Below are 247,483 nucleotides of genomic sequence, written 5' to 3' on the forward strand. Positions count from 1 at the left end.
TATATAGTGCTGGAAATTATATATAGTGTTGTGCATGCTAGACAAGCCACCTACCCCTGAGCTACAGACCTAACTCATTGCCAAGTTTTGATTCCCTAAATCCTGCTATTTGCCTGTGCTGTGTCTAATATTTAATCTAGGTCTGTCTGGCACAGTATTGATTAATGCCCTGAGGAGAGTGACGGGAACCGAATGCCTGGAGACCATGGACGGAGCCATGGGGCTTCGGGTGCTGCTGTGCGTGTGCCTGGTGTCCCTCCTCACTCTGCAGACCATGCCTGCTTTGGGTTTGGCCACAGGCAGACCCAGGGGCAGCGAGGTATGTGACTAAGCCCTTAGGCATAGACAGGCAGTTGTTCCTGCATGAGGCCCTGGAGCTGCAGAAGATCCTACTTAGGGACCTGGGCCACCCCCAACCACCAGCTCATTTCTACCTGAAGAGGTTACTTCCCAACAGGAGGAGGGAGGTGGAGGAGTAGCAAACACAGACCCTGTTTCCACCCCATAACAGATGGGCCATAGTCCCTGAGCGTTTCCACTCACACTCACCCATGGTCTTGTTTTGCAGAAACGACAGGCTGTGGATACAGTAAGTGAAAGTCTTGGCGAAGGGTCTGAGGAGGAGCTTTCTCTCACCGGGTCAGTGCCTTAGGCAGGGGCCTCCCATCCCCGGAAATGTGATGTTGTTCGTACCTTGCCTCAGGTCTCCAGCAGCGAGGGGTCTCTTTGGGAGGTCTGGTGTATTCCTCTGGAATTTGGACACCTTTGTTCTAGAGTGGGCAGAATTCCCCCCCCCCTTTTGTTTTACCTCAGACGGTTGATGGTGTGTTCGTCAGGAGTTTGAAAGTCAACTGTAAAGTCACCTCTCGCTTCGCCCACTACGTCATCACCAGCCAAGTGGTCAACAGTGCTGATGAAGCCAGGGAAGTAGCCTTTGATGTGGAAATCCCCAAGACAGCCTTCATCAGTGACTTTGCCATGTGCGTGATGCCCTCCCTGGCTTCTCCACCCCAGTCCATTTACGTGTTCAGCCTAAGGCCAGCGTGGCCAGATCTCACTTCTAGTCATGGTCAGGCCCAGCTTAGAGGTTCAGGAAGGAAGAGGTCCATTAGCATTCTCAACTCCTACCTTACTCAGAAAATTAGGGCCTCTGCTTCTTTTCAGCTTTTGGCTAAAGGAGAAAAGCCAGCATCTAATCTTAGTTCTGTGAACATAGTGGTTTACCTACTTTTCTCATGGGCCCTCTGAGCAGTGGACATTAAAAGCAGAAGACAATAGATACCCCTTTTCAAGGAGTCCTGTGGACAGGGTCTTCTTAGGCTTAGCTCACTTCCAATACAAAGAGCAACCTAGTCAGCGAATAGGGGCCACCACCACTGAGGCAAAGGACAATCTAGGCAGTGAGCAAGGTCACCACCACCGAGGACTTTTCTTTTTGTGCAGCACAGCAGATGGGAACGCGTTCATCGGGGACATAAAGGACAAAGTGAGTGCTTGGAAGCAGTACCGGAAAGCAGCCATTTCAGGGGAGAATGCTGGCCTCGTCAGGTAAGTTTCAGGCCTTGATGGCCAAGCCTCCCAGGCTGCCCCTTCTGCCCAGCCAGGACAGAGCCGACAGCTGCAAGGTATTACTGGGTAGGAGAAATCTCTACTAGGATGGGAGCTAAACTGTCTAAAGTGTTTAGGCAAGAATGGGTACGCTTGGTCTTTTCATGCCCTGTGGAGCAATAGGCATCATTCTTGAGCTCCGGCCTTGACCAACCACTTGAGATAATTTTGGGGGCAGCATGATAATAAGAGAAACCGGTTCTGAGGGTGATGCTGTAGGTGTCAAGGATGCTCATGCCAACCTGTTGTCTGCCTGTTGTTGCCTCTGCTGACACGTCCAGAGCCTCGGGCAGAAATATGGAACAGTTCACCATCCACATGACCATTGGAGCCCACAGTAAGGCCACATTTCAGCTCACCTATGAAGAGGTGCTAAAGCGAAGACTCACGCAATATGACATTGTCATCAAAGTCAAGCCCAAGCAGCTGGTGCAACATTTCGAGGTAGTTTGCATGTCCCTGGGAAGGACTTACCTCTCCCCAGGCCTGAAAACACAGGGGCTGAGCTTGACTCCTCAGGGTGGGCTCCTGTGGGTTTTTTATGGGCAGGAAGCTCCCTGAATCTCCCACCTTTCTCCTCATCCATGAACCCCCAGCTTATGGATCTGCTAAATGAGGGTATTCCTGCATTTCCCAGGACTGCCACCAGATTACAAAAAATACTGAAGACCCAGTTGTGTGTAAACCAACTTGAGGGACCGAGTTGAAGGGTTCAGGCATGAGCATCTTTCTGTGAGCTCTGGACTGCCTATGATGAACCAGGCTCTGCGAAGGGCTGGGTGGGGACTACACACACAGGAAGGCAGGTCCACAGGCTCTTGGCTGAAATGTGGTGCCAGTTCAAATGAGCCTTAGCATAGAATTGGTTTCCATGGTGCAGATCGATGTGGACATCTTTGAGCCCCAAGGGATCGGCAAGCTGGATGCTCAGGCCTCCTTCCTCAACAAGGAACTTGCTGCTCAAACCATCAAGAAGTCTTTCTCAGGAAAAAAGGTATGTGTCATGGCAGGGAATGCACCCTTAGGGACAGTCCAGCTTAGCTCTGATAAAATATCCAGGCAGGATTGCTAAACTGGCATGGTGAGTTATTAGCCAGAATCTCCATCCACTGTAGCAAACACCTGAAAGAAACAGCGTCAAGAAACAGGTATTTATTTTGGCTCATGCTCTCTGAAGTCTCAATCCATCATGAGTTTATTCCACTGTTTCTGGGACAGTGAGGGAACATCATGGCAGGAATGTACATAGGAATAGAGGTTGCACACATCCAGCAGAGGGAGAGGGAGAGGGAGAGGGAGAGAGACAGAGAGAGAGAGAGAGAGAGAGAGAGAGAGAGAGAGAGAGAGAGAGAAATACCCAAAGGGCCATGGCAAAAATCACTTTCACTGGCACCTCTCCAGAGACTAACTTCCTTTAATCTAGACCAATGGTCTATTTATTGTTTTCTTAGTTCTTAGTTTTGTCTTGTTTTTGCTTTGTTTTGGTTTTGGTTTTGGTTTGAGACAGGATTACTCTGTGCACCCACCACCGCCCAGCTACTTTTTGTTTTTAAAGAGAGTATCTCACTATATCACTATGTAGCCCAGGCTGGCACTGTACTGGAGATCCTGCGGCCTCAGCCACTGGAGTGCTGGGATTATAAGCATTACTACCACGGTGTCTTATAGCCTTGCTAACCCCACAGTTTGAGATAACTGCTATCTTTTACACTATCATATTGCTGTTATTTTATTCCTGCTTTTATTCCCTAAGTACTGATCGTTATTGCAGAAATCCCAATGATTCAGAAACATAAAAGCAAAGGAATAGGTCTTTTCTCTTACCACAGACAAGTGTGCACACTCAGAACCTAGTTGACTAGGCTTAACTCATTCAGGTGTACACACACACACACCATGCATACATGCAAACCTTAAGTTGTTTTGCAGACAATCTATTTGCAGCTATACAGACCCCTGGTCCCTCCTGCCTTCTTTGCTTTCAGGGTCACGTGCTCTTCCGCCCCTCTGTGAGCCAGCAGCAGTCCTGCCCCACGTGCTCTTCATCCCTGCTGAATGGAGACTTCAAGGTGACCTACGACGTCAATCGGGACAAGCTCTGTGACCTCTTGGTAAGCCTACGGCTCATGGCCCAAGCCCGAGAGAACGGGGAAAGGTGCTTAGGAGAGAGGCCTTTCTGGATCTTTTCTGTTCTAGGTGGCCAACAATTACTTTGCACACTTCTTTGCACCCAAAAACCTGACCAACATGAGCAAGAACCTGGTTTTTGTGATTGACATCAGTGGCTCCATGGAAGGCCAGAAAGTGAAGCAGGCAAGTGGTGGTTTTGCCTGACTCTTCCAGCAGGAGCTCCTCTGGCTCATCTTGTCCTGCCGGATTGACTGCCAGAGGGGTTTGGTGTCATGCTGATGGGCAGAGACAAGGGGATGCAACTGGAAATCCCTACTCTGGAATCAGCCGGTTTCCTCACTGCAGTTGTAGAGGAGCACAGCTCTTCTGTCCAGTTCTGAGGCAGAGGATAATGGTGCCCACGGGTCATGGAGTTTCCCATGGAGAGGTGCTCAGTAGAGAAAGCCTGTGCCCTGAAAATGCTGGGGATGACAAATGATCTATGGCCTGGCTTTCAGTGCTTTGCTCAATGGGTAGTGAAGCCATGGCTGCACAGGACAAGCTTGAGAAAAACAGCTCTGTTAGGAGGTGGGGCTCTCTATTGATCCTGCTCCACCCAAATTCCTAGTCATTTCTTCTCCCTATACTTGATCCAGTTTCCTTCTTTGTGCCCTTCAAACACCCCAAGTCCCAGCAGCAGGCTACTTTCTTGGGTCTGTCAGACAGTCACCTCTGCTCATCCGCTGTGGAATTCTACAGTGGCTACCTGGGCTTCCGGAAGGAGCTATCCTTCAGTCATCCAGGGGCTATGTCCCTCCTCTGACTTCCTGTCCTTGCAGACCAAGGAGGCACTCCTTAAGATCCTGGGGGATGTGAAGCCAGGGGACAACTTTGATCTGGTCCTCTTTGGGTCTCAAGTACAATCCTGGAAAGGCTCACTGGTACCCGCATCTGAGGCCAATCTTCGAGCAGCTCAGGATTTTGTGCGGCGCTTTTCTCTGGCTGGAGGTAAGGTACAGGTTCTCAGATTACCCTGGTATCACTTCTGTTTCCTTGGGATATGGGTGTACACTGGTCTGATTCTTCTTATAGCCACAAACCTGAATGGAGGCTTGCTCCGAGGAATTGAGATCTTAAACAAAGGAAGTCACCCAGATCTCAGCAGCCCAGCCTCAATTCTTATCATGTTGACAGACGGAGAACCCACTGAAGGTGAGTTCCTTGAGGGCTGCCCTGGAAGGTGGTGAGAGCGCTACCAGAAAGGAACAATTTGTCTGTTGGAGAGTCCACCAGGGTAGAAGGCTCAGGGCAAAGTCAAATGCTGGCCTGAAAACTGTTCAGACTACAGCATCTGTGGGAGCTCTGAGGTGAACCTCTGTCCTGTGAGTTGGTAACAGCAAGTGCTTCTATCTGGTGCTTGGATGCTTAGCGACCTGATGATGGGCAGGATTTATAGGCTAAGTCTCATCAAGCCGTTTATCCAGTACCTACTTTATGACAAGTCTAGGACAAAGGGCTGGAAGGAGACACCAAGAGAAAGAGATGTGTCTCTGCCCTCAAGCTGGTAGAGAATCTGTGGTGGAGAGCCTCTGCCTCAGAAGCTAGCAGAGCAGGGTGCCACAGGGCTATGGAACTCCTGACAAGGGGCACCTGGTCCAGGTGAGGCCTGGGAAGTCCTCTCGGAAGAATAAGGCCCTGGGTTTGAAGGACGCGAAGGAGCGGGATGGGATCTTGACAGGGCCTGCCTACGAAAGAGGACGTGTGCAGAACGAACCAAAGTGAGAGCGGAAGGACTGGTGGGGCATCACAGGCCACGATAAAGAGCCGTGGGAGAGTATGAGCGGCGTTGCGTCTGCCTGGGATGGGTCCACGGGTTGGGTCCACGTTGGTTGGGTCCACGTGGTTGGGTAGGACCTTCAGTGGGCTGTTTCCAGCTGTTGGGGTTGTCCTGTGATGCCTTCAGTTGTCAATGGGGACTAGAGTTGATCTGGAATGGGAACCTTCAAAGGCTTCTAAGGCCTCTTTATGCCTGAGATCCTGCATCCCATCACTGCCTGGATGTGTGGCTGCAGGGGAGACGGACCGTTCCCAGATCCTCAAGAATGTACGCAACGCTATCCGGGGCAGGTTCCCACTCTACAACCTCGGCTTTGGCCACGACCTGGACTTTAACTTCCTGGAGGTCATGTCCATGGAGAACAACGGATGGGCCCAGAGAATTTTTGAGGACCACGATGCCACCCAGCAGCTACAGGTCTCCCCACCCCGCCCACACACCATCATCAATGTATCATGGGGGCTTTGTGGTCATTTGCCTACCGGTCTAGGGACGATAGATATCCAGAGTTGAAACCAACTATATGACCTTAAGCAGTTACTTAACCCCCCTGAGCCTAGATTCCACCTCCAAAGTGCGACATTAACATTCTGCTTTCTGAGTAGTCTTCCTGAGAGGTCCCCAGGTGCTCACCCTCCCTATCCCTGCAGGGCTTCTACAATCAAGTAGCCAACCCCCTACTGACAGACGTGGAGCTGCAGTATCCCCAGGATTCTGTCTTGGCTCTAACTCAGCACCGACATAAACAGTACTATGATGGCTCTGAGATTGTGGTGGCTGGACGCATTGCTGACCAAAAACTGAGCACCTTTAAAGCTGATGTCCGGGCTCGTGGGGTAAATGATGGGCTGTCAGGGGTGTAGAAACTAGGCAGTGTTTAGACACTCCAAGCTCACACCGTTCCCCACCCTTGACCATCCCAAGGGCCTCTCTTTCCCCATGGTAGTGTCTTCCTCCCAAGGGAGGACAGATATATTCCGGTCTAGGGACTGGACAGACTGTAATGGAACCAGCGTGGCCTCAATAGAATCACTCAATCCTATTGATTGATCACTCCTCACATCGCCCCCTCCCAGACCCCACCCTCCACCCTAAGCATGAGAGAATGCTTCTCACTAGATCGCATTTTCTGGACAACCTGACCCAGTGTCATGGTGCAGTGAATGAAGCAACCACATGCACATGTATGGAAGGTTCCACCCTCCAGGGCACGGAGTCAACCCACAGTGGGGTTGAGGCCTTAGAATTTAGGCCTGGGGGAGAAGAAAGCTATCTAGAATCTAGCCTTGCCCTGTCTGGCTTTCTAGATTGTACTTTTCCTGTACCACAGAGGTAGTACTGCCCTTGAATGCATGTGTATGTGTTGGGGGGGGTCAATGGAATAATCTGTATAGTACAAGATGCAGCCCTTGATACAAGGAATGCCTTGTCCCAAGACTGCTACTGTAGCTGGGAACCACAATACATGCCTATGGTCTAGTTATGGGAAGCTGACCAGGGCAGCCCAGCTGGCACTCTGTGGGTGGATGAATGGATGGGTGGGCAGGCGGGCAGGTGGGTAGGTGGATGGATGGATGGGAATGAAATCAGATTCAGAGAGATGATGATACTGAGAATGAAGAAGCAGGGACCAGATGAGGGTATTTGCCACAGCCTCAGTCACCATCCAGGGTTTGTACTGTCATGGCTTATGGCCTTTCTCCCCTTTAACTCTCAGGAGAGGCAAGAATTCAAAACAACCTGCCTAGTGGATGAGGAGGAGATGAAGAAGCTGCTCCGAGAGCGTGGCCATATGCTAGAGAATCACGTGGAGCGGCTCTGGGCCTACCTTACCATCCAGGAGCTGCTGGCTAAACGGTAGGGCCCCGGCGGCTGCCACGAGTGGACATGTTCACCCTTGTTCCTGGTAGACAGAGAATGGTGGTTCTGAGACTACAGGCTGTGAGGGAATCAGGGGTCCTTTCCCTCTTTGTTTTCCTCATCTCTAGTGTGTGTCTTCCGATTCTGGGATGAGGACAGCCATTTCCCCATTGAGTTGCCTCAGAGGAGGCTGCCACTTGTTAGGGGGCTGTTTTGTCTAGACACACTCATTGACGCCTCACCATCTGTGAGGGAGTCCCTTAATTATTTCTACTTAATGGGAGAGCACTACAAAGCTCAGAGAGGTAGGCTACCATGGTCTTACAGCAGCCAAGCTATGTAGTTCTGAGGCATGTTCCTTGACCCTGCCAAATATCCAGGTCCTCAGCATGAGAAGTCCTGTAACCATGTGGCCTCCCTAAGGTCACAGCCATTGTGGAGGGCGCTGTGAGTGCTTGAAAGTTTGTTGAATGAGTGAAAAAGAGAACAGATGGGCAGGAAGCCAAAGGAAGGATGCACGCCCATCATCACCTGTGTCTTGGAGGCAAGTACATGTCTTCCACACAGGATGAAGATGGAAGGGGCAGAGAGGGCCAACCTGTCATCCCAGATCCTGAAGATGTCCCTGGACTATCAGTTCGTAACGCCACTGACCTCTATGACGATCAGAGGCCTGACAGACCAGGATGGCCTGGAGCCGACCATTGACAAGACCCCAGAGGGTACAGGCATAGGGGTCTGTGGTCAAGAAGGTCATGCGCCAAAATCCTCCTGAGACTTAATTCTTTTCTTCTTCCTTTTTTTCAGATTCTCAGCCTTTAGGTGAGTTTTTGGCCAGTTGATTTAGCAGGGCTTCAAGTGGCAGGGAGGTGACATGCGTGTACCCCCAAGCACAAAACTTATTGTTTCTGCATCCACCCCCCTGTCCCACCCCCTCCTGGGCGTCTTCCTTTCACCAAGGGGCTCTGCTACCTTCATCACAAGTTCAGAGCTGCGTCCTTCTCTGTCATCTAAAACCTTCCCCAGCCTTCCCTCAGGTCTCCATCGAGCCCCACGGCCCAGTGTGTGTGTGTGTGTGTGTGTGTGTGTGTGTGTGTGTGTGTGTATGTGTGCGTGCGTGCGTGTGTGTGTAGGTGGGGGACATTTGGGAGGCCCGGTCAACCTCAGCAGGATTGAGTCCAGACCAGTTCATCTCTGCCTGAGGTATACTTGTGAACTGAGCTGCACACCCTGGGGGCGGGGTGGATGTCAGAGTAACATTGTGTGTGTTCTCCTTGTCTCCTGCAGAGATGGTGGGACCCAGAAGGAGTAAGTAGCAGCCATCTTGGGCACTCCCTTCTCTCTTCTCTCCCTACTAACCCTGCTGGCCCCCAACTGAGCTCTTAGCTCTGACCAAAATCCTGGTTATCGCCCACCCTTGTTCCCTTCATGGCCTCACTGAAAATCCTTAAGACATTCCCCATTGTAGGCCTGGCTTCCCAACCTAGGTCCCAACTGCAGAAGACAGAGGGGGTCGGGCCACCCCACAGGACCAAACTTCTGTCCCCACACCCTGAGAGGCGTGGCGTGTATGTGAGGCTTCAGTGTCCCCATTGGCTGTTGCCTCAGGCCGGTTGTGTGGATAGGGGTGTCTGTGCCAGCCCACGCCCCCCTCTTAGTTCCATTTATTCCCAACCCCCAGCATTTGTGCTGTCTGCCACACAGCCGTCTCCTACAGTCCACAGTCCATTAGTCTCGAGACTGCCAAGCCGCGTGACAGGTGGTGAGTCTTGGGAGGGTCTGAGGGACTCCCCCAGCGGCCCCGACAGACCAGCAGCCAATGCAATGGACTCTGTCCTGTCTTCCCAGTGGACACCGATCCCCACTTCATCATCTATGTGCCCCAGAAAGAGGACAGCCTGTGCTTCAACATCAATGAGGAGCCTGGTGTGATCCTGAGCCTGGTGCAGGACCCTGACACAGGTGTGCTGGGGATGTGCTCGTTGCCAGGTGGGGGCAGAGCCAGTGCACCTCGACTCTCCCCATTTGAATAGAAACTACCGGGGTTGCCTTCACTGTCTACCACCTTGCAATCATCCACTCGGCAGGCACCTCCTGCCTTCCTCTTACGCCGTTGCTTCTGACTGCACCCTACCTAAGGTTTGAGTGTGCGACTCATACACAGGACCTATAGCCAGGCCAGCCTCATACTTAGTCTGATGCTCACGCCTTGCTCTCTTGACGTCCTTAGGCATTTTTAAACAAGGAGCCCCTCATTTCTGTCTCATATCAAGGTCTGAACATCACACAGGCCCTGCCACACCTTTCCCACAAGTGTGGCTGTACGAGCCCCAAAGCACCTCTCTACGATGGCTATAGTAGGGAAGGCTTTCCTGACCCCATCCCTCATCCAGCCAGCCAACTCCATGTCTGTTGAGCGTTGACTGGGGCTGGGACGCAGTGAGAACAGGGCTGTCCTGAGCCCCTCCAGGAACATAGGGAAGGGAGAAAACCATAGAAGATCAGCTTCGTGGATGTCAACTTCGGAGCATGAGGTCCACTTAGGGTCAGTGAGGATGGCTGCTCAGGGCCTGGCAGATGCATTTCCAGACCTCCCACGAGACTGTCTCTGTGCGAGAGGGAGGTGGCCTGCTCCTGCCCTTAGGGAGCCAGAGTCCAAAAGAGAAAGCTAAGTATTGGGTGTCTAGTTGTTCCAGAGGGGGTCAGAGGGAGCATAGAAGAATCACAGGAGGTCTGAGAGTAGGGCCAGTCCTGAAGGTGAGACCCTTAAAGATGGCATTGCCTGTGGCATGTAGGGGACCCCCTGGAAAGGGAAGGTGGCATGAGCAACACCCCACGTTGACTCTGCAGGCTTCTCGGTGAACGCGCAGCTCATCGGGAACAAGGCCAGCAGCCCTGGGCAGCATCAGGGCACATATTTTGGGAGACTTGGGATCTCGAATCCTGCAACAGACTTTCAGCTGGAAGTGACTCCTCAGAACATCACACTGAACCCCAGCTCTGGGGGGCCCGTGTTCTCTTGGAAGGACCAGGCTACGCTACAAAAGGATGGGTAAGTAGGCCTGGTCTGTGCAGGAGGGAAGACACATGCCATGGCATGGGGTCAAGGTCCGAAGCTGTAGCCTCAGTTCTGCTGCCCGAGTCTTCAGGGCCCACATTTTACAAGCAGTGTGACCAAGTGATGCCCACATGCACATGGCCAGACTCCAAATCATTCCTCTGTCCATTTTTCTTTATGCCTGGGCATGAGCTTTGGGACTGGAACCTTGAATCCCACCCCCATCTCCACCAAGCAAAGCCAGCACCAGGCTGGGACAAAGGCCACTCCTTCCCCACAGCCCTCCTGCTTGCCTACTGCACTGAATTCAAGTCCTCTGGTCTTCCTTTTGGGCACCTGTCATGCTTATTCCTTCCTTCACTCATTCAGTTATCCAGCCAGCCCTTTGAGACACCAGCATAGCTACAGGAAGAGGTGTCCTGAGACCAGGTGGGCGGTTCAGGCAATGAGTGGAAGTCATGGAATGCACACTCAGATGTCCACTGATTGCTAGCTACCTGACTCCAGGAAAGTTACTTAACCCCTCTGAACCTTGGTCCTTCCATGGGGTCAGAGTGGAACAACAGAGTGATTTGGTTTACTCAGAGGACTTGGCAGAGAGCCTGGTACATTTGAAGCCATACAGGACAGAGAGACTTATGGGAGGGAATGAATAGCACCCAGACCTCACAGCATGAGGGTCATGGGGGGATAGCTGGAATATCTGGATCCCAGAGGATGAGGGCAGCTGATCCTGTGTTGTCGTCTACCTGGCCCTGCAGGGTCGTGGTGACCATCAATAAGAAGAGGAGCCTGTTGGTGTCTGTGGAAGACAGAGCTACCTTTGAGGTTGTTCTGCATCGGACGTGGAAGGGGAGTGCCGTCCACCAGGACTTTCTGGGGTTCTATGTGCTGGATAGCTCCCAGATGTCAGCCCGGACGCAGGGACTTCTGGGTATGACTGGCTGGGCAGGTAGAACTGTGAGTTGGTGCTCTGCAGCCAGTGTGTGCTCAGGGGACCCTGAGCACAAGGACAGGCCAGTCTCCAACATAATCCTTTATGTTGGACCTGGTGCTTGTGGGCTTTGTCCCTCTTAAAGATGGTAATCGAATGCAGAACGAGAGGAAAGCTAGGCGAGCCTGGGAATGGGCGGAGGGCTCCAGGGACCTTATAAGAGTGTCAGGTCATTGGTCACCAGATTTCTGTGACATTTCTGTTACCCCGGCTCTCTGTGAGGCACTTGCCTCTCAGGCTCCTCTCCCCTTCATCGGTAACCGTGGCCTCCAATGTGCCTCCACAGGGCAATTCTTCTACCCCCTGGATTTTGAAGTGTCTGACATCCGCCTGGGCTCTGACCCTACAAAGTCAGATGCCACTATGGTAGTGAAGAATCGGCAGCTGACTGTCACCAGGTGAGTGGCTTGATGTCTAGGGCTTCTGCTCTTGCCTGAGTTTTGTCCCCTATCATAAGTCTATGTCATCCTTCTGGTGTCATGTGGGTAAGGTGAGGGGCAGCCTTGCCAGGTCGAAAGAAGGATCCCAGCTCTATTGTCTGTATCCAGAGGCTTACAAAAAGACTACAGCAAGGACGCCAGACATGGAACAGAAGTGTCTTGCTGGTTCGTCCACAACAATGGAGCCGGACTAATTGATGGCGTTCACACGGACTATATTGTCCCTGACATCTTCTGAACCCTCCAGCTAGCAATCAGTCCTTACCTGAAACCTCATCTGAGGAGTGAGAGGAGAGCATCGAATCAGCTCCACCTTCCTGAGCGCGCTGGTTCCTTGTGTCAAGACATCCTGTGATTTCATTAAAGAGAGGCTGTGTACAGCTTAGAGTTGGCTGCCTTTTGGGAATGAGGGAGCAGGGGAATAGTTTGCCCAGAGATGGGCAAAGAATGCATGTAGCACGAATAATAAAAACTCAGAGACGAATATTGGGGTTCAACTTGAAGAACAGAAAAGCAAAGCAGCCAAGCCACTAGAGAGCTCTTACCTCTAAGAAACCTTCAGACTTAAAAAAGAACAAGTTCCTTTCTCATCCTGTTTTACATTATTCCTCTCTAGTGCTGGGATTAAAGGCATACACCACTAAAGCCCAGCCTCTATGGCTAACTAGTGTGGCTGCTGGGATTAAAGGGGTGTGCCACCACTGCCTGGCCTGCGTGGTTGACTAGTGTGGCTGCTTTGCATGGACCTTCAGGCAAGCTTTATTTATTAAAATACATATGAGATATCATGACATTTCCCCTTTTTGTCTAAAATAAAAGGGAAGGATATAGCTAATATAAGAAAAACTATATACAATAAGCACAATATACAATATATATAATCAATAAATACATCAACAATATCTAGCCCATTTACACTTGACAAATTCAGAGAAAGTACCCCGTGTCTATCCTATCTTGGTGAGTCCAAAGTCTTATACCTAATTTACTTTATATCATAACTTGCTCTCTGCATCTGGTAAACAAGGAAAACTATAACTATCTAGTCTTCAACTCCCTCAGAGACCCAAGAAAGAAATAATATTAACTGAATAATATAAGCAGGAAGTATGAGCAAGTGACTTCCAAAAAAATGTGAGAAATGACAGAAACAGCTGGCTGGCTGAACAGTCACGCAAAGCCTACAGGCCTAGAATAGCTGACAGATTTTTCTATGAAGCAGGGTTTTTGAAGTACTGTCCCTCCTTGTCTTGACAATGTTTGGCAGTCACTCTCTTTTGTGCCGTGCTTGCCCACGTAAGGCAACACACTGTCAGCAGTTGAGGCAAGGGCACTTTCTCACCTAGTGGCTTACATTTACCACAAAGAAAGCAAACTCCATGTGAAGTTTCCTCAATGCCCATCATCTTCTCTGAAGTAGATTGGTGCTGCCAGGAGCAGACATATTATTGTCATAAAAAAACTGATATTATTAAAACACCTTAAATGCCATATTCTGCAGCTGTCTGAAGTATTTGAAGATGCCCTTTCTATCTAAAGTATATCTTTGTTTGACCTTGAAAACATACCTAATATGACTACAAATTTGGTTATAATAGGTGATTAACTACTAACCTGCATTTCCTTATTATCGTAAACGATTGGTAATAATAACTTTCAAGGACTAGAAATTTGCATTACATTGTTAAACGAGCTCTATAGGTACAATACCTTGAATAAGAGTAGAAACGTATGTACAGTATATTCTAACAAAATTAATCTCATATTTGTATAATATATAAAATTTGTATACAATATACAAAAATCCAATCCAATGTAAAACATTTAAAACTAGTACTTGCTTTTTAAAAGTAGATTCAATAATCTACCTTTTTATCTTATCATATCTATATCCTCGCTTTTTTCTTTTCAGAATAAATTCAATACTCTGTCCTTTTATCCTATCATATCTATATCCCCCTTTTTTCTTTTCAAAACAAAACCTTGATTCTAATTTCCTTTGTTTAGCTTTTTTCATGACCATTACCAATAGCAACTTGTAACCAACTCCCCTAAACAATGACAAATATCCATAATCCATTGAATGACCAAAAACCACACACCTCACCTCTTGGGAATGTGGGTGTCATATTCTTAAATTTACTTCCTGCTGTCTAGGGGTGATGGCATCTTTAGGGGATCTTGAACAATTTGGGCTAATTGTCAAGTCCTGAGCGAGGGAGCTGCATCATCTGTTGTCCAGTCTCTGTGTAATGGGAAAGTGCCGGGCTTGTCTCAAGTCCTGGCTAGAGCAGTCTGTGAGGCTGGATCATCTCAGCTGGCCACCTTGAAGTTGTTCTTAGCAGTTTGTAGTCCAAAGTTGATCTTTAGATGGTGTTTTTCAGCATAGTGTTGTTATCATAGTTCTGGAGAAATTATAATTGTGGGGCCCCATCCTCCTTTTCATGTTCATGGTTCACTGCAGAAAACTGATAGACTCAAACCCCAAATCATGTACAGAAAAGTAGATGAAACCTTTTTCTAGAATTAATTAATACTCTATATGACCATTAATATCATTACAAAAAGTTAAAAATGAAGCTGATAATGTTTACAACTGACATTATATAAATCCCATCTAATTTAGATATACTCTCATCTAATGGTTCCATTTTCAAACTGTCCAGCATATTATCATACAGAGACCCAAATCCCTCCATTGAAATGGTGTTTCCCATTTTCTTAATGTGGGAAAAAACTCTCTCTTTTAACTAATTCCTCCCTTTAAGAATTTCCAATTTTCTTACCAAATCTACTGATGATGTTGATGAAGACATGAGGCTTATTGCTGCTGTGTAGAACGGTAAAAGCCTGAGTGGATTTCAAGGCAGCTACCTAGTTTGGCAGCAGCCCAAGAAGGGGATTAAGGCAGAGCCTGCAACCCATGGTGGAGAGGGAGAGAGAGAGAGAGCGAGAGAGCACTGCTATCTAAAAAACACACAGGGGTTCCGAAAAAAGCATATGTGTGTGTGTGGGGGGGCTGCCTGAAGGCAGAACCAGCCAGTTTAGAGCCGGTGAATCTTGTGGCATTTGGAGCCCAGGTGCTTCTGGAGTTTTGGTGGCAGCTGGAGACTGTTTCAGAGGGGCTAAGTCATAACAGGTAAAGAGCCTTTTTTGTGAATTTGTACCCTAAACACTGGGCGCCAAATGCAGCATGATTAATAAAAACCCAGAGACAGATATTAGGGTTCAATCTGAAGATCAGAAAAGCAAAACAGCCAGCCGCTGGAGAGCTCTTACTTCTAAGAAATCTTTAGATTGAAAAAATAGTGGGGGCTGGAGAGATGGCTCAATGGTTAAGAGCACTGGCTGCTCTTCCAGAGGTCCTGAGTTCGATTCCCAGCAACCACATGGTGGCTTACAACCGTCTGTAATGAGATCTAGCACCCTCCTCTGGCGTGCGGGCATACATGGAGGCAGAATGTTGTATACTTAATAAATAAATAAGGAAATAAGTCTTTAAAAAAAATGGTGAGTTCCTGTCTTTATATTCCTCTCTAGTGCTGGGATTAAAGGTGTGTACCACCACTGCCTGGCCTTAATGGCTGACTAGTGTGGCTGCTTTGCACAGCTTCAGGCAAGCTTTATTTATTAAAATACAAATGAAACATCACTACCAATGCAGAGTGGAAGGAAAACCCATGAGCTCTGACTGTGCTCTGTTCTCTGCTACTGGCTGGCTCCGCATCCTCTGAATCCCCTAACTGAGCCCTTCCTTCATGCATCCCAGGATCCCAGAGATGCTCTGGCAGTGAAGGTCATCACAACTAACCCAAAGCTTCCTATTAACAGTGGAGGAAACAGAGGTTAAGTGACCCATTGAAAGTCCCCCAATTTTTTTTTTGTATCTGTGGATGTTTGCTTTGTTACTGAGTATGTGATCAGTTTTCGAGAAGGTCCCATTGGGTGCTGAGAAGACGGTATAATCTTTCCTGTTTGGGTGGAATGTTCTATAGATGTCTGTTAAGTCCATTTGATTCATTCCATCTGTTCGTTCTCTTATTTCTATGTTAAGTTTCTGTCTGGTTGACCTGTCCATTGGTGAGAGAGGAGTGTTGAAATCTCCTACTATTAGTGTGTGGGGTTTGATGTGTGATTTGAGTTCTAGTAAAGTTTCTTTTACATATGTGGGTGCTTTTATATTAGGGGCATAGATATTCAGGATTGAGACTTCATCTTGATGAATTGTTCCTGTTATGAGTATAAAGTGTCCTTCTCCATCTCTTCTGACTGATTTTAGTCTGAAATCAATTTTGTTAGATATTAGGATGGACACACCCGCTTGTTTCTTAGGTCCGTTTGCTTGGAAAACCTTTTCCCAACCCTTTACTCTGATGTAGTGTCTGTCTTTGAGGTTGAGGTGTGCTTCTTGTAAACAGCAGAATGTTGGATCCTGTTTTCATATCCATTCTCTTAACCTGTGCCTTTTTATAGGTGAATTGAGTCCATTAATATTAAGCGATATTAATGACCAGTTGTTGTTAACTCCAATTATTTTTTTGGTGGTAGTGTTTGTGTATTTCCCTTCTTTGAGTTGTGCTGGTGGAGGGTTGTCAGATGTCTGTGCTATTGTATGTGTTGTTGGCTTCCTTGGGTTGAGGTTTTCCTTCTAGTACTTTCTGTAAGGCTGGATTTGTGGATAGGTATTGTTTAAATCTGTTTTTGTCATGGAATATTTTGTTTTCTCCATCGATGGTGAAAGAAAAAAAAAAAGTCCCCCAGCCCAGCCAGCCTGGTCTACAGAGCTAGTTCCAGGACATCTAGGGCTGTTACACAGAGTACCCCTGTCTTATAAAACCATAAAGGAAGTTCCTCAGCTTACGAATGACAAAGCTGGGTCCTCAACTCATACTGACTGACACCAATCATGTTACAGATGTGCCCTGTGTGACTCTTCCAGTCAGTAAGGAGGTAAACGGGCAAAGCATGCTGGGTAGCGGCATGAACACATGAAGACCTTGCTGGTAGATTTGGGGTCTGAGGAAATCTTACAGGAGCAGGCACCCCGACCCTCCCTTCAGTGACATTTCCTTGTGGGGATGGCAGCCTGTGATAGCTGGACCTCTATGCTCCATCCTGAGGACAGAGACAGTCGCTTTCCAAAGCTGGGTTTTCAGGGGCCTAAAACAGCACCACACTGCCTCCTCATACTATATAAAATTGTCCCATTAAGGCTACTTTCTTTGGGTTGGTCTTAGGACTCTTCAAATGAAACATTTCATTTCAAGACAACACGCCCTGCTTTGGGGAACCATCTGCCCTACGTGTGATGGGCTCAGTCTGGTTAACAGTTTCTACATCTTCCTCTTCTGCCTCTGCCCAGTCCCCATAACAAACAAAACTCATGGGGACCCAGGTTGGACAAAGCTTGGCTTTGAGTAACACAGATATTGCATTATGGGCTCATTACTGCGACAAAATCATTTTAAGGAAGGAAAATTGATTTTAGCTTACAGTTCCAAGAGAGATAGTCCATCCTGGCAGAGCAGTAGGCATCCACAGTCAGAAAGCCAAGTGGTGAACGCCTGACTCTACTTTTTCCTTTTATTCAATTGAGAAACCCAGCCCATGTTTTAGTATGGTACCACTCAATTTAAGATGGGGACTTCCACTTCCATTAACCTGATATAGATAATCCCTCACAGGCATGCTCAGGGATTAGGTTAATATCTAACCTAATCTAGATATTACATCACAAGCATACCCAGGGGCTAACCTACGCTCCTCACAGGCATGCCCAGGGCCTAACCTAAACTAAATATTATATCATAGGCATCCCCAGAGGCTAATCTAAATTAGACATTATATCACATGCATGCCCAGTGACTTGTCTCATCAGCGATCGTAGATGAGGTCAGATTCACAATAAGAATTGTGATAAGTTCACCCCCTGTTAACCTTGCACCTGGATGCATCATTTTTAACACGTAACCTTCCTCCCCTTTGTTCCCATAGGCTCACAGACATCTCAATGCAAAATGCACTCAGCACAACTTTAAAAGTCCCCAGGCTTTAATAGTATCAACACTATTTAAAAGTCCACAATCTTTTCTGAGACTCAAGGCAACCTCTTAACCATGTACTCCTATAAAATAAAAAATGAGTCTTGTACTTCTAGTATTTGATGGCACAGAATGAACACTCCTATTCCACAAGGGCAGAATGGAGTAACAACAAGGATAGACTGGTCCAGAGCAAGACCAAAACTCAGCATGGAAAACACTAAACCTTGGAGCCCATATTTGGCACCTGGGAATCAAGACAGGATCATTTGGGCACTAAAGGGTTTAGGAAGCCCTACCTCTCCAGCTCACTGCCTGCAGCACACACAGCATCTCTGCTGAGTCAGGTCCACCACATGCATGCAGATTTCCTTGGTAAACACCTTGTCATTGTGGCACGTCCTATATCCTGGAAGCTCCGTTGCAGCTTAGGCTTACCCCACAGAGCTTCAGGCTAGTTTCTTAGGGCCTCCTTGCAGGAATTCTGACCCTGCTGTACATTGCTCTGACTGGACATACAGGCCTCAATAGTCCTCTGGAAGCATGGTAAAAGTCTCAATTTTAGATCTTTTTTGCCTGCAAATACTCTTCCACATAGTGGAATGCTGTGTAACAATTCCTCTGTGATGGAAACACTCTGTGCTGCAGGGAAGCTCAGGCAGAAAAGAAGCAACCAACTCAAAATAGCTTCAGGAAGTCCCTGGCCCTCACCAGATTCACTAGGGCTCCCCCTTTCCAGGAATACCTGTCCTAATTACTGTTCTGTTTCTGTGAAGAGAAACCATGACCCATGCAACTCATAAAAGAAAACACTGAATTGGGGGTTTGCCTACAGTTTTAGAGGGTTAGTTCATGGTCATCATGGAAGGAAGTAGTCAAGCATGGGACCGGAGCAGTACCTGAGAGCTTTACATCCTGATCCAGGGAGCAGGCAGAGAGAAGGAGAGACACTGGGCCTGGTGGGGGCTTTTAAAACATCAAAGCTCACCCCCAGTGACTCACTTCCTCCAATAAGGCCACACCTTCTAATCCTTCTCGAACAGTTCCGTTCTCTGGTGACTAAACATTCAAATATATGAGCCTATGTGACCATTCTCACTCCAACCACCATAGTGTATAAGCAGTAGACCCTTAGAGTCACTCTTAGACAAGACAAGCAGCCTGGAAGAACCAGAGATCAGCTGAGCCCGTGCAGAAGGACAATCTCCAACCTGTTTATCTGCCCTAAGGCTGTGCAGTGTGCTCCAGGTTTCCAGCTTTTGTGAGCTGCTACCAAAGCTGGGCAGGCTTTGGTGATGTGGCTGTCTATGAGCCACTTCTGCTCCTGTACGTAACCCTAATAAAACTCATTGGTTCATCAAGTTGGACTTTGGTAATATCCTTTCTTTGGTTTGTCATGGGCTATCTATCTGTAGTGAGTAGTTGTGTGTGTGTATGTTGTGTCTTCTCAGAAAAAGTCTGTCACACAACAGTTTCTGTGATAAAATACCCTGACAAAGGCAACTTAAGGCAGAAATGGTATATTTTAGCTTACAGTTCAAGGAGATACAGTTCAGAGTTGGGGACCGTAAGGCGGCCGGAGTAGGAGGTGGCTTGTCACACTGCCTCCAGAGTGAGATCTGCTCAGTGCTCAGCTTATTTTTTTTATTCAGCCCAGGATCCCAGCCCATGGAATGCCGTGTCCACAACTAACATGGGTCTTCTCACCTCCACTAGCCTAGCCTTGATGATCCTTGACAGGTACCTCAAGAGGCTTGTCTCTCAGTGACTCCAGATCTTGTCAAAGTCACAGTATTAGCTGTCACAGAATCTGAGTTCAAAGCCTACTCCAGCTTGCGGGACACAGAGTCCTTCAACAGCAAGTTGGAGGGAGGTGGTCACCAGAGGCTGAGAAATCAATTTACCTCAAAGGCATTCTGGGAAAGCAGGACTGCCAACTAGCTGGGTCAACCTGCTCATCTTCCCTTCCTGAGGAATGAGCAGCTGAAAAGCCTAGAAATTGAATGGAGTCTGTATAGTTTTAATTTTGCGTGGTTCTGGTTTTCTCCAGGTTTTTGGATGTCCTTCTTAAGCAGCTATAGAATTCCTATTTTGAGTGGCCATTCTTCCCATGCTGCAAGTGTCTAGGGAGGAATCGGTGGTTCAAATGAAAGAGGCAGAGAAAGGACCCATAGGTAGCTGTGGGTGCTGAGGAGGAACCACGGAAAAACAGGCTCACCTCAACCCCAAGCCTAGTGGCTAGCAGGCGCTGAAAACGGCCATGGGACCGGGACACCCCCAGAGCCAAGAAGAGACCTGGTTTTGTACCTTCCCCCCCCCCCCCCCCGCCGCATCCCCCCCTGGTGGGTTTTTTTTTTTTTTTTAGAACAGGTCTGCTCGGCAGGGTCCAGCAGTGGCCCCTGTCACTCACCCTCTTTGCTGACTTGGTAGCCCTGTCACTGCTCTGTGTCTCCTGTCACTTCCAAGCATCAGGCTAAAGCTTCCTGTAGTTTAGCCTCAGTTTCTGCTTTAGGCCGTCTCTCTCTGCAGCCAGAGCTCTGTAAGTCTGCTGGTCGGGCCCAGAGCTTTCGGCTGAGAACATGGCACCATCCCTAACATGGCGGCCTCAGCCCAGGAAGACAGGGTCTGCTCCACTCGGCATACGGAGGGTGTGCAGAGAAGTCATGGTATGGTGGGCATGTGGGGTGCATGTCCCAACGAGGCCAGAGTCTGGTGGGTGGGCGTGTGGGGCGTGTGTCCCGACGAGGCTGGAGGCTGGCAGGACCCTGGTGCGGCTCAAGAGGTCTCAGCCCGGGGCTGGAGAGATGGCTCAGAGGTTAAGAGCATTGCCTGCTCTTCCAAAGGTCCAGAGTTCAATTCCCAGCAACCACATGGTGGCTCACAACCATCTGTAATGAGGTCTGGTGCCCTCTTCTGGCCTGCAGGCACACACACAGACAGAATATTGTATACATGATAAATAAATATTAAAAAAAATAAAAAGAGGTCTCAGCCCTCATGCAGAAAGACTGATCTATCCAGAAAGGGACACTGAGACTTGATCACACAAATCTCAGCACAAGGTAACTGAATGGACTCCCAGAGGGCCTGCTGGGGCCGGGGAAATCAGGGCTTAAGACCTTGTATTGGTTTTGCAGAGGACCTGAGTCTGTCTCCCAGCACCCATGTCAGGGACATACCCCCATGCAGACAAATGGACACATAACACATAATTAAGATAAAATATATCCTTAAAAATAAAATGAATGGCCATATGACTAGGACGTGATGGTCTGAGAGCCATCCAGAACTGATTTTTTTTTGTTAAATATTTATTTATTTATTTATTTATTTATTATGTATACAATATTCTGTCTGTGTGTATGCCTGAAGGCCAGAAGAGGGCGCCGGACCTCTTTACAGATGGGTGTGAGCCACCATGTGGTTGCTGGGAATTGAACTCAGGACCTTTGGAAGAGCAGGCAATGCTCTTAACCACTGAGCCATCTCTCCAGCCCCCCTGATTTTTTTTTTTTAATTAAAAGCACCTTTGGTCTAATAAGGAAGAAGATACCAAGGCCCTTGGACAGGCAGAAGGAAGGGACGGTCCTTGCAGTAAAGATGCCAATGGGGGAGAATAAACTCAGAAAAGTAATTTGGAGTCAGATCTCCGAGAGAGCTAGGTCACAGGCCTGAGGATTTGCTCAGTTCATGGGTCCCTGGCAGCCACATCAGGTAATGAAGCAAAGGGCTCCACCATGGGGGGGATCTATCTGGAGGGTGGCTGCCTTGCGAGGGCTGGAACTGGGATTTAGGCCCAGTCTAGGGGCAATGTGGGTGGTAAGGACAAAAGCCTTGAGCCCTAGATGTGGAGCTGCCAGCTGTTCTAAATGCAGCTCACACCACCTCCACCCCCCCCCCAACCGAGGAGGCCAGCGGCCACTTGTTTCCACAGGGTCTGCTTTCCCCGAGGGCCTCCAGACTCCAGAGCATCAGAAGCAAAGCCCCAACACTGTTTATTGTCCCAACCGGGTCCTCTTCATAAGTCACCCTGGGTGGTTGCTCCACCACCCCCCAGTTCCCGGAGCTGCTGTGTGCCTCCGCTGCCCTGGCCCCACGCTGCAGGTCATTCACCCTGCCAGGAAAACACTGGGCTGGTGTATATAAGGAAAGCAGGCCAGGCCTCTGTGCTTAGCAATGGTGACTATGTGGTGGCCCTGCCTTGTCTTGGCCCTGCTCTCTGGCTCGGAGATCTCTGGCTTTCCAAGAAGCCCCCTCCGGCTGCTAGAGGTGAGTCTAACTTTCCATTTGATAGCAGAATTTTGAGGGTCAAATAGGCAAAAAAAAAAAAAAAAGAAAGAAAGAAAAAGCTCATCTAAGCCCCTAAGCTGGGGGTGCAGGGAGGAGGCTGAGGACTGGACACTGTATTACTGGGACAACTCTGAACTCTGGAGAATGGAGCTACAGATTTGACTGATAAACTAGCTTGCTGTTTAACCCAGAGCAGAGCTTTTCAAACTCCTGGGCCTCAGTTTCCCCACCTGTCGAATGGATGATGGATTGTGAAAGGCTAGGCCCGTCTTAGTGAGCTGCAGAGCAAGTTCAGAGACCTTGACAAAATGCTGAGTTGAGCCTGATGAGCGGCTAGGTGCTCGGGGAAGCTAACTAGAGGGCCAGGGGGAGCAGACTGGGAGGCTGAGTGAGTTGGGGGCGTACAGAGCACGAGACAGTGTAGGGTCAGATCTAGCGCCTCTCCGTAAGGGACCTGGTGACATACCCCTTTCTCAGTCTATTCCTAGTCTCTTTCTAACACATGGCCTGAAAGGTCCCGTGTCTCTGAGACCTGGCCCTAGCCCGGAACCTGCTCCCAGGCCATTAGTAACCTCATGCTTGTCCTGATCGCTCTGTTTGTCTTTATATTTACAGAAGCGGAGCCTCCCAGAAGGGGTAAGAAATTCCAGCAAATACAGACTGGGTGGGAGGGGCAGAACGGAGCGTTGCTTACTTGCTGAAGGTACAGATCGAAATGGCAGCAACCCCCAGAGCCAGAAAACAGCCTATGGCCCCAGCCCAGTAGAGCCTCGTGTAACACAAGACCCATACAGAAAGGCAGGACCCTTCAAGAGGAATCTAGGTCAGGGCAAAGGGAGCCCTGGGAAGGCTTTCCTTGGGGCGGGGCCTGCTCGGAGCTGGGCTTTTCTAAACTCTCCCTGGCTGCAGCTGGGTGCAGATTACAGCATCAAGGAGGCGGGGCATGAACACTGTGGTCACCAGCTGGATGTGGAACAAAGGACACTGTCCAGACTTTCAGTGTGGAGGACTGGGAGAACTAAGGAGCCCCAGGACTTCAGAGCCCACCCGGGAGCGTTTGGAAGGGAAATAGCTGGGCTGGCGGCTGGATTTTCCAGAGTGTGGACTGGCGGGTCACTACCAGCCATCTTTGCCCACCTGTCCCACAGGTGGTCGATGGCATTGAGGTCTACAGCACCAAGATCAGCTGCAAGGTGACCTCCCGCTTTGCTCACAATGTTGTCACCACGAGGGCTGTCAACCGTGCAGACACGGCCAAGGAGGTTTCCTTTGATGTGGAACTGCCCAAGACAGCCTTCATCACCAACTTCACCTTGTGGGTACCGCCATAGCTGCTGGCTCTACCTCCTGAGGGGTATTTGGCCCAGTGTGACAGCTCTTCCCCTAAACTCTATCTGTAGGACCATTGATGGTGTCACCTACCCTGGGAACATCAAGGAGAAGGAAGTTGCCAAGAAGCAATATGAAAAGGCTGTGTCCCAGGGCAAGACAGCTGGTTTGGTCAAGTACGTGTGGACCTTGGGCCTTGACAGAAGCAAATAGCTGTGATTACCGTGATAGCAAACTGCGTGTGTCCTCAGAAGATCCCATTTTAAAGCAGACGAGGTTTAGAATAGATAGGGAGGTCTCTAACCCAAGAGCTGAGACTTGAACCCAGGGCAGAGGAATGATGGGTTCCTGAAGGCTTTGAGCTAAGCACCGTCTTGTACCCTACCCAGGGCCTCTGGGAGAAAACTGGAGAAATTCACAGTGTCCGTCAACGTGGCTGCTGGCAGCAAGGTCACCTTTGAGCTAACCTATGAAGAACTGCTTAAGAGGCACAAGGGCAAGTACGAGATGTACATTAAGGTCCAGCCCAAACAACTGGTCAGACACTTTGAGGTAATCAGTCATTCCTGATTCATCCTTCATCCCTGCCTGGAACCACAGAGAGCCCGGGGAAGGGCAATTCACCGGTGGGGGTGGGAGGAGGCGGGGCAAATCTTAGAGCAGAGCCAAGGATGCATCTCTAAGTCCTGGTTCCTGTACTTGGCCAACGGGTTTGGGATGGCTTTTCTTCCACAGCCACTGGGAGCCAAGGGGAGGAGGCTTTAGTGCTGGGGGCTCTTGAGGACTGTGCGGCAAGCGCTTCTGGAATACTTGCAACCGGTCCACGTTCCCTCCATCAAGGCTAAAAGGAAAAGCAAACACCATGGCTGTACCCCAGACCTCTGCGTCGCCCCAGTATGACATCTCCTTCATTTGGCCATTTCAGATTGATGCACACATCTTCGAGCCTCAGGGCATCAGCATGCTGGATGCTGAGGCCTCCTTCATCACCAATGACCTCCTGGGAAGTGCCCTCACCAAGTCCTTCTCGGGGAAAAAGGTGGGCTTGGGGTGCAGGGGGTAGGACCTAGGCCTTGACTTTGCTGATTTCAGCATGGCAGGGGTATCTGTGGTCTGTCCCAGTCAACTGGGTCATCAGGGAGGATACTGGAGGCAGGGGGCTGATGCTGAGCTGCTACAAGATTTGGAGCCTCAGATCTACCAGAAAGAACAAAGAGGGGAGGAAGCCATTTATAAATGACAAATAGACAGGAGAGGGGATGCAGACCAAGAACCTGGGGCGAGTTTTGCTGACACCACATTAAGGGATGGCGCACTAAGGAGAACGCCCTTCTTGCTGCTGGGCATTGGCTCCAGTCACAGAGCCCTGCCCAGCTCTTCCAGTGCTGATGGGAAGGGGATGAGAAAATATAAACAGCAAATCCCGGTCATCTGTGCTCTCCAGGGAGACTTTCCCAGAGCCTGCATTCAGGAGAGCTCCTAGCCCCCTTCTCTAATACTCTCTTCCCCACACTCTTCCTTCTCCTCTGGGTACCAACTCCAAGTGCGAAACCACTCAACACAAAGTTCTCTCATACGGAGCAACACTCCCATGCCCCAGTAACTTCTGGTGCTGAGCTAAAGGGTTAGGATGAGACAGTCAAAAGACAGGGGAAAGGCTAAATGAAAACAGCAACCACCCCTGCTCTGGGCAGCTACTGATCAGCCAAGGAAGGGAGGGTAGGCATGGGAGTGGCTTAATCCATGGGGAGTTAGCACCTGATTCATGCGCCAAACCCTCACTTCAATTATCAGGAGGTTTTTTTCTTCCCTGTCCATCGGTGGGGAGCCTTAACCAAACTGGGAAATGTTCTTCCTTCCTCTTCCCAGGGGCGTGTGTCTTTCAAGCCCAGCTTAGACCAACAGCGCTCATGCCCAACGTGTGCAGACTCCCTCCTCAATGGGGACTTCACCATCGTCTATGACGTGAACAGAGAGTCTCCAGGCAACGTGCAGGTATAGGTCCATGGCTCCATCATATTCATGGTGGGCAGAGTCCCGGGTCCTAAGGGGCTGCAGCTACATCCCTCTCCTCCATCTTTATCACCAGATCCTTTGCATCTCCTGGATGCACCCCCCCCCCCAGTGACAAACCTCTGACTGCTGCTTGCAAGAAGAGGCATTGTTAAATGGGCATTGGCCCCCATCTCTCTTCCACCATTGCAGGTAGTCAATGGCTACTTCGTGCACTTCTTTGCACCAAAAGGCCTTCCAGTGGTGCCTAAGAACATAGTCTTTGTGATTGATGTCAGTGGTTCCATGTATGGTCGGAAAATCGAGCAGGTTAGCGCCCACCCAACCCCTCCCTGCATCTAAAGCGCTGGGGTGTAGAAAGTGAGAGGGGATTTTTTTTTTTTTGGGTGGAGGGGTTGTTTTGGTTTGATTTTGGTTGTTTTGAGACAAGGTTTCTCTGGTTGTCCTGGAACTTACTCTGTAGACCAGGCTGGGAGATGCTTTTTTTTTTTTTTTTTTTTTTGTTTAAGCGGGAAAATGCTAGTGTTTCTGGTGGAAAAGGAGGAATGAGACAGAATATAAGACTATGCCAAGCCTTTAGCCGCTTTCACCAGGAGTTGGGGGCCTTGGGCAATGCTTCCTCATGAAGACAGCAGGAGCAGCACAGTCAGTCTAGGCTCGGCAGTGACCTCGCTCACTCCTGTCTCAGGTCTCAGCTTTATGGCTTATTTTTCTCCTTCTCCCCCAGACCAGAGACGCCCTCCTCAAAATCCTGGATGACATGAAAAGAGATGACTATCTGAACTTCATTTTGTTCAGCAGTGATGTGACCACCTGGAAAGATACCCTAGTCCAAGCCACCCCTGCAAACCTTGAGATGGCCAGGGCATTTGTGAAGAACATCCGTGATCAAGGAAGTAAGGGTCAGGGGAGCACAGATGTGTATCCTAGCCGTTCCTTTCTCTGCACCAGCAGCCCGTGTCTGGCATGCCTCTTCCTTGGGGGTAGACCTCAGGCTTGAAGACACGACATCAGGGTGACTTCTGTGCAGTCTAGGGGGACCCTTTCTTAGCCTTTCTAACCATGATTCTGGAGCTCACGGGTCTCAGTGTGGTAGGGCCACAGAGAACCCTTCCTGCCCGTTTCCTATGGAGACCACCTATGCCATCTCTATCGCTCTCCTTTCCCTCCTGGTGACTCCGCCTCACTGGTTGCTAAGGGGCTATATAATCATCTGTGCCTAAGAGCCTCTTAGCACCCTTTGATGCCCGTGTGAAAGTCTATGTTGTTCATCCACTTATGCCAACATTTACTGAGTGCTTCTGTGTACTGGCTGACACAGTCCTTGGTACAAGGGCATTCTCATTGGTACTGTCCCAATTTTCTTCTCAACAGCCTTGTGTACTGGCACCCTAAGGACACCCCACCCAATGGTTCTGTCTTTCTGTCTATATACAGTGACCAATATTAATGATGGGCTGCTGAGGGGCATCCATATGCTAAAGGATGCCCGGGAGAGGAATCTTGTCCCAGAGAGGAGCACCTCCATCCTCATCATGTTGACAGACGGGGATGCCAATACCGGTGAGGGAGAGGGAGGTTTGAACCCAGGGTGAGTGCCTGCCTGCCTTCTCGACTCTGGAGTCGGCTCACTACAAAACCTTAGACATCTTTTCCCGGGGTCCCTCAGCGTCTTGTGAGCCCCTCAAAGGCAGGTACATGCCTCTGTTTGCCAAGGCACCCTACTAGGTGTACAGATCTCCCCAGACAGAGGAGGTGTTCAGGTCCCCAGAATGAACAGCGCTTTCTACAGGTGAGAGCAGACCTGAAAAGATTCAGGAGAACGTCCGGAATGCCATCGGGGGCGAGTTCCCTTTGTATAACCTGGGCTTTGGCGAAAATCTGAATTATAACTTCCTGGAGACTATGGCCCTGCAGAACCATGGGCTTGCCCGGCGCATTTATGAAGACTCCGATGCCAATTTGCAGCTGCAGGTTCGCTTTACCTCACGCGCTGTTTCTCAGGCAGCTCTTCCCACCATGCCGCAACTTCAGATCTTAGAGGGCACTTTCTCGCTTGAAATCTGCCTCTGGCTGCCTCTTGTTCTAATCTCCAGAACACAGAGCTGCTTCCTCTGCAAGCCTGGCAGAACAAACATAAGACATCCAGTAAAATGTATATGTCTCAAAAGCAATGAGCATTTTTATATAAATACGCTCAAATATTGCACAGGACCGTGGTTACTGAGTCTGTCATAAAAAGTATATGACCACTGATGAGGGGACTCAAACAACAGAAACATGTGTCTCCCCATCTTAGAGGCTACAAGATCAAGGTGACAGGGGGTTGGTTCCCTCTGAGGGAGAGGTCTGTATAGGTCTCCATTCTTTTTTTAAATATTTTTTTAAAATTTTTTATTTAGTGAGCAGTGGTGTTTTGCCTGTGTGTATGCCCTGTGAAGTTGTCGGTTCCCCTGAAACTGAGGTTTCAGACAGTTGTGAGCTGCCATGTGGGTGCTGAGAATTGAACCCAGGTCCTCTGGAAGAGCAGCTGGTGCTCTTAGACAGTGAGCCATCTCTCCAGCCCCTAGACTTTATTGTTGACCCGTTGTGGTCCTCTTTTCCCTGGGCCTTCCCAGGCATTCCTTCATTGTGTGTCTGCATTCAGTTTCCTCTTTTAAAAAAGACACAAGGCACACTGGGCGAGGGCCCAACTTCATGACATCATCAGATTATCTTTGTAAAGATTTTACTTCCAAATAAGGTTGTAGTCTGAGGATTAGGGCAACAAGAACGCTTTGGGGATGCAGTGCCAATTTGACCTATAACAGATCTTTCTATGCTAAAATAATCTTTAAAAATATCTGCTAGCCAAATGCATGTCTCACTCTTCACTCTGAAGCGAGCCACCTTCCCTGCTGGTTGGCAGCACCCCCACTCTTAGGGGACCCTGGAGTTTGGCTCTCTGACACACATTGCTTTCTCTGGCTAATGTTTTTTTTTTTTTTCCAAAGAATTCTGTCCTTTGCTCCTGTTCTCTCCTGTCTTTAAGAGAGGGAGGACAGAGAGTGCCCCCCTAGACTCCAGGGTACAGACAGGGCCATTTAAAAGTAAATATCAATACTGGGCGGTGGTGGTGCATACCTTTAATCCCAGCACTCGGGAGGCAGAGGCAGGAGCATCTCTGTGGTTGGAGGCCAGCCTGATCTACAGAGCGAGTTCCAGGCTAGCCAAGGCTGCACAGAGAAACCCTTTCTGGGAGTTGGGGGGAGGAGATAAGAAAAAAAAAAGATCAGGAGGAAAGAGCACTCAGCCCTTGGGGACTAAATACTGCTTGGTAGCATCTATGGAACCGACCTACCTCGGGATTCTCCACGCCTACCCTGGCGGGTCTGAAATGACTGGGTCCTGACCTGACTACCAGGGTTTCTACGAGGAGGTTGCTAACCCACTGCTGATGAACGTGGAGGTGGAATATCCCGAGAACGCCATCCTGGATCTCACCAAAAGCAATTACCCGCACTTCTATGATGGCTCTGAAATCGTTGTAGCAGGGCGTCTGGTGGACAGCCATATGAACAACTTCAAAGCAGACGTGAAGGGTCATGGGGTGAGTGGGAACTGAGCCTGAGGTGTGCTAGACCCCAAGAGGGGCATCTGAGCCTGGCCCGCACAACTCTACCATCCAGCTCTCAAGTCCCTGATTGCTCCTATCCTACCCAGGCTTTGAACGACCTGACCTTCACAGAGGAGGTGGACATGAAGGAAATGGACGCCGCTGTGAAGGAGCAAGGCTACATTTTTGGGAACTACATTGAGCGGCTCTGGGCCTACCTCACTATCGAGCAGTTACTGGAGAAACGGTGAGTCGGCCTGCCCTCACATGTCTGGCGTCCACCACAAAAATACATGTTTCCTTGTGTCCTACCCCTGCTCGCCATTTCAAGCAGGCAAACACTGCCAAGGTCAGAGGCTGGAGTGTCCTCTAGGCAGGGGGGGCTCAGCTCTTGCTGTCCCCCACCAGCACTCCCCAGTGATAAGGAGGCTGAACAGCAGAGAGTGGGGGAGGGTTAGGTCAACGGTGAGAAGCCCAGAGGATGGAGGGGGGCAATGCAAGAGTTTCTTTTTTTTTTTTGTATTTATTTTTTATTTAATTTAATTTATTTATTTATTTATTAAAGAGTTCTGTCTCTTCCCTGCCACCGCCTCCCATTTCCCTCCCCCTCCCCCCAACAAGTCCCCCTCCCTCGAAAGCCCAAAGAGCAATCAGGGTTCCCTGCCCTGTGGGAAGTCCAAGGACCTCCCACCTCCGTCCATGTCTAGTAAGGTGAGCATCCAAACTGCCTAGGCTCCCACAAAGAGTTTCTTTAGGAAGAACGAAGCCACGAAACTCCAGCAAACTTGGCCCGGATCAAGTGCTCAGCGTGCAGTTATCATGAGTGATTATAACAGTAGCCATTCCAAGTCCCTTGCATTTTATGGGTGGAGAAACTGACTCCTAGTAAGGAAAGAATTTGCCCAAACGCTTCAGGAAACTAGCTGGGGAACCGGTATTTCTCCCCAGTGAATTCCACTGAGCAGGACCAACAATGTGGGCAGTGTGGGGGGGGGGGGCCATTCCTGAGCTGTCCCTGGAGATTCTGGTCTGGTTGGGGAAGTGTGTGTAAAAGAAGCAGGTGTGTTCTGGGCTCACTCTGAACTGTTCCTCCTCTTAGCAAGAATGCCCATGGGGAGGAGAAGGAGAACCTCACAGCCCAGGCCCTGGAGCTGTCTCTCAAGTACCACTTTGTGACCCCACTGACCTCCATGGTGGTGACCAAGCCTGAAGACAATGAGGACCAGACATCCATTGCTGACAAGCCTGGGGAAGGTGGGCACAGGGAGAGGAGGCCAGAATCTAGAACCCCCCCTCTAAGACCCTGGGCCCTAGAATCCAGCAGAGGAACTGGCTGGGCTGGGGAACCAGATCTTTAGAAGAGGAGCAGGTAAGCCGAGTGAGCACACGTCTTGGCCATGCCAAGGAAGGACCTTCAGCTACAGCACAGGAGAGTTCAGTTAGGCAAGAGGTGCTTCGAAACTGAAATTTATACCTGGAACAAACTACCAGGGACCTGAGTGAGATCTGTGAGAAAAAGAGGCCCTAAGAACTGGAATCTGAGGCCAAAAAATCCTCCACAAGACCCCAGACTACTCCCCAGGGGAGCTCCAAATGTATATGGTAGACTCATGGGGACCCTGGCACTCAGAGGCATGGGGGATCAAAGACCTCTTTTTCCACAGTCCTTGTTTCCTAGGAGTTCTTGGTTCTAGGGACACCATATGGGGACAAAGCTAGCTCTAAGCCAGGCCATGGGCCACTCTGATTGGTTCCCATGGCCCCAGTCAGTGTTTATAGCTAATGTATTTCTCTCCCCCGCCCCCCCCCCATGCCTGTGCCTGCATATTAGAAGGTAAGCTTCATGGGATGGGTGGAGAGAGGGGCCAGGGAGGGAGGGAGGGAGAGAGGGAGGAAGGGAGGGAGGGAGAGAGGGAGGAGACAGACTGAAGGGAGCTTTCAGGCTGACTCCTCAGAATCTCAGCGTTCCCATTCATTTGATTGAAGATGGCTTCCCTACTTCCCTCTCTCAAGATGGATCAGGCAATGGCAGTGTCCTATTATTTTCAAAAATGAGATTTGTGGTACCTAGCACTTTTTGCCTGATTCCCAGCAACCCGCACAAGAGTCCTTTACAAGTCTCACCGAGCAGTAACTCATCTGGGACCCAGAGCCCATGCTGAAGGTCTCTGGGAGCCAGGGCACTCCCCATTTCTTTCATGGTAAAATTAGAACCTTGTACCCTCTGGCCCACTAACACTGGGCAAGACTCAGCTCCTGCCAAGCTGCCCTCTTGCATCTTTAAGGAGCACAAGTACAGTAGGACATTGTTCCCCTCAGGGAAGCCCTGTTGGAAGCAATTGCTGGCTCCTGTGTGTTAAGAGCTACCACCCACAAGGACAGACACAATAGGATGGGTCTCACCCATGCCATCTGGACTGAAGAGTTCAAGCACAGGGGCAGAGGTCTACTGCGTTGCTCACAGTAGGGAGGCCGATGACACAATAGATTTGCATTTTAGTTATTTCAGAACATGCTCATAGCATTAAAATGGCATTCGTCATATCTATCAACAGCCCTGTAAAGGGATTGCCTGGCATGTTTGCCAATGTTAAAGCCCTGGTGGATACCAGTAGGCTCCAGGGTGACAGAAAGCACAAGGCTGGGAGTGGGGAAGCCCTTGGGTACTGCTCATGTCTGCCCTTTGGTGTTTTACTAGCCACCCAAGAGATCACGTCCATGGCCTACTTGAGTGAGTAAATGCTGCAACCCGCCTTGCCCACCACCGCGAGCTTGCCCGGCCCTGTTCCCTTCGGTAGTGGGTTCGAATCAACCTGTCACAGGCAGATTGACCAGGTGTCCTGGGGAAGCTGAATGATGGTGAAGGGGAAAGAGGAAATGAAATAATTGGGGGGGGGGGGTCAAATGGGAAAGGCATAAGACATACTATGAGTGGAGGCCCCAGATCTTTCTAGGACAGCTTGCTGTGTTCAGTCTGGTCTCCCTTTGTTCCATAGCGAGCTACCAGCCTCCTTCAAGCCCCTACTATTATGGTGAGTTCCTTGGCTCCTCCCTGGTCAAGGTTCAGGGTTCTGGGTGCCTTGCTCCTGCCCACAGGGCCAGTTGGCCTGGGAAGGCCTGTGGTACAGGGAAGGGCTCTTGGAGCTAGTCTGCTTTCTGATGTGCCCTCAGTGGATGGGGATCCTCACTTCATCATCCAAGTCCCAGGGAAAAATGACACCATCTGCTTCAACATTGACGAGAAGCCTGGCACGGTGCTGCGCCTTATTCAGGACCCAGTCACAGGTGGGGCTGCAGGCTGGGGATCTTTCTATCAGGCTGAGTGCTCATGGACCGGGTCCTCCTCCCTCTGCCTGGTAATTATCCATCTTCCTGCGCAGAGCACTCTGCACAAACAAGGTGGGAGCTACCAAAGAGCCAGAGTTAAAATGTGCTTAGAGTAGACGGTAGAGATGGGCTTAGAGTAGACGGCAGAGATGGTGCTTAGAGCGGACGGTAGAGATGGCGCTTAGAGTGGACAGTAGAGATGGCGCTTAGAGCAGACGGGCAGCCTGATCCTGAGGATGGAGCCAGCTGGTATATAGGGAGTGGCTTCTCCTCTCACAACACCCCCTGACCCAGGAAAGAGAGAAGACCCACAATGTGGCAGCATGCCCCAGACCTTCTAGAACAGGATTTGGCTCTGACACCCTGGTGTTTCCTTGGGGCCCTGTCTCAGCCTCCACTCAGCATGCTTTGCTGAAGGGGAAGACATCCCTACAGGCCAGCATGGACCTGGAGGACCTCCCTAGCCTCTTTTCTTGCCCCACCCCTCTGGTAGGCATCACTGTTACTGGACAGATCATTGGAGACAAGGGAAGCAACCCTAACTCCAGGACAGGGAAAACCTATTTTGGCAAACTGGGCATCACCAGTGCTTGGATGGACTTTCGGATTGAGGTGACCACAGAGAAGATCATGCTGGGCAATGGGGATGCACTGAGCACGTTCAGTTGGCTAGACACAGTCACGATCACGCAGACTGGGTGAGTTCTCTGACTGTATCTCCAAGGGCAAGTGCAGTCTGAGGAGGCGGGGAAGCGCTGGAGGGATCTGGACCAATCCCAGGACAGTCACAGGAGTCATAGAAGAGACTGATGGCCTGGATTCAGCTACCACAGGATGGCGACCATGGGATAGGGCACCAATCCTTGGGACCCTTGTCAGCCAAAGTTTGTACCCGAACAGTGTGCAGGGCTCACTTTGAGGGAAGTGGATGAAGGCCAAGTGTAGTGCTCACACACAGTACGGCTGCTCGGGAGGCCTAAAGACAAAGGATTCGAGTTTAAGAACAACCTTGGCAACATAGCAAGACTCCATTTCTAAAATTCTATTTATTATTATTATTATGATGATGATGATGTGTGTGTGTATGTGTGTGCCACACAATACATGTGGGTAAGTAAGACAGGACAACTTTGTGGAATCAGTTTTCTCCTTCTCCTTCTCCTTTTTTTTTGGTTTTTCGAGACTGGGTTTCTCTGTGGCTTTGGTGCCTGTCCTGGAACTAACTCTTGTAGACCAGGCTGGCCTCGAACTCACAGAGATCCCCCTGCATGTGCCACCACCGCCCGGCTCTCCTTCTCCTTTTGCATGAGTTATATGGGTCCTGGGGCTTGAATTCAGGCCATCCAATTTGCACAGAAAGCACATTTATGCAATGAGCCATTTTACCAGCCCTAGCAAGAATCCATTCCTAGACAGGAAGGCTGGTTGGGGGTGATGGCAAACATCTGTAATCCCAGCACATGGGAGGCAGAAGCAGGATAATGCCACAAGTTCCAGGTCAGCATGGGTTACATGGCAAGTTCCAGCCTAGCATATGAACTCACAACACATACAAGACCTGCATAGGTTCAAGCCAGATGGGGTCCTGCACTGAGTGGGGGAAGTGAACCCAAAGTCCCACCCCCTAACCAAGAAGCCATTTGCGATTGATACCCAGTGGCAAAGGAAGAATCAGTTTTGTCCCGTGGAGTGCCACTGGGTACACCAACCACACTCCAGGGCAGCCCCAAAGCAAAATCCATGTTTTGTTTTGTTTATGGATCTTTTGTTATGTCATCTCTTGTTTAAGCATTTTTGTTGGTCTTTTGTTTGTTTATATTTGTTTTGATTTTGGTTTTGCGTATTTATTTGTGTGTATGCAGAAGGAAAGGAGGGAGAGAACATATTGTTGGGTGGGGAAGATGGGCGAGGGGAAACATGCTAAAATATATTGTATGAAAAATCTTTTTTTACTTAAAATATTTTAAAAATAAGCAGGAAAGAAGGGAGGGAAGGAAGGGAGGATGAGGAGGGAAGGAAGGGAGGAGGAGGAGGGAAGGAAGGGAGGAGGAGGAGGGAAGGAAGGGAGGAGGAGGGAAGAACTAAGTAACACTTGCCTCTTCTCTTGCTGATCCTGCTATTCCCAATGCTTCTTAGCTTTTCCTGTTTTTGCAATCCCTAGAGCTTAGTGGGCAGGGCAAGTGTACTATGCCCCTGAGGCTTAGGAAGGGTACAGCCTGCCCAAGATCACACAGAGCCTGAGCTGGACCCAGGCCTCTTTCCTGCCCACAGAGGGGCTGAGGTCCACTCTGTGGAGGGCACAGATGACATATTTGCGGCAGCCTCATCCCGACTATGAGCAGTGTTTGGGATCTGTGTGCCCTCAGGTGCCTTGTGCTTGCTGAAATGCCCTTGATTGCGATGGCTAGTGCCATGGCCGCTAGGTCTCACTGTCTATACCCTCCCCTTTTCTCCTAGGCTGTCTGTAACAATCAACAGGAAGAAGAATATGGTGGTATCCTTTGGAGATGGGGTTAACTTTGTGATCGTCCTACACCAGGTTTGGAAGAAACATCCGGTTCACCAGGACTTCCTAGGGTTCTACGTGGTGGACAGTCACCGCATGTCAGCACAGACACATGGGCTGCTGGGTACGCAATGCTCAGATTGCAGGCTGCTTAGTCACACGGAACCACCAGAAATAGAATGTACAAAGCCATGTAGTCACCCTGTACCCTCTTCACAACATGCCCATGCAGCCTTTGCATCAATCCTGAAAGGCAGTTGTCCACGTCACCATGGCAACAGGCAGAGGCTGACAGCTAATGTTTTTATTCCCAGGCCAATTCTTCCACCCCTTTGACTTTGAAGTGTTTGACACCCGCCCAGGCTCTGACCCCACAAAGCCAGATGCCACAATGGTGGTGAAGAGCCATCGGTTGACTGTCACAAGGTGAGGTGGCATCTCTGACACCATCACCCCAGCTAGTACCAAGGCAGGAGGGAAGAGCCCTCTTTGCATGCCACCTTGTTTAGTGGGCCCTTGATTTCTGTAGGGACCCTCATTTCTTTTTGAGATCTTGGCCCTTTTAGACTCCTCCTAATCAAGGAATAGCTCAGAGATGGCCCCCTCGAAAGAACAATCACGTGACTTCATCCTTGGCAATAGAACTCTCAGTTCTTCAGCTTCAAGCCAGCATGGCGGCATATGCCTATAATCTCAGCCCTTAGGAGGCGGGGCCAGGAAGACCAGGAGTCCAAGGTCCTCAGTTATATAGCAAGTCAAGACCAGCCTAGGCTACAGGAGACCCTGCCTTAAGCATTAAAAAATCAAGCAAAAAAATAAAAATAAAATCCCCTCTCGGGGACCAGTTGCAGGGTGTAGCTCAGGAGCAGAGTGCTTACCTGGGACATGTGAGATCCTGCAAAGTCACTAAAAGAGAATTTCCAGCTCCCCCACCCTTAGGCCCTCGATGCTCAGAGTCATGTCGCTCACACTGGGCATTACAGCGACTCTTTTTCTTCTGTTCCCAGGGGCTCCCAGAAAGATTACAGGAAGGACGCCACGGTTGGCACGAAAGTCGTCTGCTGGTTTGTCCACAACAATGGGGAAGGGCTAATCGATGGCGTCCATACTGACTATATTGTCCCCAGTTTGTTCTGAGTAAACATGGTGCCTTCTGCTGAAGTACAAGACTTGAACCATCGGAAATAAGTGCTCGATGTGTGGGAAGGACGGGGACAATAAAGCATGTAAACAAGACAGCTGTCAGTCTCCGGGTTCACGAGCCATTGTTTGGAGGACAACTTCCTGGGGCTCTGGGTTGAGATAGGTGTGGGACAGAGTTGGTTGGGGTGACACCTTGAGGAATCCCAACCGATGCTGGGGCAAAGGACCTCTAAGACACCAGGGAAGGTGAAACACAGTTTAAAATCCAGGGATGTCTTAAGTCAGGACTCATGGCTCAAGATCTCCTCTTCTCATTACCATGGCAATGGAGGAAAGGTCTTTGTGGGCTCACGGTTTGAGAGCATACAGTCCATCATGGTGGGGCAGGCATGATATTGGAATTACCTTGGTCATGGGTGGTAGGAGCTGGCAGTGTGGCTTCCTCAGATCTCAGAGTCAGAAGCAGAGCCTAGAGCAGGAAGCAGGTCTGTCTGGATTGATTGTTAAAGGCCTGCCCCCTAGTGACTGCTTCCTCCAGCTAAGCCCCACCCCTTAAAGGTTCTGCTACCTTTTCAAATAGTGCTGCTGTCTGGTGGACTGAGCGATCAAACACAGGAGTGTCTGGAGGGCATTTCCTCTGTACACAGGAACAAGAGGGAACATTCATTTTGGCTTACAGCTTCAGATGACAATGTGTGGCTGCCTTGCTCTGACGCTGGGTAGTATGGTTGGAGTGTGTATCAGCAAACGTCTGTTTACCTTATGGTGGCTCAAAGGGAAAACGAGAAAGCCAGGCATGGTTGCACTAGCCTGTAAGCTCAGGGATTGGGAGTTAGAGGCAAGAGAACTGAGGTCATCCTAAGCTATATAGAAAGTTCTCAGCCTCTTTATCCTTTGTATCTAGGAGAGCTACTGATGTTTTTGAGTTGATCTTGTATCCTGCCACATTACCAAAGATGTTTATCAGCTGTAGGAGTTCCTATGTCGAATTTTTGGGATGACATGAGCATACTATATCATTTTGAAACAGTGAAAGTTTGACTCTTCCTTTCCAATTTGTATCTCCTTTTGTTGCCTTATTGCTCTAGCTAGAACTTTGAGTACTATGTTGAATAGATATGGAGAGAGTGGACAGCCTTGTCTTGTTCCTGATTTTAGTGGAATCACTTTGAGTTTTTCTCCACTTAATTTGATGTTGGCTTGCTGTATATTGCTTTTATTATGTTTAGATACATTCCTTGTATCCCTGCTCTCTCAAAGACCTTTATCATGAAAAGGTGTTGGATTTTTTTGAATGCTTTTTTTTATCATCTAATGAAATGATCATTTCTTTCAGTTTATTTATATTACACTGATAGATTTTCATATGTTGAATCATCCCTGCATCTCTGGGATGAAGCCAACTTGATCATGGTGGATGATGTTTTTTTGATGGCTCTTGGATTCAGTTTGTCAGTATTTTGTTGAATATTTTTGCATCAATGTTCATGAGGGAGACTGGTCTGCAATTCTCTTTCTTGGTTGAGTCTTTGTGTGGTTTCAGTAGAAAGTTTAGCAATGTTCATTTTGATTCTATTGTGTGGAACAATTTGAGGAATATAGATATTAGCTCTTCTTTGAAGTTCTGGTAGTGTTCTGTGCTGAAACCACTGGGCCTTGGCCTTTTTTTGGTTGGGAGGCTTTTGATGACAGTTTCTATTTCCTTACAGGTTATTGGTCTATTTAAATAGTTCACCTTGTCTTGATTTAACTTTGGTATGCGGTACTTATCCAGAAAATTGTGCAGTTCTTTTACATTTTCCAATTTTGTGCAGTACAGGTTTTTGTAGTAAGACCAATGATTCTCTGGATTTCCTCAGTGTCTGTAGTTATGTTCCCCTTTTCATTTCTGATTTTGTTAATTTGGATGTTCTCTCTCTGCCTTTTGATTAGTTTGGATCAGGGTTTGTCTATCTTGTTGGTTTTCTCAGAGAACCAGCTCTTTGTTTCATTGATTCTTTGTATTGTTTTCTTTGTTTCTATTATATTGATTTCAGTCCTCAATTTGATTATTTCCTGTCATCTACTCCTCCTGGGCAAATCTGCCTCTTTTTGTTCTAGAGCTTTCAGGTGGGCTGTTAAGTTGCTAGTGTGAGATTTCTTTCCCTTTTCTTATTTGGGCACTTAGTGTTATGAACTTTCCTCTTAGCACTGCTTTCATAGTGTTCCCTAGGTTTGGATATGTTGTACATTTATTTTCATTGAATTCTAGAAAATCTTTAATTTCTTAATTTTTTCCTTGACCCAGGAGTGATTCAGTTGAGCACTGTTCAATTTCTATGAGTTTGAGGCTTCCTTCAATTAGTGTTGTTGTTGAATTCTAACTTTAATCCATGGTGGTCTGATAAGATACAGGGGGTTATTCCAAATTTTTTGTATCTGTTGAGGTTTGCTTAGTTACCAAGTATATGGTCAATTTTAGAGAAGGTTCCACGAGGTGCTGTGAAGAAGGTATATTCTTTTGTGTTTAGGTGAAATGTTCTATAGATGTATATTAAGTCCATTTGAGTCACAACATCTGTTAGTTCCCTTATTTCTCTGTTAAGTTTCTGTCTGGTTGACCTGTCCATTGGGGAGAGTGGGTTGTTGAAGTCTCCTACTATTAGTGTGTGGGGTTTGATGTGGGATTTAAGCTTTAGTAATGTTTCTTTTACATGTGTGGATGTCCTTGTGTTTAGGGCATACATGTTCAAAATTGAGATTTGCTCTTGATGAATTTTTCTGTGATGAGTATAAAGTGTCCTTCTTTGTTCCTTTTGATTGATTTTAGTCTGAAGTCTATTTTGTTAGATATTAGGATAGCTACACCGGCTTGCTTCTTGGGTTCATTTGATTGGAAAATCTTTTCTCAACCCTTTACTCTGAGGTAATGTCTGTCTTTGAGGTTGAGGTGTGTTTCTTGCATGCAGCAGCAGGATGGGTCCTGTTTTCATATCTATTCTGTTTGCCTGTGTCTTTTTACAGGTGAATTGAGTCCATTGATATTAAGCTATATTAATGACTAGCGATGGTTAATTCCTGTTATTTTCCAGTGGTAGTGTGTGTGTGTGTGTGTGTGTGTGTGTGTGCACGTGTGTGTGCTTCTCTTCTTTGGGGTTTGCTGGTGGGTGGTTATCTCCAGCCCCCAGGGTTGCAACACTGAGTCATCCTCCACGATGGGTGGGTTTTCCAGTGATGCAGTGGTCTTGGAGTCACGCATGCCTTTGTATGTAACCCCTCATCCTCCAGTAAGTTCTCAATAAATACATTGGTTTACAAACTACACGAGAGTCGGTGGCCATGCCAGAGGAGCACGGTCAGCAATGGAGTCTGTGGAGTTCAAGTCACTGAATAGCAAAGCTAAACCCTGCGGAGGCAAAGCCTGGGAGGATTGGCTGCAGAATGTCCCCGGCTTCTGCTATGCTTCCTCCTGCTTGCTGCTGCGTGTTCCTCCTGTATTTGGCATGGTGTGACTACGGTGTGATACCCCCACTGTATCTAGTATAGTGTGATGTTTCTTGGGAAAACCCCACGCCTCACCGGGCAACTTACTTGCAGGCCATAATGAAGATCATTTTTATAAGAGCAATGCTAATTAGTTAGATCTATGATTCATTTGGGCTTTCTGAGTTAACCTCAAAGATACAGGGGGTTAGGACAGTTGGTAAAGATAATTAGGGAAATAGTTTAGGTTATTCTGCCAATTGCTCCAATAAGAGATTTAAAAAAAAGGCAAAAATAGGCTAAAAGTCACCTTTCCCTTTGTTAGACATGAGAATTGCAAAGGATGGAAAACAAGAACAAAGAAGTTCCATGCATTGTGTGGAAAACAGGCTGAAAGTCAATGAAAGCAGTGGTGTCCCTAGCCCCAAGGCTAGGCCTGAGCTCCTTGGTCATCTAATGTACAGAATTAATCATGGGCCCCAGTATGCATCCTGAAAAAACAACCTTGTACGAGGGAATTAAATTACCCAATTGTGTATAAAGAAAAATAGATGGCAAACGGACCCGCTCACCCAAAGTTCCTCTAAAGCTTAAAAATCTGCTACCCCAGCACCACGAACAGCTGCCTGCCAGTGCAAAAGGAATTGGCTTAGTTGATTTAAAACTGTTCATCAGAAATAAAAGAATCATTGCTTCAGGGTGAAGAGGTTACAGTGGGAAAAGTAATATAAAAAATGTTTAACTACTTGTGGGCTTCTACGGAAAACACGTTGTGACTTGTGGTCTTCATGTGATTTCTCCTCATGTAAAGACTCCAATCTGTTTGGGGGAATATGTAACTGTGGTTATGAGGTAGTCTTTTCTTGCATAAAAATCTGTTTTAGGTGAAATAAAAGGGGAAAATGTATAACAAAAGGACATCCAGCAGAGAGAGAAATCAAATGAATTAAGTTTCGACCCTCAGAAAAGTGTGTGTGTGTGTGTGTGTGTGTGTGTGTTTGTCTGTGCATGTGCCCATGCTCCACCAACACCACACCTCCCTCCCAGTTTCTCTGAGCTTCTGGAAGTTGGTTGGCCAGCAACAGACTAGGGTGGAGTCCTTGCTTTAATTGGTCATTGGTGCCCTCTTTGGGATGAAAAGACACTCATTCCCATCTCAAGACAAAAACGTCACAAAACTGTGTGACCCAGGTGAGTCTTTGTGACTCAAAGCTGGTTCTCATGGCCCAGGCAACTGCACAGTAGGTCTCCAGCCTGCTCTCTCTGGAGAACGTTCTTCAGTTCTGGGTGCTGCACTGACATTTTGAATGTCTGGTTTTATATTTTTCTGACAAAGACCAAAATAGGGCTGAAAACTTTCTACGGGTTTCCCTGGGCCCTGGCTATTGAGGGCCAGCTGTGGAAGACTCTAATGTTCTATGGGGAGAATCTTCAGGTTGGGACCCTGTGTCCTCCAGGGTGAGCCACATGGAGTCATGACACCAGCTCCCTGGGTTCATATCACCTTCTTTATTTGTAAGTGAGAATCCTCCTCCCCATTGAGACCCAAGCCTCGCCAGTGGCCCTGGTGGCATACGGTGTCATCCATCTGCACACAAGGACAGTAAGGTAGGCAACACTGTTCTAACAGCTATATCTTCACGGTCCAGCAGGAGATCTTTTTTGCTGGCAACCCTTCTCGGTAGTCCAACTTGAGCTCTCTGGGGTGGAAGACAACAGAAACCATAAATAGGCGGTCAACAAATCTCAGGTGAGATGAGAGAGACGGGAGACAGCTGTAGACAGTTAGGGAATCTCCGAGTCCCTCAGAATTCCCTCTGACATAGGTCAGGAAGGTCCAGTTGCCCAAAGGATTATTCAAGGAACTTAGCATGTGAGGTCTTTTGGACGCAGGACTTTGGAAGTTGGGGAAGGAACAAGGAGAGCCTGTGTTTTTCTGTGAGTTCAAGCTAAATCACCCTTTCATCTGTTTTTAGTTCCCAAGCAAGGGGACAAGAGTAGGGTTCTGTAGATCCCAGCTCTCGCCCTCCTAATCCCTACCCACCACAGCCAGACTCGGCGGGCTGGCTGTACACTTACTTGGTAGCTGGGTATTCTGTTCCTGGAACTCTAAGTGTCCGTGTTGTGTTATCTGGTCCAACTGCTGGGTCCCAGATGATATCCTGGTAAAACTGACCTGGGGTTAAAGGGCAGGTCAGTGAGGGATAAAGACAGTGAGGGAGGTGGGCGGGGTGAGAGGCACCTGTCTGTGTTCCATCACAGGCGGTTTCTAAGGGCAAGAGGAGTACCGAGTTGTCCAATGGTGCGGTTGGAGAAGCGCTCAGCATGCGACACAAGAAGCGCCAGTCTCTTCTGAGGGTCACTTATGCGCATGACACCAATCGTCACTCTGTCTGGGCCGCTGAGCTCCAGGAATCCCTTCTCGTTCATGACTATCAACAAGCTGCGGAGAAACCCCAAAGCCTGAGCAGGAAGGCAGAGACACCTGTGTGGAGTCTCAAGGTGGTGCAGAGATGGTGGCAGGCGTGGGGGATTCTCCTCTTGGCCAGGAAGTCACTGCGTGGCCTTAGGCAGAGAATCCCCTAAGTCTTCTAGGCTCAGTTTTCTCACGGGTAGAACAGCACCAACGTGAACTGAACGATGTCGATTTCCCCACACTGTTTATAAAAGAGAATTGCAGTTCCTTCCTCTGGTTTTAAATTGGTTTCTTATGAATGAATTTTATATGCTTTATTGGAGGTGATGGATAACAGTCATTGTTAGTTTGATTGAATTGAGAAGCACCTGGCCTATTAGTAAAATTCATCTCTGGATGCGTCTGTAGGGATATTTCTGGATGTTAAATGAAGGGGGAAGACCCCACCTGAACATGGGCAATACTACCCCACCAAATGGGGCATGGGCAGAATAAAAGGGAGAAAATTCTTTCTTGCAGGTATTCTCTGCCCTGGGCTGTCACACAGTGAGCTGCTCTGCTCTGCCAAGATGGACTGAAACCTCTGATGTGGGGGAGTAAATCCTCCCTAAGATGTTTCCTTGGGGTTTCTGCTCACAGTAGCAGGGAAGTCTCATCCAACTGCTCTGAACTCTGTTTTTACAGCTGGTGCCATGGTTTTAAGTGACTAATTTTTTGTTGTTGTTATTGGTTTTTTTTGGGGGGGGGGAAGACTCCCTGAAAATCCTGACTACAACCATTAAGAAATAAACCTAGAAAAACTATAAAACATGCAACAGATATTTCTGCTCAAACATAAAACAAAAAAATCATCCTTGCTGACTTGAGTACAGCACAAGGCTACATTTGTACTCATGCAGGAATATATATTACCTTGAAAAGTTTATGTATTTCCAGAGCAAGGGCACCAGATACCGAGGAAAATGGATGACCTGTTGATCTGGCTTCTCAGAGGGTTGCAATTTCCTCGCAGTTCTGCATTCAGGACAGCTTCAAGACTGCTGGCTGAGATGATCCAGCCTTGTAAACTACTCTAGCTAAGATTTAATCACTAGCCTGAATTTTCTCAGTGTCCCCCAAAGATTCCAATGCCCCCCAAAATATGAAGTAGTCTAGAGAATGACACCCACATTCCCAAAAGATGGGTTATAGGGTGTTTATTTTCATTTAAGGAGAGGTTGGTTACAAATTGTTATTTGTCTTAGTTTTTTTTTAAAAAAAAAGACTAAACAAAAGAGTTAAATTCAAAAATCTCTTTCTAAAGGAAAAAAGGGAATATGATAGATGAATGATAGGAAAAAGGGTAGATTATTGAATCCACTTTAATCTAAAAAACAACTATTAACTTATAAATCTCCAAGTATTTCACAGTGGTGTGGATTTTAGTTTATTGATACAAACTTAAAGTTATTTTTGCTATACTATATGTATGTTTCTACTCTTGTTTGGGGTATTGTGCTTAATTGCAACTCATTTAAAAATGCAATGTATAATAAAAATAAAAATTAATAGTCATCTATAACAGTCAAACTTATAGTCATGTTAGGTATGTTTTCAAGGTTATAAACAGATATATTTAGATAGATAGATGGTCTTCAAACACTTCAAAGACCTACAGAATATGGTTAAGAAAAAACTTAACCTAAGGTTTTTCATGACAGTGAGACACATCTGCTCCTGGCAGCACTGATCTACTTCAGAGAAGATGATGGGCATCAAAGAAACTTCATATGGAGTGTGATTTCTTTATGGCAAAAGCTAGCCATGTGGGCAGAGAAACTGCCCTTGTCTCAATTGCCGATAGTATGCTGTCCAAATTGGACAAACAGGATACAAAAGAAAATAATGCTGAACTTTACCAAGACAAGGTGGATCAGTCCTTCTTTGATTCACAGAAAAGTCTCTCAATATACTAGACCTGTAGGCCAAAGTTGAATGTTCCAACATCACAGAAGAATCTAGGGTGACTGTCCAGGCAGCCAGGTGCTCCTGTCATTAAACATTTCACCCTTCTGGGGTCTTTGATAAAGGTGAAGACTAGATAGTCATAGTTAAAGCTTACCTTAGCTATGATAAAAGGTAAATTAGATATAAAACTTTAGACTCACAAATATAAAATAGATAGTAGAATATTTTCTCTAATTTTGCCAAATATAAATGGACTAGATCTTGAATTGTAATTCTTATTTGATAACTGTTTTCGTTGTATATAATTTTATTATGTTAAAATTAAAATCTTACTTTTTAATTACACTAAAAGGGGAAATGTGGGATATTCCTTTACACTGTATAAATATATGTTGTTGTGACTTATTTAATAACATAGCTGACTGACCAATAGCTGGATAGTTAGAGGTTGGTGGGAGGGTCAGACAGAGAATTATGGAAAGAAGAAGGGCAGAATTAGGAGAGATGCCAGAAATACAAAAGGAATAAGACATGCTGGCAGACAGGTAAAGCAATGAGCCATGCAGCAATACACAGATTAATAGAAATGCTTAATTTAAGTTGTAAAAGACGTTTAGTAATAAGCCTGAGCTATTGGCTGAGCATTTGTAATTAATATAAGCCTCAGTGTGTTTATTTGGAAGCTGCTGGCAAGACAGAAACTTGCATCCACACCTTATGACATTGGAAGGACTTCAGATGAGCACACTGGATTTTCTGTGTGAATGCTTATTTGGCAAATGTGAACAAGACCCTGCTAAAGTTTTGGTAAGATGAAAATGGACAAGACTTTTTGCATGGAAAAATATAGGCTATGGGATAGGCTGGAAACTCAGAAGACATACTGCAGAAGGTCTTCAGCCTCCTGTGACTTACCGAGCTAGAGAGCTGGCCTCAAAAGCCTACAGTGGCAGAGTGACGCTTCCCAGAATCATCTGCCTCCATTTCCTACTAGCTTCCCAACGTGTGATATCATCTAAACTGCTCTCCCCTCGCTAAATCTTCAAACAGGTTGATGATTAATTTTAATTGCCAATTTGATAGGACTGTGAAATACTTAGGAGATTACAAGAGAATAACTTTGATTGTGTCTATACAGACACTTCCAGAGACCATTGGCATGTTAGATAACAACTCGGCAGGCAAGGCCACCCTGAACATAGGTAGGAGCATGCATTAGGGTAGGGACCCAGATGGCACAAGAAGCAGAAAAAAAGTCTGCTAGGTAGGCATAGGCTCCTTCTCTCTCTACCTCTTGGCTACCTTGAGGTGAGCCACATTGCTCTCCGTCACTCTTCCCGCCATGATGATCTGCCATCATCGTGCCCAGAAACGACAGGACCACGTGACCACCGACTGACAACTTCGAGCCTAAACCATCCTTCTTCCCTTGTTCCTCCCAGATGCATGTTACAGCAACGAGAATTCCCACACACTGCAGTGAGAGGAACATCTACAAGCCCTGGTATCGGGCCTCGGGCTTCTCATGAATGTCACCATGAGCTCACCACTCAGAATCTGGAAACGCCTGGTGCTTAGTAAGGAAACAAAAACTTGAAGGGCCATGTGGTGTATGCATACAGAATGGCCTACAAAGCTAGCTCCAAACCACACCGCCTTTACATGGGCTAGTGACCTGGGTTAATGATGAGGTCCAGGTCCCAGGACAATGCTTCCAGAGCCACAAGACATTAGGGGATTTACCCCTGTCCTGCCCGGAGTGCTTCCACTACAGGGGACTCCTAACCAACCTCTGGCCACCATCATCACTAGCATCACAGTTCATACAGCCTGAGAGGCCACCCACACCTAGGACCCTACCCTGGGCCTTACCTGTGTAAGTCAGAGAACAGTGTCTGCTTCCACTTGTACTGGGAGCTTTTCTGGTCCCGAATCACCACCACGTATTCAGGGCTTGCACGGACAAACAGGCGAGACTCCTGGATGCTCACCTCGATCCTTGAGAACCCGTCTTTCTCATACACACCGCCGACCCAAAGCCCTAAGGAGGCCAGACCAGAGAGTTCAAAGGCAACTCTGGGCAATGTCCTGACTCAGGCTCTCCCTGACCTTGTCCTCCTGGAACTGGATCCCCAGAAGGGTCACTCTCTACACACTTCCACTTCAGGTCGGCTTCTTCTCCTTTGGTTTTTTGTTTTGTTTTGTTTTGTTTTTTGAGACAAGATCTCACCTAGTAGCCCAGGCTGGCCTAGAAACTCATTATGTAGACCAGGCTGTCATCAGACTCCCAGAGATTCTCCCGCCTCTGTCATTACTTGGGATTAAAGTTGTGTGCCATCATGCCTGGCTCAGGTCTAGTTCTTATGATTTCCACACTCAAGACTTGGTTTTCTGTGAATCTGGACCTCAAATCATGTTGACGGCCACCTTGTTAGATTTTGATAATAGGAGGGTATGTCTTGCTTCAAGTATTGAAGCATTCATCAGTCTCCAGCAGTGTGGCTGGGGCTGGGAGTAAGGGGAAAAGTGCCTTCCTCGGGGACCAGACAGGTACAGTGAGCCTGAGGGATAAAGCAAGAGACCACATGGTTCTCAGAGGAATGAAGGGGTTGTGGTTGCCCCAAGTGCGCTGTAGCTCAGCACAAACACTGCTGACTGCTGTACACCCTGTGTTTGCCTGGACACTTCAGCTGGCGCAGTGAGGCCACTCCAGCGTTGGTGAGTGGGAGAGGCTAGCATTCTTCCTCAACCATTCCCTTCTCCATACCACCAGGGGCCCATGGAGTCACAGGGTGCCTGTGTCCCTCGGTTCTGTCTCCTCTACCTGGGACACCCCTACCCTTTCCTCGGCTCATCTGACCGTACAGATTCCGGACTCTAGGCAACTTTAGCTTTCTCTCAGCTCTGAAAACTGACCCATGTGTGTGCAGACCCTGAGGAGTTCCCGTGAAAGCTTGTAGGTGGCCGTGGGAGGGAAGGCCTTTTTTGGTGCACAGGGCTTTTGCCCATGATGGGGATGTTGCTGTGCTTAGGGGTAAGTCATGGCGTGGGAGAATTGTCTGTATTCTGTCAATTACATTTTAAATAAATGTTGATTGGCTGATAGCCAGGCAGGAAGTATAGGCAGGAAAACCAGACAGGAAGTAGAGGTGGGGCAATGAGAACAGGAGTATTCTGGGAAGAAGGAAGCTCTCTCGCAGTCCTGCCCAGACACTGAAGAAGCAGGATGTGATCTGCCCTGCCAAAAAAGTTACCGAGCCATATGGCTAACATAGATAAGAATAATGGGTTAATATAAGTTATAAGAGCTAATATGAAGCCTAAGCTAATGGGCCAATCAGTTTATAACTTATGGAGACCTCTGTGTGATTTTCTTTGGGACGTGCCGGCTGTGGGAACTGGGCAGGACAGAAACCCCAACAAGCAAACCCACATGTTACAAAGTCACGTGAGTGGGGTCTGGGTTTCTCGGTGGGTTCCTGGGGATGCATCTCCTACCCTGATCTGGGTCTTCAAACAGATTGATGGGCATGTGAAAGCGCAAGATGTCCACACAGAGCTGGCCCACACTGGATCCAGGAAGTGGCAAGACGACAGCAGGAGCTGAAATTGGCAGCACAGAGTTCCTGGGTCAGGAAGAGTCAAGGGGGCCAAAGGTGGGCGGGAGCTGGCAGGGGTAATTACCTGGGTGTGTGGGTTCAGCTGGTGTGGCGCTCTCTAAAAGAAAAAGAAAAGCTCTGGGTTCAGTTAGTCTCTTTTTGGGGAGCAGGGCATTGTGGACCGAGTAGTGGGTGACTGGGACTGGGGCTCTCTCTTTTCACTCTGACATGTAGAATTACCATGTGACAGGTTATAGAGACCCAGGGCTCCCCCTTCCCTCCCCCCAGGGCTCCCCCTTCCTCCCCCCAGGGCTCCCCCTTCCTTCTCCCCCAGGGCTCCCCCTTTCCTATATCTTCTATAGCTACTGAGGGAGTTCTGGCTCAGGTATCTTTATGTTTTTGTTCATTTCTGGTGCTGGAAAGCAAATTCAGGGACCTGTGCACTCCAGGCAAGCGGCCCATTATCAAGCTCCATCCCTAGCCCCGGTACCTGCATCTTCTTTCTTCCTGCTTTGTGCCACAGCTTGACTTAAAACCACGGGATCTCTTGTTGCCGAGGTGACTGAGGGCACAGAAATATCCGCTAACAAAAAATGGAGAGCCAGTCAGGACACGAGGCCTGCTGCACCTGCCTGGCCCCTGGCCCTGTCCTTACTGCCCATCAAGCTCAGGCCTAGAGGGCAGGAGGGATGTCAAGGAGATAGGCCCCCACTGAGTCTGAGTTCACATTGGGAATGGGAAGAAGTACAAGGGACCATAGTTGACTTTGGAGGTGGGGAAGGCTTCCCTTTCCGTCATGGGGAGTGGATCTTCACTGTAAACAAGGTCTTACTCTGGGGAGGCCTGGTGTTCATTAACTGGTGGAGGAAGAGGTGCCTCAGGAAGGAAAGGATTGGCCATGGCGTCCTAAGAGTCTGTACTGAGTCCTTCTGTGACCCAGGGCTCACAGAAGAGAGTACTCAGCCAGGCTTGTGGGCTGGCAATCGAGGGGCAGTGAGGAGCCAGGGCAGCATATGCCTGACCCACAATGCTGAGGACCAGGCCAAGAGTAGGCTGGTTGAGGGCTGGAAAAGTGAGGGTAGCCACAGGAAATGAGGTGCTCATCCCAGCCCCTGGGTCCCGGCTCTGCTTTAGGACAGGGTCTAGCTAGGCCCAGCCACCTGCTTCCTTTGTAGCTACCCTTGCCTAGCTTGTGTTTGGTGTCCTCCCTCCCTCTACGGGTCAGAGTCAAGTTATAAGGAAAAGAAAGGCCACTGTGGGTCAGAAAGGAAGGGGGCTCACGGAAGGGTGGCAGGTCCGGTATCTTGAGATGATACAGCCTGAAATTATCGCTATCAAAGCGAACAGGAAAATGAGGATCACCAGGGGGTCCCCGAAGTCCAGGAAAAGCGTTTTGTCTGAATATAGAGCCAGTAACACTCAGTCTGGGATCCGTGCGGAGCGTAGTTCCTAGATTAAAAACACTAACATGAGTATTGTTCTCACAGGCAATGTCCTAGCTCCCCACAGTCAGGAAGGGGGCCCTTATGCCAGGAGCAGGATGTAGAGAGGGTACATAGCCCCTGTTTTCCTTGCTGGAGAGCCTTCCCTAGGCAGGAGACAACCACTGGTAGGGGTTTCCCTCTGAAAGGGCAATCCTTCCCTGAGCTATGCCCCTTAAATTACCCTGATTACTAAATCCCCTTCTCTGGACCAAGTAAGACTCTAGATGGCCAACTTGAATTAAACACTAATCTTTAGTGGCAGGCCCGTTACCAGCCCTGTGAACCAGGCTTAGCATCCTTTCACAGGCAAGTTTAGAGCCCAGTCTGTCTCCTGCCACAACTCTGCCAACCTTCTCCTCTCCATCCCTTCTCCCACCATCACCTTTTGGTTTGGGCGGTAGAGGTCTTCTGGCGTGAGTCTTGAGAAAATGGCCTTGACCTGAAAGACAGTGAGAGTTGTGTTTACTCCTTGGAGTCAACCCTCTGGGGCTCCATCCAGATGGGGACTGTGTACCTAGGATCAGGTCAAGCCCTAAGGGGTGGCCAGCGTTTGAGTGAACCAGTGACTAAGTAGACCCATGAGTTTGGTCAGACAGCACCAGCTCTTGGGAGCAGGGCAGACCATGGCCTCCAGCATACTGGTAGGCTATATGTAGGCTGGCTTTGGAGTCATCAGGCCCTTACCTCCTAAGAAGGCATCTCTTGGTCCATTATCTGTACAAAGAAAAAGAAAAGGAGAGGGAGGTATTATAGGGTGGTTTTGCCAATTCAAAGTGCTTACATTTCAACTTGCTTCCCCAGCCCCAGACGGATGCAAGCAAGTGAATTTAGGGAGCTGCAAGACCTGTTCTCAGTTTTCTCCTTGGTGAACTGAGATGGGTCTCCCTGCGTCTCTGGGAGTCTCTGAATGGCAGGGGCTTAGTCAGCAGGCTAATGGTGCCAAGACCCAGGCCCACACTCACCAGCTTCCACAGGCTTCCCAGCAGCTTGAAACTGTTCTTGGCCTTCAGGTTTGGTGATCACCATATATGTAAGAGGGGTGACAAAATTGTATTTGAGTGACAGATTCAGAGCTTGGGACTCAAGCTCCTTTAACACAGCACCTGATGCTGAAATCCTGTGGATTAAAGACAGGAGAGCTCAGGTGGTCCCTGGTATCGTCTGGGCAGTCTCCTCTCACTGGCCCCTTCCTGCGAGTCCCCTTGGGAGAGTGTAGAGTTCGGACATAAAACTTCATTCCATCCCTGTGACACCACTGAAAGACTTACTGATGTCATGTGAAGCCCACAGCAGTGACTTACAAGGGTCAGGGTCACTCACATCTGCTCAAGCTGCTGGTTGACGGTCAGAAATGCCCAGAGTCTCTCCATGAAGTTGTGATAGATGTACTTGGGGCTCCGGAACTCCTCCTCCTTTTGGGCTATGCTGGCCTCCATTTGGAAGGTGATGTTCTGCTTATTCTGGAAAGAGGTGCCAGCCCAGGTGAGTGAGGGCCCGATGCCCACAGCTGACCAGCATTCAGAGTTCTTCGTTAGAACCCTGACTGGGATAGGGGCAGGTCAGGGCAACTATGTGGGTTTCATTCCTTTTGAGTATGAGAGGGGGTAGGGAGGGAGTTCAGGAGTATGAGGGTCTCCCACAGACCCTCCAAGACAAGAGGGAGGTGGGAAGAAGTGTTAGCAGTCCATGCATAGCAAGACAGCGGTGTAGCCTGGAGTTTAGGCCATCTGACCTTTTATAAGAAGGGAGGCAAGATCCAGGCCAGTGCAGAAGGAAGGTGTCTCAGGTACAACATGGAGCAGAAAGGGCTCCCCTCCCCCAAACATGGAGAAAGGAAAGGAAAGAGAAGGAAGGACCCCAGTAGTTAGCAATAAAGATGAGACGAGAGCATCAGAGCGCCAACAAACCTGTCTGCTCCACATCACCCCTCGGCTAGGGCTGGCCCTGGGGGCGATGGCAGGACACTGCGCACCTCGCTGTGGTCTGGCTGCTTTCTTCCCAGGGGAAAGGCAGTCATGGGCTTAGTTTGGCCCAGCTGGCAGCCTAGGCGATGGGGCTGAGAGCACAGGTGTGGCAAGCCTCTCCCTCAGAGGTTAGCTAAGAGACCCTGCACAGCCTTCTGCCCATCCTGCTGGCACAGGTCTCTTCCTGGCTCTTACCTAGGGTCTGTCTTGCCAGAGTTTTGGCGTATGAGGGTCACAGACCTGAGGTTTTTCTCTGTCTACACAGTAAAGTTACTACTTACTTGATGTTTTTCCTTAAATTAATTTTGAATAGACTAACTATTAGACTAATGTTTTCTTGGGCTTATCCAAGAACTGAGTGTATTGGCACAAGCCTGTGATTCTAGCTTCTTGGGAGATGGGAGGATTAAAAATTCAAGGCCTACCTGGGCTACAGAGGACGTTCGAGGCCATCTTGGTCTTGTCTCAAAATAGAAAGTAAAAAGAGGACTGGGGATATAGTTTAGTGGTAGAGTATTTCCTTAGGGCCCTAGATTCAATCCCCAATACTAAAGAAGAAGAGAGTGAGCAGATCCATCCTTATGTTTGAAATCTGAGTTACGTTCGTGTTTATACGGGGCTGGTAGGCATGTGAGGTGGTCACATTTGTAATCGGGGGAAACTGAGGCACAAGAACTTTAAGCAATTTTCCCACTTCTCACCTCTGAGAGGTGACGGAGCTTGGTCTAAAGATAGGTTGCTTGGCCACACAGCCTTCAGGAACATTCCTATACTTGACTGTGTCTGAGATGAGGCCCTGGGCCTTCCATCCCCATGGTCATTCTCTGCAGGCAAGGTGCCCTGCTGGCATATGTGCCCAACAACTCTTCCTCACTTCTGGGCCCCACCCCTTCTTACTTATCATTCATCTCAGCAGAACTTCTGCTGAATTCCTGGGCACGTACTGTCGGGAACATTCCAGGCGGTCACTGTACTTCTGTACAAGCTGTCTGTCCCTGAAAGGGATGTAAGGTTGGCCTTATTTACCACTTTATCCTTTAGCCTAACGGCTCTGTGCTGTGGGAGGTCCTTCTATGTGTTGCTTTTATTAGTTAATGAATAAATAAACTTCCTTGGCCTGTTGATAGGGCAGAACTTAGGTAGGCGGGGAAAACTGGACTGAATGCTGTGAGAAGGAAGGCAGAGAGAGAGAAGCCATGGAGCCGCCAGAGACAGACACCAGTTGGAACTTTAGCTGGTAAGCCACAGCCATGTGGTGATATACAGATTAATAGAAATGGGTTAAATTAAGAGTTAGCCAATGTGAAATTAGAGTGAATGGGCCAAGCAGTGATTTAATTAATACAGCATCTGTGTGGTTATTTCGGGGCTGAGCAGCCAGGGACGAAACTAGCGGCCTCCTCCTACAGCTCTGTTTTATCTGTGACATCACAGGCTGAGCCTCCTGCACCCAGGGGCAGGGAAGTCCAAGCAAGGTTGGGGCTCTAGGAGGTGTCCCAGCAAGAGCAGCATACGTTGTCTGTCCTGTCTGGATCTTGGTCTGCTCACCTATGAAATGGATTAGCTCTTGTTGTTCTACCCACACCCTCAAAGGTCTAGTGTGAGGACAGAGGGATGTTGAGAAGGAACACCTGCGGTCATCACATGCTCACAGAAGAGTAAGGTGGCAGGGGGGCGGACTGAGTGATCAGTTCCCCTATGTGCCATGTTCTCTCATGAGCATCACAACATTGTTTACTGGATTTCTACCATGAACCGACCGACGCAGCTGGGGCTGGTGTCCTTCAGGAAAACCTGAGGAGAAGGGTCCTTTGAGAGTCACCCAGGACCAATCAGCTGGAACTTGGTATGACTGGGACTTGAGCCCAGTGCCTCTGGCTGTGAATGAGGCGGCTGCCCAGACAGCCCCACTGCCCCTTGGTTCTAGGATGTTCAGTCATACTCACTGTCTGCCCGTTGATTTTGGCTGTGAGGACATCAGGCCCCTGGGCCTGCAGCTTCCCAGCTACTACCATCTCTGAGCCCTTAAAGTGGTATCGGAAGTTGTCCTGCGTGACCGCCTCCACAGCCTCACTGGGGTACTCAAAGCTCACTGCCAACAGCAACGGATTGGCTACTTCTTGGTAGAAGTCCTACAGAGTGGCAGGGGAATACGTCACAAACAGGGTCTGCCTAGCCGTCTGTATCCCACGTCGGATCAAACTGGTACCTGGAGCTGCAGGGCAGAGTCTGAGTCCTCGTAGATGCGCCGGGCCAGGCCACCGTTGTCCTGTGCCAGCTTCTCCAGGAAAGGGTAGTGGACATTAAAACCAAAGCCCAAGCAGAAGAGGCTGTATCGGTTGTTTATGGCTTCCTGTACATTCTTCTGGATAGTTGTGGGATTGGTCTCCCCTAGACTCATGAAGTTGGGAAGAGGATGAGAAAAGAATGAGGATTCTCCTTCTCCCTGCCCCAGGTTTCACAGCCAGTCTGGAAGCAGTTCCAGCCTTGCTCCAGGCCGAGCATGCCCCAGAATGCCACAGTGTCCTCACCCTGAGTGGGTTCGCCGTCTGTGAGCAGGATGATAAGGGAGACACTGTCTGGGGGCAGTTTCTCTGCCCTGTTGCTGGCATCCAGGAGCTCCACAGCCGAAAGCACCGCATCATTGATGTTGGTCCCTGAAGGGCACATGCTTAGGGTTGACCCCAGCTCGTGACCACGGGCACCCCCAAGTCTCCTGCCATGCAGGACACTCACATCCATCAGCTTCGATCTTGGACGCATAGCCTGTGGCCTCTTTCACGTTCTCTTCTGAGGCTTTCACCAGTGACGGCCTCCATTGGGTTTCTTTCCCATTGAACACAATGAGGTTGAACTGGTCTTTGGGGCTGAGGTCATTCAAGATCTTGATTAGGGCTTCTCGAGTCTAATGGGGCAGGAGAGAAGACAAGGTAGGTGTCTCAGAGGTGCTCCCTAAAGGCATATGGTCCATGAGCTAGTTTCCTGGTATCTTGGATAGGCTCATAGTTTATGCTTTGGACCAGACTTGACTCCAGGAAACCCCCACCCATGGTACCATAAAAGGTTAGGCTGATGATGATCTCATAGTCCAGGAAACCTACCTGCTGGATTTTCCTGCCTAACATAGATCCACTTTTATCAATGACAAAGATCACATTCTTGGGCATTGTAGGAAGGTCCTCAGGGGCAAAGTGGTGCACAAAATAGCCGTTCTCAATCTGTGAGCAGAGTGAGTCCACACTCAGGTAATCAGAACTTCAGCCCGGCCCAGTTTCTGTTAGACCCCTTCATCCCAAATCCCTGGTTCCTATGTTCCCTTTTCATGACCCCTCTCCATCCCAGCTCCGTAGCTCCCCCAAATCCTCACTATTTCCCACAACTCAGCCCCTTGCCAACAGAAGACTTCCATATTCATGTATAACCCTACAACTCTCTCCATAACTTTTCCCGCTTTAATATCTGAAGTGGCTAATACTAAAAGACACAGTGAACCAAATATCCACCAAGAGGGAATGCTGGGAAAACAAGGAGTAAGGAGAGGCACGATTGATGAACACAGCTGCCGGACTCGCACATCAAACTGAGCTAAGGGCCTCTGGACAGCAATGCAAAGAGGTAACCCCACAAAGCAGTTCTTTTCTGCCTCCAGAAAGGGATTGGAATTCAGGACCACCACAACTGAAGCACCTATTTTCTGTGTGACCCAGCCCCTAGTGCAGTGAGGAGCCATCGTTTTCCTCTTCTAGAACATCCATGCTTAGTTGTCTGAAGGCTTCACTGTCCTTGCCTGGAGTCTACCCACCTGGATGGAGCCCCCAGAGACAGACCGGTCCACATCATAGCGGACAATGAAGTTCCCGTCCACGATTGTATCCTGGTCATTTTGAGAATGTTGTTGCTGGGAGAGTGTTGGCTTGAACCGGATATGTGCCTGGAGGAACAATCAAAGCTGACGTTGAAAGGAACAATGAGGCCGACACCCCTTCTATGTGCGCACTGGGAAGTTAGATTTCGTGTGCAGCCATGGGTGAAAATTCTAGGGGAACGTTCATTCTGAACCAAAGATGGCTGCTTCCATCTGGTATGTGTGTGAGGGCGTGTTCAGGTATGAATTCCGTTTCTGGGGACACACAAGCTTCTGAGCTCAGTGCAATTCAGTTATCTCTCTTGAGGCCCCTCCCATCAGTCCACTCTCCAAGTTTGTTCCCCATAAACCTCAACCTCCTCTAAGGACCCATTGCCTATCTCTAAGTTTTACTGTCCTGTCTTCTTGGCAGTGGCATGGATACAGATCTCAGAAGCCTTCCCAGCTCAGGGAACATCCAACCATTTTCTATGGAAATCTTGACCACAGTCAGCTGGGCTAAAGACTGGCCCTGGGATGTCCTCACTTGGTGGTCATAGCAGGCTCACCTTGTTCTTATTCCGCGAGGTGGTAAGGGCGTCTGCTAGTTCCTGTGTCATGAAGGTGCTCTCTGTCTCCAGAAATCCGATACCCTGGGGCTCAAAGATGTGGATGTCCATCTGGAAGCAAGAGATGGGTCACCAGGGGATCCATGAGTAAGCTGTGCTCCCAGGAAGCTGGGTGGCAAGGAGAAGCTGCCTTAGTTGAGAAGGGAAATGTAGGGGGCTTCCTGGAGAGAGCGGCGCCAGGTACCTGAAGGTGCTTGACCAGCTGCTGTGGCTTCACTTTGAGGAGTAGCTCGTATGTTCCCAGTCTCCGTCTGAGTAGTTCCTGGTATACCAGTTCGAAGGTAATCTTGGCGTTAGGGGCCACAGTGACTGATACTTCAAACTGCTCTGTCTGCCTCCCTGCAGTCCTGGGGGATAGGACAATAACAGCCCATTGGCCCAGGTAGGGATTGCTGCTGGAGGGAAGGAAGGCTTCAGATAGTCTCTACCTGTATGCACCCTTCCCCATACGCTCACTTGACAAGGCCAGCGCTCTCTCCCCGGCCCACTGCTGCCTGGTACTGCTCCTGGGCTGCAGCCTTATCTTGGACAATCCCTGGGTACGTCATGCCATCGATGACCCTAGACAGGGAAGAGAACAGTTGAAAACTTTTTCTTAGAAGGGCCTTTCTAGAATTTGGTGAGCCTTTTGGTGTGATTCCTGTCTTCATCTAAGGCCACTACCATTCATCATGCATGTACTATGTAGAAGACCTCATGTATGACACCGGGAGATGCTTTCAGTAATCCTGAGACACACACAGTGTTAGTTCGCACGGGTCTTCCTGCGGGAGCAGGGCAGGTTACAGAGGAGGCAGGACTGGGCTAAACTCAGCCCACATTCTGAGCTGCCCCATGCACCTTATGCATTGTTCTGCAGCGCCAGTCAATCAGAGCAGAACAACACAGTAATGAATTGTCCTTTACCCAGCCTTGACTCCACCTCCTGTGTGGCCAGGCTTTAGCAGGAGGGAGACACAGGATTGAAGGCTGTGATCCTATTCTTGGCGGCTTCTCCCTTAACCCTCCTGCTTAGGGTGGCTGTTGCAGGGAGCCTGGCATCTTTGGAAGCAGGTTTGGGGCACCTAGTGGTGGAGACAAGCTTCTAGTCATCACCCTTTGAGGTGGAGAAGGAACTGTCAAAGCCATTTCTCTGCACAGAAAATGGCTTGTTCTAGGGGTTCCTTATAGGATGAACAGGGACCAGAAAGAGGAGTGGGGTGGGAGGGTGGAAGTGTGCAGAGAGAGGAAGAGAGGGCTCTAACCGAGTGCACAGAACAGGCATCTTTCTCTCTCTTCCCTGGTCAGGGCATAACTCTGGGTCAGAATGGGGACGGACGGGGAGCCTGGCTCCTTCTGCTGGATGGAGAGTTCACAGCTTCTCCAGATGCTCTGCCAGGGCTCCTGGCCAGAGCAGGGGACAGAGAAACCTGCCCCGCATTTCTCCATCTCATGCAGTGGAAAGATCTGGGCACCCACTGACCCAGGCTCCAGAGTCGGGAAACAAACTGTCCTGGAGTGGAGGTCGGTGGGGAGAAAGGGAGGAGTGAACCAATGGGAACCTAGCCCCACCCCTGCGGTTTTCCAGAAACACCCATGCTAGCCAGTGCTCTTGCTGGCCTCTACCCCTAAGCGCTTCCCCTACTGGGAGCAACCCCCCTTCAATGCTTGCCTCGCAAACATGGATTTTCCCCAAGTTTAATAAACATTGCAAAACAGATCAGGACGGGGGGTGTGAATGAAGTCAGAGGGCCTCCTGCCAGCTCAGAGTCCACAGAAACCTTGGCATCTCCTGAGGAAACAGTAGCCAGGCCTACCCTCTGCAGTGACAAAGAGGGACCCCAGGAGTTAGGGCTAATATCTTCTCAGTTGGAATATGATTTCGGTGACTTTCTGAGTCTACCTCTGGCCTAGAGTTGCCTTAGGCTTGTACTCCTCAAAGGCAAAGACTCCAGATGCTGTGGTTCGTGCTCTACCACATAGAAGTACTTAGTGAGGAGGCCGGACCACGGGAGGGACAGACATACATCCTTGTTCCCTGTGAGGCGGACAGGGCAAGAGTGTCCCAAGTCACGTGTCTCAGGCTCAGAGGAGATGGAGCTGCAGGGCTGAGCTGCAGGTTGGAAGAATCAGGGAGACACCTACATGGAGAAGTTGGTGATGAAGGCTTTCCTGGGTAGCTCTAATTGGAAGGTGGCTTCCTGAGCAGTGTCGGCTCTGTTGACCACCCGGCTGGTAACAACGGTGTGGGCGAACCGGGAGGACACCTGGGAGTCCACTGTGAGGCTGTAGATGTCGATGCCATTCTGGACAAGGGAGGGGAGAGGGCTGTGTTGTTTAACTGACACCCCCAACTCTTGAAGGGAAGGCTCTGTTCCCAGACCAAACTCCGCCCTTGCTCTGACACAGATATGGACTAGGCCCAGGCTGAATCCCGTCAAACGGTTCACATGTGAATATTGTCTGAGCTCAGAGGCCGCTGTGGACCTCACTCCCCACAAGGCAGCACCATGGAGCAGGCCTTCAGAGAGAGCCCCCAGGGTGAGGGACCAAGCCTGGCAGGATCACATGTAGGCAGAGACAGAGGCCTGGAGTCAGGGACCTTGGGTCCAGGCTGAGTTCCGCCTGGTAAATAAAAGGAAAGCGAACAAGTTCTTCGATTTTTGGAAATGCTGAGCTCTGTAAAAACGGGAGAATGCTCCTGCTTCACCCCTGTCAGACGGTCATGGGAGCTGTGAGAAACGGTAGAGGGGTAACAATCCTCTTGGCCTGTTCCACCTGCAGCACATCCTCTGTCCCGACCCTCCACAGGGCTACTCCGCCACAGACACCTTTTGCGCTGAGGCTGGTAACCCCTTAAGAATATGTACACACACACAGCCCTGTGCTCCCCTGCCTGCTCTGTGTGCCATGCTGCACACACACAGACTGTTCAGACTCTCATGTTCACCTGCCCAGTTTAACACAGAGGGACAGCATGCCTTGTTTACAGCTTAGATGTCAGCTCGGCCCAGGTGTGACACTGTACGCTTCCTAGGTATTACGAGGTTGATTTTCAACCAGCACAGCCCTGAGTCGGTTATATTATTACTCCCTTTTGGACAAGGAAACTGATAGGCAGAACATATAAATAATTCTCAGAAGCCACTCATCTGGAACAGAAGAGCTGGGCTCATACAGCCACATTCTGACCTCCTTGGCCCCGCTGTCAGCCTCTAGGGGCCATCGCCTAAGCAGGCTCCATCTATAAAGTGTCAAGAATGGGATCACTCCTTTTTTGAAGTGAAGGAGTCTGCAAGGATCTCTGGGCAGGGCCATGTCTTTGCACACACACTGACCTGCACGCGCATACCCCGAGGCACTTCCCAGGTGTGCTTGTTCATCCCCAGCTCCCACCACACACTCATGCACACACACACACACACCAGTACACACAGTGGCAACTATGGATACTGCTACCTTCCTGGCAGTGGTGGTCTGAAGCCCGGCCAGCAGCGAGGGCAGGAGCAGTATGATGCCCCACATGTGGGCAGGGGCCGAGCTCTTCATTGGCCTTCAGTTGCCTGCCAGGCTGTTTCTGAACCTGAGAGCAGGTGGGTTATAAACTGGGAACTTGCTGGGTGTCCTGCCCCTACTAGCGCAGGTTCTGGGAAATGGGATTCCCAAGCCAAAAATCCCAGAGGCCTCAGATAAGGAGACAAATGACCTATGTCCAGTGAACTTGGATGACAGCAGGACACACCCCGAGGAAAGGCAGGCTCAGGTTGGTGCTGGGTATTAGCTCCCCTTCTGCAGGGTCCATATTTCCAGGAATTACAACCTCACTAGGTCATCCACCAAGCTTTGTAGGGCCAGGGACACCCAACGACGAGGCCAGTCTCTTCTTCATGAGTCTAGCCTGGGAGGAAAGAGAGACCTCACTAGGGAGACTAGGGTTGGAAGGATACCCCAGGTGGCTTCCTGGAAGAGACAGGGGCTTCCTAGCCAGGTAGGCATGCCTGGGAGTCCCTGAGACATCTGGAGCACTAGAGGTGTCTGAGGATGCCAACAAGGATGGGTACTTTTTGGAGCAAAAGAGCTGGGCCCAGGAGCTTCTGCTCACTCTCTGGTTCAAGGCTGCTGTTTGGGTCCTATTACTGCAATGGGACTTTAGGTTCAAGCCAAGCAGACCCCCAAGCAGGTCTGCAATTTGACACACCCATGAGTTGTCAAGATGCATACCCTGAGCCTAGAGCTGTAATGTTGGAGTCTACAGGAAGGCGAGACACACAGGAGGTTGCACAGGGTTCCTGAAGATTGTGTGCAGGTAGAGTAGGTGGTCTGATTCTGTTACACCAGGATCATGAAAGAGTTTCTTATGCACTGTGCTACTAGTGGCTTTTCTTGAAAAGCCCTTTATAAAGCTGAAGTACTATTTGCTTTGTTTTATTAACCAATAGTGATGAAGTGAGCAGACAGTGGGTACTTGGTGAGGCTGGGGCAGATTTCCTTCGGTGGTGGAAAAGCCACTCCTGGGCCTATGGACACGAAAGGGCGGCCGGCAGCTGGTGTGTCAGACACAAAAGGGCGGCCAGCTGCTGGTGAGTAAGACACGAAAGGGTGGCTGGCCACTGGTGTGTCAGACACGAAAGGGTGGCTGGAAGGGCGGCTGGCTGCTGGTGTGCTGTTTATTACCTCTGCAGTTTAGGGCTGGTGGTGTCTGGCCCTAGGAACAATTTCTGTTGCTTCCATTAAAACCTTCCCTTTCTTTGCAAGGCTATGGCCCAAGGCCACACTTCTGTGCACCTGCTCACCCTCTTGGCTCTGAATGGGACTGGGGTTAAACAGGGGACACAGGTTCTAGAAGAATGTTCTTCAGTGGTTCAATGAACAAATACAGATTCTGTCCCCACAGAAGATCTGCTCCTCTGGGACACAGAGCACAGACTCAGCCAGGAGCCAGAGCTATATAAGGCCAGGCTGGCTAGGATGTGAGAAATGCCCCAGAAAGCTGCCCAGGGCACATGAGGGGCTTTCCAGCAGGATCATCCACAGCCAGGCCTGCTCTCAGAAGGTGCCACTATTAGCCTGCTTGTGGTTTTGCCATCCCAGCGGGCAGGCTGTCTCCTCAATGTGACACAGAAGACACAGGACACAGGTCTGAAGAGGTCACACCCCACCCAGACAACATACCGGCAGCAGAGTGTGGTGGGGGAGTCCAAGAAATCCACTGCCTCTGGCCAGAGGAACCATACCTAGTTTTGTCTTTGAGATGGGGACACAGTTAAGCAGCAGACTAACAAAGGGGAAAGGGGATAGGCGCTGAGGACCTTAGCAACATCTCAGAGGCTTCTGTGGCAGACAGAGGGACTTCACTCTGAGAGGTGCCACTGTGCCCTGCTTTCCGGGACAGACACCAACTCAACTACCCTGTTGATAGGAAACCAGAGGCTAGTTTTAAATTGTATTTTTATTTTAGGTATATGACGATTTTGACGGCAGGTGTACCACATGTATGCAGTGTCCACAGAGGCCAGAAGAAGGTGACAGAGTTAAATGGTTGTGAGCCACCATGTGGATATCAGGAATTGAACTAGGGTTCTCACAGACACATCAAGTACTCTCAGCTGTGGAGCCATCTTTCGAGCCCTGAAACGGAGGATTAGAAAGGAGAAAAGAAGCCGGGCATGGTAACTCACGCCTTTAATCTCAGCACTCCGGAAACAGAGGCAGGTGGATCTGTGAGGTCAAGGCCAGCCTGGTCTACACAGAGAAACCTTGTCTTGAAGAAACAAAACAAAACAAAACAAAAAAAAAAAAAAAGAAGAGCAGAGAGGTCTAGTCATCAGGTCTGCCCCATGTCTCCACCTCTAAGGTTCTTTTTAGTACATCCCAGAGGCCCTGAAAGTACACACATTAACCCCATCCTCCCCAGAGCCCAGGAAGGGCACTGAATGTGTTACATCCCTACAGCTCCCGCTCTCCCTTGGCAGTTAGTGGCCACAGCCACTGACCAACTGTCGCCTTCCCAAGGTTGAAGCCACTCAGGCACCCTCTTTATTGGTGTTTCCAAGGTGCTGGGAAAGAAGGGCCAGGGCTGTGGGAGTCATGGTGGTTCTGGAGACAGCAGGAAAAAGGCATCTTCCAGCATTATAAAAAAGATAGATAGATGATAGATAGATAGATAGATAGATAGATAGATAGATAGATAGATAGACAGACAGACAGCTCGTGGGAAAGGCTCCTGTGTCCAGGCGCAGTGTGAACTTCTCAGCCAAAGACGCTCTTGGTAGGTCCCTCTTTGGGCTTCTCGAAGACTGTCTCGGTGCCTGTGCGGTTGCGGCTGAATACCGACGGGGCAGCTGAGCCAGCTTGCTCTGTGGGTAAGAGCAGAGGAGTGGAAGCAGGGACCTAAACTGGTTTTCTCAGGAACAAGGCTCCTTATGCTGGGTGCAGCCCCTCTTATACCCAGGAGCCCTCAACACCTCTCAGCTACCACTGGGAGATGCTGATGTCCCCAGCCCTACCAAGGGCCTGCAGCACACTCACCACAGTCCCGCATGACCTGGTATGTCTTAGACTTGATCTCCTGGTTCTTGGCCAGGTTCCCGCGGGCCCCCTTCAGGTCTTCTTCCTTCACAGGGGGACGCTTCTTCTTGATGGGGGCTTCAGCAGTGCCAACCTTAGAGAGCCCAGAGAGCCTTACAATTAGAGGCCTTGAGATGAACCCCTCAACTTTGGCAGGGGATCATCTTCCCAGATCACCAAACTCAATTCAAAGCCTACTCTTCTCCCAACCCCTACAAGTCCCCCTGTCTTCCTGGTCTGACTTGGACATCTGACCTTGGCCCATAGGGAGCTCCTGGAGGGGTGGCCACTGCAGCCTCATACTGGCCTGTTTGCCAAATTCAGGACTGGGCACAAGGGGCACAGGGCCTTCAAGACTGAGCAGCCCTAGGAAATCTGGTGAGTTCTATGCTCTGTTCACTGGGTAGCAAAGCATCCCATAAGGACTGCCCCCTACCCTTTCCCCAAATTGAAAACATTAACATTTTCAATTATTGTGCTTGGAAGGGGGACAGGGTAGACAGTCCTGGAGCAAGCAGCAAGCACAACCTTGCTATTCTGTCTGTCCCAGTAGAGCCAGGAAAGTCAAATTCTGCTAACCCCTCCTTGTCAACCCCAGGCGCTGGTGAGGTTGAGGCCTTAGTTCTTCTTAAGCCCTGCAGGCAGGTGCAGGGCTTCCCTCCCTCTGCCTGGGCAAGGCTCCCAGGGAAACACAAGCCCAGAGACACACCCTGCTAGGGAAAAGGGAAGGACACAGCTGTGACCTATAGGCACAGTCACTCTTCCTCCAGGTGACGAATATATACAACTGGACGTACTAAGCCAGCTCCCCCATACACACTCAAAAGCACACACCGGTCTACCTAAGTTCTCCCCACCCCCAACACCTCACAAGTTGTGGGACAACCAAAGCCATTCACCAGAGCCTGGTGGGACCGGGGTGTCCTCACTGAGCCCAGCCTCCCAGGGCCGCAGGGTCTCTTGTTAGGCTTGCCTTTTAGTCCAAAGCCGACACCAGCAATTAGTGTCCAGTCTTGCCCCTCCCAACTTCCTTGGCACCAGCTAGCCCCAACTAGGTTCTTCTTACCTCAGACATGGTAGATGCCAAGTAAGTTCTCTGTAGATAAGTCTCTGGCAGGGAGTAGCCACAGGAAGAGATCTGTGTGAAGTCCAACCTTCTGGAACTTATATAGCCTGCTTGTGTGTCCTGGGCAGTCACTCCCCTCCTTTGGAAGCTCCCACATGATTCAGATCCACGCAGCTACTAGCTGGTGTTTATTCTCGGAGATGATGGGCAGCAGTCCTGGCGAAAAATAGACAGCTGGGGGTACCCCATGCCTTTGGGAACAGCTGTTCTCTTGCAGGTGGGAGGTGCTGGCACCAAGTCCGGGCTGTGTTTATAAATGTGAACCCTGGAATGTGTGTGACAGTCTGGGCAGGCTGACTGCAAGATCCCATCCCAGTGGCAGGGGTGGGAGGGGAAATGTCTGAGGAAAGGGAGGGCCCTGAACCAGGGTGGATACTTAAGCTTGTTTATCTTTCTCTTCTACCCCTGGAATCCAGTGGAAAGAGAAGGGCAGAAGCTTCCGGTCATTTGGAAGCGTTTCCTCATGGTGAGCATAGCTGACTCACAGCAACCTCTGGTTTACAGCAGAGACACTGAGGCTGAGGAGATTCTGGGGAGTTGCTGTCAGTGCTGCTGATGCCATGGTCCTCTACGCAGCTGTGGGACAAGTTTAGCAAAGGACAAAGCAAGGCAGGATATGCGCTCAGGAGGGACCAGGAGAAAACCATGCTTGCTGATGAAGGACTAGAGAGGGCTTCTGCCTAAGATGGGAACTGGACAGCTGAAGCACTGCTACTTTGGCTTGCAAGGTTCAGCTACTAAGTTGTAAGGAAATGGGCAAGGCTCCCTGGAGAGCTGTTTAGTATTCCTGACAGCCTCATTTTGCATGGAAAGATCACCTTGGGCACATGAGGGACCCAAACCTGAGGCGGGCAATGGTAGATATGGGTCAGAGGTTGGTCTCTGTTAGACCTATCTCAGTTCCCTCCAATCTACCATGGACATTATTCTTATCCCTGATGGCTCCAGGCAGATGACATCCAACCAGGGACTAACACAGTTATCCTAAACAACACTCCATGGCTGTTGTACCTCAAACTCCACACCAGCCTCTGTTCTGGCCCTGGTTCCCGGCAGGTCAATGTGGGCACTGCCAGGTCTAGGTTGGGTAAGTGTTGATCTGAGCAATGCCAGTGACTCCAAAGAGAGGCCACGCCCTGCCCTGTGAGAAATGCCCACAGCTAGCTCTGTCTAGTCCTGGCCTCAAGGACAAGGATATGGGATGTTCACCTCTCCCGGCCCCAAACACAGCACTAGGAGGCAAAGTGGCTAAGACACTCATCAGGAGGGAAGAAAGATTATGTTTGGCTTCTTTCCTTGCAGATTTGACCCCACAGCTGCCACGATACAGTAAAAGGTTTATTAGCCCAATGAGGTATTTCAGTTCTAGAGGATACAACACCAAGGACCACAAAAATGATGGTTTCTTTCTTTCTTCTTCTTTTTAATGTAATGCAATGTGACATTTTATTGTAGACCAGTTTACAAGTCCACCATCTTCCCTTCCATCTGAGACGCGTGTCTCTGTGACTCCCAACACCAGTGATGACACACCCCACAGGACAGGCGGCTGAGGTGGCAATGGTTTTCTTCTCACAGCCCTGACCTCTAATAAATACTAATGGGAAGAAAAGTTAAGAACCAAGCCAGGCAACCAACCAACCAACCAATCCACTTACCCACTCAGAACTCAGGCTGTTCAAAGCAAGGCTGACCACAGGTCCCTCACTGCAAACAAGCCTCTCTCACTGGAAGCTGTGTGAAACTTCATTTAAGACAGTGATACTCAACCTGGGGGTCGTGTGACCCTTTCCGTGGGTCACCTAAGACCATCTGAAAATACAGATCTTTACATTGCAATTCATAACAGTAGCAGTATTGCAGTTATGAAGTAGCAACAAAAATAATTCTAACGGTTGGGGGTCACCACAACATGGGGAACTGCATTAAAGGGTTGCAGCATTAAGAAGGTTAAGAACCACTAGCTAGCTCACATTCTACAAAGTGGTGGCTGCCTGGCAGGAAGGGTCTTGGGGCACCTTTCAGATGAGATCGGGCATTTTCAGGGCGGTATGGCCATAGACTGGGGGGCACCTTTCGGATGTGGACCCTGAGCTGTAGCCTGTGCTGCCAAAGGGAAGGTACAGCTTGAATTTGAGCTTTTTTGTTTTCCCTGAGGAAAGAGGCACGAGAAGGGGTGTGAATACACGGCTCCTTGTTGCCTGGTAGTTCACAGTTTAAAGTCTGAGGCAGGAAGCTACCAACATGCTTCAGGGCCGAGGGGCCACAGGCTCCTCTCTGACACATCTTCCGGCACACAGACGCCATCACACAGGATCTCACCATTCGTCCTTACCTTTATCAAAGTCCCACCAACAGCCAAATGGAATGAAGAAAAATTAACCACCATCTCTGAGTTGGGTACCGGCTCTCTCATCCATTTATTTCAGTTGGCTACAAAAACTCATTCAGCGCCTCGGCTTGCAAGCTTCTGCCCAGAGCAGCCTGGCAAGGACGCCGATTTGGATGAAACAGACTGATGACGCACCACAGCTAAGAGAGTACTCTGTTTTTATTTCTCCTAGCTTGGTGATGCCCGCCATTAGCCAGTGAAGGGTCCCACCTCATAAGGCACCTTGGAACAAGTGATGGGCACACTCATTCCAGGGAGGGAGGACAGCTCAGAAGACGTCTCGACCACAGCCCTCTACACCTACTCTGGTGAGGCAGTGCACCATGGTAACAGGAAGGCCTCAGTGACCCAGGAGGCTCTCCTGAGGGATGCAGAACTGTGTGAGTGTCTGTTTATGCTGATGTGTGCGTGCACACATTCACACTGGAAGAGGGGAGGAGCAAAGACACACCAAACCTGCACACAGACAGGGGCCGGTATCAGATCCCTGTTGGATCTCCTTTCCTGCTGGGTCAGCTGCAGAGTTTCAGCTCACAGACTAGAGCCCTTAGTGAAAGTCAGGACACAGAAGTACCTATTTATTCCACTCTTCTGTCCCTCAGGCCCTGTACTTGCAAGGACCTTACGGATCACCTCTGTGAGGCCTGTGCAACTGGAGTTCCCATCTTTTGCAGTGGTCCCCTCACCTCTGGCTGGTCTGCAAACCTGAGGTGCTCATGTCTGAAAATGAGGTTCCAGCCCTGAGCTCCGGAAGGATGGCAGGGGTTGGGGCAGCACAGGTTATCTCTAGCACAGTGATACAGGGGGTGTGAGGATAACACAGCGCCGCCAGGAACTGACCATCTCCCTCGTCAGGAGTTCGAGCTGTACTCTACCCACAACACTCCCATGGAACCTTCCTAGAGAAGGGGAAGGGAGTGACCGTGGTTATAGGATGGAAAGGAAATAGGAACAGCGCAGGGCCTGACCAATCCATTTCACAGGCCAATGTTGTAAAGCCTCCAACTGCAACCTTTCCTTTCTCAGTGGTGCTTGCACTAGAAGATGAGCTGAGAGAGACACCTCAGATACCCTTTGTCTAGGACAAAGTAAGACTTCAAGTGGCAGAGGATGGCCCTAGGTACCCTGGATAAGGGCTTGGGTCGCATGCCACAAGCATATTTAGATCCTAGATGCTTAAGCAAAACACATTCTTACGTAGGTTTACAAGAGTCTGAGGAGTCTCCTCCTCTGTGATCGCCACACCATGAAGTAGTGAGGTGCCTGCCTGTTGGGCTGACAAGCCACCAGACAGCTCCACTCGGCTGCTTCTACAGAAGAGTGCCAAGTCAGCCTGTACCATCAGATAAACTGTGGCCCGGCTGAGAAGTGGGTGTAACTGCCAAGGAGGAGCCACAGTCTAGAAATAACTCATACTCTCTCCACAGTAAGACAATAGTTCTCGTGGTATCTGTTCTGCCCCTGCTACTTCACAACTTCAGAAGACATGACAACAGGCTTTTCTGGCTAGGTAGAGTTCCCCAGACAGCTGAGCAAGCAAGCAGGTGACAGCTGGTGACAGGCACCAAGGCAAAGGTTGGCTCTGCGAGCTGCTGCACTGGAAGCAGAGGCCGGGACCATTCTCACGTCTGCGCCTGGGAGGCTCTGAGGGAGGAGTGGCCTGGTGGTCCCAAGTCCTCCAGACACAAATGTCTAACTCTTAAGCTCCCTCCTTAATCAAGTTTAACCAAAGCCCCTGACACGCCAGCCTGTACGCCCTGGCAAGGCTCTGTTCGGAACAGCTGTCTCCTGCTCAGGTCTGACCTCAGCACACTGGATTTCTGACCACAGATAAAGGTTGTCTACCCGTCCCTTAGATCCTTCCTCTCGTCACCACATGTTACCTAACAACACCCCGGCTGAAAAACTACGGACTTTTACCCGCCTCCCAACCAGCTCATACCCCATGAAAGGCAAAGAAATCCATTTCTTTGGGGAGTAAAAAGAGTTTTAAATACAGTAGTATGAAAATATAACTTAAAAATATAAAAGTCAAACAGCATACGGAAGACTTAAAAATCTGTTTGCCCATTAGACCCATAGATACTTTGTAGGAAATAAACACATACTCAAAAAACAGTAACACTGTCACAGCTCATAAAACTGGCTTTAGAAATAAAGAGTTACAAAAGCCTTTTGAGTAAGAAAGCATTCCTATTCCAACTTGGGTCAACCAGAGGCTGTTAACCCTAAGCCGTCACGTGTCCACAAGGCCCAAGCCTCGGCACGAGGGCCCGGCAGTCTGTGTGTGCTCTGTTTTCTTCCACCATGCCACCGGGTCAGACACAGGACAGGGGTCTCACAGCACCCCAAAGGGACGACAACAAACACAGCTCTTCGCTTGCATATTTGGTCAGTGTTTGTAGTGCAACTGAGCGGGACCTCCAGCTGCCCACAGCCCCCTCGGGCACGGTTCCTCTTCCCTCTTTTCAGTCACAGTAGTCTGGGGCGGGTGGAGAGCGGGCAGAGACAGCAAGAGGAGTGGAGGTAGAGAGGAGGGTAGAGAGAGGGAAGGGATGCTGCTGCTGGACTGGGCCCCATGACTGTCATCCACAGCGTGGGAATGTGTCATACAGGTAGCCCAAAGCGGTGCTTTTTCTTCTTCACAGGTTTGAGGGGGGTCAGTCTGCGGAGATCCTCCTCGGCCTCAGACTCCTCCATTTCGTCATCAGCTGAGATCAGGACCTGAGGTAGTGAAGAGACAAGGCCTAAGATGCCGGTGGTAGAAGCTCCTTTTGTGCTTATCCTCCTTGGAGGCCAGCCTTTCTGGGAGGCCTCAATTCTTGTATATTCTTAGAAGAGGGTCCACAGGGAGATGTGCTGGCCTGCTGGAGCTAACATTAAAGTCACCACCCTCATCGTCAATTTACTAATGCTCCCTTCCCCACGCCTTCATCCGACTTCCAGTCAGACCCAAACCCTATCAAAGTCACCTGGGTGCATGAAATCACAGGGTCTCTTTCAAAAGGGAATGAAAGCATCCCAGGGACCACACGGGGCGTGCAGCTCCAAAGGGGCTGTCTTGAGCCAACTCTGTCATTTCTGAAGACGCAGAAGGAAACTGCTTTACTCGTCCATACAGCTGAGACACTGAGGACACACTTGCTCATTCCTGCCATAGCAGCTGGCCTCACAGCTCTGAGAACCACGGGGAATGTGGACTTCATCTGCAGAGGTGGGCAAACAGGCTCAACACCCTTCCTGTGGACGGAACCACTTGATCGCTCCCTGCTTTGGCCAATGCGGACTTCACTTTACTATCAGAGGCTAAGCCGTGTGGTTGTGAATTCCCATGAGCTGTAGCTCCTGCTCTATGGCTATCTGCCATTCATCAAGTGTTTGCCAAGTCTTATGATGCAGTAAGTGCTGTAACAGATTTTATGAACAGAAACTTGGAGAACTGTGGGCTTGCCCTCTATCTAATCTACTCACCTTCTAAAAGTGATATGGGATTGATTTCTTTCTAATCTGTTGTTTTCATTGGTTAATTAATAAAGAAACTGCCTTGGCCCATTTGATAGGCTGACCCTTAGGTGGGTGGAGTAAACAGAACAGAATGCTGGGAGAAAGAAGCTGAGTCAGGGAGTCGCCATGTTTCTCCCACTCCAGACAGACGCAGGTTAAGATCTTCCCTGGTAAGCCACCTTGTGGACTACACAGGATATTAGAAATGGGTTAGATCAATATGTAAGAGCTAGCCAATAAGAGGCTGGAACTAATGGGCCAGGCAGTGTTTAAAAGAATACAGTTTCCATGTAATTATTTCGGGTATAAAGCTAGCCATGTGGGCGGCCGGGTGCCAGGAACATAGCCTGCCGCTCCTTTTACAACATAAAAGTCCCCCCAGCAGGCCGCACCATGATGTGATGATGAGCTATCAGTGCATTCTTCAACTCATCCTCAAGCCTCAGAGGATGACTCTCTCTTTCTCTCTTACAGAGATCTGAGTGTTTCTACTATCCAAGTGCAGAATTAAAGCCATGTATCACCAAATCTGGCTAATCTCGGCTACTTCTGCCGCTTCCATTAGCAGCACAGTGCTCGATACTATGGAGTCTCCTCAGGCTAGCCAACCCTGCTGCAACACACTAGGGCACAAAAGTGCAATGAATGCCGCAGACCAGCTAGAGCACACACCCCTGCCCTGGGCTGCATCCTTACATCAAGTCCTTGAATTTAGACCCCAGCAGATAAAGGGAGATGAGGGTACCTCTGTGAGGTAGTCTTATATTTTCAAAGCTTGCAGCCAGTACTTCCCTTGTTAGTAGAGAACAGGGCTCTAGGGACCTCCATGCTTCCCTGGAATAAGGGGCATTTCCCCTTGCCTGGCTGTCTCTACTGCTAGTCCACAGGGACTATTTGTAGCAAGTCACCCTGACTACACGCAGCATCTTTTTACCCTGGGAAGGCACATATGACAGCATTGGGCTCTGGCTAGATGAGGATCTGAGTGACCTGGGCTACTCTTCAGCTCAGCTTTTTCCTCCTCTCTGACTAGTGTTGTGAGTCAGCATTCAGGAGATGAGATGCAAACATGAGACCTGAGACCCTCCACAGTCCAAGTTATGATGGCCAGGGTATGACTCTCCCTTGGGAGAGCCAAGGAGACCCCTACCTCAGACTCAGACTCCTCATGGGATGCTGCCCTTCGGTAGCGAACCTTGCTCCCATTCCTTGAGTCTTGGTTGGCTCCTCTTTCTTCTAGCTTTGCTTTCGTCTTCCCCTTTCTCATGAGGAAATTGTCTACTACCCAGAACATGAAAGCCTGTGGGAAGGAACAGTGCAGGTTACTCTGGATAACCCAGAACAAAGCAAGCAGAGGGATCCATAGCCACCCTTCTATGAGGTAAGAAAAGAGAACCCCACTCAGCCCTGACTATCTCCCAGAATATCCAAGAGAAATTATCACTCCACTTCCTATGTTGTGCTTTTATTATTATCAGAGAACAGCAGAATAATTCTTGCTGTGCTCACTCACGGGGTTTTGTTGTGTTAAGTAACAGGCAGCCTGAGGCCAAGTGTGATGGTGCACACCTTTAATCTCAGCGCTGGGGAGGCCACCGGGCAGTGAATCTCTATGAGTTCAAGGCCAGTCTGGTCTACATAGCGAGTTCCAGGACAGCCAGGGCTATGTAGTGAGACCCTGTCTCAAAAGAACAAAACAAACCAAGTAGCCTGTGTTGGGCCTAGAACCAAGATCTTTAACTACCTGCTTTGAGCCCTCATGGGTCCTTCACAGGGGGCCACACAGTCTGCTGCTTCAGGGAACCCCCGGTTCCTTCAGCACTCTACACCCTGGTTCCTCACTTTTGACCACTGTGCTCATGAGTTTCTCTGATGTCGGTACTCAGCAATAAATATCTGGAGAACACTTGAAATGACCCTGATCTAGAAGTTACACCTATCCTGGGATATTTCAGTGGGAAGTGGCCTAGCAGGGAAGGCAAGCCATACTTCCTAGGATCCCTCATCTGAAATAGGGGCCCTGGAGAGGGTACTTGACTTCTGAGGAAGGACTCCCACCATTTCCAAGACTGGCTATGGGATGGCTACATAGAAAGGTCTGCATGGGGGCTACAACGTGACTTTTGTGTCACACTTGGGGCTTTGAACAGGAACCCGTGAAGGCAGGGTACAAGCTGGGGTAAAACACGCAACCAGGCACTGACATTGACAAAGAAGGGGACAATGAGCATGACGATGGCCAGCTTCAGGTCTGGGTTTTCAATTGGATTCAATAGGGCCACCTGCAGAGAGAAACAGACACAGTGAGGAGCAGACCGCAGAACAACACACAGACTCAGACACTAACCAAGAGCCACTGGAAACAACCCTGTAGGCTCACGGCGGCGGTGCGGACCCTAGATCTGACTGTTGATAAGGGACCCTTGGAGCCACTTTGGGTCATGTGCCCTTTAGAAGCTTCCCCTTGTTGTAGACCTGAGGCTACGGAGTCAGATCCAAGTGTGATGTAGGAGGGTCTTCTTTCTTTGTGTTGCTTTCATTGGTTAAATAAAGAGACTGCCTTGGCCTTTTGATAGGACAGCAGCTTAGATAGGTGGTGTAGACCAAACAGAATGCTGGGAAGAAGGCAGAGTCAGGCCGATTCCATGGCTCTTCTCTCTGAGACGGACGCTGGTTAAATTCATGCCGGTAAGCCACAGTCAAGTGGCAATACAAATTATTAGAAATGGGTTGAATCAATATGTGAGAGTTAGCCAATAAGAGGCTAGAACTAATGGGCCAAGCAGTGTTGAAGTGAATATAATTTCCATGTACTTATTTCGGGTAAAGCTAGCTGGGAGCTGGGCGGTGGGAAACGGCCCGTTGTTCCTTCTACAACAGAGTGACGCTCTTACCCGAAATAATTACACGGAAACTGTATTCATTTAAAACACTGCCTGGCCCATTATCTCTAGCCTCTTCTTGGCTAACTCTCACAAAAGTGGGACCCAATCCAGTAGGGAGCATCCTGAAGCCCTTGAGAGGAGCAGCAGGGGAAACTCAGTGGGTGATCACTAGAGACTTGGACAATGAGGTGCTAGACCACTCTCCAGGAGAAATCCTGTACAGCCATCACCTTGGTGCACAGCAGCTCTGAAAGACTTTGGCTTATTTTCTTAAAAAAAAAAAGTAAAACCTCAGTCACAGATAAAACCAAAAGAAAGCCAATATCTGAGCCACATGTGTTAGAAGGCTCCTTGGCTATTTTATACAGGAATGAGTGGCACAGGTGTATCTAGTAGCACTGGGGTCAGAGAACAGAGGGCAGGATTGGGGATACTCCCAGGGAGGATGATATGTAGGTGGAGACAGACCTTAGAAACTGAACTGGCTAGCCCGGACACATGCATGAAGGACGTTGGCCAGCTAGACACAGTCACAGTTACAAAGTCTTCAGACTAACCAGACCAAGCAACACCCCAGAAGGGACTGTGCTTCCATTAAGTTTGCATGTGCCCACAGTTTAGTCTAGAGAAGACGTGTATTCACTGGCAGTGCACGGACACCACTACAAGAACGACAGATTAATACTCTATAAAGAGCTGTTCTATCGGACCAAATCCAGGATTTCACGGAGCTAAAACAAAAACAAGCAGGCTGGGGCTGGGGCGATGTGAGATGCTGTCTGATGACTCAGCAGGGAGTTGCACATGCAGGAGGAGGCAAACCTTTTTCCACTGGAGTATGAGAAGGACGATGAAGACGACAGACTTTTCAAAGATCATGATCACGATGTAAAGGGCACACTGCCCCACCCAGGCCCCACACTGCAGAGGGTCTCCTGCAGGGACAGGGAGGTGCTTAGTCACATGGGCCCAGGAACTGAGTAGGACAACACCCACCCACAACCCCCTTGCAGCTTGTACCCCTAGCTGCATCCCAGAACCCTGGCTCTAAGGTCCTTCATGAGTCCCTAAAGCTCTACAAAGCACCTCATTCCTAAGCAGGCAGTGCTCTGAATAAAGCCAGAATTCCTAATTTGGACATACCAGAATGTTTTTCTTTCAAAAACTCGTAGGACAGAGTTAAGAGGCACTAAAGTTAGCAAGAGCTGACCGCTGGCTCTCTGGGTGAAGCGAGAGCACTACTACTATCTACAGCTGACCCCCAGCGACTGGTGCTACCCCTTCCGTTCTCCGCCCACTACTGAGTCTGGCACTGCAGTAAGAAATGCAGCAGTCAACTTCTCTGTCCTCTTCCTCCTCCCGCCACCCATTCTCAGTCCTGAGAACATCAAGCGGACCTAGAGAAGTCAGATTCCGACTGAACTCATGTAAAGGAATGACAAGTTGATTCTTTCCAGGGCCTTTTTAAAGAATTAAAACAAAAACAAATTTTGGGGGCAACCTATTAACGTTGGCTAGGACAAAGAAGAGAGAAGCCCTCACAAGGGTGCAAACAGGCTGAGGCCAGAGCTACGACCGAGGCTTGTCTGTGGGTCTGTCAGTGGCTATGCTCAGGAAATGATTGGGAAGGGCCCAACAGTCCACAATGGGGGATTGGGCCCCACAGTACCTCTAAAATGCTTCAAAAAGGGACTCAAAGAATGGTGGAGGACCAGCCTCTCCAGAGCATGATCTAAGGGAGCACAGAACCTTACAAGAGGCCTCCTCCAAGTGGGAGAGCCGGTGCCAGGGCTGTGCTCTGGATGCTCAACCAGAGCAGTCTGTGCTCCACTGACCACAACAGGGGCAAATTCACATTTCTGGAAGAGAATCTGGTCTGCAGAGAAATAGAGCTCTAACTTCTCACTGGATTCTTCTGTTTCCATAGCAACCCCAGGCATTCCCACTGCAGGCCCCCAGCTCTGCCTGGGCCTGCAAGCTGAATGTAGTGGAAGCAAGAGAATGCTTTTACATAGTTTCATGGACGAACACCAGACTCTGCTGTTTCCTTTTCTGGACAAGGCTAGGAGGCAGTCAGGAAGCACACAGACACACACTAGCTGCCTGTTCTAATGCCTTCCTATTTACTTCTGCCCCAGGGCAGGGGGGCAGGGCATTTAAGTTGCAGCACAGCACCTCACAAGGACCAACCCTCCTGGAAAAGCTGATAATCCAAGTTTTGCAATACTTTTGGTAAGTCACCTGACCTTACTGAGAAAAGGTCACTTGAACAGGAGAGGAAACTATTTGCTGAAACTTTTAGGCAAGAATGGTGACAGCCGCGAAGGACGTACCCCTGGGAAATGTCTGAAAGGGACCAGTGTGTCTGGAGGCCAGCAGACAAGTGACACCATTTGTTTACAAGGACACTCACTTGTCAGAGTGTAACTTCATTCCATTTGCTTGTGAGCTGTGAGTGACAAAGGAGAAATTATTCCTCCTCTTTGTAAGTTTGTCTATACAGTGGAGTTGCCACTGCCTTCTGTTTTTTGAAACTAAAATAAAAATATTCAAAACCACCAAAGATGGAAAAAAGCACCCGTGTCCAGTTGATCCACCCACACACCCTCTCCTCCTGTGTACCCAGGCCACAGGTCACTGAGGCTGGACTGAGTGCACACCTGGGAGTTTGTTTGCAAGCTATCTGGAGAGCAAACCCCTCTTCTTTGTTTACCCGAGAGCTGTGGGGCCTACATGGAGCTCCTGCCTCAACTGGACAGGCAAGTTCACAGGTACGGAAGGTAGAGTGCTGGCCCTGCAAAGATGCTCACATCCCCATCTCCAGAACCCATGACACGTGCTGTGACCTAGCCAAGGGGAAATTCTGGCCGTTAATGGAATCAAGATTGTGATTCAGACTCTAAGTGGAATATATGGAGTGTCCAGGTACAATCAGGGAATCACAGGGGCCCTTCAAGGTGGAAGGTCAGGCTGGAATGCCCTGAGAAGAGCTTGGCTACTGGCTATGAATGCAGAGGGAGAGAATCATGAGCGAAGGGACCCAGAGAGAACTAGAGGGTGGCAGGGTAACAGAACAACCATCCCTATTACCTACTAATGCCTTCGTGTTAACCCAACAGAACTGGGTTAGACTTTCTGGAGGAACTACAAATTAAATCAATGGGTTTGTCTTAAGGCACAAAGCCTGTGTGGTTTGTTATAGCAGCAACTGAAAACATCGACAACAGACAACTAAAAAGCAGCAGCTTTGGGGAAGATAGTTTAGGAGAGGAGGACTTGGGACAGTCCTTGACAAAGGGACATTTGCTTTGGAGACACTGAGGACTCTAGTCCCCAACAGCAGTGAGTGAGTTAAGGGAACGGCCAAGAGGACAGGGCTCACACACAGTCTCTGCTTCCAGAAGGGAGCGCCACAGTAAAAGCACACTGAGAGTAGTGGAGGCAGGGAAGGTGTTAGGACTCCTGGTGCAGAGGACAGAGCCTCACACATGCCCCAGCTGCTCTGTCACTTAACTCCTCTAGCTGTCCATTTTATAAATGAGAATGACGCAGACTCGGTCCACATGCGGTGTGGCCCATTTCTGTCCTGCAAGCTGAGAGCGCTATGATTTGGGCACTGCAAAGGCCTTCCCTTGAGTCCTGCAGACATGCTGTGTGCAGCACTATCTTAAGTCAGTGACTCACGGGCATCAAGTAACAGGCTAAGAAAAGCCCTCCCCTGAGCTCATCTTCCCTGAAGACAAACAATTACTTAAGATTTCTAGAAATTCCCAAGGCACTCCACAGCCAGCTCCGCCCATCATGTGCCCTTTTAAACTGTCAGCCCCTCAGAGATCTTCAGCCACCTAGAAGTGAGCAGTTCTCTGGGCCCAGAGCCATGGGTTGTTTGGATGGCCTGACAGGGGAATGTGGATCCAGATGTCTAACCACAACTCTTGTGTTTGCCTTGGTGCCCTCTTGTGGTGAAGCTCTACTAACACTGTTTCAGAAGAGTAGCCAGGCATTAGCAGCCCCTATGGAGGTCACCTTCAACTCTTCATATGCTAATAGCCAAAGGCAGCTTCTGACTCAGGACCTGACACAGGGGTCTCACAAGGTAGGCCTTGTAAACCAAGCTGCTGGCCTGAAGCCTTCTATCTAGGTGGTGATGACCTCATGTCTGAGTGACTGGGACAGCCACATGTTAGATGGGGACAAGTGTATAGTTAACCTGACCTCAGAGGGGATGCACACTCCAGTCAGCAGAATGGCCAAGTGACAGGGCAGACACTGGACTACCTTCCCAGACAAGACTCGGCCCCTCTTTCTAATGTGTGGGCAGGTGAGGTGAGATCTTTGGGGATCTCAGCAGATGTGGCTTCACAGTCCTGCAGATGGAATCACAAGTGCCTCTGATAGAAGGGCTTCCCCTGGCTTCTGCCATTTTCTCTCCCGTAAAAGTGAGTGTTTTGGCCTTGATACTTCCTTCCTGCCCCCAGGAAAGTGATAGTCAGACCCTAAAAAACACCCCTTTCTGTTTCACAAGCCTCCAGATTTCCGAGCTACACAGGGTGAGTAGTCCCCAACACGCTCTACCCAGTGTCCATGGACATTACCATATTCTCCAAAACGCAGGGATTCCCACTGCTGCCACTCCACCAAGACACTGACAGCGCGTACGCCCACATAAATGAGAAGCATGCCTACAGTGGCGTCCAGAAGAAAGTTGATGAGGTACCTAGAAAGAGAGGCCATACCGGCATGGTCAGGGAACAAAAGCCACTAAGCTGGGGCCTCAGTGAAGCACTTACCAGGGTCTGGGATCAGGCTAAAAGATCCAGTCTTTGTTTGACCTACTGGAAGAGAGTGGTACCCTTACATGTATTTATGCAAGGGGCAATGGAAATGGCGGCTTCCATTTCTAGGTGTCTGAAAAGGCGCTAACACTGAAAACTTGAAGAACAGGAACGAGAAGGACAAAGACACTTTATAAATTTCAAGTGAATGTGCCAAGGCCAAGATTCAATAGAAGACAGCATACCTGGAAGTAGCAAGGAATCTGAGAGGAAAAGAAAACCCAACTGACAACAATAAGTCCATTAAGTAATTCTGCTCATTCCCTGACGGTTCAAGCCACATGAGGTCATAGAACTGTGCCACTTTCCCAGGGCATTCAAGGAAAATGGTTTCTGAGACTTCTTAGACAAAGCAGGCAGGTCACACAGCCACATGTTCACCCCATCTGTAATCATGTGTGCAAACAATAGTTTCACTTTTTTGTAGTGGTGCTGGTGCTGGAACCCAGTACCCTGTATATATGCTAGGCAGATGCTCTGCCATAACTTCACTCCCAGACTTGACTTTTATATTTCAGTGAGAGTTCTGCTGCTCTGAGAAAAGGCCAGAGGACTGGAGGAAGGGGCGTGGGGAGGCATGCCCATAGAGACCACACATTCCTGCAAGGCATTCTCCAGACACAAAACCTTTTCTCACCAAGGTAAAACATCTTGTTTACCTGCCCCCCCTCAAGGGCCCTATACCTAGATCTAACTGAGCACTACTAGACACAGGCTCCAGCTATCCAAGAGAGACTACGTGGAAAATGAGGTCACTGAGGCAGGTCCTGACCCTCTGTGACACCAATGGTTCTGAACTCCCTGTAGATAAGCTCAAGAGCTTCTGAGCTGCTAGGACCGAGACGTTTCATGCAGACTAGCAGACCTCTGCTCCATCCTGGTTATGTGCTGTGCACAACACTCCAATATGGGGGCAGCATACTGTGCTCAGTCCCCAGAACCCAAAAAAAAAAAAATAAGCATGGAGAGGGAGGCAGGCAGCTTGCTCTTCCCCCTTAAAGACACAAGAGGTCACTCTCAGATCAGAGTCAGAAAGAACAGCCACAGCTTCCAAAGCAACTTCTATGCTGGCAGGAGGCTACGGCTCTAATTGGTGAGGAAAGCCATCCACACCTGCATTTCCATATCTGAGGTAAAGCCTGAAAAATACCAAGGAATGGGTACATCCAGTCTTGCACTCATTTATATACTTGTCAAATACTTCCTGAACCCACTGTGTGCTGTACTTGGAAACTACTCTGTATTCAACACAGGAGATCCACTCAGGCATCAGAGCACCATGGGGCCATGGCGCAGACTGGTTGAAGTCTAGCTCCACCACCTCTGCACCGTGTGAACGTTTGGCACCTCTAACTTGAAGTTGAAGATGGGGAGCAAGAGTTAGGATTGGGGTAAAAAAAAACCTCTGCCACTCTGTCTGCTAAGGGAATGACCACTCCTCCTCCTAGTAGAAGTACAGCATCTCACATCACATCGGAAAGCCTATGTGCTCTGTAACTGGCACAGAGCTGCTCCTGCTGTGCTATCCTGTCCTGCTTGGGGGGAGGGTGCTGGAAACATGGGGCTGCTAGGCCTGAACTTGGACTGATTAGTAGAAAGCCAATACACAAGGTAACTGTCAAAGCCCTAAGAGCCAACCAAAAGCCGAGTATATAAACTCATGAAGGCATGCATAGGATGAAACTAGAGAGGAATTCAGAAGGGAAGGGATGGGTGCCTCTCCCAAGCAAGAGGGCTGCACTGGCAAGGGAAGAGAAGGCCAGCTGATTTTTCAACTGAGGTTGAATTCAAATACAAGACTCACAGTGAACAAGGGTCCTCTTCAGTGAGATCTGCTAGGTACACATTTGCAAAGTGGATGAACAGCATCCCTATGGCTTGTTTGGAAGTGTCTAAAAACCTGCACAAAACAGAACCAGCAAGGGTTACCAACCTGACAGGAGAGCAGCCACAGATCACCCAGACCAAGCCGCAAAGTCATTCCTAAACGCAGTGGAAGGAGATACCAAACAACATGTGTGAGATGCAGAGGGTCTCGTTTTCCTCACTAGCTGTGAGAGTAGGACTAAATGACAGGTTTGGGAGAATCAGAGACGGAGTGAGACCAATACGAATTCCCCACCTGTGGGAACAAGTCTTTAAGAACCAGAGAGTGCATGCGTGACAATTCCTATCGCACTTATTGGCGATGGGGTCTTCTGAAGGGGAGCGGAAGTTTCCTTAGGGCAGGAGTGAGTTCAGGGTAGTCCACACTGTTCCCTGAAGCCTGCTTGTCTCCTGCCAAATGACTTACTGTTTGGGAGTTTCGTCCTTGGAATCTATTTCTGAAGCTTGACCACCAAATAACGAACACACAACTGCTACTGTAGGGTCCTTCTACACAAAGTGAGTATCTACACTAAACACTTGCTCTCCACCCCTGATCCAGAGTCCCAAGGCTCCTGTAACTTCCCAAGTGCTAGAGGTGTGAGGAATATCCTTTGTCCTAATACTTGGTGTTTGGCCCCAGGTCCCCTCAGACTTGCAATATGTGGACTTCCAACTGTGGACTGTCCTGGTTGATAGGAGCCTCTTTTGTTCTAAAAAGGTGACTATTTCCTACAAAGATTTAGGATGGCAAGGCCACTGAAAGACTAAGTTGTGATTAAACCAAGACCCACCATACTCCAGGGAGAAAAGAAGGGCTGTAGACTAAGTTAACAGACAGGCAAGTCTAGTGATCTTAACACATGGGGCCTGGAGTACTTTGGAATCAGTGAACAATGAACTGGTACACAGGGGATAGTGTGTTCTAAAGCCATCGTCACAGGACTGTGCTCGGGACATTCCGGCTCACCGAACCTCTCCGTCTAGCCATTTATCTGCGTCCTTCATAACAAATCAGGAAATATAAACACTGTTTCCTTGAGTTTTGGGTCACATCTGGTAGGGGGTGTTCTAAGGATCTCTGGCATATGCATGACGAATCTCCAAATAAATTTGCATTTGTTTACACATACAGACTGCAGAAGTCAAGAATAATCTCGTAACAAGTCGAAACGAGGAGATCCGCAGCAGAGGCTGCCACACCTGTGCTGCCATCGTCCACTGCTGAAAGCAACATTATAAATAAAGGGGAAAGAAACAGGTCTAACTGCATATTACACAGCGTGCCTAAAACCCACATGAGGAATTCCTCATCCTTTATATGATACATACTCTCTCCTATTCTATGCCCTACCTACCCCAAAACACTGCTGCCAGTCCCCACCAAATCCCCAACAGAGCAGAGAGCCTTCTAGGGTGAGTCAGCATGCTGGTACATACCATATCCTCCATGGTCGTCTTTCATGCTTTGGTTCTCGGAAGCGCTTAACTGGAAGAACAGACAGACATCAGTAGTTTCTCAAAACAGCAAAGCAAAGTACATACACAGGTTGGGTTATCAGTCCACCTGCTACTTACACTGTTGACTTAAAATACATTGTTAGCTCAACACATACACGTATTGCTCACGTGAAGGTTACCGAGAGCCTGTACTGCCGTCTGTCTGCATGGATTCTTCAGAATGAGATACTTATTAAGCGAGACTTCTCGCAGGGTGCACAACCTGCATTTCCTTCTGACAAAGCTCACTTAGGTAATGACCAGGAACAGCAAAGGACAATGCAGTGGCTTCTCACTCTAGCGTATGTTCTGTCTGAGGACAACCCACCCACTTATCCTGAGGTTTACTGTCTACTCCAGGCCAGACACTGAGGATACAAATGTAAAGTTAGCTGTCTAGGAAACAGGCAGAGCTATGTAGTCACACAGGACGGAAAGTGCTAGAAAAGAGACAAATTTGAGTCTGGAAGCAGTAGTTGGGACTGGCTTCTAAGTCCTCAAGGCTGAGTAAGAGCTTGCTGAAAGACAAGAGAGGAGCATGGACGCCGAGCAGACACAGCTTCATGGGCTCACAGGTACAGCAACAGAACATGGCTGTGTGTTCAGAATGATTTAATAGGTCTCACCATAGTAGATAACAAGAAAGTCTGTTGCAGAAACAGCAGGTAAGAGGGCGGCACATTGAACATGGACCAAATTGGGTAGTGGGGTCCTGAGTACTGGGTCAGGGAGTCTGGAGTGAATCCTGTAGGAAAGGAAGAGCCAGGAGAGTCTAAGCAGAGTTGGCTTAGAAAAGCAGCCCCAAGAACTATGCAGACATGGCTTCCTGGGTGGAGGCCCTGAGAAAGGATGCTGGCTGTGCTCACAGTTCTATGGAAGAGGCAGCAATAACCTGTTCAACCTGGGCTGGCAAAGAACTCACCAGGTTTACACCTGTGCCCGAGTGGTCTGGGCACACTGTCTAGAACAGAGGAAATAAAGTTTCACTATTACAAGTATTCCTAAAGCTCTTGGCAACATTCCACAACTAAAACAATCACCACAAGTGCTGCTGGTGTGATATTTACCCCCACTGAAGTGCTAAGAAATAAAAAGACTGAAGGCATGAAAGATCCCTAATCACAACTGGTAGCAGGCGAGAACTAACTTCTGGAGAAATCCCAAGCTGCCAGAGGAACAGCAGGAGGAGGGTTAGAGAGAAAACAGAACACAAGTCAATAAACCCTGCTCTCTGAATAAATACAGCAGTCCACATTTGGCAGGGCAAGGCTGCCCATAAAAGACTGCAATAGCAAGCAAGCCTGCCATCTCGAGTCATGTTGGTACAGAGACTGAAAAGCTGGTGCAGCTATCAGGAAGTCTGCTGCGTCCTTGACACATGTGAACCCAAAACCTCAACAATGCCAAAGAACCTCAAGTGGAAGCCAAGAGGCCCTGCTGGCCTGAATGGCTTTTGAAAGCAGGTTTTCCTAGAAGCAGGCCAAGCCTCAGAGGGGTGGGGGCTCACCAGAGAATGGTCTAGAAACTTGCAGCTGGGGCCAGAGCCATTTTATGCTTATCAGTCCTATCCTCATCATTATTAGTATTATTTTACTTTTTCATTTTCCAAAACAACATTTCTCTATGTAGCCCTAGCTGTCCTGGAACTCGCTCTATAGGCCAGGCTGGCCTCAAACTCAGAGATCCACCTGCCTCTGCCTCCTCAGTGCTGAGGTTAAAGGCGTGCACCACCATGCCCAGCTCTCTCCTCACCATTACAAAGGACATCAAATACTCCAAAAGGAGAATGTTCTAATTTCTACAATACACACATTTAGGTAACAGAGTGGCTATAATTTTCCTTCTAATGGCTTATGGAGAGAAATTATACATTATATATATTATAGATTATAATTATATATGCTAAACAAATCACATAAGATGGTATAATTAAAATACATTGTAAGTAATTATAGGATAAATCTATTGTTATACTACTACATTAACATGATGCATGGATAAAGAAAAACAATTGCAGTACTATGGAATAAATCCTTACTGACTATATTTGGAGACAGTGCTTTTGAAAAAGCAATTAAGATAAATAAGGTCCTTGGGGGGGTGGCGGTCCTATCCAGTATGATTGGTGTTCTTACAAAAAGGGGAATCCGGACACAGATGTATGAGTGCACCAAGAAAAGACTTTGTGAGGACTTGGTAAGAAGTAGCCATCTACCAGTTCCTCAGAAAGTTGGAAATCATCTACCTCAAGACTTGGGCATATACTCAAAGTGCACTCCATCCTGCTCAACCATTTTCATTGCAGCTTTATTCATAAGAGCCAGAAACTGAGAACAACTTAGGTATCCCTCAACACAAGAATGGATAAAGAAAATGTTCATTTACACAATGAGGTACTACTCAGCTGTTTAAAAAAAAATCATAAAATTTACAGGCAAATGGATGAAACTAGAAAAAAAAATCACTGAGTGAGGTAACCCAGACCCAGAAAGATAAATATAGTATATATTTGTTTATAAGTGGATATTAGCCATTAAGTAAATGCACAGTCACAAACACAGCTACAGTTCACAGACACAGAGAGGGAGGCAAACAAGAGGGCTCTAGAAGGAAGCATGGATCTCCCTGGCAAGAGGAATTGGGGGCGGTGGGAGCTGGAGCAGAGGATCAGGTAGTGGGGGTGGGGGTGGAAGGAGAGAATGTGGGAAGAGACAGCTGGAATCAGGGGCAGGCTTTGGGGGAAGTGAAATCTATGAGGTTGACCCCATGAGGACTCCTAGTAATGAAGGATATGGAGTCTGAACTGGCCATCTTGTGTAGCTAGGCAGGCCTAGGCGTGGGACTGAGTTGCATTCGATTGAGTTGTTGACTGAGATCCCTAAACAACCCATGCTGATGCTAGGACAGAAAACTGGCAGTGGGGTCCCACTGCTGAGGACAACATCCACACAGCTCACGGAATGTAGAGGTTGGACAGGTGCCTGCATGGAGCCTTCTCCTCCAGGCTTTAGTCCATTTGGCTCGGGAAGGTAGGAATTCTGCAGGTTAGAGAACGAGAAACCTAGACACCATCCCAGCCCTGCAAGATGTGCTTGGGCAAGGGTGGCACAGAACTTGTGGGGTGGCCTACCAATGTCTGGTTTAATTGAAGGCCCAGCAATGAGAGGGAGCCTAGACCTGACATTGCCTGGATGGCCGGGAACTAGAGACTGTATAGCCTAGAGACCTAGGGTAGAACCAAACATGACTGGCAAATAAATAAATAGATAAATAAATATCAATGACATGTTTCTTACTGTTATGCTATCCGCATAAATTGGTGCCTTGTCCAGTCATCATTATAGATCTTCCTCCAGCAGCAGACATTATGCAGAGAGAAGAGTCTAAATTCGAGGTCTCTATTGGGTCCCTCCCCTTGGAGATCAGGGAATCCTCCGGAAGAGGGGTGGAAGGAATGTAGGAGTCAGAGCGGATGGAGGACACCAGGAGAACTCAGCCCACAGAATCAACTAAGCAGGCTCATGGGAACTCAGAGACTTAGATCAACCATAGGGCCCCTGAACAACAGATTTTCAGGTACTAGAAAACAGCAATGCAGAAGCTACCTTCCGAGAGGGACCTTTTCAATAACCCTTGAGAATCACACCGCAGACACAAACATCACATGCCTGTCCAGTTCATGAGTCATCCTCAACAAAGAGAAGGATGAATCGGCTGGGCCTGTTGGCAGGGCAGAAAAATCTAGGCCACATCTGCTAACCACAATCAACAAGCACGTCTGGGGGACCTGACGGCCCAAGCTGAAGCCAACTGACACAAACCGGAGTCAAACTCCTTCTCTTGGCCCCCACTTGGCCTTTTCCTGGGGCAGAGATGGCAAGAAGACAATATCAGATGGCATCTTCCACCACTCTTTTCCAAAATTCAGTAAAGAAATACCTGCCCAGAGCCATACTATGTTTTATAACAAGATGGAATATTGTTTGTTTGTCTATCACCCACCTACCACCCACTCATCTTTCTACCTCTGTATCTGTCCAGTTATCCACCCATCCATCTTTCTACCTCTGTATCTGTCCATTTATCCATCCATCTTTCTATCTTTGTATCTATCTGTCCATTTGGCTGTCACTGGCCTCTCCAGAATAGAAATAGATTGTGCAGTCTCTTTTCACTTAAAATACAATGACATATAAGTTCATCAAATTTCACACCTAAGACGTGCTTCATTTCACTTTAGAAAATAATCCCCTACCATTAAAGACACAAACACAAAGCGGTCCCTCACTTCTCCCTAGCATTCAGGGGAAGGACAAACTCCTTCTCTAGCAAGGTCCCACATGGCGGGGCTTACTCTTCTGACCTGACTGCACTCCTCTACCACACAGGCCTCCTCTTGCAAACGCCCACATTCTGTTTCTCTTGCAGCAGCACTCTGTTCCCGGCCAACAAGTGTTGGCTTCCCCTATCCTGTACTGGTTCTCAGGTCATCTCCTCACAGCTTCTGCAGACACCCACATCTGTAGGTCACCAACCTCCTGTTTATACTATGCATGATACTCAGAAATTACCATCTTTCTTCTTTCTTCTTCTTTTTTTTGGTACTGGAGACTGAACCCAGGGCCACATATGTGCTAGACAAGCACCCTGACCCTGACCTACATCGGTAGCCCCTGTTGTTTTTATTTTTATTTGACTATACTTTTATATTTTTAATTTAAGATAACGTCTAACTAAACTTCAGGCTGGCCTAGAACTCGCTTTGTAGCCCAGGGAGACTGAAATCACGATCTTCCTATCTCAGCCTCATGAGCACTTGGGATTACTGGCTTAGGTCAGTAGGCCTAGCTTCTCACGTATTTTCTGGGCCATTTGTCTTATTTTCAGTAGCATGTCAGCTCTGTGGGGTCACGTCAACCATATTCACCAGTGGCACTCGGATGGAGCCTGGCTCACATTTGATAGCTGGATAATATCTGCTGAACAAAGGAATGTATTTAGATTGTCCCTCAAGCTCCATTTCTTGAGATTGTCTGGGTAATTATTTTGATTTCAGTAAGTTCCATGAATTTCATGACAGGTTCTTTCAACGTAGGTGTAGAAACTAAAATTGCTTTGGTCTGAAACAAGGAAGCTGCCAGCAAGAATGCCAGAGGACAATTACCCGTTAGTGCAGGGCGGAAGAAACTGGTCCACAAGGTCTTGATCATAGTATCTGGACTCAGAAGCCAGAACCAGACAACTAGGTTTTTTTTTTTTTTTTTTTTTTGGTTTGTTTGTTTTTGTTTTTGTTTTTGACAACTAGGTTTTTAACCACAAGTGCTCACAAGTAGTTTTTGGTAAGGACTTAACTTTTTCTGAATCAGCTAAGATTCAAAGGTAGCCAAGGGCTAAGAGATAAATGATGACCTCTCAGAAAAGCTGAAGCAGTCAATGAGCTTACTCTTCTGAACACAGTCCTGGAAGTCACAGCTTCCCCTGGGAGGAAGGAGGCAGTGCTACCTGCTAATGACAATGAACCGAGGAGGAGGGAGTCCCAGAATTATCCCTGACAGCACCTCACAAGGGATTCTGATGGAAAGCAATATAGCAGCTGATAAACACACAGGAAGATAAGAAGCCATGATTATGTTGACTTTGAAAATACTAACTAGCCATTTTCATCAAAATTAATAAAGATTAATAGGTGTTGTAAGAATTAAGAACAGGTATTGCTGGTGATTTCTCTTTAATCCAGGTATTTTGAGATAGAAAGATCAACCTTTAATCTGGGCCACATCTTCTGGCAGTCTATATAAAGGGCAAAGAAGAAGACCGCTTTGTTCTTTGCCTCCTTGCTCTTGCCTCACTGGCAAGTCCATCCCCTCACTGGCATTAGAGCATGCTTCTTCAGCATTCTGGTGTACACTGGAGACCGGATGAAACATCCTGCCTCACGGACTGAACAACTACTGGATTTGTGGACCTTCCTATTGGCAGGCTGCCATCATTGGACTAGCTGGACCACAGCCTGAAAGTCATTCTAATAAGTGTTCTTCATACACACACACACACACACACACACACTCACTCACTCACACACACACACACTCCCCCCTCCCTCTCTAAGTTCTGTTCCTCTAGAGAACCGTGATTAATGCAGACATTGGCACCAGAAGGGGTTCTAGAGCAACAGAAGCATAAGGATGAGTTTTTAAGCCTATCTGGAATAGGCTTCCCAATTTGCCAACACCTACAGTTACTGAAGCCTCTCCTGGAAGCCTACAGTGTGAACTATTTTACAAACTTAAGAAGACAAATGCATTTATTATCCTGATTCACCAACTGTAGGCAATGGATTTGGTGACTCTGTATATAAATGCTTTGACAATTTGTGGGAAAATTAAAAAAACCAACAATGATGCCGGTCAGCTGCACTCTAGTGTCTCTGGACAAACTGACAAAAGGAAAAGAATGAGCTCCATGATAATTAACTGACCTCTAGCATCTCAGAATATGGTAAAGGACAACAATGAACTTAATGATAAAATAGATCAGTTTCAGATACGCATAAAATGTCTAAATGTGCCCTGGAAGAGAATCTTATTTCCAACAGTCACAGAGCTCAAGTTGAGGGAAATCAACCCAAAATCCTCAATATAAGGTTGGCTAAACATCTGGGGAAGAAGTATGTGCATAGATCTCTCCAATGGGTGAAGATGTGGATACCTGTGTCCCACAAAAATGCTCACTGAAGGTGATTTCAGCTGAGCAGTTCAGTAATCAAGTAGATAGGATGGCCTGTTCCATGGACAGTCTGCCTCTTCCCCAGTCATTCCTGTCACTGCCCAGTGGCCCATGAACAAAGTGGCCACCATGTTGGCAGAGATGGGAGTTATGCATGGGCTCAACACCTATTCACCAAGGCTGACCCGGCGACAGCTGCTGCTGAGTGCCAGATCTGCCAGCGTTGAGCCCCAGATAAGGAACCATTCCCCAGGTGGGGGACCAGCCTGGTGGCAGGCAGGCTGATTACATTGGAACACCTCCTCCATGGAAGGACAACACTCTGTCCTTACTGAAGTAGATACTTATGCTGGTTACGGATTTGCCTTTCCTGTACGTCATTATTCTGCCAAAACTACCATACACAACTTACAGAATGCATTCTCTACAGTAGTGGCATTCCATACATTGCTTCTGACAAAGGACCTCACTTCAGAAGTGTGGCAGTGAGCCCAGATCATGGAATCCACTACTCTTACCATCTTCTCTACTACCCTGAAACAGCCTGATAATAAGATGGAATAGCCTTTTGAAGACATAGTTACAGTACCAATAGGTGGCAGCAGCCTGGAGGACTGGGGAAAGGCTCTCCAAAAGTCAGTCTACGCTTTGACTCAATGTCCAATATATGATGCTTTTCCCCCAAAGTCAGAATCTGCACATCCCAGGAATCAAAGCTGGAAAAGGGAACAGTTCCACTCACTATCACCACTAGTGACCCACTAAGAAAAATATTGTTTCCTGTTCTTTTTTTTTTTTTTTTTTTTAATTTTCGAGACAGGGTTTCTCCATAGCTTTTGGTTCCTGTCCTGGAACTAGCTCTTGTAGACCAGACTGGCCTCGAACTCAGAGATCCGCCTGCCTCTGCCTCCTGAGTGCTGGGATTAAAGGTGTGCACCACCACTACCCGGCTTGTTTCCTGTTCTTGTGACCTTAAGTTTTATTGATCTAGAAGTTTTGGTTCCAGAAGGGAGGGTGCTCCTCCCAAAAGCCACAACAAGCATCCCATTAAACTGGAAGCTCAGACTTCTTCCTGGCCACTTTGGACTTCTGATACTCATATACCAGGCTCAGAAAGGAAAAACAGTGTCAGGAGGGGTGACTGATCCAGACTACCAAGGGAAAACTGGATTGCTTCTCCACAATGGAGGTAAGAAGGATTCTGTCTGAAGTGCAGGAGATCCTGTAGGGTGTCTCTTGGTGCTACCATGTCCTGTTATTAAAGTCAATGGGAAACCACAACAAGCTAATCCAGGCAGGATGACAAAGGGCACGATCCTTCAGGCATGAAGGTATGGGTCACTTCTCCAGGAAAAGACTCAACACCTGCTGAGTTCTCATTGAAGGTGGAGGAAATACTGAATGGGTGGTGGAAGAAGGTGGGTATAATTACCAGCTAAGGCCACGGGACCAGTTGAGAAACAAGGGTTATAGCAGACCTGAGTGCTTCTGTTGTGTTTTTGCTAAGAAGGTGTTTGTACAGATATTTGCGCTTACTTTCTTCAATATCCACAGCATGTGATATAACATCAATGAAGAGAACATCAGAAGCTACCATTGTTGAGATACCAGAAGAATGTCCCTCAAGGGACACTGTCACCTATTCTAAATTTATAATGTGTTAAGGGTTGTATGAGGGATAATTATATCATGTTAGGCAAAATTAAAGACCTTGTTAAGTACATAATGCATTTGCAATTGTACATGGGATAGTTATACCATGTTGGGTGTAATTATACCTGGTTATTGTTTTCATTTTGAAATTAAGCATGATATAAGAAGATATGACTGTGCGAAGTTGACAAGGATGGAATTGTGATGGCTAAACTTGGCTGTCAACTGACTACATCTGTAATTAACTAAACCCAAGAGGCTGAGCACACCTGTGAGGAATTTTTTCCAAATTAAATCATGTAAAGTGGGAAGACCCACTTTTAATCCAGACCATTTGAGATGGGATGATCCACCTTTAATCTGTGCCATTCTTTAGCCGTTGTGAAGGGGCCACATTCACAGAGGCTCTTTGTCCTCCACAGCCCCGGTTAGCAGTGCATGTTCCTATAAACAGACAGCCCATTAGGGAGAACGGGTTCATCCCAGCGTGGTTCTAGAACGCCTCAACGCATCTTCTCAGACAAGCAGACTGAGCTGCCTGTGTGCACTCAGCTGGGTTCCTTTGAGGATTTCTGAGGTAGTCTGACCAGTTAAAATTGTGTCAGCTCAAGGAGACTGATAGCTCCCAGAAGGCACTCAAGATAAACTCACCCTAGGATGGCATCACCCTCATTTCCAGATAAAGAAACTGGTGCTCAGAGCAGTTAAAGAACTACAGGTGGTAACTGGTGAGGCTGGGACTAGGACAGTGCCCAGCTTAACTGGCCTGGAATAGTATTAAGTGCAAAGTAAAGCTTGTGAAACTCAGATCTCTACGTATAATCTGGATTGCAAAAGTCAAGAAGAGCATCTCAGAGATGATCACGCTAGGAAGGTAAATCTAGGGCTGATAAGATGGCTCAGTAGGTAAAGACACTTCCTGTACAAGCCTGGTAACCTGAATTCAATCCCAGAACCTACATGCATATACCACATGGAAAGGTAGAAGGAGAGAACTGGTTCCACACAGTTGTCCTCTGACCTCCATATGCCTCCAGACTTCAGTGTTTTCAAAAAGGTAAATCTAGATGGAAGAACAATTCCAGAAGCCATCTAGTCTGGAAGGTGGAGAGGATCTATGTAGAATAAATCAAAGTTTTATGATACAGTGTAGAAGTCAACCCAGTCTTGGTGTAGGTTAGAAGTGAAGGCGTTTGACTATTAAAGTTCACAGGTACAGACAAGAGGTCAAACTGGCTCCTCTGATAAGCCCTGCTTGTGACCTTCCCTCCTGTCACCTAGCAGTTCAGGCTCTTGGGCAACTCCACACCTGCTCTGCAGTGGGAGTGGACCAGAGGAAAGAGAGCCCACGTTTCCCAAGAGTATGCAACATGCCTCACCATCACTGCACTTTCAGCCACCTTCCCATGGCTGCTTCTCCAAGCTCTACTTGTGGGTGGTTGTGGCCAAGGGCACAGTGTTAGTTAAGAAAGTTGGTTACAGGTGGAAAGAGTTCTGTTCCTCAGGCCATAGTGTAGAACAAACAGGGGACTCAGCAATGAGCATAACTAAATGTGCACCATAGCGAAGGCACAGACACACCAGGATGAGTGGGCTTTGGGGGAAGCAGAGGCCTGGGAAGTAGGACACCGGGGTCTAGTCCTAGCCCAGTCTCTGGCCTGCTGGGAGGCTTAAGTGAGCCACCCAGTGCCTCCAGTTCCACATGTACAGGAGTCTTGGACTAAGAGGTGCATTTTCTCCTGGTTCTGCTGAGTGACGATACATTGGGAATGGCCTTAACTCCTAGGACCACCAACAGTCGCCAAAGTGGGGTGTGCTGGGCTAACTGTGAAACCAAAACAGGAGCCACACTGTTACATATTGTTTTTTTTTTCTTCAAAGATTTATTTATTATGTATACAGTATTCTGCCTGCATGTATGCCTGTATACCAGAAGAGGGCATTAGATCTCCTTATAGATGGTTGTGAGCCACCATGTGGTTGCTGGGAATTGAACAGCCAGTGCTCTTAACCTCTGAGCTGTCTTTCCAGCCCAAATGCTATACATTGTTATTAAAGCTCCATACCTTACAAGAGTAAGCTTCTGTATCCTAAGCCATGGTATCTTGCAACCATGTTTTCAACCTACGCTGAATCGTGACCCCATGATGTATAACCACCCCTTTGCCTTGCTAAACTCCTGAACATGTGATATATGATTGCCTCTTTGCCTTGATGACTCTTCTACACGATGAATTCTTGCACTTATCTACCACGCAGACAGCCCTGAGCTGACTCCCACTCTTCTGTCCAGCTGCTAACACCCAATTATCTTGACAGCTGTTTTCTATCAACCCTAATCCTTCCCCATAAAAGAAACTTCAAAAGTCAGTGAGGGGCTCTCTCTGAAAGCCTGATTTTGGGGGAAGTCACTTCAGTATTCAGAGGTCTGGAGCAGGGCTTCTCTGATGATGTTTTTGAGTCTGACTCAAAACTATATCCTCTCTTGGCTTTGGCTCCACCTTCCTAAGAGTCTAGAATGGATATACACCAATTCCAGAGAAAAGTAAGTCCTGGTTCTGCTATTTCTCCTTTAAAACAGGTCTGCTTATGCCACCTACCATCCAAAAAAGCTGCACATAATTCACAGAGTCCTAGAAGAAAAAGGAGAGCTCTCCAACTTGTCCTTAGACTTTACAAGCAGGTGGGTGTGCTGGCCAGTGTTGACCTTTGGACTTGTTCTTCTTCAGCCAAGGAGATACTTGGCTAGGTTCTACCACACTTGATGCTATGAACAGGATCCAAATGTGGCAAGCGCAAGAACAGAGCCAAGGAAAGCAGAGTTAAAAGACACAGTCAAGAATCAGAACAGGCAGGGCCCGAGAGGTGGCTCAACAGTGAAGAACACTTGTTGCTATTGCAGAGAGCCAGGGTTTGGTTTTTACCACCTACATCATGGCTCACAACCATCCATAACCCCAGTTCCAAGGGATCACCAGATATGCACATGGTACACAGACATACATGCAGTCAAAATACCACACATGAATAAACCTTTAAAAAAAAACAGAAGGGGCTGAGAGATTACTTAAATACACTAAAGTATCTATTGTGTTAGCTTGGGGACTTGGGTTTGGATCTTCAGTACTCAAAATAAAATTCTGGCACCTTTATGTGGTTGTAACCTCAGCTCTGTAGAGTAGACAAGTGGAAGGTAGATCTCTGAAGTTCACTGGCTCCAGTCAGCCCAGCTGAATTAATGAGCTCCAATTTGAGTGACAGACCTTTCCTCAAAAGAGGATGTGGACAGGGACTGAGGAAGGTACTCAAGGTCAATCTCTGGCCTTCACATGTGCACACACAGGAGTGCACACTAAAAGAGCATTAGGAGAACAGTCACTGTGTGTAACCACATTCTGAAGGAGAGCAGAACAAAGCCCCTCTATGGTGTCTACTCACAACAGAACAAAGCCAGGCTCTGAACTGCACATGAACTAGGACTTCAGTGCTTGAGAGAAGGTTCCTGGTGCCCCTTTCAACAAGAAAGGAGCCCATCAAGTGTCCCTTTACACAGAAGAGGAAACAAAGCCACAACAGAGATTAAAATGTATAAAATAAAAGAGTCACCATATAGTGGGTAGATTTCTTTTCAAGCACTGCCCCCTGGTTGACTCCCACATGTAATTCAGAGCTCACCATATTAAATAAAACAGTCTGAAACCCAGGACGGATTGTAGAAGCAGATTTCTCACTAGTTAAAGGATAAACAGAGATCAGTCAAGGAGGCTTGCTAAGAACAAGGCAAAAAGGTAAATCTAAGAAAGGCTAATTGATGCCAAGTGGTGTTAGTGCTCGCCTTTAATCCCAGCACTCAGGAGGCAGAGGCAGGTGGATCTCTGTGAGTTCAAGGCCAGCCTGGAGTCCCAGGACAGTCTGGATTGTTTCACAGAGAAACTCTGTGTCAAACAAACAAACAAAAAGACTAATTGTCTGAGACTCAGAAGATGGAAGAAGCAGTCAGTGCCTCTGCTAGCTTAGATGTTTGCTGGGAAACCCACTTTTCAGAGCACAGGAGTTGGCAATGCTACACCCCAAGCGTGGGACTGCGGCAGTCCGAGTCTACATTCCATCTCTCAGTTCTCACCTTCCCCCTATAGGCAGACACACACGAATGGACCCCAGTCCACTCAGCATGCAAATCTGGACCGTGAGTTGCTTGTTCAAATCATCTGTTTTTCTAGTCAGACTGCAGGCTTTTTTTTGGAGAGCAACAGTCAAGTGTCCCAACTTCTCCATTTCAGTTTTGCTCTGTCATGTGACACTGTTACTTGCTACTCTGAAGGCCAGTGGCTTACAACAGACATTTATTACTGGTTTAGATGTGTCGTTCTGACATGACCTTTCATGTGGCTGCATCATCCCTGGGCATCCACATACGTAGCCTCTCGCTACATAAAACTTTTTCAAGAGGTGCTTAACACCTGCCACTTACAGTATCCCACAGAATAGTGTGTGTGGAGAGAACAGTTAGCAGGAGGCACTGAGAGCGTATGACTCCTATGTGGTTTGGAGGAAATCTAAAACCATGCTGTTTTTATGCTACCGTGGTAGGCGTTGTATTTAATGTTAAGAAAGAAACTGAAGAGCTGGACATTTGGTACGTGGCCTAAAATCATAACATTTGGGAGGCTGAGGTCATTCAAGGTCAGTTTCTCCACCAGAGCAAGTTGGAAGCCAGGCCCTTGAGGGAAGGAAGGAAGGGAGAGAGGGAAGGAGGGAGGGAGTCAATTCTTTCCTAATGTATATAATCTGCTAACATCACATTGAACTGTAACTAAAACCCTTAACTGATAAAGAGATTCAGTAGCTAAAATGGAATCATAAGGCTGAATCACTTACTTTGAGTAAAGAGAGATCAAAGTTCCTTTAGTCATTTTTTTTCAAATTAAAGATGTATATTTTTAAAGATTTATTTTTATTTATGTATTGTGTGTGCATGCGCACCTCAGGATTCCAGAAGAGGGTGTTGGGAACTGAACTCCAGTCCTCTGGAGGAGCAGGAAGTGCTCTGAACTGCTGAATTCTCTCCCCAGAACCCTTTATTCACAAGTGACATTTTCCCCTGGATACAGAATCCCAGACTGACAGGCTTTTACTGTGCACATCTGAAACGTGATCCATTGTTTTCTGACTCAAATAATTTGGTGAAAAGCCCACATTAGTTCTTATGCTTATTTCTCTACATGTAATGTCTTTTTCTCTTCTGGCTTTACAGTTTTCTTTCTACACTATTCTTCAACAAGTTGATTTTCCTGTGGCAGTGGGATTTTGTTTCTTCTGACTGGAGCGGGATCTCTGACGTCATAGTTTCCATCAGCTCTGGAAAATATTGAGTCATTATTCATTTTTTCTGCTCCTTCCTCTTTCATCCCTTTAGAATTTCAATTGAATACCAGATTTTTGATATTTTTATGTAAATACAGTAATATTTATTATTATCAGAGCTTTGTTCATTTCTCAGTCTGTCCCTCTTTGTGCTTCAATTTATGTTTGTTATGTCTTTGGCGTCCAGCATCCTTGTGTGCAGCCTGATTCTCTGTTAAATTGGTCTACGGAATGTTTTGGAAAAGTTATTCTCTATTCCAGAAATTCCATGTGATTCCCTTTAATGTCCCGTCGCACTCCTTGTTATGGTCTGACTTTTCTTTAAAACATGCAGAAAGGAGCAGGGAGACAGCTCAATCTGTAAAGCACTTGGTGTGCAAGGATGAAGACCCAAGTTCAGATCCCAGCACACATGCAGAAGCCTGCAGTGGCAGCATGTGCTTGTAACCTCAGCATTATGGGAGCAGAGCAGACAGATCCTAGACCTCACTGCCCAGACAGCCTTCAATGAGCTCCAGGTTCAGTGAGAGACCCTGTCCCCCCAAAAATAGAGGGCAACTGAGGAAGACAGGCGATACAAACCTTGGACCCTCACGTGTCTGCAAACTGACTGATTTAACTAGCTCTTCAGCCTTGCCTAGCACACTTCTACCCACCTGCTTTCTGTTTCTATGGGCTGGCCTTTCAAATATCCCATTGCATTTAGTCCCATGCCTACCAGCCCACGGTAACCATTAACTTATCTGTTGTCACTACAGATTAGAATTACATTTTTCTAAAATTTTATAATGGAGACACATAATATATATTCTTTTTATATGGCATCTGTTGTGGACTACTAGATGCAGATGTGCTACTTTCTTTTATGCTGCATCTGTTTAACTCTGTGAAGCTGTGTTGCTTTGCCTGTCTAAAACATCCCATTGGTCTAATAAAGAGCTGAACGACCAATAGCAAGGCAGGAGAAAGGATAAGTGGGGCTGGCAGGCAGAGAGAATAAAAAGGAGGAGAAATCTGGGAAGAGAAGATCAAGGAGTGAGAGAAGGAGCAGAAGAGGAGGATATCAGGGTCCAGTCACCCAACTACACAAGTAGTAATGGAGCAAACAGAAAAAAAAAAAAGGTATAGAGACTAGAGAAAGATAAAATCCCAGAGGCAAAAGATCAATGGGATAATTTAAGTTAGGAAAGCTGGCAAGAAATAAGTCAAGTGAAGGCCAGGCATTCTTAAATAAGAACATTTCCATGTATTTATTTGGGAGCCGGGTGGTGGGCCCCCAAAGAGTAAAGGAGTTAAATCAACAACAGGCATCTGCTCAGCATCTTCAAGCACGAGCACCAGCCATGCTGCTGTACCACACACAGTGGCTTACTCCTGGTTGCCAACGTGCGCTCCATTGCTAAGTCATACCGTAGTTATCTGTTCACATATTCACGAACATTTGAACCACTCTTTTGTTTTCTTGTTATATTCTGTTGTGTTCTTTCTACTGAATAACCCAGGGATAACACTGCTTGGTTGTATGGGACATGGAACTGTATGGGAACAAGAAACTGGCAAGTGATTTTCCAAAATGCTTGCACTACTTTAATGTCCAACTATAATATCCAAAAGCTGAAAAGGTTATATTCTTTCTGCACTTGGTACTGTTGGTCAGTTTTTTTTAAATGTTATGCAGCTATGTGGGTGGATAATGGTATCTCATCATTAATTTGCATTCCTTGATGACTAAGATTGTCTTTTCATGTGTTTATTGGCTATTTATGGATCTTCAGGAGAAATGTTTATTAATAGCTTTTGCCTTTTTAAAAAGAACATAGTCCTTTTTCACTGAGTTGTAAGAATTCTTCACATGCTCTAGTTAGTGCTTGATATTGTAAATACTTTCTCCTCGTTTATTATTTACCTTTAAAAAATGAACATTAATTTCAATTGACAATTCACGTATTTAGAGGGCACACTCTGATGTTTTCATATATGCATACATGTGCAAAGACTAATTTAGGTTAATTATACATCTATCATCTCACTTATTACATTTTCTCATAAGACATTTAAATTTTCCCCTTTCAATTACTGTAAAATACATTTTATAATCCTATTTCTGAATTGAATTGACTGAGACCAGTGTTCCTGATTTTAGAATGTTTCAGATTTTGAAATATATATTTAGATAGAGAGAGAGAGAGAGGGCAGAGTCGGGGAAAAGCCATGGAGCTGCCCGGTAAGCCACAGCCACGTGGTGATACACAGATTAATAGAAATGGGTTAATTTAAGAAATGAGCTAGCCAGAAATACACTTATGCTATATTGGCCAAACAGCATTGCAAATAATATAGTTTCTGTGTGTTTATTCCTGGACCAGGTGGGACAGAAGCCTCCACCAACAAAAACTATTTGGCTGGAACCTCCAGCTCACTCCTGCTTGAGCTGGAAAGCCCCAGCTTGTCTCTCCAAATCCCGCCCTCCTTGAGATTCTCCAACAAAGAAAAGGTGTCAAAAAGCTCATTCCACATTCTTGGCGGCTGGGGCAGCTCTTCCCCTGAAGTTGCCAGCAGCCCAAGTCTCCACCTAAGCATTCATCTTGTCAAAAGTTGGGATTCCACACTTGGGCACAAACCCAGCTTGTGAAGGACACATCACCATCCCTTGCCTACAGGGTATATATGCTCCCTGCTTTATTTTGGAAGCATGACTTCTCCCTCCATCTCTGTAGCTGGAGACTCATCTGGGAGTTGATTTGCTCAAATAAACCTGTCCTTTGTCTTTTTCAATTAGGCCTGATCTGACTTACTGCATTGGCAGAGAAACCTATTATAATGTTACAGAAAACCCAACAGAAACCAGTAAACTGGATAAGAGAGATGGCTCAGTGGTTAAGAGCACTTGCTGTTCTTCCAGAAGACCTGAGTTCAGTTCTCATCACCCATGTACTGTAGTTTACAATCACTGTTAACTCCCTCATTAACCTGCCCTCATGTGTGCATATCCACCCCTACACATTGAAAAGAAGAAACCGGTAAAAACCTAAGTGCCTGTTTCCCTGAGTTCTGGAGCCACCTGAACAAGTTAACCAAGCCCAGTATGTGGGCTGTATGGACCCCAACATCAGTGAGTGAGAAGCACAGACAAAGCAACTGGAGGCTTGAACTGGCAGCTAAACAACGGTGGCCTTGAATACTGAGCCCTCTTGCAGGCTCAGAAACAACGCCTGAGGAGATGCTGCCAGAATGGAATCGCATGAGAGGACACTGCACAGTGTCTGCTGATGCAGAAATGATGGTTTGTTAGAGCTGCTTCAGCTAAGAGAAAAGAAACCCTAAGTTTGTCTCCCTGCCTCAGCGAGAGTTACGAGCCAAGAACAGTGAAGGAAAAGCCCCCATTTCTGGGGTCAGCAGTAGTCCATTTTGTGACTGTGTGGAAGAAAATGAGCTTTCCTTTCACATAGACGTAGACAGCACTGTTTGCTGGAGCTCTACACTCCTCTGAGGATTTACTGAATGCCTCAAGTGTCCAGTAAGACCCCCCACTGTCCCTGTGAAGAACTCTGACATCTCTGAGTCCTGGAAAGAGCTCTGCTTACAGCTCCCTAGCAACAGCTCTTTCCTTTTCATCATGACTTCACCACCACCCCCTCAGAGGTAAGTGCTCACCAGGAGTCCTAGGAACCCCACGGCAGGTGTCTACAGCTTCTCCTGTGTAGCTTTTCCCTTCATATTGGCTCCTGCAAATTCAGCTGTTTCACTCTCCTCAGTTTTGTCTTTTTATTTGTTTTAGTTTTTTTGAGACAGAGTTTTAATGTGGGATGCCCTTCTGCATGCTGTGAATATGTCTTATTACCATTGGTTAATAAGCTTATTTGGCCAACAGTCAGGCAGAGTAAAGCTAGGAGGGAAACCAAACAGAGAGATGGAGGAAAGAAGGCTGAGTCAGGGATATGCCAGCAGCCGCGGGGGGAAGCAAGATGTGAGGTAACAAGCCACAAGAATAATAGAAATGGGTTAATATAAGTTATAAGAACTAGTTAATAACATGCTTGATCTAATAGGCCAAACAATTTGTAATTAATATTAAGCCTTAGTGGTTATTTGGGAACTGGTGAACGGGAGAGAAACCTCCAGTTACAGTGTTTTTTTTTTTTGTTGTTTTTTTTTTTTTTTTTGCCTATCCCTGGCTGTCCTGGAACTAACTCTGTAGACCAGACTCTGGCCTCGAACTCACAAAGATCTGCAAGGCATGCACTACCACAGGGCAGGCCAGCACAAGTTTGCCTTCTTAATGTACCACAACTTTTAGCTAATGTGGGTTCCTCGCTACTCTTAAATATGGAAAGTCTCTAGGCAGAATGTTGGGAGGAAGAACCCCAACTCACCTCCTGATCTCCTTTCCATGGGGAAAGCTGTCAGAAGCAGCTGTTGTTCAATGGCTACAAACAAGGGTTTCATATATGTTTGCTTATAGAAGAAGGGTTAAGTTATTCTTTCACAGGCTAAAGCATCTTCATCTACATCTACTTTTGCCCAGACTCAAATGTCAAATTTATCCATATAGGAAAGACTGCTCTGGTTTCAGTGATCCAGTCCTATTGATTCCTAATCTCAAGATGACAAACCTTTATCCGCCCCCCCCCACTGTCCATCATGCCTAGAATACACTGCACTGATGATCTCAGTGAAAACCAAGGGGTCATGGATAACAGGAACCAAATAATGCTGAAGATCTCTACTTACAGAAGACACAGGGGCCCACACTGCACATGACAGGCCGAGAGGCAGGAAAGCCCAGAGCTGGACTAAGATCCACGGGGTGTGACTTCCACTTTTATCATTGAACATTAACTTAAGCGCTTGGTGCCTCCGTTTTTCCACATGTAAAACAGGCTAATGTGAGTATCGTCTGAGAAGGCTTATGAGGAGGAATGCACCCAGTTCCTAATAAGTTCTCTACACAGTAACCAGATCAAACTGGCCACAGCACCTCCACTTTCTGCTTGTGATCTTAACTGCCCAAACAAGGGGATTTTACAGAGAACACTGACAAACAGATTCTATATTTATATATTCTTAAAATACCTCTCTGGGGCTAGGAGTGGGTGTGCAGCTCAATGGTACAACATTTAAATTAGCACCAACTAGCTCGCATAAGATTGTGGGCTCAACACTCAGGTCCCAACACCACCAAAACACTTAATAAATCTCCCTCCAGGTTCCATATTAGTTACAGAGGGGAATATATCATAGCATAGAGACTTAGGCCGGTGCTTCAGGTCAGCACCCAGTGAGAAGCTAAAGTCACTTACACAGCAGCTCTGCCCCAAACAGGCAAACCAGATGTTATCACAAGCAAAATACAGGCCTGGACCAGGACAGAGTGGCCATGACAGCACCAGGGTGATTGAGGAAACTTCAATATGGGGCTGCATGCTGTACAAAAGTGCTTCCAAGAGGTCAGGGCAGGGTGTCACAAGTCCAGCTATCCCCAAGTCACCAGCACCATCTAATTGGTCCTGAGCTCCTTCCTGCCACATAACACAATAGCAGCTGTGGCCAGTAAGGTTCCCACGTCACACAGCAGAGGCTAGGAAATGCCTCAGGTGGCACGCCTATCTACCCTCTACTTCCTGATGCTTTATATCACCCCAGCAAAAATTCAGCCCAAGTTACTGTCCACATGAACCTGATGCCAGGACCCCCATTACTAGAGAAAGAGACCACACTGTATGTAACGCAGCTAAGCTGGGAGTGATGGCAACATGCCTGTTATCCAGCACTTGGGAGGTTGAGGTGAGAGGATTGTCTTGAGTTTAAGGCGAACCTACAAACTGAGTATCAGGCCAGGCAAGCCTCTGACTCAAAAAGCTCAACAAATAAAAAAAGGAGGGAGAGAAGGAAGGAAGGAGGGAGGGAAGGAGGGAGAGGGAGGGAGAGGGAGGGAGGGAGGGAGGGAGGGAGGGAGATAGCTGTCCTCAGAATCCTGTTCCATCCACATCAATGACACCTGTACAACTACAGCATTCTTGTTGGCTGCTCCCCAGATATTCCTCCCAGTTTTGTGTCAGTTGTTTTCTTAAATACACCCGGGGGCAGGGAGGGGCACTTTTGGCAAGCTAGGAAATGGTGGTGCAGGCCTTTATTCTCAGCAGAGGCAGACAGAACTCTGTGAGTTCAAGGTCAGCCTATTCTACAGAGTTCCAGGACAGCCAGGGCTACACAGAGAAACCCTGTCTTGAAAATCAAAATGAAACAACGACAACAAATCACTATTGGTTAAATTAAAAGACATCCAAAACCACCTTTGTTCAATTTCATGTAACAGAGTTAGAATGTTTTGTTATGTTGCCAACAAGTGACAGGATTTCTCAAAGAAAAATCTGAGAGTAGAATTGTAAAACCAGAGTTTTTTCTTTTTTTTTTCCTTCCTATGCTAGCGATCAAGCATTCTAGGTCTATCATGGAGTAAAATTACATCTGTAAACCAGGGTTCTTGACAAAATTAACAGTATGTCTTTCAACACTGCCTGTAGGAACACAACATACTCTTGCCTCTGGCCACTCCTGTGCTGGCACCACTTTGAGGAGCCCCTGGAACCAAGAACTCAGACTTGCAGTTTGTTCCATCATGGCTCAGTGGTTAAGAGCATTGCTTGCCCTTCCAAAGGTCCTGAGTTCAGTTCCCAGCAATCACATGGTGGTTCACAACCATCTGTAATGAGGTCTGGTGCCCTCTTCTGGCCTGCAGACACACACACAGACAGAATATTGTATAATAAATAAATAAATAAATAAATAAATAGATAAATAAATATTTAAAAAAAATACAAGGGCAAGGCCAACCAAGGAGAGCCACAGGTGTGTTACATTTGTTCAAAGATTCTGACACCCACATACTCTATCTCTAGGGCAGTGGTTCTCAATTTCCCTAATGCTATGACCCTTTAATACAGTTCCTAGTGCTGTAATGACCCCAACCATAAAGTTATTTTTGTTGCTTCTGTTATGAATCGTAATATAAATATCTGATATGCAGGATATCTTATATGCAACCCTTATTGGAGTTTCAACCCACAGGTTGAGAACCATTGCTCTAGGTAAACACACACACACAATGGGAACAAGCTTGCTTGCTGCACTATTTTGTGTTTCATCTCAACTATACTGCTGAAACAGAAAGACTACTTGACGGCCTCAGGCACTCAGCCAGGACACTCACACCAGGCTGGGTCCCAACAGGACAGACTGTGTAGTTGCTGGGCCGAGACTCTGAAAACCCAGTTTCTGCCTTCTCTCTCGGCATTAGTTCTGATCACTCTAAAAACATCTAGGAAAATGGAGAGTCCCGTGAAGTATACAGGTGAATTTAAGGGGCCTGGAAAAGCCTGAAGACTAGAAGACACTGGAAGGAGGGAGTATCTGGGGAGAAAGTGGGTTTTGACACCATGGGTGACCTGGTCTGCACACTCAACTTTGTGCATACAGAAACAAAGAAAAAGCACAAAGGCCCTGATACTTATCAACGCCAGGTACAGGAAAAGCCAGACCCTGCACTCTGTCTTTAAGAAGGACGATGCCTTATCCACCAGGCAACCAGAAGCCAGTTAACAGTGAGGACTGTGCTTGGTTTTCCCCCACAGGAGCCCTCAAAGGTGGACTACAGGTTCTGCTTATTGACTGTGTGACCCTGAGCAAACTTCTCTGTGACTTAGTTTCCACTCTACAAGGGGGTAATACAAGTATCTGTAAATCCACATTTCTTTTTTTATTTATTTTCATTTTATTGGTGTTTTGCTTGTATATGTCTATATGAGGGCGTTGAAACCTGAATACAGATGGTTGTGAGCTGCAATGTGGGTGCTAGGAATTGAACCTGGTTCCCCTGGAAGAACAGTCAGTGCTCTTAACTGCTGAGCCTTCTCTCCAATCCCCATAACCTAATGATTTTAATGTGATCAATTATCAGAGGATAATTTAAAGTGACAGACAGTATGGTGACAAGAAAATCACACTGGGCAGCATGTGGTACACCCTGTAATCTCAGCACTCAGGAAGTAGAACAAGGAGATCGCCACAACTTCTGGGCCAGTCAGGGCCACAGAGTGAGACCCTGTGTCTCACTCACTATGAGTCATGAAAAGTCAGGTAGGGGAAAGACTAAGAGGAAAGGAAAAAAGGAGGAAAATCATGATTGCTCAGAGCCATCAACAGAGAGCTGTCAGTGACTCTGTGAAGGGTGGACAGGACAGGCAGGAATGGGAAGAAGCTGGCAATGGTAAGAGTTCTGCTCTGCATCTACGAAGGCACGAGGTGAAGCTCCTGGTTTACAAACAGATAGAACTCTTCCTCCTAGGACTCCTATGGGCTCGCCAAGTGCTCAGCACAAGAGTCAGGAAGAGCCAGCTCTAGTGGCCAGGACAACCATCGACCACCAAGTGCCTGAGCAAAAGAAAGCCCACGAGAGGAGGCAGTTTGTCACCTGGAATGCTCAGTCTCAGCGTACCCCTGTTCTCTTGAGGTCCCCGTGAGAAATCACAGGGAAAACACAGGAAAAAGCTGGTGGAGCTGGTATGGAATCCTCCTAAGACCACAGCTCTGGGTACACGCTCATTTGAAATTCACACTGACCTGCTGGTTGAAATGAAAGTCTGTTTTGTTTTAAAAAAAATTTTTTTTTACTATGGACTCTATATGAAGAGGGCCAAAAATACTGTTCAAACATTGTTTCATGTAAGAACACTGTACAAACAAGGAGGGTAGAGAGGAAATCCCTATCTAAAAACCAAGTTAAAAGCACTTGGGAGATGTTCTTCCACGGGCCCTCTGAATGCACATGATACACTAATGAGGGTAATGACATCACTCCCACCCAGCACCCACAGAGGACTGGATGTAGCCGACACCGATCCTTGAAGACTTCCAATCCCCAGAAATCCAGGGCCAGAAGAGTGAATTACCATTCCCAGAACTTTGAGGAACACTTACACTGCTCAAGGACAGAAGCAGAGACCCAGGTGTGGACTGGAACCACAGTCAAGGATCCTGCTATTTTTAACTTATTCTGAAGAAACTCCATCAACGCAGCTTCATCTTCATGGAAATGTTATACTAATTACAAAGGGTTTAAACAGATCATTAGAGCAGCAGAGGTCTTATAGGCCCCTACAGAGCAACACTTGGCCAAGAGGTATTTAATAATTTTTAAAATGCATTTGATGAAATTATTTTAAAATTCAGATTGTCTCCTAATTCATGCAACTCCCAATTAATAAATTTTGATTATAAATGAAGTGGGAGAATGCCATTTGGACAAATGCTATCAAAGAAATGAACATCTAGAAATCCAAGTCTCCTGAAATGAATGCCCTGAACTAACCAGCATGCTAACAGCAACACACTACTTTCCCTAGTGGGCACAACAGCCTGGACAGAAAAAAGAACGTTCTCTCTTTCCAAGTGGAAAGGGGTATGTGCCGTGTGCTGTGCCCGGAGACACTGCCTTTACAGCCTTACAGCCCCAGCTCACAGTGAGGTACAGCTTTTTTTTCCTTTTTTTTTTTGTTTTGTTTTTCTGAGATAGGGTTTCTCAGTAGCTATGGAGCCAGTCCTGAAACTTGCTGTGTAGACCAGGCGGCCTTGAACTCACACAGCTGTGCCCGCCTCTGCCTCCTGGGTGTTGGGATTAAAGGCATGTGCCACCACCTGGCAGCTTGCTTTCTTTACAAGGAAGTAACATCTAGGTAAAGGTTACCAAATAACAAGGTTTCCACTCTGGAAGCATGGAAGCGAGAGTACTTTTACAAGGGAGAAATGAGGAGTCCTCCCACTTCCAACCAAGGAGTAACCGGCCTTTCTTGATTTTTTTGGGTTGTTTTGAGATAGGTTCTCTCCACATAATGCTGGCTGTCCTGGAACTTTCTCTGTAGACCAGGCTGGCCTTGAACTCTCAGATCCACCTGCCTCTGCCTCCCAAGTGTTGGCATTAGAGGTGTGTGCCACCACCGCCCAGCAAGGCCTTGACAGCATTAACAGTGACCCGCAGCACCTCTTAAGGAATGTTCATACATAAAAAGTTTATATGAATTTAATTGCTCTAAACTGGGGAGCCCTGGGGTCAGTGAAAAACACAGATGCCCAAGGAGCCACTCAGAAACCTGTGAAATGTGGACACTTTACATTTCCACAGTGGAGTCTTCCGAAGGCCAGCATCACTAAAAAAACAAGAGTGTGTGCACAAGCAGCGGGGCTGGAGATGTGTCCAAGGGGCAGAACACTGGCCTGTCATGGTGAGGCCCAGGCTCTTTCTAAGCACTGCGACAGCAAAGCCACACTGAGCAGTTGAGCCAACGGTTCAAAACTGAGCTGTAAAATAAATGGCATCTGGGGAAACGTGAACACGCAGTGGATATCAGATGACGATGATATGGAGTTATTGGTCCTCTTAGGAGGGCTGTCCTTTAGGAGATAGCTGAAGTATTCAGGTAATGCCAGCAACTTTTCTTCAAATGGCTCAGGAAAAATGTTATAAAGAGAAAAGCTTGACAAAGTGTGAACTTATGAAACTAGGTAGCAGGCTGGCATTTGCTTTTCTGACATTTTTTAAAGATAAAACTGTAATGGGATACAGAGAGGTGACTACAGAGACAATGCACCTACTTGGTATGTACAGAGAGCACACAGGGAGGCCAGCTCTGCAGGAGTGAAAATAACATACACTTTTATCCAAGATTAAGGTGTTAAAGCTGGTGGACTGCTGGGGATTTTTGCTTTGGGTCACAGGAAAAGAGCTGTCACTTCTCAGTACCAGTATCCTGCTGGTACAATCTGGATCCATTTCTACCAGCTTGCTAGTCCCCCTATCTGTGACATTAGAACACACAGGCACATTTACACAAGCTGTCAAAATGCTTGTTCTGTTAAAAGCCAATTGTGTCCACACGTCAGCTCAGAACCCTGACTGCACGGTGAAGGAAGCTTGAGAGTGCTCTGCACTCACAGTCTTAGGGGGTCAGCACCCCCAAAAAGCCAACACACACAGGCCAATGCCGACCTTCGGCTGACGGCTAGATGGCTTTCCTACACTGGAATAGTTTGCCGAGCTCCACAACTGCTCAGCTACATTCTGCTGCAACTCCAGTCTGAGTGACTTCAGTGAGGCAGACTCTGAGACAAAGACACCACACAAGAGGGACTGCTGGGCAGGCAGATCATGACAAAGCTCCTTGCTTACAGTATTTCTATGTAGATACCCAGTCAGTTTCATAACATCTCTGAAAACTCAGAGCGGCTATACAATCTATAACCAGGCTTGAGTTTGCTGGGCATTCCCTGCACAGGGCTCCTTAGCAGAAAGCTCTGGGACGGCCACCTATTTGACTCATAAAGTGATGCTGCCACCAGCGGCTGGTGGCCTCTAACAGTCTGCATGATTGCACAGAATGAAGAACAGGATGCATACGGAACCTAGCATAATTGCTTTAACTACCTAGTCTGAGTCAGTCTGCAACTTCCAGACACAACACAAGACATCAATCAGAGCACCAGGGAGAGAAATACTTGTGAGAACCCAAAGTTTTTCCGGGTGATATTAAGGTATGTTTAAATCCTTCCTCTAGTACAAAGCTCACCCTCACATACGGGGTAGAAAACACAGCAACGAGGGCAAAGTGATTTTACGCACAGAGAAAGGATAAACGCAGGGGTCTGAGGATCCACGGCAACCAGGAGTGTGAATGAGGAAACATCAGAGTCTCTCAGGCAGAGAAGTGGGTGTATCGTACTACAGCAAGAGTGGGTCAGGCGAGGATGTAAGGTCCGGGTAGTCGGAACTGGGAGAGAACCCAGACAGACACTCACTCCACTGCCTTAAGGGACACAGTACCGGTAAGGTGGCTCCACCCCTACCCCAGGGGCTTCCAGTTGGGCTCTGGCTCAGAAGGCTGGCCCTTGGTTCCAGCAGCTCAGACAGACAGATTCTGTGACCAGGAAAGCAGATGTAGACCAACAGCTGGTAGCAGATGCGCTTCTCCAGCAAAAATCCAGTCCACAGTGTAAGGCAGCCCCTTAGGAATCCCTTCCTCTTCCTGGCTATTCAAAACGGAAAAGCCCCACAGTTATATTTCAACAGGGCCAAGACTGTGCTGCAAAGGGTTGGACCTCCTGGTCACACCGCAGTCGCAGCATCTGGGCTTGCTCTACCTGCTTCATAGGTCCAGGATGACCCGGTATGGCCTCCCGGTTCATCACTCAGCGCCTACCGGCCACTCTCATGAACCTCTTCCACATGGAGCCTTCTCCTGAACGGGAATCTACTTTCTCAGTTAGTAAATGCTCGCAGGAAGTACTAGCCCACTGGGATGTGTACAGAAATTCGCGCTGAAGATGAAGTAAGGAGGTGAGAGTGTCCCTGCAGACTCGCAGGGCCAGTACTGCCACTCTGCGTACGCTGACCGCAGCACAGTTCTCATCGGTGAGCAACTCTGCCCTGACACGATCACATCTCACTCTCGGAATCACAAGTGTGAAACCCGAGGGGGCACACCGGACCAATAGCACCAATCGAGCCCAGGAGAACAGTCAAAATCTCGGGTTTTGCATAATAAAAATGAGACCTGTCATTCCTGAGAAAGGAATAGGAAGCGAAACAGGAAGAAGGCCCATTCACAGCAGTGTGTGCACCTGTCAGCGACCCAGTCTGGCTAAGTTGTCACCAACTGTTACTGTGGGAACGAACGAATGAGCAGAGAAAATGGCAAGGCAAGCAGGGATGGAAAAGAAAAAGTGACAAACACATGGACAGTTGGGTGCTTCTTGTTCAGGGCCAAGCAGTCAGAAAGAGTGGCCAGGAGCAGGGGCTCTCCAGGGACAACTGAAGCCTGCGAGAGTTTGCCCAAAGAAACCTCTTGTTACAGATAAGCAAGGCTAACCCAACATCTGCATTCAGCTACAGGAGCTCCCCTCCTCCCAGACTGAAGAGCAGATGTTGCCGGACTCCCCATTCTGCCTACAGAGAACAGTTTTGAGAACAAATCAGTTTTGGAATTAGTGCCACAGTACAGCTTAGCTACAACTCCCCTCTAACACATCCCTGAGACACGCCCAGGCCTATGCGCCAGGCCATCCTTTAATACGGGGAGGATGCCCATCAGGGAAACAACACAACCTTCTAACCCCCCCGGGGGGGACTCAAGGTCCTTACCCCAGCCCATGGGACAAGGGCCAAATGAGACTTCCTTCCTTACTACCAAACTCTCAGAGAAGAGCCTCTGGGACTCAGCATGGAGATCCTGAGACACTATAGCCTTCTCCATCGAGCCAACCAGGATGTCAGAGTTTCACGGAAAAAGAGGAAATTTAGACTGTAAATAACAAACATGGTTTGGAAAGAACAGCCAGGAAACTTCAGATACAACTTAATTAGGAAAGCTTGGGATAGAGCTGAACAGGTGGAGAAGAAAAAGAAGAATGAGACGTGGGGACCAAGGCAGTACGAGAGGATCTTTCCTGAACAATGGAGGGATTAGGACTAGGGACGCGCGGCAATGTGGGGACCCGGACTGCACAGCCCGAACACTACAGGTGGGTGTGGGTGCGGGATCCAAACGCCAACAGAGAGGGCAAACGTCAGGAGAGAAGGATCAGAAGAGTCTAGCGTTAGACTAGTAGGGACTTAAGGTTGTGCGGTCTAAGAGCCAAGGGGAGGCTGGGAGCCGTGCCACCTTTGGGAGTGGATCTCGGTCCGTACCGGAAAGTGAGGTACCCTTAATTTGCGATGGCAAGGTAAGAGGGGTCAGTTTTAGGCTGGCATCTGGTAAGAGACAAGTCTAAGACGGCGAGGGGCAGGGGCACTCCTGGCCCAAAGCAGCCGTGATAAGCCGAGGAGTGTGAGGGTCCGGGACTCCCTTCTAGACTGCGAACGCCCAGCACGGTCTCGCGGGAGAGGGAGGCACCGCAGCCCTAGGGCCCGGTCCCCAGGCCGGAACTCTACGGGCAGGAGGGTCCCTGGGGGGGGGGGAGGCTGGCCCGCGGCCCGCTACGGGGCCGGGGAGGAGCTGGGGTCCCGGACTCACGCATCAATGTGCTGAAGGCCACGACTCCGAGCAGCCCCTGCAGGAAGATGCCGAAACTGTGCATGAGCGCGCCGCTCTCACAGCGGCCCGCCCCGGACGCGACCGTGGAGGCCGGCCCTCCCGGCAGTCCGCGGCTCACGTTCCCTCCCGAGCCTTGCATGGCGGCCTGGCGGCAGGGCGCGAGGGGCCGCCCGGCCTCGCTGCAGCCCGGGCCGCGCCGCCCAGCCGCGACCCGGGACCTGGAGCTGGGAACCGGTACCTCAGCCCGCGGCCGCCCCGGCGCCGCGCGTAACCCTACGTCTGAGATCGCAGAGCTTGATTGGTCGGGCCAGGCGTGAGGCGGGCTTCGCCTCTCCGGGGGCGGGGCTTCGGCCAGGGCTAGGGGGCGGGGCCGAGGGGAATCTGCAGGTAGACAGAGCAGGTGAGCCAGACTGCGTGGAAGAAAATCCACAGAATCTGGTGCTTGATCTAGGTCGTGAGGGTAGCGTCAGGAACAGTGATTAAGTCTGTCGTTAGAGCCCTTTCCTCTTCAAGGTGAGTGAATATTTTATCCCTAGACATGGATTTTGCCCCCCAGATTTGGATTCACGGCTTCAGAAATGTTGCCCAGCTACATTATGCCGAAGCAAGGTGTTCAATCTCAGACTGTTTTCTTGCCACGCCAGACACTGAGTGTTCTACTTTTATGGTCAAAAGCCAGAGGATTAGATTCATTAGCCAATGCTCCAAAGTGAGTCGTCCCCCCAAATCCTAAACATAATTTGTGGAGTTTTTATTTTGAAACAGGCTTTTATATAGTCCAGGCGGCTGGACGAACAAGGATGGCCTTGAACTCCTGATCCCTAGCCTGCACCCAAGCTCTGGGATTACAGGCCCGTGAGTCCAGTCTGATTTTGCTGTGTTGTTTGAGATTGGGGTCTTGTTGAATTGCCTAGGCCGATCTGGAACTTCTGGACTCAAATGATCCTTTTACCTCTGCCTCCAAGGGAGCACTAAACTTGGCTCCTTTTTCCTTCAACCCAGCCACTTTCTCTTTCTAGAAGAGTGAATTTAAATGAGAAGTCAGCACGTGCATGTCCCTGCTTTGCTCACTTATGAGGTATGACTACAAATTGAATTTTTTTTAAAACCAGGTCTGGAACATGTTATATAGACCAGGATCTGCCGGCCTCTGCCTCACCACCACACCCAGCCCGATTTTTTTTTTAATGCTAACAATGGATATTTGCTGATCTTCAATATACCAGTGTGCAGACACACACCCATTTAATTCTTCCTACCCAGACTCCTAGACTTCTCTGGTGTCTTTCTAGACTCCTATTGGAGTCCCAGGGCCCTGACCTTCCTGCTCCATGTCAATGGACATATGTGTGATACAGGTCCAACTTATTATTATTGTTGAACAATAAATAATATCTCAGAAGAAATTTCCCCAAGAAGTTCTAATTATCAAAGAGGTCTAAATGATATCTAAAGATTTCCTAGGTTAGCAGGAATATTAACTCTATAATTCATAAGAAAGTGCAATTCTCCAGCCTCTCGACCTACTCATAAAGCATTCTGACTGTATGGATGCTGCTCCCTCCTCCTGCTCACGCAGCAAGCCCACCTGACCGCCCTCCCCACTGTGTGCACACTTTCCTTGTGTGCAATGCTTTTCAGACTGTTAGAGGTAGGACAGAGTCAGCTGTGTGACCTGAGGATGAGCTTCCTGAAGGTAGAACTAGTCTTGATTCACTCTTGAATCCAACAGATTTAGCATACGACAAATGTAAATTTAACTGAATTTTAACTTAAATTTGAAAATTCTCCACAAATTTATTGACCATGGGGGAAAGATTAAGAAACTAAATGCATAAAGGAAAGTTAAAACTGTCATTATTCCCTGTAAGTTCAAGAAGGATCTTAATAAAAAAAAAAAAAAAACCACCTAACAGATACAGTTCATGTTCAGGAGAACCAGAGAATGTGTCTTAAAGCAGAAGAGACTGTAACTGGGCATGAGATTATTAGTTACAACCAGGTGATGGTGGCACACACAAATCCCAGCACTCAGGAGGCAGAGGCAGGTGGATTTCTGAGTTCAAGGCCATTCTGGTCTATAGAGCAAGTTCTAGGACAGCCAAGGCTACATAGAGAAACCTTGTCTAGAAAAACAGAACAAAACAAACAAAAAGATTATTAGTTACTTGAAGACATAGTTCAAGAGGTGAAAAGTGTTTGGGATAAAACACTGCTCTGTACACATTCAGATGTGGATGATTCTAAGGCCTGCAGAGAACAAAGGACAAGAGGATTCTGCTTACTCTATCTCTTCTTAGAAACTTAAAAAAAAAAAATCTAAATCCAGAAGGGATAGCCAAAAACAGGGGGCTTCTAGACCTTTATTTGAGTAGGAAGGGTCTCTCTTACTCATTAGAAAGAGTTTGGGAGAATGTACTTAGCAATGAAGCTGAGGCCCACTGGAAAGAGTCTCGGAGAATGTAATTGAGCCAGAAGCTTTTCTCACTATGAAATTAGCACAAATGAAGTTAAAGACAAACTAATACCTGTTTAATTTTCTCACAACCACTTAAAACGGTCATATCACAAACTTACTAATTTGCCAAAATAAAGAAAAGCACACATACATTCATTCAAAATAGTTTTGCTTTGTTTTTAATCCTTTAAAATTATAACCATCAAACTTGATGGGAAATAGGTATTCTAGTGCATATTTCTCCTTAAGTGTACTTGGTCTTCAATGCATAAATTTTAAATTAAGAGTAAAAACAGCAAGCAGGTAGGATACAATGCCAAAAGCATCTCATTTTGTTCCAAACAAGCAACTTGATTTTTTTTTTAAAGCGAAATACATTAAATAAGGTGCATTACTTCCAAGGAGAGAGTACTGGAAAGGCCTAGGGACAGAGCTGGAACCAGCCTGGAGTCCCAATCCTGGCAGGCCTCTGATTGTCATTAGAGAAAATTCAACTAAAAAAAGAGGAGGGAGGTGAGGGAAAAGCAAATGAGCACTCTCCAGAGAAACATTCAAACTATTTTCTCTAGAGACCTCAAACGGACTAGAGACTGCCTAAGCTTTGTAGACTTCTGTCTCTACCAATCTGCTTTGTGATCTGAGCTGCCCTTAAAGTCTATAACCTTCAACATTCTGTGACTGCCCCTATTCTGCCAAGCTAGACACAGTTAGGCAGATAAGCCATACAGGAACCCTTAGGCCTGAGTCTCCACACATTCCGAGTACAGTCCCTCTCACACATTAGTAACGGTGACACGGCTTCAGGGTCAGCAAGCTCACCCCCTCCTCCCTGCGGCTCAGCTCCACACTCTACGGCTGGTAGTGACAACTGTCTGGTGACTCTGCTGCCTGCCTCCCTTTCACAATGCTTCACTGTGGTAGGCCGGAATGCCACGCCAGACTAGTTAGAAAAAGCACAGAGTCTTAGACCTCCCCGACAAACCTTCATTCCTGTTTCTTCAGGTTCCTGTGAAATTTTGACTTCGTAAACCCAGCAGCAAGAAAAAATCACCATGCACTGCATTTAATAACCATTACCTTATGTCTCAAACTTAATGCTGCTCACAGAGCAAAGCTACCGGTGTGGCTGAAGACAAGCACTGAGGAAAACAATCCCCAAGTGAACGAACGGACCTGGAACCAGATCCATTTGGACGAGACTTTGGGCTTACATTTCTTACAACAAAACTCTAGGTCAATGGGTAGCTTATGCGGATAAATTCAAACTCTCCAAGTACATATATTCTCATACAAAGCAATCATCAAAATTCATAAGTAAAACATTCAAAGTGAATAAAGCCAATTCTGGGAAAGTGACCATTACTTCTGGGTTGTACAGGAGGCTCTGCCCTTACAAAGTTTCTAATCAAAACCATGGCCACAACACAGCAACTTACAAAGGTCCTAAGACGGGAGACATCCAAATTTACAGAGGTACTATCTTGTTAGCTCAAGTTTTCTACTTAGCTTTTTTTTTTTAAGTATTTATTTATTATGTATACAATATTCTGTCTGTGTGTATGCCTGCAGGCCAGAAGAGGGCACCAGACCCCATTACAGATGGTTGTGAGCCACCATGTGGTTGTTGGGAGTTAAACTCAGGACCTTTGGAAGAGGAGGCAATGCTCTTAACCTCTAAGCCATCTCTCCAGCCCATCTACTTAGCTTCTGTTAGTGAAGGACAACATATACGTCCTACTGATAAAACAGATTACTTTGGGACCTGTATGAGTCTGCACACACATGGAATATCCCCAGTATGTAAGACAAGTTTGAACTCACTGTTTCCACAGTCCAAAGACTACCAGCACTTCTAATAATCAATGAAACCAGAAAAGAATCTCTTAAATCTAAGTTTTTGCTGAGAGGTACCAAGTAACAATAAGTATCAGTGACAGGTTTTACAATGATTTTACATTGCTGTTACCTTTCATTTAGGTTCCCTGATGTTCTGTGTCTCTTAGAAACAGTGCTGGCTTGAGAGGGGTGGGTGCTGTAAGCCCTACCTGCCTTAAGCTGTATTCAGGCATCACGCTAGTAACTGATGCTCTTTCCCTTGTAGTGAAAAACATTTTACTTCTAGGAAAAGAGACACACGAACGCCAAACTCGGTGGTTTTCTAGCCTGCCTCTATCATAATTCATAAATATCTACCAAGATCATCCTTTCCAGAGGTTGACTAATACCTTTCCTGGATCCGTATTATAAACACAGGGAACCAAGTACATTGCTATAGAAAGGCTAAAGATAGAATTCAAAGGCTCCATTAATGCATCCCTATACTTTAAAAGGATGAAGGTGGCTCACAAAGGAAAATAGCAGTCATAAGAAACCCAGGAAATATAGTCAAAACATTGGGACCAATCTGCACGAACAGGTCAACGGTTGGCTAAAAAGACCAGCATAGCTGTAAAGTCTAGTTTAAGTTTGCTAACTTCTCAGGTCTAGGAGGAGAAGAGGCCTTCCATGTGTTTGTAAGTTTGTCAATCCAGGTTAAACATAGATCACAAAAAACTTGACAGTAGGCAAGCTGTGGGAACAAGTGCAGGGAAACTCCAGACAACACACCTCTAATAAATTTATGAGGTTGGCTTTCTCAGAAACAGACTTCACATACAAATGTCCAAAATACAAACCCCTTTCCCAACAATGCAAGGTATTACCACCTTAAGAATCTCAGAATGATCATAACTGAACATCACTCCTATACAACCTAACCCCAGCATCTTTGTTAGATAAACAGAAAACAAAACAAAACAAAAGCAGAACGAGACAGGGTCCCATATAGTCCAGGCTAGCCCAGAACTCACTATGTAGCTGAGGATGAACTTGAACTTCTGATCCTCATTTCCACTTCCCAAGTGCTGGGACTAGAGGTATGTATCACCATACCCAATCTGGGATTAGGATTTTATACTTTAAAAAAGTTTTTTGCGGAATTCTCATACAATCCTCTTATGTGTGACACCAGGGAGGAGGGATGGGGCAGATAAGAGTATGCCGTATCCCAGTAAGTGTGCTCTCCTCACTCGCCTAATTTATGACTAGCCTTTTTTTTTTTTTTGGTTTTTCGAGACAGGGTTTCTCTGTGGTTTTGGTTCCTGTCCTGGAACTAGCTCTTGTAGACCAGACTGGTCTCGAACTCACAGAGATCCGCCTGCCTCTGCCTCCCAAGTGCTGGGATTAAAGGCGTGCGCCACCACTATGAATGGCCTTTCTACGGGAGAAAGCGGAAACTAATGATGGTACAGTCAGTCCCACCCCTCCCCCACTCGGGACTACTTAGGGCCTGTCATCTCTGATCATACCACATTATGTGATCTTTGAGTTCAAGAACGACATAATGGCACAGTCATTGCTGTCACCCCTCCTTTTACTACAGCAATGTGAAATTCTACAGGTATATGTTTAGGTCCTCATGAGACCCCCTCTTGTATTGACTTAACTGCTGAGGTCTCGGGAAATTCTATGAAGACAGCCACCCCAAATCAGCCTGCCAATACCAGCTGTTTACTACTATCAAGTATGTTTCTCTCCAGTGGCATGAGAACTCCAGTTATTTTTTAAAAGCTGGATTTCTAAGTGAGCTCAGACAGTGAGCTGTTACTTAGATGAAGCTTCCTCCAGATATGCCTGATGGTGACGATGTGAATAGTCACTGTTTTAAGACTTGGCTGTCAGGTCAAGAGTTATCCAATGAAGAACAGGATCCAGACTACAGACTTTCCCAGTGTTCATAAAAACAAGTGGGGGTTGAGGTGAGAAAAGAAAAAAAAATTCACAATTTAAATTTGTAATATTACCTTATATTTGCAATTTGTATAGTTGTTCAGAATTTACTCGGTTTGCAATTTTAAAACATTTTCAATTCTTGAGGAAAAAATGCTTAGGGTATAAATGTGTAGAGATCAAGGTAACCAAAAAATAAATAAATAAATAAATAAATAAATAATCAACAAGGAAAACATTTAAAGGAGGCAACCTGTGCAGTATGTCTTTCCTTACTCATGGCTACAACATAGCAAGTGCTATTTTCTATAATAGCTAACAATGTCATTAAAAGTGAAAATTCACCTGGAATTTCATGTCAACTTGAGTTTAATTGAAAAAAAAAAATTCAAAGACTGAGCTACTGAATGGGATTTCTCAGAATGTAAATAACATTCAATTTAAACTGGTGTGACTGGAGACAGGTATAAGTATGGCTACAGAGGTCCAGACTCCTCCACTACCTCTCCCATCCAAGTACCAACCAGCTCTGATTGGCTTTCCAGATGAAGCAAGATCTGGGACATTTGGGGTGGCGTTGTCACAGACTCCTCAATACTCATAACCAAGGACGCTACTAAGAAACTCCATACTTTGTGCCATCCCCAAAGCCAGAGTTTCTCTCCTGTGCTTCTTCCTGGACACACCTAGAAGACCGGGAAAATGGGCTTTACAGTGGAGCCAAAGGACACCACTGATTGTCACTGAGAGCAGAGACTCCAGAGATGAAACAGAGGTAGTCAAACAACTCTAGAGAAAAATAAACATAAATAAAAGCCACTTAAGTATCTTTTAAAACTGAAACACCAGACATTAGTCTTTGTGAGGCCGCTTAACAATGGTGGCCAAAACTGGGTAAAGATGAAGGATGTAACAGTAGAATTCTGAGGAGAAATGGTTAAGGGACTATTGTAAGTGCCACGTGATATCGTTAAGAAAGCAGACAGGGCCTTCTCTAACTTCTGTCATAGTTTCAGCATTCAGCTTAAAAATGGCATCATACAAAAAATGTCACTCATGGCTGTAAGCGCAGTCATCAACAGAGGTAGTAAACAAAGAAACTCCTACGAATAGATTTTAAAATGGATCAATGTGTAACTATACATTCAAAACCCTAGAGCCGTATAATTATCCCCAAAATGAACTGCTTTAATTTAAAAAAAAAAAAAGCTTAAAAACACAATGACAATGAAGCACTGATGTGCCTTAGGCACAGTCCCAAGTCAGTGCTGACTTAAAGCTGTGTCCTCTCTCTTCAAGAACAAAGTTCAGTCTACAGTGGGAAGGGACAGAATGGAGAGAACCAAACAGGTGCTGTCCAGATCACTCTCTGTTTTTCCATTCATGGGAATCCACAGTTTTAAGGTTGTTTTCTCACAACTTTTGGAAACTGCAATCTTCCGAGCAGAAGTCGTATTTCCACTGCAGGAGAGCCATTTTTGTGCTGCTTGCGCTTCCTCAGTGCATGTCCTCCTTCCCTGAAAGTGCAAAGAAAGCTAGCCAACATTTGCAGGGCCCACAGCCCCAGGACAACTGCAGCCACCTGGAGAGCAGGGCAAATGGTTTACTGAACTGTGCTTCAAAGACCCGGCTCCCCCTGCTTGTCCTCAGTTGGCAAACTGCTCATAAAAAGCAAACTTGATCCTCTCTATGTGATGGCAAAGCTTGATGGCAGGGCCCAACTTCAAGTCCATGCACTCTTGAACGGTGGGAAGGGTAAGGAGCAAAAGGGCCTGCCCATCGATTTCCTGTTGAGGACAAAGAACAGAGTCCATGATGTGCGCACAAATGAAGCTTCTTCATGGCAGTTCCTACTTGCACTGCCATAACTACAGTTCTCTGTTTCCCTGCATTAGTTTCCCCTTTAAAAAGTGCCAGATTCCGTCACCCTGAGGAGCTTTCGGAGTTAGTAATAAATTTTACCAGCCTTGAGACACTAACCTACAGATTCTGCTCAACAGAAATTCGATATCTATGAAGCCCTGTAACTGACAATTAATTGTGAAAAGAAAAAATACTTTTAAAGGACTCTTTCTTTCTTTTTCTTTTCTTCTGTTTTTTTTTTTTTTTTTGAGACAGGGTTTCTCTGTGTAACAGTCCTGATTGTCTTGGAACTCTTTTGTAGACCAGGCTGGCCTCGAACTCAAGAGATCCAACTATCTCTGCCTCCTGAGTGCTGGGATTAAAGCCGTGAGACACCACGCCCGACTAAAGAACTCTTTCTAAATCTAAAACTATTTGAAAATACTAATGTTCTCCTACTTTGTAAAATTCATTTAAAAAACTTCAAAGATGACCAGGCTTTTGTTTTATTTTTGGAACATGGTCTGACTATGTAGCCTAGACTGGCTTCAAATTCACTATGTAACCCAGGCTGGCTTCCAACTTGTGAGCCTCCTACCATAACTATCCAAGACTGGGGCAATAGTCATAGATGCTGTTCTGAATATAGCTACATCTTCTGCCTTCCATAGCTATTCGTGTTTCACCATACCTGCATTAAAACTGGTCACCACTCTAGAGTATGGTATATTAGAGATGCTAACTTTTTTAAGTTTAAAAGCATCAGGGCTGGAGAGATGGTTCGCTGACTGTTCTTCCAAAGGTTCTGAGTTCAATTCCCAGCACCCACATGGTAGCTCACAACTGTCTATAATTCTAATTCCAGGGAACCCGACACCCATTGCAAATCATCAATGCACATAAAATTAAAACAAACATTGTTTTTAAAAAGATGAGGTCAATTAATAGATGCCCGTTTTTAAATATTTAAATTATTTAAATATTTATAGTATAGAATTCAATTTTGAGGGAAAACAAAGCAATAACCTGCTGCAATTATGGTACAAGTCCTATGAGTAGCAAAAGGGAACCACAACAATTTGTACCAAAATATTATTTCCTAAATCTTGTAATTTTTGCCTATTATACACATAGCTCTTTACCAAACAGACACATTATTACAGATTGTGCTATTCATGATTACCTGGTCCAGGAATATTCTTGCCAGTGGCGCACAGTCAGTGGATCTGATGAACCGCACGACATCTGCCACACTCCACTTCAGTGGGTTACTGTCCAGGTGAAGCCTTTCATCAACTTCAATCCTTATTTCCTTCAACAACAAGATGATGCCAATTGGTTAAAGCACTAACATTTTAAAAACCTCTCCCCAAAGAAATCCCATAATCCTTTAAGACAGGAGTTAAAGTACACTTAAGACTAACCTCTCCCGTGCCCCTATTCTCACTCTCTGGGACTGCTTTCTTCCAGCAAAGAAGATAAGAGGCTCACATGCATTAGCTATCTGGGAAACTTATAATATAAATTTTATCAAATTTATTTATATTTCCAATGTGTTTCTGGACTGTTTTGGTTGTTCTCTGATAGGATGCTAGGGCAAATGTCATTTCAAATGAGAACAACAAGAAGAAATCTTTTATTGTCCCTGTTAACAGGACATTTTAAAAGTCCAGTTATGTTTATTTTAGAAGGGGTTTCATGAGGCACCCAGGATAGCTTTGAACTGATTCCCTGCCTCCATCTCCCAAGTACTGGGGTTAAAGAGTATGTGTATCATCACACCTGGTTTTATACTATGCTGAGGATTGAGCCTAGGGCTTTATGCACTTTAGGCAAGCACACGCTACCAGTTCTGAAGTAAGTTAGCTGTAGCTGGAACTATTATATAAGTCATACAATGTGCATTTATGTACAGAGTAAATGTGCTAAACAAGACAGGTGAGTAAGAATTAAATGGGTAAATAATTTGTTTCTAGAAAACCATACATATTCTAAAAAATTATTTAAATGACACTTTTCTCTAAACCAAATGGCAGGTTGCAAATAAGCTAGCAATGAAACTTTTTCTTTTTACTTAAAACCAGCAGCTCCTTGTGAAGGTCCCTCTATAAATAATATCCAGATAATCCTTGAAACACATGAAAACCAGAGCATCAAGGATCACTTTATTATTTTTTTTAAGTTTTGTTATTATTTGTATTTGTGTGTGTATGTATGCACACAGTATACAGAGGGGCCAGAAGAAGACATCAGAACTAGAATTCCAGGCAGTCTTGAGGGGATGGGTGCCGGAAATCCACCTGGAGTCCCCCAGAAGAGCAGGATGTGCTCTTAACTGCTAAACCATCTCTCCCTAGAAATTCTTCCTAAGTTCATAAGGGAAGAAGTGAGCTAGCACCATAAATGACAGAATATAAAGGAAAATGAAAGATTTTTTTTTTCCTCCAACAAGGTACCTTTGGTGAAGGAGGCTTATTTTCATCATCTGAGAATGAATGAGTGTTGGGTTCTTTTTTACTCGTCTGTGTGTCTGGGGGCAGTGGAGCGGACATCTCACTCTGGGTGGGAGAAGATGAGCTTGATTTTTTTTCTGACGTTTCGGATTCGTCCTGTAACTCGTCCTGTTGTTCAGATGTGCTGCCCTCACTTAAGGACTCATCATCTGCATCATCTGCATCACCCTCATCTTCTCCCCCACTTCCCTAAAAGAAAAGGAAAAATCTCACTGAAACTCAGGACAAACCAGTAGTCACTAAACCACAAAAATATTACTGAGCAGAGACTAAAATTATAAAGATGTACCGGTACTATGTGTGCAGACTGTAAAACAGCGGTCACTTGCCCCTATAAAGGACGGATGTGTCACAGATCTCATACCTGGGGTGAGCCCACTGGGGTATTGTCAACAGATGCAGAAGCCCGTTTCTTCTTATGAACAAAAATATTTTTCCGCCTTTTTCTCTTCTTACTGGCTTTTTTCAGGGCACAAGCTAAATTACTATGACCACCAGGTGGCCTCCCAATTCTTTTATTTTTCTTCTTTCCATAATAGTGTGCTAAATATAAATGACCAAAAAGAAGGAAAAAAGTACCTTCATTATTGTTGTGTACCTCAAAACCACAGGATTCCATTAGCACAGCAGAAAATGGATGTCACTACATTTGTAGTTTAAATTCCACATATTGGAATAAGCAGAGAAATACATAATCTGATTTATACTAACATGTAAAAATGTGAACAATCCTCACTTTATCAAGGCAGACAACATCTCCATCAATCAGAGAGTTCTCAGGCCCCAATCACTCATTTGCAAGGCAACCACTTTTCTGATTCCCTCACTGCAGATGAACTTGCCTCTGCAGCACCTGCAGAGGGCACTGGTTTATAAATGCTTCTTTCATATCAATTGATTCTTTTAGTCTCATCTGTGCTCATATTTAAGTAGCCAATTCTTTATGTTGGTGAGTAGGATTCTATAGTATCGATTTACCCATTCATCGATTTCACTGTGGATGTGCACTTGGGCCATATCCTGGTTTTGACCATAATTAATAAAGTTGTAATGAACAACTCAGGTTCTTTGCAAGAGAAGTAAGTGCTCTTAGTCACAAAACTATTTCTTTATCCCCTCAAACAAGGCTCAAACAGGGTGTTGCCAAAAGTTAGCCTTCCATATAACCAATCTAAGAGTTATCTCCAAGAATAACAAGAGCCTTTGTCTTAAAAGAGGTAGATGGCATTGCTGAGCATCATCAGGCCTCTGTCATGTGCACACAAAGTGCACATGAACATGAAAAGCTGCCCTTGCAACCTGACTGCACTGTTGTACTCACCAAAAAACCACTACGCCCCACTGCCTGCACATTCTTCCCGGGTTCTGGTAAGGAAGGAAGCACTATTCTACTACTAACTGTAGCTTCCACATTTGTGTATCTGAGTTGTTCCTCTTATTACAACATACCTCCGTTCTATCCATGTTACTACAAATCTCAAACTTACATTGCCCAAGTAACAAACTGTACTGAGCTGTTGCCATGTGCTTACTATGTATTTGTGTATCTTCTTCCACAATGTTTGTGCCACCTCTTATCGTTTAAAGGCTTCTTTTTACTTTATTTAAAAAACTAAAAAATGTGACACTGTAGATTGAACCCAGGATTGCACAAGTGCCCCACTAGTTGTAACTTGCTTTTTATTTTAGAATTTTTAAAAAAAATTACAGAGATATATTCACATATAAAATTCAGCTGACGGTCTACTATTTACTGGCTTTAGTGAAGTAACTGCTGTGTGAAATCATCACTAATTCTAGACATATTTCTATTTTTTAAAAAAATTTAATTGAACTGAAACTCATGTAACATACAATTAACTATTTTAAGTATACAATTCAGTGGTAGTTAATATATTCAAAATGGCATGCAGCTATCAGCTCTGTGTCATCTCATAACTTCCTTTTATATTACTGAGTTGTGGAAATTCATAACGTGTTCTGGAAAAAATTCTTGGCTGGACACACACATTAAGGATATTTCCCTAATATTATGGATTGGCTTTCTCTTTTTAAAATGGTGGAATTATTAAAAAAACAAAGTTCGGTTTTTGTTTTTCTGTTTGGATATTCACTGTTACTGGTGCCATACTAATGTCAGTTCTTTCTTCACCGTCACCCTTGTTAAAGTCATCTGATTATGCAAGTTTCACTTTATCTCTAGATCCTCTATTTCAACCCACTATTTATTCTTTAATAAATTTCTTAATGACTATAATTGTCTTTTATGGTTAAAAAAGAAAAAGTCCTTCAACTTTAATTTGTTCTTTATTTAGAATTAAAAGTTCTCGGTATTCTAAATACTTCTTGTGGCCGGGCGGTGGTGGCTCACGTCTCTAATCCTAGCACTTGGGAGGCAGAGGCAGGCGGATCTCTGTGAGTTCGAGACCAGCCTGGTCTACAAGAGCTAGTTCCAGGACAGGCTCCAAAACCACAGAGAAACCCTGTCTTGAAAAACCAAAATAAATAAATAAATAAATACTTCTTGTTTTTAATTAAAATTTAGAATATAGAGACAAAAACATGCAACAGCTTATATGATGGTATATGCCTATAAGCCCAGTAATTGGAAGGCTGAGTAAGGCGGACAGAAAGTTTGAGGCAACCCGAAGCTACACAGTGAGTTCTAGGGCAGTCAGGGCAATCAGGGCTATACAGAAAAACTGTTTCAAAACACCAAAGTCAAACTAAACCAACAAAGACCACAACACTTCTAACACCCCCTCACACACACACACACACACACACACACACACACACCCCACACACACACACAAAGAAAAAAGGGAGGGAAAAAAGAAGGGAAGGAGGAAACAAGTGGGGGCGGGGATAATTCTGATTATGAAGTAAAGTAATATAATTTTTTTTCTAATATAATTTTCTGCAAAAATGAATTCCTCCTTGGTTCTTCTATTTTTAAAGATTTTTTAAAAAAAGATAAAATATAATAAAACAACAAAATAGAATGAGATCACATGACCCCAGTATATTATCATCTGATCCTTTATAGAAGAAGATTGTGCTTCTCTGATAGCATGACTATCTCTATAAGATGTAAGATGACAAATGTTAAGGCTAACACATCTGAAAACCATTACTCACTGTATTTAGTCTTTGTAAGAACGGAGCAGTTTTCAGAACATGTATCCAGAACCATCCGTGGACCAAAAAGGTTAGGACAACATTCCAATTTGATACATGTTTGTCGGCAGAACTCAGGCACTCGATCTGCTGTCTTCACTATCTCAACAGTAGCTCGATAACTCTTCCCTTTATATCTACAATCAGAAAACATCAGATGCCAAACTTATTGCACCAATGTTCACCCTAAGAAAAATTTAACACAAGTATGCTGAAAATAGCTTTACTTGACTTCAGAGCTTGAGAATTCTCTTAATGATTATTTTTATTCTATGTGTGCTTATGTTTGGCCTGCATGTATGTCTCTGTGAAGGTTTTGGATGCCCTGGAACTGGAGTCACAGATAGCTGTGAGCTGCTATATGGTTTCTGGGAATTGAACCTGGGTCCTCTGCCAGTGCTTTTATTTGCTGAGCCATCCTTCCAGTCCCCATACTTTGAGAATACTTAAAACAAAAAGAAAGTTCTGTACTTAAATCTGGTGTGGAGGCCCAAAAATGTGAGCCCATTCCATCTTGTCCAAAGGTCAGAGAGCTGGAACTTATCTCTATTGATTCAAGGTTATTGTCCGTTTCTACCTCAAACAAAGGTCCAATCTAGATTTAGGTGTAGAGTTCTGCTGTCTCAAGGTTATTGTTAACAGGTGTGGCTAATATCCTGACCTTATATTTCAGGAATAGAGAAGTAGATCTGTTTCTACTCCAAACAAAAGTCTAAGAATCCAACTAAGTTCCTACTCCTTTAAGGAGATAACTATGGGTTCCACCCAGTGAGTGGTTTGCCAACAGAATGTTTTGGTCTAGGGTGTGAGCAATACTTGTCTTGTTCTAGAAATAAAATGTAGCCCACAACCTTCAATCAGTATGTTCATTTCCCTGTATCGTGTTAATACAGTCTTTTTATCTTATCTTTGGGGTCAGGGGTATTTTAAGCAACTGGAAATTAAACGCAGGTGATTTCAGTTCAATGTTTTCGTTTTTATTATTTTGTTTGCATCTTCATCCTCTTTACTGTTTTTCTGATCCCCCATGCCCTACCCTGGCAAGAGGTATTTTTGTCAAGGATGGTCCCTGACAATCTGGTACACTACAACTTGAAAATTAAGTTATTTAAACAAGAAAGACAAAGGCTTTGCTTTCTGATCTTAGGTGAAAGTTTACATGTGTATGCAGTCACTTATTTATTCATTTACCTGAGCGATTAACCCAGGGCCTGAAGTGCGCTAGGAAAGCACTCTATCAATGAGCTCTGTTTCCCAGCCTTGAATTTAAGTACTACTTTTACTAATTACTCTAAAAGCATCTTTTTATTAAATCTTCCTTTATCCTGAGCAGTGATCCTCAGAGTGTGGCTCAAGGACAATATGATATGCCAACTGCTACCCTGCCACAAAAAAAGTTCAGGTCAGCAGTAGTGAATGTTCATAAACTTTCACAAAAGTTTTAAAACAATTTTTTCTATCTTCACTCTAATAAAAGTGTATGTTTATGTTTTTAAAAATTTCTATTTCTTAGAATTTATTTTTATCATTAACATAAAAGAAATCAAAAAGAAAAAATCAGCCTGGTCCTTTACCACAAACAGCTGCAGCAGTTACAAGAATAGAGGGTGAGGTACTCTACTCACTTGGCTTTTAGGACTTCCCCACATCCATGCCACACAGAATCTTTGTCCAGCTGGAGCTCACGAAGGACACGACTGGGTTTGTAGGCTGCATTGATAAGTAAAGTGAGGACCTGAGATGGGTTTTAAGGCAGAAATGTAGATTCAGGAGGGAGGAGAAAAATCAGGTCATTAGAATATTAGAATATTAGAATATTAATACACTTGCCAACCTTTTTTGAAAAGCATTTTGAAAGCATTTTGGAGATTATTTCCAGTTAAGAATGTTAACAAAATAATAAAAGCAAAAGCATGTCAGCTACAAATTAAGAGTAATCAGATTCTTCACAACATTCAGGAAAAAACAAGTACCACAAATTTAAAAGTACCCTAGCATGTACTTCCAAATGTTTTTCCCATCATGATGCACAGACAATTGTATTTACTTGGGAATAGGGAGAAAAGAGTTTACTTGACTTAAAAGCTACAGTCTTTCAATGGGAGAAGCCACACATGGTAGGAAGCTAGTAGCAAAAACTGAAGCAGAAACCATGGAGGAACACTGCTTACTAGCTTGCTTCTCAAGGATTGCACAGCCTGCTTTCTTATACAATCCAGGACCGCCTGTCCAGAGGTAGCACTACCCACAGTGCACTAGGCTCTCCTACATTAACCAATAAAATGTAACAGAGACTTGCTGACAATCTCATGGAGGCATTTTCTCAGCAGAAATTCTTCTTTCCTGATTACTCTAGCTTATATCAAGTTGACAAAAACCAGCAGGAGAACACTGTACAGGCATCACTCTTTTGATGGCCAGGAGTCTGGTTCACAAACTCTAGGTTCCTCAGACTCTGCCTTCCCCTTTAGAAGACTGACAGGTTCAAGTCCTCAAACTTGTTATAAACAGTGCAACACAGTGTGGCTGAAGGTACTGAAAGCCTGAGAAACTCACAGCTTAATCATGGACTCGAGTTAATACCATACAACCTCTTATTGGTTGTAAACAAATCTCACAGTGAACCCATGCATTCATACATATTTTTTTCTTTACACAAGGTCTTGCTTTGCACTCAAAATTCTACTGCCTCAGCCTCCTAAGGGTTAGAATCACAGGCACACGCCCCTACCACTCCTATCAGCCATTCCATCCCCTCAGTTATCTGGGACTGCTTGGAGCCTGAAGTTGGGAATTCCAACCTACAATTTCAGGCAAGGCCTTCCTAGAGTCAGTGGGGAGGAGTTTCATCCTGGACCATGTGAAGGTGAACCCTGATGCAGCGTAAGAGATCTCTACTTTGTCCTCATCCATGTGGTATGGTGAAACAATGCTCCCTGGCCCAATCTCTGCCAATGCCAGTCTCTACGAGTCTGCTATCCAGGGCCTTCTAGCCAGCCATGCCGTGTAAAGACAAAAGTAATTTACTGTCTGGTACAGACTCTCCTCTAGGCCCAGCACATCCTGTGCTCTGGTTTAGCCTGGTGAGTCCACCTGAACCTACTTCTGCCTGAATCTTCCCCAATTCGCAGAAAACAAATAACACTATAATTACTGAAACAAAAAAATACGACTAAGAACACAAACCACAAAAGCAAAAACCCCACAACTAAATGACTACAATGGTCTCAACTCTCACAGGCTGACTAAAGGAATTAAGAAACAAAAACCCATTTTTCTTTTGTCTACAAGAAACTCAGCTTTAGGGAGCTGGAGAGATGGCTCAGCGGTTAAGAGCATTGCCTGCTCTTCCAAAGGTCCTGAGTTCAATTCCCAGCAACCACATGGTGGCTCACAACCATCTGTAATGAGGTCTGGTGCCCTCTTCTGGCCTGCAGGCAGACACACAGACAGAATATTGTATACATAATAAATAAATAAATATTAAAAAAATATAAAAAAAGAAGACATTTGATTTAAAAAAAAAAAGGAAACTCAGCTTTAAAGGCAGGTACCACATTGAAGTAAAAGGAAGTAAAAAAAGTATTCTAAGCTAACAGGAACAGCAATCAAACAAGCACTGTTATCCTAATATCTGACAAAATAAGACTTTAAACTAATAGGAGAGAAAGACATTTCACTTTGATCAAGAGTCAAAAGAACAATCAAAAGAGAAGACATAACAATTTTGAACATGTAGGTGTCAAACTCTGGAGTACTCAATTTCATAAGGAGTCTATTATTAGACTTAACTACACCAGTGACCACCAACCCAATAATAACAGGTGATTTTCAGACCCCACTTTCTCCATCAGACAGGACATCTGGACAAAATATAAACAAGGAAACATCAGAACTAAATGACATTATACACTAATTATGACCTTACAGCTTTCTACAGAATATTCTACTCAAACACTGAATAAAACACGTTCTACTCAGCGGCCTACATCACGAGACACAAACTTAACAAATTCAGAATAACTGTGTCTCTTATCTGATCATAATGCAATAAAACTTAAAATTGACAACAAAGAAATCTCTCTTAAGTACATACGCTCATAGAGATTAACCCACTCAGTACTGAATGATGAACAGGTCAAACGAGAAATGAAAAATTCCTGGAACTAAGTAACAATGAGAACACAATACAACAAAACACCTGGGGGAAACTTATAGCTCTAAGTGTCTACATTAAAAAAAAAAATCAGAAAAAGCACAAATAAATTACTAATGATGCAATTCAAGAATTTAGAAAAACAAAAACAAATCAAATCCAAAAGATGACAGTAAGTAATAAAAATTTGAGCAGAAATTAATGAAACTAAAATAAATAACACAAAGAATCAATGAATCTAAGAGCTGGTTACAGACAAGCAAGACTGAGAGTCCTTTAGAATTACAGGCATGCATCACCACTCCCAGCTTTCCAGTGTCCGCTATACAGTGCTCAGGCAGTCTCTGACCAATACCTTTTTTTTTTAGAAAGAACCCATCTGAAGATTTGCTTAGGTGAATGATCCCTGAGGAGTCGAAACAATCGTGTGCCAATTTGCCATGCAGCATGGTAGTACCCAGTTTCCACTAAGGGTTTGTGCCCTGAGTTGCAGCCACATATGACCCACAGTAAACTGTATACCATTTTGAGGACCCCAGTGAAATCTTTACCATCTGCCAACGCATGTGGATTATCTCTGCCTACTGTGCCCATGCTGTACACATTACCCATGGCCTCTGAGTGGCTGTGCCAGTTATCAGATCAGTCCAAGAGATATCACAGAGCACGTCCTGGCTCAAGCAACTCTTCAAGTACTCTAATGTCACGTAGGCTGATCTGATCTCACATTATAACAAGTAGAAGGTACATCTCAGTAAAGTAATATGAAAGAGGACTTTTATTTATTTTTTATTTATTTTATTTATTTTTTATTTTTTTTGGTTTTTCGAGACAGGGTTTCTCTGTGGCTTTGGAGCCTGTCCTGGAACTAGCTCTGTAGATCAGGCTGGTCTCGAACTCACAGAGGAAAGAGGACTTTCATACATCTTTTATTATAGTATATTGTTATAATTTTCGATTTTATTTGTTATTGTTGTTAATCACTTACCATGTCTAACTTATTAATTAAATTTTATCCCCTCCTCAAGCTTATGTGTCAGAATCGTGGTCCACAGTATGATGGATATAGAAGGTGACAGAATTATTAAGAAATGAGGCTGAGTGGGAGGTTGCCATGGTTAGGGTTTTTTTTTTTTTTTTTGGTTTTGCTTTGTTTGTTTGTTGGCTTTATGAGACAGGGTTTCTCTGTGAAACAGTCCTGGATGACCTGGAACTCATTCGATAGAGCAGGCTGGCCTTAAACTCACAGACATCCACCTGTCTCTGCCTCCCGAGTGCCGGGATTAAAGGCATGCACCACAGCCCCACTGCCGTGGTCAGTTTAACTGTGGAAGACTGACACGCTGTAAAATAACCTGGGGCAGGAGTGCCAGTGAAGAACTGCCTGGATCTGACTTCCTCGTGGGCCCGTCTGTAGGGGGATCATCTTGATTATGTTGATTGATGCAGCCTAAAAGTGAGCAGCACCACTCCCTGGAGTTGGGTTCTGGGTATGTAAAAGGGAGGAAGTGAGCTGAGCACACCAGTATCCATCCATCATCTGCTCCTCAGCTGTAAAGTGAGCAGCAGTCCCAAGTTTCTGTGGCCTTGACTCCCTGCACTGAGGGTTGTAATCAGCATCATAAGGCAAATACCCTTTTCTCCTGGGAACTGGTTTTGTCAGATCTGTCTTTTTCTTCCTTCTTCCTCCCTCCCTCTCTCCCTTCCTTTTTTTGTGACAGCATCAGCAATTTAAACAAGAGGTCCTTAGAAAAACTGGAAACATGACCTCAGGGGGACAGTGGGTTTCCAGTCTTTCTCAAGTTTCTTATTTGCCAACAGAATTCTTCCTCACATGTATAGTCTTCACTATGATTAGACCCAGTCAAGAAAAGCTTCACCACAAGCCAAATCAATAGGAATGCTTGGTCTTGAACTTTTTAACCTCCAAAACTATGTACTAAATAAACCTCTTTTTCTTCTTAACTAACCTTCCTCAGGCATCTTGTTACAAGAACAAAAAAGATTTAATACAATACATTCAGGGGGGGGGGAGGATAATGCTTATTACTTTTCTCATTTTGAGGCACTATCTGATGTCTTAGAACTGTATTATGGCTAAGAGGGAACTACCATACGTGACAGTTACATTTGATTAAACCTATAGCTGTTTATCAATGGCACATGATTCTCTCCATGGATGAGCCTGGGAGACTCCTGTTTAATTTCCAAGTTCTGTCCTAGGTCAGAACCTTACCTCTCTAAGTACCAGAACACAGTTCCCAGGTCCTACACACTGCGGCAGCTCAGCAATTCTTCCTTTGTTAAGATACGGCCCTGAGAAGCAGCGGTGGTTGAAGTATATCTTTGGACAACAATATTTGCCATTGATCATCACTGGAAATGAAGAAACAAACATTCATTCACACTCTACTCCAGGTCTCCAATGATAAGCTGGGGGTGGCAACCAACCTATACACCATTATATGAGTTTTGAAATTACATATTTTTTTGTATATGTGAAGTTTGTACATGCTATGCAAGCTTTGAACTACATTCCCAGCCATGTAAATACATATTTTTAAGAATAGCATACTGTCTGACAATGTTCTTAAATATCTTATACTTACTTTTATGCTAACTTATGGAGTTTATCGCTATCCTCAATTACATATGTTGATTAATTCCTGGGTAATGTACACAAATCTAGAGGCCCACATTTTTGATAAAAGAAGTAGAGGATCTACTCCATGAATCCAGTAGTCCTGATAGTCAGTTATTTCCAGTTCTTCAATATCAATTATTCAATAATGTATTCTATAGCATTCCTAGAGATGAATGTTGAACATTATTCAGACTTAAAGCTTGTCTCCTAAGCCCCACCTTAATTAATACGTCAAATACACAGGCACTTTTGCTTTTTTGTATTCTGAGATAAGAGTCTCACTATGTAGCTCTAGTTGGCCTAAAGTTTTATATAAAACCATTAAAAGGTAACCAAGGATCTCTTCTCCATATACCTGAGTGTGTGGAGTTCAGCTGATTCTTCAGGCCCTCATGGACAGTTCTTGAAGAGAGTATTCTGGATCAAGAAAATAAAGGGGGAAAAAAAAAAACAGTGAAATTACTTTTAATACCAGCAAAGTCTTCACATTAGTTTCCTTCAAAAAAACAAATGTGGCAAGTTGTAAATCAAATAGAAGAATGTTCTTAATTTACAACACCTTGTTTTTTTTTTAAGTAGAAATTATTTTAAAATGCATATACACAGAGAAACCCTGGCTCAAAAATCAAAAACCACCCCAAAAATCACCACCAACAAAACATGCGCAGGACAACTGAGCCAACAATCTATAGACATGTGATTATGTATATAAGTGTATGCATATATATATGTATACATATACATATAAATACACTACAGTTCAGAAATTACAAAACTATATTATAAACCCTGTAAATTTCTTGTGGGATTTTGATTGCTGTTGTTTGAGACAGGATCTTGGCATATATCTCTGGCTGATCTGGTATTCGCTATGTAGCCAGAGAGGGCCTCAATGTACATGGAAGTTTCTGAATGGTCCTGTAGCCATTCAGTCCAAAGAAATACATAGAGGCATATATTAGTTATAAACTGTTTGGTCTATTAGCTTAAGCGTATTATTAACTAGCTCTTACAACTTAAATTAACCCGTAATTCCTATCTGTATTTAGCCCTGTAGCTTGGTACCTTTTCTCAATAAGGCATTCTCATTTTGCTTCCTCTGCTTCTTTATAGAACCTAAAAACTTTTGTATTTTTAAGATGCAAGTCAACCACCAATTGACTGTTTCTCAAAGGCTGCGTGTAAGAGTATGCTACAAATAGTTTCCTGATGGGCTCAAAGGAGGAACGTAGCTTTTCTTGTCCAGTCGCTGTTCTGTACATCAAGACACTGTGACAAATCATTCCCTGACTTATAACTCTTGTTCTTCTTTGACAAATACTTCCCTCTTTTATTCAAATGCCTTCAATATCTAAAAGCTAGAAAAAAATTAATTTGGGGAAAACATCTTTAAGATATATTTTCCCTTTTGTATATAATAAGAATTTTGTTTGGAGATGAGGGTTTTACTACATAACCCAGGCTAGCCTGGTACTCACTATACAACCTGCCTTAAATGATCCTGCTGAGTCAGCCTTTAAAGAAGCTAAGATTATATGCATACACCACCATGTCTAATATTACAATGCAATTTTAGGAAAGAACTATACTAAGAGAAATATATAAGCTATCAAATTTGACTTAAAAGTTTATGCTTCCATCTGAGAAAATAACATAAAGGTGATATATTCCCTTAAACAGTTATTTTCCCCTAAATATTCTAAATTGCAAACCTGAATTGTTTAAACATCTATTATATTACTTACTGTTTTTCTGGTTGAACCACTGCAATTTTCCGCTGTTTATGCACTATAAGAAAAAAAAAAAACACCAAAAATGTTTTAAAGACAAAGACTTAGGGGCTGGAGAGATGGCTCAGTGGTTGAGAGCATTGCCTGCTCTTCCAAAGGTCCCGAGTTCAATTCCCAGCAACCACATGGTGGCTCACAACCATCTGTAATGAGGTCTGGTGCCCTCTTCTGGCCTGTAGACATACACACAGACAGAATATTGTATACATAATAAATAAATAAATAAATTAAAAAAAAAAAGACAAAGACTTATGCTTGTAATCAGCATATTTGGTACCTGGTTGTATGTAAATAATGAGCAAGTACATTTAAATTAGACTTTAAGTGTTAACATTCAAAGGAACATTTTTCTGGGTTAGGATCATTTTAGAAAAATCAACATTTTCAAGGATCACTAGGCTAATCAACACCTACAAATACTTTAACAGAAAAAATAGATACTGAAAAGAAAGGCTGATCTGACGAGGACACTAAGGACCAGTTAATGGAGTAGGAATAGTTTGCAGCATAGTGTTCGGGAAGTGTTCGGGAAATAAGACATTCATATGTACAAAGCTAGACTTTTAACTTACATCATATATAAAAATAAAAGCAAATTACTAAACAGAGATAAAACTTCAAAACTCTTACAGATGAAAAAAATTCTACAAATCTGAATTTGTAGAACCCTTCTTAAATATGACACCTAGAGTCATGATAAAAGTGTGATAAAAGAGTCAATAAATTACACTGGAATACACTGAAATTAAAAACATGTTATAAAAAGAGAATAGAGGGTTGACAAGATGTCTCAGTGGATAAGGTCACTTGCTACTAAGTCTAACAACCTGAGTTTGATTCCCAACTCACTAGGTAGGAAAAGAGAATCAACTCCCAGGAGTTCTCCGACTTCCACATGTGTGCAATGGCATGCACATGTGCACATACAAACATAAATACACACACAGTAAATGCAGAAAAACCCACTATATAACTAAATGAGAGTGAAGGGATTGGAGTGGTGGCTCAGCAAGTAAGAGCACTTGTTCTTACATAGACTTAGGAGACAGAGGTAGGCAAATCCGAATTCAAAGTCACCCTGGCCTACCCACTGAGTTCTAGCCCAGTCAGAGTCTACACTGTGAGACAAGGTCACCAATAAAACAAAACAAAACAAAACAAAAGGCTACCTCATTCCAATAGAAGCCAGTTTCTGAGCTGCCCTATGAAGAGCTCCATTTGACAAAGAACTTCGACCGCCAATGATCAGCAAAGAACTAAGTTCCTCGGTTCAGCAGCCTATGGAAATGAATTCCTGCTGCTATTGTCTGACTGTACTCTCAAATTAATTCTGAAACCCTACTTACCACACTAGGAGGTGAGGCAGGTGGTCATGGTAAAGACAGACCTTTCATGAGCGGGAGTAGTGACCCTATGGAGGGTGCCCAGAGAGTGAGCAGTCTGCATTAGTCTGTGAGGACTCAGCAAGAACATCTCTGGGCTGGAGAGAAGGCTCAGGGCTGAGTACTTGCTCTCTTGCAGAAGACCCTGGTTTAGTTCCCAGCCCTAACATGGTAGTTCACAACCCTCAATAACTGCAGCTCCAGAGACTCTGCTCCCTTCTTATCAACTCTGGGGACATCAGGCACCTACATGATACATATTTATACATGCAGGCAAAACACTAATATACATATGATAAAAAAAAATTTTAAATCTGAAAAAGGCCTTGTCTAGGAAACAGAAAAGTATCTGCTAGCACTCTATCACTTGACTTCCCGTGACAGCAGACACATCACTTTATAGAATTTTGCTATCAAAACCAGAATGGACTAAGACACTTGCCAGTAATCATCTGAGTAAACACGGGGTGAGTCTTCCCAGTTCAAGTCCTAAGATAATAACTGTCCTGGTGGAATCCTTTATTACAACCTGTGAGAAATCAAGATTACCTAAATTTAGCCTAGACCTCTAAGCTAATAAAAGTTTGCTCCAGTAATTGTCTATACAAAAGGTAATATTTTGATTTTCTCTGAAATGTCTATATTACCATAACCTGTACAAGAGATCATTTGATAACCAATCCTCTAATCCAGACATAGAAAAAATACCTCGTGCCCGGCGAGGAGTACTGAGAGGATGGCCAGTGGTTTCACACCAGCCCAAAGGAAATATATCCATCGACTCCACACTTACAATGAATTCAGGTATAGGTTTCTTAGAACCTGTTAGATTAAGAAAACAAAATTTTAACTATTAAACATCTTTCTTAATAAGTATTTTTGTTTTATGTGATTTGTTTGTTCAGTTTTTGAGACTGGTTCTCACTAGGTTAACACAGGCTAGCTTTGAAATCCCCTGCTTCAGCCTCCAAGTGGTGGTACTAAAGGTATTGCACAACCATGCCTAGTCCTACACATTACTTTTTAAACAATACTGTAATAAAATAGACACAAATCTCTTAAGCAATAATGTTTCTCCTGGAAGTAATATAGTTTGATATATAAATATTATGAAAAAATAAGTTGCTTTCTATATATAAATTATAAGAACCAAGAAGGAAGTAAATACACAAATTGACCTCTGGCAAAGGAACAGCAAAGAAGCAACTGGAGCTATAATTGGTTTCACTCATACGGCTAGCAAGTATCACAGACATTTCCTTGAAACAACCAGAATGTAAGAGCAAAATATCACGTTTACTTTAACTAACTGGACTACTGTCTTGCATTCTTGGAATAAACCTGTTTGTGGAACAATGAATTCAAATCAGGAAAAGTAACCTGGCAGATGTTTGCAAGGATGTCTGCAGTAAATACTGTCCTTGACATCCGTATTATACATCAATTCTATAAATCAGAAACAGAATGCAATCATTTTAAAGACTATTTGGTAGCAGGATTTAAAAAAAAGCAGGCTACAAATAATAGCTAAAGCATTGAGGACTTACATAGCTTCATCCACAAACCTGTCCAATCACTAAATATCACTTGGAGAAAGACAAATCAAGTTGTCTACATTCTACTTGGTTCTATTTTCTTGGGGCAACCAAAATGTTCACCACTACAATAAGTGAGGCAGTTAATGTTACACAAATATATTTTGGTAACTTCAAAATACATGTTATTTTGATTTACCCTTATGAAAATAAAGGACTTTAAAGAGGTTTTATTGACTTTCATTTCTTAAAATTTAAAATCCAAGGACAAAGAGTAAAATATTAGCTTAAAATTTTGGATTTCAAATTATATCATTATTTCCAAGTCCACCAAATCTAACAAGCTACATTACAGTAGTGAGCAGGAAGAGCAAAAAAACGCCACAGGAAACTTGTCAGGCGTGCTGGCCTACCATCCAGCTGGAGCCACAGGTAGGAGCCTCTCACTGCAGTGATGGTGGCAATGCACACTTCTTCAGGGAGGAGAGGGTTCACAGCCTCCAGTTTCATGTTCTTCTTAAACTGGTGATCAGAAATTGACTAGAAGAAAATCAATGAATCAAATTCATTAATTAGATTAATACTTAGTATTAATTCATATATTCAACTAGAATGTTTTACGGTGTTTAATCACTAGATTTACAGTAAAGCAATATCTTGTTTTGTTTGTTTTCAAGGAAGCAAAGAGAAAATAGGAAACAAGTTTTGAGATTTAACTGTTTAATTCCTGATAACTCAATAAAATTGCTATTGGTTTTTGAGAGTATAAACTTAGGGCTCTCTAGATGGACTCAGTCGGTAAGGTACTTGTTTGATCCCCAGAACCTATAAGGTAGAAGGTAAAAACAAACTTCCACCAAGTTGACCTCCACATATGTGCCATGACAAGTGCATGTGTACATATGCACACACAGAATAAATAAATAAATTTAAAAATAAAGCCATAACCTAACAAAAGATGGCAGGCACAAACTGTTAGCACCAGAACTGATGCACATGGACACAGGAGAAGTGGCCTAAACAAGGTCTGGCTGATCTGCATGTTTCTTCTGTTTTGTTTCAGACAGGTCTCACATAGCTCAGGCTGACCTCTAACTTTTGCTGCGTGCAAAGATGAGACGGTTATTCTTGATCGTCTTCCTACCTTCCACCTTCCAAGGGCTGGGATTTCAGGTATGCACCACCACACCTGGTTTATATGTTCTGAGGTCCTAACTCAGGGCTCCATCATGCTAAGCATGCACTCTAAAGAGATGATGAGCTACATTCCCAGTCATCAATTTTTTAAATTAAAAATGTTTTTTTGAGATAGGGGTTTTACTATTGAGAAATGGTTGGCCTCCCATTTACTTTAATCCTCCTGCCTCAGCCTCCTAGAGCACTGGAATTACAGATGGGTATCTTCATGCTTGGAGGACCTTTTTCTTTCCTTTCTCCTTTTTTTTTTTCAGAAACATTTAAAAAGCATTTACATTATGCCATTATATACTATTACATACCTCAGGGCAACTGTGTCTTTCCCTTCCCTACAGAAAGTGAGATTTATTCTCTGGAAAAGACAAAATACAAGATCTTTGGGCAGGAGGACACAAATAACTGTTAAGGGTATGTGCGTAGTAAAGGCCAAGCCGCAGCCTCTATAATGTCAGACAGGGACAGGAAAAGATCTTTTACAGTACTAGGACAATACACAAAGATTTAGTTTTTCTCAATAAGTGGCCCGTGAGATCCCACTCTGTAAGAAAAATTAAGGTTGACAAGCCCCATCTAAACATGCTCAAACTTTCTAACCAGTTTTTTTTTGTTTCACTTTCTCATTCTTAAATATAAGCAGTAATCTAGAATAATCAGATATTTAAGAATATAAAAGCTACAGACAATTGGAGAAAACAGCATGCAAGGAAACCTTCACACCAGTGGTGGTGCTAATTAGTGTCTTCTGGGAGACAAGAGCATCTATTTCACACTAAAGTAAAGAGCTGTTAGAGCTGGGTCTGGGGCACCTTCAATCACAGCACCAAGAGGCAGAAGCGGAGAGATGTCTGTGAGGTTAAAGCCTGTCTTGTTGACATAACAAGTTCCAGGCCAGACAGAAATAGACAGACCCTGTGAAGTCAGTGATGCTGTCTCAAAAAACAAAACAAAATAGAGAACTATTCAAAGAAAACAAAAAATTAAAAAGTTGGGGCTGGAGAGACAGCTTAAGGCCAAGAGTTCTATTCTGGCAGAGGACCCGAGTTTGGTGCCAGAATTTACATAGCGGCTAATAACACCCTGCATCTCAATTTCCAAGGGGTCTGATGCCGTCTTCTAGCCTCTGAGGGTACCACATGCCCAGAAACACAAAATACCCAGATTTTAAAAATCATTTTTTAAAATAAAAACTCATGATCCCAGCAATTAGTAAACCGAGGCAAGAGGATTACATGAGTCCAAAGACAGCCTTGGGCCTCCAGTGAGCCTGAAGCCAACATGGACTACAGAGTGAGAGTAAATCTCAAAACAAACAAATAAAACAAAAAGACCAACTATAAAGCTTTGTTTGTTTTTGGAGACAGGGTCTCAGAAATGTATGCAGCCATTGCTGGTCTGGAACTCACTCTGTAGACCAGGCTGGCTTTGAAATCATAAAGATCCATTTGCCTCTGCCTCCCAAATGCTGAGGTTAAAGGCATGTGCCACCAGGCTCTACTGAGATTCTGTATTTTCTATGAGAGGAAAAAAGGCAGGCTATCTGCAACTTTGCATAAAGGGGAGAGAAAAGGCAGGTTCATCTACAAAAAGTTAAGAGTAATTCTGTCTCATAAAAAAAGTCAAGAATAAAATTGTCTTTTTATTAAAAAAAACTAAAGAAAGTGAGTAATATTTTTTAAATTCTTTTTTTTTAAAGATTTATTTATTTATTATGTATACAACATTCTGCCTCGATGTATGCCTGCACGCCAGAGGAGGGCGCCAGATCTCAGTACAGATGGTTGTGAGCCACCATGTGGTTGCTGGGAATCGAACTCAGGACCTCTGGAAGAGCAGCCAGTGCTCTTAACCTCTGAGCCATCTCTCCAGCTCCTATTTTTTAAATTCTAAAGTAATGTCCAACCTAACTTTCATATTAAAGCTAAATTTTGAGTATGACAGTAGAGTGAAATTTTCAATATATAGAATTTATTAAAATTTACATAGTCCTTATTATATATTTTTAAGAAGCTATTAAGCAATAGCAGGCACCATCAAAACCCCAAGCAGGGGCTGGAGAGACAGCCAAGTGGTTAATAGCACTAGCTGTGAAAGCAAGAGGACCTGAGCCCAAATCCTCAATATTACTAAAAAGCTAGAGATGACGGTGAATGCCTGTAATACCAAAGCTGTGGTGCAGAGAGGCAAGTGGATGCCACAGGCCCTCTGGGAATGTGTCAGCCTATCAGAAACAGGAAGCTTCTCGCTTAGTGATAGACCTACCTTTTAAAGACTGAAGAGAAACAAGAAGACACCCAACATCCCCTTCTGGCTGCTGCATGTGCACATGTCTATCTCTGTCTCTCTATCTCTAACTGTCTCTCTCTCTTACACACAACCAAGTAAGCCAAGAGAGGAGGAAAGAGGCCTTGAGTTACACACAGCAGTAGGGCGAGGGCAACTCTGTGTGGCGGTGACAAGACCAAATGGGAAGCCTCGAAAGCAGCCTTCCCAGGGAGAAAAAATACTAGGAAGTCATCTTCCTACTGCACTGCCTTCGTGGATTAGTGACAAGATGCTACTAGAAGGAAGGTATGGGAAGAACTAGTAATGAACACAAAGAGCATTAACCAAATAGCAACAAAACAGCAATTACTAACATGACAAACATTTTAAAAAGGAAAAAAAAATCTTAAAATGCTGCAGCAGTGAGCTATTTAAGTTTAGAATCACATAATGTAATGTAAAACTTTAACCCAAACGTCACCAAAACGAAATAGTGATGGTTAAGACAGAAGGGAAGGTAACATGAAATAATTAAATATTTATTTACTATAATATGTCACCAACATAAGTTTCTAAATTAATACCTCAAAAGAGTGCAGCATATTGTTTTGAAAATAATGAGGTATAAATATAAGAATTACAATGAGAGAAAAAAAGTGGTCACTGTATAAACTGAGGACATGATCTCTCCAAGGTATGGCTGAGGGTCTCACCGGAGGGAAGCACTTCTGGGGGGCAGCTTCAGCACCACACTGTTTGAGGTAGTCAGCCCAGTCAAAGTCCTGGCTCCGGAAGCCTGCCCAGAAACAGAAGAGCAATGGTTCATACCCAGTACGCCTGCCAAAGTGTATCACAACTCCTAATGCTGTTATCTATGGACTTTTATCAATGTGGAGGGGCATGCTATAATACAAACAACAATTAATATTTTTCATGCTAGGGAACTGAACAAGGAATATACACAGCTAATTTTATAAAACAGAATAACTCTGGGAAAATTATAATTATGTAATAAAATTAATGAAGTAAGTGTTTAAACTTCCAAACTTCAAGTCAGGTATTTTGTGAGCAGTACTCTGGTGTGACTAGTTACTGACAATTTGCCAAGAGTTTAAAAGAAAAATTAAAAAGACTGAATTTGGTTTCATATATAGAAATTTAGTCTTATTGATTTTATTAGTACTTTTTAACCAGTGAGGACTTTTTGTCGATAAGCTATTTGCTTTCCTTAACATGTCTTAGTTAATACCAATACAATGTCTTTTTCTTTTCCCCCTGAAGACAGGGTTTTAAGGGTATCCTGCAACTCATGTAGCTAAGCTGACTTTGAACTATTGACAATCCTGCCTCACCACCTCTACCACTTTCCAAGTTCTAGGATTACAGGCATAAAACACCATACCCTGGCTCTGCTACAATACTCCTAACACTGTTCTCAGATTCATATTCTACAGAATCTGTCCAACAGTCTCAGAAGTAGAGAGAATAGTGGACACAGGGATGCAGCTGGAGTGGGGGAATTATTTCTAATGTCCCTTTATGGTGGACAAAATTAACTGAACATCTCAACACAAAGAAATGGTATTATAGCTGGCAGATATGTTCATTACTCTAACCTGATCATTATACATTGAATATATGCATTAAAATGCTACCCTGTACTCCATAAATACAGTATATGTGTCAATTAAGAAAACATTTTAAGCAGAGGCAGGTGGATCTCTGTAAGTTCGAGACCAGCCTGGTCTACAGAGCTAGTTCCAGGACAGGCTCCAAAGCCACAGAGAAACCCTGTCTCGAAAAACAAAAACAAAAATAAAAAAATAAAATTCTAAATGTTATGCTATAATCCAAATCATAAATTCAACTCAAGACTAAAATAAACAACTCTCTACTTCAATCTATAAAGGTTCTTGGTAGCTATACCTCCAAACTAGTATCTAACTCAACTCCATCTGTGCAGGGTGAGGAGCTACGTGGTTGCTGTCCACTTTTATCTAAAATGCTCTGTTTCAGAGCTTAATCACAGGCTACTCAAACCTGTGTCCTCCTACAGACAACAGTCCCCACTATCCCCTTTCTTGCCCAAACAAAGGTCTCAGCTCTCCCTTTGACCCTATCTCACTTTCGGATAAAAACATTCTCTTGTATGTTCCTTTTTTAAATATTTCTATTTTTATATATGTATAAGTGTATGTGTATATGTGAGTATGTTCAGAGGTGCATGTTGGTACCTGTAGAGTCGAGAAAGGGGCACCAGATACCCTAGAACTAGAGTTGCAGGCAGCTATGAGCCATCTGCTATGGATACTGGGAATTGGACTCTGGACTGTAGAAGCAGCAAATGCTCCTAGCCACTGTGCCAATTCTCCAGGCCCCACTGTCATTTTCAATTACATAATATATTTAGTACTTGTTTTCTCCTTTTCACACAAAGGTAGCAAACAGTGTAAGAACTTGGAAATCTGCACTTTCCTACAAAGCAACAAGTTCCTAGCTTAAGTGTTCAATGCCACACCGTCCCACCAGGTGCTCCTTATGTTCTGGGAAGTCCTGTGGGTATTTTCCCTCTTGTGCCTCTTGAAAGGCTAGATGATACTCACCTCTGCCTTCTCAGTGATAAATTCAATACGTGTTCACAACAAACACCACATAAATGTTTTCTTGGATGAATGAAGGCTGGGTGGAGGACAGTTTAGGATCCTTGCTAACATGAGTGCTTCCAGCACAATGCTTCAGCAGTCAGCATTCAAGAGAAGCCTTGCTTCCCAAAGCCTACTAAACTGAAATAATCTGATTTGCTAGTATGCTGGCTGGGCAGTGGTGGCGCAGGCCTTTAATCCCAGCACTCGGGAAGCAGAGGCAGGCGGATCTCTGTGAGTTCGAGGCCAGCCTGATTTTACAGAGCTAGTTCCAGGATAGGCCAAGGCTACTTGGAGAAACACTGTCTCAAAAAGCACCCCACCAAAAAAAAAAAAAAAAGGGAAAACCTAACATCTGACATTTTCCATATATTCCACATTTTAAAATACTAAAAATTTCAGTCAAATTCAGTGAAATCTTATTTCAGTACTTTGATTAAAAGGTCAAATATCAAATTTTACCAAATTACAAGAACAAGTAAAATAAGCTGTTACTCCTTTTAGATCTTGATTGTAGCATCCCTCTGACTAGTCATCTGGATAACAAGGCCTCAACGCCTAAAAACACCAGCCTTCTAGCTCAGGTCTATAAGCTCAGCTTCTGCCAGGCTTACTGTCAACACACACAAACACAGGCATATCTGGGGAGAGAGACTCTCAACTAAGAGACTGCCTCCATCAAACTATCCTGTGGGAGAGTCTGTAGGCATTTTCTTGATTAATGATTAATGTGGGAAGGCCCAGTCTACTGTGGGGGTCGTCATCTGGGGCAGGTGGTCCTAGGTTGTATAAAAGAGCAAGCCTGAGCAAGCCATAAGAAGCATATCACTAAGCAGAATTTCTACGTAGTCTACTTCAGTGTCTGCCATGAGCTCCAGCCTGGACTCCCTTCAGTGACAGGCTTTAAGAATAAGATGAAAAAAACATTTCTTCTCCAAAAATTGCTTTGGTCCATGACTTATCCCAGTAAGAGAAGCAAAACAGACACCCATCTTGCTGTGACATCCCAACAGATTCCAATGAACAGAGTAGGGAACCAGAACAGAATCCAGACTTGAGCCTGTCCTTCTGGCTGCCTATACAAATATATGTAAAAGTATGAAAAAAAATTAAAAAAAAAACTATCACTTCAGCTTGTGACTTCAAATATTACAGAATGAGCTGGATGTGGTGGCATACTCTTTTAGTCCCAGTGCTCAGGATGCAGAAGCAGGAGGTTCTTCTCTGTGAGTTCAAGGCTAGCCTAGTCCACATAGCAAGTTCCAGGCCAGGCAGGCCAAATAGTAAGACTCTTCCTCAATAAACAAATAAAATTATGGAATCTACATCTCATCACCTTATCTTGGACAGAAGGTATAAAAGGTCTTAGCAATGGCATCCAACATATATTTCAAAAGCTAAGTCAGGTAGATAAGGAATTTAAGGCCAGCATGGGTCATACAGTAAGTCTGAGGACACACTCAGCTACATAGAGAGACCCTACATAATTAATTATGATAATAATAATTTTGAGAAACAACACAGAAGAACTCAAATGCGTACCTGGAGGAGGGTTGATGTGTAAACCATTCTTTAGACTCCACTGCACAGGAAAGATACCAGGACTGTTAGCATGGCACACAAATGACCGCCTTGTATGGTCTTCTGATCGAAGATCATCCATTTCCACCAGAAAGTACTTATCATCAAAAACCTGTATAATTAACAGATAAAACTGACAAATGGATTTTTTATATTATGTATATAATACATATTAGGTACATACACACACATATCTATCACAAATAGATCTGTACTTTCCTTAGCACAAACATGTTACATAAGTTCATTTACACTGACACTGAGTTATTAAAATATTCAATAAATGTTATATAAAATATTCTACATCAGGAACTAGTTTAGTTAAATATCTTTCATATATTTACTCAGTTTTACTTTTTGTAACAATCTAATGAGGTAGGTACCATTCTCTCTCTCTCTCTCTCTCTCTCTCTCTCTCTCTCTCTCTCTCTCTCTCTGTCTTGCTCTCTTTTGTAGACCAGGCTGGCCTCGAACTTAAAGAGATCCACCTGCCTCTGGCTCCTGAGTGCTGGGATTAAAGGAGTGTGCCATCACCACCCAGTGGTAGGTACCATTTTCAATTCCATTTTTCAGGAATGATAAGATAGATAAATGGTAAGGAAGATAAATTCAAAGAAAAGTAAAGTAATTTACCACAGGTTACATGATCAAGAAACTTTTTTTTAAAACCTGAATTCAAACCAATTATTTGGCTTCCAAGTAAAATTTAGTTTAAGCTTAGTAAGGGGTCAACTACATTACTATATTAACATCAAATGCGAAAGTGAGAAGTCCACAATTATCCTCTGTGTCTCTTCAGACTCCAGAGAAGGCTGGTGGGTCTTGGTGTCATGTCAGGTCTATATCTACCTCTCTTTCTCTCTTTCTTTGTGTATGTGTCTTAAAGATTTATTTTTATTCCCTTATTTACATGTGTGTCTATGGGTGTAGGTGCTGAGGGAAGGCCCTAAATGAAACTGTAATTACAAGTGGTTATAAAGCACTTGATTTGGGTGCTGGGAATTAAACTAGTCCTTTGTTAAAAGCTCTTAAACCACCGGGCCATTTCTCCAGCTTTCAGAGGTCTTAAGACTACTTATAGGATCAAGAATCTCTCATAGCTCTAAAAATAATCTTCCACTAAAACAAAGAAAATGTAAATCTCATCAAGTCAGATAACTAAACATCCTAGTAATTATCCCCATAGTTATAATCCACCTTGGGCTCTACTTACAGAAAATGGGGTCCTGCTCTACTCTAGTCCTAAACTAAATACTCTCTATTACACAGTAACTGCACAACTGACATAATTAACAATGTGCTCAGCTCCTGTGGTTACTCTTAACAAGAACCTTAGTTTTGTCAGCTGTTGGAGAGATAGCAGTCTGACTCCAGAACACACAGCTGTAGCTATCCTAGTGGTGATGCTAACTCTGTGACCCCAATCTCTATGTCCCCAAACCCTTCCCTGGTTAGATGCGTGATGGCACTGCCTGGATTCACACTTTATGAACACTGTGGCCCTAAGTCTTCTAGTTACACAAAGGAAGGCTTGCCTCTAAAGAACATTTCCTTCTCCTACTCTGCTGCCCTGACTGCTCTGCTCTGGCTGTACAAGACTAAGACCTGAAGAAGAAATGGCACACAAAAAAACTGGGCAATACAATACAAATACAGAAGAAGTTCTGGCTTCAGAGTGAACTGTATTAGGATGGCCTAAAGATCAAACCACCATCATTTCCTCAAGTAGTTACCCTGAGGGCAATTCTTCCCAGAATAACTCCCACTTCACCTTAGCAATTGTAGCAGGAGAAATCCCAAAAGGAGACCATGGGTCCACAGCTTCCAATTTCATATTTACAGAAAATTCATGGGTTCCAATAACTTGCTTATCCTGAAATATATACAACAAAAAGAGTAAAAATATAGTGCCTTTGAATTAATTTATGTGCATATGTAGTTAAATACTTGTGATGGTTAATATTCACTGTCAACTATACTGAATTTGGAGTCCTCTAGGTGACATGCTCTGGGTGTGTCTCTGAGGGCATTTCCAGAGAGGTTTAACAAGGAGGGAAGAATATACTCTGAACGTGGAGAATATTACCCTCTGAACTACGGTCCTGGATTGGGTAAAAAAGTAGAAATGAGCTGAGCACCAGCACGCATTTCCCATTGCTTGCTGACTGCATGTTTACTGTGAAGGGACACCTCAAGCTCCTATCTCCAGGCTTCTCAGTCACAATGGTCTACATCCCTTCAATGAGTCAAAACAAGCCCTCTCAGTGCTTAGGCTGCTTTTGTCATGGGTGGTTCATCACAGTACAGGAAAGGTAATCTAGTTCATGAAAATAACAGAGCCGCTAAGCTTCTGGTAAATCTTGCTACTTCTCTTCCTGGGAAAATCTACTCAGGACAAAACAACTCATTGTAAAGCATTCCTCTCAATGTCTGCAATGTAATGGGCATCTGGAAGAAAAAAACATATTTATTCCTAACTAGTTAAAGTTATGTAGCTAACTGGAAAAGAAGACATCCAGACAGCTTTCAGAGGACCTCGAGAGAGGATGATCAGCATCCCTGCTGTCTGACCTCTCCTTCCCACACCGCAGGCTGCAGCGCTCTCCTGCCTCCAGTGGTTCCTTCCCATTCTTTACCTCCCCTAAGTGTTATTTTCTACTATATGGTAAAACTTGTATTTATCATGAGTTTCTGTTTTTACCTTAAATAAATAAGAAGGTAATGGCTCTTCCTCCTCCTCTTTTACTTTGGCCAGAATCTCTTGCCAATCAGCTTCATTTTTCAGATGCCTGATTTCTTTAGTGAGACAAAATAGCATGATTTAAGAGGAGAAAACCTATAGATGTTTTAACTTCTGAAAGCATTCCATAAACAGAATTACTTTCTACTATGGATTAGGAAATGGTTTAGGTTTACTCTCCCTCCACCACCAAACTCCCCCCAAAAGAGGGTTTTTCAATATAATGCTGGTTCTCCTGGAGTTTGCTCTGTAGACCAGGCTGGCCTCCAACTCAGAGATCCTCCTACCTCTGCCTCCCCAGTACTGGGATTAAAGGCATGCACCTCCATGCCAGCTTTTTTTTTTCTTTTAGGGGCGAGGAGTTCAGGTCCACCTTCATACAAAATAACCTGTATTCGAATCTCAGTATTCTATTTAAGAGGTCAAAACTTAAAGTTTGTTAAAATAACTACAGTAAGAGCAGATGTAATGCTGCAGCCCATGAAATAATACAATAAATACCCAAACTGGACTACACAGTAATGATGCAAGTAAAATATTGGTAAGGGAAAGAGTCTGAGGTATAGTCAATAATGTATGCTAAACTATAAGTGTAATAACAAAATCAAAGAAAAATACATACTTAATGCAACTGCTTTGTATTATGTAAATTAAGAAAGGTTTCCATGCTGGGCGGTGGTGGCGCATGCCTTTAATCCTAGCATTCAGGAGGCAGAGACAGATGGATCTCTATGTATTTGAGGTCAGCCTGGTCTAAGAGCAAGTTCCAGGACAGTCAGAGCAACACAGAGAAATCCTTGTCTAGAAAAGCAAAAACAAAAATGTTTTCATAGTATGTAGAATATATTTTTCACCCTTACAGATATTAATAATAAAACAATAACAGAAGTTTATATAAAAGTGCTATGTCACTCTTTACCTGACGGGGGCTGAAGTTCATATCCTTGCTGAGCAGCCCAACCAATGTGATGAAGAAACGGATCTAAGTAGTACAACCAGTGTTCAAACTTGTCAGAACTTCCAAGTCCTTCATAGCGCAGCCTCAGCCGTCCCCCGATGTTCTCCACGACAGTAACAATCCAAGCGCTTAAGGAGTCTCGAAAAGCTTGGCATTCTAGTCTGGACCCAGGAGCAATGAGATCTAAAGGATTCCTTCCATTACGGAGCTACAGGTTAAAAACGTGAAATTGGAGAGATTCATGTTTCTTCTTAAAATTCAAGTTCTAAATTTTGTGAAACTAGTCTTCATACTGTTTTACTCAACCTACAACAGTGGATTAAATTACATTGTCTATAGATGGCCTCCCACAATATCACTTTTGGATGATATGAAAATGTTTATCATAAAGAAAAGCTTACTTATAACACAACAAAATTGTTTTAACAAATATCTCTAATTATTATTTCATTTACTATAGTTTTAAAAATAGAATCTTGTCTCTGATTATGAAAGCAAATAAGACCATCATTAAAGAGAAAATCAAACATGCCTACCCTCTTTTATAATCCTAAAGACCTGAAGAGACCACAGAGAGTAGCTGGTATAAACACTACACCCAAGCCAATATCTACTTCTGCTTCTCTTTGCTATGTTTTTTTCTTTTTTTCAAATCATATGCTGTTTTTCACTTATTAGATTACAGAAATCTTTTTATTAGAGCAGATGTCAGCTTCCCTAGCTTTTAAACTGTTCTTAATATTTTGTATTTATGTGAGCAATAATGTATCTACCTTATCATCCATTCATTTTATTATTTTTATTGCCCTGGGCAAGGATAAAAAATTAATCTAAGTATATTTTTTTTTAATTTGTTTGAAACATGGAAATATCTATCAGCAGAACCTTAACTGGCAACTGATTGAGAAGCTTCTCAGGCACTAAACACGCCACCAAAGTACAACTTCTGATACCACATTTAAATGTTCCGATCCCTATGCTTATGACTCTAATAACAATGATTCTTTTCCTCCTCGCAGTAAATGAGCTATCAGTTTTGGATTCCTTGCAAAAGTTTTCCATACTGGTTGAAGAAGCACTGATACTCACGCCCTCTAGCAAAGACACAGGAGGACCACAGGCTCCTCTCAGGGTCTGCTGTAGAAATGCACCCCAATCAGACACCTTATGTCGGATGCCTAAACAAGGGAGGAAGTAGTTATTATTCATGTCAGCCACTGAACACAAAGAAACCTGACATATAGAAATGACTTAAGGGTAGGCTAATCACTTAAAAATCTCTTTTTGAGCGCTTGAAAAGACAAAACGAAATAGCTACAAAATGTCCTCATTCTTCACTGAGCCATGTGCTAGTTAGTTTTTTGTCGCCTTGGTACAAGCTAGAGTCATCTGGGAAGAAACCTCAATTGAGACAATGCATCCATCACACTGGCCTGTACACAAGTTTGTGGTGCATCTTCTTGACTGATGACAGAGGTGGGAGAGCCCAGTACACTATGGGTGGCAACCCCTCTGAGTAGGTGGTCCTGAGGTACATAAGAAAGCCAGTTGAGCAAACCACGGGGAGCAAGACAGTACAATGTTCCTCCATTGCCTCTGCTTCGGTTCCTGTCTTGGCTTCTCTTAATGGAGTATAGCCAGAGATATACATGAATACCAAATAAGCCCTTTCCTGCTCAAATTGCTTTTGGCCATAGTCTTTATTATATCAATAGAAACCAAATTAAGGCAGCTACTCTCTGGCTCAATAAGAACTGTATCTAAAACAGAGACTATCAGTTGTACACAAAATAATTCCCTTACTTAATGTTATAAAAAAAAAAAAAAATTCCTGGGCTGGAGAGATGGCTCAGAGGGTAAGAGCATTGCCTGCTCTTTCAAAGGTCCTGAGTTCAATTCCCAGCAACCACATGGTGGCTCACAACCATCTATAATGAGGTCCGGTGCCCTCTTCTGGCCTGCAGGCATATACACAGACAGAATATTGTATACATAATAAATAAATAAATAAATAAATAAATAAATAAATAAATAAATCCTACTTCATTTTTATTATAAAAAATTTCAAACATGAGTAAAAAAATACAGAAAGAGGCCTGGGTGTGATGATGTCTGCTTGTAAGCGGGGAGGCTGAGGCAGGCAGATCTATATGTGCTCCAGCCACAAGTTCCAGGCCAGTCAGGGCTACATAATAAAAACCTGTCTCAAAAACAAAAACAACCCACAGTAACAACAACAAAAAACACACACAGAAAAAGGTACAATGAATCTTCATGCAACATAGCTTCAACAACTGTCGCCTCATGCCCAAATGTTTTATCTGGATCAAGAGTTAGCAAACTGTCACTTGTGGGCTAACTCAGACCTGCTTTTTATAAATAACACTTTTCTGGCACATAGCCATGTTGATTACTGATGTAGCAGCCAGCTTCACACTACAAGGGTAGAATGCTGTATCTATGGCGGAGACCATATGAGTGACAGCTAACGCATTCACTATCTGGCCCTGAGCATGAGCAGATCATTTACCAACCCCTGGCCCATACCCTCACAAATTTTACTGCTACCCAATCAAGAACTAATTAGAAGCCAATTTTAAACATCATATAATTTCATCCATATATATTTCACAAAATATTCATGAAATAACTTTAAATTTCTTTATACTTGTGAGTAGTTGTCTCAATGTATATCTCTACACCATGAACATGCAGTGCTCAGAGACACCAAGAGAGGTTGTAGGATCCCCTGGGACAGGAGTTATAGGCTTGCTAGATGGTATATAGATGTTGGGAATTGAACCTGGGTCCTAAAGAAGAGTAGCCAGTGCTCTTAACTGTTGAGCCAACTCTCTAACCCCAAAATAACTTCTTACAAAACCAGAACATTATGCTTATAACAAATTAGTAATTCTTCAAAAGTAAATGTCTAGTCTACATACAAACTTCCTCAATTATATCAAAAATGATTTTTAACTTTTTTGATCTCACTGGGAACCACTTTAAAAAACATGCACTGCAAACAATTTGATATCAAAACTTCTTTTATCTGTAGGTTCAATCTTCTCTTTCCCTTCCCTCAACTTTCTGGTAGAACACTTACTGAGACACACAGCCTCTTAGCACATCATTTTTCAGAATTTGTTTTCACTGGCTGCTTCCTCATGGTGACCCGTTGTCCCATTGCCCCCCGTTTTTGTTCTGATTTTTTGTTTTGTTTTGTTTTGTTTGTCTTCTCAGTGTGTGCATAGGTGTGTTAACAGGGACTGAAGCCAGTTCCTTGTACTTGTGTGTGTATATTAGTAGGGACTGAAGCCAGTTCTTGAAACCCTGTCTCGAAAAACAACAAAACAAAGAAACAAACAAAAGTTAGCCTCGCCTAAAACGCTGTGTAATCTACATAGGAGTAGCCTGACAAGCCTCAAGACTGTGGCCAATCTAAATTTTCTTACAACAATATCCTATCACACCTTGAAAGGGAATATGCTACTACCTTCTGGAACTTCAAGGGTCTTCTTATTCTGCTCACACCAACCAAGGGGATAGAGGCCAGCTTTCCTGATATCACACCAGAAGTCTGCTTTCCGGTCTTCACCATAGCCTTCATAACGGAGTAGAAGTAACTGCTCACAGGCAGTAATGATGGTGGCAACCCAGTAAGTTTCGGGATCTTTTTTCACAGCTACCTCAAGCTTCATCCCAGGAGCAAAGCCATTTTGCAAACGTATGTCCACCTGAAAAAAGAAATGTTATTAGCCACCAGACAAAATGTATTTCATGAGTGTTTTTCTGCCCAAATTCTTTTTTAAGATCTAAAATTTTCAAAGCACTAAATGCCTATAAAACCTTCTCAAAGGAAACCTGAGAAATTCTAATTATAACTCATAACACTAATCAAAAAACCAGAAGTAGCCACAGGGCTCTGTCCACATGGCAGTGATAGAACTTGCTATTTTCAACAACACAGCCAGTCTATTATGATGATAGAAGGTATCTTCTAGAAAGTAATACATTACTAAACATTCACATTTTCATATCCTTCAACATGTCTTCAAGATTTCTATATCACTCAACAACAAAAGGTTTCAGATAACCACAACAGGGAAATGAAAAAAGTATAAAGATATAAATCAGCAGTATTAGTATTATTATGTACAATATTTGCAGGAAGTCCACACTTCTGTCAGCTGTTATAATAAAGTGTTCCAATGTAGACGAAAAGTTACATGGTGACAAAGGTATGGGTTAGCAATTCTTAAGTACATTAAAATTAAGTACTATATTAAGTAATATAAAAGTACTGTGGGAGTAGTTACAAATTCAAAAAAAAGGACAGGGGGTGGATGTGCTGGCACTCACCTTTAATCCCAGGACTTGAGAGGCAGAGGCAGGAAGATCTCCTTAAATTCAAGGCTAGCCTGGTCTACAAAGCACTGGCTTTGTGGGACAGCCAGGGCTACACAAAGAAATCCTGTCTCGAAAAGCCACACACACACACTATCTAATCTCACCCCCAAAAAAGGGGGAGGGAAGACTGGAGTAAATCCTGTCATTGTAGACTGGAATCAGAAGAATCTAAATAAAAACATGAACTGATAGGAAAGCAATGTGGACAAAAGTGCATGTGTATTTCTTAACCCTGAACGTATTTAGTGCCCAAATAGTTTTTATATCATCTTGCAATCAATAAAAGCAAGGGATCATGGAGAAACTACTAGTTACAATTCTGGAAAAATAAAAATAAAGTAGGAGTCTCAAACATCTTGTGATGTCAAACAGAAACAATTAAAAAAGTATGGGGCATGTTAAAAGGAAACACAAGATAGCTAAAAGGATCTCCCAATGGTCACAGTTGCAAATCAAAAGATAAATATAGAACAAAATGGTGGAAAATATCAGCAGGTGGTTCCCAACAACAGTCCCAGTACTCAAGGGACTTAGGCAGGAGGCCTGCCTGGACTACATAATGAAATTATCTCAAAAAACAAAAAGTAAAATGAAAATAATTGTCATCAGACAAGCATCATATAAATATGCACAGCAAGCAAGAATTATTGATAGATGCTAAAACTACTATGATGAAAAACAGTATTTGCATAATCTCAGAGGATCACTCTATACGATTCTTATCAGCTGCAAAAGGCAAAACAGTAACAATACAATGAAGAAAATGGCATATATCACTTTAAATTTATCAAAGTTAATATAACTCCTAAAACATCAATATCACCATTGCATACATATGCTGGATTACATACAAGAAAAGGACTGTATTTCCTTTGGCATGCTTGACATATCTGAATATACACAGTTTAATAAGGGGAAAGTTTCCCAAATCAAAAAATACTGCACAAAATAACTGACATATAATATATATTCTTTAAAAGAGCCAAGTTCATGAAAGGAGACTCCGCTGTGACAAACGAAGCAAATAAGGTGGGTGGGATATAAAGGTACCTGCCACTAAGTTCACCCGAGTTCAATCCCTGGGAGAACTCCAGCAAGCTGTCCTCTGACTTCCAGGCAGGCACTGTGGCACACCCGAACAAATACATGCACGCAAATAAGCAAAAATGTAAAACTTAAAATAATGGAAATGTAGTCAAAAACACTAGAAAAATGAAAATGAAGTCCTAAAATAAGCCAAACAAAGTTCCATGTTGCTGTTGCTTTTTTTTTTTAAAAAAAAAAAATCTAGTTTTCTTATGATTAAAAGTTACAATATAGTGTGAAGCTTACATTCAAAACTTGGTTTTTGTCTTTTCATTCACCAGATTTTACACTGTCACTCTAGGATGGGTCTACCATGCTAAGAACTGATGAGTCTCAAGACTCGAGACAGAGCATGCTCCTTCTGAGGATTCTGTTCTGTATTTCCAAGGGAACCACTACTCCAATATGCAGGGAATTTCCTGAAACCAGGGCACTGTAAGTCATTCAACCCTTAAACAGAGTCAATTAAATCTGTGCTGCCCACAACTGAATTGTACCAATAAGAATTTCTGAGTTCAGCCAGGCTGTTGTGGCACACACCTTTATCCTAGCACTTGGGAAAAGCAGGCGGGTCTTTGTGAGTTCACGGCCAGCCTGGTCTAAAGAGCTAGTTCTAGGAAAACTAGGGATGTTACACAGAGACTCCTGCTGTTTTAGAAAAGAAAAAAAAAAAAGAATTTCAAAGTTCAAAAACCAAGGATACTTGAGTTTCTATCCTAAGAGTATGCTCTTCCTCTTCCTCTCCTACCACCCACAGCCCAACAGCCTGCAGAGTCTCCTGGAATGCCTCAGCTAGGGGCTTTACTGGACAAATTGAAATAAGTTTTTTCTCTAATTTTAAGAATTAGTACTACTGATAGATTGGTCTGCTTCTGTCTACTCTTCAATAAAAGACTTCCTTTCAATGAGTCTCCATCTCCCAAGTGGCCACTTGGTAGCATAGGCTTTTTCCTTTGGGAAAGCTGAGCTCAGGTAGAGCCCCTTCATTTGTGGGTTTGGCACAATTATCTACAGGTATTATGCAGTATCTCAATCCTCACTTACAGTGCCAGGGAAATTTTGTTGAAAAAATAAAATATTCTGAACACAGAGCCACATTATTACATGTGTTTTTCATGATTTTACCATTCCCCTAATGGGCCTCAAATATAAAAACAAACCTACCCAATGTTCCTCTCTCCTCACCCCATTCCTCACAATTAAAAAACCCTGCAAAACTGAATGTGTAAAAAATACTGCCCATCACTGAAAAGCATCCCCAAAAACCAAAACATTCTTTCTTACAGTGTTAACTCTGCATTTTTATTATTCATCTGCCAAGCACTGGGATTACAGGTGTGCCGTTATGCCCTTTTTATGGGGGTTCCAAAAATCTGAATTAAGGTCTTCATACTTGTAAATTAAACACTGTATTGACTGGGCTGTCTTCCCAGTCCCAGGCTTCCTGTTTTCACACATCTGTCTCAGTGTACACTGTTCACACACGCACCCTGCAAAAAGGGCAAATTTTCTTGATGATGATAGCAGGAAGAAAGAAAAGGGAAAATCATTTACATTTTTTTTTCAAATTTCCTAACTTTTCTGTTTTGTTTTTTAAGATAGGGTTTCTCTGTAGCTTTGGAGCCTGTTCTGGAACTAGCTCTGTAGACCAGGCTGGCCTCAAACTCACAAAGATCCGCCTGTCTCTGCCTCCCGAGTGCTGGGATTAAAGGCATGTGCCACCACCGCCTGGCTCAAACACCCTAACTTAAAAGAATTCTGAGTTCACTTATGTAGAAAGTGGTACCAGCGAGTAGGTGTTGCTATGACAGGTCTAACCATACTTTTTTTGTGGAATAGGGAAGACTTTGGGACTCTGGACTAGGAAAGTGGTTGAATGCTAAAAACAGGGCTTACTTACTGGGTATACTAGTAGGAGCTTAAAAGACAACAGCACTAAGGACCAATGTGAACTATAGAGGCCCCACTCTAAGAGGTTTCGGAGGTTACAATATTATCAACTGGGATAGAGACCATTCTTATAATATCTTGGCACATTCTCATGGCTGCATTTTGCTCTTGTCCTAAGAATATTCCTGAAACTAAATGTAAGAGTTTTTGACTAATTTCATTGGCAGAGGAGAGTTCAAGACAGTCAGATACTGACTCTGTTGCTTGTTATATGTATTTGCTCATATGCAGATTCACAATGAAAAAAATCAAACAAGGCAAAATGAAATACAAAATATATAGTTTAAGGCGAAAGAGCACGAGGAAATTTAATGTTGAAGCCATGGTTTGTGATGAAAGAATAAGGAGAAATGGAATAAAGGGAGTGGTGCCCTCAGGGCAAGACAGCTAAACCTGAATCAAACTTGTGAAAAGGCCTAAGGCAGCAGTTTTCAATTGGCAGATCACCACCCTTTAGGGACTGAATGACCTTTCCACAGTGGTTACATATCAGATATCTTGAATATTAGATTTTACACTACAGTTCATAACAGTAGCAAAAATTGCAGTTACGAAGTAGCAACGAAAATAATTTTATGGCTGGGGTGGGGGAGAGGTCACCACAACACCAGGAACTGTATTAAAGGGTTGCAACTTTAGGAAGGTTGAGAACCACTGGCCTAAGGAATTATCTGTTCCTAAAAAAAACAACTGCAAATCAAAGCTTATGAAAATATAACTCAAGAAGGGGCCAGGAGGCCAGGGCCCATCCCAGGTGGCAGTAGAATTTAGAGGCATCTGCCATCTATCTCTGGCTTTAGAGTCAAGAAGGATAAAGGAGTAAAGGGGTCACAGAAACAGCATCCCTCAGGGGTTAGGCAACGCTGCTGAGGCCAGGTGTAGGGCAGGCCCAGAGAGAGCACTGTGAAAGTAAAAAATGTGCTGGGCCCGAAGATGGTAAAGACGCCAAAACTATGGGATATCTTCCAAGGACAACTGCAAACAGAGAGTGGAACCAGCCCAAGGGAGGGATGTTGGAGGCAACAAAGCTGGAAGGACAGAGCCATCTAAGCCCTAATATCAGACACAGAACAACAAGGTCTGGAATTTGTCCTGCTAGGTTTCAACCTTGCTTGGTCAGTATTTCCTTACTCTGCCTCCTTTCCTCCCTTTTAGAATGGTAATGTGTATTTCCTGTCATTGTACATCAGAAGTATGTAATTTGCTTTTTGCTTTTATCCAGAGTTATAAATTAAGAGATTGACTTGAGTCTCAGAAGAAACTGGATTTTAAACAGTCCTGAGACTCAAAGACTGTGAAGCTCTGAAGGTGAACTAATGCATTATGCATTTTGCATTCTGCTATGGCTAGAGGCCTACTGGCTAGAATGAGACTGCTCCCTAAAGGACCCCAGCTGCTATGAGTGTTTGGGAAGGGTTAGGAGATGTGGTCTTGTTGGAGAAGGTGTGTCACTGGGATAGGCTCTGACGTGTCGAAAGCCCACACCATTCTCAGTTTTCTCTCGGCCCCATGGTTGTTGTCTCAACAATATGAGCTCTTAGCCTACCTGCTGCCCCACCACAATAATCACAGACCTCTGAAATTCTGAGTCTCCAACAAGTTCTTTCTGTAAGCTGCCTTGGCTATGGTGCTTTGTCACAGCAGTAGAAAAGTGACTAAGACACAATACAAAGATTAAAAGAAAAGGGGTAAGCCAGGCATGGTGGCAAACATCTTTATTCTCAGCAGTAGGGGAAAGCACATTGATCTCTCTAAATCTGAGCCCAGCAAGTTCCAACACAGCCAGGGTTACAAAGTGAGACCCTGTCCCAGGAGAAAAAAGTAAAAAAGTCAAGAGGTGTTGCCTACATGTTTAAACGATGCATAGGGAACTGTGGTGGAGCCTGTCTCGTCTAGATAATCCTCCCAGCTGAATTCTTCTACTTCTACACCAGGCACAGGATCTGCAAAACAAAACAACAACACAAAGTTGCATCTCAAAGTAAACACAGGTATATAAACAAAATTTACTATAGGACAAATTCATTGATCTTATACAAAAAAATTAAATACTTTTTGTCTTAATAGCAAGTTCCCTAAGTGCACTGACTGTCAATTTAATTCAACATAATTAATTTAATTCATCTGATATACATGCTTGGTGTGGTGGTTTGAGTAAGAATGGATCCCACAGGCTCATATAATTAGATGCTTGATCATTAGGGAGTAGCACTATTTGACAGGGATTAGGACACTGGAATGGATGTGGCCTTATTGGAGGAAAAGTGTCACTGGGGGTGGGTTTTAGGGTTTCAAATACTCAAGTCAGACCTAGTGTCTCTTCCTTTTTTCCTGCAGCCTATTGGTCGGGATGTAGAACTCTCAGCTACCTCTCCAGCATTATGCCTGCCTGTATGCTGCTTTGCTTCCCACCATGACAATAATGGATTAAAACCTCTGAACTGTGCACCAGCCTCAATTAAATGTTTTTCTTTTCTGAAAATTGTTTTTATTGAGCTATATATTTTTCTCTGCTTCCCTCCCTTTCTATCCTCTCCCATAATCCCCATGCTCCCAATGTACTCAGGAGATCTTGTCTTTTTCTACTTCCCATGCAGATCAGATCCATGTATGTCTAAATGTTTTCCTTTTGAAGAGTGGTCATGGTCATGTTTGTCTCTTCACAGCAATAGTCCACTGACTAAGACACTGGGAAAGCAAGAAATATGAAGTTTCCACAAATGAAGCATTTGAAACTAGTGTGAATATGAAACTATTCAAATTACTCTGAACTCAAATATAGTATCTAATACCAACATTTAGGATTCTTAGTAGACATTTCAAATTTAAACTGTGAACCTGCTACTAGCTAATATTTTCACTCAGTCTAGAAAGTGTGAACTTACTTTTGGTCCCCTCCTTCTTTATTCAGCCCTGATATACAATCCAATGAAGCATATCCTATCTCTATTTCTCATGAAGCCCACTGCTATCTCTAGAGCAAGGTCTATCCACCTTTACCTCCACCCACCTAAGACTGAAAAGACTTGAAAGGATCTGAGCTACCCTTCCACTTTCTATGAACCAGCTCACAACTCTCTGTGGGCACTGCACTCACATGCACAAATCCACATACAATCACACAAATATACATAATTTAAGATTAACCCCAAAATCTCTGTAAAGGGTGGGGACTAGAAGCTTCTTCCTTGATGACTAGTTTCCACATTACTAGAAGGTGCTACAGAGGTTGTAGAAGAGAAAAGTTATCAATTTTACTCAACCATGAGCCCAATAAGTTTCACTACCAACCTTTTGGTTAAGATGTGCCTACTAGGGCTAGAAAGATGATGGCTCAGCAGGTAAGATCACAGGTTGCTCTTCCGGACCACCTAGGTTCAATGCCCAACACCCACATGGCAGCTCACAACCGTCTATAACTCCAACTCCAGGCATCTGACATCTTCACACCAAATGCACATAAAATAAATTTAAATAAGTTTTAAAAAAAAGGATGTGCCAACCCATGACTAGTCCAACTTGAGGTCCATGCCACCAGAGGGAGCCTATGTCTGATACTGTCTGGATGGCCAAGAACCAGAGGCAGGGCAGTCCAGAGACCCAGGACAGAACTAAATATAACTGGGAAAAAATGTCTATGAAATCATTCCTAATCATATTCTGATGTACTCATAGATTCGTGCCCAACCCAACTGTCATCAGACGCACATCATTCAGCAACTGACTGGAGCAGATGGAGAGTCCCATAGCCAAACACCAGGCAGAGCCAGGGGGACCCTGCAGAAATGGGCAGAAAGGATTGCAGGAGAGAAGCCAAAGGGGCCAATGACACCATGAGAACATGACCTACAGTGTGGGATTTCCCTCTGTATGCTGTGATTACCATTAATGAATAAAGAAATTGTGTTCGCCTGTTGATAGGACAGAACTTAGATAGGCAGGGAAAATTAAACTGAATGCTGGGAGGAAGAAGGTAGAGTCAAAAGAGAAGCCATGGAACAGCCACCAGAGACAGACCTGCTGAAACTTTGCTGGTAGGTCACGACCTCGTGGTGATGCACAGATTAATGGAGATGGGTTAAATTAAGATGTAAGAGTTAGCCAATAAGAAGGTAGAACTAATGAGCCAAGCATTGATTTAACTAATACAGTTTTTGTGTGATTATTTTGGGGCTAAGCAGCCTCCCCCAACACTACAGAATCAATTAGCATGGCTCTTAGGGGCTCACAGAGACTGAAGCGACTCAAAAATGCATAAAGGGTCTGTGCTAGGTCCTTTGCATATATCTTATGGTTGTGTAACTTAGTGTGCTTATAGGACTCCCAACAGTGGGAATGGAGGGTGTCTCTGACTCTTTTGCCTGTGCTTAGGGCCCTTTTCCTCCTACTGGGTTGCATTATCCAGCCTTGATATGAGGGTTTATGCCCAGTCTTATTATATATTGTTAGACCATGTTCAGTGGATATCCCTGGGTGATGAACTCTTTTCTTTTTTTCTTTTTTAAAAAAGAAGGAAAACTGGAAGAGTTGTTCTGGGAGAGAGGGGAGGTAGGGGGAATGATGGCGGAAGGGAGTAGAGGAAGATGAAATTCTAGTCAGGTAGTAAAGTAATATGAGAGAAGAATAAAAAGATATGCCCACTGGTGCACTAATGACATGACTTTTATGGAGACAGCCAATTGCTTTCTGATTGGATGTGAGACCTGCTTCACAGGGAGAAAATTCATACTTATACCATAAATGTGGTCAAAAGTTCATGGCTGGGGAGATCAAATACCTAGTAGGGAAATCTCCCTCTTTTGTTTTGCTGGATGAATATACTATGTCCATTAAATCACCTTATAAGTATATTTATTTAGGCCCACAGAGCAGTGATACTATCTATCTTTTTGTTATGGATAGACGTTACTTCCAAGACTTGTACCTGGCCAAAGCGCTAAAAATAAATAAATGCTCAGGCCTAAATGAGGCCTAGATATTATCTACTCTGTGAGGCTCAGGGAGCAGGATGGAAAGGGGAAGAACAGAGGATGCTGTGGAGTGCTGTCTTCATGGCACGGCTGTCACATTCATGACTTCACAGTAGCTGCGATCACCATGTACAAACCGCACAAGCCTGGGCCCAACAATGTCTGTAATGGAGGGAAAGGGGCCCAGGAGGTTCTACCCTTCCCTGAGGAGCTAGAGGCAGACAGTGGCTGATGGAGGAGGAAGAGACTTATTTGTCAGTGGTGTAGTCAATGGTAAATTGCCTAAGCTGCTGTAAATAATTTCTCACCAGTGCTCTTATAAGCAAGATTAATTAAACTCACTGGATCACCAAAAGAAGGGGTATGAAAGTAAACTGGGAACTAGTGGGAAAAAGGAGACAAAAGAGTATAATAGGGGACAAATATGGCTAAAGTGCAGTTTATACATGTGTGAAAATTGCCATAATGAAATGAAACCTATTACTATATATAATTAATATGCATGAATTAAGAAAAAATGTAGAAGCTGGGCAGTGGTGGCACACACCTTTAATCCAGCACTTGGGAGCAGAAGCAGGTGGATCTCTGAGTTCAAGGCCAGCCTGGTCTACAAGAGCTAGTTCCAGGACAGGCTCCAAAGCTACAGAGAAACCCTGTGTTGAAACACCAAAAAAAAAAAAAAAAAAAAAAAAAAAGGGAGAACATAAAAATGGTAGGGCCACCATGGATGACAGTATGACATCTTATCACTAAGCCTATCGTTTGCAAATTGCACTCAAGACTGTAGGATGCTCAGTCCCACATACAGCATCTACATCACACTGCTTCGTCCTCAGCACTCAGACACTCAGAGACTGTGAAGCTGCAACTTCATCAAGCACAAATCCAAACTGGTCAAAACTGCAGAACAGATGCAGGAGGGGCTCACAATACCATCAGCTGAAGAGGTATTAGGAAGTAATGGCTGCTGGAGGAGAGTCAGTTTTCTTTGGCTGCAAGCCCTGAGAGGTTGCCCATGGTCTAGCAGATGCCCTAACCTGTGCACACATAGGCTAAGTGGACTCACTAGATTTTTAAAAAGAGCACAAGAAATTAAGAGGGAAAAAAAAGCTAGGGGTTTTGGAAGAGTTGGAGGGGAGGGAGTAGACAATGGATTTAATCAAAATACACATTCAGTAAAACCAAAAGACCATACAAAAGCAAGATCTAAACAACCAAATATGGATGAACCAGAAGAAAATGATCTAGCCAGGTGGTGGTGGCGCATGCCTTTAATCCCAGCACTTGGGAGGCAGAGGCAGGCGGATCTCTGTGGGTTCGAGACCAGTGTGGTCTACAAGAGCTAGTTCCAGGACAGGCTCCAAAATCACAGAGAAACCCTGTCTCGAAAAACCAAAAGAAAAGAAAAAAGGAAGAAAATGATCTAAAAAAATAACCTCAAGAGAATGTTTGAAATTCTTAAAGATGAAATGAGAAATTAACTTAAAGAAATGGAGGAAAAAACAAACAAAAAATTGGGAGATATCAGCAAATCACTTAAAGAAAACCAAGAAAAAGAACTCAAACATATAAAAGAAACTACTCAGGACTTGAAAACTGAGATAGAAAAAAATAAAACACAAGCCAAAGGAATTATAGAAACAGAAATCTTGACAAAAAGATCAGGAACCACATATGCAAGCATGAACAACAGAATATAAGAAATGGAAGAGAGAATCTCAAGTGCTGAAGATAAAAGAGAGGAAATAGACTCATCAGTTAAATAAGACATTAAATCTAACAAAGGCTTAACGCCAAATATCCATGAAATATGGGACACCATAAAAAGGCCAAATCTTGGAATAATAGGTATAGAAGAAGTTCAATTCAAAGGCACAGAAAATTCATTTAACAAAATCATAGAAAACTTTCCCTACCTAAAGAAAGATATGCCTATGAAGATACAAGAACACCAAATAGACCAGATCCAAAAAAAGTCCTCTTGCCACATAATAATCAAAACACTAAACATACAGAGTAAAGAAAGAATATTAAGAGCTGCAAAGGAAAAAGGCCAAGTAACATATAAAGGTAGACCTATCAGAATTACCCTGACTATAGGCAGAGTAGACAGAACTGAATGCAGGGAAGAAGGGCAGACAGAGAGCCGCCATGGAGCTGCCAGGTCAGACATGTTAAATCTTTCCCAGTAAGCCACGACCTCGTGGTGTTATACAGATTATTAGAAATAGGTTAAATAAAGATGTGAGAGTTAGCCAATAAGAGGCTAAACATAATGGGCCAGGCAGTGATTTAATTAATACAATTTCTGTGTGATTATTTCGGGTGTAAACTAGCAGGGTGGCCAGGACCTAAAGCAGGCCCTCTCACACAACAGATTGATGCTCCAACGTGGTAAACTGACTCCACATAAAATGTGAGAGAGCTTTAAAAAGAATATAGAGTTTAACACAGCTTCTTGCTGTTTGCTGGCGGCTTGCCTCAGCTGCTTTAAGGGAGATTTTCCTGATTCAGCTGTAGTGGGAAAAAAAGCCGCACAGTTTTAAAATGCTGGCTTTCTGGGGTATGCTGCTAGCACAGCTACTGTCTCTTGCAGGAGTCAGAGCATTTGGATGGGGTTTGTAAGTAAAGTGCTATGGTTTGATGGCAACTGGACTTGCTGTATGCCTGAAAGGGAGGCACTGCTCGTGGCTCAGAGGCACAACTGACTCACAGGCACAAGCAGCTTTGCTACGCCAGCGGTGCAGTGCACACGGCTCAGAGGCACAAGCGGTTCCGCCATGTTGGACTAGGTGGGGCAAGCAGGCAGTACCTGTATTTGACCTGGGATTGTCGCAGCTTAGATTCTTAAAAGTTTAGCATTCTAAAAGTGCAAAGCAAAAGTGTTCCTGGACAGTAAAGGATTACAGATTCAGAATAGGACAGATTCAGACATAAGTGACTTCTAAATGGGTCACAATGTTGAATAAATGTACGGAGGCTTGGGAGAGAGAAGGAAAAGAGTATAAGAGAGTCATAAAATAAAGTTAGTGCTTTAAAAAAAAGGATAAAGTCTTTAAAGAAACAGAGTACAGATAATCAGAGATTAAAAAAATAAGCTACGTAAAAATGGAAAATTCACAGAGTCTGGATTATGTGTATTATTGTGTTTTCTTTAAATTTTTTGACTGTGAAGGAGCTAAGTACAGAGAGATGTTTCATTTATTTATTTTTTATTTATTAAAAATTTCCAGCTCCTCCCCTCTTCCTATTTCCCTCTTACTCCCCTCCCCCTCCCTCTCCAGACCTAAGACAAGTCAGGGTACCCTGCCCTGTGGGGACTCCAAGGTCCTCCCCCTCCATCCAGGTCTAGGAAGGTGAGCATCCAAACAGACTAGTCTCCCAAAAAACCAGTACATGCAGTAGAATCAAAACCCAGTTGTTGCCTTCTCAGTCTGTCAGCCACATTCAGAGAGTCCAGTTTGATCACATGCTCGTTCAGTCCCAGTCCAGCTGGCCTTGGTGAGCTCCCATTAGATCAGTCACATCGCAGAGACACGTTTCATTGTGTGGGATGCTAAGCTAAACCAGCATGGATATTATAAAGGTAATATGACTTCAGAATTAGGGTATAAGAATATGGTGTTTTGGAAAAGTGGTTCTTCTTTTGTTTTCATAGAGGATGAGACCCTGTGGATTGCTTCTGGACCAATATGATATGACAGACCACGCCCTCCTGAAAGGTTTCCTTAAACACCCTCAAAAACTTACTTTATCAACTGCTGACTGAGATTAACCTAGCACATAGGATACACTATGAAAGACCTAATTAACAGCGCCCCCATACAGCACATAGCAGTTTGGAGAGAAAAAAACTGCACCCATATTCCCAAATATTGTTTATAAATTTTTTTTACATTTCATTTAGATATAATATAGATAATATGGCATTTAAAATGATTTAATAACTTAGGACTTTTCATGACCATGAGACACGTCTGTACCTGAAAGCACTAATCTACTTCAAGAGGAAGATGGGCACCAAAGAGGCTCCTTATGGAGTTGGTTAGCCATCTGGGCAAGAAACTGCTCTTGCCTGGACTGATGCATGAACTGGACATGAAGAACCTGTGGAGAGATGACTGCTGAACTTGCCTAAAGATGAGAAGATCCTTCAGAGTTCCTAATTCATAAAAGAGTCTGCAAGACATTCTGCAGGACACAGAAAAAAATGACTGAACTGTCTTTAAAATTTTCTGCTTCATGAAAATGTCTGCTGGATACTACGGGCCCGTAGGCTAAAGATGGATGCCCCGATGGTACAGAAGAACTTTAGATGACTGTACAGGCAGCAAGATGTCTTTGTCATTTCTAGAGTTTTGGAAATTGCTTACAATGTACTTCCTGTTTAATTAAGTAATATTATATCCTTCTGGAGTCTTTGATGGAGTTGAAGAACGAATAGTTATTATTATAGTTTTCCTTAGATATGATACAAGATAAAGTAGATATAAATATGGTAACTGTAGTTCTTGCTTGATAACTGTTTTGTTATATGTAATTTCACTATGTTAAAGTTAAAACCTTCCTTTTTGTTTAAACAGAAAAAGGGGAAATGATGTAGGAGGTTCTTCTGTCTATGTGTTGCTTTTACTGGCTGAATAAAGAAACTGCCTTGGCCTTTTGATAGGTCAAAACTTAGGCAGGCGGAGTAGACAGACTGAATGCTGGGAAGAAGGGCAGACAGAGATCTGCCATGGAACTGCCAGGTCACACATGCTAAATCTTTCATGGTGTTATGCAGATTATTAGAAAAGGGTTAAGTCAAGATGTGAGAGTTAACCAATAAGAGGCTAGACATATTGGGCCAGGCAATGATTTAATTAAACAAACAAACAAAAAAGAATACACCTGACTTCTCAGTGGAAACAATGAAAGTCAGAAAGTCATGGTCAAGCATTATGCAGACATTAAGAGACCACAGATGCCAGCCCAGACTACCACACCCAGCAAAACTGTTGATCACCATAGGAGGACAAAACAAGATATTCCATGACAAATCTAGATTTGACCAATACCTAGCCACAAACCCAGACCTACACAAAATATTAGAAGGAAAACTCCAACCCAAGGAAGATGGCTACACCAACAAAAACACAGAAAATTGATGATCTCATTACAGCAAATCCAGAAAAAAAAATGCACAAATTAACATCACCAATGATGAAAACTAAATTAACAGGAGATAGCAACCACTGGTCATCAATATCCCTTAATGTAAATGAACTCAACTCATCCATAAAAAGGCACAGGCTAACAGATTGGATATGAAAACAAAATCCATCCCTCTTCTGCATACAACAAATGCATCTCAACCTCGAAGACAGACATCGTCTCAGAGTAAAGGTTGGGAAAAAAATATACCAATCAAATGGACCTAAGAAACAAGCGGGTGTAGCTATTCTAATATCTAACAAAATAGACTTCAAGCTAAAATCAGTCAAAAGAGACAAAGAAGGACATTTTATATTAGTCACAGGAAAAATCCATCAAGAGAAAATTTCAATACTGAACATCTATGCCCCAAATACAAGGGCACCCTCATATATCAAAAAACACTTTTAGGGCTGGAGAGATGGCTCAGCGTTTAAGAGCATTGCCTGCACTTCCAAAGGTCCCGAGTTCAATTCCCAGCAACCACATGGTGGCTCACAACCATCTGTAATGAGGTCTGGTGCCCTCTTCTGGCCTTCAGGCATACACACAGACAAAATATTGTATACATAATAAATAAATGTATTAAAAAACACTTTTAAAGTTTAAATCATATATTAAACCACACACACTAGTAGTGGGAGACTTCAACACTCCCCTCTTACCACAGGAGAGATCAATCAGACAAAAAATGAACAGAGAAATAAGAGAACTAACAGATGTTATGACTCAAATGGACTTAACAGACATCTATAGTATATTCCATCCAAACCACAATCCCAGAGACCTTAGACAACAATGCAGACACTAAGAGTTATATAGACATAATCTACATGGGAAGTAGAAAGTATAAAAAGACAAGATCTCCTGAGTAAATTGGGAGCATGGGGACCTTGGGGGAGGATTGAAGGGGAAGGGGAGAGGCAGGAAGGGGAGCAGAGAAAAATATAGAGCTCAATAAATATCAATAAAAAATGTTAAGACAAAAAATACACTCATTGGCATTTTTTCTCCCAAAATAGATTACTGTATCCATAATTACTGACAATAACTTATTTGCAATAGCTAAAAATTAGAAAAATCAAAATGAATGAAAACATAAGTACAATACATTCATGAAATGTGACTCATAATACAAAGTAACAAATTGTAGCTGGCAAGATGGCTCAAGAGGCAAAGGCATTTGCTACCTGAGTTCAATCATTAGGGCTCACATGGTGGAAGACAAGAACCTACTCTCCCAAGCTGTCCTCCCATCTTTACATGTAAGCCATGTCATGCTCACACCACACAAATTATACATAAAAATTAAGTAATTAATTAGTTTTTTAAAGTTAATAAACTTTGACATGCAAGAGTGTCAACTCATCAAAAGTTATTTCGGGGAAAAACGTCAAATGGTCATATACTAACTTTATTCATGAGGCAGGCATCTTTAAATGGCAAAATTACAAAGACAGCAGATTAAAAAGTATAGTGAGGGGGCTGGACAGATAGCTCAGTGGTTAAATGAGCTGACTGTTCTTCCAGAGGAAGCTCACATGGTGGCTCACAACTGTCTCTAATTCCAGTTCCAGGGAACCTTATCAATGCCCATAAAATATTTTATATAACAGTTACATGAGAGAAACTGAATGAAGGGTAACATGGGAACCTATTGACACTATCTTTGCAACTTCCTATGAATTCAAAATATTTAAAAGCAATTATAAAGTAATCAGCAAAGTACAATTATGTAGAAAATGCGGCCTGTTAATAAAAACTTTTTTTATTTTCAGCAAACAGTAGTTGTAGTCCCTAGTGCCAGGCCCAGAGACAGCAATGAAAACTGTATGACTTCAAAGGGCTGTTAGTTTAGTGGTAGAAAAGACAAGTCAGACAAAGTGACACAGGCATCTGCACTCTGGAGAGGGGTTTAGCAGAACCGATACCTGCATCCAGCTGCTGCTCCCCGTTCATCTCCACAGCATATGGGCTGGCTCCTCCCCAGGCCAAGGATAGGTTGAGGCTCTGCTACGATAGGACGATGATCTGAGGTTTCAAGTTTCTGTTCAATGGGCATCCAAGGATCTAAACAAAGGTGTTTTTAGAAAGTTACAAACATGGCCAGCATTTGATTGGGTTGAGAGGACAGAGAAAAGAAAATCACTTAGAGGATGTAGGTTTACAGTGGTGGGGACATGGCATCTTTTCCAAATGTGAAGTTTGTCTAATGAGTATGAATACCCAGAGGAGTGTACAAGAAGACTGTAACAGCCTTAACAGCTAGGGATTACAATAAATTGTGTTTGAAGAGATGGCTCAACAGTTATGAGCACTGACTGATGACTTCAGGACCCAGGTTCAAGTCCCAGTACCCATATGGTGGTTCACAACCACCTGTAACTCCAATTCCAGGGCATCTCGATGCCTTCTGGCCTCCTTGGGCATCAGGCACGATGACACACACCTTTATTCCCGGGACTCAGTGAGAGGCAGGCATTTTGTGAGTTTTAAGCCAGCCTGGTCTATATGGCAAGTTTCAAAACAGCCAGAGCTACATACTGACAACCTGTCTCAAGGAAAAGAAAAAAGAAAGAAAAAAAGTTTTACTGGAATAGAATCCACACAGGAGATGTACAATCTAGTAATTTTTAATTAAATTTACAGAGGACTTAGCTATTACCATATACCAGTCTTAGAATATCTGTGTCGGCCGGGCGGTGGTGGCACACGCCTTTAATCCCAGCACTCGGGAGGCAGAGGCAGGTGGATCTCTGTGAGTTCGAGACCAGCCTGGTCTACAAGAGCTAGTTCCAGGACAGGCTCCAAAACCACAGAGAAACCCTGTCTCGAAAAACCAAAAAAAAAAAAAAAAAAAAAAGAATATATCTGTGTCATCCTGAAAAGAGACTTCATGCTCATGCTCACTAAGCACACTAAAAGGTGACCGTCATCATCATGAGCTCACAGGTACAGAACAATTATCATACCTGCCCTGGAGCCAATAGCTAGCAAGCAGCAGAACCAGACTTTTAACCAAGAAGGGTATCTACATTTCATATCCTTAATTACTGTATTATCTCTGAAATCAAAGCAAATGATGATGACTTTGAACTCCTAATGCTCCTGGCTGTGCCTTCTGAATGGTGGGATGCATGGTTGTTATGGTTAATTCTAAGAAAGAAAATTCAATAAGTATTTGTCAGGTAGTAGAGGGGGAAAACCCACTAAGATATTTTAATTTGCATACCTATTCCAATTCAAAAGACATATACTTTTAAAATCTGCTGTTAAATATGGTGGATGTCCAACTGTTCAGATTTACAGCTCTAACTCTGCTCCTGGCAGGTATAAGTCACTAAAAGCCACTCCATTTCCTGTTTCTTCTCTCTCAACAGTACTCAACCATCATTCCCTGCATACGTCTGCTTTAGAGATTAAATTAAACTAGTGTTCAAATTTGTCAAATAAACTTGATTTCAGGATAAAAATCTTCTGCTGATTTATTAGGTTGTTTCTCCTGATTATTTTTATTGTTGCTAATTTACTGCTACATGTCTAAAAAAATTAAAAATTAAAGTCTGACAAAGTCCAGGTTTTAAAGCACTGACAGACAAATCTTAGTCACCTATATAAACTAAATTAAATTTGATCAAAATGTAATCTTTTCAAGATTATGTAAATTCAATTACCAATAGAGTATCTGTCTTAGCTCAAAAATTGGCACTAAGAAATGCATTAAACGCCTAAAATTATTTCTTCTTAGGAACAGGTTCTTCTAATGCCCAGGCAAGACTTTATATCAAGACTTAAGTGATTCTCCTAGAATTCTCTCAAATATTAACACACTTGGCAAACAATGAGAAAATGTTAAGGAAAACATGGCACAAGAATATAAACATGTAAAATAGTCATTAAGTGTCTTGTTTTGAGACTATGTCTCTCTATAGAGCCCTGGCTGCCCTAGAATTTATAAAGTCAGGTTTGCCTTCAACTCAGAGATCTGCCTGCCTCTGCCTCCCTAACCTCTGTTGTGGTTAAAAGGCGTGCCAACACACCCATTCATTAAAAGTGTTATTAATGAAACATTTTTATTCTCAATCAAATTCCAAAGGAAGTGTTTTACTTTATTGATATGCTAATTCTTTAAGAGGACATGCATATCCAAAAGGTGAGAATGTAGACAGGGGCTGAGGATATAGCATAGTGATAGATCATTTGTCAAGCAGAGACACCCTGGATTTGACTCCATTAACAAGAAAAGAGCAATAACAAAACAACAATAACACACATACATGTATGGCTTAGGGTTGATAAAGCAATTGCGTAGATGGAAGTTTCTGTAAAGATTTGTCACTCGAGGCTGGGTGGTGGCGGCACATGCCTTTAATCCCAGCACTTGGGAGGCAGAGGCAGGCAGATCTCTGTGAGTTCGAGGCCAGCCTGGTCTACAAGAGCTAGTTCCAGGACAGGAACCAAAAGCTACAGAGAAACCCTGTCTCGAAAAATTAAAAAAAAAAAAAAAAGATTTGTCACTCGTATTGTTTTACTAAAATGCTGTTTGGTCAGTAGTCAGGCAGGAAGTATAGGTGGGGCAAGCAGAGTAGGAGAATTCTGGGAAGAGGAAAGGTAGAGACACAGTCACCAGCCAAACGTAGAGGAAGCAAGATGATAATAAAAAGGTACCAAGCCATGTGGCTAAACACAGATAAGAATTATAGGTGAATTTAAGTTGTAAGAACTAGTTAGTAATAAGCCTGAGTTATAGGTCAAACAGTTTATAATTAATATAAGCCTCTGTATGTTTATTTTGAAATGAACAGCTGAGGGACCAGGCAAGACAGAAACTTCCATCTACAGGAATAGCCAACAGTTTCCTCATTGGATTTAAGGCCTGCTATACAGGGAGAAACACTACCTAGTACTGTAAATATGGCCAATAATTCGTGGCTGGGAAGCACACATGACCCAGGGATGAACCCATTACTATTATTTTGCTAAATGAACATAATATCAACTTGCTCTCTAATTTGTATCTCTCTACTCACAGATTAGTGAAGCTCTCAAATCTCAGATCAAATCAGGAGGAATTGTGCAGTGGCTAGTAGTAGAAGCTCACACCTGATCAGGAGTGTTGGTGGCATGCTCAGTCACAATGCACCATCTATTCTACTTATTTTTTTATTTTTATTTTATGGGTATGAGTGTTTTGTCTGCATATATGTGCCTGAGGAGGCAGAACAAGAGAACCCTGGAATTGGGTGGGTGCTGGGAAGTGAACCTGGGTATTCTTTTAAGAGAAGCAAGTGCTCATAACTCTGAGCCCAATCTCCAGCCCAAATGGGATTTATCAATACTACATAAAACTCTACCCCAAGGCTTAGGGACCATCAAGGAGGAGGGGAGAAAAAGACTATAAGAGCAAGAGGTCAAGAGAGGACCAAAGCAAAACACTCTTCTGAACATGACAGAACTGCTATTCTCATAAACTCACAATAGCTGTGTCTGCATAAGATCAAGCCAGTCAACGGCCTAGCATGGAGGAAAAAATGGTTCATGAGCCCCTATCCCTGAAGAGCTATGGATAGTTGATGACCTCTCTGAGAGGAAGAGTCAGTTTTCTTTAAAGATGTGGCTCCTGGTAGATCAACCATGCTTCAGTGGATGGATAAGACCCAGAAATATATGGGCAGCACAAACTAGACTCTAGGATGTTTTCTTTTGTAAAGAGGAAGTTGAAATGGGTATAGAGGGGCGGGGTGAATTTGGGAAGAGATAGGGATGAAAATATGATTAAAATTCTATTTATGAAATTCTCAAATTTATAAAAATATTTTTAGAAAACTACCTTGTTCTTGAATATTTACAGCAACATTATTCATAATAGATAAATGGTAAAAATTATTCAAATGTTTACCAATCAATTAATGGATAAATAAAATGTGGGGTATCTAAGACAATGAAATCTAAATAATCCACACAAAAAAATATAATACTACTACATTTTATGATGTGATATGGTGGTTTAAACAGGTATGGCCCACACAGATTTTTTTTTTTTGGTTTTTCGAGACAGGGTTTCTCTGTGGTTTTGGAGCCTGTCCTGGAACTAGCTCTTGTAGACCAGGCTGGTCTCGAACTCACAGAGATCCACCTGCCTCTGTCTCCCAAGTGCTGGGATTAAAGGTGTGCACCACCATTGCCCGGCGAAACTTTGAATTTATGAAAAAATATGATCATATCAGCTATAGGAGATTTGTCATTTCTCTAGCTTATAAAATAGTGGGATAAATAAATGATTTTAAAATGCTTATCAACTTTGGATACTATGAACAAAAATTTCAAAAATCATAATTTAATAATCTTAATATTTCATAGAAGTAGGTACTAATTAGTAATTGCTGTGGAAATGGCTGTAAAATACTCAATAGTGTGAACCAGGAACTTGTAAATTTATCAGAACTACATTTCCAGTATTATTATAGAATAGTTAATATAGTATTTATGCCTGAGACTTTTTCTTTTTTTCTTTTGGTTTTTTGAGACAGGATTTCTCTGTAGCTTTGGAGCCTGTCCTGGAACTCCCTTTGTAGATCAGGCTGGACTAGAACTCACAGAGATCCGCCTGCCTCTGCCTCCCGAGTGCTGGGATTAAAGGCGTGCGCCACCACCGTCCGGCTGCCTGAGACTTTTTAAAATGTGTTTTAAAACTTAGAAAAATTGACATTCGAGGGCCTTTACTAGAAAATTCGTGTCACAATTGATACCTAAAAATATTAGCATAGGGGCTGGAAAGATGGTTTAGCAGTTAAGAGCACTGACTGCTCTCCCAGAGGACTTAGCTTCAATTCCTAGCACCCACATGGCAGCTCACAGATGTCTCTAATTCCAGTTCCAGAGGATTCAGTGCCTCCTTTTGGCTCTGAGGGCACCAGGCACACAAGTGGTTCGTAGATAAATATGCAAGGAGAACACCCATACACATAAAATGAAAGTCACACATTTTTTACAGTGAGCATAACTTAGTGATTAGCATGGGAAACCCCTTTGTGGCTGATTAGTACATTTAGAGAAAATGAAGTGTAAGGTGGGGTTGAAGCTGATCAGAAAGTTGCAACAGTGAAAAAAACAAAAACAACCCCTACCCCCAAAATCAACCCTATTCTAGATTTTATTTTTAAAAATGGGTGTTATAATCAGGTAAAGCATAGCTTATGAAAATAACTTAAACCCAAAATGTTATATATATATATATATAAGGTATAAGATACAGTTCTACTAATTGGCAACATTTTTTTGAAAGCTCAAAGAGCAAGGCCTCAGTAGTGATGGAAGCAGACAGGCATGTTCCTCCGATTTCCTTTGGAATTCATGACTTTTCTTACCTAAACTGCTCTTCTCAGATTTTACAGTCTTTGTTACAGTGCATCCTTCCGATTGTTCAGGCTCAGAATTTACTCTCTTCATCCATCTTTACTCCTTTCAATGTTTTCACTGTTCCTGTCCTCAACCTAGACACCAGTGCCTCTCATTGGACTCTTCCAGTATCTTCTAAATTGATCTATCTGTTCCTGCTTTTATTTCCAGTCTGTTTCAACACTGTTCAACATAGTTATAGAGTAGCTCCTTGAAAAGATCGCATTATGCCCCTTTTCTGCTCTAATTCTCCAGTGGCTTCCTCAAAGCTAGAGTCTTTCTAACAACCCATAAGTTCTTTTTTGCTTGTAGTTGATGGCTCAGCTTCCTGTTCTTGCTGCAATGCTTCATGCTGCTGTGCTTCCCCACAAGGAATTCCTATCCCCCTGGAATCATAAGCCCAAATAAATGCATTCTTCTATAAGTTACCTTGGTCATGTTATTTTATCACAGCAGCATAAAGTAACTGATATGGAAGTTTCAGCACTAGTTTCTCATCTGTTGCTGTGATAAAACCATAACAAAATGACTTTGGTGGAAGGGTTTATTTGGTGTGCACTTAAAAAACAGTTTGTCATCAGGGCAGGAGTTCAGATAGGAATCTGGAGGCAGGAACTGAAGTGGAGACCATGGAAGACTGCTGCTTACTAACTTTCCCTTATGACTTACTCAGCTTGTTTTCTTATACAACCAGGACCTCTTGCATAGGGGTGGTAACACCCACAGTAATCAATAAAAGCCCCACTGTGCTTATAAGCCAACCTGATGGAGGTTCCTTTTCTTGGAAAGTGTCTTAGTTTGTGTCAAGTTGACAAAATCCAACTAATATAGACTATTGTTTTTAATCTAAATTTCACTTATTCAATTTTACCAATAATGATTTAGGTGAAAACCTGCTAGCTCAGAGAAACAGAGAAAGCACTTTGCTGATTTTCCTCCTTTGCCAATGTCCCCAAAAGAGAACTTTCTCCTACACTATCTCAAACAAAACTCCTCAAACTGAATGTCCCTCCCTTCTACTTCCTGTGCATCTCTGTGTCCTCCTGTCCCACCTCACTCTCTATGTTTTTTTTCTTCTTCCTGTCAACTGTTTGGTTGTTCCACCTCTTAACCTATGGTTGACTTTATTTAATCCTATTTACAATATTAAGTGGAAAGCTCTTGGATTAAAAGTGTGTGCTAGCACTGAGCCATAGTACAACTAGGCAGGTTTTTCCAGTAAATAACACAATCTCGGGGTTTATAGTGTATTAATACCCTGCAGCAATAGATTCTTTCAGTATACATACCATTTTTAAAGAAAAATCTAAAAGTGTCTTTTACATGTCATAAAATTCACTTATGTGAAGTATACAGGGGCTGAGGAGAAGGCTTGATCAGTAAACCACCTGATTGACACAGCATAAGAACTTGAGTTCAGATCCTAACGGCCCACATTAAAATAGAAAGCCAAATGCATTATCATAAACCTATATATAATTCTACACTGGAGGGGATGAAACAGGAGAGATTCTGGGGCTTGCTGACCAGTCATCTAGCCAATTCAGTAAGTTCCATATTAGGTGAGACCAACAGGAAGGGAGGAACCCAGCCCCCCCCCAAAATAGTGGAAGGTGATAGAGTCCCTTGACCTCTGACCCCCACACATGTACATACAGAGACACAAAGTATACAGTTAGAGTATTTTCTTTTATCATTTAGTTATTTGTTATTTATTTTTGAGATAGATTCTTACTGTGTAGCTCTAGCTGTCATGGAATTTACCATGTAGACTATGCGGCCTCAAACTCTGCTCTGATTAAAGGCAAGTGCCACTATGCTTGGCTGAGTTTTTCTTTTTTAAAAAAATATACAGAGAAGTACCAGGATCTTAGCTATCATTACCAGTTATTACAGGATGATATAGCTATCACTATCACAACCCAGTTTTCAAATATTTAGTGTTCCATCAAAAAAAATATTAAGCACAAAAACCACCCTCTGTTAATTATTGACCTCTCTCCCTGGTGTTTGGCCTCCATTAATCTTTCTGTGCCTGTAGAGGTGAAGACAGTTTGCCTGTCTTGCATGTTTAACATAATTGGAAACATACAAAATTTGGCTTTTATGTCTGTCTTCTTTTACTTACTATAGTATTTTTAAGGTACCCAAATGTCTTCTATTGCTGTGAAGAGACACCATGGCCACAGGAACTCTTACAGAGAAAATATTTCATTGAGGCTGGCTTACGGTTTCAGTCCATTATCTTGGCAGGAAATGGTGGCATGCAGGAGGACACGGTGCTCGAGAAGGAGCTGATAGTTCTGCATTTTGATCCTCAGGTAGTAGATGGTGACTGTGTACCACACTGGACATAGTTTGAGTGTATAAGACCTCAAAGCCTGCCTCTACAGTGACACACCTACTACAGCAAAGCCACACTTTCTAATAGTATCACTCCCTATGGGTTGAGCATTCAAACTCAATAGTCTGTGTGGGCCGGGCGGTGGTGGCGCTCGCCTTTAATCCCAGCACTTGGGATTAAAAAAAAAAAAAGTTTTCTTTATAGATACCAATAAGAAGAACACTTTTTGTTGTTTTGCTTCCTTTTTTAGACAGGATCTCACTGTGTAGCCGTGGCTAGCCACGACTGGATGCTCTGTAGATCACACTGGTCCTGAACTCACAGAGAGATCCACCTGCCTCTGCCTCCCAAATTAGGATTAAATATGTACACTATCACATTCAACAGATAAACACATTTTCTAAGTCAGTATATCTTTTCTTAAGAAATAAAGAGGACTCTAATTCACAAGCATAGCAATGTAAAAATGTACTAATTAAAGGACTGAAAAGGCTGGGCTGCTTGGTAATCATTATCAAGAAAAAGCAGTATTTAAGTGCCTTCAAGTGAACTGGATAGTTCTAAAAGATAGCCAATAAATATATTTAAAATTCTGAATTTTTACACGTCTGGAAAAAGAAATTAAAACTATATTGATTCCATCTTACACCAAAAAGAATGGCTTACCAAGCAAATAATAAAAACTGACACTGGCAACAACTAGCATGAGCGTCCCCTTTAAGCTCATGGGAAGGTAAAATGTATGTATATAGCCCCCTGTGAAAATCAGTATGGTAGTTCCTTATAAAAACAAAACCTACAACTATCATGATCCAGCTTTATCACTCCTGTGTATATTTTCCAAAGACCCTAAGTTAAAAGTACATAAAATGCATGTGTGAAAATGTTATTAATAAAACTCTTAATTTGCATGTCATTTTTTAACTTAATAAAGTTAATACAGAGTACCCAACTTGTATGTCCCTGTCTATTTTTATATTTTAAACAGCAAATAAATTCTAATAATAGTGGTTTTAAATTACATCAATTCTTTAGACATTCTAAGAAATTATTAAAAGTTGAGTATCTTTTATATGATGCCTGTCATCATAAGTGTTTTAAATTTCAGATTCTAGAATATTTGCATAGACTTTGCCAGTGAGCATCCCTAATGAACAATTCAAATTAGAGATGCTCAGTGTGTAGAACTAAGTACATTACTATATTTACTTTTGCCAAAATGGTCTCATCATCTTGTTACTTTGAGATAACAACCAGTTTAATTACTTCAAGAAGGAACACTATTTATTTATAAAAGATCTTCTTTAAATAAACTCCTCTGGGGTGAGAGAGAAACAGAGCTGACATCTGAGTGATCGCTGCACCAAACACAGTGCAGTACGATTGTTTCACCATTCCAACAACATCTGAAATACTGCCATTTTAGAGGCCAGGGAATGGAGAACCAAAGAAACTGTATTACTTAATTTACGCTAATTTACTGGCTATCAAAAAAGAAAACTTTATGTGAAAGGCTTTCCCCCCACAAATAGACTTCCTCATCTTCTGTCATTTCCTCTCAAACACTTTATGTATGTTCTAAAGCCTCAAATACAGAAAGAAGATATAGAGAACTACTTACAGAAAGCCTTTAGAGCTACAACCCAATGAATCAGCTAACAAAAAGTAACGCCAAGATAGGATAGATAATCGAGTATTTTCTCTGAATTTGTCAAATGCAAATAGAGTACACATTTTTGTTTACTAACTCTTAAATCTTAAATTAATCTATTTTTATTATTTCATGTATTGCCACAAGGCTGTGGCTTACTGGGTAAAGTTTCGGCATCTGTCTTCTTCAGAAGCTACATAGCGCCTCCTTGATTCCATCTACTTTCTCTATATGTATCTCTTCCAGCTTAGGTATATTCTGCCCTGCTATAAGTCAAAGCAGCTTTATTCATCAACCAATAAAAGCAACACATATACATCCCACATCATCTCCCTTTTTCTGTCTAGTTAAAAAGAAACTTTAATATAGTAAAATTACATATAACAAAACAAGTATCATGCAAGAATTATAGTTACAATATTTCTTTATGAGTCTAAAGTTTTATACCTAATTTATCTTTTATAATAACTAAGGAAAACCATAACTGTCTTCAACTCTTTAAAGACACCAGAAAAATATAATACTACCTAAGTAAACTGAAAGTCCACTATAAGAAGCTTTCAAAGCTCTAGAATTGAAAGAGACATCTCACTTCCTAGACAGTCACCTAAAGTTCTTTTGTAATGTGGGGGTTTCCATCTTCAGCCTACAAGCCCATAGTATCTGCCAGACTTTTCCATGAAATTTAAAAGGCTGTTTTGCCAATATTGGCAGTTTGTCAGTCACTTTTGCCTAAATCCTGCAGAATGTCTGGCAGACTCTTTGAAGAAGCAGGAACCCAGCCGGGTGGTGGTGGTGCACGCCTTTAATCCCAGCACTCGGGAGGCAGAGGCAGGCGGATCTCTGTGAGTTCGAGACCAGCCTGGTCTAAAAGAGCTAGTTCTAGGACAGGCTCCAAAACCACAGAGAAACCCTGTCTCGGGGGGGGGAGAAGAAGAAGAAGAAGCAGGAACCCTGAAGGACTGTCTCATCTTTAGGCAAGTTAAGCAGTCATTTTGTTGGTCCTGCATGTACAGTTTATACTGTATGCCATCAAGTAGTCCAGGCAAGAGCATTTCCCCCCCAAAAGGCTAGCCTTGTCACATTGAAGGCAAATTCCATAACAAGTATTTTTAATGCTATCAACCTCTAAGAAGTATCTGATTCTCCCAGAAGCAGGCATGACTCATTGCTGAGAAAAGTATAAATTCATAAAACATTTTAAATGCCATATTCCATAGGTCTTTGAACGATTTGAAGAATATCTATCCATCTGAAATATATCTTGTACTGTATTCCCATTCCTAACATATCACTTAGATTTGCTGTCTAGCAGTTATCACAGTAACCAGGTTTCATTTATTTCCTTGTGTTTGTCTTTTGTCTCTTAAGGGTACTGTACAATGACAATGGCTATTTGTACAACGAATGACAGGCACAAAGAGTGAGTCAAAGATGGAGAAAGGGAGCAAGGAAAAGTGAACACATTTCCAACCTATATCTCAGTTTTGTAATAACAAACCTAAAGAAGACTTCATAAGACGTCAAGCCTTCGACTACTGTGAGTCACAGACCTCTACCTTAGCACCTTCCTCCAAGAGTCTAAAATAACCACTCAACAACAGAGCAACTTCAATGAATGAATAAGATCATATAAAAGGCAAAAAAAGAAAAAAAACCTTTCTAACTTCAGATCATTTCTCACAGTATTTCCAAGAGCTATAGTTCTAGAGTTCAAACTGAGAAAGGCATTTACAGTACACTACACAGAAACACAATAGAAGTTAGCAAAAGAAAGCCCTCCTCTCCGGCCTATATTCTGTACCCCAGACCCTTCCTACAATATAAAGTAATATGGTATGGCTGTCAAAGAGTAAAAGGTAAAAATCTGAGCCCTCATTTATTAGGTGAGACAAAAGACAAAGGAATCAAAAATAATATAGCAGGTTTAGCAGGTGAGATGGCTCAGTGGGTCAATGGGTTTGTAAAGCATTTGCTGTACATGACAATGGTTAGATAGGTCCCTTCAACTCACTAGGGAAGGGGAGAATTAGCTCCCAAATGTTCTCAACCTCCAGATGCACACTCTCGCATGTGTCATACAAGTCATAATACACAATAGTAATTAGTAATCTTTTGTTTGGTTTGGTTTTTTTTTTTTTTGGTGGTGGTGGTTTTTGAGGGGTTTTGTTTTTTTGGGTTTTTTTGTTTTGTTTTGTTTTTCGAGACAGGGTTTCTCTGTGGAACAGCCCTAGCTGTCCTGGAACTAGGTCTTGTAGACCAGGCTAACCTTGAACTCACAAGAGATCCAACTGTCTCCGCCTCTCGAATGCTATGATTAAAGGAGTGCACCACCACCACCTGGCAATCGCAATAATTTTTAAAAATACTATTGCAAATCTTTGTTTGTTTTGGAGAAGGTCTGACTGTAGTTTTTGCTATGGAAATAATCTGATCTACGGTAAATAAAGTACTACAAGCTTACTTTTAATTTATTTGGCTGTGGGTCACTCTTAACAGATCTAGAGAAAAGGGGAAGGGAAAAGGGCACAGAAACTCCAACTGCTAGCATTCTACTAACTCTGTCTCTACTTAGAGAAGAAAAATCTATAATCCAAAATGGATTAGCAAAGTAAAGTAGACTATGGAATAGTATTCACCCTTAAAAAAGAAAGAAATTTTGACACATGAATGTGTGTTAAACATCAGATCTATAGGACAGATAAAACTGTGAGGGCTAATGAAATAAGTCAGTCACAAATATAATATATATAATAAATAAGTAACCTATGACTTTGCAAATGCTTACATGTGTATCTAGATCAGGCAGTTTCAGAGAGGCAGACGACAAAAGTGGTTGACCTGAGCTAGGGCAGGATGAGCTTACTATTTAATGGGTATGTACGGCTTTCCAGTGTTACAAAACAAAGAGTTACAGCAATGATGGCTACAAAACAATGTGGATGGATTTAATTTCACTAAACTATACTTTTAAAGAGATCAGGATAAATTGTATTTCATAATAAAAAAGCGAGAGAAAGGTTGGCATCACCAATTTTTTATTTTATTTTATTTCATTAATTAATTAAGTTTTGGGTTTTTCAGGACAAGAGTTTTGCTGTGTAGCTTTGGAGCCTATCCTGGAACTTGCTCTGTAGACCAAACTGGCCTTGAACTCACAGAGATCTGTGACATGGAGCAGGGGCCCTTTGTTCAATAATCACACAGAAACTGTATTCATTTAAACATTGCCTGGCCCATTAGCTCTAACTTCTTATTGGCTAACTCTTATATCTTGATTTAACCTATTTCTATTAAATCTGTGTATTGCCACATGACTGTGCTTACCAGCAAGATTCTAACCAGCAGGAGCTCCATGGTGTCTACCTGTCTGCCCTTCTTCCCAGCATTCAGTTCTGTCTTCTCCATGCCTGCCTAAGTTCTGCCCTATCAAAAGGCCAAGGCAGTTTTTTTATTCAACCAATGAAAGCAACACATAAACAGAAGGACCTCCTACACCAGAGATCCACCTGCCTCTACCTCCTGAATGTTGAGATTGAAGGTGTGTGCCAACATCATTTGGCAATCACCAACTTTTTAAACTAGTTAATAAACAGATTCATATCATAAATCATGATGAGCACCACAAATAAATGTGACTGGCAATTAAATACATCTAGATTTTAGTGTACTTAGTCATAAAGTAAAAAAATAAAAGACAAGAGAACTCAACCCTGGCAGTAAGTTGTAGAGTAGTGAAGAGCTAGCAATGACAGAGTGGGGGGCATTAAATAAGAACTGCCACACAGGGCCGAGCAGTGGTGGTGCACACCTTTAATCCCAGCACTCAGGAGGAGAGGCAGGTGGATCTCTACAAGTTCACAGCCAGCCTGGTTATCTATAAGAGCTAGTTCCTGGACAGGCTCCAAAGCTACAGAGAAACCTTGTCTTGAAAAACAAAAACAAAAAACAAACAAACAAACAAACAAACAAAAAACCTGCCACACAACCCTGTAGCATCCCAGACTTGTGACAAATGGTCCCTAACCACGCTCTAAAGAGAGGATGGTTTGATATCTAAAGTAACATGTAATCTGGGACATCACTGGACCTAAACACAGATTTACTCAACTACAGGAGATAAGCACTAATCACACTGAGATCATAACCACAGTGAAGACCTGTTTCCAGTTAGCTGCCAGTTCTAGAGGCTTGTCTCAGCTTGTGGTCAAGACACAGACATACAGAAGGGACTGGACTAAACGAAGATGAGTCCTTGGCTTTCTTATGCTTTTAGGCATTATCTAAGATACTACCCTATAGGTAGTATTTGGTGTCACAGTCCACTCAGCTTAATCTATCCTATAACTAAGCTTTTCCTACATATGAAATTAAATATTTTCTATATGAGACTGTATTAGGGTTTTATTGTTGTGATGAGACACCATGACCATGGCAACTTTTATAAAGGATAACATTTATTTGGGGCTGGCTTACTGTTCAAAAGTTTAGTCTATTATTGTCACACCAGGAAACAAGGTGGTATGCAGGCAGACACAGTGCTGGAGAGGTATCTGAGAGTTCTCCACCTGGATCCACAGGCAATAGGAAGAGAAAGTGAACCACTAGGCCTGGCTTAAGCTCAATGACACACTTCCTCCAACAAGGACAAACCTCCACCACCACTCCCTATGAGTCTATGGGCGCCATTTTCATTTAGACCACCATAGCTACATAATAAATTTTAGTATTCAGCATCGCACCCACCCTTCAGACTGTGTCATTCTGACACATCAGCAGTGTAGCAGGAGCGAAAGCACAGGCTCCCATAGCACTGGTGGAAACAGGCTTTGTAAGAGCTAGGTTACAGACAGCTTTTCCTCGCTACTCCTTCAACATTTCATTTTCTGACAAGTTCCTAAAACTACTTATCTCCTTTAGATCAAAGCACCTGAAGCTGTTTTCTGGCTATGTGTAAACTTAATATTGCGGAGACGAATTTTTGCCAACTTGACACAAACCTAGGCATACCTGGGAACAGGAAATATTAACTGAGAAATTATCTTCATCAGACTGGCCTGTGTCTACAAGGTGTTTTCTTAACTGCCAGTTGACACAAGAAGGTCCACCACGAGCAATGCTATCCCCAGGCAGATGTGTAAGAAAGATAACTCAAAGGCCAGAGGAGGCAAACAATCCACGTTCCTACAGGGTTTGCCTTATAGTCGGACTTTCCTTTGGGCTGTCAGCTCACTGGCAAATAATTACATGGAGACTTATTAATTATGAAGGTTCAGCCTATAGCTTGGGCTTGTTCCCAATAATTCATCTAACTTGAATTAACCCATTTCTATTAATCTATGTCCTGCCATGGCTATTACCTCTTCTCCTGCACATCCTGCTTCTTCCAAGTCACACTGGCATCCCTGGCATGCCTAAATTATCTCTTCTCTCTGCTTGGAAGTCCTGCCCATCTCTTCTGCCTAGCTACTGGCCATTAGCTTTTTATTACAATAATCACAGTAACACTGTATTATCTTCACAGTGTACAAATATCCCACAATATATCCCACTTTTTGTCTAAATAAAAAGGGAAAGTTTTAACTCTAACACTGTAAAACTATATACATATATATTAAACAATTATCAACAAGAAATACATTCATAATGTTTAGTACTTTAATATTGGCAAATTCAAAGAAAATATTGCATTATCTATCCTATCTTGATGAGTTCCAACCTTTGTACCTGAACCATTTTATATCATAACTTGTAAAACCATCCTAAAAATATCTTTCTAGACCTAAAAACATCTTTTTAGATAAACAACTTAAGCTTTTATGTTTCTCAGCATTATAAACTTTACATCTCTTATATAAGTTTTTTTTCTGAATTTAGTACCAAGGAAAATGTTAACTATAACTATCTAGTCTTTAACCCTACCAACAAGCTAGGAAGAATATAATATTACCTGAGTAAGCAGATAGTATAGAACAAACAACTTCTAAAACTACAGGAAGAACGAAAACAGCTGGTTTCCTGGACAGTCACCCAAAGTTCCTCTGCAACACTGGGCATCTTCCTTTGGCCTACAATCCTAGAATATCTGACAGACTTTTTTGTGAAGCAGGAACTTTTGAAGACCTGTCCTACCTTCTCTTGGCAAAGCTCAGCAGTCTCTTTCTCTTGTGTCTTGCTTGTCCAATTTGGACAGTACAGTGTCAGCAGTCAAGGCAAGGGCAGTTTCTTTCCCAGTGGCTAACACTGCCACTGACACAATAAAAGCAAATGCCATATGGAAGTTCGTTCGTGCCCATCATCCTTTTTTTTTTTAAAGTAAATTAGCGCTGCGAGGAGCAGACAGGTCTTACTGTCATGAAAAGCCTTAGGTTATTAAAACATCTCGAATGCTATATTCTATAGATATCTGATATATTTGAAAACCATCTGTCTATCTAAAATATATGTGCTTGGCCTTGAAAACATACCTAACATGGTCAAAATCCGATTGTTAGATGACTACTAACCTGTATTTGTTAATTATCCTAAATAGTTTGTAATAATAACTTTCAAAGACTAGAAATGTACATTATAGTTTTAAATGAGCTGCATAGGTACAATACCTTAAATAAAAGTAGAAATGTGTGTGTGTGTGTCTACGTAACAAAAATTACCTTAAATTTGTATCAATATGCAAAAAATATCTTAAACAAAAGTAGGAACACATATTAAGTAATAAAAATAACCTTAAATTTGTATCAATATATAAAACGTCATACCAATATAAAATATTTAAGATTAATAGGTGGTTCTTAGTTTACTGCCTTTAGTTCCTACCTTCGTCACCCTTGATGATAGAGTATAACCTGTTAGCCAGATAAACCATTCCCTCCCAATTTGCTTTTGGTCATATGTTTTATGACAGCAACAAAAAGCAAACTAAGACAACGGTTCATCAAAATCAGTATTTGTATAGTTTTCATGCTATTAAAACATACATATACAACACAAAAAAAAATAAAAAAAACTTTCAACAAATCTTTACTGAATAGTACAATAGGCCAGACCATCCTCTAGTCTGAAGACCAGGAAAAAACACAGACAAAACTTTGTCCTATAAAAACATATAGTCTAGAGTTGGAGAGTGGTGGTGTACGCCTTTAATCCCAGCACTCAGGAGGTAGAGGCAGACACAGGCTTACACATAGAAACCCTGCCTCAAAAAAGAGAGAGAGAAAGAGAGACAGACAGGAGAAAAATATAGTCTAGCAAGGGAAAAAATAGTACACAAAATAAATAAGTAATATGAAATATTGGAAAAGGGTGAAATTTTAGTTGTACTAAGATCATTTCCGTGGGGCGGGGGGACCCAAGGCAGCAAGAAAGCTAATCACATTCACCTCTACATAAAGAACATTCCAGCAGAAGGCAAAACATGTGTAAAGACCCTAATGAAGGAGACCCCTACACAGACTGGATATAGCAGATGTCATCTGTGGTGACATTAGTTAATGGGGAAGCAGATTCTGAATAGAGGAGCAACATGATGCAACTCACCTATTACCGGAGTCCTGCTGTATCAGCAACAGATGGTACAGGACAAGGGCAGAAGACAGGAAACAGACAAATGAGCTTGAATAACGACTGAAACCAAAGTGGTAACAAATGAGGATGCTCAGCAAATTCTGATCCTTAGAAATCCAAGAGCTGGTCCCAGAATCTGGAATTCAAACAAGAGAAATTTCTATATAAGGCTAGAGATGGCTGAATAGGTAAGAATACTTGCTACCCAACCTAGCAACCTGAGTTCAATCCTGGAACTCACATGGAAAGACAAAGCCAGCTCCCAAAAGTTATCCTCTGACTTCCACGTGGGTACCATGACACATACATACATACATACATACATACATACATACACACATACATACATGTGTGTGCGCGCGCAAAAAACATACACAATAAATAAATAAGAAACTGGGGAGATGGCTCAGTGGTTAAAAGCATTTACTTTTATGTAAATGTATGTATGCAGAGGACCCAAGTTTGGTCCCAACACACATACCTTGAATTCTAAAGAGGCAAAGGCAAGCTGATCTCTATGTGTTTAAAGCCAGCTTGTTCTACATAGCAAGTTAGCAATTCCAGGCAAACTGGGGGAAAGGGAGGAGTCATAGCTTGCCTGTTGCTGTGAAAAAATACTAACCAAAATCAACTTGAGGAAGGAAGGAATTTAGTTCAGCTTACAACTTTCAGGTAACACCCCATTACTGAGGAAGTCAGACCAGAGCCTGGAGGTGGGAAGTGAAGTAAAGGCCATGGAAGAATGCTGTTTACTGTTTTCTTCCCTATGCCTTGCTCACCTTGATATTTTTTTTTATTTTACTTGCCTGCACACACATACAAATAAATAAATAGCCAAGTATGGTGGTACGAGGAGAGGCAAGTGGGTTTCTGAGTTCAAGGCCAGCCTGGACTACAAAGCGAGTTCCATGTCAGCCAGGGCTGCTACATAGAGAAACCATGTCTCGAAAAAACTAAATAAATAAATAAATATGGCTTAAAAATTTAAAAAAAAGCATTAAGTTTTTAATTAAAGAAAAATTAAATTTCTAGCAAAATATTAACACTATAAACTCTACCTGAGGAATCAAATTGCCAAGATAATGTTTAATTTTAAATAAGTACCTTGAAAGTATAAACAGAAAAAGAGTATACTGTTAATAAAGGGTACGTCGTCTCTTCTAAAACTTGGTACTCTGCCAGCATTCTCCAGTAACATATAGGAATTAAATTTTTTGGCCCTTTTTCTTCCATTCTACTGCAGTCAAATTCATTTTAAAAATTAATAAAAATATTTTATTATTCCAGAAGAGAAAAATGCTTCAAAATACCCAGAACATGAATCAAAACAACAACTGACTAATATGTAAGCACTCCACATAACTCTCCTCAGCAGTCAGAGAGAAATAGGGAACTTCATAGAGAACAGAGATTTTGCTGGCCCATTTATCACACAGTGTAATTCCTGCTGCACTGTTTATGTTCACAGCCCCATGCTAACAGTTACCCACATTCCTGATGTCAGGTAGCTGGCTCACCACAGTCCCAGGAAGTCACTGTGGAACCACCCACCCACAGTTCTCAGTCTAACTGCCCCAAAATGGCTCTGAATGCTGCTACTTTCAAGGAGGGAGAACTGGTAGGGACCTCACAAAAATTAACAATTACAAACGCTCAAGGCTTAGTAAGTTATTTTAAAAGAAAATGTCAAAATACTTCCTTATTAAAACTCACTTGCTCCATCAGAACCCGAAATATTTTGCCTGGTACAGTTGTGTATACCTATAAGCCTAGTACTTTAGAAGGAGCTGGCAGGAAGAGCAGAAGTTCCTAAGTCATCCCTGGATGCACAGCAAGTCTGAAGTCCAATCTTGTCTCAAAGCAATATAAAAATCTTTAAATATTTAAGCCTACTAGTAATTTCTATACTAACAATATAAAATCTGAGTATCCTCAGACCTATTAACTCTGTAGGTTGTACTCTGACAATAACTGTTTCTCAAAACAACATCCTACAAAGATGGTAGCCCATACCTTGGTCAACATCTTCCAGAGTAGATGCTGTCCCCTTCTGACATCACTTCAATCATAAGTTCTCTTGTGTCACATCCTCTCCTAGGACTGTAAACTTCTCAAGGGAAAGAACTTACTCAACTCTGCACTCTTTAAACCTCCTAGACCAATGCTTCCCAACATAGCTCCTTAGCAAGTGTTGTGTGAATTTCTGTATGAGATTAAGGTACTCAGCTCACTAACGTCTAGTCCTAGAGAGCCCAGTGCAGCTAGCATAAAAACTGGAGAAGTCAGTGAAGAAGAGGCCCCTGTAAATCCCTTAGGTAGTATCCAGAAGCAATTTAATTGGCTCTCAGTTCTCTTAAAACACTACCACGTTAAAAGAAGCCTCCAAAATATTGGGATTTTTTCCCTCCACTTGTTGTGGAAACATTGTATTGTACAACTTGTCAGGTTGCCCTGTTGTCTATAGTCTTTCACAGTACAAAGAACTAGACTAACACTAGCAGTTACTATTGGTGGTCAACCTCAACTGTCAACTTGAGTCCTCAATCAACTGAAAACAACAAGCTTTTGACCATGCCCATGAGGGGTTATCTTGGTTAGACTAACTGGGGTGGAGAACCTACTCCCTGAGCTTAACAACTTTCCCTAGGATTGATGTGGGAGTCCCCTCTGTGTGCTGTGATTACCATTAATGAATAAAGAAACTGGAACTTTGCTGGTAAGCCATGACCTCGTGGTGACATAGATTAATAGACATGGGTTAAATTAAGATGTAAGAGTTATTAGTCAATAAGAAGCCAGAGCTAATGGGCCAAGTAGTGATTTAATTAATACAGTTTCTGTGTGATTTTTTCGGATCTGGGCAGATGGGAGTGACCAAGCGGCTCCCCCGCAACAAATTGGTGCCCACATGGCCTACTAAATCCACATAAAACCTGAGAGGGCTTGAAAAGGAATTTTAGACAAAAAAAAAAAAATTACAGAGTTTAACACAGCATCTTGCTGTTTGCTGGTGGCTTGCAGCAGTTCCTTTAAGAGAGATTTTCCTGATTCAGCTGTAGCAGGAAAAAAGCCATGGCCGTTTTAAAATACCAGCTTTCTGGGCTATGCTGCCAGCAAGCCATCTGGGAGGCGGAGCACTTGAGTGGGGATTTGTGAGCAGACTGTTGCAGCTTGGTTAATGGCAGCATGGACTGGCTGTGTGCCTAGAGATGGAGCACTGTGCATGTCTCTCAGAGGCGGTGAGCAGCTCCACCATGCCAAACTGTGTAGAGCAAGCAAACAGTACCTTATTTGACCTAGTAATGTTGCAGCTCAGATTCTTAAGCATTTAAGAAGTGCTTCTGGTCAGAAAATAATTACAGATATGCAATAAAGACAAATCCGGATTTTTAAAAAAAAACTAAAAATGGGTCAAACTATTGGATAAATGTACGTAGGCTTGGGAGGGAGAAGAAAAAGAGTATAGAGAGTTGGAAAAGAAGTAAATCGTTTAAAAAAAGTCTTTAAAGAGAGTACAGACAGTCATAGATTAAAAGAAGTAAACAAAGAATAAGGCACATAAAAATGGAAAGTTGAAGCCGGGCAGTATGGCGCACACCTTTAATCCCAGCACTCGGGAGACAGAGGCAGGTGGATCTCGGTGAGTTCTAGGCCACCCTGGTCTACAAGAGCTAGTTCCAGGACAGGCTCCAAAGCCACAAAGAAACCCTGTCTCGAAAAACAAAAAAAAAAAAAAAAAAAAAAAAAAAAAAGGAAAGTTGACAGAGAATCTGGATTATGTATGTTATTGTGTTATCTTTGAATTTTTTGACTATGAATGAGTTAAGAGAGACATTTCATTGTATGGACTGCTAAGTTAAACCAACATAAGGGTATCTTGATTTCAAAATTTGAGTCTAAGGAAATGTTGTTTTGAAAAAAAGGTTCTTTTGTTTTCACAGAAGATTAGAAGTCTGTGTGTTTCCAGACTAATGTGGTTTTTGGAGCAAGGCCCCCTGAAAGGTCGCCATGAACACCCCAAAAATAATCACAAAGAAAATTACTTTGCCCAATAAACAGCAGGAAGTAGTTTGGAGAAAAACTACACCCATATTCCCAAATACTGTTTATAAATGTTTGTTTACATATAAAGGGGGATTTGCTATATAGATTTGCATTGATATGGATCTTGGTTTACTGATACAAATTTAAGGTCAATTTTGTTATATGTATATGTATTTCTGATCTTGATTAAGGTATTATGTTTGTGGAGGTCATTTAAAAGTGTAATGTATAATTAAGAAATATGAGTTAATGGATAATCATCTATAATGGTCAAGCTTGGAGTCATGTTAGTTGGATTTTCTGAATGTATGGAGAAATATTTCAGTTAGATAGGTATTCTTCAAATCTTTCCGAGACCTTCAGAATATGGAATTTAAATATTTTAAGAAATTAGGACTTTTCATGACAGTGAGACATATCTGCCCCTGGCAGCACCAATCAACTTCAAGAGGATGATGGGCATTGAAAAGACTCCTTATGGAGTTGGTTAGCCATTTGGGCAAGAAACTGCTCTTGCCTGGACTGCTTCATGGTATGCTGCAAAATCTGGACATGCAGAACCCACAGAGAAATGACTGCTAAATTTGTCTAAAGGTGAAATGATCCTTCGGGGTTCCTGCTTCATGAAAGAGTCTGCTAAACATTCTTTAGGATACAGAAGAAAGTGGGGGAACTGTCTTTGAAATTTCCTGTTTCATGGAAAAGTCTGCTGGATACTATGGGCCTGTAGGCTAAAGATGGATGCCCCAATGGTATAGAAGAACTTTGGGTGCCTGTCCAGGCAGCGAGATGTCTCTGTCAATTCTAGAGTTTTGGAAGTTGCTTACAATGCACTTCCTGTTAACTTAAGTAATATTATATCCTTCTGGAGTCTTTGATGGGAGTTGAAGAATTTATAGTTATAGTTTTCCTTAGGATAAAAGATAAAGTAGACATAAATATTGTAATTGTAATTCTTGCTTGATACCTGTTTTGTTATATGTAATTTTACTATGTTAAAGTTAAAACCTTCTTTTATTATTTAAACAGAAAAGGTGAGGTGATGTGGGAGTCCCCTCTGTGTGCTGTGATTACCATTAATGAATAAAGAAACTGCCTTGGCCTGTTGATAGGGGAGAACTTAGGTAGGCGGAGAGAACTGGACTCAATGCTGGGACAAAGAAGGGTGGAGTCAGAGAGATGAGATGTTATGGAGCTGCTGCCAGAGTCAGACATGCCAGAACTTTGCTGGTAGGCCACAACCTCGTGGTGACATACAGATTAATAGACATGGGTTAAATTAAGATGTAAGAGTTAGCCGATAAGAAGCTAGAGCTAATGGTCCAAGCAGTGATTTAATTAATACAGTTTCTGTGTGATTATTTTGGTTCTGGGCGGACAGGAATGACCAGCGGCTTCCCTGCAACATAGGGTTGTGAACTGTGTAAACGGAGGGAGCTGTTTACCAACAGTGGGTGAATAGGACCAGTTCTCCCAACCTCCCACGACCATGACCTTCCCACCAAGACAGACCATACCTATAAACCATGATTCAAAACCACTTTCCCCCATAGGCTGTTTTTATCAGAGTATTTGGTGACAACAGGAATAGTAACTAGTATACTGTTCAGATCCACATTTATTTTGCTCAGAACGCTTTTAGAATTTCTGTAACTCAAGTTTTGAGTATAGTTGAGACTTTCTTTGTCCCAAGTACAACTTTCTAACACACTTTTGTCTACCTTCAAATAAACTTGCTAGAACACAAAATAAATGTCAGAAAGGCAGCCATGGAAAAGTGAGAGCACTTAGAATGAGGACTCTCACAGGGAAGAAAAGCACCACTGTTCCCGGAATTACCTGTCCATAACAGCTATGGGCTAGTAATGTACCACCATGGGGAAAAAACAGAAATACACTAGCAGGGATTGCTAACTGCTGCTGTAGTTTGGGTCTTTACAAAATATTTTTATTACTTTTAATTATGTGTAGGTGTGTATGTCTGCATGTGGGCATGTGAATGGGAATACAGGCACCCTCAGAGGTGAGAGGAGCTGGATCCCTTGGAGCTGGAATTACAGACACATGAGAATCACCTAATATAGGTGTTGGGAAGCAAACTTGGGTCCCCTGAAAGAGCAGCAACACTCTTAATTACTGAGCCGTCTCTCCAGGACCTGAAGTCCATCTCCACAAAGGCCCATGGAGCAGAAGATTTGGTCCCTGGCCTTTGGCACTTCTGGGAAGTAGCAAAACATTTAAGAGATTGAGCCTAATGGAAGGAGATTAGGTCATAGGGGTGGGCTCTCAAAAGTGACTGTGGCACCCAAGTCACTTTCTGTCTTTGCTTCCAAGCTACCACAAAATAAACCACGTGTTCTAGCATAGCTTCCTACCTTTTAGAAACTGCCTTGTCATAGCCTGTCCCCAACTCACAAAGCCAAGTGATCATAGACCAAAACCACAAGCCAAAATAAAGTTGTTCCCTTTATAAGTTAGTTATGTCAGGTATTTCTTAGTGATATTTTTAGAAAAGGCTATTGTGAACAGCATTGTTTAATTTTCTCAGCAAATTTATTGTTAGTAAATAGAAAAGCCACTGATTTTTGTATCCTGCTGCTTTGGTAAAAGTGTTGATAACTGCCAAGAGTCTTACAGTGGAGATTTTAGGCCTTCGAAGTATAGAATCATATCTGCAAACAGGGATAAGTCTTGCTTTCTTAATTCATCTTGATTTTTTTTCTTTCCCCTGGTTTTTGGCCAAGATTTCAAGCATTGTACTGAATAACAATGGTGAGTGTTGGTCCCTTCTTGTCTTAGACTAGGAACACTTTCGGTTTCTCCTCATTCATGTTGACTGTGGGTAATTGACTATAGTCACTAGAAGCAGAGGGAACACTGCCAAACTCTTTTTATGAGGCTACAGTTACCCTGATACTCAAACCACACAAAAATGCAAAGAGAAAGAGAATTACAGACCAATCTCATTCATGAACATTGATGCAAAAATACTCAATAAAATACTGGCAAACCGAATCATCATCTACCATGATCAAGCCGGCTTCATCCCAGGGATGCAGGGATGGTTCAGCATACGAAAATTCATCAATATAATCTAGCATATAAACAAACTGAAAGAAAAAAAAAACACCTGATCATTTCATCAGATACTGAAAAAGCCTTTGACAAAAACCAACATCCCTTCATGATGAAGATCTTGGCAAGATCAGTCTTGGTGAGATCAGGGATACATAAAACATTCCTAAACATAATAAAGGCAATATATAGCAAATCAACAACCAACATCAAACTAAATGGAGAGAAACTCCAAGTGATTCCACTAAAATCAGGAACAAGACAAGGTAACTAGAGCAATAAGACAACAAAGGAGATTAAGGAAGTACAAATTGGAAGAAGTCAAACTCTCACTATTTGTTGGTGATATGCTAGTATACATAAGTGACTACAAAAATACCACCAGGGAACTCTGATAGCTGATAAACACCTTTAATAATATGGCAGGATACAAGATTTAAAAAAAAAAGTAGCCCTCCTTTACACAGATGATAAATGGGCTGAGAAAGAAATCAGAGAAACACAATAGCCACAAATAGCATAAAATATCTTGGGGTAACTCTAACCAAATAAGGGAAAGAATTTTAAATCTTTGAATAACAAAACTGAGTAAGACACCAGAAAGTGGAAAGATCTCCCATGTTCATGAATAGGTAGGATTAACATGGTAAAAATGACAACCTTAGCAAAAGCAATCCACAGACTCAATGCAACACTCATCAAAATCCCAGCACAATTCTTCACGAAGAACAATACTAAATTTCATATGGAGAATCAAAAAACCCATGATAGCCAAAACAATCCTGTGCAATAAAAGAATTCTGGAGGCATCACAATCCCTGACTTCAAACTCTACTACAGAGCTACAACACTGATAACAGCCTGGTATTGGCATAAAAACAGACAGGAGGACAATGGAACCGAATAGAAGACCCAGATATCAATCCACACATCTTTGAACACCTGATCTTTGATAAAGAAGCAAAAAATATCAAATGGAAAAAAGAAAGCATATTTAACAAGTGGTGCTGTCATAACTGGATATCAACATGTAGAAGAATGAAAATAGACCCATATCTATCACCATGCACAAAACTCAAGTCCAAATAGATCAAAATCTCAAAATAAAGCCAGCCACACTAAACCTTATAGAAGAGAAAGTAGGAAATACACTTGTTGCAGGAGGTCCTTCCACTCCTCCAACCAATAGCTGCTGAGATACCAGCCCATTGGGGCATGGTCTCTCTCCCTTTAAAAAAGCGGCTACTTCCCTCGCCTGGCTCTCTTTACTTCCTGCTCCGCTGGTGACCAGACTCCCTTCCTGGTTGTGTAGAGGGCTGTTGTCTGGGACGGTGATCTGTAAGTTTTTTCCCCTTTAAATAAATACCACCCTATTAATCATAATTCCAAACTGGTGTGGCATTGTTTGTGACCTACGCCTTCATACACTTGAACGCATTGGCACAAGGAACCACTTCCTAAACAGAACCCAAGCAGTACAGACACTGAGAGAAACAATTAATAAATGGGATCTCCTGAAACTGAAAAGCTTCTGTAAAGCAAAGGACATGGTCAACAAGACAAAAATGCTGCCTACAGAATGGGAAAAGATCTTCACTAACCCCACATCTGACAGAGAGGTCCGATCTTCAAAATATACAAAAAACTCAAACTATACATCAAACTACCAAATAATCCAATTTAAAAAAGGGGTACTGGCCAAGTGATAGTGATGCACACCTTTAATCCCAGCACTTGGGAGGCAGAGGCAGGTGAATCTCTGTGAGTTCAAGGCCAACCTGTCTACAGAGTGAGTTCCAGGACACTCAGGACTGCCTGAGTCAATGTAATCAACATCCACGGTCCAATGGCATTTACTCTTCACAAAACTTGAAAGAAAAATCTTAAAATCATATGGAAGCCTCAAAGTCTCAGAAAAGCCAAAGTGATCCTGAACAAAAACAGCAATGCTAGAAGCATCACACTTCAAAATATCCTCCAGAGCCATTATAACAAAAATAACATGGTACTGACACAAACACAGACACACAGAGAAACAGAATAAAACAGAAGACCCAGAAATAAACCCACACAACTATGGTCACCTGATTTAAGAGAGGTGCCAAAAACGTGTGTGTGGGGTGGGGAGCCTCTGAGGAAAGAGGATTTGCACATAAAGGAGATCTAAACTAGATCCTGCTCAGCAAATCAGCCCAAAGTGGATCAGAACTCTTAATGCAACACTTGCAGCTCTACACTGCTGGAGAAAAATGCAAACATAGGCAAGGACCTTCTAACTAGGGCTCCATTGGCCCTGGACACAACAGCAAAATTAATGGGACTGTATCAAATTTGAAAGCTTCTGCACACAAAACTAAACTGATAACCCTCAGAATGTGAGAAAATCTTTTCTAACTATTCATTCTATGGAGAATGAAAGATTTATTGTAATTATGTGTGTACATGTGTATGTACACAAACGCAAGTGTCCCCAAGGCCAGAGGTATCCAATCTCCTGAGAACAGAGTTGCAGGTGTAAGCTGTCAACATGGATGCTGGGAACTAAAGTGGGGTCCTCTGGAAGAGAAGTTTGTGCTCTTTAACGACTTAGAATATATAAAGAATTCAAAATTAAACCAAAAAATAATCTAATCAATAAATAGGCAAATGAATTGAACACTTCAAAATAAGAGGTACAAATAACCCATAAACATGGGGGAAATGTGAAAGCTTCTTTGTCATCAAGGAAACACATATCAGAACTGAAGCTGGATGTGGTGCTGGGACACACTTGTCATTCAGCACTTAGGAGATGAAAGCACCAGGAAGGCCAGCCTTGCAATACACTCCAAGGTCAACTTGGGCTACATAAAACAGTCTCAACAAAAGGAAGGAAGGGAAAGAGAAGCAGGGAGAGAGAAAAAAAAAAGTCCACTGAGATCCTATCTCGTCGCAGAATGACTATCACCAAGCTATCAACAAATGTTAGCAAGGGTCCCCCACTAATCCCTGCACCCACTTATACATTCCCCCAGGCATGATATGACCCTTACAGTCTTGAACTATAATCACCTACACAAGACTTCATTAGGTCCATTACAGTCCTGAAGTGAATGGGGTTCTCACAAGGCAGGTACTTAAGACATCACCCCTCCCTGAGGTTACAGAAGCAGTTAATACAACAGTTGCTGGGGAAGAAACACTTTTCAAGGTTGGAAAGATATCTCAGCAGTTAAGAGCACTGGCTACTCTTCCAAAGGACTCAGGTTCAATTCCCTGCACCCACATGGCAGTTCACAACTGTCTGTAACACCTTCACATCAATGCACATAAAATAAAGCATAGCAAAACATAAATAAAATAAACTTTCTCCTGGCTTTTTAGAAAAAAGAAACACTTTTCTTCTCCAGTATAGCCACTCTGAAAGTTGCTCATGTTCATGCACACAATCCATCACCTATGTTCCAGTAAGCAATCACAATGGTTTAACTGGTCCACAAACCTAGATATGGGTAGAATCACTTCTTTGGTCTGTCACTGGTACTCTATCTGGAGTGAACAGATGTTTGTATAATTCTGTCAAATTAATGTGACAACACTGTTGATGGGAATGTAAATTAGTGCAGCCAATATGAAATTAGTTTGGATGTTTTTCAAAAACCTAAAACCAAAAAAACCATCTGATCTAGCAATACCATTCCACCACTTCTAGGTCTATACCCAAGAGAATCAAAGTCAGTATGCTACAGAGATCACAGCCAAATTCACAATAGTCAAATTATGAAATCAAATTAGATGTTCATCAACGTACCTATGAAGAAAATGTGATATGTATACATATATGTGTATACACACAATGGATTATTATACAGCCATGAAGAAAGAAATCCAACTAGAGACATGGCTCAGTTTGTAGACTGCTTGTCTAACATACATGAAGCCCTAGTTACATCCTGTAGTAGGAAGGAGCAGTGGGCTGCATTCCTGCCGCCCCGGCTCCCGGCCGCCTGGCTAGCTTATGCCCCGAAATAATTACTCGGAAACTGTATTCTTTTAAACACTGCTTGGCCCATTAGCTCTAGCCTCTTACTGGCTAATTCTCGCATCTTGATTAACCCATCTCTAATAATGTGTGTAGCACCATGAGGTGGTGGCTTACCAGAAGATCTTAACCTGCATCCATCTTGGAAAGGAGAGCTATGGTGTCTGCCTGACTTGGCTTTCTTTCTCCCAGAATTCTGTTCTGTCTACTCCACCCACCAAAAGCCAAGCAGTTTCTTTATTAATTAACCAATGAAAGCAACAGATAGATAGATGACACTCCCACATCACCATCCCAAGCGTGGAGCATGGTGTAAGCTGGACATGGCCTATAATGGAGACAGGGGAGTGCAAGTTCCAGGTAGTAAACAGCGATGACTCAGAAGGTAAAGCACTTGCAGGAGAGTCTGACCATCTGAGCTGGGTTCTTAGAATCCACATAAAGTGAAGGGAGAGAAGGGATTCCACAAAGCTCTGTTCTGACTTCCACACACATGTGTCTTCACCCTCCCCACATATGCACATTACATATATGCACAATTTAAAAAAAAAAAACAAATAAAAACGAAATAAAACCTTTAATAGCTATTGTTTTCCATGGTTGGCATTTTCTTTAGGCTGCCAACCAGTTCCCAAATAAACACATGGAGACTTATTATTATGAATTCCAAGCCTTACCACCTTAGGCTTCTCCCACTAGTTCTTTTAATGTATTTTAACTTGTTTCTATTCTTCTACATTTTGCCTCAGGGTTTGTTTTTTTTTTACCTTTCTTTCATTCTGTATGTCCTACTTTCCTGTTTCTTCCATGTGTGGCTGGCCCCTGCATTTCCATCATCTCCTTTTCTTTCTTCCTTTCTTCCAAACCTAAATTCCTCCTCCTATTCTCCCCGCCCATAAGTCCCAGCTACACCTACTCCCTTGCTATTGGCCGTTCAGCTTTTTATTAGACAAATCAGGTGCCTTGGACAGCAAGGTAAAATAGCAACATATATTTACATAATTAAACAAATGTAACACATCTTTACACGTTAAACAAATATTCCACAACAGTTGTCACCTTCTGCTGTTCCACAGAGATCCCATCTCATCTCAGAATAACTATCACCCAGGGGGGAAGAAAAGACTTTAACAAAATTCTAGAACACAAAAGAGTCTAAAATATTCAAAATGCCTTCTACCTTTGACTAAAGTATTAAAATTATTTCCAACTCTTTTAAATGCCTCATTATGTAGCCTGGCAGCCAGGAACTTACTATGTATCAAGTTGGCCTTGAACTATGAGAAATCCTCCTACCTCTATCTCTGATACAGCCTGATCTACAAGAGCTAGTTCCAAGATAGGTCCCAAAGCTACAGAGAAACCTTGTCTTGGAAAAAAAAAAAAGGAAAAATTCCAGTTTACAAAGCTCTACTCACCACAGTATGATGCACAGCTGCAGCACCACTTGCAGACAACAGAATAAGACAATATTTATCACTACAAATACTTAATACCTTAGTTTTATTACATGTTGAATAAACCTGCAATAACAGTAAATAAACAAAATGAAGCTAACTTGGGTTTATCCTGTTGATAGCAATGTGCCTTTAATGAGGAAAAAAAGGACCTAGTATGGTGGTGTAAACTGACAATGTCAGTGCTCAGGAGGCTGAGGTAGGAGGATGACAAATTCAAGCCCAGCCTCACACATACTAGTACCCTGACCAAAAACAGGGTAGCGCTAAATGAAGAAACCTTGGCTACCTCTGAAGCATTTGATGCAACGTTAAGATTTATTTATTTTTATTTATGTATCTGTGTATGTGTGCCTATATGAATTCGCATGTACCACATCCATGCAGGCACCCACGAAGACCAAAAGAGGGTATCAGATTCACTGGGACTGGAGTTACTGATAGCGCTAAGTCACCTGAGATGGATTCTAAGAACCAAACTCAGGTCCTTTGCAGAAAGCTCTTTAATGGCTGAGCCACCTCTCCAGACCCCTGGAAGTCTTTTGTTTTTCTTTAAGTTTTATTTTTATTTGTCTGCATGCCTACAAGTACAAAGGCATGTCACATGCCCCCCCCTCTCTCTCCCTCACACACACACACACACACACACAATAAATTTTAATAATAACAAAAGAAAACATTTACAACTTTTTAGTCCCCTGAAAACATGTAATTACTCAACTCCTAAAATCCTTAATTCTGTAAAATCTTCTTACTCTCTATCCATGATTAGATATTTGGACTTTACAAATACAGAATTAAATATTAAACAACTAAGAAAAGCAATGTGTATAGCATATGTATATATATTTATGTAAGCCAATAAAGTTACCAAATACTTACTAGTTTTCAATTAATTCGGAGATGAGTAAAAGGTGATGACACTTAGCCTGACAGCTAGGGTAAATCACTAACCATGCCTTTCAAGTAGCTGAGGCTCATGTACAACTTTAACTTACTATGGGTTATAGTTCTGGACAGCATGCTTTAACTTGGGCCAACATTGGGAACATAGGCGACTATAATATGACACCCTATGAGCCATCTGTCTCAATTCAATGAGATCCCTAGCTTCTGGACCTTTGCTTCTTTAGCAAATTCCATCTACTACCTTGATGTCACAACTAAATAGTCTCAACTGCTTCTAAAGAAAAAGCAGTTGGTACTCACTGCTCTGCTAGGCATCTCCAGTTTCCCAAGGGAGGTAAACAAGTCCTGGTGCACAGGAATCTGAGACCTCTATTTACATTCCTGCCATAAGTGTTTTTAAAATTTCACTTTCTCAAAAGAAAATTCTGATATATTACCATGGATAAACCTTGAGAATACTATAAATGAAATACAGTAATCAAAAAAGGACAAATACTGTATGATCCTGCTTATAAGAGATACCCAGGGTAGTCAAAATACAATAATCACAAAAGGACAAATACTGTATGATCCTGCTTATAAGAGATACCCAGGGTAGTCAAAATCAAAGGTAGACATTACAGTGGTGGTACCACAGCTGAGAGGAGAGGAAAATGGAGTCACTATTAATTATCTTTTCACTTTTATTTTTATTGAGCTATACATTTTTCGTCACTCCCCTCCCTTCCTGCCCAATCATTCACTTCTAGTTCACTTTTAAGAGATGAAGAGATGGATGAAGGTGAGAGCTGCATTAAAATTATGAACATATTTAAGGTAGAATGGTTAAAATTATAAAATTCCGGTCATACTTTATCTCTAATTTTTTTATTTAAATAATAATAAAAATGCACTTGGGGCTGGAAAGATGGCTCAGCAATTATAAGCACTTGCTGCTCCTGCAAAGGAGCTAAGCTTGGTTCCCAGCATCCACAAGACAGCTCAGACCTGCCTTTAACTATAGGTCTGGTGGATCCAAAGCCTTCTGACCTCTCAGGGCTCTCACATGTACATGGTGCATTTACATATACTCAGGCACAGAGCATCCACATAAAATGATAAGATTGCTAATGTATCTCTTAATTCTTTTCATGCTCTAGACAGGATATGTTAAGTGAACCTGTGTGGTTACCATCTAATTATCCCAAGGCTGTTTCACAAAGACATGAGTAAAACCAATCAAAATGCTTTCTTGAAATTATGTCTGTAAACTGCTATACATTATTTTTAACAAGAGAGATTGTGTGTACATGATGTGTGTTCGAGTTTTGTGGAGTGATAAGTGAGTATGACTATGTATGCAGGCAACAGGAACTGTTGTTTCTCAGATGCTGCCCACCTTGTTTGTTAAGACAGGGTTACTCGCTGGCCTGGATCTCCAAGTAAGCCAGGCTGACTAGCCAGTCACCTCCAGGGATCTACCTGTCTTAGCAGCCCCAGTGCTGACTGATCCATACATCTAGCTTTTTAATATGGGTTCTAGGAACCAAACTCAGGTCCTTATTCTTGCAAGACAAGCACTTTATTGACAAGCTACTAAGTAAGCACTCCCCAGAAATAATCATTAAGAACACTGGCAGAAACTAAGAGCAGAAGAGCACTAAATATAAGTACTAAGCTAATGCGAAAGGATATTAAAACCAAACAGCAACTCATAGACAGCTTTACCACTGAGGCCACTACAGATACATTTCAAAAAACCCTGGGGTGTGAGGAGGGAGCTGAGAGAGTCAGCAGTTAAGGTGAATCACTAGTTGCTCTTACAGAAGACCAGGGCTCGATTCCTAGCACCCACAGGTGGCTTACAACCATCCATAATTCCAGCTCCAGAGGCTCAGAAACCCTCTTCTGAATTTCTCTAGCACCAGGCAGGCATGTGATGCATATACACATGCAGGCAAAACATTCACACACATAAAATAAATAAATCTAAAAAAAGTTCTAACCACTCAAGATATAAAAACATTAATTTTGACCTCAAGCAAAATATTTGTTGCTTAAGTAGCTTTAAACTTTAAACATCAAAAAGTAAAATAAAAACAATTGTACATCAGGAAGAAAACTTTTTGAGCTATTTAAATAACTGCTAAATATCTTATTTCCTTCACCTTATACTGTCATTCCATGTGTGTAACACCTAACTGCCAGAATGACTAACTTGGCTGTCAACTCTACTACAACTAGAATCAACTAAAACCCAAGCAGCTGGGCATGCCTGTGAGAGATTTTTTTTAATTGGAACATTTAGGTAGGAAGACTGTTGGACTCTAGCGTCCAAACACTGAGGAGGAGTCGCCCCCAGAAACCATCTCACACACCACAGCCGATGCAAAAGCATGAGGATTTTTTTTCTTTTTTTTCTTAAGCTTTATTTTTATCACTCTTATCCACCACACATCGGGAAGCTATCAACAGTGCATCGCATGGTGAGTCAGAAGCATGAGGATTTTATTAATTCTGTCATGATAGGATCCCTCAGCATTCGGAAAGCCGAGAGACCTCGAATAGCTGGTACAGTCTACTTTTAAAGGGGCCACAGAAGCAAGGGGGGGGGGTTGTTCTTTGACTATTTTAATTGGCTTATTCGAAAGGGCTATTACCAATAATTGACTGGAGAGCTGTTACCAGATCAGATAAGGTAAGAAGTCATTTTGACCACATTTACCAGGAAACAGAAACAAAACATAAGTATATGGGTAATTGTTAAAGAACTGAGTACGTGCAAGTGTAGCTGTTAGGTCCTTGGTTCCCAGGGGAGGAGGGGAAGCACTATGGCACAGAGCTGAGAGGATTCAAAATTATCAAAATGGCTTCAGAATTGTCTTAAAGTCTTACAAGACCTACCCTACATCTGGGCCACACCTTCTGGCGGCAGCCCACATAAAAGGACCTACAATAAATAAGAAAGCTTTTGCGCCAGAAGGTGGTGGCTGCGAGGTCAGCCTGGTCTACAGAGTGAGTTACAGAAAAACCTGTCTTGGGGGAAAAAAAGGAAGCTTTTGCTTTTGGCCTGCTCATGCTCACTGGCAAATTCATCTATCCTCCTGCTGAGGTATTCTTTCAATTACATCAGAACCTACTTCTTTGAGATTCCAACAAAAACTGAAAACCACCACTCTATAGGAATCCTCTGGGACTCCAGCACCAGATTGGATCTGCTGAGATAGCCAGTCTTGAGAACTGAAAAACTACCAGACTCTTGGCCTATCAGTTGGGGGAGACTACCCAGATCATAGCCTGTAAGCAACTCTAATAAATCTCTCATTCATTCGTGTGTGTGTGTGTGTGTGTGTGTGTGTGTGTGTGTGTGTGTGCTTATCAGTTCTGTTCCTTTGGAAAATACTAATTCAACTACTAACAAACCATGTTTATCTTTCAGTTCCCAGCACCTACACTGGGGCAGCTCACAACTGCCTGTAATTCTAGCTCCAAGAGGGTCCAAAGCCTCTGGATTCTGAGGGCATCAGCCTCATCCATGTGCATATTTTCACATACATACACACGTATAATTTAAGATAATAAAAATAAATCTTTAAAAAGATGCTCTCTAAATATTACCTCATCCCAAAACCAAATCTCCCCACAAAGCAGATACTCTTTAACTACTCTATCTACCCAAAATTAGTTCAGCAATTAACTTCTTCCTATACTAAGCAAAGCATTAAAAAGGAACTAATCCACAACGTACTGTACATCAGAAATGCGGCACAGTGTTTAGTTCATTAAAGTTATCTACAAAGTTCACATCATCTCACAGAATATGGACAAGGAGCTGGAAAGACGGCTCACTGGTCAAGAATGAGTACAGGTCCTAGCACTTATGTGAGGTGGCTAACATTCACCTGTAACTCCAGCTGCAGGGAACCCAACACTCTGACCTCCTCAGGTACTGTAATTCATGTACACATCACACATACACACCTATACCACACATGACATACATAATTAAAATTAAGTATCTCCAACAGAAAACATACTGAATTTCTGCTTTTAAAGAAGTCCTGCTGGGAGGCAGTGGGGCAACCCTTTGATTCCAGCAATAGGCAGGCAGAGGCAAGTGGTTATCTGTGAGTTTGAGGCTAGTCTGGTTTACAGATCAAGTTCCTGGACAGCCAAGCCTACACAGAGAAACCCTGTCTCAAAAAACAAACAAACAAAAAAAAAAAGTCCTGAAAGATTACCTAAAGACAGAGAGAGCTTAATGAAGTTTGAGATTTTTTGGGGGTGTGGTAGGTTTTTTTTTTAATGAATTTTGCCTTTATTCAGGTTAATTTCATATTATACTGAACTTGTGCTTACTTTGTTTTGTGAGTCGTTTTTGTTTTTTTACAAAGTCTCTCTATTATGTAGCACTGGCTGTTCAGAAACACTGTAGGCCAGGCTGGCCTTCAACTCACAGAGATCCACCTGCCTCTGCTGTCTGAATGTTGGGAAAAATGATGTGGGAGTGATTCCTTATTAATAAAGAAACTACATAGGCCCATTTGATAGACCAACCTTTAGGTAGGCAGAGAAAACAGAACAGAATGCTGGGAGAAAGAAAGCTGATTCAGAGAGTCGCCATGATTCTCCCACTCCAGACAGACGCAGGTTAAGATCTTCCCTGATAAGCCACCTCGTGGGCTACACAGATTATTAGAAATGGGTTAGATCAATATGTAAAAGCTAGCCAATAAGAGGCTGGAACTAATGGGCCAGGCAGTGTTTAAAAGAATACAGTTTCCATGTAATTATTTCGGGTAAAGCTAGCCGTGCAGGCGGCCAGGTGGCAGGACACAGCCCGCCACTCTTACTACAGAAAAAGGCATGTGTCACCACACCCAGTCTCTGACACTGGATTTATTTTGGTTGAATTATAATTACTAAATATCTTCATTCATTCTATCTTTTTTAAAAATTATTTATTTATTTATTTATTATGTATACAATGTTCTATCTTTGTGTATGCCTGCAGGCCATAAGAGGGCACCAGACCTCATTACAGATGGTTGTGAGTCACCATGTGGTTGCTGGGAATTGAACTCAGGACCTTTGGAAGAGAGCAGGCAATGCTCTTAACCACTGAGCCATCTCTCCAGCCCCTCTTCTATAATATCTTGACCTTCCGTTTACATATTTTTATTTTATATCTCTTAAAACATAGCTATAATCTTCACATCCAATTTAGTAAATTTTCTTTAACAATAGCATGTTCCATTGCATTTTTATGGCTATAAATACAACTGTTAGATCTCACTGTGACAGGATAAAAACACAGGGAAATTTTGGAAATAAAAAGGGAAAGGAGCCTCTCATCTAGGAGTCTGCCAGAGGTTCTTGCCAATGGAAAAGCAAGAATTTTAGCAAAACTACCAACATCTGTTGTGAGCCTCCTAACATAGAAATATACTGCTTTCATATGCAGATACTTTATGCTAAAATGGAAATAAACTTAGTTTAAGGTCTAAATACCCATGGATAGGGCCTCATTCCTTACCCCGAGTGGATAACTGATTGTTTGCTAGGACAGTATCACACTACATAGCCTATGGTTGGTTCTGAATTCACAATCCTCTTGCCTCAGCAACCCCGTACTAGGATTACATGGCCTTTGCCTCCCAAGTCTAAGACTAAAGGCATGTGCCACCACTGAGTCTGAATATGGTTTTATTAGCATCCCTTTGAATAAAAACAGACGAGAGGAAAAATTATCCACATATCCTCAGTACTTCGTTACTAGAAAAGGTATGCACTGTGCAGGGAGCCGCATTTCTGACATGGCATACGGCAACTTACTGCATGTGTCAGTTCCTTTTTTAATGCTCTGCTTAGGACAGAAAAAGGCTAATGACTAAACTGACTTGGAGTACAGAGTACTCAAAGAGTATCTGCTTTCCAGGAAAGATAGGGTTTGTTTGGGATGAGTGGGGTTTAGAGAACGTGTTTTTAAAGCTTCTGCAGTGGGCTGACGAGATGCCTTAGTGGGGGGGGGGGGGGGGGGTGGGGGGGGGGGGGGGGGGGGGGGGGGGGGGGGGGGGGGGGGGGGGGGGGGGGGGGGGATTCATGAGCTGGAGAGATGACTCATGTTGAGAGCACTGGCTGCTCTTCCAGAGGACTTAGCTTCAATTCCTAGCACCCACATGGCAGCTCACAACTGTCAATAACTCTAGTTCTGACCCCAAGAGTACCAGGCACACATGTTATGCATGGACATATACATAGGCAAAACACATGATAAAAATAAAATGTATTTGAAGCCAGACAGTGGTGGCACATGCCTTTAGTCCCAGACTTGGGAGGCAAAGGCAGGTTTATCTCCATGAGTTCAAGGCTAGGCTGGTCTAAAAAGCAAGTTCCGGGACATCCAGGAATGTTACAGAGAGAAACCCTATCTTGACCCTATCATGAAAAAACAAAATGAAACAAATTTTATTGTAAAAACTCTTTAAAAAGCCAGGTGGTGGTGGTGCACACCTTTAATCCAGCACTCAGAAGAGAAAGGCAGGTGAACTCTGTGAGTTCGATGCCAGCCTAATCTGTAAGAGATAGTTTCAGGACAGCTAGTGATGTTATAGAGAAACCTGGGGGGCGGGGGGGGGGGGGTAATCTGCAATCCTGGCGTTCCTGTAATGAAATGGGAGGGAAGTAGAGACAAGAGACCAATATGCAGTGCAGCAGCAGAAAAAGCAAGAGACCCTCCCCCGCCCGGCCAGAAAACAGGCAGAGAGGACTGGAGAGACTATGGATCAGCAGGTAAAGTACTTGCTCTTCTGTTTTTCTTGACAGAGGACAGGTGTTCACAAAGTGGCTTGAAACCATCTGTGTAGGGATAAGTCCCACCCCTTAGGGGGCGTGTTTGCCTCAGGCTAAAGTTTTCCTATAAATTTGGCGAGCGTGCTTTCCTGGTCTCCGCGGGAACGGTGGTTCTGTAAGTCTATTCCTCCATTAAAGCTGTCTATATTTTGACAATCTGTCTGCATTCGCTTATGCCGTTACATTTTGGCGTCCAACGTCAGGCTATTTTGCCCCCGACTCAAGCGAGTAGCCTGCTAGCTAACACAGCACGCTCCCGGGTGTCATTTTCTTAGTTTGTGACTCGGGCCCGAGGGCTGAGTCCGAGATACACACTCGGCCTTCAGGCCCATAATATCCAGAGAGACAAGCGGATCTCTGTGAGTTCGAGGCCGACCTGGTCTGCAAGAGCTAGTTCCAAGACAGGCTCCAAAACCACAGAGACCACCACCGGCAGGAATCAGTTGTTGCAGGTAAGAGAAAAAATTTTCTTTTATAATTAAAATGTCTGAACACGTTACCATTCAAGAATTTAAGAGTTTTTTTTAATTGTACCATGTGGGAGATTTTACAAGAGGTGTCTATCACTCCACCTCTATGGCTCTTTCTGGGATTTGTAGTTTTCCTTGGCACTATATGGTTTGATAATAGAAATATGATAAAGTCTTTACGAGCAGAGGTTGCACGCTTAAAAACAATTGAGAATGACAACAATCTTCTCAAGAATCAGTTTGAAGTTCTCCAGGAGGAGAACAGATCTTTGTTTAACATGACTCGATCAACTGAGGAAAATTTAAAAAAGGTACAGACTGATATTAAGGAGAAATTCATTACTATGGAAGAGGGAACAGCTGATTTGGATCGTAAGCTCCAGTCCCTTTCTGTAGGAACTGAAACATTAGTGGCTGATATTAAGGAGAAACTCATTACTATGGAAGAGGGAACAGCTGATTTGGGTTGTAAGCTTCAGTCCCTTTCTGTAGGAACTGAAATAGTAACTGAGAGAATCAAAACTGCTGAATGTGACTATCGGATTTTGTCTAAAGCTTATGACAGATTGGCAGAAAGATTGTCAATACAAGAAGGCACGGTTTATGCCATAAAAATTATGTCCAAAGATGAGAACTTATCTCTAATGGACAAACTTCATACTTTAGAATCCTCAATGAAGGCTTTGGAACATAATTCTGGACAGGAGATACAGACATTGCAGAAGGCAATGGTGAATAGAATTGAAAAGATTGAGGAATTTCTAAATTCTGATGAAGAAGAACAAACGGTAGAAAGGCAAATTTTAACTACATCTGTGGGTAAATCCCTCCGGGACAATTTCCACAAATCTCTACCTACAGCTCTACCTGCCTTTCCAGTAATAACAACAGAGAAGGTGATTGGTTCCAGAAACCCTAGGGTCATTAAGGAAGATACATGGGAGCATGTCCGTATGAATGATCTCAAAGAAATTAAACAGGCTGTCATGACTTTCGGGATGCATTCCTCTTTTGTTAAAGAGATGCTAAAGTCTTGGGCATCCACAAGCAGAGCTACGCCATTGGACTGGCTCCAGCTGAGCTCTGCAGTCCTTGAGAGTGGGCCGCACTTAAAATGGAAATGCTTGTTCAGGCAAGAGGCTAGACTTTTAGAACAGCAAGAAAAGGCGAAGGGAAGTGACATCTCCCTAGATAAAATTCTAGGTGAAGGACGCTTTTCTGACCCTCAGGAACAAGCTAATTTGGACGAAAACACACTCTCCATATGCACTACAGCAGCCTTAAGGGCTTGGGACAGGGTACAAGACCCAGGACAGAGAATGGAATCATTTGTCACAATTAAACAAGGTCTGAGAGAACCTTTTAGTGATTTTTTACAAAGACTTACTAAGGCTGTGCAAATAGGGATACCTGACCCTGACGCAAGACGTATAATGATTGAGTCTTTGGCTTATGAAAATGCAAATGTGGAATGCAAAAAGATTTTGGGGCCTTTAAGGTTCAGATCAGCACCCTTGGAAGAATGGGTCTTGCATACACTGGATGTTGATACATTTGATTATGGCACTGAAGCATGGGTAGAAGAAGCAATTTCCAATGGTAAAAGGAGACACCAGAATACCAAATGTTTTAATTGTGGCAAAATGGGTCATATGAAAAGGAATTGTAAACAACGGATCTTCAGAAATAATAATAATGCATCTTCTAGAAATAACAGAAATAGGAGGACTCAGCCTTCAGGTTTATGTAGAAGATGTGGAAAAGGTAGACATTGGACGAATGAATGCAGGTCTACAAGAGATAGACAAGGCAACCTGATACAGACGGGAAACGTGAGAGGGGGGGCCTCACAGGCCCCCATGGCAAACATGGTTCAGTCATTTCCAGTTTCTGCAGAGAACGTGCCTCGTCAGGACAATTAGGAAACCTCATGCCTACTGTTACAAACGATAATGAGCAGAAAGATGAGTTACGTGTGTTTTGGCAAACTTCTATAAATGATCAAAGACCTAAGCTGAGAGTGTGTGTAAATGGCATTTTTATTACTGGCCTGCTGGACACAGGTGCTGATGTAAGTATCATTACCCCAGAATCTTGGCATCCGTATTGGCCTCTTCAGAATGTAAATGTTCAGCTCCTGGGAATTGGAACCCTATCTCGAGTAAGACAGAGCACAAGATGGGTTGAATGTATAGGGCCTGAGGGACAAATAGGAAAATTAAGGCCATATGTAGCCAATATTGCAATGAATTTATGGGGTCGTGACCTATTACAACAATGGAATACCCAAATTAACATTCCTGCTACTTCTAGAGCCTATATTTCTGAGAATAATATTAAAAGATATTACAAACGGAGAAAACCGGCCATTCGGGCCATACAAGAACAAGTAATTGAAGCCCCTTCAGAGATACCAACAGCCTTGCCTCTAAAATGGTTGACTGAGAAACCAATATGGACAAAGCAATGGCCTCTAGCTGAGGAAAAGTTACAGGCTTTAGAACAGCTGGTACAAGAGCAATTAGATGCTGGACATATAGAAGAATCTACCAGCCCTTGGAATTCTCCTGTATTTGTGGTTAAGAAAAAATCAGGTAAATGGAGAATGGTGACAGATCTCAGAGCTATCAACAAGGTTATTCAACCTATGGGTCCTCTGCAATCTGGAATCCCTTTGCCCTCTTTATTACCAAAAGGATGGCCTCTTATAGTTATTGATTTAAAGGATTGTTTTTTCACCATACCTTTACAAAAAGAAGATAGAGAAAAATTTGCCTTCACGGTGCCTACTTACAACAATTCTCAACCTTCCAAGAGGTACCACTGGGCCGTCCTCCCCCAGGGTATGTTAAATAGCCCCTCCTTGTGCCAATATTTTGTGAACCAACCATTGCAAATAATACGCAAGAAATTTCCCAAATCTATAATATACCACTACATGGACGACATCTTGTTATCCGATTCAAACATGGATACCTTGAACAGACTGTTTGAAGAAATAAAGATACTTTTACCTAAATGGGGATTGCAAATTGCTCCTGAGAAGATACAGAAGGGAGATTCTGTTAATTATTTAGGTTATAAAATAGGTTTGCAAAAAATTAAGACACAAAAGGCACAAATTAGGAGAGATCGCCTACGGACTCTTAATGACTTTCAAAGACTGTTAGGAGACATTTCCAGTCTACGACCAGCTGTTGGGATAACACCTGATCTAATAATTCATTTGAACAAAACCTTGGAAGGTGATAAAGACTTAAACAGTCCCAGAGAATTAACAGCTGAAGCAGAAAAGGAACTGACAATAATTGAGGAAAAATTACAACAGGCACATGTGGACAGGGTGAATCCAGAGCTCGATTGTATTCTCGTCATATTACCATCCAAAATTTCTCCTACAGGAATTTTAATGCAGAGAGATGATATTATCTTGGAATGGATCTTTTTACCACATAAACCAAGTAAAAAACTGAAAACTTATGTGGAAAAAGTCTCTGAGTTAATTATAAAAGGCAAGCTGAGACTTCGTCAACTAGCAGGCATAGACCCAGCAGAAATTATAGTGCCTTTCACTGCTGATGAACTAAAGAAATTATGGGAAGATAATGAAACATGGCAAAGAGCTTGTGCTAATTTTTTGGGAGACATTAATAACAACTATCCAAAAAGCAAGAGGCTTAACTTCATAAAGAGAACTTCTTGGATCCTTCCTCGAATCGTCCGTGATGCTCCAATAACTGGAGCCCGTACATTCTATACTGATGCCAATAAAACAGGGAAGGCAGGTTACAAATCGGAAGACTTGGGTAAGGTGGAACAAAGTCCTTATGATTCTGTCCAGAAGGCAGAATTATATGCCATTCTTATGGTGCTAAGGGATTTTAGAGAACCTATTAATATAGTTACTGATTCACAATACGCAGAAAGAGTTATTTTACATATTGAAACTGCTGAATTTATACCTGATGATACAGAACTAACCTCATTGTTTATCCAGGTTCAAGATTTGATCAGGAACAGGCTTTGCCCTATGTACATAACACACATCCGATCCCATACGGGTCTGCCAGGTCCTCTAGCACAAGGTAATGCAGAAATTGATCAATTATTGATTGGTAGTGTGCTACAAGCCTCTGAATTTCATAAAAAACATCATGTTAATAGCAAAGGTTTGAAGAAAGAGTTTTCTATCACATGGCAACAAGCTAAGGAGATTGTAAAGAAATGCCCTACTTGCTCTTTCTATAACCAAACGCCACTGCCTGCAGGGGCTAATCCAAAGGGCACCCAAAGGAATGAAATCTGGCAGATGGATGTGTTTCACTTTGCAGAATTTGGCAAATTGAAGTATGTTCACCACACCATTGACACTTATTCAGGCTTTCAGTGGGCAACTGCTTTAAGTTCAGAAAAAGCTGATTCAGTAATCACTCATTTATTAGAAGTCATGGCTATCATGGGTATACCTACACAAATAAAGACAGATAATGGTCCTGCTTATGCCTCTAGGAAAATGAAACGGTTTTTTGACTATTACAATATCAAGCATGTTACAGGTATACCATACAATCCTACAGGTCAAGCAGTCATAGAAAGATCAAATCGAACTATAAAGGATATGTTGAATAAACAGAAAGGGGTGGAAAACACCCCCAGAAATAGGTTACATAATGCTTTGTTAACCTTGAATTTTCTTAACGCTAATGAGAAGGGGACAACGGCTGCAGAAAGACATTGGATAATGGAAAAGTCTACTGAACTAAATCAACCAGTTTATTTCAAGGATGTGCTGACCTCACAATGGAAGCCAGGAGATGTGCTGCGTTGGGGAAGGGGTTTTGCTCTTATCTCCACAGGTGAGGAACAATTGTGGATACCGTCAAAATTAATAAAGGTTCGGTATGAAGAAGAAAAGCCATTTGGAAAAGATAAATAACAATTCATTCACAAGGATGGCGAGCATACTGATGGTAAGGAATTCAGGTAGGTTGGGGGCAGGGTTTTTTTTTTTTTTTATCTCCACAGGAAAATACTGATCTTCAAAGAATTTAAGGGACCCTGAATATTTAATAACTGATGGATGGAAAATAGTTACGACCCACTAAGACTCAACAGTAACATGAGTAAGTATTGATTATATATATATTTTCTTTTTTCTCTTTGAACGCTTCTTTATAAATATGTAGAGCTGGTTTTGGAGTTGGACTATGGCTCAGTCCCTCTTCAATTCCAAGCCTGTTGATAAGAGATATCTCAGAGTTTCTGTCTCAGATCAGGAGCCATGAAATGGGACAGAATGAGGATAATTATATACTTGATAAACTTTCTTTGCTTTTCCTCATATCTGTGTCTTTCTTTATATGTCAGAATATGTCCTTGTTGTTAATGTTTAAATTTCCCATAACAAGCAACAAATTTCCCTACAGTAATTTTTGAAGTTTCCAGGATGAAGATGGGGCCCCACAACATCAACTCAACCTGGTTTTTATGACGTCATGAATATTTTTTTTCTTTTTCTCTTTTTTACGCGCTAATATGAGACCTGTTTTTTGGTACCAACTGCACAAGACAATTTCGAATGGTGCACATTTTTGACAACACTCTGGCCGGACCTTCTCAAAGTGCTCAGGGACTAGTTATAATTTTCTTAGGTCAAAGGTTAATTTGGGAATTTTACCATCATTTGCTTTCACAGGAGCCCCTAAGGAGAACATCGCCCCCATGTCAGCTTGAAGCAATCTTAGAGGACGACGTCCCCTCTCCCAACAGAGTTTGCCCTCAGGGTTAGGGACATCTTTTAGTGGTTGGTTTGGGGTTGAGGGGATGGGGAGATGTTTTATGGAATTAGGGGTATGTTCGAAAAAAAAAAAAGGGGGGGGGATTAACTGGTTTGATGGGATGATTGGTATTTGTGAGTTACTGTTTTTAGAAAATTGTATTGGTACTGTTTTCTGTATATTGACATATTGAATATTGAATGTGAGTGTTCCTACCTCTATTTTTGTATAAGAATATGCTTATATTGTATTGATACATCTACCATATCACAATGTACATTTCTACCTCTGATACTATTTATGTAATAACATTGTTTACATTTGATATGTAATGACATTGTTTACAGATGAAGATCATTGTCTTCATATATTGCACAGTTGTTTATTGTTTTAGTCTTTAAGTTAGATAGATATTGAGAATTATATAGATTAATAGTCATCTAAGTTTGTCATTTGTAATTAGACTAATCAGGTTCTTTAGATATATAGAGATTATACTCAGTATAGATAGATAATCTTCAACCTCTTTGGAGAGCTGTAGAATATGGCCTTTAATATAACTCAGAGTTTCGTGATAGTGAGACACAATTGCTCCTGGCAACACCGCTCTATTCCCGAGAGAACGTTGAGCACCAAAGACACTCCACTGGGAGCTTGTCTTCTTGGCAGAACTGGCCTTTGGGTTAAGAAAAGCCCATACCTCAACCACTGACAAAGATACAGAGCGTGCATCAATGGATACAACAGGACTGTCATATCCTGCCAAGACAGGGTAAGATAGTTTTGAAAAGTTCCTTGCCTTTAATAATGGTATGTCAGTTATGTTAGGCCTTAGCCAAAGTTGGTTGACTCAACATTGCAAACGAGACTTTGGGTGATTGCTCAGGTAGTCAGTTGTCTTTGTCAATTGTTACACATTTGGATCGTTTGTTAAGTAATATTTATTGCCTTCTCGGATCTTTGATGGAGTTGAAGATTATATAATTGTAGTTACTCTCTACATTATTTAGACTCCTTGAGATAGAATGTTTAGCAAAACTTTTGATTCTCAATATTGTTTGTTATATTTATTTGTTATTATTGTATATAGTTGTATTTGGTTTAGTTCTGTCTTATTTAGACAAAAGGGGGAGATGTAGGGATAAGTCCCACCCCTTAGGGGGCGTGTTTGCCTCAGGCTAAAGTTTTCCTATAAATTTGGCAAGCGTGCTGCCAGCGCTCGCTTCTGCTTTCCTGGTCTCCGCGGGAACGGTGGTTCTGTAAGTCTATTCCTCCAGTAAAGCTGTCTATATTTTGACAATCTGTCTGCATTCGCTTACGCCGTTACACATCTGTAACTTCAGTTCCAGAGACTCTGACAGCCCCTCTTCTGTCCTCACAGGCACTAGGCCAGTGCTACACATACCTATACGGAAGCAAACACTCATTCATGTAGAATCAGATAAACACATTTAAAAACAAAAACCCAAAATGGAACAAGTGAACAAACATGCCATGCCCACAATCATACAAAAATAAGTGAAAACCTTTATAAAAAGAAACGTTTTTTGGTTTTCTTTTTAATTTTTATATACAGTGGTGTTTGACCAGCGAAGTTTTTGTACTGGAGTCAGATCCACTGGAACTTGAGTTACAGACAGTTGTGAGCTGCCATGTGGGTGCTGGGAATTGAACCCAGGTCCCCTGGAAGAGCAGCCAATGCTCTTAACCACTGAGTCATCTCTCCAGCCCTTCGTTTGTTTCTTGAAACAGGGTTTCTCTGTGTAAACAGCCCTGATGTGGGAGTGTCATATATCAATCTGTTGATTTCACTGATTAAGCAATAAAGAAACTGCTTGGCCCTGATAGGTTAAAACATAGGTGGGAGAAGTAAACAGAACAGAATGCTGGGAGGAAGAGGAAGTGAGCTCANGGGAACAGTAGGAATGGAAAGATAATAATACATTGTATATATGCATGAAATTTTCAAATAAATTAATAAATAATTTTTCAAGAATCATGATCAAAACTACAGCAATAGGTTGTCCCTTTCAAGAACCTATGACTTCCATAGTCATGAATTTTTAAGGAAAGTTATAGTACCTGAATATAGTACATAAACTTATAGTACCTGAATATAGAACGTGAAATTATAGTATCTGAATATAATATATGAATTCCCTTCTTTAGAGCACATCTCAATTCCAGGTAGAAAGCAATTAGTGGCCCCTATAGCAATTGGGCCACTATTGCATTAGTGAATTCTGCTTGTCTAGCAAATTGATATTGTAGCATGCATGATGTGGGAGTGTCATATCAATCTGTTGATTTCATTGGTTAAGCAATAAAGAAACTGCTTGGCCCTGATAGGTTAAAACATAGGTGGGAGAAGTAAACAGAACAGAATGCTGGGAGGAAGAGGAAGTGAGCTCAGAGAAACCATGCTCTTCTCTCCCGGGAAGACACATGCGATGAAGCTCAGGATGGACGTAGGCTAGAATCTTCCCGGTAAGCACACCTTGGGGTGCTTACACACATTATTAGAAATGGGCTAGTCCTGGTGCGCGAGTTAGCCAAGAAGAGGCTGGATATAATGGGCCAGGCAGTGTTTAAAAGAATACAGTGTCTGTTTAATTATTTCGGGGCATAAGCTAGCAGGCGGCCAGGGTGCTGGGGAAGCAGCCCCGACACTCATATTACAACACAGCCCTGCCTGTCCTGGTCACTCTGTAGACCAGGCTGGTATCGAACTTAGAGATCCACCTGCCTCTGCCCCGAGTGCTGGGGTTGTCGCTCTTCAGTACCACACACAGAACCTACATAGAACAGGCCCATTCCACCACTCTTGGTCCACTTCTTCTTCTTCTTTTTTTTTCTTTTCTTTTTTTTTTTTAAAGACAGGGTTTCTCTGTGTAACAGTCCTGGTTGCTGTCCTGAAACTCACTCTGTAGACCAGGCTGGCTTTGAACTCACAGAGATCCACCTGCCTCTGCCTCCCAAGCACTGGGATTTAAAGACAGAGATCCACCTGCCTCTGCCTCCCAAGCACTGGGATTTAAAGGCGTGTAGAAAACTTCTGCAGTAAAATCTACATTTGTTTTCTTTTAATAACTTGTTTTTATTCCTATCCTTACTCTCACTTTTGAAAACTTTAAACATTGATTTCCAGCAACCTAACTACATCCTTTCTATTTTTAACCATTTCCAGTGGGGCTAGCATCACCTGAAGAACGGCAGCAGCCTAACAAAGCCCACTCCCTGAAGTCTAATGGCTCAAAGCCTCCTGGGAAACCACGATCCCCAGACACTTTAACCAATCTAACAACTATGCACATAGAAAAAGCTGTCTGCAAACACAAAACACACAAGTTGGAAAAAATTGGAGCTCCCTAAGAGAAAACACTCTACCATGTACCTTTCTAAATTTCACTGAAATTGTTATAAAATGTTATGGGTCAAATAATGCCATAAAGTCTGTTTACATTTTTAAAATGGAAATGTTTAACATAACAATATTTAGCATTCAGAAAAGCCTTTATAAATAATAGTCTGTACTTGTCACTTCATGTGAATATAACATAAGGCCATTATAAAAGGTCAATGAAGTTTGGTTCATCCATCTTTTCTACAGCTATTAAAGTCAAATGACATCTGCTACTACACCACACTTCTAAGGCAGAGCTTGTCTAGTTACCACCATGAAAGCAAAGGTCACCCTACAAATGTGCGGGCAGGCAAAGACTTTTGCACTTCGGTGGCTGTTTGGTTTATTTAGTACATGGTTCGGTTTGGTGTTTTGAGACAGGGTTTTAAGTAGTCCATAATGGCCTAAAACTCACTGAGTAGCAGAGGATAACTTTGAAGTTTTAACCCTTCTGCTCCCCAAATGCTGGGACTGTAGGCCTATCTCACCATGCCCTGTTGGCAAAGCACTGTTTTTCATCTGTTTATTTAAAATCTCTGTATACTTGTGAGCACATAAAGGGGAAAACCATGGTTCCCAAAGAAACAAACATTTAAGAGAAGAAACACCCTTTTGTATTTTCTGTTTCTTATCTATTCCTTCAATTGCAACCCAAAGATTCAGTTTTCACAAAGAAAAGCCAAGATTTCAAAAAAATAAAAATCAATGAGTTCATTAATGATGGCTAAATCATCAGGTACTCTATTAGTTCATGAGCTATACACTTTGAGTTAAATGACCAAATTCAAATCAGTTGCTGGTCCATCAACTAGCTGATTAGACAGGGAATTATTTAGAGAGAAGCCATTTCTCTCTCTCCCTTTCTCCATCCCTCCCTCTCTCTCATACACATACACACACACACACACACCCCTTTGAACTTTGTGGAGTAGTCAACATATATCTCTAACAGGGCAGTAAACCACTCCCACTTTCTATCACACAGATGGGGGGAGGGCACAACGCAGGCCTTTGCAGGGCACTAACAAGATAAGCATTCACTTAGAACCTAAGTTGCCTCCTGTAGCAGTAGAAACAAAGGGCACAAAGATATATTAAAAGATATTTGGGAGATATAGGCAAATTATTGCAGCACTTATCTAAATTTCAACCTTTTGCATAGGGTTATAAAAAATAGCTTTAATCAAAGGAACTAAAAAAAACTGCACCGACATATTTTTATTTATGTTTTTTCTTGCTTTTACTGTTGGACTTTTAATGATTTGATAAACCAGGTGTACATCCTCCATGCATAAATCAAGTTAACTGCTGTCATTTAGAAGGTTGTTAAAGCTTTATACCCATATTATTAATTCACTGGACTTTAAAAAAATCAATTTTCATTCAATTTTCTTTGCAAATTCTATGCTTTAAGGAATTAACTCACCTACTAATTGACACCTTAAACTCTAACTTGTTGGGGAAATCCACGGTTTTTCCTTCAAACCTACTCTCTACAGATATATCTGTATCCCCAAATGGGCAGTGATATAATAATGTAACTTCAACTGTGAACATAAAAACTCCCAGAAACCCAATTCAAACACACCAAATCCTACTCAGCTAAAATGTCCTTCAGACCACAAAGATCAAAGGTCGGAATACTTAGACACTGTAGATACTGACAAGGCCTACAGCATTACAAAAACACAGCATCCTAACTAAACCGCCCACAACACGGAGGTCACATACCTGCTATTCTTCAGTTATTAATACCACCCCTTTCACATTCTAAGAGATCCTGCTATGAGGGGAAATTCACTGGCTGGGATAGAAGTAAGAATGGTGGGTGTCTTGGGGAAGGGGCAGGAGTTTACTTAATTCCAGGAAACCCTTTGGGGGTGAGGGCTGAAAACCTTCCATTTATTAATGTGTATGTGGCCATCAGGATATACGTAAGCAAAACAAAGCTGCATTGTCCTCTTAGGACTTCACTATTAACAGGCAATTTCTTATTTTTAAAACACTTTAAAATTTTTATTTATGTGCATTAGTGTTTTGCCTGCATGTATGTCTGTGTGAGGGTGTAGCTCCCTAGAACTGGAGCTCCAGACAGTTGTGAGCCACGTGGGTGCTGGGAATTGAACTCGGGTCCTCCGGAAGAACAGTTAGTGAGTGGTCTTAACCGCTGAGCAATCCAGCCCCAAAAAGCTAATTAATTTCTTAAGTGGATTGAAAGGCCATCTCTAAATGCCTATGTCCAAATAAAATTCACAAAATTATCCTGGCTATAGCTAATAAGATGGCTTTTCCAATCTACTTTTATAAAGACATATCGTAAGGGCTTTCGAAACGCTTAAATCCCATTTTAAGAATTCTCCAAATCTTAGAACCAAAAGAAGGGTGATCTACTTATCCTACTTTTGCAAACAAGGAAAATCAAATCTCCACTGGGTAGAAACCTACCCCAAGATAAGGTAGCTTGTCAACAATGTAATAACACAACCGTTTCCCCTCTAGCTCCAACTAGCCGCTATGTTCGTGACGTTGCAAACAAATCTGAACTCTGAATCTACCTGTGGCCTAGAAGCGCTCAACATCTGCCACAAGTTAACAGGCCCCAATATGGATTTATGAAAACACATTCATCTTCCATCCTATCAAGACAGCTGACAAGCCAACAGTTACATGCTCAGGCATTTTGCTTCAGATGAAATAAAGTTAAGCATGACATCTTAAAAATCGTGATTCGGGAGAGGACATACGCAGATATTGACAAAATGCATCTTACTTCCTTCAAATCCTTTTGATGAATACAGGACTCACCAGACACCACTGTGGTCATTAATGGCTTTGAGTGACCCGCGAGGAAGAGCTCCCACCAAGTAAAAAAGCCCTACTGGAGACAGAAGCGTCCCAGCCCACTCTGGGCGCACAGAAAGCTCTAGGGGTGACCTGGGCTTGACAGCTTAGTGCGAGACCCCACGCGAACAGCTGGCGTCTTGGGAAAAACTTAACACGACGTCCATCCTTTCCGCGGGAATTTATTTCTCGTCTCACAAGGCTTTTCTGCTCCGCAAAGAGCAGGCCTTGCTTCGCAGGACGCTCGGCTCGTCCCTCCAGTCGTCTTTACGGCGAACAAAACAAGACTCGGGAACAGAAATCGAAACGGTCATGGACCTGCCGAGCGGCCTCGGGACGCTGACCACGGGTCCGCGCGGGGGGTCGGGCGGCGGCGCCTCTCGATCCGCAGCGCCGGGGAGGCCGGAGCCACCGGTTGCGGCGGAGGCAAAGCCGCTCGGCCACCGCGCGGCTGCTGCCTGGGCCCAGCGAAGTTGAGCGGCAGCGCGGGCTGCGGGTTCGCGCCCCGCCCGGAGCGAGCCCGGGGGGGGGGGGCGGGTCCGCGGGGGCTCGGCGGGAGGGAGCTCGATGGGGAGCTGGGGGCGGGGGGGAACCGGAGCCCGCAACTTGGGCGCCCGCTGCTGCCACCCGGCCACTTCGGCCTCCCGCGCCCAGCTGTGTGCCGACGCGCGCCGCTCGCCGGTCCACTCGCCCCGGGCCACCAGCCTCCGCCGCGGCCGCGAGGTGCCCGGGCGCGTCCCCGTAGCCCCGGCGGCCGGCGCGCCGAACCTCGGGGCCGCGCCAGGCCGCGCGCTGGCGCCGCGTTACCCCCCGCCGTACCCCCGCCCCACGCGCCGCCGCCGCCCGTTGGCGCCTCCAGCCGCGCGGCCGCCCCCCGCCGGGTCCCGGCGGTTCCCGCTGGCAAAGTTGCTCGGCCTCTCCGGGACAGAGCCGCACCGCCCCTCAGGCCGCCGCCCGCGCGGGAAGGCCCAGCCGGTCGCGCCGCTTTTTTACCTGACGGAGTTTTCGCGCGCGCGCTCGCTCGCTCTCCCTCCCCTCTGGCTCGCTCGCTCGTTTTCTTTCTTTCCTTTTTTTTTTTCTTTGCGCTCGCCCGCGCGGGGCGCCTTTTCCGCTCGCGCCGCCCGCGCCCGCCTGCTCGCGCCCTCCTTCCTGCTGGGCCCGGCAGAGCGGGGCGGCCGGCAGCTCTCCCCGCCCCCCTGCACCCGCGCTCCGGCGGAGGCGGCGGCGCCGCTCCGCGCTCCGACTCATTCCAATATGGCACGGACGCAGGGCGCATGCGCCCGCGCCCCCCACCCACTCCCCCCAGCTCCGCGGTCCTCCGGGCGACCCGCTCCCCTCGCCTCGCGCTTGGGGCGCTCACGGCCCGACCTCCCCGCTGCCGCCGCCGCCTGTTCGCGGGGCTGGAGCTGCACAGGAGAGGAGGCGTCCGCGGGCCTGGGTCCATTGCTCTGGTCGCGTCCCCAGCCGGCACGTCGCCGAGGACGCCCGCGAGGCCGGGGCGGTGCGCCGTGGGCCTCTGATCCCCGACGGCGCCGTGAACTGAGCGCGGTCGGGAGCCGAGCTCTCGGGATGCAGAGGCGCGTCCTGGCCCCTGCTTGGTTTTTAGGAGAGAAAGACCTCACCTTGGCTTCTGGGCAGAGCGGCTCGGCGGGACCCAAAGTCCCTGATCCGTCCATCCCGGGCGAAGCGCGCCACTGTAGCCCGCACGTGACCACCTCGAGCAAGATGGCATTAGCAGAGAGGCAGCGGCTCAGCAGGTCCCCAATGGGCACGTGCCGCTGCCGAAAGGTCTGCGTCCGCCGCCCGGGCCACATCGGGAATCCCGCGTGTCCCTCTGAGACCTTACTTAGCTCTACCAAATGCGACTCGAGCACCTCGGCTTACCTGATGTCCAGGCTTGCTCAGGAGGCACAGGGTGACCTAAGATCTCCAGAGATCAGTCTCGAATCCGGAGGTGCCCACGGGCAGTCCGGTTCGGCGACTCAACCCTTCCTCAGCAAGCACTGGTGTCAGTAGGACGCACACACACCTGCTCCAGAAAGTTCCAACCCAGCACTCTAGGACCCGGGAGTGCCAATGAGACCAGACTCTCCAGCCCTAGATGGTCAGTCAGGGCTCCTGCCTCTGAGCGAAGAAGCGCCCACACAGACACGCACCCCACACACAATGTCTTAGGAGCTTTACACTAGGCATCATTCTGGTTTTGGCCACCTTAGGAAATACCCACATTACAAAACCCAGATGATTTTTTTTATAAGTACCACTGAAAAGACAAGGTAACAAGAAAAGAATGTAAAAAGAATATCTGTTTCTACACAATTGGATGTTCCCAAACAAAACCTTCTGCATAGATACTTCTGCATGCTTGCAAGCACACATTCTTTTATTTTCTACTTTCACTAACATGTTTTGCTTGCATGATCATTTTTAAGGTACGCAGTTCCTACATTTTTTGTGTTTTATTTCGTTGCGGTTATCTGCTTGCATATCCTTGAATTCTACACGTGGGGATTAATTTCTAGGAGTGGGGAAGTTTTCAGGTGGGAAGCTGTGAATGGCCCTGCATTGCCCCACTGGTTCTCATCAGCCAGGAACAGCATAAGGAATTTAATGCATGTTTCTAAACACTGAGCGACATCTTTTCTCCCCTACATTAATAATGCCTATATTAATAATCTTCAGCTATCAAGATTACCTTATTTGACATTTCTTGGATAACTAAACACTCAAAATGTCCCCATTTGCTCTCTATTTCCCCTTCTGTGAATGACCTGTGGTTCATATCCATTGTCTTGGGGAGCTGAATCTCTCCTAACTTTACACAAGGCTTTTTTTTTTCTGTTAAAGATGTTTTGCTTTTGTTTTTGATGCAAATATTGCCCAGCCTGATGTTCCTTTTCGTTTTAGTTTACAGTTCATTTGTCATTCTAGTCCTCTGGTTGTTGTTGTTTGGATGCTAACAGTGAGCTTTTATGTAACCCACCTGCTAGCTTGTATAATTTATGTGAATATTTTGTTATTTTATGATCACCTGTCCAATTTTATTTTTGCTGTATGTGGGAGTAAAATGTGGGTTTAATTCATCTCTATCACAATGGTTATTGTTTGTGCAGTCTCCATTTATTAAATAATTATCATCTTGTTCTTTGCTTAGCAAAACCTACTTGTTTGCTATACTTTTGCTTTCAGCTTGTGTATTTCAAAATCCTCCATTTCCTCCCATACACCTTGGTTTCAGTAAATACTGTATAGTTATAAATATTGGTTCTTTGAAATAAGTTTTTACATCTGACAGGGGTCAGTTCTTCTTGAATAGCACTGGTTTACATACCCGTACACATTCTAGGGTAATCAGATAAGGGCATTGCTTGTGAGGGCCTGAGAGGTGGCTCACAGTTAACGTGCATATTGCCCTTGGGGCAGGGGACCCACAGTTCAGTTCCCAGCACCCATATGGAGTTCACAGCTGCCTGTGCTTGAGCGCCAGGTTATCCAGTCCTCAGCACTCACACCCGTGCCCACATAGAGACACATAATTACAAGTAAAATAAATCTAAAAAAGAAAAAACATGGGCTTGGAGGATAAACCAGGTTCAACACTGTGCAACCCTGTGACCTTGGCAAGTTATTGCCCCAGGCCTTACAGTTTGGGTCTGTAAATCGGGATCAAGTAACACAACCTCACAAGCTCACTGGTTGGCACTCAGTAAATCCTTAATGTTGGCTACTGCTGGCAATCATGTTTTCTGTTCCAGAGAAGTATATGTATGAAAATGTAACAATGAAACCCATTTCTCTGTACTCTAACACTGATGATGATGATGATGATAGCTAAAGGTATCAATACTAAGGTCGGAGCTGGGAGTGATGCTCTGTGGCCTGTAGGCCCAGCACCTGGGAAGCTCCAGAAAAGTAGTCCAATCCCGATGGCATAGACCTTTAATCCTAGAACTCAGGAGGCACAGACAGGAAGATCTCTGTTAATTCAAAGCCAGGCTGGTCTATATAGCAAGTTCCAGATCAGTCAGCTACATAGAGAGGCCCTGTCTCCATACATACACACAGACACACACACAGTTGCAACTGACATGGAGTTACATTAATCTAGGAACTTCTTTGTTTGTTTTTGTTTTTGGAGACAGGGTTTCTCTGTGTATCTCTAGCTGTCCTGGAACTAGCTCTTGTAGACCAGAATCTCGAACTCACAGAGATCCGCCTGCCTCTGCCTCCCAAGTGCTGAGATTAAAGGCGTGCGCCACCACTGCCCGGCAACATTTCATTTTTCTAACCAGGACCTACTTAGACTTTTAGTGTATTCAAATCCTCAGAAGCCAAGTCCCTTGTTGCCTCCAGTATTTCTCCACTGCTCACCTGGTGACCCCTAATGAAGAAGGGCAAGGGCGACAGGAACTGCTGAAATTTCCATCTGAACACTTGTCTTTTGTTGCATCTGTGTGAATGTGGGTACATACCCCTTCCAAGGTCCCTCCAGAAAGGTCATGGGTGTTTTCCCTAGAACAAACTAGGAGATTTCAGGTCATCCGCAAGGAGAGACAAAGTTAGGCCACAAGGGCTGCCAGTTCCTCAACCCTTTTAAAACTATGTGTTCACTTACTGGGGGGGAGGGGTACAAGTGTGGGTGTGTGCCTTGGCACCATATGGAGGTCAGAGGACAAGCTAGGGAGCTGGTTCCCTCCTTCAGTCATGTAGATTTCGAGGCTTGAATTCAGATCAGCAAGCTTGGCAGCTACAGCACCCTAACCTACCGAACCCGTCTCAGCAGCCCCAGATCCTCTGCCACTGGGAAACTTGGATTGGGGTGGCTGATTGAAGAGGCACATGAAGACTGGGTAACATGGCAGCCTGATTTATGGTCATAATACCCCCCCCCATGAAGGTCCTCCAAGGTTTCCGGGTGTACTTTGTACAATTCAGAGAGCTTCACTTGGAGCTGCTGTGGGATTGGCCCCGTTCCTTCTTCCACTGCGTCCCACTCGCCCACTTAATCAGCTGCACCGGTGTTTGCCAACTTGATCACCAGAGACAGTGTTTTAGCTGCAGCAGTTTCCTTTCCCTCCTGTAAGTATGGCACAACCCTTCCTGCCACAGGGCACCGCCTGGCACACTCCATCCTGCCTCCTGTATTCACCTTCCCATAGTTACCATCATCTCATTGTTCCAGTACCACTTTAATGAGGTAAGTAATTCCTTAGGCCTCTGATTACTCCATCTAAATATGCGAGTGAGTCAGGCTTCCCCCCTCCCTCCTCCCTCCCTCCCTTCTGCCTTCCTTCTCTTCCTCTCTGCTAGTTCCATTGACAGTCTATACCTCTCTTTCTCTGACCTCAGACAAAGACAACAGTCCCCTAAGAGAAGGGACCTGCTTGACTCATCATTGAGCCTGAGCCAGGAGAGGGGACAGTAGATACAACAACTAGCCTATCAGATGGCAGCACTTAAGAACAGAGGCGGGTGTCTGGCAGTGATGGCACACACCTTTATTCCCAGCACTCATGAGGCAGATGCAGTTGGATCTCCAACTACAGAGAGAATCTCAGAAAAGTCAGGGCTACACAGGGAAAAAAAAAAAAAAAAAAAAAGAGAGACGCAGAGGCTGGCATTCACCTGAGGAACCTTGACAATCTGCCACTTACCGTGCCCTCAGTGGCCAAGGGTCTAGATCTTTTCCCGTAAGCAAACCTCTCTTCCCAAAGCCACGCCTACTCACAGGTGGTAGACATCAACTTGGGACTTGGTACCAAGTGAGAATGTGAGGTCTGGACCCAGGGAACAGAAAAGCATCCCTGATTCATCAGATTCTTCCCAACCTGCTAGGATCTGCTGTCGATAGCCGGTGGCTCACCACTGTTACTGCCAGTCTGCTCCCTACAGACACCCCAAGAAAGGCAGGTCACATAGTGATTCCCCACAGCCAGTCACCCAAGTGAGCATGTGACTGTTACCAAAAAGTCCCACTTACTGCATGACGCTCTCTGCTGATGGCTTGGATAGTCTGCTGACCTGGAAGTCACAGGCCATTGCTAAATGACCTCTGACCCCTACCCTGCTCCATAACCTTGTTTTGGCACCTGCCAATGTATTACCACCACCATTGTCTGCACCATGTAGAAGAGAAAGTAATAGGTTCAGGGGTAGACGACAGCGTGGGGTCGAGTTCGGATTTAGTCAGTTTTTCTCAGACCTTCTGTGGAACTCTCTTTGTGGAAGATCAGTTTCCTCATCTCTGTAACCAGGGATGAAACCTCCTACTTTGCCAAGTCTTGAGAATCCAAGAACGCACTCTGCAAACTGTAAATTGCATCAGAATTAAATAATTGGCTTGAGGGGACTGAGGACATACGTCCATAGTAGATTTTCCAGCATACTCAAAGCTCTGCATTTTGACCGGATGGTGGTTATAAGTGTTACAACTCTGAAGGGAAAAGTTGGAAGGCAGGCCTGTTCCCAGGGGGGATGGTTTCCCTGCTGGAACTAGCAATTCTGGTACTCTGCGCTGCTAAGGAGATGTCCCTGCAGAGATGCAGCAGCTTTGCCCCTGCTCAGGGTGAAGTTGTTACTTCTCTGACCACTCCACCACCTCTGCTGGGGTAGAAAATGACAGCCCCAAACTGAGCAGGTACAGGGCCTATATAGTGTTTCTTAGGATCAGCGGTTTTTTGTTTGGTTGGTTGGTTTTTTTTTTTTTTTCCAGGGTGACGATTTGAGGGTGGGAATTGGCTGGATTTCAATCCCTGAGCTAGAACAAATTTAGAGATTGTCTGGATTTTGTGCTCAGGGATTGGTTGGGTTTTGTGCTACCTTGGTCAGGGGCACCATGTGTTTCTTAGGCTCTGATTTCAGCGCTAAAGCATATTTCTTTCAGGGGCCCTTTTTTAGGGGCAGTGAATTGGCTCTGGTCTCAGGGTCAGGGTGTATTTCTTTTACTGGCCCTTTTACCCTAGAGAGGTGACACACACCTTTAATCCCAGGACTTGGGACACAGAGGCCGACGGACCTCTGTGAGTTTGAGGACAGTCTGGTCTACAGTGTGAGTTTCAGGACAGCTAGGGCTACCAGAGAAACCCTGGCGGGGGTGGGGGGGAGGGGGGGTGGTGTCGCTCGCCTTTAATCCCAGCACTCGGGAGGCAGAGGCAGGCGGATCTCTGTGAGTTCAAGGCCAGCCTAGCCTACAAGAGCTAGTTCCAGGACAGGAACCAAAAGCTACTGAGAAACCCTGTCTCGAAAATCCAAAAAAGAAAAAAAGAAAAAGAAAAAAGAAACCCTGTCTCCAAAAACAAAACAATCAATAAAGGACTTTGGGTTTCATTCCTAACACTGGAGTTGGAGCTGTAGTGGGGTGGGGTGGGAGGCAGATAGAAGACAAGGGGAAAGGAAAGATAGGGGAGGGGAAAAAGAGAAAGTGGAAGGGGGAGGGAAAGACACATGAGCTGAAAGGAAAAACTGACTTGGCCCCACTTCTCTCTTGTCTTCTTCCTAAAGGATTTTTGGCTTGCTTCATCCCCAGTCAGTTACCTTGGAGCGTAGGCACAATTCCCAAATCCCATTTTCTTTTTCTTGTTTTTTTTTGTTTGTTTTTTGTTTGTTTGTTTGTTTTTGTGTTTCTCTGTGTAGCTTTGGAACCTGTCCTGGAACTTGCTCTGCAGACCAGGCTGGCCTCGAACTCACAGAGATCTGCCTCCCTCTGCCACCCGAGTGCTGGGATTAAAGGCGTGCACCACCACTGCCTGGCCCAAATCCCATTTTCTATTCTTAAGTACCACAAGCCCAGTGAGTACCCACTTTATACCCACATCCTTCTCTTTGTATTTGGGAAGGGAGAGAGAATTCATAATCACAATTTTCCCATGACTTTCTCATTGATCTTTTTTATTCTCTCTCTCTCTCTCTCTCTCTCTCTCTCTCTCTCTCTCTCTCTCTCTCTCTCTCCAGGAGGTCATTGTAGCCCACACTGGCCTTCAGTTCTAAGTAAAGCTAACGAGATGAGGGAACTGGGATATAACTCAATTGGTAAACTCCCAAGTACCTGACTTTCATACCCAGATCCCACATAAAAAAGCAAGGACAATGGCAGCTTGTACCTGTAATCCCAGTGCTGGAGATGTGGAGACGGAGACCACTGGGCTCAGCCTGTGTGCTGCGGTCTAGGCTGCTGAGAGGGCTCAGAGCATGGAAGGGCTAACCAGACAAGCCTGGAAACACCAGCTCGAGTCCCAGGAAAACAGAAAGGTGGGAAGGGGAGCCCCACGGAATTATTCTCCGATCTCTGCACATATACATCCCTCATGTGTCCTGTTCATACACGGTAATAAAAATACATTTATCAATTAATTAAATAAAACAAAACCAGGAGGATGGCACTGCGGGAACAGCACCAGATGTGCTCTGTCCCCTATATACAAGTGCATATGCTAACACGTGCACACATGTGCGCCCACAGATACCCCTTACACACACACATGGAGTGAGTTTATTGTTTGTGGATATTATTCGGATTAAGTAGCATGAGAAATACGTATGGTGACTGGTACAGATGACACGGACTGGTGGCCCTTATGCCGAATGTGGCCCCTGTGCTTTTTTCCTCAACCTCCATCCATGGTCACCACACACACGCCTTTGTTTTCAGGTGTAATCTATAACCAACAGAACACGTGCATTTCATCCACACACTGTTTTCCTGAGGGCCAGCTGAGGCATAGCCCCTGTAAAAACCGCTACCACCACCATGCAGGATGTGGCCCCTATAATCTTAGCTGCTTTGGAGGCTTGGGCAGGATGGCTGTGTCCCAGGCCAACCTGAGCAATGCAGCAAGCCCCTCATTCAAACTTTTCTTTCTTAATTTAAAAGGATGGGGGATGTGGCTTGATGTTAGGGCACTTGCCTAGATAAAGACCTGGGTATCAGCGTGCCTGCCACCCAAGACTCAGGGAATTTCACAGAAGAAGGGGTAAGAGAACGTAATGTTGTTCTCTGTCCCTGTCATGGCCATTGTGCTCAGGAAGCTTCCTTGCTTAGACCTACACAACATCAAACCAGCCAAAATTCCGGCTTGGTTAGGGGAAGACCTCACAAAGCCCCACCCCAGGTTAGGGACTGCTAGGGGAGGGCTATGACTGTCGGGGAGGGCCAGGACTGCTGGGGGAGGGGCTGTGACTCCTGGGGGAGGGTTATCACTGCAGGGAGAAGGGCTAGGACTGCTGGGGGAGGGGTTAGGGATGCTGGGGGAGGGGCTAGGACTGCTGGAGGAGGGTTATTTGTCTTTGCGAATGCTCTGACATTCTCAGGCATATGGGCAGCAGTAGGTGGACTGCGGGTTAAACATGAGAGAACATGAACTTGAGGAGAACATGTAATGGATAGTGATCCTGGAGGAGTTAGACGGGGGAAGAAAATAGTTCTGATCAAAACACTTTGTATATAACTGGGCATGGTGGCACACGGGAGGCAGAAGTAGGTAGATATCTGTGAGTTCCAGACCAGCCTGGTCTACAAAGTGAGTTCCAGGACTAAAATGAGAGATTTTGTCTCAAAACAATAACAAAATATTTGTACATATATTAAATTCTTAAAAAATCAATAAAAATACTATTTTAAAGGAGCCCTGAGATGGGTCCGTGGGCAAAGTGCTTGTCACAAAACATGAAGACCAGAATACAGATTCCCAGCACCCAAAGTATGTCAGCCCAGAGTTTGGGAGGCAGAGATGAGATTCCAGAAGCAAGATGACCAGCTAGATTAGCTGAATCAGCAAGCTCTGACTCAAAATATAAGGTAGGGAACAATCAAGGAAGACCCTGGATGTCAACCTCTGTTCTACATGTAAACACATGCACTTATATGCATACACACACATGGGAACATGCATTTATTCATGTACACACAACATATAAATCCAAAAATAATTGTGCATCTGCACACACGGATTTAGACAGGAATATTCAAAACAGTTGTGTTCATAAATATCCGACACAGGAACAGGAAGCTAACTAAACCAGCAAGTGTGGGTCACCTACTCTGACAGCTATGCGCTTCAGAGGTGACAAGGAGCACCTGTCTCACAGGGCAAAAAGAATGAATCCGAATAATGCCACATTGCTCAAATAAATCAGAGACTGAAGAGCTGACTACCTTTAGCTGAAGTCTTGGGGCGACAAAATTGACTTTTGGGGGCAGGGACAACATGAAGTGTACTTCTGGGGCCAAGGACACTGCCAGTAAAAAAAGGCACAAAGGAGTCTCCCAGAGTGGCAGACCCTGCTCTGGTCAATAGTTACATGGCGTGAGTTTAGTCAGGCACCCAGTCGACTACCGATGGTTTCATGCATTTGAGCAGGTGTACACTATTCCTCAGTAAAATCTTAAAAAGGAAGGAAGAAAGGAAGGAAGGCAGGAAGGAGGAAGGAAGGAAGGAAGGAAGGAAGGAAGGAAGGAAGGAAGGAAGGAAAGAAGGAAGGAAGGAGAAAGGAAGGAAGGAGGGAGGGAAGGAGGGGAGTGAAAGCAGGCAGGCAGGCAGGCCTCCAGGGCATGCTCCCAGAGAAGTCTCTGAGGCCCCACAGCAATACTCCCGGTCTGCACCCTCCCATCCTTCAGGACTCTGGATGGGGACCTGCACCTTCAGGTGCAGAGTTGGGACACCAGAATCTGTGAGCCGCTGGCTAGCAAATGAGGTCATAAACATACAAATAGCAGGGTTACGGCAATTTGAGAGACTTTTATCCCCAGTATGCCAGTACCTTTTATGGCAACTCGTAAATATACCGCCTATTACAGTTGTAGCCACCACAGCCGGAGGGACCAACCGACCTGCAGCTAAGAGTAAAGGAGAAGAGACACCATGTGACACTGCCAGACACAAAATTTCCCTTCTTACTTTTCTTTGTGAGCCCCGCATCACAGGCCGGCCTCAGACTCCCTATGTAGCTACTAATGACTTTGAACTCCTGAGCCTCCTGCCTTTATCTACTAAGTGCTGAGATTAGAGGCAGGCATGACCACGACCAGTCTTCTGTGGTGCTGGGGATTAAACCAGGGATGAATGCACACTAGACAAACACTACCAACTGAGTATATGCCCAGTTCCGAGCCTGGGCTTTTCTGAGGTCTGGGAACTCCATGTCTGGGGTGGGGCATGATTGCCAGCTGAAGGCAACCTTGCTCAAGGCACTTAGTCCAGTACTTTCTTGTGTGGCACATGAGGACAGAAAGGGGATCTCAGCAACCCTAACAACAGCATCCCGTTTAGGCTAAGCCAGTCCCATTCTCCCCACTGTGTCTTCTCTCTGTTTACCTTTTCCTTCTTCCAAACACTGGCAAACTTCAGACTCTACATCCCTACTGCTTTCTGAGTACTGGCTCTGCAGGAGAAACCACCCAAGGGCGCATGCACATCTGTGCTGTCATGGTGCGCCACGTGTGAAAACATCACATGCAGAGCAGTGAGCATGAACGGATAGATGTATGCAGCACCCACAGATCTGGGCACACACCTGAACAGGAACTAAGACAATGGTCTCCATTCTTCGGGCTCCTGATAAACACTTAGGCTTTCTGATTAAGAGTTTTGCCTATGAGCTGGGCAGTGGGGGCACACACCTTCAATCCTAGCACTTGGGAGGCAGAGGCACATGGATCTGAGGCCTGCCTGGTCTACAAAGTGAGCTCCAGGACTGTTATACAGAGTAACTGTCTCAAAAAAACATCACACACACACACACAAAAGAGTTGCTTATGAGCTAGCACAGTGATACACACCTTTAATCCTAGCTCCCCGGATGATGAGGCCGGTAGATCTCTGTAAACTTGGAGGCCAGCCTGGTCTACATAGAGTTCCAGGACAGCCAGAACTACACAGTGCTATCCTGTCTCAAAAACAACAAGAAGGGGGCTGGAGAGATGGCTCAGTGGTTAAGAGCACTGGCTGCTCTTCCAGAGGTCCTGAGTTCAATTCCCAGCACCCACATGGTGGCTCATAGTCATTTATGAGATCTGGTGCCCTCTTCTGGCATAGAGGTGTACATACAGATAACTCACCATATACAGAAAATAAACAAATCCTATTTTTAAAAAAATCCCAATAAGTTGTTTGTGTATACTATGTTGTATTAGATGTTATGCCCTCAATGGTTTGGTTTGGTTTTGGTTTTGGAGATGGGTTTCTCTGTATAACCCTGGCTGTCCCAGAACTCACTCTGTAAACCAGGCTGGCCTCAAACTCACAGACAGCTGCCTGCCTCTGCCTCCTAAGTGCTGGAATTAAAGGTGTGCACCACCAATCAGCTCTCTAATGGATTCTTAATCCTTACCATAGACCTGGGCGGTAGGCAGTATATTGTCCATTTTACAGATGGCAGAACAGATTCAAAAGCTACCTGCCTATGATCTGCCTACCCGCTGAGCCCTGGACATTCTCCAATGCAGTTCTCAAGAGCGACAGCTACAGAAAGCCTGAGCCCCATCCTTCCCCCTGCATGCGTTCTCTGGTCACCTTCTCCCAGACAGGTCCTTCTGTGGTCACAGTGAGGTGAGCTCAAGACCCCCATAAGGTCGTTCCCATCTTCAGCTGTTTGTCCCTATTTCCCTAGAGGCCTTCCTTGGTGGCTACTAGCCAGGAATTCTCAGGTTCTCTGTGAGAGGGCAGGAAATGTGACTGAGCTTAGGGGTGTCTGAGATAGCCCCAAAGGCCCCGAGCCTCTCCCAGAATTTGGCCATACTGAACTCTAGTGACCAGGCTTGACTTGCCAGCAGCTGCCTATTGCCCAGTTTCTGAAGAGAAAGAATGTGATTTTCTCACAAAGAGCCAGAGGTCAGGAAAAGCCACCTTTTTCAAGTGGGTCAGTCACTTTGGGACAGTAACCCCTAGTTAGGTTTAGCTCATGCAGGTCATGTCTGTTGCAACTTCAGCCAGACAGATAAAAACTGTTAGGCTGGAACCTCAGGCTGGATAGGGGTAGGCCCAGTCTCACGGAGGGAACCTGATAGACTCCTGACTCAAATCTGCAGGATTTTCTGGAGTCTGGCGCTAATAGTCTCTGTTTCAGGAGAGGCTGCCCAGACGGCTCCAGCATTGACCGCGTGCAGACATCTAGGTTGGTGCAGGATCCAGCATCTGGGTACTGCCTGTCCCTCGGTGTGGCCTGATGGGAGAGCAGATGTGGGCCTGTGACCCAGCGAGATTCTGGGGCTGGGCTTGTGATGGGCTCATAGAGAACAGTAGTAATGGCAGTGGAGGAATCTGGGAACAGACCCAGATTCCAGGATTGCTGACAAGAAGGCCAGTCAGGCCCCTCAGATCACAGCAGCTCAGAGCCAGAGAGATGAGCCTCAGAGAGGGGGCATTGGGGTGGGAGTGGGGCTTTTTGGTTTCATTTTATGGTATTACTTTTTGGGAAGCACAGAGTTGCCGCTAAAGACCTTCTTTAGCCCAGATAGCTTTCAACTGAGATCTTCCTCCCTTAGGAGTCCTGAGGTTACAGGCACTGACCACAGTAGCAAGAATAGTAAAAACCCAGAGACAGATATGGGGTTAAAGCTGAAGATCAGAGAAACAGAACAGTCAGCCACTAGAGAGACCTTTAACCTCTTTACCTCTACCAATGATGCTCAGACCGAAGGGGCAATCCAAGAGCATTCAACTTATAATTATGATTCTGTCTAAAAGTCAGCATCATATGCTATTCTTATGGTACTAAAGGATTTTAAAGAACCTCTCAACATAGTTACCTGTTCGTAATATGTAGAAAGAGTTGTTTTGCATATTGAAACTGCTGAATTTATACTAGATGATGCAAAATTGACTTTGCAATTTATTCAGTTACAAGATATAATCAGGAATCAGCATATACGTAACACATATCTGAGCCCTTATGGGTCAGCCAGGTTCTCTAGCACAAAGTAATGCAGAGATTGATCAGTTATTGATTGGAAATGTATTGAAGGCCTCAGAATTTCATTAAAAAAATCATGTCAATAGTAAAGGTTTAAATGTGGGACCCTCACCCCTTATTCTCAAAGGGACGAGAAGGAATTTCCTAGCAAAATGTTTTAAACTTAGAAACACAGACTAGCCTTACGTTCCAACCCCCACCCCCCAACCCAGGAGATTCCAAGCACAAGGACACTCAGCTCTGGTACAGGCTGATAAAGATGGCCTGACTCAGAAACAGGATGGTCTTGCTCTAAGGAAAAAAATTAGCTGACACAGCAGGATGGGGACCTCTTTACAGCAGGGGTTAGAGACGGATTCCAAACTAGTTTGTATTACGCTAAATAAACCTTATGTATTACAGTCTGGGCCTCTCTGGTGGTCTCTTTGGGGGTCGTAATCTGGGCACAACATTAAAAAAAGACTTTTCCATCATGTGTCCACAAGCTAAGGAAATGTTCCACTTTTTCTTTATATAACCAATCAGTGCTACCTGCAGAAGTAACCCAAAGGGTACTCAAAGGAATGAAATCTGGCAGATAGATGGGTTCCATTTTGTAGAATTTGGAAAACTAAAATATGTACACCACACCATTGATACCTATTTAGGTTTTTAATGGGAAACTGCTTTGAGTTTGGGAAAGGCTGATTTGGTAATCACACATTTGCTAGAAGTTATGGCTGTCATGGGGATACCTGTACAAATAAAGACAGATATATATCTCTAGAAAATGAAAGAGTTTTTGCTTATTATTATATAAAGCATATTACAGGTACACCACACAATCCTACATAGCAGGTAATTATAGAAAGATCAATTGAATTCTAAAGGATATGTTAAATAAACAGGAAGGTATGATGTTTACCCCAAGAAACAGATTGCATAATGCATTATTAATTTTGGACTTTCTAAATGCTAATGAGAAAGAAACAACAATTGTGGAGAGACATTGGATAGTAGAAAAAAACTACATAATTAAATCAATTGATATACTTTAAAGATGTACTGACCTCAGAATGGAATTCAGGATATGTGTTACAATGGGGAAGGGTTTTGCTTCTGTTTCCACAGAAAAAGAAAAGCTACAGATACCATCAAAATTGGTAAGATTCAATTTAAACAAGAGACACCTCTGAATTAGAAGATATGATAGTTCAAACAGCATGGCCGTTTAATCTAAACTAAGCTATAAAACTAACAAATGCTTTTCATTTGATCAGAAATAACTTGCCAAAAGAGGACTTACTGCAAAATTAAAGTTGGGGAAGAGTTTTGGTTTTGTCTTTTCAGCTAAGAAATCTGAAGACCACTGCACTGGACAAATGGGATATCTGTTTTTTTCTTCTTTTTTTTCTTTTATCAATTAAAATTTTTGTTCAAGGCCTTACCCCCTCCATCCAGGCTTAGGAAGGTATGCATCTAAATAAAATAGGATCCCAAAAAGCCAGTACATGCAGTAGAGACAAATCAGTGCCATTATTATTGGCTTCTTAGTCTGCCTCAATTGTCAGCCACATTCAGAGGGTCCAGTTTGATCCCATGCTTGTTCAATCCCAGTCCAGCTGGAATTGGTGAGCTCCCATTAGTTCAGGCACACTGTCTCAGTGGGTGGACCAATATGACACACATATTTCCAAGAGGTGGGGTGGGTGGTTTTTTCGTTCAATGGGTTATGAATATTTGTCACTGTTTAAGGGAGTTTGTTATCATTTGTTATTGGTTACAGTCAGGAGGAAAGCTGAACAAAGGAGATTAGATTCAGAGTTCTTGTTTTGAAAAGAAAAAGGGGGGGGGATACTGAAATGATAAGATTAAAAGGTAGATATTGAATCTACTTTTAAAATACAACTATTAGTTTTAAATATTGAATTAGATTTTGTATTTGTATACAAATATTGTATTTTCTTTCTTTCTTTCTTTTTTTTTTTTTTTTTTTTTTTTTTTTTTTTTTTTTTTTTTTTTTTTTTTTTTTGTTTTTCGAGACAGGGTTTCTCTGTGGCTTTGGAGCCTGTCCTGGAACTAGCTCTTGTAGACCAGACTGGTCTCGAACTCACAGAGATCCGCCTGCCTCTGCCTCCCAAGTGCTGGGATTAAAGGCGTGAGCCACCATCACCCGGCTAAATATTGTATTTTCAAGGTCAAACAGAGGTATATTTTAAATAGGTCATCTACAAACATTTCCTCTGAATTTGTCAAATGCAAATGAACTAGACATTATTGATGTACTTATTGCCTACATATATTGAATACAGTTATTGTATTTATTTTATATCGTTTTTCTTATATTAATTATAACCTTCTTTTTAAATTTTAGACAAAAAGGGGAAATGTAGTACTATTTCATTGTATTTTAATAAGTAAAGCTTGCCTGCCAATCAGAGTGCAGAGCTAAACCACTAGAGGCCGGGGAGTGGCAGCACACACTTTAATCCCAGGACTCAGGTGCTGGATGGATCTCTGTGAGTTTAAGGCCACCCTGGGCTACAGAAGATAAATCCAGAAACAGATCCAGGTGGTGGTTGTTCACACTTAATCCCAGTGTTTGGGAGTCACACGCTTTTAATCCCAACACTAAGGAGGTGGAGACAGGAGTGACATGACTGGGCAGAGAGAGGAATGGATAGAATGGGAAGAGACAGGAACTCACTGGAGTGTGGAGTCTGAGGTTTGGTGGAGACACAGTGCAGTCAAGGCAGTCTGAGGATCGCCCCTTCAATCTGAGCCTTGGTAGAGGTAAAAGGTTCGCTCTAGCGGCTTACTGCTCTGCTTCTCTGATCTGTAGTTTTAACCCCTCTATCTATCTATTGTTCATGTTACAGACCACCACTGATCTACTGGAGCCTGGGGTTTGTGTGAGTTGTGGTGTTGCTTCGCTACCTAGGCAGGCCTCCTACCTGTCTCAACAGTGGAATACAGATGCGTGTGCCGTCTCGCTTGTGTTACATTTTCTTCTTTTCATTTTGTTTTGAGGCATGGTCTTTCTATGTAACCCTGGCTGTTCCTCATCGTGTAGACCAGGTTGACCTCACATTCACAGAGATTCACCGTGCTTCTGCCTCTTGAGTACTAGGATTAAAGGCGTGGGCCAACCTGACTTGTTACAGTCCTTTTCTGACCAGCAGCCTTTACCACCTTCCTAGAACTCCCTAAATAGACCAGACTGGCCTTGAATTCACAGAGATCCACCTGCCTCTGCCTCCCAAACACTGGGATTGAAGGCGCGTATCACCACACCCAGCCCTTAAGTTACATTCTTAAAGTGAGGCCTTACAGATGTTTCTAGTGTGATTAAAAACTAAGTAACTGGGATGGGAAACTGGCTCAGGAGTTGAGATCACTGGCTTTACAAACACGGAGCATCCGTTCTCCAGGATAGTCAGAGCTACATAATAGAGACCCCCTCCCCCAAAAAAGGACGAGGTTCAATTCCCAGCACCCACATAGCAGCTCACAGTATCTGTAACCCCAGTCCCAGAGGATCCAACACTGTATTCTGACCTCCTCAGGCACCAGACATGCATGTGGTACACACACATATATGCAGGCAAAACACCCAAATACATCAACTAAAATATAAGTTAAATAACTAAGCAACTTTCTTCTCTGGAAAACAATAATTGGCAGACTGTCCTAGTACAGCAGATGCCTTGTAGGGAGGGCTTCAGGTTTGGGAGGCCAGGGAAGCTGGGTCAAAGGCTTGGCGGCCTTGGCGGTGACTCTGGTCACAGTTTGATGACAGCGACTATAAGGGGGAAGAGTGTGAGGTCTCCATCCCAGCCTGGACAGAGGTACACTTCCATCTCTCACTAACTGTGCTGATGAGTATTCATGGATGCCCCGGTGCTCGGCACTCGGGCCTCCCTCTTCGTGGCCTGAGACCCTGTGGTTCAGCCTAGGACTCCTCGGGGCCTCTAACTGGGGTTACCTCTAGAAACAGGATCTCAGGACTCAAGGGTGTTTATATATCAGAATCCCTGGGTCACATTTCTTGTTACTCTGCTCTTGTGGCATGAACCTTTGTACCAGGCACTGGAGAAAACCCAGGGGCATTGGGAGGCTTGAGAGAAGAGCAGCCGCTAGGGGGCAGGACTCCCACGTGTTTCCTCTTTGAGCTGTAAGCAGATGAGCCAGGCCAGTGCACACTCCAGTAGGAGCCTTTCGCTGCAGTTCCAGGAAGGCTGCAATCAGGGGTCAGCAGAAGTTATGTTAGCCAGAAGTCCGTGTGGAGCCTAGGCCTAAAAAGACAAAACAAAACAAAACAAAAAAGCCTTCAGAGGGTAAAGGTGCTTGCCGACCAAACCTGACAGGAAGAACACCACCGTATCTAGAGAACTTGACCAGGGCTTGACATAAAGGATGCTTTTACCTATGGACACCCCATGTCGGAAGCAGAAACACAGGCTGTGGGGAATGAGAAGCATGGTGGAAGTCTCACTTCTCTAGGAAGGGCCTCTGGACCTGTTCCCTGAGGGGAGAGGAAGAACAGATGTGCACCAACCAGGAACAGAAGTTCTTCCTTTATCAAGCTGCTGACTAGGCTGGACCGAGGAGCAGGGAGCTCCCAGGATGCCCCTAGTTCCTCTGTGCCTCTCTCAACGGCTCTGAGCCCCTCAGACTTCAGCTTTAGAACCTAGGACCAGTGAAGAGCCTTGGTGAGGAAGACTCCTCAGAGACAAAAGGGAACCTGCCTGCCCTGTCCTGGGGCCAATGTCACCAAGTTCTGACAAGGACATCATTGCTCCGGATCTGTGCCTGTCTCCAGTGCACGCTTCCTGATTCCAGGTAGCACTAACTGGACAAGTGGGAAAGCCCGCCACCATACAGCAAAGACAATAAGGTCGGCTGAGTCTCTCATGGAGGCAGCGCCTTTAAGGGGCCAGATGAGGTAGGCTAAGGGGGGTGGGTCCTCAGGTGTCTGTCTGGGGGATCCCTATGATCCTTCTGGAAGATGGAAGTCATTCCAGGGACAGTAGATGGGGATGAGGAGCCAAATAAACACTCTTGTCTCAGTGTGGCATTGAATGCCTCCCAAGCTCAAGCTTACCAGATTCCTCTCCTCAAGCCTGGGCTGTTTCATTTCTTCTGTTCCCACTCCTGACTACCCAAGTCAACCATTTATACATCTGTTCCTATTTCCTGAGCTATCCCTAGGGACCACAGAGATGGACATGCCAGACTTGCTTGGTCCAGAGGCCTCAGAGGCTTGCTAAGTTGCTAGGCCCTTGTTCGAAGGGCCCAAGAGCATTGGTTGGTCAGAAGGAGAGCAGAGATAGAAGGAGTGGGACTGGGGACAGGGAAGGCTTCACATACCTATTTCCTCACTTTACAGCCTTCTCCTCTTCTGCCTATCCAGGCCTGGGCCCAGGCATAGACCAAGGGAATGCCCAGCTGGCTCTCCTTCCGGCTCAGTGGAAAGGAAGGGGCCAGGCTGGTAGGCTAGGTGTTTGTAAACAGGGTATCAGCTGTTGGCACCCTGGGTGAGACTGTAGGTTTTCTGATCCTTCAGATAAGACTCTGGGGATCTGCCACACTGTGCTTACACACCAGGCAACAGGTGGGAGCTGAACACTAGAATCAAGGCAGGAGGAGTTTTTTAAAAAAAGGCTCTAAATATGAGCTCTCCAGGTGGGGCTAGCCCTCGGGATAAGGGCACAGCCTGAGACATCTAGTCCTTAAGGACAGCAAGCATTCCCTGAGCAGAGGGTTGCCTCTGAAATTTGGTATGGGCAATCTGGGCACTCCCCTTCAGAGTAAGGAAGCAGGGCCAGCTTGGCCCATGGTTCCTACACCAACAGTTCAGACCCCGAGCTGGAGTCATGGGAAGAACTGCTTTTTATTCTTCAAAACAATCTCTACCAAGGAGGTAGAGGCTTCTTAGCTCTGCACACTCCACCGCCCTTAGAGACCAACCTGGTCCTGGGGAATTTACTGTTGCCATGACAACCACACACTTCTTCCTTACTTAACCGATTAAATCCAAGTTGCAGATTAAATCCTGGTGAGTTGTCTTCATACATATGAAGAGATCTATGCATCTTCCATCTCATGCATGCCTCAGATACCTGCCTCTTGTCTCTTACTGTCTGAGGCAAGGAGGAGGCATCTTGTACATTCTTATGCCCCTGGGGTAGACTTGGTGGTAGAGCGCACTGGAGATATGGCTTGTGGGAACACATCCCTAGCAGTACTGTAAACGGCTGCTAAGGCAAGCAGTCTTGTAACTGAACGGTGGTCCTTAGATCTCTCAGTTCAGAAGGTTCCCTTAAGTCAGTGGCTCTCAACCTGTGGGTCGAGACCACTTTGGGGGTCGAATGATCCTTTCACAGGGGTCACCTAAGACCATTGGAAAACACAGATAGTTACATTATGATTCGTAACAGTAACAAAATTACAGTTATGAAGTAACAACAAAATAATTTTATGGTTGGGGGTCACCACACCATGAGGAAGTGTGTTAAAGCACAGCAACGTTAGGAAGGTTGAGAACCAGTGCCTTAAGGACTTGGTTCACCAAGTCTGGGGCTTGCCTATGTGTGAACTAGCATTATTGTGTGACTGGCACCTTGGACCTAGGGCTCCCAGACTAAACCTTTTTGAGTTTCCAATGATTGACCTCCTCTGACCAGGAAGAGAGAAGAATCACCTGCAGTGTGGAACTTTTGGGCAATGGGCTCATGGCTTAGCCCTGCAGGATAGAAGAGAGGCAGAGCAAGTCAGGCATGGTGGCACACGCCTTTAGATCGGTACTCAGAAGGCAAAGGTAAATGGATCTCTGAATTTAAGGCCAGCATGGTCTACAGAGTGAGTTCCAGGACAGCGAAGGCTATCCAGAAAAACCCTGTCTTAAAATAAATAAATAAATAAATAAATAAATAAATAAATAAATAAATAAAACAAAACAAAAAAAAGAAGAAGAAGAAAAGAAAAAAAAAGAAGAGGAGGAGGAGATGTAGGGTGTCGGTGACCAAGAATAGCCCTGGCTGCAATAAGCAAGGTGCAGGTGGCCCTGCAAAGATGCCTCAGCTTGGCAGTCAGGTAGGAATGGTTTAGCACATTTAGTAGAAGGCAGCTATGTTGTAAGTTTAGAAATGCGTGGACCTCCCTGTCAGGCCAAAGTTAAGGTCTAGCCTGCTCTCAGGTCTGTCTGAGATAGAGGTCTTGGAGTCACTAGAAAGAGTCACTTAGGAAGGACATGAAACCTGCCTCTGCCTGGATGGATGGTCAGAGGCCCCTGCTCTGTGATCCTGACCTTGCATGTTGAATGGTCCTATGCACAGGGCTGTTGCCCAGCTGGGCTGCAGAATCCTTTGGTCAGAGCCAGTCCATGACCATAATGCACTTCTGCCTCATCTTTCTACTCTCCGGGGTACAGCAGAGGGGACAGGAGTCAGGCAGGAAGGTGAGTGGTTTCTAAAAGAGCACTATTTCCAAGATGATTGAGATCCACAGTACCACTGGGCTCAGACATCTTGAGAAGAGCTTACAGTACTTGGTCAGAGTTCTAGACTTCGAAAAAAACACAAATATCCATCCCCCCAAAATTCCAGGCAAAAGCAAAAAAATAAGGAACTTAGTTACATCTCAAGGGCAAGATGTGGTGGCTCACGCCTGTAATTCTACCATTCAGAAGGCATAAGACAAAGGGTATCACCAGAAGTAGATGTCAGCTGGGCTTCATAGTGCCAGCTCTGCCTACAGAGTGAGACCCTGCTAGACACACACGCATGCACACACCAAACAAATATAATATATATCTGTAATCCTAGAATTCAGAAAATTGATACAAATTTAAGGTTTTTGTTATATTGTATATGTTTCTACCTCCATTTAAGATATTTTGTATATTGTTACAAATTTGAGGTTATTGTCCATATACTGTACATCTGTTTCTATTTCTGCTTAAGGTATTACCTATATAAGTCATACCTAAACAGCTTGTTTATTTATACAATATGAAGTTTTAGTCCTTAAAAGCTATATAGGATAATAAAGAAATACAGGTTAATAGCCACTAATAATTATCAAAATTATTGTCATGTTAGTTAGGTTTCCTAGGTATACAGAGATATCTTTCAAATAGACAATCTTCAAACACTTCAAAGACCTACAGGATAAGGTATTTAAAATGTTTTAATAACTTAGATTTTTCTTGACATGAGACGTGTCTGCTCCTGGCAGCACTGATCTACATCTAAAGAGGATGATGGGCATTGAAGAAACTCCATATGGAGTTTGCTTTCTTTGTGACACAAGCTGACCTTTAGGGCAAGAAACTGCCCTTGCCTTGACTGCTAATGGTACACTGTCCAAACTGACAAGCAGGACACACACACACAAAAAAAAAAAAATGTGACTGCCAAACTTTGCCAAGACAGGGTAGAACAGTCCTTCAAAATTTTCTGCTTCTGCAAAAGGTCTGTCAGATATTATAGGTCTGTAGGCCAAAGATGTATGGCCCAACATGACTGAAGAACCTTTGGTGACTATCCAGGCAGCCAGCTGTTTCTGTCATTTCTTACAGTTTTTGGAAGTTGCTTGCTTGCAATTTCTGCTTACTCTGGTAATATTATTTTCCTTCTCGGGTCCTTGATGGGGGCTGAAGACTAGACAGTTACAGTTACAGTACTCCCGAATCTTGGCAGGAAAGGACAACTAATGAAGTAATCTCTATAAGTTTGCCAATTACTTATGGACTGGACATTTAGAATGTATTTCTTACTTAATAATTGTTTTTGTTGCATGTAGTTTCATTTTTGTTAAGGTTAGTACCTTTCCTTTTTATCTGGACAATACTTAATGATAATTCTTATTGTATATAGTTTTACTATAATAGGGTTAGAACGTTTCCTTCTTAATTAGACAGAAAGGGGGAAATGTTATGGGAATTCTGTCACTGGACCACTAGCCAACTGAAAGGAGTATTTTGGTCTAAGAGGTGGGATTTTCATTGGGTACAGATGTGACAGAAAGAACAGGTGGGACCGTTGAAATGAGGAATGAGCTGACTGGTGACTCAGTTCACATTCCCCATTTTGTCTTGTGATATTTGTGCACAAGTTTTGCTTGATAATAAACAATAATGTTTGACATCCTTTACCAACAGGAGCCATCTGCACCCTGATCTATAGGTCTTAAGGCCTGAGTTCCACGCAGACGAATCACTCACTTAAATTCATCTCAGTGGGCTCCCTTCCATCACATGCACCCTGAGAATGAAGCTGGGACGGAGGGTGGAGAGATTTACTCCAAGAGTTCAAAGGTTAAAAAAAAGCACACATTGGCTGGTTTCTTAGAGGTTTCTTTAGCAGGTATTTTTCACAGCAACTTAGAACCCTGCCCACAGTGGGAAAAAGCTACAATGGTATGCCACACAGCAAAGAGACCCATTGCAGAGGGCAAGGAAGGCACCCAAAGAGGAAAAGGGAGCCACGGAATAGATGTGAGGTCCTTCTGTATCTGCAAGGCACCTGCTACGCTCAGTAATTTAATGTTTATAATTCACTGCCAAGAAATACGTGACATAGGTAGGGAGCGATGACCTAGTGGTTAAAATGCTTGTCACTCAAGTATGGGGACTGGAGTTTAGATCCCTAGAACCTACATGAAAGTGTGTGGCTGTGGTGGCCATGTGTGATTCCAGCATGTGGAAGACCGAGACAGGGAGTCCCCAGGGCCAGCTAGGGTGACTGAACTGAATCTGCAAGACATCAATAACTAAAGTAGAAGACAACTGAGGGAAGACACCCCAGGTCAACTTCTGGCCCCCACGCACACAGAGATATGCACCTACATACACAAACACATCCATATATATATGAACGCACATATATGCATGCATACATAAGTGATATAAATAGCAGGAAATAACATCACTTACCACCAGAAAGCACAGCGCAGAGACATATTCAAATACCACAGTGGCCACTATACGTATCTAGCACTCCTACTTGAATGTGGCTGAATCCAGGCTCTGGTCTTGGTGTGCACAGACCCACTCGCTCTCAATTCCCCATCCCGTCACTAAGAGACTGCTCGACCCTGATCCCCTCTGGGCCTCTGCAATGTTTTGGGGGACAGTATCTCACTCTGTATCCCAGGCTATAATCAAACTTCCTGATCACCTTCCCAAGTGTCACACACCTGGTTTTGCAATGGTCTTGGGACAATAATAAGCAAGCATTGAAACCCTACATAGAAATTGAATTTCACTAAGTAGAATATGTCCCAGACACCAAATGTCAACCATTTCATGCCTTGTCAAAGAGCAGTCTTAGGACCAACTTTGTCTGGTGTCTCCGCCTAGCTATGAGTCCTAATGGGGAGAGAACACTTGTCTCTTAGAAGAAGGAACATGCACTGTCACACTCAAGACAGTACACTCATCAGAAGTTCTACAGCAACGGTCCCCACCCTTCCTAACACTGCAGCCCTTAACACAGTTCCTCCTGTGGTGGTGACCCCGACCATAGAATTGTTTTGTTGCTACTTCATAACTGTAATTTTGCTGCTGTTATGAATCACAATGTAAATGTCTGTGTTTTCTGATAGTCTCAGGTGACCCCTGTGGGAGGATCATTTGCCCCCCAAAGGAGTTGCAACCCACAGGATGGCAACTGCTCTTGAAGGAGTTAGCCAGTTAAGCTGAACCTTTACCCACTGCAAGGAAAAGTAATAAAGAGAAACAGAGCTTGCAGGGGTTAAACTTGAGAGGATGACTCAGGAGATGACGCAACATGAAGGAAAAGCAGCCTTTAATCATTTGTTTCGTTTTTAAGGTTTAAAAAATAAAAAATTAAGCGTATTTCTGGACCTAGTGACTATGATGAATGGGTTCAGAGTTAAGCCCCTGGCTACTGCTAGTTGCCAGGCAAAGCTGTATACAATAGTGTCCTCATGGGCTACCATGGACAAGACGGAGTGTGCCACAGCCCACACACCTCATAGCACCATCCATAGCAGCTGGCCTTCCTGGACAAAGCCGCATCCTCTCCTGTCACCAGATGCCTCGTTTGCAATGTTTGGCTTAATCTAAGGCTACAGAAAAATCTAAGGAACCAGCTGAGGCCGTTTCTGAAATTGCTGAGAACCACTCAACAAGCCCCTGGAGCATCCTTTCCGTCCTCAGGAGAGGAGAGGCCCAGGCTGTGTGTGAGGGGCACGTCTGCTGGCAGCTGAGGCCCTCCCTGGAAGCCATGGTTTTGACTCCTCAAGCCTAGTTACTGGCATTTCCCTCAGATTCTCATCTGGATGCCTAGACCCCGTCCTCACCCTTTGGAGAATTTGTAGGACCAGCTGGGCCAAAAGGGCTTCATTTCTTCTTTATAGTGTGCCTTCAAAAATAAATAAATAAATAAATAAATAAATAAATAAATAAATAAATAAATAAATAAATAGAAAGAAATATTTCCACTGAGGAAAAAAAAGCCTTAATTACATATAGGCCTCTTTTGTGAATTGGGTAGAGAGTGGAGGCAGAAGAGGTAAGGCTAACATCCCCAGAGACTCTTCTCTGCAGCTCTGTGGGCAGATTATAATTCCACTCTCTGAACTCCACTAGGCTAGAGGTTGGTGCCCCTGCCAGTGCGCTCACAGGCTTACACTTAGTCTTGCCACCCCATAGCAGCAGGTGCTATCAGGTTTGGAGCACTGAGTGCTTAGCTCAAACATATAGAGCATGAAAGGATGAAAGGGGGCAGGCTCTGGGGTGTGTCTCCAGCGAGAGTTCCCTGACCCCTGCCTTCCCAAATTCAGGGCAGAAGGAAATCAAGGATATAAGAAGGGGGAAGAGGGTGGGGATAGAGAGGTCAGAAGATGAGAGCACAGGGCCACTGCAAGGTTCCAGGGTGTGAGGAGCGGAGCTTGACCAGCACCTGATTTGGGGATTCTAGGTGGTACCCTAAGAACCTAGTCAAGCAGAACCCAAGAAGGGTTTGGGACCCTGAGTTCACCAACAAAATGTGTCCTGGGCTAGGTACATTGTGTGGTGTCCGGAATAACAGAGAAGCTGGCAATTACGCAAGAGTCATTAGAAGTGGGCATGGTAGCATATACCTGCAATCCTAGCACCAGGGAGGCTGAGGCAGGAAAATTGTGAGTTCAAAATCAGCCTGGGCTACAAAGTGAGATTCTGTTTAAAAAAAAAAAAAGTGTGTGTGGGTGGAGGGGTGGGGGTGGAGGGGTGGAGGTGGAGGGTTGGGTGGGTGGCTGTGGGTGGTAGAGGGGTGAGTGGGTGGGTGGAGTGCTGGGGAGATGGCTCAATTGAGAAGGTAGTTAGATCCCCAGCACACAAGTAAAAGACAGATGTGGTGGTGCACGTCTGTAACCCTAGCACTGTGGGGGGCAGGGACAGAGAGGGGCAAAGACAGGCAGATCTTCAGAGCTCGCTAGCCAGCCAGTCTAGCTCTTGACAGCCATTGTCTCAAAACCTAGAGAGTGACACACGGGACACTGACCTCTTGCCTCTGCACACATGGCTTTCTGTTGCTGTGAAGAGACACCATGACCATGGCAACTTTTTTTTTAAAGATTTATTTATTTATTATGTATACAACATTTCTTCCATGTATGCTTGCATGCCAGAAGAGGGCACCAGGTCTCATTATAGATGGCTGTGAGCCACCATGTGGTTGCTGGGAATTGAACTCGGGACCTCTGGAAGAGCAGTCAGTGCTCTTAACCTCTGAGCCATCTCTCCAGCCCACCATGGCAACTTTTATAAAGGAAAGTATTTACCTGAGCAGCTTGCAGGTTCAAAGATTTAGTCTATTGATGTCATGGAGGGAGCACGGTGGCATGCAGGCAGACATAGTGCGGGCGAGGTGTTTGAGACTTCTACATCCAGATCAGCAGGCAGCAGGAAGAGAAAAGCAACACTGGGCCTGGCTTGAGCATTAGAAACCCCAAAGCCCACCCCCCAGTGACACACTTCCTCCTACAAGGCCACACCTCCTTACAGTGCCACTCCCTATGAGCCTATGGGGTCATTTTCATTCAAACCACTACACACAACATATGTGCACAAACACACACATATACTGCATATGCATACATGTAAAGACATCATTTATTTCGTTTTCTGATTAGACAACTTCTCTGTTAAGCTTCAACTTAGCCAAGAGCTGCTCTCTCTCTCTCCCAGGTTCTCTGTCCTTTATCAACTCATCCATAGCAGAACTTCGAGTTGGACGAACAGAGATGCTGGGGAAGGACAGCAAAGCCTGGGAGGATGGTACCTCACTTGTCACATGTAGATAATATGTTACATGTACACAAGTAAAGATGATGTATTCAAGGTCAGTGAGCTAGAGAAGGGCTGCTAGACAATACCCAATGCATGAAATGCAACAGAGCACCCTAAGAAAATCACAGCCACATATATGCACACACCATACATACATGCATGAACATGTACATGCACACACACACACAGAGAAATGCCTGATGGATGCTTAAAAATAGAGACGAGGACATAACCCACTTTCTCCACTGACGATGTACATAGAAGAAACGAGAAGACAGGACACCCTCTGGTGGCCTCTCACCAGGCCTCCTATCCCAGGTCTGCTGCAGGAGAGCCAAAAGGAAGCAGGGGCAAGCACAAGGCATGTATCTGGGCATTGTGCCCATGAGCCCTGCTGGCAGCCAGACCACCACATGACTTCACTGAGTTACAAAAGAAACTAACCTAAGTGGCTCTGTCCTTCAATTGCTCCCTGCAGCCTGACATCTGCATATCTACATGAACATGTTCTTGTCTTTAGTGAAATGCCTCTTAAAGGTATCAGAAGCCACATGGGGAAAAGAGCGATCTTCAGTTCTAATTTGAGAACATAAAGACGTACCATGCTAATCTGTCTTTTTATGGAATTCTGTCAACACACCAGGAAAACAAGGAAGGCTCTCTTAGTAGCATGGCTAGTTAAATGGGAACGTGTACAAGGAAAACATTGCCGCTTGCCTTCTGGCTACAATGTCTCATTATCTGGGGTCTTTGCGATCTCCAGGCAGGCTCTGTCAGGAGGAGAGCAGAGAGGGGCTGGAGAGGCTCAACCTTTATTTGTGAAGGACTGAAGTTCCAGGGTTCCCAGCTTCCCTCTGGAAGCTGAGCCTCTCCTGACCCCCGAAAGAGGGCCCTTCTTCACTGAGCCACCATCACAATGCCCTCTTCCTCCTCTGCATCTTTATTCTGAGCCAGGGTCTCTGTAGCCCAGGCCGGTCTCCTCCGTATCTTTATCCTGAAACAGGGTCTCTGTAGCCCAGGCTGGTGTCCTGTCTCAGCCTCCTGAGAGCTGGCACTGTAGACTCATGCCATCACGCCTACTGTTTCATGATTTTCCACAGGAGGTTCATAAAAACAAGGCGTGGGTGAGCTAGGCAGCAGTCAGGCTACCCAGAGTGAAGCCCGCTCTCCTCAGGCTTCCCTTTCTCTCGCCCACCAGGGCTGGAGAAAGTCATGCACTGTTAGTTCCAGATAATTGGAAAGAGTGTCAGGATCTCCCAGACAAGAACTAGAAACATGCTTCCCGTTATCACCTCCCGAAGTGACTAAAGCGACAGTCATGTCTTAACTAGTCGGTGCTCACGGACGAGCTCTGATGGAGTGAGTACCCAGTTTCATTCCCAGGCCCAGGCCTCTCACAAGATGGTACAGATGACATTCAGAAGAGGCTATTGGAAGGCGCAAGGCTGCGGAATTTTCAGCTTCCTTCACCACCAAGCACAGTGAAGTCAGGTTGCTTCTGCCTAAGGCATTTGTGAAGTCAGAACCACATTGTGACAGTAGCAAGTTTCATCACTTTAGGGGAATGTAACAAGGTTCAGGGTCAGGAGGGTCCAGTGACTCAGGAATGGCAATCTCTGGTAGCTGGTGAGTCAAGCAGAGGTCCAGGTCACACTGGTGTCAATAAAGTAAAAGCTGCTGTGACACTTCTCTCATTCTTGTCCTTGGCCTGTGAGTTAGTCACACGCTTTTTGTGTGGTTCTTCAGTTATGTGCACCAACATTCCAACTTAAGGAAGCAGTACACATACTTCCTGTGAAGGGTGTGTAGGGACCACACAGGATCAACATCCAGTGTGTTCAGGCCTCGGGGCACTGTGATCTCTCAGAGATGGCTGAAGAAGACACATGGGGCAAAGGGAACAGGGTCTGTGACCTTTATTTTTCTTCCAAATTTGAAATTTTATTTTTATTTTATAGCCTCATGTTCTCTAAGCTGGCTTGAATTCTTGATTTTTTTTCTTGTCTCACTAATAATACTACCATGAGCCACTACATCCAGCCTTCTTGCCACATGTCTGCAGGGTTGTATTCCTATGGACTCTTAAACTCTGAAGTAGCCACAGAGTGTATAAAGGTGTTCAATAAGTATGTCTCTATTGGTATAAAACATTTACTTTTAAAAAGGTTTTAAAAATTGTATTTTATATCTTGTGGTCTCTGTGCTGATTTATTAAAAAAAATCTTCCTAGGCCTAGACATTAGCTTCCTATATAGTAAGACATCAATAAAATAATTTATTATTGCTCTGCTAAAAAATAAAGTCCTTAAAAATAAATAAAGTAAATCAGGAAGTAGTGGCACATGCCTTTAACCACAGCACAGAAACAGGCAGATCTCTCTGAGTTCAAGACCAGCCTGGTCTACAGAGTGAGTTCCAGGATAGGCTCCAAAGCTACAGAACAACAACAACAAAAGGCTGGAGAGATGGCTCAGCAGTTAAGAGCACTGGCTGTTCTTCCAGAGGTCCTGAGTTCAATTCCCAGCAACCACATGGTGGCTCACAACCATCTGAAATGAGATCTGGTGCCCTCTTCTGGCCAGCAAGCATCCAGACAGACAGAATACTGTATACATAGTAAATAAATCTTTAAACAAAAAAATGGGAATATAGAATATGATAGAATAAAAGGGTAGATTATTGAATCTACTCCGAAAAGGAAAAAGGGAGGATATAGATATGATAAGATAAAAATGAATAAAAAATGAATTAAAATGCTTGCCACACAAGCCTGGTAGCCTGAATTTAGTATCTGGATCTCACAGCAGGAGAAACAATTCCTAAAAGTTGTCCTCTGACTTCTATGAGTACATCATGGCACTTGCACACACACATACACACACACACACACACACAATTAAAGAAATAGACAAAAGCATGAGTTTTGTTGCTTGTTTGCTTTTTGTTTTGAGATATGTAGATCAAGCTAGCCTTGAACTCACCAGCCTCTGCCTCCTAAGTATGAGTGCTGAGATTAACGATGTGTGCTACTATTCCTGGCCCAATGCATGCTCTTTAATGCACAGTACTAGTTACCCTTTTTGGCCCTCCAGGGGCAAATATTGTGCCAGAGGATTATTAACTATTGACAGTCAAGATCAAGTTTGTGCAACCACATCAAAAAGGGAATTCAAAGCAAAAAAGAAAACTATTCTCCAGCCCAGAGAAAGGCCTGGATGATCTCACCTGCAGGTAAGCAGTGTGCACGGTATAGGGAGCCTGGCTTATGAGGTAGCCTGCAGGCCCAAACCTCCAGGCCTGCCACTCTTGCTGGGCATTGGAATATACTGACCAGTTACTGGAAATAATGTGTCGGCTAAGAGGGTTTGATGCTGATGGTTTTTTTTTTTTTAAGATTTATTTTATTTCATGAGTGCTGTAGCTGCATGTATACCTGCAGGCCAGAAAAGAGCAACAGATCCCATTATAGATGGTTGTGAGCCACCATGTGGATGCTCAGAATTAACTCAAGACAGCTGGAAGAACATCCAATGCTCTTAACTACTAAGCCATCCCTCCAGTCCATGACTCTGATTCTTGCCATATGCAATTTGTCCTGTTTTATTTCAAGGATAAAAAGAGCTATCTATGTAACTGTGGTAATCACCTGTGCAACTTCCATGGCAAAATTAAAGAAAGCTGGGAAGCAGCAGCCCTTAAGGAACAAAGCAGCTCACACTTTCCATCAAAGCTGCCCCTCTCAAGTGGTTACATCTAAGGTCATCTGACAGTTTCCATAATTAATTTTACAACTAAGAAATCCTGAGTCCTATTCCAGGACATGAGCTGCTCTGGGAGATACAGCATGACCATGAGAGCAAAGATCTGATCTGAATCTCTTGGTTTCTTTCATTGTGAGGGCTGGGAATATGGATATAGTTCAGTTGTAGAGGTCCTGGGTTCAATCCCCAGGACTGTAAACATTATTTCAAATATGTCAAAAATATTTCTTATTGGGCTGGATTTTTCTTCTCTAAAAATTAAAGCCATAACACTGACACAGGGAAAGTCACAACTTTCAGGCCACACTTTGTTCTTGTTTGGTGTGAGTTCAGGGCTCCCTACTACTTTTACAGAATCTTGTGATGGGTCACTGGCTACAGCGCTTTTTCTTGGTCAAATGATGACTAACCATTAACATCTAAGACAGTTCGTTAGAAGATGTAACTTCAAAGGTCAATCACACGCAGAGGGAATTAATTCCTTAACAAAATGGACTTTTGGTCTTCACTTAAAGGAATAGTCCTCCTTCAGTTGGAAGGCTTCAACTAGGCGTTCTCTTCTCTGGCATCATTTCCAGGGTGACGCTCATTCACAGAAGGACTTTTGCACAGCGACACACGCTGTCCAAGAACCACTCCACGGTGGGTCCAGGTACCAAAAGTGTCAGAGCAGCATCAAAGTCATGTCATTTTGTCACTGAGTCTGGATCTACCAAACTGAGTCCTGAGAAAGTGGACTAGCTTGGTCTCTGTGAAGAATGCCGTCCCAAGGGTCACTCCTAAGCAGATGGTCCCCACAGCGATGTGTGCCAGTCTAGCAGACCAGCCCTGATCACAGCAAAGGACCGCCTAGAAGAGAAACTAGTGTCACTGCCAGACACACCAGGGCACAGTTACCATACAGCTGCTTCTTCTCTTAGGTTTATTTATTTTATGTGTGTAAACTTATGTGCATATGTGCCGCTGGGTATGTGTGCCCCATGCCTTTAGAGAGACCAGAGCTGGTATGGGTGCTGAGAACTGAACCCGGGTCCTCGGGATGAGCCGTGAGTGCTCTGATTCACTGAGCTAACTCTCCAGCCCTACGTTTGGCCTCTACATCAGATAAAAGGCACAATGAAGAGACTGGGGGTTAAGTACTGCCCTTTGAGTCTGGAGAAGAAGCGACAAGCACTTATCAGTCTGTTTTGGATGGGAGGGGAGAGTCTAGAGGGAAGGACACTGGCAGCCTGCAGAAGTAGGGTGAAGGCTGAAGGGAGTCTTACCTCTGAAACACCAGTGACGCCACCACTGAGGGCAAACACCCCGAGGAGGACTGGCGACAGGCGCAGGCCAGCCAGGGGTCTGTGGGGGCTCCTCTGGAAGTAGTGATGGATGAAGTAAAGGCTCTGTGTGATCCGAATGCCCATGTTAAAGCAGTTGGCCAAGATGAAGCCCACACTGCCACACCAACTGGTCAGGAGGTAGGATAAGACCAAAAATGAGGAAGACAGTGCCAGCATGGTGAAATTGTACCTGGAGAGACAAGCAACATGGTGAAGTATCTTGCCCGAAGACAAGAACATTACACAAACATGGTATGTATAACATATGTATCTATCATAACACCTTTTTGTGACTATTAAACCACAAAATACATAAAAAAAGAACATTACACAAAAAAGTGGCCATATTAACTCACAGAGAGATCTGAGTTCATATTACTCATAATTCAATGTTTTTATGTGTGTTGTGGGCTGGGATGGGTTGTTTAGTTCTTGTGCTAGAGAAACCCAAGGCCTTATCTATGCTAGGCACGTTCCTTTGCCTTTGTGTGCGTTTCCTTTTTTCACTTTGTAGCCCATGCTAACTTTGAACCTCCAGGGTACAAGGATTATAGGCCTCAGCTACAATACCTGGCTCAGTCCTTAGTTTTGTTGTTGTTTTGTTTTGAGACAGAGTGTCCCTATGTAGTCTAGGCTTACCTCTAACTTACTATATAGCTCAGGCTGGCTGGCCTTCCGGAATCTCAATCTCTGTCTCTCTGTGTGTGTCTCTCTGAGGTACTCAGAGAGTACCTCACAATGCACAAACTAAGCATTCTTCTGTTTTCTTTTTCAAGACAGGATTGCTCTATGTTGTAGCTCTCATTACAACTGGAACTTGATTTGTAGATGATGTTAGCCTCGAACTCGCGGAAATCTACTTCCCTCTGCCTCCCAAGTGCTGGGTTTAAAGGTGTGTGCCACCACCTAGTTAAGCAAGCATTCTTTACTGAGCAACATCTACAACCCTAGGGCCTTAAACTCATAATCATCCTGCCTCAGCCTCCCAAGAGCTAAGATTACAGCCATAACCCATGTTTTTGTAACCCTGCATATGACATATAAGTTAACATGCAAATGAGACCCCTAAACAAAACACATACAATTCAAGATACTTACACTTCTTTTTTTTAAAAAAATATTTATTTATTTATTTATTTATTTATTATGTATACAATATTCTGTCTGTGTGTCTGCCTGCAGCCAGAAGAGGGCATCAGATC

At 44.3% G+C, this 247,483-nt stretch overlaps 8 protein-coding genes across 13 annotated transcripts in view; 2 read left to right on the forward strand and 6 right to left on the reverse strand.

Annotated features, from left to right (window-relative positions):
* The window catches only part of Nek4 (NIMA related kinase 4), a 52,381-nt gene extending 51,566 nt beyond the window's left edge, over positions 1-815 (reverse strand). For 2 of the 3 annotated variants that reach the window (XM_050158154.1, XM_050158151.1), the window contains exon 1: positions 550-807. The gene's annotated coding sequence lies outside the window, so the exon portion shown is untranslated. Of the gene's footprint in view, positions 1-549 lie in introns of all 3 variants that reach the window. The other variant, XM_050158157.1, reaches the window with a different exon arrangement.
* On the forward strand, positions 158-12,291 carry Itih1 (inter-alpha-trypsin inhibitor heavy chain 1). The gene is made up of 22 exons (XM_050158143.1): positions 158-319; positions 569-589; positions 814-980; positions 1,444-1,548; positions 1,890-2,052; positions 2,489-2,602; positions 3,594-3,719; positions 3,805-3,921; positions 4,557-4,725; positions 4,810-4,929; positions 5,790-5,971; positions 6,205-6,390; positions 7,272-7,411; positions 7,982-8,136; positions 8,222-8,236; positions 8,702-8,722; positions 9,096-9,176; positions 9,263-9,376; positions 10,265-10,466; positions 11,234-11,406; positions 11,753-11,864; positions 12,015-12,291. Exons 1-22 carry the CDS (start codon positions 206-208, stop codon positions 12,142-12,144), a joined length of 2,727 nt encoding a protein of 908 aa, XP_050014100.1. The 5' UTR covers positions 158-205; the 3' UTR covers positions 12,145-12,291.
* A 9,796-nt stretch (positions 12,292-22,087) lies between these two features.
* Itih3 (inter-alpha-trypsin inhibitor heavy chain 3) lies at positions 22,088-36,243 on the forward strand. Its single transcript, XM_050158144.1, has 21 exons — positions 22,088-22,216; positions 22,853-22,873; positions 23,386-23,552; positions 23,638-23,742; positions 23,956-24,118; positions 24,492-24,605; positions 25,436-25,561; positions 25,772-25,888; positions 26,307-26,475; positions 27,017-27,142; positions 27,372-27,553; positions 28,983-29,168; positions 29,282-29,421; positions 30,274-30,428; positions 31,873-31,905; positions 32,171-32,206; positions 32,346-32,459; positions 32,995-33,199; positions 34,959-35,131; positions 35,322-35,433; positions 36,015-36,243. The coding sequence occupies exons 1-21, from the start codon at positions 22,124-22,126 to the stop codon at positions 36,142-36,144; spliced, it is 2,667 nt and encodes an 888-aa protein (XP_050014101.1). The 5' UTR covers positions 22,088-22,123; the 3' UTR covers positions 36,145-36,243.
* Positions 36,244-41,101: 4,858 nt separating this feature from the next.
* Positions 41,102-59,103, reverse strand: Itih4 (inter-alpha-trypsin inhibitor heavy chain 4). The gene is made up of 23 exons (XM_050158142.1): positions 58,934-59,103; positions 57,620-57,780; positions 55,952-56,056; positions 55,680-55,842; positions 55,436-55,546; positions 54,825-54,953; positions 54,124-54,240; positions 53,759-53,927; positions 53,554-53,679; positions 53,232-53,413; positions 52,969-53,154; positions 50,379-50,518; positions 50,021-50,175; positions 49,743-49,772; positions 49,441-49,497; positions 48,856-49,023; positions 48,065-48,157; positions 47,660-47,692; positions 47,474-47,578; positions 45,848-46,016; positions 41,901-42,055; positions 41,692-41,788; positions 41,102-41,312 (listed from the first exon to the last, which is right to left on the reverse strand). The coding sequence occupies exons 1-23, from the start codon at positions 59,021-59,023 to the stop codon at positions 41,243-41,245; spliced, it is 2,811 nt and encodes a 936-aa protein (XP_050014099.1). The 5' UTR covers positions 59,024-59,103; the 3' UTR covers positions 41,102-41,242.
* A 1,802-nt stretch (positions 59,104-60,905) lies between these two features.
* On the reverse strand, positions 60,906-63,480 carry Mustn1 (musculoskeletal, embryonic nuclear protein 1). The gene is made up of 3 exons (XM_050158170.1): positions 63,108-63,480; positions 62,003-62,135; positions 60,906-61,830 (listed from the first exon to the last, which is right to left on the reverse strand). The coding sequence occupies exons 1-3, from the start codon at positions 63,114-63,116 to the stop codon at positions 61,724-61,726; spliced, it is 249 nt and encodes an 82-aa protein (XP_050014127.1). The 5' UTR covers positions 63,117-63,480; the 3' UTR covers positions 60,906-61,723.
* Positions 63,481-67,688: 4,208 nt separating this feature from the next.
* Stimate (STIM activating enhancer) lies at positions 67,689-108,250 on the reverse strand. Its single transcript, XM_050158166.1, has 8 exons — positions 107,953-108,250; positions 80,090-80,138; positions 78,588-78,683; positions 76,544-76,665; positions 72,771-72,883; positions 71,268-71,345; positions 70,214-70,363; positions 67,689-68,283 (listed from the first exon to the last, which is right to left on the reverse strand). The coding sequence occupies exons 1-8, from the start codon at positions 108,110-108,112 to the stop codon at positions 68,167-68,169; spliced, it is 885 nt and encodes a 294-aa protein (XP_050014123.1). The 5' UTR covers positions 108,113-108,250; the 3' UTR covers positions 67,689-68,166.
* Positions 108,251-113,541: 5,291 nt separating this feature from the next.
* Positions 113,542-215,744, reverse strand: Sfmbt1 (Scm like with four mbt domains 1). Of its 4 annotated transcripts, none has more exons than XM_050158148.1 (22): positions 215,634-215,744; positions 181,157-181,319; positions 164,159-164,297; positions 153,913-154,007; positions 148,115-148,355; positions 145,711-145,799; positions 144,583-144,829; positions 143,625-143,719; positions 142,695-142,796; positions 140,885-141,035; positions 137,414-137,496; positions 133,655-133,781; positions 132,415-132,528; positions 130,280-130,322; positions 128,890-128,951; positions 128,127-128,266; positions 123,360-123,469; positions 121,696-121,871; positions 118,919-119,097; positions 118,498-118,743; positions 117,225-117,353; positions 113,542-115,986 (listed from the first exon to the last, which is right to left on the reverse strand). In XM_050158148.1, exons 3-22 carry the CDS (start codon positions 164,184-164,186, stop codon positions 115,846-115,848), a joined length of 2,598 nt encoding a protein of 865 aa, XP_050014105.1. In that variant the 5' UTR covers positions 164,187-164,297; positions 181,157-181,319; positions 215,634-215,744; the 3' UTR covers positions 113,542-115,845. The 4 variants fall into 4 exon arrangements, with proteins under 4 accessions (XP_050014105.1, XP_050014104.1, XP_050014103.1 ...); XM_050158147.1 differs by lacking the exon at positions 215,634-215,744 and adding an exon at positions 215,005-215,142; XM_050158146.1 differs by lacking the exon at positions 215,634-215,744 and adding an exon at positions 213,976-214,231.
* A 29,035-nt stretch (positions 215,745-244,779) lies between these two features.
* The window catches only part of Rft1 (RFT1 homolog), a 40,138-nt gene continuing 37,434 nt past the window's right edge, over positions 244,780-247,483 (reverse strand). The window contains exons 12-13 of the mRNA XM_050158071.1: positions 246,222-246,471; positions 244,780-245,805 (exon numbers count right to left, since the gene is read on the reverse strand). Of these exons, the coding sequence (XP_050014028.1) occupies positions 245,638-245,805; positions 246,222-246,471 (418 nt within the window). The 3' untranslated portion in view covers positions 244,780-245,637. The remainder of the gene's footprint in view (positions 245,806-246,221; positions 246,472-247,483) is intronic.

This window comes from Alexandromys fortis, unplaced genomic scaffold, assembly GCF_014885135.2.
Source record: "Alexandromys fortis isolate MF-2015 unplaced genomic scaffold, M_Fortis_MF-2015_v1.1 scaffold_106, whole genome shotgun sequence".
Classification (NCBI taxonomy): Eukaryota; Metazoa; Chordata; class Mammalia; order Rodentia; family Cricetidae; genus Alexandromys; species Alexandromys fortis.

Excerpts from the sequence above, each read along its gene's own strand:
- Itih1 (XM_050158143.1), top strand. The coding sequence starts at position 206 with ATGGACGGAGCCATGGGGCTTCGGGTGCTGCTGTGCGTGTGCCTGGTG. Across the intron at positions 7,412-7,981 it reads CAGGAGCTGCTGGCTAAACG|GATGAAGATGGAAGGGGCAG; the intron begins GTAGGGCCCCGG and ends TCTTCCACACAG. Across the intron at positions 9,377-10,264 it reads GGTGCAGGACCCTGACACAG|GCTTCTCGGTGAACGCGCAG; the intron begins GTGTGCTGGGGA and ends TTGACTCTGCAG.
- Itih3 (XM_050158144.1), top strand. The coding sequence starts at position 22,124 with ATGGTGACTATGTGGTGGCCCTGCCTTGTCTTGGCCCTGCTCTCTGGC. Across the intron at positions 25,889-26,306 it reads ATGGTCGGAAAATCGAGCAG|ACCAGAGACGCCCTCCTCAA; the intron begins GTTAGCGCCCAC and ends CTTCTCCCCCAG. Across the intron at positions 35,132-35,321 it reads ACAGACACATGGGCTGCTGG|GCCAATTCTTCCACCCCTTT; the intron begins GTACGCAATGCT and ends TTTTATTCCCAG.
- Itih4 (XM_050158142.1), bottom strand. The coding sequence starts at position 59,023 with ATGAAGAGCTCGGCCCCTGCCCACATGTGGGGCATCATACTGCTCCTG. Across the intron at positions 53,414-53,553 it reads AGACGGCGAACCCACTCAGG|GGGAGACCAATCCCACAACT; the intron begins GTGAGGACACTG and ends TCATGAGTCTAG. Across the intron at positions 50,176-50,378 it reads AACCAGCAGCTTGAGCAGAT|GATTTCAGCATCAGGTGCTG; the intron begins GTGAGTGACCCT and ends TTTAATCCACAG.
- Mustn1 (XM_050158170.1), bottom strand. Across the intron at positions 61,831-62,002 it reads CCAGGTCATGCGGGACTGTG|AGCAAGCTGGCTCAGCTGCC; the intron begins GTGAGTGTGCTG and ends TCTTACCCACAG.
- Stimate (XM_050158166.1), bottom strand. The coding sequence starts at position 108,112 with ATGCAAGGCTCGGGAGGGAACGTGAGCCGCGGACTGCCGGGAGGGCCG. Across the intron at positions 80,139-107,952 it reads GGCCTTCAGCACATTGATGC|TTAAGCGCTTCCGAGAACCA; the intron begins GTGAGTCCGGGA and ends CTGTTCTTCCAG. Across the intron at positions 68,284-70,213 it reads ATGAGGAGTCTGAGTCTGAG|GTCCTGATCTCAGCTGATGA; the intron begins GTAGGGGTCTCC and ends TCACTACCTCAG.
- Sfmbt1 (XM_050158148.1), bottom strand. The coding sequence starts at position 164,186 with ATGAACGGGGAGCAGCAGCTGGATGCAG. Across the intron at positions 137,497-140,884 it reads ACACATCAACCCTCCTCCAG|GCTTCCGGAGCCAGGACTTT; the intron begins GTACGCATTTGA and ends GTTTCTGGGCAG. Across the intron at positions 119,098-121,695 it reads TCTTACAAAGACTAAATACA|CACACTATTATGGAAAGAAG; the intron begins GTGAGTAATGGT and ends ATTTATATTTAG.